Source organism: Chiloscyllium punctatum, chromosome 46 (genome assembly GCF_047496795.1).
Source record: "Chiloscyllium punctatum isolate Juve2018m chromosome 46, sChiPun1.3, whole genome shotgun sequence".
NCBI lineage: Eukaryota > Metazoa > Chordata > Chondrichthyes > Orectolobiformes > Hemiscylliidae > Chiloscyllium > Chiloscyllium punctatum.
This window is the reverse complement of record NC_092784.1, coordinates 58938121-59173120: the sequence shown is the minus strand read 5'-3', so window position 1 is coordinate 59173120 and position 235000 is coordinate 58938121. Positions and strand designations below refer to the sequence as shown.

Sequence of the window (235000 nt, the reverse complement as noted above, 5' to 3'; positions counted from 1 at the left end):
CAGCTCCAACAACACTCAGGAAACTCAGCACCATCCAGGACAAAGGCCGGCACCACATTCACAAGCATCCGCTCCCTCCACCACCGATGCTAAGTTGCAGCAGTGTGTACCATCGACTGCAGAAATTCACCAAAGATCCTCAGGCAGCACCTTCCAAACCCAAAACCACTTCCATCTAGAAGGATAAGGGCAGCAGAGCACCACCCCCCTGCAAATTCCCCTCTAAGTCAGTCATGAAAGAATTGAAAATACATCAGCTCTTCTGTCACTGATAGCATTCCATCTCTAAGATTACACTTTATTGTTATTGGTGTTGAAGCAAGTATTCCCATCACTTCTTCCTCCAGAAAACTTCTATTTCATCACTTAGCTCATCACCATCTCTTAGCTCTTATGTTGTTCACTCTGTCCTGCCTTACCTGGCCCATTTGTTACAAAGAACATAGAACTGTGCAGCACAAGAACAGGCCCGTCGGCTCACAGTGTTGTGCTGAACATGGCGTCAAATTAAACTCATCCTTTCAGCCAATCCCTCCATTCCTTGCATATTCATGTGTGTAATAAAAGTTCCATAAATGCCCCTATCATATCCGACTCCAACACCACCCTTGGCAGTATGTTCCACACCCCTACCACTCTCTGTGTAAATAAACTTGCCCCTCACGTTTCCTTTGAACTTTTGCCCTTTCACCTTAAGCACATGCCTCTGAGTATGAGACATTTCAACTCTGGGAAAAAGATTCTGACTGTCAACCCTGTCGGTGCATCTCATAATTTCATAGACATCTATCAAATCACCCAACAGACACTCTGCAGCTCCAGAGAAAACAACCCAAGTTTTTCCTCGCCTCTCCTTATAGCTCATACCCACTAATCCAGGCAGTATCCTGGTAAACCACTTCTGCACACTCTCCAAAGCCTCGAGGTCCTTCCTGTAATGAGGGACCCAGAACTGAACACAATACTCCACATGTGGCCTAACCAAACTCTTATAAAGCTGCAACGTCCTGCTCTAGCCTGATTCTTGTACTCAATTCCCTGACCAATAACTATGTCTTCTTCACCACCCCGTTAGTGTGGAGCATGCTAATACGTTTAGGAGATTTTGAGATCAAGAAAGAAGTCGAGATGAAGAGCATTAAAGTCGTTAAGTTCCCCAGGGCTTGATGGGATCTATCGCAGGTTATTGAGAGAGTTGCAATACAAGTCTTCAATGCTCTCCCACTCAGAGGTCAGTCACCTAGCCAGGCTCATTAGCCAATACAAGGTCCAGTATGGCCCTTACTGTTTCCACATACTGTTTCAAGAAACCCTCTTGGATGTACTTAGCAAATTCCATCCCATCTTAGCCTCTGGCTCTAAGGCAGTCCCAGCCAATACTGGGGAAGTTAAAGTCACCCACTATGACAACCCTGTTGTTACCGCATCTTTCGATAATCTCCACCCATATTTGTTCTTTCCCCCCGAGCCCCTCCCTCTGAACCCCACCCCCCCTGCCATTTTCCTGCCTCCTGTCCTTCTATAAAACATCTCTCATTTTCTCCAGATGGAATGGAAGGCGATTGGCCAGAAATGTCGGCTGGAATTTTGCCGAGGTATGGGGGCCTTTCCAGCCAATGGGAGCCCCCCCCCCACTGCCTCGAGACCCAGCGAACCAATCAGACACTACTGAGGCCACCTACCAACCTTACCCTTAAGATCCGAAGAGTACAAATCCTGTCCACTTAGTGCCGCCGACCAATCGGAATCGAGGAATCTGTGTGCACAGCAGCGCCCCCGGGGAAGACTGGCAGCCGTGGGTAGGACAGTCACTACCTATTCGGTGAGCTGATTGGTGGGTGGATTAGAGAGGTCCCGAGGAGATCCTACTCCCCCAGGGGCTGGTGGGTGTGTGGAATTCTCTGCCCAGTTTGGAGGTTGACGCAGAAACCCGAAACTCATTGAAAAAGAAGCTGGATTTGCCCCTGAACAATGAGACCTGCAGGGCTGTGGGGCAGGCACGAGGAGGTGGGATTAGAATGTGCAGTCAGTTTATTCGGGCGATGTGGATATGATGGACTGAATGTTTTTTTTTGTGAGGGGGAACGTTTGTCTGGAAGGTGTTGGGCTCAGTACAATACCGTCAGTTTAAATGCCCTTCACTTTCCAAACTCACTACCAGAAAGAGAGAGAGAGGGGAGAAGATTCTGCCTGTTCACTCTGCCTCTCTCCTCACAGAAACTGCCAGACCCACTGAGTTTTCTTAGTACTTTCTGTTCTAACTAATTACTTCTCTGAATTCTGCCAATACCAATTTAGCAAGCAATGACAAACCAACCCTGGTTTGAGTCAGCAGCTCCAGATGGGGAAGTTTGCTTCTGTGGGCTATTTATGGCTTTAGTGTTGTGTGATTCACAAGCTCTTATCTTCTTTGAGATGGAAGATGGAATCATTTAGCACAGGAACAATGATGTGTTAGCCCCAGTGCTCACAGTGCTGTGTGTTTGTATCAGAGACTTCACACACCGTCCCCACTCTGTCTCTGTGATCACACCTTCCCCACCAGTGGATTAGACCATGGGAGCAGAATCAGGCCATTCAGCCCATTGAGTCTATCCATTATTCAATCCTGGATTAGTGGTGCTGGAAGAGCACAGCAGTTCAGGCAGCATCCAAGTAGCTTCGAAATCGACGTTTTGGGCAAAAGTCATTCCTGATGAAAGGCTTTTGCCCGAAACGTCGATTTCGAAGCTCCTTGGATGCTGCCTGAACTGCTGTGCTCTTCCAGCACCACTCATCCAGAATCTGGTTTCCAGCATCTGCAGTCATTGTTTTTACCTCCATTATTCAATCCTGGCTGATATGTTTCTTAACCCTATGCTCCTGCCTTCTCTCTGTAACCTTTGACCTACTCACCAATCAAGAACCTGTCTATCTCTGTGTTAAGTACACTCAGTGACTTGACCTCCACAGCTCTCTGTGGCATTGGGCTCCCCAGAGTCCCCACCCTCTGGCTGAAGAAATTCCTCCTCATCTCTGTTCTAAAGGGTTGTACCTTCACCCTGAGGCTGTGCCCCCGGGTCCTAGTCTCCTACTCGTGGGAACATCTTCTCCACGCCCACTCTCATATTCAAATTGCAGTCTGACCATTTCATTGCCACTCCACTGTCAGAACTAGATTTAGATGAGATTCCCTACAGTGTGGAAACAGGTCCTTCGGCCCAACAAGTCCACACCAACCCTTCGAAGAGTAACCCACCCCGACCCTATATTTATCTATAAACTATAAACTATCTTTCCCTTGCACCAGCTGCCTTCCTGGGAGTGCAGTGAGGGTTCCCGGGGCTAATAGCAGGGTAGGACTGTTCACTTGGGCCTGGGCTCAATAGAGTTTAAAGGATGGGAGGAGGGTATGAAATGTTAACAGGGCTGGACAGACTATGGAGGATGTGCCTTTTGGTTGGAGAGTTTACAGCCAGGAATCATAGTCTCAGGATACAGTGGAGTTGGCCATTTGCAGCTGAGATGAGTAAAGAGTTCTTCCCTCAGAGGGTGGTGAACCTGTGGAACCTACTGCCCCAGATGGAGGCCGGGTCACTGAGCATACTCAATGCAGTGGTTGGACATCTAAAGACATCAATGGGGAGGAAATGGGTAATGAGCTGGAGGATTACCCATGATCCTATTGAAGGGCTGAAGGGCCAGCTCCTGGTTTCTGTGTTTCTTGTGTAATAAAGCAGGTTGGATTGGCAGAACTGAAGAGGCTAGGAACCACCTGTCAGCTTCTGGTGCTGAGCAGCGTTGCAGTTGGGAATAGGTTATTGCAGATTTGTAGTTTGATTGGAGTCAGATGAAGTGGCAATGTATCATCAAGTCCATTGAGGTCTACAGCACAGAGAGAGAGAGGCCCTTTGGCCCGTCGAGTTAAAAACAGCCATCTAACTCTTTACTCTCAATGTCATCGAGTCATGGAGGTCTGCATCATGGAAACAGGCCCTTCAGCCCAATGTCTCCATGCTGCCCAGTTTTCACATTGAATCTAATCCCACTTTCCTGCGATTGGTCCATATCCCTCCATACCCATCCCATCCATGTACCTGCCCAAATGTTACTAAATGACAAATTGTACCCACCTCCATCAATCCTTCTGGTAGCCTCCCAGACACTCGCTACTCTCTGTGTGAAACAATTGCCCCTCTGGACCTTTTTGTATCTATCCCCTCTCATCTTTAACCTATGCCCTCTAATTTTAGTACCGCCTTACCATGTGGAAACATTTTTAGTTATTCACCCTAGCCATGCCTCCCATGATTTTATAAACCTCTATAAGGTAACCCCTCAGTGTCCCATGCTCCAGGGAATAAAGTCCCAGTCTGTCCAGCCTCTCCTGAACCCTCCAGTCCAGGTAGTATCTTAATAAATCTTTTCTGCACCCTTTCTAGTTGAACAATATCCTTTCCATAGTAGGGTGACCAGAACTGCACGCAGTGCTCCAAATGTGGCCTTAGGTGCAACAAGATATTTCAACTCCTGGACTCAATGCTCTGACTGATGAAAGCAAACAGACTGAAAGCCTTCTTCACTGCCCTGTCCATTTGTGACTCCACTTTCAGGGGCTTGAACCTGTAACCTTAGATCTCTTTGTTCTATAACACTCCCCAGGGCTCTACTGTTGACTGTATAAGTCCTGCCCTGGTTTGACCCACCAAAATCCAACACCTCACATTTGTCTGACCTGCTCTCTCACTATCTCCTCCTCTCTCTCTCTCTCTCTCTCCCTGGCTTGCTCTCTCACTGCCCACTCCCCAATCTCTCTCTCTGACCTGGTTTCTCACTGTTTCCTCCCCTATCTCTCCCTCCCTGACCTGCTCTCTCACTATCCAACCCAATCTCTCTCTCTCTCTGTATCTGACCTGGTCCCTCACTAGCCACTCCCTAATCTTGTGTTCATCCAAACTTTTGCTCCTTATGTGTGCCGATTCCTGTTCACCAATATCCACTGCTGCTCGCTGTCTGACAGTGACTCTCAGTCCAGTGGTACCTGGTTCTATAATTCTCACATTTGTGCTCAAATTCATCTGAGGCCTCACTGGACCTTAAACTCACTTAAGGTCTCTGCCTTGAGGCTGCTATCCTACTTCCCTTCTCTAAGGGCGGCATGGTGGCTCAGTGGTTAGCACTACTGTCTCACAATGACAGGAATTCGGGTTCGATCCCAGCCTTGGGCGACTGACTGTGTGGAGTTTGCACATTCTCCCCGTGTCTGTGTGGGTTTCCTCCGGGTGCTCCGGTTTCCTCCCACAGTCCAAAGATGTGCAGGTCAGGTGAATTGGTCATACTAAATTGCCCATAGTGTTGGGTGCATTAGTCAGAGGGAAATGGTTCTGGGTGGGTTACTCTTCGGAGGGTCGGTGTGGAACTTGTTGAGCTGAAGGGCCTGTTTTCACACTGTAGGGAATTTAATCTAAAAGAAAATCTAAACTCCATTGGCCTAGTTGACCAAGATCTGGCTGTACTCCCAGAGAACCTTCTTCACTGTCCACTATACCACCAATCTTATGTATAGAAAATGTGTCTGGGCTGAGTTGGTTACATGAATTGGATGGGTTATGGGTGCTGATTGAGATGAGGCATGAGTAGTCCCCTTGGCCACACAGTCGCATAATGGTTATGTAACTAGACGAGCAGAGCTTGATTAATGAGCAGAGAGATGAGTTCAAACCCCACTGGGGCATTTAAACTCAGCTCATTAAATAAATTGAGAACAAAAAGCTCGTCATCAGTAATAATGACGGCCACACTGCTGAGTCCTTGTAATGGAACATCTATTTCAAACTACCCTTCGAGGACTGTGTAATCCTTCAGGTGGGAACCCTAGGAGCCCGGAAATGTTGGTCCAGATCCACACAGCAATCTAGTTCAGTCCTCAGCACAGTCTGATGTGGCCTAGCAGGGTGCAGTTCCCACAGGGAAGGCTCAGTGGTAATTAGGGATGGACTTGTCTACAGGTGACCATCTGCATGGGTTTCCTCCGGGTGCTCCGGTTTCCTCCCACAGTCACAACCATGTGCAGGTTAGGGGTGGATTGGCCATGGGAAATTACCCCATAGTGTGTGCAGGGGATGTGTGAGCTAGTGGGTTAGCTGTGGGAAATGCACGGTGACAGGGATAGAGTGGGTGTGGGGATGGTGGGTGGGATGGCTCTTCAGAGGGTCGGTGTGGACCCGATGGGCCGAATGGCCTGCTTCCACACTGTCGGGATTCTATGGTTCTAAGACATTGTGTGAAGTTTGAAAGTAGAGGTGTGCGATCCATATTCTCTGTCAGTCCATATTCTTTGCCCAAGCCTATTTTTATTTGTGACTCTGAAGGTCACCTCATTTATGGACATTTCCGAAATCACAATGATAAGACCCAACAATGTGAGGCATCACAGAGTCACAACGGACCAATGAGGGCCTTCAGTCATTGAGTCTAAGCTCCCAAAAATACATTTTTTGCCAACACTAGTCCCACTTCCCAGCCCTTTCCCCATAGTCTTGAATGTGATGACACTTCAAGTGCTTATCCAGGTACTGGTTAAAGGTGGTGAGGTTCACCACCTCATCTCCCCTCCCAGCCACAGCATTCCAGATCCCCACCATCCTCTAGGTAAGGAATATTTTCCTCAAATTCCCTTGAAATCTCCTGCATTTCACCTTAAAATGGTGCCCCCCCCACCCCATTACTGACCCCTTGACTAAGGGGTACAGCTGCTTCCTGTCCACCCTGTCCTTGCCCCTCATAATCGTATACACCTCGGTCTTCACTGCTCCAAGGAAAACATCAGGAGCTTATCCAGCCTCTCTCCGTAGCAGCCAAAGAATTGCATTTACATAGCACCTTTCATGACCCTCAGGATGTTGTAGGACACTCCATATTTGCAGAGAAAATCATGGCGCATTTAAAGCTGCTGATATATCGGTGAGGAAATTCCTGAGCAGCCTGTGGCCACGAGTGCCCTGTGAATGCTAACAAGTTGTTGTACTAATTTGGAGGTGCTGGTGTTGGACAGGGGTGGACAAAGTTAAAAATTACACCACACCAGGTTATAGTCCAACAGGGTTAATTGGAAGCGCTAGCTTTCGGAGCGACACTCCTTCATCAGGTGGTTGGACTATAACTTGGTGTTGTGTGAATGTTAACTTAGCGTTGTTGTACCGTCTGCATCGCTCTGCTATTCGTCTTGCAGCCTGCCCTCTATTCCCTGCAACACCCACCCACTCCCACAATCCCACAAACTTCACCAAGTTGCTGCTTTCACAGATTAATTACCCGTTCTCGGACTCTCAATCCTACAGGGAGTCAATTTTTGTTTGAGCGGGTCTTGAACATTCAGACTTGCATTGAGGGTGTTTGTGAAGAATCGATTTGCCCAGTTCTTTGAGCGACAAGAGGTAGTTGTGCCTGACTAACTATCACCCTGCCTCCTGACGGGGTAGCTCAGAGCAGAGGCTAGTCAGGCGCTGGACAGTTGAGAGCAGAGATTCAGAGTGTGCTATATTTGGCACAGAGAGACAGTGCGACTGGATCATCCAGACATTATTTCCCATCCATTGGCCTCTCTCGCTGTTTGTCCATTCATCCAGGACAAATGTTCTCAGTACAGATCACCCGTGGAGACAGTAAGGGCTTCTCCAGGACTGCATAATAGATTTCAGTCTCTCAGCCTTTTTCAATTCTCAGGCTAACTCAGCGTATCATTTTGAATGTAGCATTCCCTATAGCTGTTGAGAAATGGGTGGCATCTGTTTAACTTTCTGCCTTTGTCTTAGATTTAGATTTATTGTCATATATGCATCAAAATATATTGGTAAGTGTTTTTTTTTTGCAGAAGTAGTTACCCTTTAGCCCCTTTGTCCCTCCCTTCCGCAGGTCTCAATGTGACCCAGATACGATTCAGAAACAGTGACATCCCCTTCCCCCCCCACCCCCGCTCTCGATTTTCCAGCAAGAGAAAATATCCTCCACCCTCCATCCTCAGGATCTCAGATATTCCAATCAGGACAGCCCTTATTCTTCGAAGGTCCAATGGATACAAGCCCAGTCTGTCCAGCTTTTCCTCATCAGGCAACCTGCCCGTCCCATACTAACCATTACCCTGTCCTGTTGGCCCCCTGCCTTGGTCTCCTGAGAGGGATGACCTGGCCAGCAAGGGAGGGCAAAGATGGTTGATTGACTGATTCCTGGGATGCTGGGACAGATGCACAGGGAGAGCCTGGATTGGTTGGGTCTCTGTTCCCGACAGTTTAGAAGCCTGAGACGGCATCGCATGAAAAGATCCCATAAAATTACACAGGAAGGATTTAGCCGATGACTGGGGAGTCCAGAAACCAGGGGTCACAGGCTAAGGTTACAGGGTAAGCCATTTCAGACTGAGCTGAGGAGAAATGTCTTCACCCAGAGATTGGGCAGCTTGTGGAATTCTCTGCCACATGAAGCCAAAACATTGAAGATCTTCAAGAAAGACGTAAATATATAGAGTCTTAAAGCTGTACAGCACAGAAACAGACCTCTCGGCTTAACTCATGCATGCCAACGAGAATATCCTCAATTAATCCAGTCCAATTTGCCATCATTTGGTCTATATCCCTCTAAACCCTTCCTGTTTATACCCATCCAGATGCCTTTTAAATGCTGTAATTGTACCAGCCTCCATCACTTCCTCTGGCAGCTCATTCAATATCCGCACCACCCTCTGCGTGAGAACGTTCCCCCTTAGAGTAGATTCCCTACAGTGTGGAAACAAGTCCATACCGACCCTCCGAAGACTAACCCAGCCAGACCCATTTCCCTCTGACTAATGCACCTAACACTATGGGTAATTTAGAATGGCCAATTCACCCTGACTTGCACATCTTTGGACTGTGGGAGGAAACCCACGCAGACACGGGGAGAATGTGCAAACTCCACACAGACAGTCGCCCGAGGCTGGAATTGAACCTGGGTTTCTGGTGCTGTGAGGCAGCAGTGCTAACCACTGAGCCACCATGCTGCCCTAGATGTAGGTCCCTTTAAATCTTTCCCCTCTCACCTTAAACCTATGCACCTCTCGTTTTGGACTCTGCCTACTCTGGAGAAAAGACCTTGTCTATTCACCCTATCCATGCCCCCCATGATTTTATAAATCTCTATAAGAGCACCCCTCAGCCTCCAATGCTGCAGCCTAGTGTTAGGGTTAATAGGACCATAGGGAGGAAGCGGGAACAGGGGACTGAGTTGATCCTGTTGAATGGTGGAGCAGTCTCAAAGGAGCGAATGGGCTATTCCTGCTCCTAATTTTTTTCTGTTTCTATGAAAAGCCATTGATTTGAAATGTTCATCTTCACAGACCCTGCCAGATGTTTATAATTTGTGTTTATTCCTGTTCTATGAGGTTCAGTAGATGATAGTTATTGCATTAACCTTCACTGCTCTGTCATGATTTTAATTGTTCCTCATCCTTCTTGACATCATCAATATTGTACAGAAAGAGGCCACTCGGTCCATCATATCCAGGCCAGCCTTTTTGAATGAGGTAGGAGAAAGTGAGGACTACAGATGCTGGAGAGTCAGAGCCAAAACGTGTAATGCTGGAAAAGCACAGCCAGTCAGGTAGCATCTGAGGAGCAGGAGAATTGTGTTTCGAGCATAAACATTCCTGATAAAGGGCGAATGCTCGAAACTTCGACTCTCCTGCTCCTCGGATGCTACCAGTACAGCTGTGCTTTTCCAGCACCACATTTTCTGTATTTGAACAAGCTCCCTGATTAGTTCCACTCCCCGTGTAAATTTCTCCCCTTCAAATGTTTCTTCAATTCCCCTGCCCGATCACACACTCACGGCATAATGCGACTTTCCTGAACTCATCTCTGGCTGACTCTGTGTTGACCTTAACTCCGTGTTCTCTGCTGCCTGCCCCTTCCTTTATCCTGGTCACGAGGCAGTAGCAGGGGTCCAGGGATCAAGTGGTCTCCCTGTGAAACACTGACACGTGTTTTCCTCCTTCAGAAGCTGAGAGACCTGCTGTGCATTTCCACACATTTTCCTCATGATTTTATTTAAAAGTCTCTCTGAATATTCTGACAGCGTTGCTGATGGTGGAGACAGTGAATCATTCAAGTCGTTTCTGTGGCACTGTCTCATCTGGCTGCGTATGAACTGAAATCCCTCTGCAGCTTAACCTGCTTCCTGTTCCCCTCGAGACTGCTACTGTGTGTCACTGACATAAAGTCCTGGCTGATTGAATAACATTCACACCTCGTGACCATCCAGCACATACCGTCTGCTCGTTCCCGGGAGGTTCCCAGCTATTACAAACTCAAACTACAAACCAGGCTCTCACCTGCTAATAACATTTCTAAAGATGCTCCAGGATTGGGGGAGATTGGCTTAGATTCCCTACAGAATGGAAACAGGCCCTTCGGCCCAACCAGTCCACATCAACCCTCTGAAGACTAACCCACCCAGACCCATTTCCCTCTGACTAATGCAGCTAACACGATGGGCGATTTAGCATGGTCAATTCACCCTGACCTGCACATCTTTGGACTGTGGGAGGAAACCGGAGCACCCGGAGGAAACCCACGCAGACACGGGGAGAATGTGCAAACTCCACACAATCAGTCGCCTGAGGCTGGAATCGAACCAGAGTCCCTGGTGCTATGAGGCAGCAGTGCTAACCACCATGCCACCCACAGGGATGGGGTGGGGAGGATTGGTATATGTGCACAGAGTGGCAGGACAGGGTGGAGAAGTGCAGTTAATGAACCATGGAGCGTTCTCAGCTCCATTATTAATCAGGGCAGAGGGAAGAAGAACAGTGAGGGGATGTTGAAACGAGCACAGAGACACTCAGCATGTTCGGCAACATCTGTGGAGAGAGAAACAGAGTTGGCATTTGTAAAAAAGAGTCAGAGCGGACTCAAAATGTTTAACTCTGTTTTTCTCTCTCTCCCAACCGATGCCACCAGACCTGCTGAGTTTCTCCAGCATTTCCTGTGCTGGTTTCAGATTTCCAGCTTCTGCATTATTTTACTTTTATTATGAGGTGATGTTAAACTGACGCAAGACAATGGGCACTGTGCAGTGGCTCAGTGGTTGGCACTGCTGCCTCACAGTTCCAAAGACCCGGGTTCGATTCCAGCCTCGGGTGACTGACTGTGTGGAGTTTGCATTCTCCCCGTGTCTGCGTGGGTTTCCTCCCACAGTCTAAAGATATAGATTGGCTGTGCTAAATCGCCCCATCGTGTCACAGGCATGTGTAGGTTTGGTGGGTTAGCCATGGGTATTACAGGGAGGGATAGAGGGGTGGGTCTGGGAGTGATCTCTTTGGAGGGTCTGTGTGGACTGCTTTCACACTCTAGGGACTCTATGCTCATGCAATTCAGCAGGAGTACTGTGAACACCACATTATGGGAAAGCTTAGATTAGATTCCCTACAGTGTGGAAACAGGTCCATTGGCCCAACCAGTCCACACCAACCCTCCGAAGAGCTAATCCACCCAGACCCACTGCCCTCTGACTCATGCACTTAACACTATGGGTAATTTAGAATGGCCAATTCACCTGACCTGCACATCTTTGGACTGTGGGAGGAAACCCACGCAGACAGCGGGAAAATGTACAAACTCCACACAGACAGTCACCTGAGGCTGGAATCGAACCTAGGGCCCTGGTGCTGGGAGGCGGCAGCGCTAACCACTGAGCCACTGTGCCGCCCGTAAAGATGCAAACACATCTTTCGTACAGCAGAGAGAGTGCAGACATGATTTACAAGAATGATTCCAGGGAGGACAGACTTCAGTTCTGAGGATAAATTGAAACACTTGGGACTAGACAGAGGTTTCCAAAGCCATGAGCAGCCTAGGTAGAGTAGATGAGGGGAAGCTGTTCCTCTGTGTAACAGGAACAAGAACGAGAGGGACATGCATTTAACGTGATGTGCAAATAAAGCACGAGTGATGTGAGGGAAAACCAGCAAGTGGTGAGGGTGTGGAACTCACTGACTGGAAATGTGGGGTAGACAGGTTCAGTTCAGACATTAGGTAGCTATTTGGATAGAAATGGTGTGCAGGGGGTTGGGGAAAAGGCCGAGACTGACACAGGGTAACGGTGATCATTCAAAAAGCCAGTGCTGGCACAGAGGGCCAAATGGCCTCCCCTGGACCATAACAATTTAGTGATCCTGCATTTATGTAGCACCTTTCACAGAATAAAACATCCGAAGATTGGAGCAATGACCGGAAGACATTGAAAGTCAACTACGCATGGATGGTATTTGGACAGAGTGAAATAACCAAAGGTTCAGTCAAAGAGAAAGGTTCTTTAAGAGGACGTGACTGGCTGTGAGATCTTTGGGGACAGCTTAAAAGGCACAATAGAAATGCAATTGTTTTATTGATTTTGCACATCTGTTGAGGTGAGATGCTGAAAATTGGCCTCAGTTTCCTCTGAACAAAGAAGGGGAAAGTTCACTCGCTACTCCTCACCTCCTAGTGACCACGAGGGAAACAAATCTCATTGGTCGGGAGCACAGGATCAGGCAAGTTGGTTACGGCTCCCCATGTCGAATAGCCATAAACAGTCAGTGTCAAAGTAGTGTAAGGGCAGGGTGTGAGAGGCCTTGGAATTCTCTCCCAGCTCCTTCAGGAATACGATGTTCAATTGTTCAGCTTTTCCTGTGTCTGATGGTGAGAGTCTGTGAACGACTTCCTGCTCACTGAACCTGATCACCGTAATCTGGGTGTGGAATCAGAGTTAAAGCTAGAAACTGAGCTGGAATTGTGATTGTTGAGATACAGTAAAATGCTGTTCAATAAGCACATTGAAGAGTCAGGAGCTCGTGTCACCTCTGCAGGGCAAATCAAATATGAGCAGGAGGAGAGAGCAAACTGAGGCATAACTGCACAGCAGTGACAGAGGCTGAGGAACGGGAGATAGGATGCTTACAGTGCAGCTAGAGTCTATTCAGTCCATCAAGTCTGCACTAACCCTCCAAAGAGCATTCCACCCTAACACCATTGTCCACATTTACCACCTAAACTGCACCTTACAGGGCAATTTAGCACAGCCAATCCACCCTAACCTGCACATCTTTGGAGAGGAAACTGGAACACCCGGAGGAAACCCATTCAGACACAGGGAAAGTGCGCAAACTCCACACAGACAGTCGCCCAAGGCTGGAATCGAATCCAGGTTCCTGGCCTGTGAGGCAGCAGTGCTAACCACTGAGCCACCTAGTATTCTAATGTAAGCAGGAAATGGGCTTAAAGTGGTGAAGGAGAGAATTCCAAATTTCAGGCATTAATGAAAGGCACAGCTTCCAATGCTGGAGCAGGGACAATAGGGAAACTCATTCGAAGATCTTCCTTCACATTGATACACACCAGATTCTTTTGTCCTTTATCCTTCCACCTCTGGCAGCAGAACTACATGAACAGAATGCACCGAGGAGAAATCTCAGTTGCCATGACAATGGGGCCCAGCAGGAATGTGAGAGAATCAATGGCATGAACCCTCCCCGATAGTAACACCATCAGACTAAGTGAGTGATGTGTAATGGCTTCGGGAGCTGAGCGAGTCTACCGACCGGCTTCTGCACTCAGGCCAGGCCCAGGTATAACCTCTATGGAGGCCTTAAACCTAATTCTGTGAGTTAGCCACCACCTGCCCAACCCCACGGGCAATAGCAGCAAGGTGAATTCTCACAGGGTCACCCAGAGACAGCCTGCTGGGAAAGGATGTTATCGGCACAGTGGCTCAGTGGTTGGCACTGCTGCCTCACAGCACCAGGGTCCCAGGTTCAATTCCAGCCTCGGGTGACTGTCTGTGTGGAGTTTGTACATTCTCCCCGTGTCTGCGTGGGTTTCCTCCGGGCGCTCCGGTTTCCTCCCACAGTCCAAAGATGTGCAGGGCAGGTGAATTGGCCGTGGTAAATTGCCCGTAGTGATAGGTGCATAAGTCAGAAGGGAATGAGTCTGGGTGGGCGACTCTTCAGAGGGTTGGTGTGGACATGTTGGGCTAAAGGACATGTTTCCACACTGTAGGGAATCTAAACTGAATGAAGGCAGAATATTCTCTCCCTGTCTCCACTGTTATCTATCCTGTGCCTTACATTTCTCCCACCCAGAGAGGGAGAAAATACAAGACCATTTACACAAACGTGCTCTCTCTCTATTTCTCTGAGCACGTAGCTCAGGTCCTCCAGCAGAGAAGGTTAAGGAGTGACTTTATAAAATCGTAAAACAATGGGAGTGAAGAAGGAGGAATTGGATCAGGAGAGGCAGGAAGCAGATGAGATCAACTCCAGATAACTGATGATTAAAAGAATCAAACAGTTTTACAATGTTGGGTGGCAGTGCCCTTACCTCTGAGCTAAGAGGGCCAGGTTCAAGTCCTAACCTGATCTGGGAAGGGGGGGGGGTCATGACATCTGGGAGTGGGTTGATGAGTGAGGATATTGAGAAACATAAGTTGCTGTGGTCTGGCCTACACTCTGAGGCAGGAGTAGGTTCACTATAAACGTTTAGAATGAAACTGGAGAGTGGTTGGGGTGGGGGCACAAGTTGCTGGGCAATAGGGCAAGAGCAGAGAGAGTGGGACTAATCCGAAAGGTTAGAGGATCATCAATGGGCTGAATGGCCTCTGTTATGGGATTCCAAAATTCAGTGGGAGGACTTTGCCTGAAGACAATAAATCAGTCAATTATTTAGGAGTTACATCAGATGCTTTGTTTGTAGTGTTTACATTTTAACTAGCCTAGACATAACGGAAGCAAATTCTGCCTGGGATTTGAGAATATATTTTGTAAAGATTTAACGGTTCAAATTCCGAAGACCAGGTTAAGATGTGAAGTCGCTCAGCAGCAGGAGGAGGAGGAACACATCGGATGGAAGGATGGCTCACAGAATGCACTGGAGATGTTACTGGCTAGCATCGTTTCTTGGTCACTCTCCCTCACCCTGTTCCATCAATCGACACACACACACACACACACACACACACACACACACACACACACACACACACACACACCCATCACCCCCAGCCCAGGCTACCCCTTCCCCTCAAGGGGACAGGGGAGTGTCAGCAGGGACTCAGTTTGAGGGGGGACAACACAGAGAATCCCTGCCTCCTCGCACCACCCCCTGCCACCACCAACAGCCAAACCTCTCCAGCTCCACCCTGCCTGGGAGCCCCTGGGGTGGAGGGAATAGGGGAGGAATCAGAGACAGGTAGGGGGTTACAGAGATAGGGAGGGGGTGTAGGGACTGAGGAGGTGACAGAATTAGGGAGGGGGTGTAGAAGGTGGAGGGGTTTACTGAGATAGGGGAAGGGGTATAGGGGCTGGAGAGGGTTACAGAGATAGGGAGGAGGTGTAGGGGCTGGAGGGGGTTACAGAGGTAGGGAGGGGTTGTAGGGGGTTGCAGAGAAAGGGAGGGGTGTAGGGACTGAGGAGGTGACAGAAATAGGGAGGGGGTGTAGAAGGTGGAGGGGTTTACTGAGATAGGGGAAGGGGTATAGGGGCTGGAGAGGGTTACAGAGATAGGGAGGAGGTGTAGGGGCTGGAGAGAGTTACAGAGGTAGGGAGGGGGTGTAGGGGGTTGCAGAGAAAGGGAGGGGTGTAGGGACTGAGGAGGTGACAGAAATAGGGAGGGGGTGTAGAAGGTTACTGAGATAGGGAGGGGGTTACACATATAGGGAGGGGGTATAGGGGCGAGAGGGGGTTACAGAGATAGGGAGGAGGTGTAGGGGCTGGAGGGGGTTACAGAGGTAGGGAGGGGGTGTAGGGGGTTACAGAGATAGGGAGGGGGTGTAGGGACTGAGGAGATGACAAAAATAGGAAGGGGGTATAGAAGGTGGAGGGGGTTACTGAGATAGGGGAGGGGGTATAGGGGCTGGAGGGGGTTACAGAGATAGGGAGGAGGTGTAGGGACTGGAGAGGGTTACAGAGGTAGGGAGTGGGTGTAGGGGGTTACAGAGATAGGGAGGAGGTGTAGGGACTGAGGAAGTGACAGAAATAGGGAGGGGGTATAGAAGGTGGAGTGGGTTACTGAGATAGGGGAGGGGGTATAGGGGCTGGAGGGGGTTACAGAGATAGGGAGGAGGTGTAGGGGCTGGAGGGGGTTACAGAGGTAGGGAGGGGGTGTAGGGGGTTGCAGAGAAAGGGAGGGGTGTAGGGACTGAGGAGGTGATAGAGATAGGGAGGAGGTGTGAGGCTGGACAAGGTTACATAGATAGGGAGGGGGCGTTGGGCTGGACGGCATTACAGAGATAGTGGGGGGGGGGAGTGTAGGGGCTGGGGAGGTTAGATAGGGAGGGGGTGTTGGTCTTTAGATTAGATTACTTAATGTGGAAACAGGCCCTTCGGCCCAACAGGTCTACACCGACCATCCGTTGAGAAACCCACCCAGACCCATTCCCCAACACCTAACACTACTGGAGATTTAGTATGACCAATTCACCTGACCTGCACATTTTTGGACTGTGGGAGGAAACCAGAGCACCCGGAGGAAACCCACGCAGACACGGGGAGAATGTGCAAACTCCACACAGTCAGTCGCCCAAGGCTGGAATTGAACCCAGGTCTCTGGTGCTGTAAGGCAGTAGTGCTAACCACTGTGCTACCCATCAATATTGTCTAAACACTGTGTTTGCCATCAACATGAGCCAGAAGAATGTTGGATTAGATTAGATGATTTACAGTGTGGAAAAAAGACCTGTGACCCAGAAGGTCCACACCGAGGGGTATCGGGGCTGGGGAGGTTACACAGGGGTGAAGGGGCTGGGGGGGTGTTACAGACTTACAGAGGGGTGTAGGGGCTGGGGGGGTGTTACAGACTTACAGAGGGGTGAAGGGGCTGGGGAGGTTACACAGGGGTAAAGGGGCTGGGGGGGTGTTACAGACTTACAGAGGGGTGTAGGGGCTGGGGAAGTTACACAGGGGTGAAGGGGCTGGGGGGGGGGGTTACAGACTTACAGAGGGGTGTAGGGGCTGGAGGAGATTACAAAGTTACAGAGGGTGTAAGGGGTGGAGGAGGTTACAGAGATATAGAGGGGTGTTGGGCTGCGGGAGATTATGAAATTACAGAGGGATGTAGGGGCTGGGGGAAATTACAGAGTTACAGAGGGGTGTAGGGGCTGGTGGTGGTTATAGAGTTACAGAGTGGTGCAGGGGCTGGAGAAGATTGCAGAGTTACAGAGGGGTGTAGGGGCTGGGATAGGTTACAGAGTTACAGAGGGGTGTAGGGGCTGAGGGAGATTACAGAGTTATAGAGGGGTGTAGGGGTTGGAGAAGATTACAGAGTTACAGAGGGGTGTAGGCGCTGGGGGAGATTACAGAGTTACAGAGGGGTGTAGGGGCTGGGAGAGATTACAGAGTTACAGAGGGGTATAGGGGCTGGGAGTGGTTACAGAGTTACAGAGGGGTGTAGGGGCTGGGGGAGATTACAGAGTTACAGAGGGTTGTAGGGTCTGGAGGAGGTTAAAGAGTCCCAGAGGGGTGTAGGGTCTGGAGGAGGTTATAGAGTTACAGACAGGTGTAGGGGCTGGAGGAGGTTACAGAGTTATAGAGGGGTGTAGGGGCTGGAGGAGGTTACAGAGTTATAGAGGGGTGTAGGGGCTGGGTGAGATTACAGAGTTACAGAGGGGTGTAGGGGCTGGGGGAGATTACAGAGTTACAGAGGGGTGTAGGCGCTGGGGGAGATTACAGAGTTACAGAGGGGTGTTGGGGTTGGGGGATGATACAAAATCACAGAGGGGTGTAGGGGCTGGAGGAGGTTACACAGTTACAGTGTTGTAAAGGGGCTGGAGGAGTTTACAGAGTTATAGAGGGGTGTAGGGGCTGGGGGAAATTACAGAGTTACAGAGGGGTGTTGGGGTTGGGGGATGATACAAAATCACAGAGGGGTGTATGGGCTGCCGTAGATTACGGAGTTATCGGGGGTGTAGGAGCTGGGGGAGAGTACAGAGTTACAGAGGGGTGTAGGGGCTGGAGAAGATTGCAGAGTTACAGACAGGTGTAGGGGCTGGGGGAGGTTATAGAATTACAGAGGGGTGTAGGGGCTGGCGGAGGTTACAGAGTTACAGAGGGGTGTTGGGGCTGGGGGAGGTTACAGAGTTACAGAGGGGTGTAGGGGCTGGAGAAGATTGCAGAGTTACAGAGGGGTATAGGGGCTGGGGGAGAGACAGAGTTACAGAGGGGTGTAGGGGCTGGGAGAGATTACAGAGTTACAGAGGGGTATAGGGGCTGGGGGAGGTTACAGTGTTATAGAGGGGTGTAGGGGCTGGGGGAGGTGACAGAGTTACAGAGGAGTGTAGGGGCTGGGATTGGTTACACAGTTACAGTGGGGTGTAGGGGCTGGTGGAGATTACAGAGTTGCAGAGGGGTGTAGGGGATGCTGGAGATTACAGAGTTACAGAGGGGTGTAGGGGCTGGGAGAGATTACAGAGTTACAGAGGGGTGTAGGGGCTGGGAGAGATTACAGAGTTACAGAGGGGTGTAGGGGATGCTGGAGATTACAGAGTTACAGAGGGGTGTAGGGGCTGGGGGAGGTTAGAGAGTTACAGAGGGGTGTAGGGGCTGGAGGAGGTTACAGAGTTACAGAGGGTGTAGGGGCTGGCAGAGGTTAGAGAGTTACAGAGGGTGTAGGGGCTGGGGGAGGTTACAGAGTTACAAAGGGGTGTAGGGGCTGGGGGAGATAACAGATTTACCGAAGGGTGTAGGGGCTGGGAGAGATTACAGAGTTACAGAGGGGTGTAGGGGATGCTGGAGATTACAGAGTTACAGAGGGGTGTAGGGGCTGGGGGAGGTTAGAGAGTTACAGAGGGGTGTAGGGGCTGGAGGAGGTTACAGAGTTACAGAGGGTGTAGGGGCTGGCAGAGGTTAGAGAGTTACAGAGGGTGTAGGGGCTGGGGGAGGTTACAGAGTTACAAAGGGGTGTAGGGGCTGGGGGAGATAACAGATTTACCGAAGGGTGTAGGGGCTGGGGGAGATAACAGAGTTAAAGAGGGGTGTAGGGGCTGGGAGTGGTTATAGAGTTACAGAGTGGTGTAGGGGCTGGAGAAATTACAGAGTTACATGGGGTATAGGGACTGGGGGAGATTACAGAGTTACAAAAGGGTGCCGGGGCTGCGGGAGGTTACAGAGTTACAGAGGGGTGTAGGGGCTGGAGAAGATTGCAGAGTTACAGAAGAGTGTAGGGGCTGGAAGAGATTACAGAGTTACAGAAGAGTGTAGGGGCTGGAAGAGATTACAGAGTTACAGAGAGGTGTAGGGGCTGGGGGAGTTTACAGAGTTACAGAGGGGTGTAGGGACTGGGAGAGATTACAGGGTTACAGAGGGGTGTAGGGACTGGGAGAGATTACAGAGGTACAGAGGGGTATAGGGACTGGGAGAGATTACAGATTTACAGAGGGGTGTGGGGGCTGGGGGAGATTACAGAGTTACAGAAGGGTGTTCAGGCTGGGGGAGATTACAGAGTTACAGAGGGGTGTAGGCGCTGGGGGAGATTACAGAGTTACAGGGGGGTGTAGGGGCTGAGGAAGATTACAAGGTTACAGAGGGGTGTAGGGGCTGGGAGAGGTGACAGAGTCACAGAGGGGTGTAGGGGCTGAGGGAGGTTACAGAGTTACAGAGGGGTGTTCGGGCTGGGGGAGGTGACAGAATTAGGGAGGGGGTGTTGGACTGGTGGGAGTTACAGAGATAGTGGGGTGTTGTAGGGGCCTGGGGGAGTTACAGAGTTACAGAGGGGTGTAGGGGCCTGGGGGAGTTACAGAGTTACAGAGGGGTGTAGGGGCTGGAGGAGGTTACAGAGTTATAGAGGGGTGTAGGGGCTGGAGGAGGTTACAGAGTTACAGAGGGGTGTAGGGGCTGGGGGAGGTTACAGAGTTACAGAGGGGTGTAGGGGCTGGAGGAGGTTACAGAGTTACAGAGGGGTGTCGGGGCTGGGGGAGGTTACAGAGTTGTGGATCAATGCAGGGACTGGTGCTATGTGAAACCTACAATCCAGCCTGACCAGTAGTCAGTGTGGGCCCCTGAGTACAGGCTGGAGTTGAGTGCTGCCAGCAGATGTCTGAGATGCGCTCCAGTTTCCAGAGGAACACACTGTCAATGAATAAATCATTCCTTGCTTCAGAGCACTTGAATAAAGTGACTTGTCAGTTCGAGCATTGCAATGTGCAGGAGTTAAATCATTCACTGTACTGGCAATGTGCAGTTTCTCTTCAGATTGCAGACAACGCCATACTGGTTTATAAAAAAACAACTTCACATTCTTAAAAACCTGCTCAAGAAACCCTATCCATTAGAGGCGAGGGTATGGATGTTTGTCAGTCCCCTGAACGTTGTGGGCAGTGGTCAGTCAGCTGGACAACGTGATAGGTTCAGAGAATGAGATTCTAGACCATGCAGAAGAGTAACCCAAAGTCCAAGTCCTGCTGAGCAGCAATTGGCTCCTGTCTGACTACCTTATCAGTTCCTCATTTCACCACATCATGGAGAGACTGTGGGCATCGAGAAATGCCGATGTGAAAGTTCGAGTGGGACCCTGGCAGATCCTGCCAGCCACTTGCTCCTGTAGTGAACAGTTTTTACCTGTATCTCAGGGTACACTCCACAGGCTGTGAGTTCCTCCATCCTCCATCTCCAAAAGACATGCACCCAGTCTCACTTCCATCCCCGTGGTACACTCCCCACTCAGTTATCAAACCGCTCTGCTCTTCTACCCTGTCCTGTGGAGCTGACTAGCACCTTCCACAGCAGGGCACCATCTCCTACAGAGGAACAGGGGACCCTCACTCACTGAGCTCTCACTCACTCAGACATCCACAGCGCTCCCGTCCTGCCTTTCAGCTCCTTGTCACCTCATTCGGAGGGAGGCGGGATGGTTAGAATGGAAATGGTGACATTTTGAAGAAAACCCTGACATTTATATAGAAACAAACCCCTTTCCTGCTGTCAGCTTTACATTGCCATGCTCTTTAGAAGTGAGATTCTTACAATAACATAGGAACCACAGGAATTCCTGTAACGTGTACAGGAATCTCCGACCCACCACAATGTTAGGGTTGTATGTTTCTACAAGAGAAGATATAATTAATTCCTGGATTTGTCCATGAGATGTGGGGATTGCTGCATTTCATTCCCCAGAGGACAGTTGAGAATCAATTACATTGCTTTTGGGTCTGGAATTATATGTAGGCCAGACCAGGCAAAGATTTCCTTCCCGAAAGGACACGAGTGAGCCAGATGGGTTTATGACAATTCACAATAACTTCATGGTCACTGTTAGCTTTTAATTCTAAATATTTGCTGAATTCAAATTTCACCCTCATCCTCCAGTGGGATTTGACCCCACATTGTCAGATCATGAATACTGGGTTGTGGATTAGTTATTACCACTGCACTACACAGTCCCCAATAAATTCAGGACTGGGGAACTGGGGTTAATGCAGACTGTGAGATGTGTTGAAAGGATATTAATGGAAGGAGAAACAAAGTGGGTTTGCAGGGGGGACATATCGGTGGTGAATGGTTACAAAACAGTTTGGTTTGAACAGAATGTGGCCTGGGTGAGGTTAATGGAGGCTGCAGTGTAACTGGGGACTTTCAGGTGAGATAATGAACAAAACTCTGATGCTCAGTGCCTGACGCTTGGGTGAATACCTTTAAGCATCATGGGATTGAGGGCTGGAGTCAATCTTGAGCTGTTTCCACACAGCAGCAGGGAGCCTTGGACCTTCACCTCCGTGACTGGGCCTGGCCCTGAGAAAGCTGTAGTTCAGCCAGCTGGTTCCAGACCTCTCGCTGACTGTGTTCTGGGGGGATGGCATAGTGCATTCCCTTCACAGGCACAGACTGTTAATGCTGACCTAGGCTGCTAGTGCACTGGCTCGCTGGCTGGGGAAATGATGGTATCTCTCACCACCTGAATCCTCCTGGGCATGACAGTCCTCAACTCCCTCCTTCAACTCCTTCTTCCCTCACACTCCTCCTTCCAATCTGGTATAAAAACATAGAAACATAGAAGGTAGGTGCAGGAGTAGGCCATTCGGCCCTTTGAGCCTGCTCTACCATTCAGTATGATCATGGTTGATCACGGAATCTCAGTATCCCACTCCTGGTCTCTCCCCCATACCTCATGATCCCTTTAGCTGCAAAGCCCCCGTCCGACTCCCTCTTGAATATATCGAATAATCTGGCCCCAACAATTTCCTGTGGGAGAGAATTCCACAGGTTCACAACTTTCTCCCTGATATCTTACCCTTTATTTTTAGACTGTGACTCCTAGTTCTGGACTTCTCCCAACATCAAGAACATTCTTCTCACACCCAGCCTGTCTAGTCCCATCAAGATTTTAATGGGATCCCCCTTCACTCTTCTACATTCCAGTGAGTACAAGCTCAGTCGTCCAGGCTTTCCTCATCTGTCACTCCTGCCATCCCGGGAATCGGTCTGTGAACCTTCAGTGGACTTCCTCAATAGCGAGAATGTTGTTCCCCAGACTAGGAAACCAAACCTGCACACTGTATGAGTACATTACAAGGTACTGAAGTAGGGGTTGGAGATTTGTCATGATCTGGTTGACTGGGGAGCAGGTTCAATGGGCTGAATGGCCTTGTTTCCATTTCCCACCCCCCCCCCCCCTTTCTCCTTGTCCCTCTGTTCCTTTAAAACACTCCCTAAGTCACACCTCTTGGATTAAGCTTTTGATCATTTAACATGGTATCTTCTCAGGGGCCAGTTATTCCTCACTGATGTGTCTTATCATGGACTGTATGAATCTAACTTGGCATGGGGTGGGGGTTTGCTCTTGTGGTAGTGGCCCCACCCCTAGACCAGGAGACCCAGCTTCAAGTCCCACCTGATCCAGAGGTGTGACAACGGTCTTTTTGCAGCAGAAAAGGGCGGGTGCTGGGCGGAAGTGAAGGCAGAGCGCAAAGCCGGTCGGGAAGGTAAGTGATTGTTATTTGAGTGGGTGTGTTCTAGACACCAAGTCCTACAAAGTAGGGCCTCCCTCCCTCCCTCCTCCTCTAACTTAAAAGTCCACAGACTTGCCCCAAAAAGAGGGTCCAAGGAAGTTCCTGTGGAATGAAGAGTGAGGCTTTAGCTCAAGAGTCTTTGACAAGGAGGTTGAGTGAAGTGATTACGCCACAGTTGAAGAGGGTGAAGATGACTGCCAAGCTGGTTCAGTGTGCTACGTGCTTGATGTGGGAGGTCAACGATTCTGGTGTGTCTGGCTTGTATAAGTGTGGAAAATGTGTGCATGTTCAGCTACTGACCGAGCATATTGCAGCACTGATGAAAGAACTCAAGGACCTTAGGCTCATCCGAGAGAACGAGATTTTTCTGGACAAGACCTTCAGTGAGGTTATTACACCAATCGTACCAGAAGAGAGCAGACAATGAGGAAGGCAGAGAGGAGACTGGTGCAAGAGACCCCAGGGGAAGTACCTGTCAGGAACAAGTTGAATCTTTTGGAAACAGTAGAGACAGATGACACTGTCAGTCCGCGAGGCAGCCAGGTCTGTCAATCAAAAGTTGGCGTGGAGACAGAGCGGAAGAGTCGGACATCACACAGAGCTGTGGTAATAGGGGACTCCATAGTTAGAGGAACTGACCGGGGTTTTTGTGGCAGCAGATGGGACTTAAGGATGGTGTGTTGCCTTCCTGGTGCCAGGGTTAAAGACATCACAGACAGAGTGCAGGAAATCCTCAAGGTCGAAGGTGAAGAGCCAGAGGTGGTGGTACATGTCGGCACAAATGATGTCGGGAAGAAGAGGAGGAACATACTACAGCGGGACTTCGGATAACTAGGAAGAAGGCTGAAAAGCAGGATGTCCAAGGTGGTTATCTCCATTTTGCTTCTAGTTCCTCAGGCTGGAGAGGCCAAAAACAGGGAGATAATGGACTTGAATGTGTGTCTGGGAAACTGGTGCAGGAAGCAAGGATTTAAATTCTTGGATCACTGGGGTATGTTTTGTGGTAAGCATAAATTCTACAAGAGAGACGGTTTGCACCTTAATAGGTTGGGGACTGGCATTCTGGTAGGCAGGTTTGCTACTGCAACACAGCTACGTTTAAACTAAGTAGCGGGGGGGAGGGGACAAACTGGATGTTTAAGAAGGAAATTGGAGGGAAAGTTAGAACAAGGGAAGTCAAGACAGACAACTGTATCAATGGGGCAGAAAACTCAGAAAGGGATCATGCTGTAAGGTTGAGTGAAATAGGAGTTGATGGGAAGGGTGAGGGCAGTAACAAATTAAAAATACTATATATGAATGCACGAAGTATCAGAAATAAGATGGATGAGCTTGAGGCTCTTTTGGAAATTGGCAGATACGATATTGTGGGGATAACTGAGATGTGGCTTCAAGTGGACAGGGCCTGGGAAATGAATATTCAAGGCTACACGTGCTACCGTAAGGACAGACTGACGGGCAGAGGGGGTGGGGTGGCCATGTTGGTAAGGGATGATATTCAAACCCTTGCGCGAGGCGACCTAGAATCAGGGGATGTAGAGTCAGTGTGGATAGAACTGAGAAATACTAAGGGTAAAAAGACCCTCTTGGGAGTTATCTACAGGCCCCCAAACAGTAGTCTGGATGTCGGATGTAAGTTGAATCAGGAGCTGAAATTGGCCTGTCGCAAAGATGTTACTACAGTTGTTATGGGGGATTTCAACATGCAGGTAGACTGGGAGAATCAGGATGGTATTGGACCTCAAGAAAGAGACTTTGTGGAGTGCCTCCGAGATGGATTCTTAGAACAGCTGGTGCTGGAGCTGACCAGGGAGAAGGCAATTCTGGATCTGGTATTGTGCAACGAACCAGAATTGGTCAGGGACCTCAAAGTGAAGGAGCCATTGGGAAGTAGTGACCATAATACAATAAGCTTCAATCTGCAATTTGAGAGGGAGAGGGTACAATTGGAAGTGACAATATTTCTGTTGAATAAAGGGAACTATGGAGCTATGAGGGAGGAGCTGGCCAAAGTTCAATGGTGCAATACCTTAGCAGGGATGACAGTGGAGGAACAATGGCGGATATTTCTGTGTATAATGCAGAAGTTGCAGGATCAGTTCATTCCAAAAAGGAAGAAAGATCCTAGGAGGAGGCATGGATGGCTGTGGCTGACGAGGGAAGTTAAGAAACATATAAAGTTAAAAGCGAAAAAGTATAACATAGCAAAGATAAGTGGAAATATGGAGGACTGGGAAGCTTTTAAAGAACAGAGGATTACTAAGAAGGAAATACGCAGAGAAAAAATGAGGTACGAAGGTAAACTGGCCAATAATATAAAGGAGGATAGTAAAAGCGTTTTGAGGTATGTGAAAGGCAAAAAAATGGTTAAGACTAAAATTGGGCCCTTGAAGACAGAAACAGGGGAATATATTACGGGGAACAAAGAAATGGCAGAAGAATTGAATTGGTACTTCAGATCTGTGTTCACTGGGGAAGACACAAGCAATCTCCCAGAGGTAACAGTGGCTGAAGGACCTGAACTTAAGGGAATTTATATTTGCCAGGAATTGGTGTTGGAGAGACTGTTAGGTCTGAAGGTTGATAAGTCCCCGGGGCCTGATGGTCTACATCCCAGGGTACTGAAGGAGGTGGCTCGAGAAATCGTGGATGCGTTGGTGATTATTTTCCAGAGTTCGATAGATTTGGGATCAGTTCCTGTGGATTGGAGGGTGGCTAATTTTGTACCACTTTTTAAGAGAGGTGGGAGATAGAAAGCAGGAAATTATAGACCAGTTAGTCTGACCTCAGTGGTGGGAAAGATGCTGGAGTCTATTATAAAGGATGAAATTACAACACATCTGGATAGTAGTAACAGGATAGGTCAGAGTCAGCATGGATTTATGAAGGGGAAATCATGCTTGACTAATCTTCTGGAATTTTTTGAGGATGTAACTCTGAAGATGGATGAGGGAGATCCAGTAGATGTAGTGTACCTGGACTTTCAGATAGCTTTTGATAAAGTCCCACATAGGAGGTTAGTGAGCAAAATTAGGGTGCATGGTACTGGGGGCAAAGTACTAACTTGGATTGAAAGTTGGTTGGCTGATAGGAAACAAAGAGTAGTGATAAACGGCTCCATTTCAGAATGGCAGGCAGTGATCAGTGGGGTACCACAGGGATCAGTACTGGGACCGCAGCTTTTTACAATAAATGTTAATGATATAGAAGATGGTATTGGTAATAACATTAGCAAATTTGCTGATGATACTAAGCTGGGTGGCAGGGTGAAATGTGAAGAGGATGTTAGGAGATTACAGGGTGACCTGGACAGGTTAGGTGAGTGGTCAGATGCATGGCAGATGCAGTTTAATGTGGATAAATGTATGGTTATCCACTTTGGTGGCAAGAACAGGAAGGCAGATTACTGCCTAAATGTAATCAATTTAGGTAAAGGGGCAGTACAGAGAGATCTGGGTGTTCTTGTACACCAGTCAATGAAGGCAAGCATGCAGGTCCAGCAGGTAGTGAAGAAGGCTAATAGCATGCTGGCCTTCATAACAAGAGGGATTGAGTATAGAAGCAAAGAGGTTCTTCTGCAGCTGTACAGGGCCCTGGAGTACTGTGTGCAATTCTGGTCTCCAAATTTGAGGAAAGACATTCTGGCTATTGAGGGACTGCAGCGTAGGTTCACGAGGTCAATTCCTGGAATGGCGGGACTACCTTATACCGAAAGACTGGAGCAACTGGGCTTGTATACCCTTGAGTTTAGAAGACTGAGAGGGGATCTGATTGAGACATATAAGATTATTAAAGGATTGGACATTCTGGAGGCAGGAAACATGTTTCCGCTGATGGGTGAGTGCCGAACGAGAGGACACAGCTTAAAAATACGGGGTAGACCATTTAGGACAGAGATGAGGAGAAACTTCTTCACCCAGAGAGTGGTGGCTGTGTGGAATGCTCTGCCCCAGAAGGCAGTGGAGGCCCAGTCGCTGGATTCATTTAAGAAAGAGTTGGATAGACCTCTCAAGGATAGTGGAAAAAAGGGTTATGGAGATAAGGCAGGAACAGGATACTGATTAAGGATGATCAGCCATGATCATATTGAATGGTGGTGCAGGCTCGAAGGGCAGAATGGCCTACTCCTGCACCTATTGTCTATTGTCAATAACATCTCTGAATGGGTTAGTAAGGAAAATATCTGGAAATCTAAGTTGCTGGTTCTGTCAAAGCAGGAGAAGTAATTACCAACAACTGGCATCGTGACCCTGCAGTTATCTGATCAGTGATACTCAAACAATAATCATTTTCAAAACAAACACAAAGGCAGCATCTTATTACCAGGGAATATTCTCACACCCACCTCCTAATCTGCTCTCAGCAATACAAGGGGAGGTCGATCCAAAAAGGTTGATGTGTTAACTGTTTCTGTTCCTGAGAGATGAAGCATTCTGTGCCGCAGAGGGAGTGTCTCACTGACTGAATGGGCCTCCTCACAAAAGGGGAAGAACAGGAGAAGGCCACTCAGCCTGTTTGGTCCAATACCCAGTTTGAATGATGGTTAATCTGGATTTTGGCTCCATTGTCCTGCCTTGATTTTATGTCCCATAAGCCCTCTCCCGACAACAGTAACATATCAATATTCCAATTCGGGTGTTTGTACCTGAGATGGTGCCAGTAAATGGTGACATTGTACACACTCACTGTATTCCTGTACTTGAGTACATGTGGCAATAAATCTTAAATCTGGCCCAGTTCTAATTCTATTGAAATAGTTTGACATTTTCAATGGTCTCAAAAGCCTCAATAACTTTCTGGGGACAGAATTCCAGATTTCTCTTTGTATGGAGCAGTGCTTCCTGAACAGACCTGGCTCAGAGTTTAAGGTCTGCCCCCTTGTCCTGGACTCTGACTCCACCAGAAGAGAACATACCTTTGCCCTATAGACACTATCAAATCTTGAAACCACATTCCACTTCCCCTCTCCTTTCTCAATAGTAACACCTGGAACCAGTTTATTCACCGTGCACACCAAGATATGAAGACTGAAATATTTCCGGTGGTACAGTGGTTAGCACTGCTGCCTCACAGCGCCGGAGACCCGGGTTCAATTCCCGCCTCAGGCGACTGACTGTGTGGAGTTTGCACGTTCTCCCCGTGTCTGCGTGGGTTTCCTCCAGGTGCTCTGGTTTCCTCCCACAGTCCAAAGATGTGCAGGTCAGGTGAATTGGCCATGCTAAATTGCCCGTAGTGTTAGGTAAGGGGTAGATGTAGATGTAGATGTAGTGGTATGGGTGGGTTATGCTTTGGCGGGGCGGTGTGGACTTGTTGGGCCGAAGGGCCTGTTTCCACACTGTAAGTAATCTAATCTAAAAAAAGAAAGGAAAATGAAAGCCCCAAAATATTGGCACGGTCACTGATGAGACGTCAGGACTTGGTTGATCCACGGAAGGGTTCAGTGTTTGTCACACAGGCAGGTAAATACAGCGCATGTCCCACCAAAGTGAAGTTGGCAGCTGTGCCTCATGTTTAATGACTCTCATTGGCTAAAATCAGTTTTAGGCCTTGATGAATGGGGGAGTCCAGAGCTAGAGGGCATAGGCTTAGGGTGAGAGGGGAAAGATCTAAAAGAGACCTAAGGGGCAACTTTATCACGCAGAGGGTGGTGCGTGTATGGAATGAGCTGCCAGATGGTGTGGTGGAGGCTGGTACAATTATAACATTTAAAAGGCATCTGGATGGGTATATGAATAGGAAGGGTTTGGAGGGATATGGGCCGGTTGCTGGCAGGTGGGACTAGATTGGGATTGGGATATCTGGTCGGCATGGACGGGTTGGACTGAAGGGTCTATGTCTGTGCTGTCCATCTCCTATGACTCTATGACTCTGGATACTATCAAAGAGTGAGCCTTAATGCCTGGCCTCTGTTTGAATACTGAAATCGGGGGGTTGAACTGATCTTTGAGAGATTAGTTCCAACTCACAACCAAAGCATCACTGCACCCAACAAAGAGGTGGATTTACAGATTGTGAGTGAACGTGCTTGGGGCCACCTACCGTACATTCACAGCTTGGCCCTTGAACAGCAGAAGCTGAGCTCGCAGATTGAATGGCAGGCCTTTTTCAAAGGAAAAGGAAGATGTGCATTTTAAAAAGTGTTGGGAAAGCATTTGATGAAGTGCACTTAGTCGCCATTTTCTATGTATTCTAATCAGCCCATTCAGAGATGTTCACCTTGAACCCATGACAGCTGTCTCAGAGGCAGGGACACTACCACTGTACCACAAGAGCCCCTCGATATGATTACAATGTAGGACAAGCCAGTTTGCATAAGTGGCCATCTGGTACTGATATGTTTAAGGGATACCTGTTGAGGGACAAATATCGAGCAGGGCATTGGCAGAACCCCGCTCCCTGTCCTTTTTCAAGACACAGAAGATACACAAGCTTAAAGACACAACCAGCAGATTCAAGAACAGTTTCTTCCTTGCTGTTATTAGACTCCTGAAAGGACCTCTCAAATTTTAAATTTAATGTAGATCTCGCTCTCTGTGCACCTTCTCTGCCCCTGTAACATTGTATCCCTCATTCTTTCCTATTACCCTAATTCACTTTGTATGGTATGATCTGCCTGTACTGCCAACAAAACAAAACGTTTCACTGTACTCAGGTACATATGACAACAATAAATCAAATCAAATCAGAGACAGTGCCACAGAATATTTTATGCTTTCCCTTCCTGACCACGTGGGAGTCTCAGTTCCACAACAATGCTAACAGAATGACAGCACCCGAGATGGGCAGGTGCCAGTCTGAAGAGCAGGCTCAGAGGCTCCAGAGCAAGAGGTGAAGCCAAATCCTTCAGACTGAGAGGTGAGAGCACTTCCAACAGAGATAGGGAGTGGGTTAAAGCCAGGGCTGCTGGGTCACAGAGGAACAATTCAGGCAGCGAACTGGAGCTGGTGATTTTGGAACAGCTGCTGGGAACGGCTGAGAATGAATGTGTGGGAACAGCAGATGGGGCAGAGTGTGTGTGCATGTGTAGAGGGGGAGGGGAGGATCTCTGCCTGTTTGGATCCAATCCTGTCGGTCAATTCTAATTGAGTATTGTCCACATCAAAAAGATTACCTCATTGGCTCAGATTTGAGGTACAATCTAATTGGCTGTGATATTAGCATGTTATTATGGGGCTTCTGATTTGATGAGTGCAGTCTCTACTCTAATCCTGCCTACTGGGAGCTTGTGTCTGTGTTCCCTCCCTCCTCCTCTCTGGCTTGTAGCAGGCTGCTCAGTCTTTGTGAGATTGGAGGAGTCGAGGCAGGTGAGTTTGCTTGTGTTTACTCTGCTGTAATGTAATGCTCTGCTATGTTGCTTTTATCTTGCTGGATTCTGGTAATGGTGGGGGACGAGGGAAAGAGAGTGAGTAATTCAATGAGGGGGAGGTGATGCTCTGCAAAGTGCATGGGCACTGAATTGTAAAATGGGATTTGATTTCTAGCTTTTAAAGCTGTGTGGCTAAATAGTGTACTGTTTATTGTTTTTTACAAATGGATTGAAATATTTCTCTTTATTTAAAAGCCTCACTTTTTTAACTGTAGTGGTATTCCCTGGGGTGGCTTTTCCTCTGGCCCTGGGGTGGGGTGGGGTGGGGGGGTTGATGTTGAAAGGTTTGTGTACTATGTAAATCTTTTATTGTAACTCCTGGCTGTGAAAGAGAAATATTGCCAAGATTGTAACCTATCTCTTGATCATCCAGAGATTTTTGCCCCTTACCCTACTCTGGGTTTGTTGTGAATGTGTAACTGGAATTTTAATGCACAGCTCTTTTAATATTTGAAGCACTTTTGTTGCGGAAGCTTAAACCTGATTTATTGTCAAGGCCTTGTGTAGTAGTAGGAATGCCAGCTGAGCTGTTATACCTCTTTCTATAATTACACTGGATAACTATAAAGGTGAAGTTTTAGCTGTATACTGATTTTATGGAACTTTGCTAGTGTCCCTAACAATTTTCTGCTAACCTCTTGGTTTGTTATGTATGCCCTCTTTAGTTCTGGGTTTTATAAACAGCCCCTTTATCTTTTAAGCTGTTGGAGGTTGGTTTTGTTCTTCATTCAGTGAAGAATTTGAATGGTTTCTGGATCTTTTTGAAAGAGTTAAATCTGGAGGTTGATTCCCAACTGGCATGATCTGTTCTGAATCTATATATTTAATTGCCTCTTAAGTTGTGGATGCTATTATTTGTTCCCCTTCCTGGTTTATAAGGTTGAAATTCCAGTACAGAAGTGTTTTGAGTTCAGTGTTTAACCATTCAGTATGTTTCTAACTTTGAAATGGCTAGTGCAATCAGGCAAAATCTTTGATTCCCATCAGTTGTGGGTGGAGGATGTTTAGTAAGGCAGCTTGTTTTGCTATGGTCCTAAATGTTAAACTGTCTGATCTTGCTGCCTCTCCTTGTCAAGCAGTCTTCCTGCTCTCCTTCTTTTTTTAAGGAAGCTACCCCCATAGGTTTCATCTTGCTAACTTCATTGTTGCCATTTTCTGTAGCTGATCAGTAAATGTTTCTTGCTGCTGATCTAACTGGAGAACTCTCTCTCTCTCTCTCTCTCTCTCTCTCTCTCTCTCGGAGAGACTTGTCTCAGTTTGGAGTTGACATAATCAATTAGTGTATAGATTGAGCATCCTGACCCACCCTGTGGACTACAATGAATTCTGTATCATGTCAGGAGCCTGTGCTGTAGTCTCCCTCTGATCTACTTTTTGGAGTTAAGTGGTCCAAGTTCATGTTTAATACTTTGGAAGTAAAGGGTTAGAGTGCAGCCTTTGTGTTAATCGGAGAGGAATTCACGTTTTATAAATCTGATCCAGGTGAGACTCCCTTGATTAGCTGAAATTAATCACCAACTTAATTGGTCTAATTAAAGTCTGTGACTTCAGTCTGTAGATTAGTTTTCTTTTAGCTTCTGCAGCCAGTGCTTAATCTGTTTTTTTTCCCCTCAAACTGAGTTTTATGGAATGTGGGTGACTGGTATGAGTTTCCTTTTTTAATGTCTTTTTTTTGTGTGCAGATGAGTGGCTTTTAGTTAATGAAGTGCTTTTGAGTGCTAGTCTCTCTCTTGCTACACATCAGATAGCATCTGAGAGAAACTTTTCATATACACAGATCCCACCCAGGGTAGAGGAGTCCAGAACTAGAGGGTATAGGTTTAGGGCGAGAAGGGAAAGATGAGACCCATGGGGCAACTCTTTCACACACAGGGTGGTACGCGTATGGAATGAGCTGTCAGAGGAAGTGGTGGAGGCTGATGCAATATTTAAAAGGCATTTGGATGGGTCTGTGAATAGGAAGGGTTTGAAGGGATATAGGCCAGGTGCTGGCTGGTGGGACTAGATTGGGTTGGGATATTGGGTGGGCATGGATGCATTGGACCGAAGGGTCTGTTTCTGTACTATACAGCTGACTCTATGATGGCGATCTGATACTTGCCTTTAGTGAGCTTGGTTGAGGGATAAACATTGGTACAAGCCTGAGATCTCCCTTGAACAATGCCAGGGGAGCTTTGTAATGTTGGAAGGGTGTGGAACTGAAGGGAGGTAATTACTTATAAAACAGGATTGTTCCTGGGTTTTGTTTGAGACTCTGTACAAATGCAAGGGCTAATGAGGCAATCTCTCAAATAAATAATCTGACATTAAAAATGTGCATTTAATTAAAAAAAGTAAAGAAACCCAATCATTACTCCTCACTGGGAGTACTTTATATTGTACCTCACTCCCATTCCTGAGGTAGTTTTTACATTAGGCATCTTCATCCTTTCATCTGTAGCTAACCAAATGGAGACTGCCTCCATTGGATAGTTGGCCATTTAGAATGGCTTTATTTTGCCAGAAATGAATTTTCAGCATAAAATATCCTATTGCAAAAATTCTCAATGTTTGTCTGTCTTGTATCAAATGCTGCTTGTTTAATGTTGCCTCTGCCCAGTCAAGGGAGAAGTGTGGTTTATTTTTGCTGCACCACCCTTCCCTCCCCCTTCCCCCAACTATTGTAGATTTATCATCATCCAATGATGATGCCTGGCAAAATATCTCCTGGATTGAGTCCTTTGGCCTGATTCCTCCCTATTATTGCCAGCCCTTCCCTTCAGTTCCACACCCTTCCAACATTACAAAGCTCCCCTGGCATTGTTTAAGGGAAATCTCAGGCTTGTACCAATGTTTATCCCTCAACCAAGCTCACTAAAGGCAAAGTATCAGATCACCATTATAGAGTCAGCTGTATAGTACAGAAACAGACCCTTTTTGGTCCAAAGCATCCATGCCCACCCGATATCCCAACCCAATCTAGTCTCTCCAGCCAGCACTCAGCCCATATCCCTCCAAACCCTTCCTATTCACATACCCATCCAAATGCCTCTTAAATGTTGCATCAGCCTCCACCACTTCCTCTGATCTTGACACTCCTATTCTCTCTCGAGCTTCCCCATTTTAATGTCGCTACCTATAGCTGTACCTTCAGGTGCTTGGCTTCCAAACTTTGTTCCTTTTTTGTATTGTACTAAAGTTGCTACCTTAACTTGATTGACTAAGCTCTTGTTGCCAATCTTAATGAACTGATACCAAATCAGCAATGTTACCATATCTAAAATGCTTTCAGACCCTCTTTTTTTTTCCATTGAACGAGCTGAATAACTGGGTGTCCCTAGTGTACCCCTTCCCTTGTATGTGGAGTTGTGCATTAGAGTGGCAGCCAACTCTGACCCTTCATTTTGGATTTGAGCTGCATTTGGTGTTCTTTTTACAAGCTCCTTGAGGCAAAGCCAAGATCTTTGTCAGGTTTAGACAGAACAGTAATATTTTTCTATATGTATACCACATACATACTAATAGACCAGGTTGACTTTTGTCATTGGGTAATGATTCACTTACAGTCTTGGGTTCATGTCCACCTAGCCCATAGGACTCTCTATCAAAATTGTAGAGTAATGGTGTTCCTCTAAAGTATGACATTCTAGCTCCATACAAACTGTCCTATTTAAGATTAGTGGCATGTCATCGCAAGATTGTTGCATGGTCCTGAAAGCCTTGCATAACAGAATCCTACCAAGTAACAGATGGTGCGTTCTGTTCTCTCATCCTTTTTTTTAAGACTGTTATTTGGAACAGATTTACTTTTTTTTTCAGTGAAAATTGAACTGCAGGGATTGGTTTGTAGGACTAGGAGGGGTCTTCCATCAATTTGTTGCTTTGGATGAGAAGTGCAGCTAAGAGTCAACCTTGCAAATTACTGCTTCAGATTCTGCATCTTATCGAGTTGTGGCACACTGCACGTCAAACCTACACTCAGGATTAATGGCTGGCTATAGACCGGGTGGGGGTGGGGGGGGGGGAAGAGAAAGAGACACTCAGCAGTGAATTCTTTCACTCTCTAGTGTGATATCAGGCAGACAGGAGATTCTGACCAAGAACAGATTGCATCTTCAATGTCTTTCAGTCTGTTTCCAATTAAAATGAATTCATTTTGTGAAAGGATGGTTTTTTAAACTGAAGGAGTTCAGTTTAATCTCCATCTGGAACTGCTGTTCAATGAAATCTAGTTAGACTTGTGTTGGATCAGTCTTGTCCTGTTGACTCTCTGATCTGGACCAGGAGATGTCAACAAGATTGACAGGTTACTTTCCCTAGTGAAATCAGTTGGAACAGTTGCTATGGTGTGTAATGATTCCATCAAACTTTGGTGTACATTACATCTAGCAGTTTGGGCTGAGGGAGGAGAATTTTAAGGAAAGCATTATGAACGTGTTAGATTATAAGGAGGTGGACTTAACTTTCAGTCAAGGCTTTGGCCCATAATGTTTTCTCCATTGGAGAAATGACCATTATTTGCATAAAGTTCATATTTGTCTACGGGGTAGACCATTTAGGACAGAGATGAGGAGAAACTACTTCACCCAGAGAGTGGTGGCTGTGTGGAATGCTCTGCCCCAGAAGGCAGTGGAGGCCCAGTCTCTGGTTTCATTTGAGAGAATTGGATAGAGCTCTCAAGGACAGTGGAGTCAAGGGTTATGGAGATAAGGCTGGAACAGGATACAGATTGGGAATGATCAGCCATGATCATATTGAATGGTGGTGCAGGCTCGAAGGGCTGAATGGCCTACTCCTGCATCTATTGTCTACATCATCATTCTCATTCTGTCAAAATGAACAGCTTCATCTGAGCAATTTAAGTGAGCTTGTATGAAGTCAGCAATTTAATGTTAGCCTCTTGTTTTTATATGTTGTGTACAATATAATAGACCCCAGGCTGAAGCTCTGTCCTATGTGCTATGTTGTGAAATTGCTTTCTGTCCTGGAGTTGAACTTTGCATTTTAATCTGGTTAGTGAATGATGGTGTTTTTTTTTGTAACCTGTCCACAAGCCAAGTTTGATTGCAGGCCCACCACCATTAGTAGGATAACCACCTGTCATCTTTGGCTGCTGACAGTATCTGAAGCAGTGATCTGACCCCAGGTAACCAAGGGGAACAAAATCCCTTGTAGGTTTACCAACTTCTGGCTTGTAAATGAGTCTCCCTCCCTGGGAGGAGCCTATGAGGAAAGTAAGGGCATAAAATTGTTTTTTAAAGAATTTTTTTGATGAGGAGAAATTCTCAATTCGCAAGTGCTCAGTTGGGTAATTGTTCACTTGCCAATTGGCTAAAGTTGGTCACATTGAACTTTCAATGGGGAGGTCATGTGATCCATCCAGAATTGTCCAATCAATTGGCAGTTACCTCTTGAGTGGCAACATTGTTAAACAAGCACTGCATGTTCACATTTGACTGTACTCAAATTATACAATGTTGAGCTATCTCTTGATATTCTGTGCTTTGGTCTGATACTGAGCCAGTTTTGGCTGGGAAAGGGAAACCTGAAGCTGTCTGTTTAGCCTGAGATTTGAACTGCCTGCATGTAGACTCTCCGGTTAAGATACAAGGAGCTGATATGGGGATGGGCAGTGACTTGACCAGAGTTGGTAAGTAACTAGTGTACTGACCTGTTTTTAACTTCCTGTTAATTAGAACATATTGGATGGCTTAGCTCCAACCCAATTTTCTATTGCAACGTAGCTTGTTCTATTAGTGACTAGTCCTCAAATAGTCTCTTAATTATCCAATGGCCCAAATTTGTCCATGTAAAATTTTTGTGCAAGGTAATATTTGGGGCATTGGATAATTAAGATACTAATTTGAGGACTCTAATCTTGTTCAAAATCACTTGCAGTTAAGACAAACACTTTAAGTCTAATCTTCTAAAGATCATAGCAGTGAAATTCTAACACTTTTTTTTTATCAAACATGATGTTTGATCACAATCAGTATGAAGGAAATTCCTTAACATATCTCCCTCTTCTCCCAGCTCCAGGATTGGCAACTCTGCCTTTCACTAATGCCTGAAATTTGGCATTCTCCATCAGCCTTTTGTCTGTTTACCATAGACTTCATGGTGGCTCAGTGGTTAGCACTGCTGCCTGTCAGCACTAGGGACCTGGGTTCAATTCCAGCCTTGGGAATTTTTTTGTGGAGCTTGCTAATCTGTCCCATGTCTCTGGGCTTCCTCCAGGTGCTCTTCTTTCCTCCCACAGGCCGAAGATGCACAAGCAAGGTGGGTTAGCCATGGGAAATGCAGGGTTATGGGGATAGGGTCTCTGATGTTCTTGAGGGTCAACAGACTTCATGGGCCAAATGTGCTCTCTGCACTGTGTAGGGAATCTGATTGTAATGCACATCACCAACCTGCCACCATAACCCATATAATGGGCGTAGCAATTTAAAAGCCCATGGAGGTCCTTTGGCAAATGATTTTAGATTGCATTTGAAATCTGGACTGGAAGCTAGACTAAGAATTGGGAACAGGAGTAGGCTGTCAAGCCTGCTCTGTCCCAGGTCTCCACTCCTTCTTTGTGCGTCATCTCTTAGCCCTCAATGTGGATTTGCAATCTAGTTTCCTTCTATCAGCAACCTAGCATTGAGGTAGGGAAATTCCAGAGACCACTATCCATGGGGCATGGGGAGGATTCCTGTTGCACCTGTTTTTTATTTTAAAACAATCCCCTTAGTATTGTCCGCATCCCATAATATTTTCTGGCTGAATACAACATTCTAATATTCTTGAAAGGTCTCTGTAATTACTAACTGTAGAATCCTTCCCTTGCTATGGCCATTGTATGGGTTTTTAAATGTGTGACAAATCCATGTCACAATGTTGGAGCTGAATTTTAATTTGTCATGTACACTTATGTACAAGACTAAATGTGTCAAAAATATAACTGTCCTCAATTTAATATAGGCTGAGTTGTCCTTTAAATCTGTCCTGATTTAATTTTATGATTATTTAAAATGGCTTGGAACAAGTTAATCTGCACTAGTATTACAGAATTTTGAAACACTTAGGCTTATTAATTTCAGTACACTGAATCATAGCTTTGTCCAAACCCATCATCTCTATTTGCCTGCTACTTTTATTCCTGTTAATTGCCTCACTTTTTTTTTGAGGTGCTAACTTGTTCTACCTTGGGTCCCCCAATTTCTATGGGAAGACTTTTTTTTTCTCCCTTTACTTCCCGCCCCCCCCCCCCCTCTCATTTGAGCTCTAGCTAATCACTACTCTTTCTTTCTCAAACATTGCTAATCTTCTAATTTTTGAAGGAATGCTCATACACTGAATCCCAAGTTTCCTAGGAGCACTACAAAACCACAAGCTACAGAGGATGTTCGGTTTGATGACCCCTATGTGAGATACATGAGTTGGTTTTGAGGAGCCTCTTTGTGGGAGGCTGGGGATCTCAGAACTGTGAATGGCCACCAACAGGTAATGTTTCTTACAGAAAGCTGGTTTAGAATTGGCATGGACACAGGTTTTGGTGGGGATGGCTAGAAATGGAAAGCTAAGGCCATAAAGGTGGGGAATAAGGTGAACTTTGAAATGTATCTACTTGGCAAGGAGTCAGCTGGAGAAGTTTTGGTTTTTTTTTTGAAGGGGAACAAGACTAGGTGCTGATTAATACAGAAATTTCTCTCCTTCAAGAAAAGGGTAGAATGATTAGAAGTAGAGCATTCAAGTAATGAATAACTTGAGGATTGAGGGGCCATTTTCCAGTGTCTGAGGCAAATTATCCCTCCGCCCACATCCAAGAATTCCATGGGATTTGCTGGTAACTCCATTTCTGACAAAACAACTTTTTGTTGGCTGTCTCAACACTTCATGTTAGACTATCAAACCTGCTGGCTAAGTGCAGGTCATAACTCTGCAGTTGCCCCATGGTGTTGGGTCCTTCTCTCAAGGTTTCACACAAGGTGCAATTCATGCACATTGACTTCTGCAAACACTTTATTTAAAGCCTGTAACGGTAGGTGGACCCCTTTGACCCTCTTTGCAAGTGTGTGAAGTCAAAGGCTCTGAATAAAAAAATCTATCTCCTTCACACTGGTCAGTTGGCCTCTGCACTGTCCTTTAGAAACCCAGAATGGGTGCTAGACTAGGCCATTCAGCCCTTTGAGTCTGCCCCACCATTCAATGTTAATGGCTGATCATGCCACATCTGTAAATCCCTCCATGTTGTTTTTTTCTCCACACCCATTGATCTCTCTTTGCTGCAAGGGCTCTCTTGAATATAATCTGACAAACTTCTCCAGTGTCTTTCTGTGGGAGAGAATTTCACCACTTCAGAACTGAGTGAAGCAACCTTTCCTGTCCTGAATAGTTTATCCCTCTTATTTTTAGATTTTAATCCTAAATTCTGGACTTTGACAACATTTAAGAACATTCTTCCTGCATCCAGCCAGACCAGTCCCATCAGGATTTTTGTATGGATCTGATCTCTTCTCTCCCACCCTACCACCAACAATTCTTCGAAATACCAGTGAGTATAAGCCCAGTTAACCCAATCTTAGATCAGTCTGCTGAACCTTTTTACTGGACTCCCTCAATAGCAAGAAGGTCTCTCCTCTGACTCAACTACAAATACCCAAGGCCCTGTATAACTGCAATAAAACCTCCCTACTCTAATACTCCAAGCTCTGGCTGTGAAGGCCAGGATGCCATTAGCTTTCCTCACTGCCTACTGCACCTTTTTGAATCTTTCTTGCACCCTCAATGCCTTCACATTGTCCCAGTGAATTGCCCAGGATTGGCCTGTGCTCCACTTGAGATGAACCAGTATTTTCACAATTCTTAATTTGTGCTGTCTAATTTTATTCAAACCCAGGATTCTGTGTGTACATATCCTGCCCCTTGCAGTGATGCTGAACCTACACAAGACTGTAGTTTACACTACATGACACTTTCTCCCCATCTGAGGTCAGCCTGTAGCGGGCAGCACAGTGGTTAGCACTGCTGCCTCAGTGCCAGAGACCTGGGTTCAATTCCCACCTGGGCTTTTGCCCAAAATGTCAATTTTGAAGCCCCTTGGATGCTGCCTGAACTGCTGTGCTCCTCCAGCACCACTAATCCAGAATCTGGTTTCCAGCATCTGCAGTCATTGTTTTTACCTCAATTCCCACCTCAGGCAATTGTCTGTGGAATTTGCACATTCTCCCAGTGTCTGTGGGTTTCCTCCAGGTGCTCAGGTTTCCTCCCACAGTGCAAAGATGTGCAGGTCAGGTGAATTGGCCATGCTAAATTGCCCATAGTGTTTAGGTGTGGGGGAATGGTTCTGGGTGGGTTGCTCTTTGGTGGGTTAGTGTGGACTTGTGCCAAAGGGCCTGTTTCCACACTAAGTAATCTAGGTGGTTTATCTCTGTACTTTTTTCTTTTAAAAGTTGTGGCCCTTGTGACTTTGCTATCCTCTGGTAATGCCCTACAACACCAGTGTGTAAAATTCACAGCTGGTGCATCTGTCATTTGGACTCACAGGATTGCCAGGGCCTAGGCTCTGGTAGGATGGACTGAGACCCCTGTCTTCCAGTAGCTGCACTGACTTGGCTTTGACCAACAAGAAGCCAATCCAGAAAATCCTGTTCTGGCTTGACTTTGAATGTTGCCCCTAGACAGTCACTAAAGTCTAGCCACTTGCTGATTGGTGTTTCTTTTTAAACCTCTAACTGCTTTGCCCTCTACCCCCAAATTGCCAGAAGAATAATTTCTGGACTCTTCAGTTAACACTTCCACCCTGTCTTTCCCACCCCCACCCCCCTCTCTCTGACCTATCACCTCTATTCCCACCCCATTCATCCATTGTACTCTTGGATACTTTCTCCCCAGCCCCACCCCCATTATCTCTCTCCACCCTAGAGGCTTCCTGTCTCCCTTCCTGATGAAGGGCTTTTGCCCGAAACATTTTTTTTTCCCTGCTCCTCGGATGCTGTCTGACCTGCTTTTCCAGCACCACACTGATCTAAACTCTGGTTTCCAGCATCAGCAGTCCTCACTTTGAAGCATAGTTGATGCTTCCTGTCTCTCGGCTCAACGTGGAGTCCATGTCCAATCCTCACAGCCATAATTCCCAGAGTGGAGATTTGCTCGTGTTCCCAGTGGAACTGGCACTACTGACTTTCCATCTTGCCTCTGAATTTGTTTTAATGTCTTTAATTTTCTCCCAGTTGTAGAGAAAATGTCTATCAATCATCAATATTGACTTTCTGTCTGGGTGTGCTTCCTGACCAGTGTCTCTGGCAGCAGTAGTCTGAGGTGGTTAGTGCTATGTCAGACAGCAGCAAAAATCTGAGTTTATAGCACTCAGCTGGCTGCAACTAACATTTTAGGATAAAATGTGCCCAGGGACTGAGGGTGGAAATTGTGGCTAACCCCTTTACAATCTTGCCCTCTTGATTTTGGGAGGAGCATGCTCCCTTCAGTGAAAGGAGTGGTTTGTGAAGAGGGTAATTTAACATGGTTACCACATCCCTGGAAACCAGTCCAAATGTAAATGGAGTTTTGCTGTTTGTGTGAATGCAGTTGGTAGCAATTTTGCATGGGAGAGACTTTGAATGCATTCAAATCCACTTTGAGCCCACAAGTGCTTTCCAATCTACTTGCTCGTGGCAAGTAATCGGGCCTTTCCATATTCTGATACTATAGACAACTGATCAATGCCTTCCTCAGTTAAGTGATTCTTGACTTGGAATGAGTTGAAGCTGCACTGTTTTATCTTGTTCTAAAGCTGTTGGACTGTTTTCACAAATATGGGTCAATTTATGGACAAATGGAGGACCATGCCAAACTGCTTCACTAGGACTAAAGATTTAAGACCAACTATTTCCTCAGCAAAACAAGGCCTCCCTTAAATTACTACAGCACTGGACCTTGGAGTCCAAGTCCCATTTGGTGTGACAATTAATTCCCCCCCCCCATTTAGATTGAATAGAGGGACTGAATGGCCTCCCCCTCTCCCTGGTCTCAACCTCCAACCTGAAAGCCAGTTTATTCTCAGTTGCTAACGTTGTAGCTTTTTTAACTCTTGTCAGAGACTTGTAACATGTGAACGATTTGTTCTGTGCTTACTGAAAGTCAAGTACTTGGAAGCTTGAAACAGTAAGTTCCAATGGGTCAAGGATCCTCTGAACAAGGACCACTTCAACTGCCTCCCTAGTCTTTCTCTCCACCCATAACCCCATGTTTTTGGGGCAGGGGTGTTGGCTGGTGTTTTGGCTAATAATTTTTCAGTTTTTAAAAAAAAATCTGCTACAAAGATCTCTTGTGAACTTCTTCATCCTTTTTTTTGTTTTTAGACCGAAGTTGACAAATTCTGCACTTAGTATCTAATCTCTTACTCCCTTCCCCTCTTTCTTTCTCACCCCCCCCCCCCCCCCTCCCCAAACCACCTACAATTACTCCCTGAAAGACCATTGCTTGCCTAACAATTCTGGGTAGACTAGGTAGTGACTTGCCTTATTGGGTAGTGTATTCCATAGGAATGGAGAGGTCACGTTGTGGCTGGTTAGGCCACTGAGGCTGCATACAATTCTGGTCTCCTTGCTTCCATTGAAGATGGTACCTGTACCCTTTCAAGGACAGGGTTTGAAAGGTTTGAGCTAAAGGAGAGAAATGGCCTTCAATGCTCCAGGGAAGACCTAAGGAGTGACATTGTGGATATTTAGAAATGTCATGAGGGGTCTTGGTGAATAGTCAAGATTTTCTCCCTGAGGTGGGAGAGTCCAGAACTAGAGCATTCTTTTAGAGGGCAAAGATTGAAAAGGGACCTGAGGGGCAATGTATTCAGGCAGAGGATGGTGCAGTATGGAATGAGCTGTCAGAGGAAGTGGAGGCTGGTACAATTACTTGGATGGGAGTAGGAAGGGATGTGGGACTAGATGAATTTTTAACATATCTGGTTAGCATGTCCAATGGGCTTGTTTCTGCTGCATGTGTCTGATTCTGGCATGGCATAGGTGTTTGGATGTTGGGTAAATGTAACTGTAGCCAGCCCACTTCATCATTGCTATCCCTGTCAGTGAATACTGAATGTTGCACAGCAGAGCTACTTGGAGGTCTTTAAAACTGGGGACCAATCCTGCTCATCGAACCAGGCTTCAGCATCACGCTCCACATCACCTCCACCTACGTTACATATTGGATGCAAAGTGTCTTTGTCTCCATTCACTTGTTGAGCTCTGTACCAAGGCTGACAGCAGGAATTGATTTTTAGTCAGGAAGTAATTCGGTGACTGCAATGCAGCTCAACATCTTTTAACTGAGTGAGAATTTTTATTTTAAAAAAACCATTCTTTCCCTCTTGAAACTAGACACCAGTGCTGTGATATTTCCATCAGTGCTTTCATCTATTTTGTGATCTATTTTCTGATCTTGTGTAACAAGCTATCGCTGCAATTGTGGAAATATCTGGCTCAAGTAGTATGTTCATTGCCAGATGCTGTTGATACAATTTTTAATCTGGTAACACTGCAGTGGTTACAATATTTTGGTGCATAAAATCTCTCCAAATGTGTCAACACTTCAGTGAGGATTTCCCTGTCATAATAGCTGTCTGGATAGCTTTGAGCTGTGTAAAACTGGGGTGCAATGCTGGTGATTACAGGTATTTTTTTCAGCTGAATAATTGCATGTAAACATGAGATGTTTAGTACCAGTGTATTCCTACTTCATTGCTACAGAGGATTCAGATTATTTCAGAATCTGTGTTTTCATTCCAGTAATGTCACTAACATTAACATTTTTAATTTGCATGTGACAGGTGGCAGTTTAACCTTTATCTTGGTGAGGACCAGATGGACAGTGTGGTAGCAGCAGACTGAATTGAAATAGCATTGTCTCATGGTACTTGAGTACTGTGAAAAGTGGACAATTACATTGTCAAGTCATGTTAGGTACAAAGATAATTGGGTACAGACTCTTTAGTCTCTCAAGAGTTTGATCTTCTGTTGCACAAATTAGAAAAAGTTCAGAATATCAGTCTCCGGAGACCTCCACTGCCACAGATAAGGCATTAGTTGGGCAAAGGTTAGTTTTTTTTTGTGCAATTTAATTTGAAACCACTTCTACACCCACCTTTTTAATAAAGTTTTTAATTCTTGATCTAGGAGTCCAGTATTTGGTGGGTCTACTGAAGTCAGAGCTGTGCAGCACAGAAACAGATCCTTTGGTCCAACCCGTCCATGCTGACCAGATATCCCAACACAATCTAGTCCCACCGACCAGCACCTGGCCCATATCCCTCCAAACCCTTCCTATTCATATACCCATCCAAATGCCTCTTAAATGTTGCAATTGTACCAGCCTCCGCATCCTATGGCAGCTCATTCCATACATGTACCACCATCTACATGAAAATGATGCCCCTTAGGTTTAGGGTGAGCGGAAAGATATAAAATAGACCTAACTCTAGTTCTGGAGTTCAGGGAAAAGACTGTCTATTTATTCTATCCATGCCCCTCAGATTTTATAAACCTCTATAAGGTCACCCCTCAGCCTTTGATGCTCCAGGGAAAACAGCCTCAGCCTGTTCAGCCTCTCCCTGTAGCTCAGATCCTCCAACCCTGGCAACATCCTTGTCAGCCTTTTCTGAACCCTTTCAAGTTTCACAACATCTTTCCGATAGGAAGGAGACCAGAATTGCACGCAATATTCCAACAGTGGCCTAACCAATGTTCTGTACAGCCACAACATGACCTCCCAACTCCTGTACTCAATACTCTGACCAATAAAGCATACCAAACACTGCCTTCACTATCCTATCTACTTGCACACCAAGGTCTTTGTTCAGCAACACTCCCTAGGACCTTACCATTAAGTGTATAAGTCCTGCTAAGATTTGACTTCCCAAAATGCAACACCTCACCTTTATCTGAATTAAACTCCATCTGCCACTCATTGGCCCATCTGATCAAGATTCTGTTGTACTGAGGTAATCTCTTTCACTGTACATGACACCAAAATTGGAGGTGTAACCTGCAAACTTTCTAACTGTACCTCTTATGCTCCTATTCAAATAATTTCTATAAATGAAAAGACTTAGTCCCAGCACTGAGCCTTGTGGCATTCCACTGGTCACAGGCCTCCAGTCTGAAAAGCTACCCTCCACCATCACCCTCTGTCTTCTACCTTTTGAGCCAGTTCTGTATCCAAATGGCTAGTTCTCCCTGTATTCCATGAGACCTAACCTTGCTAACCAGTCTCCCATGGGGAACCTTGTCGAATGCCTTATTGAAATGCATAGATCACATCTACCACTCTGCCCACATCAGCCCTCTTCATCATCACACACTCTCTCTTCCTGGTCAGTCTTTGGGTTGTCTCCACCCCTCCCTCATATCTCAAACTTGATTGTTTGAAAGCTGTGACAATGGCTGGTAGCCTCTGTTTTTGGAGGGGGACTGTGAGCAGGGCTTGTGGTGTCTGAAGCAGTTGTAGCCTGAAGTGGTGATCTGACAATGACCATGTACCCCCTGTGAGGCAGTCGACTGTTACCATTCTGCTCATGACCGGAGTATAAAGATCTGACTCTCTCTGGACTCTAATCATTTAAGTCAAATCAGTGACCAGTTGTCCTTTTTTTTTTATTATTATTGTAACCAAAGCTCTAATAGCCCAAATACTATACCTGACTTGGCTGTAAACATCTGATGTAAAAGCTGATACTAATAAGGCATGTTATTTTGGTCATGGGATGTTATCTGATATTCAGACCTCTACAGATTGTCTTTTATATATACATATGTAACAAGAACTGATCTTTATCGCCATTAACCATAAACCCAACTTTGAGTTGCAGCTCCCTAGCTTTGTGATTTTTTTTTTGTTTTAATACCTGTATTGAAAAGGTGAAGCAGCTGTAGCCTTAATGGATCGTCTAGTTGCTCTCTAGAGACAGCTGCTGGTACTTTAACCAGAGGGGGTTCTGATCAGGGGAGAGCTTAGAGGGTCCTTCTCCACCCCACTGCTGTGAGAATTAAACCACTCCTTGCATAGCAGGCCAGCTCACTGTACAGTGCTGACTAACTCCTCCTGTCCAAAAAAACTGCAATTCCTTAATCTTGTGTTAGTGGCTCTCACTATAGTTCACTCTAGACTTTGTGTACAGGAGCATTGTGCACAGTGTGCCTTGCACTTCGGAATTTGTTTTTGCTTTGGTTTACACTGCCAACAATTCCAATACCTTCAATGCTCATTTCAGCTCATCAGCTGGGTACAAATACCTTGCTGGTGTCACCTCTTTCTTTACCACTTCAAGTTCTTCTTTCTAAATTCTGCCTTCCACCAGGAAGGTGACAGTGTTCTCACCAGACTATGCCATAACCCAAGAGACCCAGGTAAATGTTCTGTGGACCTATGGTTCAATCCTTCACCTATCTTGGGTGCACTAGCCAGAGAGAAGGGGCACTGACTGGTTTTGAATATTCTCATACAGTTATTGCACAGAAACAATTTTTTGTCCAGTCAATCCCTGCTGACCAGATTTCCTGAATTAATAATGTTCCCATATGGCCATATCCCTCTAAACCTTTCCTAATCATATACCCATCCAGATGTCTTAAAGGTTGTAATTATACCAACCTCTGGCAGCATGTTTCATACACACCACCCCATAGATCCTTAATCTTTCTGCTCACCTTTAACCTTTACCCTTTGGGTACATCTGTGTGGCCTTTTTTCTTTGAAGAAACAGGCCACTCAGCTCAGTCTGCACTGACCCTCCAATATGAAGGGTCACTTTAGAATCCAAATACCAATCAGTTGGTGGTGATTGATCTGATCTAATGGGGGTCAAATCAAACATACACGTCAGAATCCACACTCTAGGAACCTTTTGCCAATCTATAAAGGAGGAAACTGCAGGGTGATTTTTGAATGGTTTTTGTTCATCTTGGAGTTCTTAATTGTACTGTTCTTCCCTTCTGACAGTGTGCCTTTCTCCTCCTGGAGTCTAGTTGTCAGCTGCCCTGTTCTCCACCTACTGTAGCAAGACACCATGGACTCTGAGGGCTGTGACATGCCAAGCACTTCCAACCAAGCCGTGAAAGAGGAAGGTCATGTAGCAGTGGCCCAAGGCTCGTTGAACAAGCCAAAGAGCAGACTGACGAAACCTGGTGTGAAGCTGCCCAATGAAATTCAGGCCAAGGTTGGCAACAAGGGAAACAGGCAACCAATTTCCAATAGGCCAGCTTCCACACGGCACAGATTGCCCAGTGGCAGTAAAAAGAGCATTGAGCAAGGGCCAAGAGTCACGGCAACGCACACCACACTGGGATCTGGCACATCATCCCATGCTAAAATCATGGAGAAGAAAATGGCAGCCAGGGACAAGGTCACAAAGGAACTGAGTGGGGCGTATACTGGAAGTGGAAATGGTGGTCTGATTTTGAGGAAGGCTGGAGGACCAAGCAATGCTGTTGCTAAGGTGAAGAATCCAACTCCACAGCCCAACCTCACAGGTGGGTCAACTATCACTTTTTTCCTCCTCTGTTCAGAATAAATTCCGTCAGTCACCAGTTCAGTCATTTGTTGTACACCCCTCTCCACTCCATAGCTTTATTTTAAAATAAAGGTGCTGTCTTTTTATCTGAATGTTGGTTGAAAGATGGATTCTCAGTTGTTTTTTTTTCATCTTATCAGATCTTGGGATTTTCTTTAGAATAGGAGAAAGTGAGGACTGCAGATGCTGGGGATCAGAGCTTAGAAATATGTTGCTGGAAAAGTGCAGCAGGTCAGGCAGCATCGAAGGAGAATCGACATTTCGGGCATAAAGTTCTCCTTCTCCTTTGCTGCCTGACCTGCTGTGCTTTTCCAGCAACTTTTTTTTTTATTTTCTTAGAATAGTACAGCACAAGAATGGACTTTTTTTTTTTGTCCAGTGATGTTGTACCAAACATGGTGGCGAATGAAATTAATCCCCTCTGCCTGCTCTTCATCCATATCCTTCCATTTCTTGCATATGTAAAAAAAATTCCTTGAAGCCCCTATCATATCTACCACTACCCCCCTGTGGTACTGTTCCAAATCCTGCTGCTCTAGAGAAACTTTTTTTCTCTCCTCCTCTTTGTAGCTCATGCCTTCCAATCCAGGCAGCATTGTGGTCCACCTCTTCGGCACCCTATTCAGAGTCCCCTCCATGTGGTGACAAGTATTGAACACCATACTAAGTGTGGCCTAACCAAGTCTTAAAGTTTGCAATGGTACAGCCTGACTCCTGTCCTCTATCCCTGACAATGAAGTGCTAAGGTAGTATTCTTGTCTTGCCTACTTCACTGGCTGATTTCAGTGAGCTATGGTTTTAAACCTCAAGACCTTTCTGTACATCACTGCTGTTCAGTCCTGCCATTTAACTAAATATTTAACCACTTAGCCAGATGAAATGCATCTTTAATTTCTGCACCCAAATCTGTAACTGATATGTAGCCTTTGGCAAGCTTCTACACCATCCAGAACTCCATCGATCTTTGTATCTTCAGCAAACTTGCAATCCCAACCAGCTACAATTTCATCCAAGTCATTTTTATATAAATATCTCCATACTGATCCCTGCAGAGCTCCACTTGTTACTGACCTTCAGCCTGCAAACCGCCACCTTTCCACCACTACCCACCCTGGCTTCAGCAGGCAAGCAAACTTTGAATCACCTGGCCAAGTCACCATGGATCCCATGCATCTTAATCTTCTGGATGAGCTCACTTTATCCATACTTTACTAAAATCCATGTAAATGTCATCCACTGATCACCTTCACCTTGCAATTTAACCAAGTTAGTAAGACGTGACCTTCCCTGCATAAAGCCATGCTGACTGTCCCAAATTAGGCTGTATCTTTGTGCATAATGCTGGAACCCTCCGTCTCCAGTAGCTTGCCATACTAGGGCAGCACAATGGCTGATGGCATGGCTGCCTCATAGTGCCAGGGACCTGGCTGTGCTTCTACATGTGGGGCAACTGTCTGTGTGCAATTTGCACATCCTTTCCTGCTCTTCCCACTGTGGGAGGAAACATATGCAGATTAGGTGAATTGGCCATGCTGAATTGCCCAGTGTGCATTAGTCAGGGGTAAATAGGGTAGGAGAATGGGTCTTGGGGAAGACACTTGAGGATCAAGTGGACCGGTTTGCACACTGGGGATTCCATGAAATTGATGCAATATTTCTTTTCAGTAGTGTTTTGTCACCGACTGTGCTAATGTTTCTGTTGCACAGTTGCTCTGTCCCTTAGCACAAAAGGTCATTTGACTCATTAGTCCATGCTGGTCAAAGACCTGCCTAAATAACACTTTACCAGCTCTTGGTCCACAGTTCTGATGTTATGGTAATTTGTGATCATCAAAATTCTGCTGAATGCTAAGTTCTGACTTTTCCAGTAGGAAGTCCTAGTCTCTCTCATTGGAAGATGTTGCTTTAATTCACCTGAAGCTTTCCACCTGCGTTTTTAAAAATCTAATGCTGCTTGGTTATTCACATCCCTGCCAGTGAACAGGGCTTTTTCGATGCCTAATTCATGCACATCTCCATCAGTCCCCTCCTAATCTTTATTCCTTCAAGAATAATTACAGCCTATCCAATCATTCCTTGCAGCTCAGACCCTCCAGTCCAGGCAGTATCCTGGTAAATCTGCCTCACACCCTCTAGTGCAGTCACCCCCTTCTATAATGGGGTGACCAGAACTGCATGCAAACCACCCCTAGCTATGACTTGACTTGTATTCTACATAGTTCCAGAATAACTCGTCTGTTTGCTTTTTTAAAATTATAAGATGCTCATTCTGCAAATATGTCAAAACCACCTTTTCCATTTCCTACAGCATGGAGGCAGGCCAATTTGGTTCAAATTAGATTAGAATGGTGCTGGAAAAGCACAGCTGGTCAGGCAACATCTGAGGAGCAAGAAAAAAAGACACTTATGGCAAAAGCCGTTCAGGACTGAAGGTAGGAGGTCTCCAGGGTGTCTCCACCTGATGGAATTTTGTCCAAAGTTGTTTACTTTTTCTGCTCCTCAGATGCTGCCTGACATGCTGTGTTTTTCCAGCACCATTCTAATCTACCGTCTTCCAGCACTTGCAGTCCTCAGTTTTGCCCACTAGTTCAAACTAGCCCATGCCGATCAGTCTTGTCCTAATTTTTTTTTTTTTGCAGGCTCTCTGGGCGTGCACAGCAGTGTACCCCTCTGACCTGGAATTAAAATCCTAGTCTAATCCTTACCAAGTGACGACTTGTGAAAGCCCATCTTGTTCACTGACCCTCTTTATGGGAAGGAAATCTCTTGTCCTTACCCAATTCAGTGCTGTGCATCTCTAGTCACAGAATGTGGGCTAACTGCTGGGTGAGCAATAAAATGCTGGCTTTGGCAATAGTGCCCACATCCTACACAGTGCTTCAAATTGAACTTTGAGTCCAATGGTGAACTATATAACTTAATCTCTTTTTTGCCTGACTTGTCGACCCGGGCAATTTTTTTTGTTTTTGTCTTTCTCCCTGAAGTGTGTTAAACCGATTCCACCTGGTGGCCAGCTACTCGAAGGGAAGCTGTTTATTTGCTTTCTCTAACTCTGCTACTTCTCCCACTTTTTTTTTTAAATGAGGCTTTCTGTACAACTTGTGCACTGGCTGTCTTCTGGCATCCTGCAGTGACTTCCAGTGTTTTTTTTTTTGCTACTATCTTTTGGTTAAATCGAACCCACTCCCTGCTTCTCTACAGGGAAACGTTAGGCCCTGGCTGGGTAGAATGAAAAGCAGTACCCTGATTGCTGGGTCTGATCCTTGTAGCCTGGCCTGGCCCTCAGGACATGGCTTTGCAGAATCACTTTGTTTCCCAGGCAGTGGCCTTCTCTGTCCAACTTGGAAGGTTTGTTTGTTGTTTTTTTTTTTTTGCAAGTCATGTTCCAATGACACAAAGACCCCAGAGTCCAAGTAGGGAGGTGGACCCCCAGACCCAGATGTATCTAATAAAGACAACATAGTTTGTTTCCCTTATTAGCAATGATCAAAACTATTGGACCATGAATTAATTTCATAAATGGATGCCACTGTTCCTCACTCTCTTCTGCTAACTTCCTTTCCAGTCGATTCTCCCTCACCCCTCCAGTCCAATTTCCTTATTTAAACTGAGCATGGTGGTTTGAAACCAAGGTTTTAATCTACCACACTGCTCCAGGAATGGGGCAGGCTTGAGACAAGGTTACACACACGAGGATCAGGGTCAAGAAACTTACCAGCCATGATTTGAGGTGAGTCTGGTCTGCTGTTCAATGGACTGAATGGCCTAGCTGCTTCTAACTCTCTCTTTATGATAGTAACTGTTGGAGTTCAGTGAGGCAACTTGATTTAAAATAGCAGCATTCCTGAGTGGTTTTCACAAGGTAGATGTGGAGAGAATGTTTCTTTTTTTTTTCCCCACCACCCACCCAAGACCAGTTATTAAAAATCCACAGCTCCCCCAGGGAGCCTCACCTCTCCCACCCTGCACCACCCCCCCCCCCCCCCCCCCCCCCCCCCCAATGTTTGGAATGCCTCCTTCAGGTAGTGGAAGTGCTCGAATATTTTGTCAAGGTGACCCATTTATCTCGTGGACATGAGATGTACAGAATGGGGCAGGGGTGAGGGAGATACTATTTGTATTTGAATCCTCCTTGTTTCTCTCACCCACAGTACCAGGACAGGAGTACAATCTTCAAAGTTCTTGACGAGAGTTAAGTAGAGACCTGATCTTCTAATTCTGAAGACTTTTTTTTTTTGAATTTAACTTAGTTTGGGCTGTGGATTATCAGATTTAACATATCAAAGTGATGGAATAAAACCTGAGCATCTAATAATTTCTGCCTTGATGAGTCTCTCCAACTTACTGACCACATTGCAAACCGCTTTTTAAATCCATTATGGTATAGGTTGAAATATCTGTTATGTTTACTTTTAGGTGGCACATCAATGTGATCCATTTTAAGGGAGATCCCACAGAAAGGTGTGGGAGATATGTTCAACTTGTGGTTGAATTCCAAGCTCTTGTGGAAAGAATTGAGTAATTCCTTGGAGCCAGTTACAGAAAGGATTTGAGATTCCTGGTGGACTTCCCTGGGCTTGGCCCTGCAGTTGGCTCATCTCTTAAACTCATCTTAAATGTTATCTTTTAAACTCTTCAACTACTGATCCCTGAGTTGTCAAAAGGCAATATGATAACAACACTGCTTCTGATTTGCAGCATCCAAAAACATTGCTGGAAAAGCTCCGGTCTGGCAGCATCTGAGGAGGGAAATCACTTGAGGTTTTTGGATTGTGATTGTTTGCTAAAACTGAACTTTTTTTTTTCCCCCCCCCACCCTGTGCTGGTCAACCGTTGCTGACTGAACCCTACAGTTTCAGTCACCAGTGGGTATCCTAATGGCCTGTCTGAAAGGTGGTGTTCATATTTTATACGCACTCAGTCTTTGGGATCACTGGGTTTTCAACTCTTCATCCTTTTGCATGTTATTATCAACAGGACCCCACTGCGTTTCAGTACCTGTTTGGGAATATCCTTTTCCTTTACAAATGTAATGTAGAGGGGATAAAACATGGCATCAAATGGCTTGCAGTAACCCTGCAGAAACCAAGTTTGGCTTGGATTTGTCTTTAACACTCATACCTCAGAATTTGAGGTCTACAAAATGACTAGTTGCTTCAGTTGGCTTTGGTTAAATGGCTGGTACATCCTAAGGTCCAGGACCATATACTGAGGCGCTAAAGCTTGAGGCAGCTGCTGTCAGGGTGCAGTGGGAAAGAGCACCATCTGGGGTATAACAAGGGTCTGAGTTGTCAGAGTTGGTGCCTCCAAATGTGGGCATAAACAATTACTTGCATAACTAGGAAATGCTGCTTCATTTCCTGTAGAGAAGCTGAGATGTCCAAATTCCAATCTTTCATCTGCAAAGACTACAGAACGGATTTAGAATCCTTGTTATGCACTTGGATCTGAATCAAGTTAGCAAGTGGCAGCCTCACTTGCTGGTGAAGACTTGAGGTGGGAGTAGGGATAGATTTGGACACCATATGCCTTTCAGCTGTGCAGCAGGCACTGTTATTGGATACTAGTACACCACAGATCAGCAAGAGGTGTCAGTGCTTGCTGTGATTCTGACACCTTACACAAGGATCAACATGTTGACTGGCTTGGCAGCATTGTGCAAAGGTTTCTTCCTAGTCTAACTAGGAGTGCTTCAGTTTATCTTTCCCTTGCAAACTGCACCACCCCCACCTCCCCTGTGCTTGCAAGCTGAATGTGCCCTTGCTTAAAGTATACTCTAATCCCCACCCAAGCACTTTAGATTAACATGTCATTTCACTTGCTTACGTCATTGTCACATTTTTGTCACAACCTCCTGTTCCCATAAGCCCCCTGACAATTATCCACAGATGTGGGTGTCACTGGGTCAGCTTTGAGTTCGACCCCATTTGGAAGGTTAGGGTTCCCTGCCTTGAGTCTGCAGGATGTAATTGGAGCTACAATGCTGGTGAAGGAATTCCTGGATTCTGACCCTGGAATAGTGAGATTTCGGAGCTGGATGCTGAGGGGCTTGAAGGGGAGCTTGGACAAGGGAGGTTCCTGTCAACCTACTGACCTTGTACAAGTGGCTGTGGATTTAAAAGGTGCTGTCTTGGTGAACTTATGCAATTATGTTAAGAATGCACGTTGTCAGAAACAACTGGCCAAATGCTTGCTTCTGGGAGTTGAGGATTCCTAATCTGATGGCTTTCCCTCCAGTGTGCTGTTCATTCTAGGAACATGACTTCATCCAGGTTATTGCTGGATCACTGAGGACCACCACTGGTTGCAAGAATCTCTCCTTCTGGCATCGCAGAAAAGTTACAATAGGTTCTGCAGGTGATGAAAGCATAGGCAATTCAATTGCCTCATGACTCCTACTTCAAAAGGAGTTGAATTTCATTGCTCCACTTTGGACGTTGAGACTTCCAGCTCTGGAGTAGAGGAATAATTGTACAGCAGTGCTGTCATTATTAAGCAGTGCTTGGTTTGGTGGGGATTCCTGGTGACCACAGCCTAGATATATCTCTTTCTGTTTAGAAATATGACCTATCCAACTGGAGCCAGTGGGATTTGAACTGTCTGCTTGGCTCAAGAGTACACTTCCTCCCACCCTGCCCCCTGTAAAAACACCATCCCATATTCCCAATTCTTTCACCTCTACCACATCTCCTCCCAGGAGGACCAATTCCACTAAACAACCCAAATGGCCTCCTTCAAAGACTGCAATTTCCCCTCCATAGTAGACACTCTCCACTGCATCTCCTCCACTTCCCGCACCTCTGCCCTTGAACCCCACCCCTCCAATCGCCACCAGGACACAGCCCACTGGTCCTCACCTTCCACCCCACCAACCTCCAGATACGTCATCATCATCCTCTGTCATTTCCGCCACCTCCAGACAGACCCCCACCACCTGGGATATATTTCCCTCCCCACCCCTATATCAGTGTTTCGGAGCAACCACTCCCTCTGCGACTCCCTCTTCAGGTTCGCACCGCCCACCAACCCAACCTCCATTCCTGGCACTTTCTCCTGCAACCGCAAGAAGTGCAGAACTTGCGCCCACACCTCCCCCCTCACCTCCCTCAAAGGCCCCAATAGATCCTTTTCATATCTGTTGCAAATTCACCTGCACCTCAACACAAATTTACTGTATCCATTGCACCTGATGTGGTCCCCTTTTCATTGGGGAGACAGGCCACCTACTTGCGGAACGTTTCAGAGAACACCTCTGGGACACCCGCACCAACCAACCCAACCGCCCCATGGCTCAACACTTCAACTCTCCCTCCCACTCCACCAAGGACATGCAGGTCCTTGGACTCCTCCATCACCAGACCTTAGCCACATGACGCCTGGAGGAAGAGTGACTCATCTTCCGCCTAGGAACCCTCCAACCACACGGGATGAATGCAGATTTCTCCAGCTTCCTCATTTCCCCACCCCCCCCACCTTATCTCAGTCCCAACCCTCCGACTCAGCACCACCCTCTTGACCTGCAATCTTCTTCCTGACTTCTCTACCCCCACCCCCTCATCCTCACCACCTTCCACTTTTTATCTCAGCCCACCTGGCACGCAGCCTCATTCCTGAAGAAGGGCTTATGCCTGAAATGTTGATTCTCCTGCTGCTCTGATGCTGCCTGGCCTGCTGTGTTCCCAGCACCAAATCTTTTCAACTCTGGTACTCCAGCATCCGCGGTCCTCACTTTCTCCTGGCTCAAGAGTACCACAAGTGCACAGCTGGATATTCCAGTGACTGAGTTTCTCACTTTAAGCTGGGGTAACTTTTTAAGGTTACATGGTGTGGAATTAAAGGGGTAAAGGTTGATGGCTTCTTAACCTGGGCTCAGCCTCTGATCACTGTACTGAAGTGATTGCTGTAGCCACGTTTAATGCATACAAGTCCCAGGCATTAAATTCAGACACATCTGAACAGTTTTTTAAAACAGGTATCACTCCTTGATTTTTTTTCTCTCTAGTGTGAAGGTCAAATGGAGGGCAAGGTTAGTTCAGGGTTGGATGGCCAATCTGGATCAGATGGGTACTGGAGCCAAGATATTCCATCCTGGACAGGGTTTGGAGGTGGGGGGGGGGGGGGGGGGGTGTGTGGAGAGGGGTAGATGGTGAGGTGGGGGGGGGGTGGTAGATGGTGAGGTGGGGGGGGGGTAGATGGTGAGGTGGGGGGGGGGGGTAGATGGTGAGGTGGGGGGGGGGGTGTGTGGAGAGGGGTAGATGGTGAGCTGAAGTGGGTACTCTTGAGTATTTGTTTAGGGAATAACCTCATTTTGAGACTGCTCTGGTGTTGAGGTTCCAGAACTTCGGTACCCTGGTGATTGCTAGGGTATTAAAGATCATAACACAATAGATTTCCCCCTCCCAATGGGGTGTGCTGTATTGTGAAGGGAACTGGAGACTGGTGTCCTTGACCACCTCCATCCCCAATGCCCATTCCAAAAGCTGGAACTACTTGATCTTGTTGAACACCCTTGTCCTGTGTAGCTCCATCAACCGTTGTGACTGAACTCCTCAGGACTCTATTGTCCATTCCAAACTGTTCTTGAAGTGTCTTGTTCTAGGTGGGTTAACCACATTGCTGTGGGTCTAGAACTAAGGTAGGCCAGACCAGGTGAAAAATGGCAGATTTCCTTTCCAAAAACCCCATATGAACCAATGGAGTTTCCATGACTGCTGAATACTGTGGTGACCATGGCAAACTAAATGTGGAATTCAGTATAAAACCATCAGTTACCATGGTGGGACTTGGATCCAGGCTAATGCTCCAGGGACATGGGTTTATCAATAACTAGTGACATTGTCAATACCCCTCACCATCTTTTGTTTAGACCTCATCTACTTAACCTAAACAAACAAATCCCTAATTCTGTTGTCTTGTTACTAGAGTTACTACCTGCAAGTTTACTAAATGTCATGTTAAAATTCCTGCCCACTAAGTTCTTGACCAGTAATGGTCTCTAACACCAACACCACTGGCCTCACCCATTGAGGGTGTGCAGCATTTTGAACCGCATCAGTTCTAACCAATGGAGACATTGTTCTGAGTGAATCGGTTGATGTGCCACTATTAATTCTCCCTGCAGTTTCCAAGAAGCCAGTTCCTGCCAAGGTACCTACTGCAGGACCAGAGAGACCACCTCCAAGCAAACCAGCCAGGTAACTATGTGGCCATGCCTGGGACACCATCCTATCATTGTCACTTCAATTTACTTCACTTTGGTGCTCTGATTTCCAATCACTTGGATAATGACAGCTAGAATAAATTCGGGGGTTTTTGTATCAAAGCTAACATCAGCCTTAAAGGGGATAGTGATGTCCAACTGTCATATTCTTATTCTGCTGCCACCCTGCTAGTTTTCTGTGGATTGTTCAACCACTGATAGGGCTTTACCAGTTGGGAACTGGGGCCTGTTCATCCCTAATATGCCAATTCAGCAGAAGTGGAATTGACTCCATGTAGAATCTTGTGGGTTTTACTTCCAATGGCATCTTTGTCTAAATGTCAACTGTTTGTTACTAATATCCTGGTTTAGGTGATGAGGGACATTTGAGCTGTTGGAAGGAACCAACAACAGCTGTTTGTATCTCAACATCTACAACTCCCAGGTCCCATGCTAGGGTTAGGCTCCCCCATTGACGACCAAAGTGCATGCTTCCATCAAGTCCTGCTTCAACTGATTTTTCCTGAAAGATGGAACGTGAGACCTATAAATCCTTGAGTCACAGTTAGGGTGAAAGGTTTAAACCTTCCACTGCTCATAGTTCAAGTTGCAATTTCCTCTGACCAACTAGCATCATGTCACAAGACCTTTCATTTGAGGTGGCCTGTATTAGCCACTTAACAGACCTCCAGAATTGGACTGGAGTGCTCTCCCTGGGAAGTGGGGTTGAGGTCAGACCATGCAATGGTTTGTCTCAAAAGGCTGAGCAAGCAAATGGCAACCTCCTCCTTAACATCTTGATGGCCCAATGGTCATAGTTTACTCTTTTTGAACTCTTGTTTTAGTCAGTGTTGGGCATTGTAGATAAATCCACCACTTTTCTGATCTTATTTGTTATGGATTTTAATCAGTCAGTAGTTCAGTATTCTGGTGTTCCATAACCAGGTCAATGCTTTGTGTGCTCATTTCTCTCTCAATGGGAGATGGGCCATGGCTGTCTGGGTGTTGATGGTTCAGTGGTCTTAATGCCAGTTGTTTTTACCCTTCACTTTCTAGGCTCTGGCTCACTTCATCTTTTCAGTAGAAATGACCATCAGGTTGAAATACTCCATGAAGTGGTGGATGTGGGTAAAGTTAAACAAGTTAATAAACACCTTGGATATATGAATAGGGATATGGGCCAGGAGCAGGCAAGACTATTTGGGATTATGGTCAGCATGGACTGGTTGGACCAAAGGGTCTGTTTGTGCTGTATGACTTGTTTGTGTCAGCTCTCCACCTTCGAGCACTGACTCTCCAATTTTTGAGGAAGAGGAATTTCTTGCTTTTGGCCTTGGAATTCTCATGTGATCCTGGAAGATCAAAGTGCCCCTGTATTTGGGGTAGGAGAGAAGTTAAACAGCAAAGCAAACTCGGATCATAATCTGAGATTAGGATGACCAAAAAAGTTCAGGAGTTGGACAGCTTGCCCAGTCCCTGATCTGGGTTTTCTTTTTTTACTGATGCTGTTTTTGTGTAGATCACTGGCTCCAACCATCTCTCCCCATTCAAACTTCCTTTCACCAATTCCCTCTTTCATACTGTCAGATAATGCCTCTTAATATCTGAGGAATTTAGTTTTACATCAGTAACATATCTAAATCCAGGAGGAACTGACCACTCTTTAAAATTTGGACAAAATGCTGACTGTTTCTCCAGTATTGAGGTCATGTTTCAATGCAATAACTTTCTTTGAATGTTAACTTTTTTTTTCTCTAGACATATTGTCCAGATCTGCGGAGCATGCCCCTGCTTTGTCAAAGTGCTTTCTAACATTTTCTGAATTTTTTTTAGATTTAGATTACTTAGTGTGGAAACAGGCCCTTCAGCCCAACAAGTCCACACCGCCCTGCTGAAACGCAACCCACCCATACCCCTACATTTACCCCTTACCTAACACTACAGGTAATTTAGCATAGCCAATTCACCTAACCTGCACATCTTTGGACTGTGGGAGGAAACTGGAGCACCCGGAGGAAACCCACGCAGACACGGGGAGAATGTGCAAACTCCACACAGTCGTCTGAGGTGGGAATTGAACCCGGGTCTCTGGTGCTGTGAGGCAGCAGTGCTAACCACTGTGCCACCATGCCGTGACCCTGGTTTACAATCTGCCTCTAGTGGGAATGGTCCTTACTAGATTTCCCTGTAAATATTACAATCATCCATTGGATCACTCCTAACATCTTAAATTCTAGGAAATAAAGGCCTCACTTGTCCAATATCTCTTCACCATGAATATATTAAGTCCAGGTATCACTCTTGTAAACCTTTTGAATACCATCCAAGACCAACCCATCCACCTACGTTGTGACAGAACTCTGCTCAGTACTCCAAGGTATACCCTGTTTAGGGTTTTTGACTGACCTGCAGCATAACATCTGCATTCCTATCCTCTAGGCCTTCAGATAGGCCAGCATTCCATTAACCCTACTTGGGTCCTACCAGGGCTCCCGGTTCCCTTGATGAAGGGCTCTAGCCTGAAAGTGTTTTTCTACTTCTCGGATGCTGTCTGATCTGTGCTTTTCCAGCAACACACTCAACTGGTCTCCAGATCTGCAAATCTCTGTCTCCTCCCAGGGCCACTCCATTACAGACTTGTACAAAAGAGCTGAACTTGAGGTGGGTGACCGTACTTGATCAAGACCACCTTTGAACAGGTGGCATCAAGGAGCCCTAGTGAAACTGAAATTGGTTTTGGAGGCAAACTCTCTTGTGGTTGGAGTCACAATAAGATGGTGGTTGGAGGTCAGTCATCGCTGTTCCAGGACACCTTTGCAGGTCTTCCTCAGGATTGTGTCCTTGGCCCATCTACTTTCAACTACTTCATCAATGGCCTTCTCTATCACTCCATCAGGTCAGAGGTAGGGGGTGTGTTTGCTGACTTCAATGTCCAGCTCCATTTGCAACACTCTTCTTTTTTTAACTGAAGTAGTCCATTTTCAAATTCAAAAGGATCTAGATCATCAGATTGGACTGGCAAGTAACACCTTTTTATACCATGAATGCTAGACAATCTAACCACTGTCCCTTGACATTCAATGGTATTCCCATCATTAACCACACCCTCACCCCCCCCCCCCCACTATCAACATCCTTGGGAGTTGCTATTGACCAGAGATTCAATTGAACCTGTTATGAAGAGGCTACAAAAGTAGGTCAGTGTTTAGAAATCCTGCAATGAACAACTCCCCAGACATGTCAGTGTGATGGAACACTCTGCACTTGCCTGGATGGAGGTCACTTACTTGATTAGCATCCACTCCTCCTCCAGTGAACCTCTAACAGAAGTGTGTACTATATACAAGATGCACTGCAGAAATTCAAAGATCCTCAGCACCTTCCAAAACCATGACCACTTCCATCTAGACAAACAAGGGCAGTAGCTTTGGAATGCTGCCAACTGCAGGTTCCCCTCTAAGCCACTCACCATCCTGACTTGGAAACGTATCACCATTCCTTTAGTGTTGCTGGGTCAATCCTAGAACATCCAAGGGCATTGTGGGTCTACTGTCAGCACAAAGTGCTTCAAGAAGGCAGCTCACCACATCTCAAGGGGCAATTGGGGATGGACAATAGATGCTGGGCTAGTCAGCAACACTGAGATTCCACAATTAAATGAACAAAGCCATCTCTTACAGATCTAAGGACCTGAACCTTAATTTTATTGGAATCTCTGTATTTAACTGTCTTTTTAAAAACAAACTCATGGCCTATCCTCTGTCTAAAATTGATAATCTAACACTTGTCTAAGGTCCATCTGCTACAGCTTTGCCCATTCACCTGATCATTAACATTCTGTTTTAGCTGTGCTCAACACCATTTTATAATGCCAGGAGACCATAAGGTCTGGAGATCAGTAGAATGTGTGGTGCTGGAAAAGCGCAGCAGGTCAGACCACGTCCAAGGAGCAGGAGAATCTGTTTCAGGCCAGAGTCCTTATTCCTCAAATGCTGCCTGACCTGCTGTGCTTTTCCAGCAACAATTTTTTTTACCACTTTTAATGCTGCCCAGTTTCACCATTGGGGTTACTTGGATGTCTGACTATTTGCACTTCACTTCCAGCATCTGCAATATTTTGTTTTTATTACTAAAACTCTCAGCTGTGTGAAATGCCAGCCATGTATGTTGCACACTGCTACTGTGTATTTAGGATCCAATGTGGGTCTGGAGTCTGTATTTCTGGTTTGTCACTGTCACTGGGTAACAGCTACAGCAGTTCCTGAGCACCATCTGCTGGCATGCTGAGAAATGGCAGCACAGAACTACCCAGCAGCCTGAAGGTGTGTACAAGAGTCAGATGACTTTGATTGTGCTTTGCTTCCACCCTTCCCCCAACACTCTAACTCTGTTAGATCATAGGAGCAGGCTATTTGACCAAGTCTGCACCATTCAATAGGTCATGGCTAATCTGATGCTCTTCAATCTGCTTTCCTGGCCTTTCCTTGTAACTCTATTTTTTTTTCCCCCAACTGACCAAGGATTCATTCCTGCCTTAAATTTGCCTAACATCCCACAGATAAAGGTAAATGCCACTTGCTCAGGAACAATGGTGGGATCGGTATCACTGGCCATTAACTTGAGTAGCTGTCACTATCTCTTGCATTCATAACCACAGTACCTAAACCTACAATAGGTACTGTCTGTTTCACTACAATAAAACATTTTGCAGCCTACCTTCCTTTCCACCAAGTCTGGTTGAAGGCTGTACATGGGATTTATAACTGTCCTTTGGCAATTTCCACTTTTGTTTTCTTTGAAAAGACCAGATGCTGCTACTCCAAGCCACTTGACCCAGAGTGCAGGAGCACAGAGGAGACCACCAGGATCTGCCAGTGCAGGAGTACTGAGGAGGAGGCCACTGTTTCAGGTTCCTCATGACGGACCCCATCCTGTGCCACCACGTGTCCTGCCAACAAAAACTCAACCAGGAAAATCCATCACTGCTTCAAACAAAGGTGGGGAAGGGCAAGAACTCGCAGCTTACAAATTAAGACTTTAGCTTCAGTAATGCAGCCAAACTTTCTTGGTGTTTGTGGGCTCAGTTAATCTTTGAACTACAAAACTGCAGTGGCAAACTGCATGGGAATGGTTTGTGCAACTTTGGCACCTTAAAGTTTATTTGATCAGACTCTACCTCAGTCCATTTGATTTTTTTTTCCCCTTGGAAGGTGAACAGTTTCTCCATGTCTCAAACCATCCTTTTTCTCTGACACTGGCAAATGCTGCATGGTTTTTTTTCTTGAAGCCACCATTGAAGGTTTCACTGTACCTTGCAATGCCCAGGTACACATAGACCACTCATTTGCATATATCAAAATGTTGGGATTATCAGAGACTAGAAGTTTTTCCTGAAGATCTTCAATTTCTCCAATTTTCCCCTTGTTGGTTGCAGTGATTGGTGCAGTTGTGTACAGACTTGGATGGGATGCAGCTGAGATTGTTCTGAGTGATACTGTGCTGGGATTAAATGAGTTCAGTTGTGTAGAACAGGCTGCCAGTTTCTGGAATATGAGACTGAGTGGTCTTGGGCTTTTGTATGGCACTAAGTACAGCAAAGATTTTTGTTAGACTTCACCCCATTAGGTGCCAGTTATCAGATCAAATTAGTTGATCCAGAGGCCCCCAGTTTCAGTGGAAAATAAATAGTAATGCAGGAGATATACATTGCTGTACTCCATTTACAGTAAACTTGCAAGGAGCCTTCTCACTCATGCCCCCTACTGATTCCTCAGATAATCTGAAACAGTGAAGTATTTGAGGTGTAGCATGTTTCTGTTTATCAAGTGCTAGTTAAATGCAGTGCCAGTTAAGGTCAATGTGTTGAGCCATTTGGAGAAGGACTAACTCTAATCCTTAGGGTATTGGGACCAATTTTGGGATACAAGCTCAACTGGACTAGGACCCTTAATCCTGAATGTAGGCTTTGTGTCCCACTGTTTTCTGGGAAATTTGAACAGGACCAGAACCCCTCCATACATTACAATGATCATCTAGACCTAATGTTTGTTTGCTTTGAAAGCAAGTGCCTGGCATTTTGTTACAGTTGCAATTTGGTCAAGCTATCAGATTTGAAGCAAAACACTTTGATTCAGTATGTGGTGAGGAAAGAGGAGGTTGTTGGGCCTTTTGTATTCTTGCTAACCACTGGAGAGATCCTAGAGTACTTTTCAAGTAGTTACTCTTGTTCTGCTCTTCAAGGGAAGTAGGGAAAATCTAGCAAACTGTAGACAGTCTTATCAGTAGCTGGGAAGCTATTGGAAAGAATCCCTGGGGATAGGATTTGTACACTAGGAAAAGCCTGGTCTAATTAGAAACAGCCAGCTTGGTGTTGTGCCAGAAGGTCATATCTTACTAACTTGAATGGATTTTTTTAATTGAAGGTGGAGCAGTGGATACTGTCAACATGATTTTAGTAAGGCTTTCAACAAGTCCCTCATGGTAGGTTCATCCAAAAGAGTTAAGATGCATGGGATCCAGTATTTGGCTAGGTGGAATTGGCTTGCTTGATGGTAGTGATGGGTGTTTTCTTTAAGGATGGAGGTCTGTGACCGTTTTATTTTTTTATCAAATTTGGATAAAGTAGCTGGGCGGGATACCATCTTTTGCAGAAGATAGAAAAGATCAGTGGAGTTGTGGGTAGTGTGGAAGCTTGACAAAGGATACAGCAGGATACATAGCAGTTGTGGATATGGGTGGAGAAATGGGAGATTAAATGGTCAGGTATTCATTTTTTTTTAAATGGCAGGACTGAACAGCATTGAGATACAGAAGGGTCTTTGGGTTTAACCATAGCTCCCTGAAATTGGCCAGAGAATTAATAGGGTGGTCAAGTGGTATATGGCATTCTTACCTTTTTTTGTCAGGGAATTGACTGGATTATTCCAAAGGACCTAGCATGGTCTTGGTGAACAAATAACCACATGTTATTGATGACACTTGCTGAATGAGAGAATCTCCATGTTAGAACAGGGCTGTTCAGTCTGCTTGCTTGTACAAGCATTTCATAGAAAGGGTTGTGGAAATCCAGGATACTTTAACTGCTGACTGTATTGCTCTGGAATCCAGGACAAGCTGGCAAATGGCATGATGGTAGGAAACAGAGGGTAATAGTGGAAGGATGCTTGTTGGACTGGAGGCCTGAGTAATGGAGAGCCTTTGGGTTAGTGTTGGGCCCATTATTGTTTGGTATCTTTAATCAATGATTTGGAGTATACAAGGCATGATCAGTACGTTTGACACTGAGGAAAGTGATCAGGTGGGGAAGTGAGCTGAGAAATGGCAAATGCAGTTTAATATCAATAAGTTTTTGAGGTCTTGTATTTTGGAAAGTCAAACCAATTATGGTGAAAGAGCCTTAAGGAGTTCAGGTTCACTGTTCTCAAAGTGGAATCCTAGGTAGACAGGAAGAAGGCTTATGGCACACTGGCCATTAGTAAGGGCATTAAGTATAGAAGTTGTGTTGCAGTTATACAGGATATTGGTGAGGCCATGCTTGGAGTATTGTTCAGTTTTTAGTCACCTTGTTGTAGGAAGGATGTTAAACTGAAAACAGTGCAGGAACTTGACCAGTAATTGCCTGGACTCGATGCCCTGGGTTATAGGGAGAGGCTGGACAAGCGTGGACACTTTTCTTTTGGTGTGTAGGAGACTGAGGGGGGACTTTATAGAGATGCATAAGATCAATGAGGTAGGGATAGGGTGGGTGCACTCGGTCTTTTTCCCAGGGTTGTGGAATCAAGGACCAGAGGGCCTCAGTTTAAGGCTAGTGGGATAGGAATAAAAGGGAACCTGAGGGGTAACTTTGAGCATGCTAAGCATATAGAATGAGCTGCCAATAGAAATGATTGGAGGTGGGTACACTAACAAAAAGGCATTGGGACAAATACTGTACATAGAAAAGGATGTGGGTCAAGTCCAGGGAAATGGGTTAGCATGGACTGATTTATGATTTGGCATGGGCCAATGGGCCTGTCTCTGCTGTAAGACTATGACTACTGGATAATTATGGAAGGAGCTGTAACCTTTCCCCTTCACTCACTGTTATTTTCTTTTCCAGATGTGAAGTCTGGCACTTCACTGGCAGTAACTCCTTCTAGTTCTGAACTCAAAAAGGTCACCCACTCAGTGAGGTCAACAAAACCGACACCAGCAAAACCTTCAGAGGTGGAGGGGAAGAATTTACATGCAAGACTCCAAGGTCCAATAGCTAAAGTGTCGACCAAATCCACAGCAAGACCACTGCCAGGTAACTCCACATCTGGGCCAAGTGTTCCCAAACTGTCAACTAAAGCTTTGAAGAGAAATGTTGAGAAGCAATCTGTGCCAAACAAGACTCTGCCAGTCTCTGCCAGGCAACCACTTTCTGAAAACCATGTTAAGGGAAGGAGGGCTGCAGGGCAAGGAGGAACTACTTCAAAGTCAGCTGAAGTAGAGCGTGTGGTAACAAATGAAACTAATGTAGTGTTCCCCAGTGAAGATGTGGTGGTGAATCCTCCGAGGGACCAAGAGAATGAGGAATTCGCATCTCCCCCTGGAGTACAGTCCACCCCTTTCCTCTGCAACACTGAAATGAAAACCTTGATTCCAACCAAAGAGGGGAAGCTGGAGGATGCAAAGGTAGAGGCCAAATCTTTGGGAGAGAACACTGCTGCTAAAAGTGACCAGGAAGAGTCAACGCAACACACCCTTGACTTGGATCAAGAAAACGAGAGCAGTCTGAGTCTTGACCAAACGATGGAACCGGTTTCAAACTTCCATCCAAAAAATGAAGTGCAAAACCTTGGTGCTGTGGACTTCAGCAGAACAGAAGCTGAACAGTTTAATGATGGTGAAACCAATCATTTTGATGGCAAAACTGATTTGAACACCTTGAAGGCACAAAATCTACTTCCTGAATCTAGTTTGGCCTCTTCAGGGAAGGGGATGCCACTCAGTTCTGTTGAGGATGGTTCACCAATGGAAGATGGATCTGCAATCAATGACCATGTTGTCTCTGTGCCAATGCTGCAGGATCTGAGAGCACTCACAGGGCTGCCTGTGGAATGCTGTCTCCATGACCATTCCCCTGAGATGGACAGTAATCCATTTGATGTAGAGAAAGTGAAGCCTGCCCTGTATGAATATTCTGAAGAGGCTGACACTGAAGAATCTGAGTTTTGCCCTGACTCACTTCAAAGTGAAGATGACCAAAACCTTGTCTCTGAATCTCCAAACCTCCTGGAGACAAGACCAACATCCTGCAAGATGGATGGCTCTGTCCTGCTATTAGAGCAGAAACCAGGAATCTCATCTGAAGACTCTCATGATGACCAGGGTGTTTCCAAGTCGAGTACACTGAGTGGCCCTGACCTGGCAGGAAAAAGTAGTAGTACTACCAGCACTCCTGAAGAGCTGAAGGACTATGAGAGCAGCTCAGGAGTAGAATCCAAGTCTGAGAAACTAGAATCTGGAGGGGACCTTTGTATTCCTCTGACTGCACTGAGCCTAGTTGATCTGGATCAGGATTTAGGGATTCACTTGGAAAGGGTTGATGAAGAGCCAGATACACTTGCGGCAGATGATCTACATGGTGATCGCTCAACAGAGCCCATGGTGTCTTCAGAGGATGAAGACCACTTAGAGGCTGACCATGAAAGAGTGGTAGAGTCTGGCCAATGTGGATTGGAAGGAATTGACAACCCAGTATTTGAGGACAAACCCAAAACGGACTCTAATTCAGAACTGCTGTGCCATGCTGCTGCATCGGCCCATATCAAACACTTGACTCTTCACGCTGTGGACGAGTGGGAAGAACTTGCAACAGCTGAGGCTCCTTGTCCCCTTCCTTCACAAAACTGCATGCAGTTGGCTGCTGGATCTTCAGAGGACTTTCAGTGTGGCCAAAAAGGAGACCTTTCTGTTGTAATGCCACATCAAGCTTGTGGCTCTGAAGTAAGTCTTTCTCTTCAGAACAGTCTTCCTCAGGATGTGGGAGATGCTGTTCCCAAAGTGACTTTCTTGCCCCTCAAAGAGGGTGACCTGGCAGAAATGGATTTGGAGTCTGATCAACCCAAGTCCTGTGGTGTTGAGGAACCTGTTGCAAGATATCCAATAGACCACCTTGATGGGGGTGTGACTAATGTACAGAAGCTGACCAATTCTACTACTGATGCAAATGGCAATCACATGCTGCATCAGCAACAGTACTGTTCTCCTCCTCGTGAAAAGAATGATAGCCTATTGACAGGTAATGTATAGAACTTGGTTAAACACACTTTGTATTCCAAGGTAAGGTGACCAAGTCTTGAGGGTAACGCCTCTATGAAATAGATGTTAATATCAAATATAGGAAACTTTTATGACTTGGACTGACTGCACTGAGCTTGGTTTTTTGCATGCCTGTAAATGTTTTGTCTAACCCTACTCAATCCTGTTTTGTGCCACAAAATCCTTTTATCCCAGTAATCAAGTTTGAAATCTGTTAAACTTTTTTTCTTGGTGTAGCACTATGGAATTTGGCCATTTTCAGAGGAATTGTCTTCAGATTACTGTTAGCTCCTTTTTCTGGGTGCTGAGAAGGTGCAATGTAGTCTGACACCTCACCCCCACATACCTGTAATGAGCTGACACAATTGGCAGAGAAACAATGTGTTCATAGATGCATCACTTCTAATAAAATTTTAGTTGAACTGCAATCTGGCTCATTATTTTTGAGAATCTAATTTAGGGGAAAAAGCAGCCTTTTTTTGTCTGCACATCCAATGTTAAATCATTCCCATCTTAATTCTGAAAATGCAGCCACTTGTGATAAAGCTTCCTTTTCAATCAGTCTACAATGCTGCATTCCTGATTTGGAACTTGAACTCTTGTCACTACTTGCTTGCTCTCCAGGGGAATTATGATTGCACCGTTGACCAGTTGAGGGCTTTATTGGGTGTTTTAGCTTCTCCAGTTAAGAAGGCAATAGTGCACCTGCCAAAGCATTTCTGCTGTTTGTAAGTTACTGTGGTACAGTAGTCTCGACTCAATGTTGAATGTCTTCATCTGGGATAGATTTGTCTAACATGTCTGTCACAGTAATGTCATATCACTGTATTGACTTGAATTCCTTTCAAATAAATTGTTTCTGAAGCAGTGACGTTTTTAACCATTTTATAAGTGCTAGATTGGAAACTTCAAGTGAGCAAAAAATGCTATTATTCAACCAAATATTATAGGAAGTGAAATATTGTAGGCATGCTCATCTCTGGCCATCCAAACCAAGCAATTTTGTTCAATTTGCAATTGTTTTTGTCTTTTTGGCTTTTTTTTACTGGCACCACAATCAAATATTGGTGTGTATCTACCTCAAATGAAATGGAAATTTAAGGACCATTTGAGGGAAACTAGTTTATACCTCTCTGATCTGTGAATGTGGTTGTCTCCATCACTAATTTGTTGCAGATTAACTGCAACAATGGGAAATTGTAAGTGACTGGCTGAAGCATTACCTGTAATTTTTTGAATTAAAATTTCATGTTTGGTTATTCATGTTGGATTTTTGTTCCTGTGTCAATAGTCGAGGGAGCAAAGGTAGCTAAATTTGCAAGTGAGACTTAACATAGGCAAGTTTCTTAAGGATGTAGGGAAGTTGCCAAAGACTTAGCAAATGGAGTGGAGTGGTTCTATCTGGCAGGCAAAATCTGCAAAAGGAGACTCTTTAGAATGCCAATATGTAGAGATGGCTAGGTGTTATGCAAAAGTCAAAGTTGGAAGCCACTCAGTAAGTCTGAGGAATGGAGCTGGCTCAGTGGCTGGCACTGTTGCAAACTCCAGTCACTGGTGCTGAGGCAAGTTCTCCCTGTCTGTGTGGGTTTCACCTAGATGTTAAAGTTGGGTGAATTGTCATGCTAAACTACCCAGTGATGTGCAAGATAAGTGCATTAGTCAGGTAAAATGTAGGGGAATGGGTTTGAGGGTCAGTGTGGACTTAATGGGTCAATGGCTTGTTCCCACACTTTGGGGATTCAATGAATGCATGCTTCTAATGACAAGAGGAATTAAACACCCAAGATGTTATGCTTTAGTAATGCTAGTGAGACCACACTTCAAACATTCAGTTTTTGTTTGGAAGGACATACCCCCATTGGTGTTGGATCAGAAGTGGGTTATTAAACTCATGCCTGGAATGAGTCCATTCTTTGCTAAATGGGTTGGACAGCTTTGACTGGTTTTCACTGGAGTTGAGTGGGGCATATGACCTGATTGCAGGATCTCACTTCGTGGCCCTGACGACAAGGGGGAATGTGGAAACATTTCCCCTTGTGGGTCAATCCACAATTGTCCAGATTTTCTTTTTATGTTGGGAAAGTGATCCCAAATTTTAAGACTAATTAGAAATTGTGACCTCTACTTTTAAGGTGAAAGTAGATAGTTAGGAAAAGAAATCAAAGGTATTGTTAGAGTAGCTGGTCCTTGGCATGTTCAACACAATCAAATGATTACTTATTCCTAGACTATCCATTCCTGAACTACAAGATCACTTGTGTTGTACAGGAGATGTTAATCATCTAGCTTGTTTAAAGTGTGCTCCCTTTTCATGTCTTCCTCTGTACAAACCGTTCCATCCTCTAGTTGTAGAATTGCATGCACAAAGTGGATTTTTTTTTTTTTTGCTGCTTGAACTATTTTCTCAATCTTCAAGTGCTATCAACTGTTGCAGGCCCCTTGAGTGTTCAAACACCACCACCACCACCTCCTCTACAGCCACATGCTGGTGTACCATGGACATCCCCACTGCTACCTCCTATTCTTTCCACCATCTATGAAGTGGAAACAGCAGAAGAGACCAGGTTGGAAGACGACCTTGAGAGAGAGGAAGTTCTGAAACCAGCAGACTGGCCGTGTCCTGAAGTCATTGAGGAGCCCAGTGAGAGGGTCTTGACACTACAGATTGAGCCGGTGAAAGTTGTGCAGCAGCTGATCAACCAGACACTGCTGCTCTCTGGAGATTGTATGAAATTACAAAGCAAGGTGACAGTGGACCAGGCAGAGCTGAGCAAATGGACAGATCTTATATCACCACTAGATGACTCCACAGCCAGCATCACATCAGTCACTAGCTTTTCTCCTGAAGATATCTCCTCTTCCCAAGGTGAATGGACTGTAGTGGAGCTGGAGACTCATCATTAATGGGTTTTTTCTTGTACGTTTGAAACCTCAAAGGGTAACGGTAGTAAGTCAGTTGAAGCTAACACCACTTTTAATATCCAAGCTACAGGCCACATGCTCTGGGCTTTGTGTGGACCTGAATGATGCTCCAAGGCCTCCCCAATGTTTTCAAACTTAGTTTCAGGTCCAAGACACCCAATGCTTTTATGGGAACCAGCCTTGAAGTACTACTGTCTTTTGTTTGTTCTTAATTGTTTAATGCATTCAATAGGTTTAGAGCTGTTTACAGTATAAAGGCTTTCTGCTGGATAGTCAACCTGCCAAGAACTCTTGTTCCCTGAGTTTGAATGTCTTTTGTATCTGCTCCGAAGCTGCCTGGATTTCAATGCCAATCTCCAATGATATCTGTTCCAACTTGAATGGGTTAGTTGTGAAACTGAGTTGGGTGCAACTCATTTTAATATTTTGGCTTTTTTTGAAGGCTCATAGTTCAGGTTGTAAATTTGCTCACTGAGCTGGTAGGTTTGTTCTTAGACATGTTACTGAGCATGGTGACATCAGTGAGCCTCTGGTGAAGCACTGGTGTGATGTCCTGCTTTCTAGTTGTTACAATGGATTTTTTTCCCCCTCAGATGGTAGGTGGGATCCAAATTAACATTTCCTGATGGTGTTCTGATTTTGAACATCAGGCCTTCAGGCATTTCATGTCTGTCTGTTTGTTTAGCTTATCCTAGGATGGATGTGTTGTCTTAGTCCAAGTGGTGCCCTTCCTTCATCTGTAGTAAGGAAACTAGTGATTAGTGAGTCCCGTCTTTTGGTGGCTAGTTAATGTTCATGTAGCCTGGTGGCTGGTTTCTGTTTTGTCCAATGCAGTTATAGTCCTTGCATGGTGTTTTGTAAAAGTCACTTTTTTGTATAGGGTTTTTTCAGGTTCATTAGTAGCTGTTTATGTTGTAGGCTACCATGATGCCAAGAGGTCTAAGTAATCTGGGAGTCATTTCAGATGTCTTTGGGGAGTGACTAGGGTTTCTGGGCACTTGTCTGCTTGTTTGGGTTCGTTGAGAAATTAGCAGACTGTTTGTTCAGTATCCATTCTTTAATATGCTGAAAAGATCTCCTTCTGTTTATAGTTCCTGGTTGCAACAGGGTGGCTCACCAAAATGGTCTGATGCAGCTCTGTTTTGTAGGTGGTGGGTTGATTGCTCCTGTAGTTGAGTATCTAGTCTATTTTTCCTGTAGATGCTGGTTTGTTCATTTTTAACTGTTAGTCTAATGTGACATCTGGTTGGGGGGTGGAGGAAGAGAGAAGGTCTGTCCTTTTCCTCCTTTGAATTTTTGTCTGTTAGGACATTGATGTAGGTTTCCTCACTGTTCCCTTTTTTTTTTGAGTGGTGACAAGGGGATCTTCCATGTAGTGGATCCCAAGTTTGGGTTGAATTGTTGGGAGGCAGTCTGATCAAGTCTCTGTATTACTTCTAATAAAACCTAATATTGGTGGCCCCATGGGTGTTCCATTGCTTTTGTAGGTCTTTTAGAATGTGTAGTGGGTATTTAACTAGAAAACGAAGATTGAGGAACTAGACCAAAAAAGTATGGTGCTGGGAAAGCACAGCTGGTCAGACAGCATCTGACCAGGAGGATTGACATTTTGAGCATAAGCTGTTCATTCTATAAACCTAGAATGGTGATAACTGTCTGAAAACAAGACTTTCATATCAGTGAGCAAACTTAAAACCTGACTTAGCCATTGTTTGTAGAAAAATATATTTTCTGATGGGTGATTTTAAACAAGGTGTACAGTCTTGATGGGGATCTAATTGTGTACATAGCTAGACAGTTGAAGATGTAGATTTTATTTTTTAAATTGTCTTGGGCTTTTGGCTATGCAGAATTTTTTGCCCAAGTTGCCTCCATGTCATTGCATCTTTTTCCAAGAGGAAATTTATTACTAACCAACCTCTTTTTGAAAGGGGAGGAACAAACTCTGAATCATATCAACTTGCTCTGTGGAGCAAACCTGAAGTGTGGATAATCTTTTATCCTGTCTCAAACTGGAACATGTAGAAGCCATGATGCAGACCTGAGGTGGTCTCCAAATGAAGAATGTTTGTTTGTTCGTCTCTATGTTGCCATTGGTGCAATTACTTTGCACACTTTCTTTTTAAGGAATCCAGCAGGTGAACTGTTACTTTGAAGTGTCCTTAGATGTGCAGTATGCAAATATGCAGGGAACACTTTTTTTCCTTCTTAAAGCAACCAATTTATACAGCCTTGTATTTGCATGTAGGAGATGATATGTATACATTTTTGCTGCCTTTGCTTTAGTCTACAGTTCTTTAGCTTTATGATCAACATGCCAGTAAACTGCTGTCACCACCTGATCGGTTTGGGTAATTTCCACAATAAATTTGAAAGCTACATTGAACAGGAAGTTCAGACAGGATTCCGGCTTTGGCAATTTGCCTTGAGTTGGAAGTTAGTGAAGTTAAAATCCAAGTGTTGAATGAATGAAGCAGTTCATTTTGTCATCTTAGCCAATATTTTCAAACTCTCTCCACACTACCTCCCCAGGTTTTTACAAACTTCCAAGGAAACTCGAGCTGGCTAATTGGCAAGGCCAAAAGTTTGTGCAGAGCCAAATAGGTTTTCCTTACTAAATCTGTTTTGCATCTGGCTTACTGGTAAATCTTCCTTTAGTGCTGATAACAAACATGCTTACTGAATCAGGTTTAACTTGCTGGTTTTGAGATTTTTCTGCTTTTGAGATCATGGACATGGATATTACCCAGTCAAATACTGGATGAAAGCAATGTTGTAGGGTACTCGTGTACACTGGCTGTGATTTTTTTACCAATCAGGCAATGGATCAAGAACAGTTTCTGTGACACTTGAATTGCACTATTCTTGGTCTCATCAATACTTCAGGTGTAGTTTTGGATTTTCAGGCCATATTTCAAATGGTCAAATTGTGCCAGAATTGTAGATAAGCTATACAGCTTTTTGGACATTGCTATATAGTGTATCAAGGTTAACTCTTCAAACTTCATTCTAGAGATTTTCAGATTTCTTTTTTGGTTTTGAAGTTGAAGCTCTGACAGCTGATCCTTTTTGTCACCATTGGTGAAATTTTCTCCAACATAATTGAGACTTGACCTACTTTTTGATGCTAACCTTAATGGAACTCTGCAGATCATCATACAGCTACAACAGCAGCACCTGCATGTACTTTTGAGGCATTTTTTGAAGAGCTTGTATTGGTTCATAAAGTTAACAAATTCATGTTTGCATGAGTAATTTTCCTAAAGTGTTTCTGCTCAAGTTCAACACTTAGCCTGGTTACAGTTCTATTGTAAAAGTGAATGCAGGATTTATCCAAGTCTCCAGTCTACACAAACACTGACTGAAGGGTAAAATACATGAAGATAGTGAATCAGCTTTAGCAGCTGCTAACTGGTCTTCCCTTGTGTGATTTTTGTGAAGGTGTATACATAATAAAACAAAGCAAGTACAAATACCATGTTGAGTCAATTATTCCTGTCCCAGAGAATGAGTCTGATTTTGTAGTTTGACCTTGTTTTAAGTGTTCCAAGGTTTTATTAAAACCTAGTTGAAGCTTCCATGTTCTAAATGCTCACCTGTCTTACAAATGTCTTGTAAATCAGGCTGCCTGTACTAGATGTTTATACTTCCTATCCAAGTCATCTTTTCCTTAATCAGTCATGGAAAATTTTTATGGTGTATTAAACTCCATTGTGACATGTAAAGACTTGTCCCTGTAGTAATCCGTCTCTAGATGCTAGGACTCTTGTGAAGGGAACAATTTTTAAAAGCTAATACAAATCCCTCCCTCACATTAACTACTCTGACCAGTTTTTAAATGTAGTGGTGTAAACACTTTTTTTTAATTTCAAGTGTGCCCTTGTGATAAAGTAAATTCTATAGTTTTTCTTTTGGGATGCTAGTGCTAATTAGCATGTGCTAAGACTAGAAGGTGTTTCACTGTGCTTTTTCCTAGTGGAGGAGTCAATAGCTATTCTAAATTCAACTTCTTTGCCTGGGTGAATGGGTTAACTGGTGAAGGACTCTGAATTGAGTCCAGCTGAAACTACCTGGCAGCTAGAGGTAGGGAGGTCTGGGTGATTGATACCATCTAAGTATGAGAACTGTTTTGGTTTGGTGAGGCAAGTTCCTGCTGGGTCAGCTGACCTCCGACTCAAAAGGATGTCCACAAGGAGATCAGTAGCAGCAATCTGTGATGGCTCCTCAAACCCAATGGTGACCAGGAGCTCGTAGTCACCTCGAGGCTGCTTGTATAGAAACCTAAAATCCATAAAGAAGTGACTTTTACATAATCATATTTAAAAATGTAACCCAACATTGCAGGGGCAGAGGCTTGATTTTATGTATTGATTCTGTTACATTTTTTTAAAGCTAAACATACCACTTTTTTTAAAAAATGGATTTAAGTATTTTTTTTTTCTCCTATATACCAGGACTTGCCATGCCCAGCAGCCATGAGTTGGACACTGCTTCTCCCTCTCACCACAAATCAGGACAAAGGCTAACATTTCAGGATCTGCCCTACCACCACTTCCCCGTTCAACTCTAGCTCTTGTCCTTGGCTACTTCCTGAAGTCAGGGTGGAGCAATTTGGGGGATTTTTTTTTAACTGAGTCACCCAGTGGCACTTTGAACAAGCTTTGGTAGTATCTAACTCTACTCAATACTTCCTTTTTGAAGTGGCCAAGTGGTATTTGTTTTTCTTTTAAATTGCAACCTCCCACATTTTCTGTTCTAATGTGTTCTAAAACCTCCGGGACAGAATGTGTGCTAATTTCCACACACTATCCTTACTTTCCTTTTTCTGCTTCTGGAACGGTACATATCAAGACAGTGTCTCTAGAAGTGCTCACTGATACACTAGATTGCTGCAATGAGGAGGATGGGTTTTTGTAGAGGGACTGGAGACACTCCAATATCACTTTATATTCCCTTGTCCAATAACAATCCATTATTTTACAGCCTGTGCTCTCATTTCCATTGACTTTATATCACCAAAAGCAAAGTGCCTTTTCAAACTTTTTGGAGCTAATATAACTCATTTCAGAAAGTACTACTCTAGTCACAACTTAAGACTTATCAAGCAGAGCTACACATATTCTCAAGTTAGCTCACTGAGCTTGAATGTTTGTTTTCAGCCACTTCACCACCTAAAGGATAATATCAGCTTATGGCAGCTGGCTGAAGTGTGCACACTCTCCCTCTGTCTGTGTGGGTTTCTTTCCACCTTCCAGAGATGTGCAGGTCAGGTGTATTGGCCATGCTAAATTGTCCAGTGGGCATTATAGCACCAGAGACCCAGGTTCAATTCCCACCTCAGGCAACTGTGGCATTTGCATGTTCTCCCAGTGTCTGTGTGGGTTTCCTCCTACAGTCTAAATTGCCTGTAGTGTTAGGTGAAGGGGTAAATGCAGGAGAATGGGTCTGGTGCTCCTCTGGGTTGCTGTGGACTTAGTGTGGAAACGGGCCCTTTGGCCCAACAAGTAATCTATACTTTTCTAGAAATCAAAGTCTCCAGTGAAGTGCTGGTGTTATAATTTACTATCGCAATACATGAGCATCAACTGGCCACTAAAAGCCATGTCCCCACACTCACTTGTTTCCATACACACAGATGGACAACACATACTGCTTAGGACAGCAGAAACAAAGACATGTGCAAGAATTTAGAGGTATGGTATTCTAACCAGAACTCCTTTGGTTTAGACCCTATCTACCCTCCCCTTGATTTTTAAAAAAAATCAATGACATCACCCACCTTGAGGGCAGCATACAGCACCAGTGCTTCACCAGAGGCTCACTGATTGTTACCTAGTATGGTGATGAAATGTCTGAAAACAAACCTTCCAGCTCAATGAGCTAACTTAAACTTGGTACTAATCTATATTAGATTTTCTTTTGGCAAGACTGAAATTGAATTGAACCTGTTACAAGGCAATTATAAGTGTCACTACATCGAGACAAATACTGCACAATCTTAGTGATAATTACAGTCTGACATACTGTTAGAGCGTGCATGCTCAATAGTTGAGAAAAATCTTTTCCTGCCCTAAACTATGCAATAACAACTTGCACCTTTTAAGGTACTGCCAAGTTCTACCCAGCAGTAACTGCTTCATTCAGAATAAATGCTAGAACAGGGAAGGCCACCGCTGGTCAGTGCCTGCAGAGGGAGTAGACTAATTCCAACTCCTGATTTTGGCTCAGTATAAGTTGAGGGTAGATGTATTTAGCAGCTGATCATGGAGATAGGATGCACAGAGAAAGGGTCCTTGGTAAGATACTACAACAGCAGGTGTTTGGGTCAAACATAAACACTAGTGTAGGCCTAATGACCTGTTTCTATACACTATGACTTATATCATTCTACGTGATAGAAAACTCTAACATCAATTACCAGCAAAGGAGATCTGGTTCCCTTGGGGAGGGTTCTACCTGGATCCAGCGACCAATAGACCACAGGCGTCTGCTTTTGGAAGTTGTATTTTTGGAACTGGGCTGGTTGTTATCCATCGCCTGATTAGCCTCCTTAAAGCACAGGAAGTAACTGCACAACAATACAATGGGACAGCAGAAGCACTGTGAATGACTGAGGCCCCACGTAGAAGATGACAGTACAACATTGATGTAACTGAAAGGTGTTCCGAACAGGTGAACCATATACACTTCTACATCTTCAATTAAACGAGTCTGCCTGTATTATGTTACAAAATGCAGGCTGAGGTGGTTTGGCTACCATGGAATACAGCTACAACCCTGAAGGAGATTATTTGGCTCCCTATGATAGGGGCAGCTCCCTGGAAAGTAAGACCACCTGCTGAAGGAGTAGCGCTTCCAAATAAAACAGGTTAGACTATAACCTGATGGTGTTTAACCCTGAAAAACAGCTCTATTCTTACTTTGGAGCTGTGCACCTCTGTTCGTCTGTCTTCAGATGCTCATCCAATTCCATGGTGAAAGCCCCATTTGCATCTGTCTCTCCCACCCTCTTGGACAGTGCATTCCACCTCTTAACCATTTGCTGAGGTTTGTCTTTCAAATATCTTCCTACCACCTTTTTGGGGCGCTAGTGTCAATTGCTCTAAATCCGTCCAGTGGGACTGGTACCACCCTGTCAACTCATGTAGACCCCCTCAGAAGTTTGAGTACCCTTGAGGAAGTTACCGTTCAACATTTCTCCAAGGAGAACAATTCCAGCTTCTCCCAGCTATCCACACACTGTCACCCCTGGAATTACACACAACCTCTACTCTCCACAGCCTCTCCCAATCGAATATCTGCACTTACTATTCTGTTAATGAATCTGTCCCATCCCCGTAGGATGCTCCTTCAGTGATGTCCACGTTCCAGCGGATTTTCTTGAACAGCAGGCTTGGCTCCTTTGCTGCTGTGTAAGGTACAGGCATACAGTATCGAAATGTAGAAACTCTAAACCAGTGCCCGAGACGGAACTCTCCTCTGTAGAAGTAGCAAATACTGGAATGCCAGGATTTAAACAAATGAAAGGAAAGGGGAGGGAAATTTGGGGATTGGAGTGGTTGAAGAAAAATGATTAGAATCCTTAGATTTTATTTTTGTTTGTCCCATCATCCTCCTCTCTAGGACAAATCAAGTACGCAATTGGCTTGTGTCTACCCCATCCCTATCAATCCTGGGTCTGATACATCAGGGAAAAGTATCCAAACCTCATAGGGGAGGTTTTGATTTACAAGAATGGGACCAGGAATGAGGGACTTCACTTAGCGTGGCAGAATGGAGAAGCTGGGGCATTCTGCTCTGTGCCGAGACGGGCAAGGAGAAATAGGATTTCAGCATCTTAAAGTCCTAAAGGGTTTTGATAAAGTGAATAAGGAGAAACCATTCCCAACAGCAGGCGCTATGGAGGACTTATACTTATGGTGATTAGTGAAACTACCAGAGGGGAGGCGAGGATATGTTTCCACAGGGAACAATCTGTTGTGATCTGGAAGTGGAGGAGGTAGAAGTGGATTAAATTGTAAAGTTTGGTAGAGAATGGGATAAATACTCCCACAGTCATACAGGCAACTGTAGTGATGGATTTGCATCATTCTGGAGTTGAAATGACTTGAGGATGATTAGTGGTCTCCATTAAGTATTTCTTTCTGATCCAGTTTAGCAGAGGAACTGCCAAAATCCGACACCGATTCCCTCCTACAACCACAGCCAAGACTGACCAGTTCAGGCGCTGAACTGCCCCGATGGGGGTGGGGGGGTGTGGGGATCACACTGTCAGACGGATCAGTGCAGGGTTAGATCAGGGTCGAAGCTGGTCCTGTCAAGTTGCTCAGCTGTTTGAAATGTTCGATTTCACAGAGCGGGACACCTTCTCGGATTGTGGTTTCATTTTCCACTGGCAGCTCGTGAGTGGTTTGGGTCAGGGTCCCCGTTACCTGCAGGGGTCTGTCTCCTCCAGAGAGATGAAGCCAAAGGATGCATACATAAGGACCAGCTGCTCTAGGCTGGAGGCCAGCTGCTGGGAGAACTGCAAAAGCTGAGGAAAAACACATTAATGATCAGGCAGACACAAATCAAGAATGTACAGGTGAAGGATTCACATTTTTGGATCATTGGAAGCTGTTTTGGGGTAGAAGTGACCTGTACAAGAAGGACAAATTGCACCTAAATTGGAAGGGGACTAATATACTGGCAGAGAGATTGTGATGGAAAAAGATAGACCAGATCTAACAGTTGAAGTTCTAAATTGGAGGAAGGCCAATTTTGACGGTATTAGGCAAGAACTTTCCTCTAAAATTTCTGTTTACAAATCTCTAATCTCTGCCAACAACACAATCCTCCAAGTTCTCTCTGCACTCCTCCAATTCTGGCTTCTTTGACCATCTCCAATCTTCATCAGTCCACCACTAGCAGCTATGCCTTTGGCTCTCAAATTTGCTCCTTGACTCCTCTCCCTCCCCTTTTTGTATCATTCTCAAAGGCTACACCTTTAACCAGACTTCAGTCACTGTCCTGATAGCTCCTTAAGTCGCTCATCAAACCTTGTTTGATGATATTCCTGTGAAGTACCTCAAGACACATCACTATCTCCTGGAGGTCTTGAATAAATACACTTAATTGTTCTCCTCACCCAGCTGTAGTACATACTATGTACTATCTGATCTCTGCCAGAAGCCGTTCTCTGGTAATGAAAATCCCTTCAATGTTCAGGTCCAATGTAGCACCTTATTGCCCCCTTGGGTAGCAGAGTGCAAACTGAACTCTGGAAATTCCAAGAGAAAGGGATCTTTCATGAACCCAGGATTTCCTCATGGGCTGTCTAGTTGGTGAAATACAACCAGTGCTGTAGGAAATGCAGTAGCCAATTTGCATTCAGTGAGCTCTCACAAGTAGTGTGGCACGGTGGCTCAGTGGTTAGCACTGCAGCCTCATAGCACTGGGGACCCAGGTTCAATTCCACCTTCGGGTGACTGTATGTGTGGAGTTTGCACAGTCCTCCCACAGCCCAAAGATGTGCAGGTTAGGTGACTTGCCCGTAGTGTTAGGTGCAGTAGTCAGAGGGAAATGGTCTGGGTGAGTTGTTCTTCAGACGGTCGGTGTGAACTTGTTGGGCCAAAGGGCCTGTTTCCACACTGTAGTGAATCTATTCAAAGTAACAATATGATAACAACTGGACCATTCAATATGGTGAAGTGGAGTGAGGGCTAAGTCTTGGCCAGAACCTGGAGAGAAGTCTCCTGATGATCTTGGACACATTAGACCCTGACCAGTTGGCAATGATTCTCCTGAAGCGCAGCAGCTCTGACAGGACAGCACTCCCTCACTGGGAGTATCAGCCTGTTCAAACCTCCCTGAAAACACACTGTGGGCAGGACTTGCTCTGAAATCTATTTTTTTTTTGTCAAATGATTTTCAATCTTATTCCTAAGGCATTACCCGTTTCTGGATATACTCTGGGAGAGGTTTCCTGTCGGAGTGAATACTGCGTGCCGTCGATTCCAGGTAAGCAAAGTATGGCTGGCACGTCTTCACAAAGATTGGTACAGCCCTTGCAAACTCCTCATTGTGAATTCGGTCTCTGCTGCAGGAGGGAAACAGACTGAAGAACATCAGGGAACAAACAGGCTAACCCGTTACAACAAAGCCAAGAACTTTCCGAAGGAGAGCTATCGCATACCGTGCTTCATCCATTAGCGTATAAAGCTTATCCACTGCCTTTCACTCACTCACTGTAAACTCAGACACCAACAGTCTATCTCCTTGACCCGTAAGTTTTAAAAGGAGAGAGCAGAAAACAGAGGAATGAGAGAAAATGAAGAGTCAAGTGAGGTAGAGAAAGAAGTGAAAAGAAAGAATAATGAGAGAGACAGACAGAAATATAAGAAAACATTTTAAACACCACAAACACCAATTTACTACCCCTAGCATATGTACAAACGAGGCTCCACATTGGATAGAAGGGTTTGTTTCTGTGCTGCATAACTCTGATGCTATTTCAGGGCAGGAGAGGTAGATGAGTATTGTAGCAATATATATTTCTGTGGAAAGCTACTTAGGCTGTTAAGTGGCTGCCCTAACTTTCAGATTTTTTTCTTTTTTTTAACAAAAAATCAGGAATTAACAAGAAAATGCAGCAACCTTGTGAAATGCACTGGGTGACTAAGGGTGAGCTGTCATCCTCACCAAGCTAAAGGCAGAATGACACAAATTGTTGGGTAACTTGTGCTGATTCCCAATTCACTGGGTAGTGCTGTCTCTCAGCAAATGGCATCGCATGGTTTATTCATGGATAGCTGTCAGTGCCTGACTGTAATACTGGCAGCAAACTTTAGACCAACTATTAGATGGTTCTGATCATAAACTACATCTTGGCTGAATGCCACTTGCACAGGATTTAGAGAGCTCAAGTTACAATCTATGAATCACAGATGTAATTGCAGAAAGATAGCACTGGTTGGCTGAAGACAAAATGATGAGGAATGGAATGAAGCTACACCTCTAAGAGAGAGTTAAGAGCAGACGTGAGCTGGGCCAATACCTGTACACCAGGTGGGTCTGGAATTCCTCTGCCTTCTTCAGCAGGTACTGAAGCTGCTGTTCTATTGGCTGGAGTTTCTCTTCCATAAGAGTGATGTCGTACTGAGGTGCTTCACCCTCCAGCCCATGGGGTTGTTCCTCCTTCCCATGCTGTGGCGTGAAGGTGGTGGTGTTTGTGACTTGTACAGAGGTCTGTGAAGCCTGCATGGTTGAACAGCTGGAATAGGCCGGGGCAGGCATGAAGACCTGGCTCTCCTTCCTCTGCTTCTCTTGCATGTGCTGCCCCATTAGCTGCTGCAATTCTGTTTCTGTCCAGTGGGACCCTTTTGGTTCTGTGTTGACAACATCCATTGAGCGGGAACATTTCAACTTCTCTCTCCTCTTGTGCACCGCTATGTCATGTCCATTAGTGACATTCTCCTCCATTCTGTATGCAAGAAACAATAATTATTCTTTGGCTGACCTGGGCTCTTCTGTAACAATCCTATCCAAGTTAGCCTTGTAGTCTCAGTCCCTGCTTCAGTGCATATCCCAGCAGCTGGACAAAGGGTGCAGGATAATCAGCAGATCCAAACACTCCATACAATCATCACAGGAAATCCTAGACAACATCAAGAACATAAATATAGACAAGGATGAAGAAATGGTTTCATTCAATGTAACAGCATTGTTCACTTCAATTGACAAAACTCCAGCCAGAGACACAATAGCCAACCTGCTGGACAAACAGAACAGATGACACAATGGGGAACCCATTAACAAGGATTGCATACTCAAACTACTAGACCTGTGCTTGACATCACACTTCACATTCAACAACCAGATATATGAACAGATCAATGGGACACATATGGGCTCCCCCATCTCTGGGCTCAAAACAGAAGCAGTGGTGCAAAGACTGGAACAAATGCCAGCCCTCCACAAACACAATCAGGTTCAAATCTAATGTAATGTACAAGATTTCATGCAAAGACAATTTCCTGATTCAGTATGTGTATGTACCCACTAGAGCAGGTGCAAAACTTGACCTACTCTTGGGAAATAAGGCAGGGCAGGTGACTGAGGTGTCAGTGGGGGTGCACTTTGGGGCCAGTGACTATAATTCTATTAGATTTAAAATAATGCTGGAAAAGGATAGACCAGATCTAAAAGTTGAAGTTCTAAATTGGAGAAAGGCCAATTTTGATGGTATTAGGCAAGAACGTTCAAAAGCTGATTGGGGGCAGATGTTCGCAGGTAAAGGGACGGCTGGAAAATGGGAAGCCTTCAGAAATGAGATAACAAGAATCCAGAGAAAGTATATTCCTATCAGGGTGAAAGGAAAGGCTGGTAGGTTTAGGGAATGCTGGATGACTAAAGAAATTGAGGGTTTGGTTAAGAAAAAGAAGGAAGCATATGTCAGGTAGAGACAGGATAGATCGAGTGAATCCTTAGAAGAGGATAAAGGAAATAGGAGTATACTTAAGAGGGAAATCAGGAGGGCAAAAAGGGGACACGAGATAGCTTTGGCAAATAGAGCTAAGGAGAATCCAAAGGGATTTTACAAATACATCAAGGACAAAAGGGTAACTAGGGAGAGAACAGGGCCCCTCAAAGATCAGCAAGGTGGCCTTTGTGTGGAACCGCAGAAAATGGGGGAGATGCTAAACGAGTATTTTGCATCAGTATTTACTGTTGAAAAGGATATGGAAGATATAGACTGTAGGGAAATAGATGGTGACATCTTGAAAAATGTCCAGATTACAGAGGAGGACGTGCTGGATGTCTTGAAATGGTTAAAGGTGGATAAATCCCCAGGACCTGATCAGGTGTACCCTCGAATTCTGTGGAAAGCTAGAGAAGTGATTGCTGGGCCTCTTGCTGAGAAATTTGTATCATCGATAGTCACAGGTGAGGGGCTGGAAGACTGGAGGTTGGCAAACTTGGTGCCACTGTTTAAGAAGGTGGTAAGGACGAGCCAGGGAACTATAGGCCAGTGAGCCTGATGTCAGTGGTGGGCAAGTTGTTGGAGGGAATCCTGAGGGACAGGATGTACATGTATTTGGAAAGGCAAGGACTGATTAGGGATAGGCAACATGGCTTTGTGCGTGGGAAATCATGTCTTAAAACTTGATTGAATTTTTTGAGGAACTAACAAAGAGGATTGATGAGGGCAGAGCGGTAGATGTGATCTATATGGACTTCAGTAAGGCGTTCGACAAGGTTCCCCATGGGAGACTGATGAGTAAGGTTAGATCTCACGGAATACAGGGACAATTAGCTATTTCGATACAGAACTGGCTCAAAGGTAGAAGACAGAGGGTGGTGGTGGAGGGTTGTTTTTCAGACTGGAGGCCTGTGACCAGTGGAGTGTCACAAGGATCGGTGCTGGGACCTCAACTTTTTGTAATTTACATAAATGATTTGGATGCAAGCGTAAGAAGTACAGTTAATAAGTTTGCAGATGACACCAAAATTGGAGGGGTAGTGGACAGCGAAGACGTTTACCTCAGACTACAACGGGATCTTGATCAGATGGGCCAGTGGACTGAGAAGTGGCAGATGGAGTTTAATTCAGATAAATGCATGGTGCTGCATTTTGGGAAAGCAAATCTTAGCAGGACTTATACACTTAATGGTAAGGTCCTAGGGAGTGTTGCCGAACAAAGAGACCTTGGAGTGCAGGTTCATAGCTCCTTGTAAGTGGAGTCGCAGGTAGATAGGATAGTGAAGAAGGCATTTGGTATGCTTTCCTTTATTGGTCAGAGTATTGAGTACAGGAGTTGGGAGGTCATGTTGCGGCTGTACAGGACATTGGTTAGGCCACTGTTGGAATATTGCGTGCAATTCTGGTCTCCTTCCTATCGGAAAGATGTTGTGAAACTTGAAAGGGTTCAGAAAAGATTTACAAGGATGTTGCCAGGGTTGGAGGATTTGAGCTATAGGGAGAGGCTGAACAGGCTGGGGCTGTTTTCCCTGGAGTGTCGGAAGTTGAGGTATGACCTTAGAGGTTTACAAAATTATGAGGGGCATGGATAGGATAAATAGACAAATCTTTCCCTGGGGTGGGGGAGTCCAGAACTAGAGGGCATAGGTTTAGGGTGAGAGGGGAAAGATTATGAGACCTACGGGGCAGCTTTTTCACACAGAGGGTGGCACGTGTATGGAATGAGCTGCCAGAGGAAGTGGTGGAGGCTGGTACAATTGCAACATTTAAGAGGCATTTGGATGGGTATATGAATAGGAAGGGTTTGGAGGGATATGGGCTGGGTGCTGGCAGGTGGGACTAGATTGGGTTGGGATATCTGGTTGGCATGGGCGGGTTGGACCGAAGGGTCTGTTTCCATGCTGTACATCTTTATGACTCCATGAGATACTATATAGGACAAACAGGCAGACAACTAGTATTCAACATCTACAAACACCAACCAGCCACTGAACGCTGTGAGCAGCTGTCCCTCGTAGCCACACACACAGATGACAAGGACCACAAACTGGATAGGGACAACACAATGATCAAAGACAGAGGGCAGCTGGAGAATTTCTAGAAGCATGGCCATCATCCACGGACTCTATCAACAAGCACATAGACCTAGACCCAATATACCGGCCACTACAACGAACAACCAGAAACTGCAGGAATGGAACCAAATAAATTCCAGAAGACACAGTACAGTAGTGCCACACAGGAGCCTCCAAAACATTGAGGATGTCACCTAGACAGGGGATGAAATGTCTGTAGATTAACTTCCCATCTCGGCGAACATACCCACAATTATGGCAATCATCACCCGAGCAACAAACCTTCATGCAATCGTTGGAAAATAAACAAAGTACTGGGGAAACTCAGCTCTGGTCACATCTGCAGAGAGAGAAACAGAGTTATCATGTCATGTACAATAACACGATTCTTTGGATCTGAAGATGGCTGGAAATGGTGGTGTTCATGTTGTTGACAAAGGTGCAGGAGGAACAAGTGGAACAGATGCTTAGTGCATCCTGAGCAAAATACAAAGGAAGAGAGTGTGAATAGAGGAGAGACGTGGCTGCAAAACAGATGTTAATAATGAGTGACTAGTCAGAAATACATCAGCTTTACTGAGAGCAAATCAATGCAAACAAGACATGGGGTAGAAAAAGTTAGGGACAGAAAGGATATGTAACCAAAACTAAGGACACCATTCATGATTTGACATTGTTGAACTTAAGTCCTGAAGACTGTAAAGTACTGAGGTGGAAAATGAATTGGTTTTCTTCCAGCCTCCATTAATTGAAGTACTGCAGCAGGCCCAGGACAGAAATGCTTCAATGACAGCAAGATGGTTTATTGAGATGGCGAGGAACCAGAAGGTCAGGGTAATTCCTACAGTCAGCGTAGAGGTGCTCTGCAAAGTGGTCACCCAGTGTTTAATTGGTCTTGGCTCTGTAAAGAAAATCACATTGTGAGCAGTTAATGTAGTCAACTAGATTGAAGGAAGTATAAATAAAACTCTGCTTCACCTGGAAGATGTATGTGGAATGTTGGGCAGTAAGGAGGGAAGGAATTACAGTAGCGCCTCGACATATGAACGACCCCATTCACGAACAAATCAGTTTACGAACAGGATAGTATGTAAAATTTTGCTTCAACGTACGTACAAAATTCAAGGTACGAAAGCAAAAAGCCCGTGTGCGACTATGTAGTTTCATTGTTCTGCTTTGCTACACGCGCTTTGAATGCAAAAGCTCTCGGGCCCCGCGTGATCTCATTCAGTTCGTCTTTAGCGCACGCACACTGTGAACATCATTTGTTGCTACATCCAAGCATTCTTCCGCTATCCAAACAATGGGAAAAATTGATCCAGTTCACAAACTTTTCGGTTCGCGAACCGGGTCCCGGAACGGATTAATTTCGTAAGTCGGGGCTCTACTGTATATGTTATCCTCTTCTGTGATTATGTGGGAAGGTGCTATGGGGAATTGAGAAAGCATTAGGATGATGGAATGGTTGTGGAGGGAATGGTCCCTGTGGAATGATAACAAGGGAGGGAAGGTGTGTTTGGTGGTGAAATCCCATTGGAGGTGGCAAATATGGTGGAGATGATTCTTTGGACTCGGAGACTGGTGGGGGTGAATGGTGAGCAAAGGAAAAACACAATCATTAGTGTCCTGGAAGGAAGGGAAAAGAGATGAGGGGCAAAAAGTTTGATAGATGGTAAATATGGCTGAAGGCCTGGTCAACCAGTGAGGGGAGAATTGCTACTTGAGGGAAAATAAAGCCATACCCAACGCATCCCTGTGAAAGGTGGCAGCTTTAGGACAGGTGTGACTGAGATGAAGAGCCTGAGAGATTGGAGTGGGAATTCTTGAAGAATGTGTTGAGGGCGGTGGGCCCGCAGTGGAGTTTGGTGTACAGCCAACCCCGGAAATGGAAACAAAGATATCAAAGGAAGGGAAAGGAATAGTCAGAACTGAAGGTGAGAGAAGGATGGAAATTAGTTGCAAAACTGACGAACATTTCCAATTCCAAATGAGGGAAGGAAACCACATCTGCGAATTCTCCACCTGACTGGGTTTCCCTATTCACCTGCCAGTCAATCCACCTGACGTGAAAGGATGAATTTGGAACATGACACCTGTACAATATATTAGCCACAGAATTGAGGCAAAGTAACAATACCTGGTTTCTTAATTCAAAAGAAGGGGAAGGGGTCATTTAATCTACTTTTTAAAAAAAAGTAGCTCCAAATAGTGGACAAATAGTTACTTCGTCGGATATGTGGAACAGTCCATCTTCCGCAGCTACACTGGCACCACCCCCCACCTTTTCCTTCACTACATCGATGATTGTATTGGCGCTACCTCATGCTCTCACGAGGAGGTTGAACAGTTCATCCACTTTACTAACACCTTCCACCCCAACCTCAAATTTACCTGGACTGTCTCAGACTCCTCCCTCCCCTTCCCAGACCTCTCCATTTCTATCTCGGGCGACCGACTCAATACTGACATTTACTACAAACCGACCGACTCCCACAGCTACCTAGATTACACCTCCTCCCACCCTGCCCCCTGTAAAAACGCCATCCCATATTCCCAATTCCTCCGCCTCCACCGCATCTGCTCCCAGGAGGACCAATTCCACTACCAAACAACCCAGATGACCTCCTTCTTCAAAGACTGCAATTTCCCCTCCAACGTGGTCGACGATGCTCTCCACCGAATCTCCTCCACTTCCCGCACCTCTGCCCTTGAACCCCGCCCCTCCAATTGCCACCAGGACAGAACCCCACTGGTCCTCACCTTCCACCCCACCAATCTCCAGATACATCGTATCACCCTCCGTCATTTCCGCCACCTCCAGACAGACCCCACCACCAGGGATATATTTCCCTCCCCACCCCTATCAGTGTTCCGGAGAGACCACTCCCTCCGTGACTCCCTTGTCAGGTCCACACCCCCCATCAACCCAACCTCCACTCCCAGCATCTTCCCCTGCAACCGCAAGAAGTGCAAAACTTGCACCCACACCTCCCCCCTCACCTCCCTCCAAGGCCCCAATGGATCCTTCCATATCCATCACAAATTCACCTGCACCTCCACACACATCACTTACTGTATCCGTTGCACCCGATGTGGTCTCCTCTACATTGGGGAGACAGGCTGCCTACTTGTGGAACATTTCAGGGAACACCTCTGGGACACCCGAACTAACCAATCCAACCATCCCGTGGCTGAACACTTTAACTCCCCCTCCCACTCCGCCAAGGACATGCAGATCCTTGGCCTCCTCCATCGCCAGATCCTGACCACACGACGCCTGGAGGAAGAGCATCTCATCTTCCGCCTAGGAACCCTCCAATCACACAGGATGAATGTAGATTTCTCCAGCTTCCTCATTTCCCCTCCCCCCACCTTATCTCAGTCCCAACTCCAGATTCAGCATCGCCCTCTTGACCTGCAATCTTCTTCCCAATCTCTCCGCCCCCACCCCCTCTCCGGCCTATCACCCTCACCCTCACCTCCATCGTATTCCCAGCGCCCCTCCCCCAAACCCCCCCCCCCCCCCAACCACCTTTTATCTCAGCCTACCTGGCACACCAACCTCATTCCTGAAGAAGGGCTTATGCCCGAAACGTCAATTCTCCTGCTCCTCGGATGCTGCCTGGCCTGCTGTGTTTTTCCAGCATCACATTTTTCAACAAATATTTACAAGAAACTAGAAGTTGAAGTAACTTTAGAAAATAGCCTACATGAATTGTCTTTTAAAAGTTGTACAAAGTAAAAGCTGAAACAGACTCTGAAAGACAGAACATTTTTCAACCTTTAGAATCCGTGTAAACTTTCCTATCAGTCTCTGTATATTTTCAACAAATCCTTTGCAAATTTATTTTTCCCCAAACTTAAAATGAGTATCTCCTGTTTATTAATGCAATTTATCTTATAGGGGATAAATAAGCCACCCTCTTAAAACACAAATGATCATTAAATAAGGATAAGGGTTTAGAAAGCCTTATTGTCAAACATAAATATTTGACGAGAACCAGTAAACTTTCCTTTGCAAAGTCTAGAAACTGAGAACAAAAATAAAATATTTCAGAGGTGGCAGACTGGGAAATCTTAAAATGTGTAACAAAAAATGTTTGGATGACATTTAAAAGAAATAGGAAGTTATAATATTGTGAATTTCGTCAAAACTACCCCTTTTCGTGTTTCTTTTAAAGGAAACATTATTAAGTTGAATTTCTGCAGAAGCAACATTTTTCCTAGTATAGTAATGATACTGAAAGTCTTGTAAAGTTTGTTTGCTTACGATTACTAGAAGCCACGTCTTGCCTGGACTCCTATCTCCGCCTTGTGTCTCCTGTTCAAATATCAACACAGGCGCGCGCTCCCGATTAGCTTCGCGGACACGCGCACCAGGCAGCTTTCAAATCAGAAAAGGCGCGCGTTACCAGGGTGACAGTGCACGCGCCCCGAGCCGAACTGCCTCTCTTTCCCTCCCTCCAAAAAAGGGTTGAGGTCATGAGTGGAAGTTTAGGTTAAAACTGAGATTGGGAGTTTAGATTAAAGTGGGAATGTGGTTGGGAGTTTAAATTAGTTTGGGTCTGAGATTGGGGTGAGGGTTGGGAAATTACATCAATTTGGTAAGGAGACTGGCAATTTAGTTTAGTTCGGAAATGATGTTGGGGCCAATTTTGTGATCTTCGATTGAATTAGGAATGATATTGGATTGGATTGAGAATTGTATTTGGGTTAGGATTGAGAATTTAGATCAAATTGATTTGTGATTTGGTCAGCAATTGGGACTGGGATTTGGAATGGGACGATTTTGGTGTTAAATGAGAGTTATATTCAGATGGTATTTGGTAAGGTTGTGATGGCATTGGACAAATTTCATTTTTAAACTACTTCAAATCCAGAATGTCATGTTTGAAGTGGGGTATTGATGGTGTCACCCCAAAACACCCCAAAGTGCTTTGCAACTGTATTATTGAACACAACACTGAGCTAAGTACCAAAACCTGCTATTTGGGACAACTTTGTGTTCAAAACAGAATTTCCAGAAACACGAAAGTGGAAGCAAACACTGTTACATAATAATGTGGGCAAATACATTAGATCACTGCAGGGAGAGAATGAAAGTTGCTGATGGTTATTAGTGCAATTGGATAATATCAACCCTCCCAGAACCAGCTATTATGGAGCTCTCTATTAGTAAAAAATCAAGTGATTTACTGCTTCACCTACTTATGCCCAAAATTTCAACCTGCCTCATTTGCAAAGTCGATGTGGGATTTGCATTTGTGTGGACATGCATTCTCATATCCAAGGTCCTTGGATAAACCCTCACAAAGTCAAGTAGCAGCAATGTGATTTCCTGCACCCACAGTTTCTACCCTGCACACTGAGCATGAGCAGACGGAGCTGACCTCCCAACAGCCTGGACATTTGAAATATAATGAGGAAAAATGCTGGAAAGAGTCTTGAAGAGAGAAAAGCAGAATTAAGATTTCAGATTGATGCTTCCTCTTCAACCTTGAGGTTTGTTGGACTGGGTCGTGAATATGCTCTGAAAGAACAGTTTTTAAATTTTTAAGGATTGATGTAAAGGTAACTTTAGGTGAAGTATGCTGGGAGGAGGCTCCTGTGGTTGGCGTAGACAAGTTCGACTGGTTTCTGTGTAAATTTGTTGGAAGCCAGTGACTGATCCTGTGATTCTTCTTTGTTGCTTTGCTATTACTATAGCAATCTGAGACTGTTTGCTACAGTTCAAAACAAAACTGTGCCTCAAATATTAAACATAGTTTGTTCATGTGGCTGTATGTATGTCATTTCGTTCATATTGTCTAATCTTCCTTATACATAGGGGTGGCATGGTGGCTCAGTGGTTAGCACTGCTGCCTCACAGTGCCACGGACCCTGGTTCGATTCCATCCCTTGGGGTGACTGCCTGTGTGGAGTTTGCACATTCTCCCTGTATTGCTCCATGTTTCCTCCCACAGTCCAAAGATGTACAGGTTAGGGTGGATTGACCATGGTAAATTCCCAGGGATGTGCAGGCTAGGTGGGTTAGCCATGGCAAATGCAGGGATAGGGCGGGGATGGGTGGGACTGCTGTTCAGAGGGTTGGTGTGAACTTGATGGGCTGAATGGCCTGTCTCCACGCTGTAAAGATTCAATGATTATACGATCCACACTCTTGTGAAGTATTTCTTAACATGTTGGTGGAATGCATCCTGGTTTGTTCTAATCACATTCTCACCAAAGAAATGAACTTTTAAAAAAATGTTAGTGGATATATTCTTCAAACTTCAAACTGAGAGTTCTATATTTTAAATTAGCATAAGCAGAAACATAGAATGGTTACAGAATGGAAGGAGGACACTCAGCTCATCATACCTCTGCTAGCCCTCTGCTAGATCAGTTTAGGTAGTCCCACTTGGCTGTCATTTCCCTGTATCCCTGCAAATAATTTCCTATTTGGGTGATTATCAAACTTCCTCTTTAGTCACAACTGAATTGGCCTCTACGATGCCTCCAGGTAGAGTGCCCCAGATCCTGACCATTCTCTGCATAAAAAAGGATTCTTCCTCATATCACTGTTAGTTTATTTGACATGCATCTTTAATGCAGAGGGAAAGAAGACTTACTGTTTGAGAGCATCATTCCTGCAAAAGGGTCAACAGTCACATAAAAGCCAATTTGTGCTGCAAGATCCCACACACTTCACCGAAATAAATTACCAGTCAGTCTGTCTTGGTTGTGCTGAATACTTGTCAGGATATTGTAAGCAATCCCCATGTGAAATATTCATGTGTTAAGATTACCATACATGCTATGATAAGAGGGAGGGGGGGGGGGGGGAGGAAACGTACCCAATGCTACCCTCACCCTAATGGCCACCTTGGTGTGTGGCTGCATCAAGTTGTGTGCAGACCCTCAGTGCACAATACCAAGTCTCACTACGTACTGAGGTTCTACCTATCCCCGGTGTTGCGAGGCATGGACCTGGCCCTGCTGCCGCAGAATGCTCCAAGTAGTTGGACCGTTCTGTGTCACCCATCCTTCGTGGAGAAATTTGACCACAAGTCTGTCATAGCATCCTTGAGAGCCTGTGGGAAAAGGAGATGGCGGATCCTGTCGTGTGGTTCACTGAGCAGACGGCCAAAGTTATTTAGCAGAAAGCCTCATCACCAGAACTTTGTAATAAGCACTAAGGCATCGCTTGGCTAGTGGTAAGAAAGGCACTACCTGTGAAATCTTTCAAAGACTCCCAGACTGGGTGCACCACCTCGAAGTTGGGTGGTGGGGGGCATTGAGAGTGTGACTTTGCAAAAGAAATCTGGAGAAAGATGCAATGGGTTTTGTCAAGGTTTGGCCCAAGCAGCTCTGTGACATAGGACTCTGTGTTTTACGGTCTGTTCCCCAAGACACACATTGAGACAAACATCGACTGGGCATGGAGGACCATCAACTCGGTGAATGACACTCTTTAATTTGCCTAAAACCTGTTGGTCCTCCAGACCAAGTGTTGCAGACTGGCACATTCCAAGGTCCAGGACTACGTGCTGACCATGCACTAATGCCTGAGGCATCCGCCAAGGTGCAGCAGGGAAAGACCACTGTCTGATGGAGTCCATTCAGTTATCTGACCCTCCTGGTGCCTCAAATGCATGTAAATACCGTCTGGTTCAAGTAAGAGATGCCTTTGATTTGTTTGGACAGAGTTAAACTTCAATGTTTGTTTCCTTGATACGCTACTGTACAGAACTGAACTGCATTTGTGCATTTGAAATATATAAAATATATTTTGAAATAAAAAAGAGTGAATAATTTGATTACTAGAGGTATTCTTTCCAAAATTATTTTCTAAATTAGCAAGATACAATTCTAGACTTCTGCCAGAACAACAGGTTCCCTGCTCAATTTCTTTGTTGCTGAATATCCCCCTGAGATGTCCATACCACAACGTCTGATTTCAAAATCAATTTGGTAATTTTTATTTCTTCCTGGGATTGAAATTTGGTCTCTCTTAAAATGCCAAGTGGTTAAAAAGTACTGTGATGAGCGCAAATCCATTATGTGCAAATTGTTCATTTTTAAAGGCACATTTTCTGCCATTCCGATCTGGCAATCAGCTTTAAGCTGTGTGTTGGTGAGTACATATAATGGATGTATCTGATGGTGGATGGTGTGGTCTGTGTAACCTACACATGTTTGTGAATTTGCAACATCAGGTCTACTTCATCATTCGATCATGGCTAATATGTTTCCCAGCTCCAGTCACCTGCCTTCTCTGTGTAACCTTTGATCCCCTCTCTAATTAAGAACTCTGTCTTAAATACACACAATGACTTGGCCTCTGTGGTAATGAGTTCCACACATTCACCACCCTCTAGCCGAAGAAATTCTTCCTGAACTCAGTTCGAAAGAGTTGTCCCTTCACTCTGTGGCTGTGCCCTCAGGTCTTAGTCTCTCCCACTAACGGAACCATTTTCTCTACATCCAATCTTCTCAGTATTCTGTAAGTTTCAATCGGGTCACTTGAGAACGTGGTGCAGAGCCATATTTGTGAATTACTGAAATCCAAAGTGAGTGGGGGGGGTGTGGGAGACGGCAAGTGTGGGGACACCCACAGATTTTGACCTAATGACATTGAAGGAATGACAATACATATTCAAGTTATTGACTTCAATCTTGAGATTTATAAACATTTAAGGTGCTTGCAGACTAACCTCAGTACACAGAACTGTCTAGATGTTCTTATCAGTAAGGATGACCCTAAAGTCTCAACCCAAATAAAAAATAAACAAATTAGTGGTTCCATATTATGAGAGGACAGCAGAACACAAACTTCCTGTGAGCAGTTTGGTCAGATACCCTTATAGTCATAGTTATAAAGAAAACTGGGTTTGATGGCAACTACTGAATAAGAATACAAAGTGATAATAAAGGTGGTGGTAATTACAATGAGTGAAGCAGATTTGAAAGGGACACAATTAAAAGAGTTCTCCTTTTAGATGTTGATCCATTTGAGGAAAATCGAAGGGGGAGGGATCATTCAGTCCAATAAGCTTGTGCCACCATTCAATACAATCATGGTTCATTGTTCTGCATTTCCAGAGAGTTCATCTCTCTCCATAATTCATCTTGTTGACAGAGGAGCTGGGTATTTTCTTGTCCAGTCGAACACAGCTTTAAGTTATTGGCAATGAAATTTTAGGCTGAACAGGCCTTGCAGACTGTTGTGTCTGTTGCCACTTCCACAGACTGTTTAATTAAGCTCACTTTGTCCCCTTTTGCTCATATCGCTGCAGTGTGCTCTTTTCTCCAAGAGTTTATCTAATTCTCGTGTTTTGACCGGGTTTTCAGACAGCAAATTCCAGATCACAATAACTCATCATATGAAAATAATCAATTCACCTGTCCCTTGGATCTTTTGCCAGCGACCCGAATTCTGTGTCTTCTGGTTACTGACTCTCCAGTCAGTAGAATTAAGAGAAAATCAGCTGGAGCTGCTGAAATGCTCAATCATTTTCGGCATCTTTATCAATTGCCCCCTATTCATGTGAACAGATTTTTTTAGACTTAGACTATATTGTCAAATGTATTCAAGTACAGGAGTTTTACAGATTAGAATAGATTCCCTACAGTACGGAAACAGGCCCTTTGGCCCAACAATTCCAGACCGACCCTCCAAGCAGTAACCCACCCATTCCCCTAACCTATATTTAGCCATCACTAATGCACCTAACATTATGGGTAATTTAGCATGGCCAACTGACCTGACTTGCACATCTTTGGACTGTGGGAGGAAACCCACGCAGACACGGGGAGAATGTGCAAACTCCACACAGACAGTTGCCCGAGGCAGGAATCGCACCTAGGTCCATGGCACTGGGAGGCAGCAGTGCTAACCACAGTGCCACCATATAGTGAAAAGTTTTCAATGTCACCACACAAGGTACCATCTTAGATCAAAGTACCCAGGTACAAAAACTTAAGAACAAAGTAGAAAAAAAAGAACAATGTTAAAAATCACAGAATACCGTAAAAAAAGTTATAAGTTAGACATTATAGTCCTTCTTCGTATTAGGTGGAAAATAAGGAAATAAAGCTAAAAGTTAAACCATTGCAATCTTTCTGAAGTGCATAGCCATGGTGGGACAGCACTTCTTCCAAGGGCTCTATCTCCTCCTCTTTGTCATGCTTTCCCCACGCTGGCTTGATCTCCCCTACTCTCGACTACTTCTGGCTCTGGCCATGACCAGGATCAGGTCTCACACCTGAGAGGTTCTCTGGGATGGCCCATCTCTCCTTTGCAGCTATATTTCTGGGTCCAGGTGTCCCTGTTGCATAGTGTGTCCAGTGGTATACACCCTCCCCTCTCACCAATGCCTCGTGTGATTGGTGGTCACCACAGGAACTGAAGTACATGAGGGCACTTGTGAGAATGCTACTCCCAGAAGCACTGTAACAGGGAGAGGCCACTTAACCCCTGAACCTGACCTGTATTTAGTGATATCATGGCTGATCTTTGACCAAACTCAACACTTTTTTATTTCAAAACTATACTTTATTAATAGAAAATAAGTATGTAGTCACTAAAGCAGTACAGAAGCATATGAAGAAAACAAACAAACATTGAGGTAGACTCTATCCAACACATGAACCAAAGGCATCTCTTACTTGTACAAGTATACTTGTATACTACCCATGCCTGTCTTTGACCCATGACACCAAACACATTTAGATTAGATTAGATTACTTACAGTGTGGAAACAGGCCCTTCGACCCAACAAGTCCACACCGCCCCGCCGAAGCGTAACCCACCCATACCCTTACATCTACATTTACCCCTTACCTAACACAATGGGCAATTTAGCATGGCCAATTCACCTGGCCTGCACATCTTTGGACTGTGGGAGGAAACCGGAGCACCCGGAGGGTGCCCCCGCAGACACGGGGAGAACGTGCAAACTCCACACAGTCAGTCGCCTGAGGCGGGAATTGAACCCGGGTCTCAGGCGCTGTGAGGCAGCAGTGCTAACCACTGTGCCACCGTGCCGCCCAATTTCACAATTGAAATTTAGTTAACCAATTTCTCTTGTCATTGTCAGCAACCACTGGCTAACGAGAATGATTATTTACTTTGGAAATTCCCTGGAACTGGTAAAAGATCTGAAATTATCAGTTGATTGATTATCAATTACCATTCATTGAAGAAAGTTCCAAACACCTCCTGCATTGTTAATTTCATTCTTAATATTTGGGCTATGCCCCCTCTCTGTAGTCTATGCAAATAGAGTCGAAAGGGAAACTATCTGTTCCTCTTCATTAAAGCTTCCAAATAAATCATTCCTTAACCTTTTAAATTCTAGGGAATACAGCCCTGTTCAAGATCTTACACACTTCAGTGAAATACCCCTTGACTCTTCTAAACTTCAGGGGAAACAAGCCCAGCTATGACAACCTATCCTCATGAGACCACTTGCTGACTTTAGTTTTTTTTTGTTATTTCAAAAGTATACTTTATTCACAAAACATATCTTTGTAAATATACACAGTCATAAAGGCTGTCATACTGTTCTGTACAGTTAGCATACTGGGGCAGCAAACAAATAGGACCAAATGGGCATGTTTCCACACAGACGGTGATGTGCTTATGGAATGTGCTGCCAGAGGAACTGGTGAATGACTTGGTTAGGGACAAAAAAACCTGCAGTTGCTGGAATCCAAGGTCGACAAGCAGTAGGCTGGAAGAGCACAGCAAGCCAGGCAGCATTAGGAAGTGCAGAATCGAATCGAGTTGAATTCAATTTATTGTCACGTGTACTGAGGCAGAGTGAAAAGCTTTATCTTATGAACAATACAGGCAGATCCCACAGTTCAGTAGCATAGATAAGTAAAAAATGATAGGTAAATAGCGGCAAAAACAAAAACACAGGGAAAGGGGAAATGTTAAGAGTTTGTGAGTTCATTCAGTATTCTATCAACAGTAGGATAGAAACATGTGTTCAGGCTTCTGTACCATCTCCCCGATGATAGAGGTTGTAGAAAAAACATTGCCAGGGTGGGATGGATCTTTGAGAATGCTGGCAGCCTTTCCTTGACAGCGGGACTGGTAGGTGGATTCTATCGATGGGAGGTTGGCCTTTGTGATTGTCCGGGTCGAGTTCACCACTTTCTGTAATCATCTCCGATCTTGAATGGTACGGTCGCCATACCAGGTAGTGATACATCCAGATGGAATCTATCCATCCAGGATACGTCCACTTTGGGGTGGCATGGTGGATCAGCGGTTAGCACTGCTGCCTCATAGCACCAGGGTCCCACGTTCGATTCCAGCCTCGGATGACTGTCTGTGTGGAGTTTACACATTCTCCCCTGTCTGCATGGGTTTCCTCCCACAGTCCAAAGATGTGCAGGGCAGATGAATTGGCCATGCTAAATTGCCCATAGTGTTAGGTACATTAGCCAGAGGGAAATGGGACTGGGTGGGTTACTCTTCAGAGGGTTGGTGTGGATTTGTTGGGCCAAAGAGCCAGTTTCCATACTGTAGGGAATCTAATCCAGAAGTCAACGTTTCACGTGTAATCCTTCTTCAGGAGGAAGTGGCGGAGGCTGGTACAATTACAACATTTCAAAGGTATCTGGATAGGTATAAGAACAGGAAGGGTTTAGAGGGACATGGGTAAATGCTGGCAAATGGGACTACATTAATGTAGGATATCTGGTCGGCATGGACGAGTTGGATCGAAAGGTCTGTTTTGATGCTGTACAGCTCTATGACTCTATTTGAGTTTGTCTCTAACCCAACAAGCTCCACCTATCCACCTAGTAAACACTCCTACCCTTCCTTAAATAAAGTGCAGATCAGCAATGGAGACATGGGCTTACCACAACGCTCTCTCACCAGTGCTGCCAAAAATTGCTCTCTCTCTCTCAACGCAGGGCTCTGAGCATGAGAATGAAGCCACCTACCCCATTGTTGCTGCCCTCCCTCTTGCCCGGGGGAGAAGTTGGGGTCTGGGGGGAGGGTGTTAGAAGCAGAGAAGCAATTCCTTCCTTTAGGGACACAGGGAGATGAATGAATGAAAGCCGAAAGAACGGTGGACGCTTTAATTCAGAACAAAATCGCTGCAGAGACTCAGTGGGCCCGGCAGCATTGGTGAAGAGGAGATGAGGAGAAACTTCTTCACCCAGAGAGTGGTGAGTGAGTGGAATGCTCTGCCCCAGAGGGCAGTGGAGGCCCAGTCTCTGGATTCGTTTAAGAAAGAGTTGGATAGAGCTCTCAAGGATTGTGGAATCAAGAGTTATGGAGATAAGGCAGGAACAGGATACTGATTAAGGATGATCAGCTATGATCACAATGAATGGTGGTACAGGCTCGAAGGGCAGAATGGCCTACTCCTACACCTATTGTCTATAATGGAGTTAACATCTCGGGTGGGGAAACCCTTGCTCGGAATGGATGGATGAATGAATGAATGTGATGTGACGCTGTGTCTGTGAGGGGGCGGGGAGGATGGGAGGGTAGCCCCGCCCACGGGGGGGGGAGGGTGGGGCTTGCGGGAGGGGAGGGGAAGTGACGAGGCATGGAATGTTCCTGAAAGTTCGAGCAATTTTGTTGAAAGTGTTGCGGAGAGACGGCGAGAGCGGCGGGCCCTGGGTGAGTGTGTCTCTGGTCGCTGGGTATCCGATTGTATCCAGGCCGAGGGGATTCCCCCCAAGTGGATACATTGGGCGGGCGGGTGAGCGAATGTATCCTTTTCTGTCCCTGAGCCAGGCGCCCGGATACATTGTTTCCCCCCTCGCTGGGAGGTGCCGGGCTTGAGGGGGCTTTGTGTCAGTTGTCTGGTGGAATACCCTACGTTGTGACAGCCCCGTGGGATGGAGAAGATACTCTCCTCCTATCCTGGTCACTTTCCAAAAGAAGAACAGGCCCTCGAGTCTAAGGTACCTTCTATATAATCATGCAAAGGGTGAAAAAAAACTAATTCTCTATGTGTGTCTCTCTCTCTCTGTGTGTGTCTCTCTCTCTCTATGTGTCTGTGTGTCTCTCTATCTGTCTACATATGTGTGTCTCTCTCTGTCTGTGTGTCTCTGTCTGTCTGTCTCCACCCCCCACCCCCCCCCCGTAATAAATTGGGGTTAAGTTGTTTTTTTAATATATGGATGTAGCCCAGTCTGGCAGTAAACCTGGATTAAGGGGTCTTTACAAACCCCAACCCCTCCACCAACAACAAAATTCCTTCTCCTGCTAAGGTGCAGAGCAACTTGACAATGACTTGATCAGCTGTCAGATCTGGATCCCAAGCTAATGTAGGGATCAGAGCCGGAAAGAGAAATTGTTGGAGGCACCCCAGTGGGTCTGGCAGCATCTGAAGAGAGACAAAGACTTGGTGTTTTGAGTCCTGCTGAAGTGAACTGAAATGGGTAATGACACCAGCTTGCTAGTGAACCCAGGTCAGCACTTGGTTGGATCTCCATGCATTGAGTTTCTCAGCTTCTGATTTTGTTTTTTTTTGAGGTAGGGTTGATGTTGAAAGGTCAAACTGTTGTGGTTTTGCTTCTTTTCCCTCCTGTCTCTATTTGACCCAGTGTTCTCTGCAACCCCATTGATAAAGGACTCAGATGTACAGCATGGAAACAGCCCCTTCGGTCCAACTCCATCCATGCTGACCAGATATTCTAAATTCATTTAGTCCCATTTGCCAGCACTTGGCCCATATCCCTCTAAACCCTTTCAATTCATGTACCCATCCAGATGCCTTTTAAATTTGTAATTGTACCAGCCTCTGTCACTTCCTCTGGCAGCTCATTCTATAAACGCTCCACTCTCTGTGTGAAAAAGTTGCCTCTTAGGTCCTTTCTAAGTTTTTTTTTCCCTCATCATTAAACCGATGCCCTCTAATTCTGGACTCTTTCCCCCTGCCAGGGAAAAGACCTTGTCTCTTTATCCTATCCATGCCCCTCATGATTTTATAAACCTCTATAAGGTCACCCCTCAGTTTCCGACGCTCCAGGGAAAACAGCCCCAGCCTATTTAGCCTCTCCCTCTCGCTCAAACCCGTCAACCTTGGCAACATCCTTGTTCATCTTTTCTGAACCCTTTGGATTGCAAAGGGCCTCCTGAGCTCAGTCCAGAGGACCTCAGTGCCTGTTTCTGTGCTGTATGACTTTGACTCTGTCTCTCCCATTGCAGTTGTGTATCTGGTATTAGCAATAACTCTAGGTTTTCTGTAATGTCATCAGATCTGAATGAAGTAGAAACTGTGTTGACTTGTGAAAGGAGAGATAGAAGGGTGAACTAGACAGAGTCTGGGTGTTGTGGAGGTATGTGAATGGCCATGGGGAGGTTGAGAAGGTTCATCGATCCTTGTGTAATGAAGGGCAAAGTTTATAAAACGTTGAAGGGCATGAATGGAGAGGGTGAATAGTCAAGGTCTTTTCTCCAGGGAAGGGAAGTCCAAAACTAGAGGGGCATAGGCTTAAGGTGAGAGGGGAAAAATTGAAAAGGGACCTGAAGGGCAACTTTTTCACACAGAGGGTGGTACATGTATGGAATGAGCTGCCAGAGGAAGTGATGGAGGCTGGTACAATGACAACACATAAAAGGCATCTGGATGGGTATATGGATAGGAGGGATATGGGCCAAATGCTGGCAAATGAGACTAGATTAATTTAGAATACCTGGTCAGCATAGATGAGTTGGATTGAACGGCCTGTTTCTGTGCTGTTCAGTTCTATGGCAATGTTAGTGGCAACACTGGCAGGTTTGGATCAAAAACCTGAACTGCTAATGGGTGGTGGGCAAGGAAAAAGTTGTTTATCTCGCACCATGCATGACCAGCATAACTATGGTGTTTTTACAGTATCAAAGTTGGTCGAAGGAAAGTTATTGGCTACGGCACTAGAGAGAACCACCCTTGATTTATTTTCAAAATATTGGTTTTGTTTTTTAGCTCCGTGGGTTTGTTTGAAAGACAGTTGCAAAGTGACGTGATATGAACTTGAAGCAGAAATATAGAAGGAATTTTTATACAGCGATGTTCGAGGTATCTGGTCCAGATAGTAAAGAGCTATGGGATCCATGACCAAGTGGAACATTAGATCCAGAATTAGCTAGGAGGTGGAAGGTAGACAGAGGTTTCTGTAACTGGTTGTCTGTTTCATGGTGTGCATTAATGATTTGGACTTAAATATAGGGAGAATGATCAAAATTCAGGCTGTAAATGGCGAGGACGATGGCCATAAATGGCAGGAAGACATCTGTGAACTGCTCAGGTGGGCAAAGTATTGGCAAATGGGATGCAGCACAGAAAATACATTTGGGGATGGCTAGCAAGGCAAGGGATTATGATTAGATTAGATTCCCTACAGTGTGGAAACAGGCCCTTCGGCCCAACAAGTCCACACCGACCCGAAGAGTAACTCACCCAGTCCCATTTCCCTCTGACTAATGCACCTAACGCTACGGGCAATTTAGCATGGCTAACTCACCTAACCTGCACATCTTTGGACTGTGGGAGGAAACTAGAGCACCCGGAGGAAACCCACGCAGACAGCGGGAGAATGTGCAAACTCCACACAGACAGTCGCCCGAGGCTGGAATCGAACCTGGGACTCTGGTGCTGAGAGGCAGCAGTGCTAACCACTGAGCCACTGTGCTGTCCAGTTGTCCAATCTTGTAAATTGTAGCATGTGGGAAGTATTAAAGATCAGAGGGACCCTGGCATGCATGTCCACAGATCCATGAAGGTGATGGGGTAGATAGGTAAGTTGGTTCAGAAGTTATATAGGATACTTGCCCTTATTAACTAAGGCATAGAATGCATGAGCAAGGAGATTATGTATAAAACACTGGGTAGGCTACAATTGGAGCAATGTGTGCTGTTCTGATCAGGTTTAATTGGAAGCACTAGCTTTTGGAGCGCTCAGGGGCAAGTAGAAATGTACTGTATTAGGTTATGAGGCGTGCCATTAGGGTGCATAGGAAGATATTTTTCCCGTTAGTAGAGGGTATCAATTACCAGAGGGACTTGAATTTAAGGTCAAAGGCTAAGAGGGAAATATTTTTCGCTGAGGGCGGTGAGAGTTTGGAACTCATTCCTGGAAAAGGTTGGTTGGGTCAGAAACTCACCATGACATTGAAGCAGTATTTAGATATACAATTGCATTGCCATAGCCTCCAGAGCAATGGGCCAAGAACCAGAAACTGGGATTAATGCAATCAGGTCATTGAGTTGTGTGGAAACAATGGGCCATCCAGACTCTTACTGTGGTGGAAACATCTAGGAGTCTGAGTAACCTTCTTGAATGTTTTGCTTAATTGGAGAGGTTGAACTATTTGTAATGGTAGAAAGGGAAGTATTGTATATACGACAATGAGTTGGGATAGTAGCTGAAAGTCGATGAGCTGACTAGTCCGTTCTCTCATCTTCGCTTTCCTTTCCAATCTTGTATAATTGGAAGGGTGAGGCTGTCGCTCTGCAGTTAGACTGTATTTGGATATTTTTATCTATTGGCAGTGAACCCCATTTCCTTATTGAACGTATCTATTTTTGCTTCCTCCTGATGCTTAACTTGCAACTTGTATTTAGATAACACCTTTTTTTGCATAGTTTTAAAAACAAAACCCAAGGTCCTCCACATGAGCAGGATCAGATGAGGTTTGACACACAGTTGCACAGGAGATATATTAGGACAAGTGACCAAATGTTTGTTGACAGAGATAGGTGTTAATAAGCATCTTGAAGAGACAGAGGGTTAGGGAGAAAATTCCACCAGTGTTTAGGGATTGGGCATCTGAAAGTACTGTTCCTGATGGAGGTCCAAAGGAAATTAGCATTATCAGATTACCAAAATTTGAGATTATCAGGCTTAAGTAAATGTGAGAATATGGAGAGAAAGTGGTAACAGGTACTGAATTGGATTCTCAACCATGATATTGAATGGTGGAGTGGGTTCCAAGGGTTGAGTAGCCTACTCCTATTTTCAGTGTCTAAGATCACACTGGCGAGGCCAGGTTTTTCCTTGTTCATTCACAAGATGAGTGTTACTAACAAAGACAGCACTTACTGGTATTTCTTATTATCCTTGAGCAGTGGGTGGCGAGCTGCCTTTTCGAATGGTTGTGAACCATTTATCTGTGAAGGAACGGTGATGTGTCCAGGTCTGGATGGTGTATGGCTTGCAAGGGAAATGGAAGGTGATGGGCTTCCTGTGTTTGCTGCCCTTCATCTTCGAGGTGACATAACATATTGGTTTGAGGGGGAACTGTTGAAGGAACCTTGGTGAGTTGCTGCAATGTATCTTGTAAATTGTACATATTGCAGGATGTGTGTGTGTTGGTAATGAAAATAGTGGATGGTATGATCAAATGGGTTGCTTTGTCCTGGATGATGTAGAGCTTCAAGTGTTTCACCCAGTGGCTGCTGGTTTGACATGTTGTAAATATTAAAATGACAATTCTTTTTTGGAGGTAAAGGGAGAAAGCTGATGCTTGTAAAATTACAGTGAATTAATTCCCTTTGCTGTCATGTTTGAACTATTTCTTTCATGGGTGGGTGTCTCCTGCAATGTGAAATAAGCAATGACCTTGTATAATAGAGCCCGTGGAAACAGAACTGTCTTTTTTTTATATATAGCAAGACCTAGTGGATGGTTAAATGATATAAATCCTTTCTACTAGTGATAATGGCATATAATGCCATCTTGATTATTTAAGATGTTGACTCTGGCTTCAGAGAGACATTGAATTGGTGGTTTGAGTGGTGCCTGTATTCAGAATGCCACTGTATTCAGTGTTATATTTTGTGCTGGCAGATCTATCTTGGGGACAAGGTACAGAAGCCTGAACACGTGTGCACACATGAGCGCATGCACATGCATGTTTCAAAACAGTTTCTACCCTACTGTTAGAATACTGAATGGACTCTCAAACTCTTAGCATTCACCTGCAGTTGTGTTTTGGTTTTTGCTGCTGTTTACCTATTATTTATTTATCTATGCTACATAACTGTGATCTGCCTGTATTGCTCACTTTTCACTCTGCCTTGGTACACTGGACAACAAATTCAATTCAATTCAATAATATATTTGGGGATGGTTACCAAACTTTCATGTGGGTGTTTCCTGCAAATGTAGGCACACCCCACCCAATGCCTCTGGAAGGCGGTCAGAGTACACAAAGGAGAAAAACTGCTATCGTTGCTCAAACTTGATTAAGAGCAGAAGCACATTTTTTTTAAAAACGTCATTAAATATTGACGTTACCAAGAAGATGTCTACAAAACTATTGATTTCAGATTTTCTGATTTTGGTCTTAACTTGTGTAGATAATAAATTGATTTTTCACCCCTCTGCTTTTTAGAAAAGTGAAATTAATGAGGAGAATCCAAATGTTAATTCCTGAACTCCCCAGGCAGAAGCGAATTCCATGGGAGCCCTGCGCCATAAGTGAGATTCAGATGTGAGATTCTAAATGCCAGTTAGTTAAATATCCTTTGGACTACAAACCCAAGGACTGTTGTAAAAATCTGATATCACGCAAGGTCATTTTAGTTTTCCCCACACTAGCTAACCTTTGACCCCTAAAAAAACCAGTTGCAAAGTATCAAGTCCAAAAATTGCCACATGGACTCAGGCTATCCAACCCAAAGAGGCTTTCTTGGGCCTGGAAACACTCGCCTTTTTAAACATTTCAGTTTATCTCCTGTCACTTATCCAAACCAATCTTCAACATGGGAATTTCTGAAGTGTTAGCACACACCCTAGGCTAATAAATCCCATGCACACTGATTCTGTCTGTACAAACCCCACACCCCCACCATTCAGTTTTGAATTGAGGATGGCACAGTGGTTGTACTGCGGTCTCAAAGCGCCAAGCACCTGGATACCATTCCACCTTCAGGCAGCTGTCTGTGTGGAGATTACACATTCGCCCTGTTTCTGATGGGTGCTCCAGTTTCCTTCCACAGTCCAAAGATGTGCAGGTTAAGGTGGCTGGGCCATGCTAAATTGCCCTTAGTGTCCAGGGATGTGCAGGTTAGGTGGATTAGCCACAAGAAATGTAAGGGTTACGGGGTCGGGTAGGGGGTAGGTCTGGGCAGGATGTACGTAGGGTCAGTGTGGCCTAAATGGACTGAATGGTGTGTTTCCACACAATGGGGGATTCTGTTCTCCTATTTAATACCCAGGAAATCAATTCAAATATGATTTGGGAATAAAAACTCTTAATGTCCTGCCACACTACCTGTTCCTATTAATTGACTTACTATTCATTTCTTAACCCACTGCTAACAGCTCGCCTTATTGAGAATTCCTTTGTCCATATTTAGATATTCTTTCACAGGATGTGGGTATTATTGCCCGTCCATCCCTAAGAAATTAGTGCAGGACGTGATCACAAATTGCAGTCTGAATTATATTTTCCCCAGTTCAATAGAAATGTTAAGCACCGCCCCCGTGCCCCAAAAAGGCCTTTTTTGAAAAATCTAAATGAATATATTTAATGATGTGAGTTTAAAAGAATCTATACATTTATTGGAAAGTTTCCATATCTCCCAATGTGACCTGAATTTCAGATTGTTAATTTGACTGTTGATTTTTGAGGATTGTGCAATACAGAGTTTTGTAATTTGTAATAAGGTGTTGCCTGAACATGAAATAAGACTGAACTTCAGATCCAATGGTTTCTGCCCAGTGGTTTTTATTTTCCTATCATTTTGCAGACCATGTAAGTCAGGGTGTAGGGCTGCAGTGCATCATCAGTGAGGGACAGACATCACCAAGCACATGTTCTATTCGTGCCCCTTTGTGACTGTGTGCAATGATTTCAAAAGGCAAGTCACACTCTTATTGAATTCCTCTTCAAAAGAGTTGATTGGGCTTATTGAAGAGGAAAGTGCAGGAAGACATGGTCTTTTCTCATTCTAACTTGATATTTCAAATTTAATTTTGAAAGGACTGCACACTAGCTCAGTGGTTAGTATTTGCTGACTCACAGCACCAGGGACCCAGGTTCGATTCCAGCCTCAGGCGACTGTGTGGTATTTGCACATTCTTCACATGTCTGTGTGTTTTCTCTGGGTGCTCTGGTTTCCTCCCACAGTCCAAAGACATGCAGGTTAGGTGGATTGAACAAGCTAAATTGCCCATAGCATCTAGGGTTGTGCAAACTGGGTGGATTGGCCATGGGAAATGCAGGGTTACAGGGATGGGAGGGCAGTGTGGACTCAATGGGCTGAATGGCTTGCTTCCACAGTAGGGATTCTAAGAAGTAAATGGCAATAACAGGTAAATTGTTGGGATTAGCAAGAAACTTTGGTGGGGGAGGCTGGTGATGGCAGAGGTAGAGGTCTTTCTGTGTGATGGTAATTCCTCTAGCTTGGACCAGAGGCCTTGGTTCAAATTGTCCTTGTGCATAACACATCTGAACAGGTTGATTGAAAGTATCTAACAGGGAAACTGGTGGGAATTTGTGACTCAACACATCTGCAGTTGGAAAGAAGCTAAGAGATGGATAAGGAATCTCCCAAAAATATTTATTCTCTTTGTTGGAACTCCCCTCAAAGGTTGGTGGAAGCCAGGGCCATGTATGTTTTTGAGACTGGGTAAATAGGTACTGGATTGACCAGAGAGTTTGAGTCTTGAGGATAAACACGAATGTGGAGTTGAGAGGCTGCAGTCACATCAGCCATGATCTTATTGAATGGCAGAGGGAGCTCAAGGAATGGTTGGACAATCGCCATCTGCCCCTTATCTGTATGTTGGTATGTTACTTAGCCTAGTCCAGGAGTCAAACTGGTGACCGCATCTGCTTGCCTCAGTGTTGCTAAACTGTGGGAAGATCAGTTCCTGTGATGAGTTTCATTCACACCCATTCCACCCAGCTCAATCTTCCCCCACATTAGTAGATTTTTCTCTGGGTGCTCTGGTTTCCTCTCACGGTCCAAAGACATGCAGGTTAGATGGATTGAACATCCTAAATTGCCCATAGCATCTAGGGTTGTGCAAGCTGGGTGGATTGGCCATGGGAAATGCAGGGTTACAGGGATGGGGTGGGATGCTCTTTGGAGGGCAGTGTGGACTAGGTGTGTAACTAGCCTGGCTGCTGTTGCATGTGTCTGTTTTCCACCTCATCCATTCCCTGCATTAGCAAGTTTCACTTTTTTACCCAAAGTTTCTACTGAATTCTCTCTTGGATTCATTCGTGACTGACTCCTTATTTCTAATTCCTAACTTTGGGTCTCCCCAAGCAAGTGAAAATATCTCCCTCACTCTTTCAGAATTATGTGAAAGTGAGGACTGCAGATGCTGGAGATCAGTCAATATTAGTGTGGTGCTGGAAAAGCACAGCAGGTCAGGCAGCATCCGAGGAGCAGGGAAATCTGTGTTTCGGGCAAAATATTTTATTTAGTTATTTATTTATTTATATGGAACACTATCTTACCTGGCCACAAGTCTTGCTTCCTTGGGTCATTCTAGAAATTTCCTCTTGTGCAGGTAAATCACTTTCACATTGCAGTCTGAAAATTGATAGTACAGCTGTTTCTGCCTGATGAGAACAACAGCATTCTCAGTTCTGTTTAATAACCAGCTCCGTAATGGACTTGTTCAGACCTGTTATGTACCTCTGCAGCAGGTGGGAATTGAACCTGGGTCTTCTGGCCTACAGACAGGGACACTACCACTGCAATTAAAAATCCTTGTGCTCAGAAATATAAACCTGTTCAAATATAGTGAGACCAACATCTAGGATCGCACTTGGTTCTTAATTAAATGCAAATGAGCTGCTAATTGATCCTTGTGGGTCTTTTTTTATTGCAGTCTCAAGCTGGTTGCTGCCTAGTTTCTAGTGAACAGTTGCAAGTAATCTATAATCACTTTAGAGTTAGGTCATGTGCACAACTACAGGAGTGCATTGAAAAGTGTACTATGTTGCCATTCTTGATGCTATCTTAAGTTCATAGGTATAAAGGTACCAAGGTACAAAGTAGAAAAATAAAGAATCTAAGTTGTAAGTTCAATACTCCAGTCCTCAAGTGCTTAGCCATGCTGGGTATGCACTCCCCACAACGGTTTGATCTCCCCTGCGCTGGACACCTTGACGTTTCTGATCTCCCCACAGAAGGTAAGTAGGTTAAAGGAGAAAACAAAACTCTGAAAGAAGAAATGAAAGTAAAGAAGACGGAGCAGCTGAATTCCAGGAGCCCGCACACTGCCGTCACCTTGGAAATTAAGTGTGGGGCTTTTGTGGCATTGTCCCTACCTCTGGGCCAGGAAGTCTATGTTCACCTTCCATCTGCTCTAGAGGAGTGTCATAACCTGTCTGAACAGGTTGAATAAAAAAAAATTACTTGTGCTGGTCAATAACTTGTTTCAGTAAATATCTTTACCTGTTGAGTGTAAAAGGTGTCTGTTCTGAAACACATTCAGTGCCATAGTTTGGGGGGTAGGAGTTGATGCTGCATTAGCAGAGGGGTTTCTTCTGGTGTAACCAGGGCTTTATCTACCAGCCCAGGTGAAATTACCAAAGAAGTCCCTCGACCATCCAAAGATAATTTGGATTAAGTTGGTCATTGAATCCCGTTCTGTTGGCGGATTTGAGTTAGCTTACAAAATGCTGGCTTCAATTCAAGGTTAATTTAATGGATGTGGTCCTTTCCTTGGAACAGCCCGAGGGCGTACAAGGATTTATGTCCGTGCCAGTATTTAATTCCATAGTTGTCAACTTCTTCATAGAATCTCCCTGATACAGAAATCTTCACAATATCACATGGCAAATACTTGGCACTGACTAAGGATCTTTCCAAAAAATAATAAGCCTCCAAGATGTTACGACTTGTGCAACCAATAGTGGAAAGGGTACAAGAGGTTTATAAGTCAACAAACATCCTGTATCCATTTAAGGACGATTATAAATCTGAACTGAAAGTACTCGTCACTCTGAGACCATAGAGACGTACAGCATGGAAACAGACCCTTCGGCCCAACTCATCCATGCCGACCAGACTTCCAAAACTGAACTAGTCCCATTTGGCCCATATCCCCCTCAATCCTTCCTATTCCGTACCAATCCAGATGCCTTTTAAATGTTGTGTCTGTACCTGCATCTACCACTTCCTCTGGCAGCTTGTCCATATATGCACCACCCTCTGATACGTTGCCCCTCTGATCCCTTTTAAATTTTTACCCTCGACCTTAAACCCTCTATGTTTGGACTCCCCAAACCTGGGGAAAAGACCTTGGCTATTCACCTTCTTTTTACCCCTCATGATTTTATAAACCTCAGCCTCCTACACTCCAGGGGGGACAAAAATAATCCCAGTCTATCCTTGTAACTCGAGCCTTCCAGTCTTGGTAACATCCTTGTACTTTTTTTTGCTTTCTTTGCAGGATAACAGAACAATCTTTCACATTAGGTAAGCTGTGTCCCCTTGTTCTCTCCCACAAGGAGAAACATCCTTTCAACACCCATTTGGAGTGCCCTCAGGATTTTGTAGGTTTGAGACACCTTTTCTTGTTCTGACCCTTTGATGCCTTGGTTCATCATGTAAGAGAATCTTTTGTTTCTGTTGTGCTGTTCACGGCCACAAGGTGTTCCCTGCTACCTTGTTGTAATGCAGGAAACACAGCAGCCAGTTTATGCACATCAAGCTCCCACAAACAGCAATGTGATAATGACCAGAAAATCCCTTATGCTGGTTGAGGAATAATTCTTGGGATCTTTCACATATGGCCTCGCAGGTAAAAGGGGCCTTCTGTACTGCATGGAATGCCAAATAAATTGAGCTGAGCTCTCCGGAGCAGGGCCTGAATGCAAGGCCTGAGCCACAGTGAGATCTGCTGAAACCACTTGCTCTCTCAGCTTCAGGTCAAGTGCAGTGGGTGACTGTTGGGACTGTTTGACTGCACTGGTGGAGCAGGGAAACGGAGAGGGAATAGTGTTCCTGTGGCACTGAGATGGCGTTGGAATGCTGACCTAATATATTACCTTTCCACTTCTGTAGGTAGAAGATGGGGAAGGATTATTATAAAATCCTGGGCATTAATAAAGGAACAGCAGAGGAAGATATCAAGAAGGCATACAGGAAGCTAGCCCTTAAGTACCATCCTGACAAGAACAAATCTCCAGATGCAGAGGATAAGTTCAAGGAAATTGCTGAGGCTTATGATGTCCTGAGTGATCCCAAGAAACGAGAAATCTACGATCAATATGGCGAGGAAGGTAAGGGATGTTTAATCTGACCTGGTATACACCTGTTCAGGTGGTGTAGTCTGACTCATGTACTTTTTGGATTTTAGTTGTATCACAACAGATAAGTTTGAAAAGAAGTAATTGTGTTTCACATCAGCTGATGTCCAGGAATCTGATTAAAGTGGCAAAGATAACTCTTGGGAGCAGGAGAAGGCCATTGTGCCCCTTCTATATGTTCTGCCATTCAACCTTCTTATCTGCCTCCGTTCCATTTTCCTGCACAATCTCCATATCCCTTGATGTCTGGAAATCTATCCATGTTGAACATTTTCCAATTGTTGTCCTTCACTTGAAAATAAAGATTTGAATCTACAACCTTGTTGGTAGCGTTGTTCTCTCCAGCAGAGTGGACATCTTTTGGAATGGGACTTGTTGGGCCGAAGGGCCTGTTTCCTAATCTAATCTAACTTGTATCGTAGATGTAACATGTCATCCAGATACTACAACAAGAGAAGGTAGATGATTGCTTTGGGATATTGTGAGTGAGCCATTGAGGAATGCTGCCTGGACTGGAGGGTTGTCTTATGAAGAAAGGTTGAGGAGACTAGGGCTTTTCTCATTGGAACAAAGAAGGATGAGGCTTGACTTGACAGAAGTTTACAAGATGATGAGAAGCATAGCCAGAGACTTTTTCCCAGGCGGAAATGGCTATCACAAGGGGGCATAATTTTAAGGTGATTGGAGGAAGGTTTAGGGGAGATGTCAGAGGTCAGTTCTTACAGAGAGTGTGGTGGGTGCATGGAATTGCATTGCCAACAGTGGTAGTGGAGTCAGATACATTAGACATTTAAGCGATTCTTTGCTAGGCACATGGATGATAGTAAAATGAATGAATGTATGTATGTTAGTTTGATCTTAGAGTAGGATAAAAGGTTGGCACAACATCAAGGACTGAAGGGCCTGTCCTGTTCTATAAAACTATTGGCATAAGTTGCATTGCACAGGTAACAGGGCAGGGCTGGAGTGTAGGCATTTTCACCTTGAACTTTTTGCTGTGGTTATCAAAATACAGAATGGGTGTATGTTTTTAATAAGGTTCAGAATTGCACTCAGCATCTCTCCAACTCAAAATAGAGGTGAAAGCCTTTGTATGGTGCCTTTAATTGCTACTTTAGGTTTTGGATGGTGCATGTGTGTAGAGCTACCTGAATGTAAGTGATTCACTGCAGAACATAATTAATATGCAAGCCAGGTGGCAAAAACATCAAAATCCTCTGGGTCAGTGGGCAGATGCAGCTTTCAACTCTCAGCAGTATTCCATAGCAAAGCATTCACTCTGATAAAAGCAGGCTACTAAGCAGATTTAACAGCATAAATATTCTAATGGAAGAACTGAGCTACACTTCTTCAGGATGAGAAGACTTGAGTGAAAATCTCTCACTATCATGCCGAAAGTCCTGAGCGTCATTGCCCTGTGCTTGCCGACCTACGTTGGTTCCTATTCCAATAACATATCGATGTTTAAATCATAATCCCGCAATGATCTTATCCTTCCCTGTATTTCTGTTTTCCTCCAGCTCTACAATCTTTCCGTACTTGTGCGTTGAGCTCCAATTCAAGAGTATTTCACTGGATGCAGAGCCATTCAAATCGCTCCAAGTGGAAAAGGCTCTCTGTAAATGCAATTTTGTTTTTTTACCCTTTTTCTCAGCAACAGAATAGCTGTAACTAATAGCAGAGCCCATAAACGTTGCATTGCCTGTGATCAGCTAACTCAGCACTGACCCAAAATTGAACCATCGTCGTTCCTGCTGTCTGACCTTCTAGCACTTGCCTTGCGTTGCGATACCCATCCGACTGAGGAGAGTTAACCACATGCTTTGTCGACATCAGCCTTTCACTGTGAGCTTCCTTTTCATTGTTGGATGCTGTTGACTGAATAAGACCACTGCTGGTCAGCACTTGGAAACAAAAACAAATTGAATTCCTTGTTTCAGGGACAGATGGAGCGTACATCAGCTGAATATGTGAATACCTCCCTGCCACAGTACTAATTGTAATCATTACTTGTCTTCCTGCAAAGAAAGCTATGTTTCATCTGAGCAGCCTATTTTTCCAGCGACAGGTCAGATTACGTGAATCTATGGAGTAATTGGGGGAAACTGTTCACTGCATCCTCCCTGACACTGATACAGGAGTTCTGTTAATAGATGCTACTAAGGAACATTGGGGAGGGGGGGGGGGGGGGTAAGAAGTGACCAGTCAGCCCCTGAAGCCTGCTTTGGCATTGAGTTAGATCATGGTTGATCTGCATCTTGACATTATTTTTAACTGTCTTGGTTTCATGTTCCTAACAAAGATGTGTACTCTGATATGAAATCTTTTTGATTAAGTTGCACTGCATTAACTTGCCCTGGCTCCTTAGCATCTTTCAATCCAAGACTACTACTATCTAGGAAGTCCCAACATCATCCCTGGTTCTAATTTGAGTTATCCTGGACATTGGCGCACCTGTGCTGGCAATACCACTTGGTGCAAGAGCTCCCCAACGTTGGTGAGAGTGACCATGGAGAATAAGTATCTGATTGGTGTTGCCTGTGGTGCTGAATTTGGATGGATCTCCTCAGCAAAACAGGAGGCAAAGATCACAAATATACTGAAATCCTTTATTACATATTAAACTGACTGACAAGTATCTGAGCTATACTGTATCTTTACCACTTGAAATTTATCTTGATCATAGGCTGTATTCAACACTGATAGTTACCTTATTTAACTGTTGTCATAGGTGAGCCTGGTGTGAATGTGATGTAGATAACACCATCCAGACAGGAGGACCTCTAAGCCACTCTTCAGATCCTTCAGCACATCCTCTTCCCCCTAAAGTTTCACTCATAGGTTGCTAAATTTGAAAGTGTGGGTTTGAGATCTGAGAAGGAGCTTTTCGTAATGCTTTCCAGATGATTGTGTATAAGTGGTGAGTTCAGGTGCTCAGTAACTGGAGGCAAGTGGATTAAGTAGAAGTGTTAAACTTTAACTTGATCGGGGGTTTCCAGAGGATGAGCCATGAAGATGAGCACATGTGACACCTGTCTTTTATAGTCTAGTATCTATGCCAGTGCACAAATTGTTTGTTTTGTCGAATTTTATTAAATGCAGAGAGAAATCATGAAAGCTATTCTCTGTTCCCTAGCTATGGACTCTATCACCCTGTTTCTCTCCAACCATTGCCTTGCAGTTGAATCAGGATGTTTGATATCCAGTTTGACTGCATGGTGAGCTTCCAACCGTGTATTCTGTCTTATCAGCAATATTGCCAATCTCTGCCCTGTCTCATCATATCTGCTGCTAAAACTCTCATCCACGTTTTAGTTGCTCAAACTTAATCTCCTTCTGATCAGTGTCAGTAGTCACTTCCCATAAAATGCTTGTGGACAGTCCCCTTTATTTAGTGGCTATTAATGAGTAAGGTTGTTTCTCTGGGCAATGATTACTGGACACCAACAGTCAGTTTATAAAAATTTTTAACTGGTTTGCAGTTTCTCCTTGTCCCTGCCACCTCTGGGTTCAGTCAGTTCATCATCTTGATAGTGATATTCTCAATCTATCTGATTTTTGGGCATTTTCAAAAACTTGTATCTGTTTCTCCTCCCTGTCTCCCTCCCCCGTCTGCTTTAGGGCTTAAGGGTGGTGGAGCTGCAGGTCCCAATGGCACCAACTTCCAGTACACATTCCACGGGGACCCCCATGCTGTGTTTGCTGAATTCTTTGGCGGAAGGAACCCATTCGACATTTTCTTTGGACAGAGAAATGGCGAAGAAGACATGGAGATTGATGATGATCCGCTGAGCTCTTTCAGTGGCTTCGGCATGGGTGGCATGGGGAACATGGGCGGCATGTCTGGCTTTCACCGAACGCGGGGCACTGCTAAGAAGCAGGACCCTCCTGTCATGCATGATCTGAAGGTTTCCTTGGAGGAGATCCTCACCGGCTGCACCAAGAAGATGAAGATCCGGCGGAAGCGGCTGAACCCTGACCGGCACACGTCCCGGCAGGAGGACACCATCCTCACCATTGAAATCAAGAAAGGCTGGAAGGAAGGGACAAAGATCACCTTCCCCAAGGAGGGCGATGAAACTCCCAACAATATCCCTGCCGATATCATCTTTGTGCTCAAGGACAAGCCACATCCAGTCTTCAAACGGAACGGGTCTGACATCATCTACCAAGCGAGAATCAGCCTCCGGGAGGTAGGTGCTGTTTTTGTATCGATATTTTGGAGTTGCAGAAGGGGGGTCTGAGCACTCACCTGTGAGAGATTTCTATTCTCTGGAGAGACCATAAAAGTTTGATTGGTTTTCCTTGGAGCAGAGTGGTGATTTAATCATGTGGTTCAGAATTATGAAGAGGTTTTTGACTGGGTAAGTAAAGAGTCAGTGTTGCCAATGGCAACTAGAGGGCATGTTTAAGACAATTGGCAAAGTTCACAAATAGAAGAAAAGCAAGAATTTTTCTTGTACAGTGAGTTATGATGTGGAATGTGCAGTCTGACAGGAGGGTGGATGTGAATATTTCAAGGAAACTTAGGGCTGTAGAGAATGAGCAGCTGTTCTGGAACAAATTTCTGTAATGCACTGAATTAGCTCCCTTTGTGCTTTTGGGATTACATTTTAAAACACATGTTTTTCTTTTAAAATTGTTATCTTTCTGTGGCCTTGCTCCACCTAAACAAAACAGTTAGCTGCTTCAGCCCTACATCACTTTCCAATGTCTCCACACTCTTCTAACTCTGACCTTTATAGACTATCATTGGTTTTCAATCTTTGACATTCTGTATCTTCAGAAGCTTAAATGCTCTCACTCCTAGAGTTCCCTGTCTAGATTTGCTGTCTTTCTACCCTCTCTCCTCCTCTGAGTTTTTGGTCACCTCTTCTAACATCATTGGGTACCAGGTTCTTATCTGTCTGCTTCTGGCAGGTCTTGGTATGTTGCTTAGCGATATATGAATGCAAGTTGTTGCGAGGTTATTCCTGTCAAACCTCCGCGTGGGCAGGTGCGTAGCTAGTTTTGGATGTAGGTTTGCTCGCTGAGCTGCAAGGTTCATTTCCAGACGTTTAGTTACCCTACTAGGTAACATCTTCAGTGGGACTCTGGTGAAACAATGCTGAAAATTCCTGCTTTCTATTTGTTTTCTTTGGGTTGGTGATGTCATTTCCTGTGGTGGTGATATTTCTTGTGGTGACATCACCAACCCAAAGAAAACATATAAATAGAATGTAAGAATTTTCAGCATTGCTTCACCTGAGGCCCACTGAAGATGTTACCTAGGTTAGGGTAATGAAACATCTGGAAATGAGCTTTCCAGCTCAGCGAGCAAACCTACATACAAAACCTCAACCTGAGCTACAAATCTTCTCTCAACCTGTGGGTAGCTAGTGTCATGTTACTAAGGACCCCTGTTTCTTCTGCTGTTTCAGGCGCTTTGCGGTTGTACATTATCTATCCCGACACTGGATAAGAAAACCCACATGATGGCTTTCAAGGATGTTATTCAGCCAGGCTCACAGAGAAGGATAGCATCCGAAGGACTGCCACTGCCAAAACAACCAGACCGCCGCGGCGATTTGGTGATCGAGTTCCATGTGCGATTTCCCGAAAATCTGTCAAACACCACAAAGGAAAAGCTCAAGGAGCTACTGCCACTGTAACTGTGACAGAAACCTTGGAGCCCAGTGATTATGGGAATGGGGCAGACAAAGAAAGAAATAGTATTTTAGTGGACTGCGGCTGCTAGCTTGTGGTCTTAAAGTAACAACCCTAACTTGAAAGATTTACTGTTGAGCGAGTTGCTTGATGGCCTTTTTTTTTAAAAAAAAAATCTATATTCAAGTCTTTACATAATTGAAAACTGGTCTACAAATTGTACCTGCAGAAGACTGCATCACCAACTGTTCAATCCCATATGTTCTGTTCAGTGTAAATAATGCATCCATTTGTAATCAAATAATATGCAGCATTAATAGTATTTGCCATTCTATTCAAATATTGACTGTCTGTAACTCTTTGTTAAAACAATAAATCATTTTTCTTTTTATCAAACAAATGTATTGATTTTTTTAGTCCCATTCCAACATTTTTAACCAAAAATAGGTTTCCCTTTCAGGTAAGCAAAATGTTGGACATGGTTTTATTTTTAATTGCCCTTGATCTTTTTGCAGGCATCTTTTTTGAAGATATTTCCTAATCAACCTATTCAGAGATGTTGTTATCACCTGTGGAGCAAGGTGGGACTTGAATCCAGGTCTCCTGGCTGAGAGGTAGGCTCATTTACCACTATACCACAAGAGCCCAACAACTTTCCTGAACCACTGCGCTCATTGTGGTGAACATGCTTCCATAAGGCTTATTAAGAAGACAGTTTCAGTATTTTGATCCAATTACTAAAAGAACAACTTCCACCAAGCCAGGAAAGAATGTGACTTCCAGGGGACAGTTTGAAGGTGATGCATCTGCTGCCCTTGCCCTCTGAGGTGTTGGAGGACAAAGGTTTGGAAAGTGCTGTCCAAGGAGTGTTGACAAATTGCTACAATGCATGTTGCAAATAGTACATGTTGGCACAAAGGAAAGAGTGGGATTGTTTAAGATTCTTCAGAGCTGTACCCATTCTAAACAAATGGAAAATATTCCATCACATTTCTCATTCCTGCTTTGCCAGTGGTGGACAGGTTTAAGAAGGGCAAGAAGTTGTGCACTCACTGCAGATTAACCAACTAGCTTCTCACCTGTTACAAGAAAATGGTGATGTTGTGTCTTTTTTTTAAGAATGCAATGAATCTATGGTGTTTTACCTTTCTTCCTCAAATGAAGGCAAGAACTTGCTTTCTGTATTGCAGGAAGAGGTAGCTGTTCCACAATGATGGAGGGTGGAGTGAGAAACTAGTTTGAGAATGATTGATTGATTTAGGTCAACTGCTTCAGTATCACCATGTGATCTTGCATATCCATCTGAGAATCTCACTACAGTTTTGGCTCTTTGTAGGAGTGACCAAGAAAGTTTAATGGATGGTGTCTTTGTCGCCTTTTCTAGGTATCAATAATAAATGCAATGTCAGTGGAAGTAACTTCATTTCAAAAGCTCTTTTACCAACCTCCACTGTTTGGGCTTGAAGTTGATTAAGTACAAGTTCACCTGTCCACTATTGACAGAGCACAAAGCCTGTCCATAATCTAAAAGGCACAAGTCAAGAGTTTGGTGTAATACTCCCCACTTGGCTGGATGGGTGCAGCTCCAATAACACTCTAGAAGCTCGACACCATCCAGGACTAAGCATCCAGCTTGTTTGGCACCACATTCACAAACATCCCCATTGCTTCCGCCACCGACTGTCAGTAGCAGTAGTGTATACTATTCACAAGATCCTTAAGACAGCGCCTTAATTTCCAAATCCACAACCACTTTCTTCTAGAATGAAGAAAACACATGAACAACACCACCTGCAAGTTCCCCTCCAAGCCACTCATTGTCCTGACTTGGAAATATATCGCTGTTCCTTCACTGTCGCTGGGTCAGAATCCTGGGATGGTAGGTCAACCTACAGCAGGTAGACTGCAGTAGTTTAAGAAGGCAGCTCACCGTCACCACCTCAGGCAACTAGGGACAGGCAATAAATGCTGGCTAGCCAGTGATGCCAATGTTCCACAAGTGAATAAACAAAAAAAAATCTGACACAATTCATGCATATAGCACAGTAGTTAGCACTGTTGCCTCTGCCAGGGACCGGGTTTGATTCCTGCCTCTAGTGTCTGTCTGAATGGTGTTTGCACCCTTTTATCCCCAGGGTTTCTGACTCGCGCACCGGTTTCCTCCCATAATACAAAGTCGTCTCTCTGACTCTCTATGTGCAGGTTGGGTGGATTGGCTATGGAAAATTGGCCTGTAGAATCCAGAGATGTACAGGCTAGATGGATTAGCCATTGGAAACTAACGTTATGGAATAGAGTGGGGGGCTGGATCTGGGTGGGATACTCTTTTTTTTTCAGTGGTGATGTGTGCATTCGATGGGCCAAGTGGCCTCTTCCTGCACTGTGGCGATTCTGTGATTATACCAGTATCATTACAAGGAACAAGGGATTATGGCATGTTCATGTGAATATAGTTAACAGTTTACTTGTTCCAATGTGGAAGAGAAACTGCACATTTATTCTAAATCACTTATCCTAATCTAACCCTCTGATCTACTTCATTGCAATTTATAAATTTAAGGTTAACCTGTGTTTTTAATCACAAAGTTTGAGCCTCTTTTTATTTTGTCCTGTCTGCTGACAGTGCACTGTTGACCAACACTGGAACAATCAATGATTAGCACAATACTTGGGACTGGTCTTTAAATTTGGATAACATTGCAGTGATACTCCCAGTGATCACAAACCAGCTTGATATGAGCTATCCTGTTCAAAGTGGCAAGAGTTGAATCTGTCATGATTTTAAGTTTTTTTTTGTCTGTAGATATTTGGGAACAGGAGCAAGTTAGAGAAAGATGGTCTCTACAAAGTGACACCATGACATAATGGTGACTTACGTAATTGGGAGAATTTGGATGGGGTTAACTTAATTTCGTAAGTACTCTCTCAAAAGTTTTAACAAAAAAAATTAATTTTATTTACAGACTAGTGTAAGATATGCAGGAAACGTTGATAATGTCTTGTATTATTGGTCTTTCTGAGATTACTTGCACAGTATGGTGAGCAGGGTTATAGTCATACTCCAAATACTTTGAAAGTGCCGGTGTTGTGACAAAGTGGGAAATGTCCCTGCCTCAGAGTCAGCAGTACCAGGTTTGAGTCTTGCCCCAGGTCTTGAGGAGGGGCAGTTAAAAGGGCTGAGTATCAACCTGCAAATCTGATTGTGGGTGGTGGTAGCAGTTCTTGGTGATGGAAAGAGATTTGGAGCCTTGACCATCACTATGCATGGCTCCAGAATACAACATGCAGGTAAACATCGGCGTTGGTTCAGTTGCTGGAAAGCCATTGTGGATCAGATCATTGTACAGCCGGAAGGTTCAATCCCCATTCTGCCTGGGCTGGGCTTGACGAGCGTTTATTGCCTGTCCTTTGTTCCTGTTGGAGGTGGTGGTGAACTGTTGCAGTCTATATGCTGTTGGTTGACCTACAATGCTGTTAGACAGTTGCAGGATTTTGGGACTGAAAATACAGTGACATTGTCCCAAGTCAGCACAATAAGTGGCTTGGAAGGGAACTTGCAGGGAGTGGTGTTCCCACGTATCTGCTGCCCCTGTCCCTTCAAATGGAAATGGATGTGAGTTTGGAAGGTGCTGTCAAGCTGGCTTGGAGAATTTCTGGAATGCAACTTGCAGCTGGTACACACTGCTGCTGCTGTTGAGTGTTGGTGGTGGAAACAGTGAATGAATGTGGATGTGGTGCCAGTCAAGTTGTCCACTTTTACACAGAGGTCACGGCATTTATACGTCAACCTTGCTTTCAGCCAGCAAACTTGAGAAGAAGCTGAGCATAACCATTCTGTCAAAAGAAATATTTTCAAAACACTACTAAACTATTGGAAAGTGTTACTATTCTAGGGATGTTGAGGAGAATGAGTGACTTTACAATTGCTCAAATCATTTTTTAAAAAAAAAGCTGTCCCTCCTTCAGGACTGAAGCTGAGACATACAGAAAATGGGAAGAGGCTAAGGAAAGTATACCAACAAAAGGAGGGTGGATACTATAGTTTGACAGAGGTTTGTAATCTACAACACAGAGGTAATTCAGCCCAAAGGCTTTGCTCTATTTAGTTCCACGCAAAGCTGCTTTTTCACTCAATTCTCCAATTTTCCTTTTGAAAATTTCTTTTGAATCTGCTTTCACCACCCCTTCAGAGATTGTAAAGGTATTTTCCAGGACTGCACTGGACTTGACGATGTCAGAGGTTTTGTTGTGTTGGCAGTGCTACTTGTTTTAAATTGGCAGAACCAGCAGCCTGGCATTTTTTACAACCAACGCCCAGTGAAGCCTGCCTGTTCATGCAATATGATGATAGAGCTAATGTTGTGCCTTTTGTGTTGCATTGAATGCAGAGCATAGGAACAGACCATTCAATCTAACTGGTTCCATACTATTGTTACACATGAACGTCTTCCCACTCTGTCTCAAGCCAACAGCATATCCTCCAAATCCTTGGATGTATAAAGAGAATCCATGGTAAAGACAAAGTGGCTGGAGCCCGCAAACAGGAAATTCTGAAACTGCCGTAAAGAGTCAGAGGAATTGCGGACAGAAGGCATTGGGTATACTTTCCTTCATCGGTCAGAGTATTGAGTACAGGAGTTGGGAGGTTATGTTGTGGCTGTACAGGACATCGGTTAGGCCACTGTTGGAATATTGCGTGCAATTCTGGTCTCCTTCCTATAGGAAGGAGGCTGTGAAACTTGAAAGGGTTCAGAAAAGATTTACAAGGATGTTGACAGGGTTGGAGGATTTGAGCTGTAGGGAGTGGTTGAATTGGCTGGGCTGTTTTCTCTGGAGCGTGGGAGGCTGAGGGGTGACCAAATAGAGGTTTATAAAATCATGAGCATGGATAGGGTAAATAGACAAAGTCTTTTCCCTGGGGTGGGCAAGTATAGAACTAGAGGGCATAGGTTTAGGGTGAGAGGGGAAAAGATATTAAAGAGACCTAAGGGACAACCTTTTCACGCAGAGGAATGAGCTGCCAGAGGATGTAGTTGGAGGCTGGTACATTTGCAATATTTAAAAGGCATCTGGATGGGTATATGAATAGGAAGGGTTTGGAGGGATATGGGCCGGGTGCTGGCAGGTGGGACTAGATTGGGTTGGGATGTCTGGACGGGTTGGACCGAAGGGTCTGTTTCCGTGTTGTACATCTCTCTGACTCTAAGTGGGCAGGGACTGGATAAGGGGAGAAAGACCATGTCAAGGTAGGAAGAGTTCTGTATGACAGAAGCAAGCAGAAACAATGGATCAGCCCAGACTGTCCTGTTTGTGGAACATCCATCATTCAGGTTCTGATGGAGCTGTACGTCATGTCAGTTACGCCACAGCTGGAATACTATGTGCCGTTCTGGTTGCCACACTATAAGGAATACGTGATGGCAATGGAGAGGGTGTAGGAGATGATTGGATGTTACTGGGTTGGAATGATTCAGCTATGAAGAGAGACTAGATAGGTTATGGTTATTTTCCTGAGAGCAGAGAGGGTGACTTGATTTGAGATGTACAAAGTTTGAGCAGCGATCAATAACCAGGGGGCACAGTTTTTAAGGTCAGGAACAGGGTGTTTTAAGAGGGGATTAGAGGAAAATATCTTTTCACCCAGAGGGTGGTGGGTATCTGGAATTCACTGCCTGTAAGGGTGGTGGAGACAAAAAGACCTGCAGCTGCTGGAATCTAAGGTGGACGAGCAGAAGGCTGGGAGAACGCAGCAAGCCAGGCAGAATCAGGAGGTGAAGTTTGGTAAGTGTGGTAGAGGCAGGATACCTCAAGACATTAAGTAGTATTTAGATGAGCACTTGAAATGCCACAGCGTGTGCTGGGAATTGGGATTAGAATAGACAGTTGCTGGATGAGCAGCACACATGATGGGTCAAAGGGCCTCTTGCCATGCTGTAATGACACTATAACCCACAAAAATGTGGTTGACTCAGCTTGCTCAACCATTTCAGGCAACAGTTATGTTGTTCAAAAGCAATTCAAACAGTCAGTGAGTCTTGGCCTTGCCAGTGACCCTACATACCATAAGAAGAAAAAAAAAAATGTCATCCATGTTCTTACTGAGTGAAGAGGTTTCTCTTGAATTTCTGAATGAATTCATTAGTGGCAATCTTATGTCCTTTTTATCCTTTGCATTGAGACGACACTGAGCTCAGTAGTGCTATTCAGAGTAGCCCCTCTGCTTCACAATTATGTAGAAGCAGCACTCTCTGGAGAGTTTTAATTTTAAAAGCATTTTGAGAAAGAAAGGAATTGGCGTGGCAATAATCTCTTGTTGACTCACAGGAACTGTGTGTTAGCATAAGGGAGTGGTGAGATGATGGCAGAGAATATGAAGATGCACTATTGTGGTTATAAAGTGACTCTGGCTTTGCAGTAAATTGAAAACCCTTTTACAAAAAGTAATGACTGATCTCCCAGTAGAAGTCATTAATGTTGACGGTCTGTTACTGTTCACTCAGTGTCTGAGTTGCTCTGGTAGTATGCATTTTACATGCTGTCTGGAGCTACAGATGAAGGTCCAACTTTCTCTTCATCTCGCAATTAACCAGGAACCTGTCTGGCTCTTATTTCCTTCATTATTCACATTATGAATGCACCTTTCCCGGTCATCCAAGTCCCAGACTGGCAATCAAACCTGGAGCTTCTCATTCAGGGACAGAGACACTACCCATTGCACCACCAGACCTTAATTTTATGTTGATGGACCACTGTGCAGAAAGCCAGCTTTATGAGAATAGTCGTTGCTCTAGTACTTTCACTAGAATTCATGTGTCTTGGAGTCGATGGAATGTAATTTTCTGCAAAGTGACAAATGACTTACCCAGATATTAGGCATATAGACTAAAAACAAAAAATGCTGGAAATCACAGCAGGTCAGGCAGCATCTGTGGAGAGAGGGCAAGCTCATGTTTCAAGTCTAGATGTTGGGCATCCAGCTTTTGTTGTGAAACTTGGAGGAGTTCCAAAAAAATTTACAAGGATGTTTTGAGGGTTAGGGAGTCCAAAACTAGAGGGATTAGGTTTAAGGTGAGATGGGAAAGATTTAAAAGGGACCAGAGAGGCAACTTTTTCATGAAGAGGGTGGTGCGTGTATGGAATGAGCTGCCAGAGGAAGTGGTGGAGGCTGGTACAATTACAACATTTAAAAGGTGTCGGGATGGGTATATGAATAGGAAAGGTTTAGTGGGATATGAGCCAGGTGCTGGCAAATGGGGCTACATTAATTTGGGATATCTGGTTTGCTTCCATGCTGGAGAGCTGTATGACGTACATTGCTACTCCGAAGTGTGGTGGACGCTGGGACGGTAAGTTAGATGGATTTAGTAGGTTAAAGGGTTATGGGGAGAAGTGAGGAGCACAATCAGGCACGATCAAATGGCAGAATAGACTCGATGGGCCGAATGGCGTAATTCTGCTTCTACATATGACCCAAGGGATTGGATCCATTGCTTTGGTAATGACCGTTCTTCTTACATTGGAAGAGGAACATATAACTTGCATTTGTATACAGCCTTTCTTAACCCATGATCCTTTACAGACACAGAGAAGGGCCCTTCCCTTCTGCCCATTGTATATGTGCCAGCCATCTATTCTAATCTCATTTTCCATCACTTCAAGTGTTCACCAAAATACTAGATAGATGTCTTGGGAGTATCTTCCCCCACCCCAGCCCTTCTCTCTCTCTCTCTCTCTCTATGACCCTTTTCCCTGGGGCTGACCCAACCTGCCTAGAATATTAGCATTTAAATTATGTATGCACCTTATTTGCAAATCCAAACCTGATTGGTCGGGCTGGCTAATTAATTATTAATATTCGTTTAATGTATATAATCTGCATATCGCGATCTGGTTAGTCGAAGGTGACAGCTACCGGCTTCCTAGTGGTAGACAGCCTGATTAAATATTAATAGGCGGGCAGCACCGTTTGCTGATTGGCTGGCACCGCTGTCACTCACTCAGCCCTCGGAGTTAGGGTTCCGTCCCCTGGGCGGCCGTTGCCCTGACAGGAGCCCGCGAGCTCCGCGGGAGCCGGGCCAGTGCTGATCCGAGCCGAGCCGAGGCGAGGCCATGCCGCTGGGTCGCTGGAAGAAGGCTGCTCCCTTGGTGGGAAACGACGAGGCGGATGCCGAGAGCCAGCAGCTGGAGCCGGAGGCGGCGGGCGGGGAGCCGGGCTCGGGTTCGGTGCCCGCGTCCTCCTGTTGCTCCTCGGGCCCCCCGCTGCGGCCGCGCCTGGTCTTCCACACGCAGCTCGCGCACGGCAGCGCCACCGGCCGCGTGGAGGGGTTCACCAACGTCCGTGAGCTCTACAGCAAACTGGGGGAGGCGTTCAACATGGAGCCCGCGCAGGTCAGTGAGGGGTCAACATGGGGCCCGCGCAGGTCAGTGAGGGGTCAACATGGAGCCCGCGCAGGTCAGTGAGGGGTCAACATGGGGCCCGCGCAGGTCAGTGAGGGGTCAACATGGAGCCCGCGCAGGTCAGTGAGGGGTCAACATGGAGCCCGCGCAGGTCAGTGAGGGGTCAACATGGAGCCCGCGCAGGTCAGTGAGGGGTCAACATGGGGCCCGCGCAGGTCAGTGAGGGGTCAACATGGGGCCCACGCAGGTCAGTGAGGGGGGGAGGGGTCAACATGGAGCCCGCGCAGGTCAGTGAGGGGTCAACATGGGGCCCGCGCAGGTCAGTGAGGGGTCAACATGGGGCCCGCGCAGGTCAGTGAGGGGTCAACATGGAGCCCGCGCAGGTCAGTGAGGGGTCAACATGGGGCCCGCGCAGGTCAGTGAGGGGTCAACATGGGGCCGGCGCAGGTCAGTGAGGGGTCAACATGGAGCCCGCGCAGGTCAGTGAGGGGTCAACATGGGGCCCGCGCAGGTCAGTGAGGGGTCAACATGGGGCCCACGCAGGTCAGTGAGGGGGGGAGGGGTCAACATGGAGCCCGCGCAGGTCAGTGAGGGGTCAACATGGGGCCCGCGCAGGTCAGTGAGGGGGGGAGGGGTCAACATGGAGCCCGCGCAGGTCAGTGAGGGGTCAACATGGGGCCCGCGCAGGTCAGTGAGGGGTCAACATGGAGCCCGCGCAGGTCAGTGAGGGGTCAACATGGGGCCCGCGCAGGTCAGTGAGGGGTCAACATGGAGCCCGCGCAGGTCAGTGAGGGGTCAACATGGGGCCCGCGCAGGTCAGTGAGGGGTCAACATGGGGCCCGCGCAGGTCAGTGAGGGGTCAACATGGGGCCCGCGCAGGTCAGTGAGGGGTCAACATGGGGCCCACGCAGGTCAGTGAGGGGGGGAGGGGTCAACATGGAGCCCGCGCAGGTCAGTGAGGGGTCAACATGGGGCCCGCGCAGGTCAGTGAGGGGGGGAGGGGTCAACATGGAGCCCGCGCAGGTCAGTGAGGGGTCAACATGGGGCCCGCGCAGGTCAGTGAGGGGTCAACATGGGGCCCGCGCAGGTCAGTGAGGGGTCAACATGGAGCCCGCGCAGGTCAGTGAGGGGTCAACATGGGGCCCGCGCAGGTCAGTGAGGGGTCAACATGGGGCCCGCGCAGGTCAGTGAGGGGTCAACATGGAGCCCGCGCAGGTCAGTGAGGGGTCAACATGGGGCCCGTGCAGGTCAGTGAGGGGGGGAGGGGTCAACATGGAGCCCGCGCAGGTCAGTGAGGGGTCAACATGGGGCCCGCGCAGGTCAGTGAGGGGTCAACATGGGGCCCGCGCAGGTCAGTGAGGGGTCAACATGGGGCCTGCGCAGGTCAGTGAGGGGTCAACATGGGGCCCGCGCAGGTCAGTGAGGGGTCAACATGGGGGCCGCGCAGGTCAGTGAGGGGTCAACATGGGGCCCGCGCAGGTCAGTGAGGAGGGGTCAACATGGAGCCCGCGCAGGTCAGTGAGGGGTCAACATGGAGCCCGCGCAGGTCAGTGAGGGGTCAACATGGGGCCCGTCCAGGTCAGTGAGGGGTCAACATGGGGCCCGCGCAGGTCAGGGAGGGGTCAACATGGGGCCCGCGCAGGTCAGTGAGGAGGGGTCAAAATGGGGCCAGTGCAGGTCAGTGAGGGGTCAACATGGAGTCCGTGCAGGTCAGTGAGGGGTCAACATGGGGCCCGCCCAGATCAGTGAGGGGTCAACATGGGTCCCGCCGAGGTCAGTGAGGAGGGGTCAACATGGAGCCCGCGCAGGTCAGTGAGGAGGGGTCAACATGGAGCCCGCGCAGGTCAGTGAGGAGGGGTCAACTTGGAGCCCGCGCAGGTCAGTGAGGAGGGGGTCAACATGGAGCCCGCGCAGGTCAGTGAGGGGTCAACATGGGACCCGTGCAGGTCAGTGAGGGGTCAACATGGGGTCCGCGTAGGTCAGTGAGGAGGGGTCAACATGGGGCCCGTGCAGGTCAGTGAGGGGTCAACATGGGGCCCGCGCAGGTGAGTGAGGGGGGAGGGGTCAACATGGGGCCCGCGCAAGTCAGTGAGGGGTCAACATGGGCCCGTGCAGGTCAGTGAGGAGGGGTCAACATGGGGCCTGCGTAGGTCAGTGAGGAGGGGTCAACATGGGGCTCCCGCAGGTCAGTGAGGAGGGGTCAACATGGGGCCCCCGCAGGTCATTGAGGAGGGGGCAACATGGGGCCCGCGCAGGTCAGTGAGGAGGGGGCAACATGGGGCCCCCGCAGGTCAGTGAGGAGGGGGCAACATGGGGCCCGTGCAGGTCAGTGAGGAGGGGGCAACATGGGGCCCGCGCAGGTCAGTGAGGAGGGGTCAACTTGGAGCCCGCGCAGGTCAGTGAGGAGGGGGCAACATGGGGCCCCCGCAGGTCAGTGCGGAGGGGGCAACATGGGGCCCGCGCAGGTCAGTGAGGAAAGGTCAACATGGATCCTGCGCAGGTCAGTGGGAAGGGGTCAACATGGAGTCTGTGCAGGTCGGGGGAGGGGTCAACATGTGGCCCGTGCAGGTCAGGGGTAGGGGTCAATATGGGTCCCACACAGGTCATGGCAGGGTGAAGGGTGTGAACATGGATCCCGCACAGTCAGGGGGAGGGGGTGGAGTGAGGAGAGTGGGAGAAGAGGATGAAGGAAGGTTAGAGGGAGGATGAGGGCAAGGCATTCACTATTGAATCGGCCAAGGTCAGGGAGGGAGTGTGTGGGAAAGGAGTGAGGTGGAAGGGGAGGGGAAGGCGGAATGGGTAGGGAGGATAAGGAATAGGACTTCAACATCGAGCTGGCCCAAGACAGGGGAAGAGGGGAGGGATGAGCAGAGAAGTTTTGGGGGGGGGGGGCAAGGAGGAAGGGAAGGTTTGGAGAAAAGGCAGTGGAGGGAAGGGATTGGGTAGGAAGGACAAGTGGGGAGTAAACATGGGAATGGACGAAGAGGGGGTACGTGGAGAGTGTGGGTGTGAGCAGAGGGAGAGGAGGTGGAGGAATGAGAGTGAGAATGTGAGACTGAGGAAATCTGGGGTTGTGTTGTTGAATGTGTGGAAGGAAAAGAAGGCAGTGGAAGATTTGATCCTTGTTGATGGCCTTGTAGGTCAACCAGCTGTTTGAGGAATGGACACAGTCCGAGAGGGACGTGTTCTGCACCCTGGTGGCATCCTGGAGAGGCAGGGAAGAGCAGCAGAAACATACGGGCCTGGGGAGGAACTAGAGTGCACAGGGTGACCTTGGGATCTAGGAAAGGCAACCTTTGGGGATGAACAGGGATGGTACCTGGAGGGATGGTATGGTGAGAAGAGTCTTGTGTTATAAAGACCGGCATTGACTTGTTGCAGTGAATGGTCTGTTTCTGTGCTATATTTGACATCAGCATTAATGTCTGGCACTGTACTGTTGTCTTGTTCCTGTGTTTCCTGCAGTTGTTGCATCTTAATTCCTTTCTTTTAAAAAAAACCATTAAAAATCCTGGATTGAACAAAGTCCATGCATTGCTGCATCAATGTAATGTTATTGGTAATCTGTGGCGTATGGTTGGAAAACTATAGGAAGACTGAGGATTTTGAGGACTTGCCATGCTAAAGTTCAACTCTGGGAAGAGGAGTTATTCTGTGATAGTGCCAGTGAACCATATTTCAGTACAGGGAAGACACAAAGGAAACTTTTTTGAGACAACATATTGCAAGCTTGGCATGAGGGGGAAGTAACATGAGAAATAGGCCACATGTCCCTGCAATTATTCAACAAACTTGTAATTGATCCACAATCAGTGGGTTATAGTTTAACAATATGGGTTAAGCCATTTATAAGTAGAAATTTCTTCTTGGAAAGTGGTGAGCCTGTGGAGTTATCTGCCAGAGAACAGTTGAGGCCACAACATTTCCAGGGCAACCTCGATTATCTGAATGATGCAGGAGGCCAGTATTTTGTTTGGATAATCGAGTGATTGGATAACACAGTTTAGCAAAGCATCAGGACCTTGAGATCTTGTTTGGATCTTCGATGTTTGGATAATCAAGGGTTTTTTTTTTAGATTAGATTACATTACAGGCCCTTCGGCCCAACAAGTCCACACCGCCCCGCCGAAGCGCTACCCACCCATCCCCCTACATTTACCCCTTACCTAACACTATGGGCAATTTAGCATGGCCAATTCACCTGACCTGCACATCTTTGGACTGTGGGAGGAAACCGGAGCACCCGGAGGAAACCCACACAGACACGGGGAGAATGTGCAAACTCCACACAGTCAGTCGCCTGAGGCGGGAAGTGAACCCGGGTGTCCGACACTGTGAGGCAGCAGTGCTAACCACTGTGCCACCGTGCCGCCCAGGTTGTCTTGTACTATTTTCGTGGGGGAGTTAGATACACTCTGGACTAAAGGGATCAAAGTGTATGGGGAGAAAGCGGGACCAGGGTTTGAGTGGGCTGATACAAAAACAGAAATTGTTGGAGAAACTCAGCAGGTCTGGCAGCATCTGTGGGGTAGAAAACAGAATTTAGCAGAACTGAAGAGGAGTCACTGGACTTGCAGTGTTAACTCTGCTTTCTCTCCACATGCTGTCAGACCTGCTGAGTTCTCCAGCATCCACAGTTCTTTGTTTTATTTATGTGAGGGGGCTGGGTTTGATGATCATATTGAATAATGGAGCAGGCTCCAAGGACCGAATGACTCAATCTGCTCCTGTTTATTGTTTCCCATTTCATCTCCTATTCTAATCCTCGACTTTCTCTCGAGCTAACGAGCAAACAAAACAAAGTCTTAAATGTGCTTAATGGCTGAACTTCCACAGCCTCTTGAGTAGCAAGTTTCAAAGCTTGATTCTCCAAGTGAGGAAATTCCTCCTCATCGTGTTCCTAAATGATCAACCCTTTATACTAGGATGGTGGTGTATAGTCTGTGACTCTTGAGCTTGGAAAATTGGCTCAAAGTTTGGGAGAAGATTTGTAGCTCGGGTGCTCGTTGTTGTGGTTGTGTTCGCCAAGCTGGGAATTTGTGTTGCAGACGTTTCGTCCCCTGTCTAGGTGACATCCTCAGTGATTGGGAGCCTCCTGTGAAGCGCTTCTGTGATCTTTCCTCCAGCATTTGTAATGGTTTGTATCTGCCGCTTCCGGTTGTCAGTTCCAGCTGTCCACTGCAGTGACCGGTATATTGGGTCCAGGTTGATGTGCTTATTGATTGAATCTGTGGATGAGTGCCATGCCTCTAGGAATTCCCTGGCTGTTCTCTGTTTGGCTTGTCCTATGATAGTGGTGTTGTCCCAGTCGAACTCATGTTGCTTGTCATCTGCGTGTGTGGCTACTAAGGATAGCTGGTCGTGTTGTTTCGTGGCTAGTTGGTGTTCATGGATACGGATCGTTAGCTGTCTTCCTGTTTGTCCTATGTAGTATTTTGTGTAGTCCTTGCATGGGATTTTGTACACTACATTGATTTTGCTCATGCTGGGTATTGGATCCTTCGTTCTGGTGAGTTGTTGTCTGAGAGTGGCTGGTGGTTTGTGTGCTGTTATGAGTCTTAGTGGTCGCAGTTGTCTGGCTGTCAGTCGGAAATGCTCTTGATGTATGTAACGTGGCTAGTCCTTTGGGTTGTGGCATGTCCTTGTTCCGTTTTCTTTCCCTTAGGCATCTGTTGATGAAATTGCGCGGGTATCCGTTTTTGGCGAATACATTGTATAGGTGTTCTTCTTCCTCTTTTTGCAGTTCTGGTGTGCTGCAGTGTGTTGTGGCCCTTTTGAACAGTGTCTTGATGCAACTTCTTTTGAGTGTGTTGGGGTGGTTGCTTTCATCATTGGCTCATCCAGCATCATCCTGTGGGATGAGGGATTTATCCCGAGTTCTGTTTTCACCTTTGGTTCAAATAAAATGCTTGCTGTTTGGCCATTGCCATTGAATGCTGCTTCAAACCAGTTGCTGAGCTAACAATTTCAAATGGAATGTTATTCCTGAAATATTAACACGACTGTCCTGTGGGTGTAGAACCAAACTCATTCTCCATAACAAATATAATCTTCTTCCAAAAGTGAGAGGAGCGATGAAACAATTCTTCTGTCATTCCAGGTTCTATGACAGAGTCCCAAAATTGTTTCTTGTCCCTTCTTTATCTGTTCATGGGTTAAGAGCATCACTGACTAGATCAGCATGAAATGCATGTTCTTAATTGGTCAAAAGGCAAGAGTTTGCCCCATCATTGTGGACCCGAGTCATTTATCAATTGACAGTGGCTAGGCCAGTTTTAATTCCAGAATTTTATCAAAATCGAGTTTCCCCATTTGCCATGGTGGGTTTCAAACACATGTTTCTAGAATGATAGGCCTGTGTTCTGGATTGCTAGCCCATTGGCATTAGCAGTGCAACTCTAATGCGTTGCAGTGCTAATGCCACAGGTGTGCATGAGTTGTGTTGATGATTTTTGCAGTGAGTGGAAAAGCAAAATTTTAGGTTCAAGTATCCCCAGAGAACAGGACAATCAACAACAGCATTTCCCAAAGAACATTTTTACCAGCCTCTAGTCTGGTGACAGCCAGTATTATGTACCAGGCTTCCAGTAGGTAACAGTGCTTCTTTGAGTTGATTAAGGTTTTGCTTGTTTAGACAAGTGGCTGTAATAACACGTTGCAAATAGATTCCTTATGAGGGTTGGTCTCAGTGGATCGGCTAATTGTTATACCATGCAACCTCCAACATACCTTTATAACATCTTCATGAAATATGATTGGATATTTTACAGGGACAGTTATCCTTACGTGGCTAAGTTCTATTTGATATGTTGGAACAGCTTGGTCAAAGAGGGAGATTTTTCTAGAGCTTATTCAAAGGAGCTGAAGTTTAGGGAAGAGAATTCCGGGTTCAGGGCCTTAGAAATGGTATGAGGGCTATCAGTGATGGAGCAATCGAAAGTTAGGGATGCATCAGGATTAGGGGAGTTGCTTGTTACTCCGTGTATCATCCAGTTTTGATATTTTGCCATTTACTGTATGTCTACCCTGACTTAATAATCAGTTTTTGTACAAAGACTTCAATTATACATCCTGCTGGTATTGTCTGTTGATTGTTCATACAAGTTTATCTCTGGTTGCTGTTTGAGACATCGCAGTGTGTTTATTCACTCTTGCACTTCACAAGGCTGCTTCATATTCTGGTGTACAGCTGCTGTACTGTGGAACTGAGTATCTTTTTCAGGGCTGCAGTAGTGAAGAATGAGTTCCTAAGGGAAAGGTAGTTAAAAATACAAACCGCCTTGGAGTTGCAGTTCGGATTAGGGACCAACAACACAGTGATTGCTTGGTCCTTTTCCCTTTCGGAGGAGTGACTTTTAGCAGCAGTGATACAACGTCTGCTAAACTGGCATCGGAGCCCCTGGATGAAGGAAGAGAAAATGGGGTCAGGTTCCCATTCAGCGTTCCCTTGCTGAAAATGAACAATGTCAATAAATGATAAGGATGTGTGAGCTTAGTTTGTGATGCTTCAGAATCAAGAGTGAATCTGATTTTGAGGTGTTTAATGAAGTAGGATGTTTGAATAGAGCTGGTTGAGGGAAACATGCAAACCTATGAACACATGAAGTTGGAGCAAGAGTAGACCATTTAGTCCCTTGGGTCTGGTCAACCATTCAATAAGATGATGAATGATCTGCTTGTGTTTCAAATTCCACGTTTCCATCCCTGATAACCCTTAATTCTCCCCTGCTTACCAAGAACTTATCCAGGGTGGTTTTAAAAATATTCAGTGGAGAATTAGTCTTTCAGCCCCTGCATCTGTTCTGCCATTTAGCTGGATCATGACCTTTCTCTTGCCTCCATCTACTCATCTTGGTTCCACATCCCTGAAGATCAATGACCAGCAATCCACTTTTTCTGGGGAGTGGGAAGAGTTCCAGATTTCCATTACCGTTTGCGTGAAGAATGGCATTCTGACATCACTCCTAAAAAACCTACTGCTAATTTTGATGTGTATAGCAACGGTTTTAGACTTTTGGTCTTCTCCAAACACATCAATTCTACCTTATTGCTTCAAACCATAAAGTTGACAGTTTGTGTCTCCCATGCTCAGATGGCTGTTCTAATGTTGATCTTGGATTTTGTGGCAATAGGATTCCCTTGATCCTGAGTCTTGAATTTAAACAAGTCATCTTGGCTGGTCTAGAGAGTGCTACTATCTTTTTGATGATGTATTAAACCAGAACCCATTTTTAGCTCTTGATTGATTTTATTGTTGTCACATGTACCGAGATATTGTTTTGTGTACTTATACAGACAGTACTATACAAAAGTGCATTCAGAATGTGGAATGCAGTGTTACAGCAACAAAGAAGATGCAGAGAGAGAAGGAGATCAGAATTGCGTTTGAGAGGTCCATTCAAAAGTCTGATAACAAGAGAGAAGAAGCTGTCCTTGAATCTATTTGTGCGTGTAGTCAGACGTTTATATCATCTGCTCAAAATAAAAAGATGGAAGAGAGCAGAGCTAGAGTTGGAGGGGTCTGTGATGATGTTGGTTGCTTTCCCAAAGCAGCCGGAAGTATAGATGGAGTCAATGGATGGGAGGCTGGTTTGCGTCAAAGACTGAGCTATATTCACCACTCTGGGTAGTTTCTTGTAGTCTTTGGAAGAAGCAGTTGCCATCCCACACTGTGCTGCATCCAGATAGAATGGTGCATCTATAAAAATTGGTTAAGAGTCTTTGTGGACATGCTGAATCTCTTTAGTTTCCTGAGGAAGTCAAACCATTGTTGTGCTTTCTTGACTGTCACATCAACACAGGTAGGCCAGGACAGATTGTTGGTGATTGTCACTTCCAGGAACTTGATGCTTTCGACCATCTCCACCTCAGCACCATTGACACAGACAGGGACATGCCCTCCAATCCGCTTCCTGAAGTCAATGAGCCGCTCCTTCATCTTGCTGACGTGGATGGAGAGATTGTTGTATTTATACCATGCTGCACTCAATCTCTTTCCTCCACTCTATCTCATCATTGTTTGTGATCTGACCAACAACGGTGGTGTCATCAGCAAACTTGTAAATGGAGTTGGGATGGAATTTCGCCACATGCTTGAGAGTGTATAAAGAGTACAGTAGGGGGCAATCTATGCAGCTTTTTGGGACACCGGTGTTGAGGATTATGATGGAGAAGGTGTTGTCGCCTATTTTTACTAATGGCTGTCTGTAGATCAAGGAGTTGAGGATCCAGTTATAGAGGTTGGAGCCAAGATCTAGGTCTCAGTTTGTTTGGAATTAGATGTTGAAGGTGGAACTGTAGTCAATAAATTGGAGCCTGATTGTAGGTATCCTTGTTATCAAGGTGTTCTAGGGATGAGTGTAGGGCCAGAGAGCTGTCATCTACCTGTTGTACCAGTAAGCGAATTGCAAAGAATCAATAATTATTCCTAAAGATTCATAATTGTTGAGGTCAGAGCCACTAGGTGGTCCACCCAGGATCTGAGTGCACAGGTGGAGCCTCCATCCAGGCCAGTCACTTGCTGTGGGTTCACTCTCAAAAAGGCCGATCGAACGTCTGTGGCAGTGACTGTGGGTACAGATTACATCCGAGGCTGTGTGAATAGGTCTCTGTCCCAGCCAATCCATCTGTCAGCTAACATGCAAAACACGTTTGTGATTCTTACACGATTTTCCCAGATTTGGAAGCCACAGGTCTTCCTTGACACCTGGCCTTTTATTTCTCTTTTTGTTATTTACTATCAGCTCTGCATTGTCTTTGAAGTATAGGTGCACCTTTATACACATAACTGGATGTTGTACTTGGAGAAAGCAAGGACTGCAAATGCTGGAGGTCAGAGTTGAGTGTGGCACTGGAAAAGCACAGCAGTTCAGGCAGCATCCAAGGAACGTTATGCAACGTTTCGTGGCATAAGCCCTTCAGGAATGGATGAAGCCGATATGTCGATATTCCTGCTCCTCTGATGCTGTCTGACCTATTTGATTAGATTAGATTAGATTAGATTCCCTACAGTGTGGCATCAGGCCCTTCAGCCCAACAAGTCCACACTGACCCTCCAAAGAGTAGCCACCCAGTCCCATTTCCCTCTGACTAATGCACCTAATGCTATGGGCAATTTAGCATGGCCAATTCACCTGACCTGCACATCTTTGGACTGTGGGAGGAAACTGGAGCACCTGGAGGGAACCCACACAGACACAGGGAGAATGTGCAAACTCCACACAGATAGTCACCCAAGGCTGGAATTGAACCTGGAACCTTGGTGCTGTGAGGCAGCAGCGCTAACCACTGAGCCACTGCCCATACTCTCGAACCTGGATGTTGTACTTGCCCAGGATACAGTGTACAAAACTTCCAATAAGACTTCACTGGCCGTGAAAGAATTTGGGCCATCCCAATGACTTTAAAATTGCTGCGTAATTACATGTTCCTTCTTTGTGGTTAACCACAAACTGATATTGCAGGCTGGTGTGTGACCTATATCCTTGCTTTCTGTATGAGAGCTAATTCTGAATTGCTGTTTGTTCAATATTGAGGGGAAGGTGTGAATCTGAGTGACAAGTAAACCATCAGTTTATTAAAGTCTGTTGTCAGTTCATATACTCTTATTAAAATTTAATAAAGGATTTGATAAGGTAGGTACAAGGATGTGTCTTATTTGTCAGCGGGAAGACAGAGTCCCGAATAAATCTAGTGAGGCATTTGAGAGCATGTTCTCTGTTATAAGTGATTATTAGAATTTGTAATTAGCTACTGCAGGGAGTGGTGGTTGAAAATCAAACATATTAGAGGTAGCTAGATAAATGCATGATGGAGAAAGGAATCCCAGGATGAAATGATGGCATGGGAGGAGGTTCATATGGAAAATAACCAACAGCATGGACAAGCTGGTTAAACATCTGTTTCTGGGCTGTCGATTCTGTATAGTTCTATGCAGTACAATATAACTCCATCTCTACCAGCTGAATGTAACCCTGTGTTATAAGGAGTACTTCTCTAGTCTCTAACACCTAATGTCAATTTCTTTCTTTTTTGAATAAAGGCACCCCACAACACTGTGGAGAAGTGTCTGTCACGTGCCTGCACGTGCACATGATATTTGCATAAGCATTTGGTTGTCACAGACCAGCCTAACTGCATGTTTTCCTGTGTTACCCAATAGATTATGTTCTGCACTCTGAACACCCATAAAGTGGACATGGACAAACTGCTAGGTGGGCAAATTGGCCTCGAAGATTTCATCTTTGCTCATGTCAAAGGGCAGAAGAAAGAAGTTGAAATCTACAAATCAGAAGATGCTCTGGGTCTTACCATCACTGACAATGGAGCAGGCTATGCATTTATCAAGGTATCTCTTGAAAACATTATTGTGTGAAATAGTGGGGAATTGGATTCCTAAGCAACTAAATGAGCTATACATATAAAGCTTATGAACAATGAATTTTGGATATTCTGGCTTCGAGAATACATTATGCAGTATTAACTGAGATGGATAATTACCTTATGCCTGACTATGGGTCTCTTGTTGTACGAGGAAATTAGGGACATGCAATCTTATGAGCATTTCTTTCTGAGCTGTTGAAATATAATTGAGTTTATTGTCTCACCCAAAAGGGAGTTCCCTTTGATAGGATGGCACTCCCTCTATACAGTGTCTGGGAGCATAAACCTTGATTCTGAACTAAATAGTGTAGGGGCAGTTGAAAACGTTGTGCCCTGTTGAACCTGCTCCACCGTTCAGTATGATCATGCTTGATCAGACTTCAATTCCACTTTTATGCCCACCAATAATCCCTAAGACCTCTCTCTTCCAGTTTTTGATATGTCAAACCATGGAGCATTCTCAACCCTTTGGAATAGAGAATTCCAAAGATTCCCAAACCACTGACTGAAGAAATTTCTCATCTCTGTCCTAAAACTCTGCCTTCTTAATCTAAATTCCCCAGTGGGAAACACCTCTGTATGTACTCTGTCAAGCCCCCTTCATTATCATGAGCTTTCCACTGAGATAATTTCTCCTTTCTCTAAACTCCAGAGAATATAAACCCAATTTATTCCATACCTCATTCACACCAACCCTCTTTGAGGTGGGATTTGATTCCACGGCATTCTGACTTGAATGAGCATGCTATCCACTGAGTCACACCTGACTCCAGAAGTGAATTCCCCAGCAGAAACATTGATTTGGGGATCCACCCAGAGCTGAAGGGAGCAGTTATGCAGGTTTCACAAGCTTAACTGGTACTGATTTTTAAGGGATGGATAAGGTTAGGAAATGTGAAAGTTGCCTTTGACCTTTTCAAAGCATAGCACACCCCAGAGAGTTGCAAATATTCTCCCTGTCTTAAGGGGCTATTAACTTGATTGAGCATGATGCATCTCCCCAAGAAAAGCTTGTTTTTTTTCTTACAAGTCACAATTTTTAAGATTGACAAAGAAAGAAAGTAGATGGGAATTTTAAATGTATTGAATTGTTGTGATCTGGAAAGTGCTGTCTGAAAGGATGTTGGAAGCAAATTCATAGTAACTTTTAAAAGGTAATTGAATTTATACCTGAACAGAAAACTATTAGGTCTACGGGGGAAATGGAGGAATAGGGGGACTAATTGGATATTTCATTCAAAGAACAAGCACAGGCTCAATGGGTCAGATGACTTCCTTCTGTTTGTTATTCTGATATTTATCAAGAAAATCATAATAAACTATATTAAGCTGGGCAAATGGTTATTAAGAGTTTATTACAAACACTGAAAAGGAAAGAAATGTAACTATTCCTTTTATCCCAACAATATTCTTGCAAACATCTATCTTTGAGCCAAACATTCATCTTTCTAATTTGATGTGCTCTATGCCAATTTGCATGTGGCTCAGTATATAATGAAGAGATTATTTTTTGAGATTCTGCCTGTTAAGTTGGTGCCTAGCTTGTCGTATTAATTGTATAGAATCACCTCCTTTGTCCTGCTTATGTCATTGTTATCTACGTGGACAACTGAATCTTCAACCTCAAGTGCCTCTTCAGCCCTGAGCAGACTTCCCAAACCCTGACTCTGAGCCATCTGGATCTGCAGTCTTTACTGTAGAGAACAGCATCCGTCCCCCATACTATCTGTCCAATACTACCAGTGCATTCCTCCTCAATCTTCCCATTTTTCACATGCACAGATATACACATGCCTTACCTGACTGGCTTCCTGAACCATGGTGCCAATCATCCTGCTGTCCTCCCCTTCATCCAGAAGGAACTTTGAACCTGTGAGGCAATTGCAAAAGCTGAGGCCTTAGTCTCTGGGTCCCCTTATCTGTCTTAATTGCAATCACAATTTCCTGTCCCTGAAAACTAACCACATCAAATGATCCACCTGCAAGTGGTGTGACTGCCTCCTAGTACAAAGAATCCAGGTAATTTTCCTTTCCCAGTACATTGCAGTACAGCCTCCAATCGAGTTGTGGCTGCTTGAACTTCAAACACTTGCCGTAGGCATATTTCCCCTGGACCAAACTGACATTCAGGCGTTTCCACCTTCTGTAACTGTGAAACATCACTTATCCTGCTATCCTTAATGTTTTTTCTCAGAACTACTTAGTTATTTTGATGAATTTTATATTTAGTTATGTTTTATATATTGCAGGGAGATGCTATTATCACTGGACTAGTATCACAGACTAATCTTCTGGTCTAAATAAAAACTGAAAGAACTTTGGATGCTGAAATCAGAAACAAAAACAGAAATTGCTGGAAAAGTTCAGCAGGTCTTGGCAGCATCTGTGAAGAGAAATCAGAGTGACACTTCTTCAGAACTGATGTAGTTGGGAAGAGGTTGGTTTATATGCATTTTCCAGCAATTTCTATTCTTGTTTCTAATATTCAGGTCCACTTACTGCAGGAAAGGTGTTGTTAAACTTGAGAGGGTGCAGAAAAGATTTACAAGGATGTGGCCGGGGAAGAAAGATTTGAGCTACAGGGAGAGGCTGAATAGGCTGGGGCTTTTTCCCTGCGGCATCATCAGCTGAGAGGTGATCTTAGAGATTTATAAAGTCATGAGGGCCATTGATAGGGTGAACAGCCAAGGTCTCTTTCCAGGATGGGAGACTCCAAAACTAGAGGGCATAGGTTTAAGTTGAGAGGGAAAACACATAAAAGGGACCTAAGGGGCAACATTTTCACGCAGAGGGTGGTGCATTGTATGGAATGAGCTGCCAGAGGAAGTGGTGAAATTGGTACAAGTACAGCATTTAAAAGGCATCTGGATGGATATATGAATAGGAAGAGTTTAGAGGGATATGGGCCAAATGCTGGCAAATGGGACTAGATTAATTTAGGATATAGATGAGTTGGACCAAAGAGTCTGTTTTTGTGTTGTACATTTCTATGACTGTATAACATGGTTCAAAATACTACCATGACGGATGGTGAAATTGGATTTCACTAAAAATCTGGAATTAAAAAGGTTGGCCTAATTGTGACCATGTAACCACTGTTGATTGTTGTCGGAATCCATCTGGCTCACTAATGTCCTTTTTAAGGAAATGAATTTATCATCCTTATCTGGTCTGGTCTGTATGTGACTTAGCAGCAGTATTGGTGATTAAAATAAATGCTGGTCTAGGCAGTGACACAATTTGTGATGCTAATTTGCACCTTAGTAATAGAATAAGCGTTAATCACTGATCACATAGTCACCAAATAACTAGCTAGTTTTCCTGTAGTAGAATAAGAATTAATTTCTGACTGTGAAAAAGTTTGGGAAAAAGCAAAAAGCCACAGAACATATCATTCCCTCCTCCCCTTAACTCAAATCACTTAACATTGGCATACTATTTTAAATTGGCTAGTTTTACATACTTCTACAACAACATGCCTATCTGACACACTTAATAAGAATTGAGTTTGAGCTTTTTCTTTAATAAGCTGCTCTTTTGTACTCCTGTCTTCTGCAGTGACAGAGGCCTATCCCAGCCAGTGCTGTACTCCCATCTTGTGCAGTGGCAGAGGCCCTGTCCCCCAGTGCAGCACAGTGGCAGAGGCCCTGTCCCTGCCAGTGCTTACCCCAGTGTTGTGCATTGGTAGAGGCCTCTCCCCAACTTACCAACTACCTCTGTATGTGGCCATAGTCAGTGCCATTGGTACCCCAGACAGGCTATTCAAAAATCCTTTTGCTTTATGTTCTCTTTCCCCCCACCATTTCCCTAGTAATGAGTCTGACAACAATACAAAATGGAGATATGAAACAGCCCCACCTTTAAAAACTGTGATTTAATTGCCAGAGAATCAAAGAAGGAAGCCTCATTGACCGAATAGAGGCAATCAAGGTTGGGGATCTAATTGAGTCGATCAATGGCCAGAGTGTCATCGGTTTTCGCCACTTCGAGGTTGCCAAGCTGCTGAAAGGTTTGGTGAAGGGACAGCTGTTTACACTGCGTCTTGTGGAGCCTCTTAAGGCTTTTGGTGAGTCAGTGGCTCTCTTGTGTATGTAGAATGTTACTGGATTCCTGCAGAGTTTCTTACTCTCTTCTCTCCCTATTAACTCTTCCTGTTAAACCCTGACCTTTCTGAGCTAACAAATCCCAAGGTTTGTTTTCTCCTGAGCCCATAGACTTGATGTCAGCCCCATGAAAACAGGTGGCTTCTGCCCTTTTCTGTACAAGTCCCCATCTTCTTACACTCTTTGTCTTTATAAACATATTTTCTTAAACCCTTAATAATGTCCCCATCTTCATCTTTTCAAAGTAATTAACTCCACAGCTTTGAATGGTATAATCCTGACACTTATCCCAGCTGGCTAGATTTTACTTTAGCAGCCAGCATTTGGACCAAATAGTCTTTGAAGGTGTTTGTTCTTCATGAACCATACCATTATCGTGTGTTCCTTTCATCCTGTGTTCTAGCTGACTCCTCTTAAATGCTTATGTACTATTCACCACCTCGATTTGTGATTTCCACACTTTCGCCATTCTCCGGGCAAAGAATCTGGCTTCAGCATGGAAAAGTAGCTTTTTGTGCAGTTTATGATACAACGCTCCAACTCATTATAAAAAAAGCTTGCTGTCTGTCCTTTCACACTCCTTGAAATCTCATGGTACTTGTAACTGATGATAAATGTGTCTCGTTTTCCTAAACTGGGATGAATTTTGCGTGGAGCCTCTCGTTCCGGGCATGTTGCAAAAGTGATTAGAGCTTTCCTCCAGTGCATTCATTACATAGAGAAGGACAAGTCTTGCATTTCTATACTACGATTCAGACCCTTAGGATAAACCAAAACACTTGACAGCTAATGAAGTGTTTTTGGATTGTAGTTACTAGCGAGTTTTGAGAAGATGTAGTTGCTGTTATAGTATAGGAAATGCAGCAGCTAATATGGGGCACAACAAGATGCTATGACATCAATCATATAATGACTAGATAATTTCTTTCAAAGAAACTAGCAGAGGGATAAATAATTGCCTATGACTTCAGGGAACAATCCTCTGCTGTTCTGTTAAATAATGGCATGAGAACTTTTGCATCCATCTCAGTGGGCAAGGTGGATCTTGTGTCAGAGATTCATCTTTCAAATGAGGCGTTAAGCCCTATTGTAGTATTGCATGTGGATGATGGCGATGCAGTCTATAAGCTGGTGTTACTGCTTTTAGAACCACAAATTTTGGTAGTTATCTCAGGAATTTTAATGTGATAGGGAAACTCTGCAAATTCCCAGGTACTTGAACTTAGAAAATGCAATGTCATTAATACACTTTTATTTCTGAAGACTACTCTGTGCAGTATTACTGAAGGAAGTTCTGAGGAAGGGTTACTGGACCCAAAACATTAACTTTGATTTTTGTTCACAGATGGTGCCAGACCTGCTGAGCTTTTCCAATAACTTCTGTTTTTGTTTCAGTATTACTGAACACTGACCAGCAGGTGGGAGTGTAGCACAAGTCTAGGGCAGAAAAAAAAATTAGAATAAAAGTGGCTGTAAGTCAAAGAAGCTTTAAACAATTAGTCTTTTAAAATTTCTCCTGTTCTAGCAATATCAGTCTGCAATTTTATTTGCATCTTTAATGTGCTGAACACCCCATTTGCTTTATGGAAGCAATTTATCATGGCAAAATTCATTACTGAACCATTGAGACACAAAGACGTGATCAAACATGTAGATCTTGAGTAATATCCTTGAGAAAAGATTTATTGGGGAAATTCTGAAGCTTGAGATGTGCCCCCATACTTTTCAATCTGCCACATTGACCAAGCCTTCAGCTGTTTGGGTCCTAATTTCATGAATTTCCTGTCTTAAGTCTCTCCACCTCCCTTTCCTCCTTTCTAAGACATTCTATAAGATCCACGTCTCACCTGTGTTATGATCCCAGCTCTGGTTATTACTGGACAAGTCAGATTCTAGATTGAACTTTGGTTTGATAGATCATATATGTTTTATTAAACATAGTCTTTAACTGAAACACAAACCAGAGATGTTGTTTTACTACTAATAATTTACTAATATTTTACTTTTATTCTGAGAGAGAAAGGAAGATAAAATAGACTAAAACAAACTGTCTACATGTACAATACAGAAGTTGAAACATGGTAAACTACACAGCTCTTCTTTTATAGTACTGGTATGAAAAATGTTGAAATTATAGAGTCTGAGTCATACAGCACAGAAACCGATCCTTCAGTCCAACTTGTCCATGCCATGTTTTGATGTATCAGGTCCTTCAGTTCCCAGCCCCTCAGAATTTTGTAGTCTCTTCTTTGAGCCTTCATATAACTGAGCTTAGACTTTCTCAGTGTCACTTAACCACTTGCTGGTTTGGAACCTTTAAACTAAGCCCCACACACTGAAGTTCTAAACTATTTCGCCTTTTCAGGAACCACAGCTTTGCAATCCACCTTCAGCCGAGACGTCCGCAAAGCTGTTTAACTGAAACTGAAATCTTTTTTCGGGCAGTGGGTGTTTCCCCTAAACAAAAGGAAAAGATAAATCTTGGATTTTCCAAACTGAAAGCCTGATGCCCAACTGCTTAGCAGTGAAAACTCTCCCGTTGTAAGTGCATTTCTACTACCTTCCAAGAAGCACCTTTCATAGATTGAGCTTTTTTTAAAGAAACCGCCATGGCTGCAAAAATACTTAAGTCAGTCATTAAAACCCTTTAGACACACTGATCAAAACCTACATGCTATTGGCTCAAATCTAAAGTTTAAAATGATATTATAATGTAGCCAAGTTATGCCTTGCATCTCACCTCTCCTAATATGTCTCCTTATGTGGCTCTGCTAGATCCTGCTTGATAACTGTACCGTGAAATGCCTTTTTACGTTTTACTGTAGTAAGGGATGCCACATGAATGAGAGTTTTATGTATGTAAGTCAAATTTGAAATCCTTCCCCATTAACAAACCAACTGTTGTATCTCATTGTTATTCACCACTACACTGCTCCAACTCCTCAAATTTACCTTTCTCATTCGCATATCACTGCAATCCCCAGTTTTCAAATAGCCAACATGTTGTAAACAGAGGCCTAGGACACACAGGCCTGCTGATTGACAAATATCCATGGTACCAGCTTTTGCTCTGTCTAGCTGTGGTCTGTGGTGTGCATAATCTGCAAAAACACTGCGGCAACTCACAAAACCCCCTTTGGCGATGCCTTCTAATCCCAAATTCCTTTCTTCTAGAAACGGCAGTGTCTATAGATATGTAGGGACACCATCGCCTGCACGTTCATCTTCAAGTCACACACCGTTCTGACTTGCAACAGTATTGGTGTTTCTTGACTGTCACTGAAGCAAAGCCCTGAAACTCCCTTCCGAACCTCACAGGGTGTCCTTGCACTAGCTGGGTTGCAGCACTTCAGGAGGGCTTCTTGTCACAACATTTTTTTCAAGTTCTGCTAGTGATGGGCAATAAATGACAGTTCTGTGGGGAATGTATTAAATAGCAATTTGCTCCAATTTTCCTTTCTCTGATGATTCTTGAGAACTGAGCTCTGAACTTTGAAAGTGTTTCGATCAGAACATCTCTTGGCTCTAAAATTTGAGTCTCTCCTGTGGAATCCTTAGATGACAAATGAGATTCAGTTTGATGCCCAATGCTCACCTTTTATGTTTCTCCTGCAGACATGATAGGGCAGCGTTCCAGAGGAGGCAAATCTGCATCAGGTGGGCAGGTGGGCACTGGAAAAGGAACACTACGACTGCGGGCGAAAGGGACTGCCACTGTAGAGGAAGAGGTAAGCTGATGGCTTGTATTCTCTATCTAGAAAAGCCCTGTAGGAAAATGTTACTCGTTAAAGGCAAGTTTTTATGCTGGGTTTTATTCATCATAAAACATGCATACTATTTCTCACTTTTCCACCACGTGTCACTCAGGTTGAATTGACCAATTGTTGCTTAATTGTGGATTTTGCTAGTGGCCTTTGCCCATCCTTGTCAAAATCTGAGGCTGTGCTTTCTATAGATGTTATCTTTCTATGGAATCCTTTGTGTGGCAACAGGTCATTCGGCCCATTGAGTCCATACCAACCCTCTTAAGAGCATCCCACCCAGAAGCGACCCCCCCTCCTCCCCCACCATTCCCTGTAACCCCGTATTCACCATGGCAAAGCCACCTAATCTATACATCCCTGCTCACTCTGGGCAATCCAGCATGCTGTATGATTCCATTCCACATTGGATTTTTATAGTCTTGGTCCTAGTTCATGTAAATAGATTTAAGCCTGGTTCCCAAGGCAAAGCATCAGTGAGTTGATAAAACTGGCATGTTACAGCGACAATTGACCTTTATGACATTGAACATGGAAGCAAATGGATTTTCAACAACTCCCATGCAGTCAGCTTTGAGTTAAAGCTGTTGATTGCGTTGATCCTCCTGTACAACCTGAGACACATTGGGCTGGCAGCAGAGTAACTGAGCACTTGATGTTTCATGGGTTGAGGAAGTTGACAATAAGAACACTAAAGGCTGCAGAATATGAATGCACACGAGTTCTCCTTGTGGCAGTCAAAGCCTCAAGTAAATATTTACATGTGGAAAATAATATTGTACGGAAGCCCAGGTTATGATTGCTCTACTGGGGATGAGAATATCTGAGCCAATTATTTGTTTGTGTGGAGAGTTTAGTTTAAAAGCAGCCATGATGCCAATTTGTTCCATGAGATTGTCCAGCTAAAGCTTGGCTGTATATGTTCATAATTGCACAAAAGAAACAGTCAGAAAACCAAGATCAAAGTGCTTCTAAGGAGTGACAGGAAGCCAAATTTTGGATTTGGCTGACCTGGCCTGGATGATGCCCTTCCTTGTTGAATCAATTCTTGTGCTAGACTCAACAGTATCAAGAATTTTAAAGTTAATGGGTGTTACCAAGTTTCTGAGTTCCAGTGAGCTAACCTCTTGTATAAGAGAAGAACTTAGAACAGAAAGGGCATAATCTCTATTTGATAAATTTCTGTTGGGCAAAGAATTAAAGTCATGGAGACATGAGGTGAATCGATAGAGTTTGGACAGAAATGGACAGTTACAGAGTCATACAGGATGGAAACATACCCTTTAGTCTGATTCATCCATGCCAGCCAGGGATTCTAAACTGAACTAGTTCCATTTGCCTGCATTTGGCTCACACCCCTCTAAACATTTCCTAATCATGTATCTGTCCAAATATCGTAAAGTCTTGGCTTGTTAACTACTGTAAAAGGGCGCAGCAAGGTAATTAACTAGTGCAATGCAGTTTAACCTGTGCTGAGTAAATAGGTCCCTTTATCTAAACATGGCTGACCACCCTGAAGGAAAGTACACCTATTCATTCTGATTGGCAGGTTACGTGATGTTATACTTGCTACAGTATTAGGAATTGGCTTAATGAATGTGCTTAACTATGTGACAATACTACAGCTTTAAGAGGTGTATTTTATCCTTTTTTTCATGAAGAAAGGTTGGGATAGAGGTCCGGAGGAGTTTGCTCAAAGCCAATAAGTAACAGCTTATGACACCTTGCTTTTTTTTTAAGAAGTTGGAATAATAGAAGCAGCCTGAATGGGTGAGGTTAAGCTTCCACAGAACCAGGATTTTTACTTTTAGCTTTCAGCAGTTGCTGGGGTCTTGTAGCTGGATGTGGAAGCACTTATTATCCTCTCTGTTACAGCGAAAAGCTGGGACTCTCTTACTGCCTCTAGAATTGCACATGAGACAATCTGTTTTACTGAATCTGCCCTTGCCAGGGGTGTTCATGAAATATTGCTATATTCTAACAGTTAATTAAGTAGTTTGACCAATTGAACTGCATCTGGAATGCAACATCTTACTCTTACCTTTTAAAATAAGAGAAAGTTAAGCTCTGGGCTATCTTCTTAATACATTTTGAGGTGGTTTGGTCTCATCCATAACAACTCTACATTAAATAGAATTGCATACACTATACAGCACTTTGGCATGACGGAGTTATGCTGGTATTTATGCTTCATAGCAATCTCCTCCCACTGCAGTTTATCTCATCCTACTTTACTGTGACACTCTGTTCTCCCTTGTGTTGCTTAACTTGATGCTTTTCACTAAATTAAAAAGTAATGCGTTTTCATTTAACCTGTTTAGCTTATCAATGTAGTGCGTGTTCTTTTGACTTGTGTTGAGCTTGTTCTGCTGAAAGGATATTCCCCCGTTAGCCTCTGGAGGGTCATTTGTTAAACCACTCTGATATTATCCAGTTATTGAGCTTTCATCTGTCTGTTTACCTGTTCTAATAAAAGAAATGCAAATGACAGAAATATGCAACTAATAATGGCTTCAGTGTGACCTTCCTTCAAAAAGAACATGAAGATCTTCCAAGTGTCTGATTGTGATTTTTTTTTAAAGTAGTTTATTTATCTTGCAAGTAGTTGATGTAAGTGGCCTGATTCTATATTTCCTATTTTTTAATTTTGGATCAGGATGAATACTTTTGTAGGAGGCATAATGAGCAAGGGGAACAGAGAGAGAGAGGGAGAAATAACCTTGCATTTGGATGTATCCTTTCACAGCCTATTCTCAAAGTGCTTTACAGCTAGTTATTAAAGTGTGATCACTGTTGTACTGTTGGAAACGTAACAGCCAGTTTCTGTATGGTGAGCTCCTACCCGTAAGAATGTGTTACGACAGGAGAATTAGTATTGCTGGTTGCTGAGTGACTATTGGCCAGGACATCCGGAGAACTACCTCGCTTTTGACTATGACAACGTTTACTTACACAGGGCAGAAGGAACCACAGCTTAATGTCTCATCCTGTTCTACAGTGCAATACAGAATAAAGTCAGGTGGCCTGAATAGCCTTCCTCACCCAGCCTTGTCTCATATTATCTGTTGGGTGGGTGGTTTTATGATTGTGCTTCAGATGTGTAGTATAGTTTTTGCTTCCTTTTGACATTTATTTCGTTCCATCTGCTGAATAATGGTTGGAGGAAAAAAAACTGATGACGTTTAAATTTGTTCCACAAATTTGTTGTCTTTCTTGAGCCAGTTTTCAATATTGACTTTTTATTCTTGTTTAATGACTTAATCCAAAAAACATGCTTTGTTTTGATCCTAGCCATCAGCATTTGAAGAGAAGGCCATTGAGAAGGTGGATGACCTGCTGGAAAGTTACATGGGTATCAGAGACACTGAGCTAGGTGAGTAAGACACTTGGTGTTTAGTTAATACCCTAGTACATCTAAATATTAAACCATGATTTTGACATGACTTGATGCTGCTGATCTATTGCAGTTTGACACTGTGACTTCTGCATTGTGTGCTGGAAATCAATTACTTTCAGGTTTCAAAACTGCAAAACTGCGCTATTGTAATGTAGACAGCATTGACAGATGGACCACAGTAGGACTGTGCTTGCAAGGGTCTTATGGTGCAGTGGTAGTGTCCCTTCTTCTGTCCCCTCTGCTCAGAAGTGTATCATAGCATGTCAGGACAGGTCTGTGCTTTGTTAAAATAACTAGGTCTGTGCTTGCAAACCAAAGGATAATTAAACAATTGGGAGAACAGTACAGCCAGAAGGATAATCCCTGCTCAAACAGTTGTCATTGTTTTAAATTCCCTCTGTAGTCTTGCCCTCTTGATGCTTCTGTAACCTCCTAGAGTCCTACTGAAAAATCTCGAAACCTCTGCATTCCTCAAATTTCTGTCCTTTTGCAATTTTTGATTTTCATCACTCTGCTATTGGCAGCTTTAACTCTCAGGGCCCCAAGTTCTGAAATTTCCTCATTAAACCACTCTGCTACTCCTTCCTTTCATATTTGATCTGACTTATTGTTGTTACATGCACCGAGACACAGTGAAAAGTGTTTTGCGTGTTCTACAGGTAGACCGTGGTGGAACAGAGTGCAGAATACAGTGATACAGTCACAGGGAAGATGTCGAGAGAGAGAGAGATCAAAATTAGCATGTGAGAGATTCATTCAAAAGTCCGATGACAGTGAGGAAGAAGCTGCTCTTGATTCTGTCTGTATGTGTACTCAAAGTTTAATATCTTTAAAGGAGTGCGTGTGGAGGTGGTATCTTTGATTATGTTGGTTTCTTTCCCGAAACAGTGGGAAATGGAATAAAGTCAATGGAGGGAAGGCTGGTTTGCATGCTGGACTGAGCTAGGCTGTGTTTACAACTCTCTGTAGTCTCTTGCAATCTTGGAAAGAGCAGCTGCCATACCAGGCTGTACTATATCCAGAAAGGATACTTCCTGTGATGCATTTTCAAAAAGATTGGTAAGCGTCTTTGTGGACATGCTGAATTTCCTTAGCCTTCTGAGGAAGTTGAGACGTTGTTGTACTTTCTTTACTGTTGCGTTGACATGGGTAGAGTAGGACAGATTGTTGGTCATCATTCCCAGCAACTTGACGCTCTCAACTATCTCCATCTCAGCACCATGGATGCGGACAGGTGCGTACCCTCCAGTCCGCTTCCTAAAGTCAATGACCAGCTCCTTTGTTTTGCGACATTGATGGAAAGATTGTTGTCTTTACACCATGCTGCTAAGTAATCTATCTTTTTCCTGTATTCTGTTGCATCATTGTTTGAGATCCGACCCACAATAGTAGTGTCGTCAACAAACCTGCAGCCGGAGTTGGAGCGGAATTTGGCCATATAGTTGAGTGTATGTAAGAAATATAGTAGGAGATTGAGTGTGCAGCATTGCAGGGTACTAGTGTTGAACATTGAGAATTATGATGGAGGAGGTGTTGCCACTTATTCTAACTGATTGCAGTCTGTGGGTTAAGAATTTGAGGATCTGCTTCCAGAAAGGGGAGCCATGACCTAGGTCTTGGCGTTTGGTGATGAGTTTGTTTGAAATTATGGTCTTGAGGGTGAGCTGTAGTCAATAAGTAGGAGCTGACCTAGCTTCCTTGTTATCCAGATGTTCCGGGGATGTGTGTAGGACCAAGGAGATGTCACCTGTCATGGAATGTTGCGCCAGTAGGCCAGTTGCAAAGGATCTTCGCCATCTGGGAGGCTGGAGTGATGTGAGCCATGACTGACCTCTCAAAGCACTTCATAATTATAGAGGTCAGAGCGGCTGGGCAGTACTCTTTGACATGATTTTTCTTTGGCACAGGAATGATGGTGGTCTTCTTGAAGCAGGTGAGGATGTAGGAAGGAGAAGTTAAAGATGTTAGCGAATACTCCCACCGACTAGTATGCACCGGGTCTGAGTGCATGGCCGGGACTCCATTTGGGCCAGCTGCTTTCCATAGGTTCACTCTCACATCAGCTGTGAGTGTGTACAGGTGCATCCGAGGCTGTTCAGACAGGTGACAGCATTTCACTGACCTTGTGTTCAAAGCAAGTGTAGAATATATTGAGCTCATCAGGGAGGGATGTATTGCCCATGATTCTGTTTGACTTTGCTTTTGTTACAACGTGGTGGCTGAACCCCTCTGTTAATTAAACCAAATACCCAGAGAAGCTTGCCTCGCCTTGTAATCTCTTTAAAAAAGAAACTCCTAAATTCCACTATTTAAAGAAAAATAACAATTTATTTTCCTAACTCTAATAGTGAACATTAAACAAAAACTATTCCCAAATACAAGCCCTCTTATCTTAACTACTTACTATCTGACCCCAATTCTATTTTTAAAAAAATGGAGTTCCAATAACACACTTATTAAACATTATGTTAACTTAATCTCAAGACCGTACAGTCTCTGTCATTGCTGTCTTCAGTCTTCCAGCTGCTGATCTCCTTGGGTCACCATCTTTAATTTTTTAGTGCGAGTATGTTTTACGTGAAAAGGTACCTTTTTGATAGAGAGTGATTTCAAATATCTTTGAGAGCAAGATGTTAGATGGGCAAATTAGCTGTCCGGTCTGCAAATTTCATGGGTTTTAGTACCCTGGGCATAACTTAAACTAATTAGTTAAATTCAAATTGTCAAAACAGCAATCAAAACTCAGGTATCCAATTAACAGCTTGCTACATGTATCTATTTTGGAGCAACTCCTCTCCCAGCCTTTCCATTTGGACAGCTGAGCCTGCACTTTAAGTTTACTTCAAAATTCAGAAAACACTTTCACTTTTAAAGTGAACATACATGCTTTTGTCTTCATAACACTTGGTAACCTGTCATATAGTCTAAGCCTAAGTCTCTGTGGTTGGTCTAGAGTCTCAGTTTACTTTGTCTTTTGGTGTCTCTGATGGCCTTATGAAGGTCGTACCTGATTTTCCTGCAGAGATCAGAGTTACTCGACTTGTAAGCCTCAGACCTGAACGTTAGTAGGGAGTAGATCTCCAGGTTCTTTCATGGTTGGTTTGGGGAGTATTCTGATTAACTTCTTCACCAGTGGAGGCATACTCATTTAGGTTGACTGCTAAGTTCTTGAATATCGAACAGTCCCCTCTTGATCAGTCTTATGTAAGCCTTTCCATTGTTTCAGACCAACACTGTACTAAGTTCTGCACTGGGTCCTCACTTTTCAATTGCTGCTTGTAAGCCAAGAGAAAGAGCACTTTGTTGTGATTTTCCAAAATGCGGACGGGGGGCTGGAGCAATAGGCACCTTTTGGTTGTATAGCAGTGGTTGTGGAAATAAAATACTGAAATATGCCCATTAAAGCCTGCCTCTTTGATTAAGCTTTTGGTTGTATACCCTAATATATAATTAAATACCAAATGTGATTAAGTTAAGCACGATTATAAATGGTGAGCTAGAATTTCCCCAACATCACCATCCCTTTCCCATTTTAAGCATAAGTTTGTGCATTTTCATCCTTTAAAAGTTGAACTTTCCTTTCTACTCACTTTCTTTCATCATGGTACTTGTTCTGTAATAAATTCCTCTGTTGACCATGCCACACTCAGCCTCCTGTCTCTGTCCTCTGCTCATACAGTTCCAATTCTTTTCATTAGGTCACCTTCTCCCACTCTCTGTTCCTCCAGACCCTGGATCTAAGAGCTTTCCATTGTAATATTCTGCAGTTTAATTCTAGACTCCCAACATAGACACATGCTACCCCCAGGAAGTGCCAGGGGATGTCTCACTATGTTTTAAGTGTATAGTGTAGTTGAGAATAGCTGGTCTAAATTTGGGAACTGCTTGAGGAATGTTTTGCTGTGAACTTTAGCTGGGATTGAAGTTTCCTCCTTTGCCCCAGCAATCATGATAATTCATTCACTGTGATCAGATAGATGTGTTGGATAAGCTGAAATCTGTGGTATTTTCAGCTTAATTATTTTGATCCTGCTCAACTTCTTGTCACAGGTAGTCAGTAACTTGGTAAGCTCCGTCATGTTTGAACCCTTTGGTTTCAAAACACCTGGAGGAGGTACGGATAAAATATTTAGTATTTTATTAATAAGTTCCCTTGTTCTGTGGATGTACAGAGAAAGGAATTTGAGCACAGATGCGGCCTGTATGTCTCTTGATAGTTGCCACGAGAGATAATATCTAGTTTCTCAATTATTGCAATAAAGTTCTAATCCCTACAGCTTTGTTGTCAACTTCAAAAGTAGTTTGTATCGCCGTTAATCTGCGTTAAAATATTTCAGATTTCTAAAAGTATTGTAGGAAATTTAGGAATTGAAAACTCATTTGTTTTGAACTGAAAAAATAAACAATTAACTTTCCTAAAATAGTAAGGTTTTTGGTCATTAGCTGTGCTTTCCTTCCCTAAGGCATGAGGGAGAAGCTAACTATTTCCATTGCGGTCTTAACATATTTGTGCTAGGGTGGAGCCAACTATGTTTTTTTTCAAACCGATTAGTTTTTGGCATGTTGAGGTATTAGCATATCTTATCAGCATCCCAAAGCACCCAAGAATGAGAATTGCTTTTAAGTGTCGGGGCTGCTGGACAGCAGCCATCCTGGTCACTGTAGACATCAAACTAGTTTTCCTGGTTGTTGTGATGGCAGTATTGACCAACATGTTGGGGTGGAGTAGGGTGGGGAGGGAAGACTCCTGGTTCATCATCTATGATCATGCTCAATTTAACCACAATAACATAGAAATGTAGTGTCTCATTCCAGGTCGACCAGTTCAATCCACAGATAATGCACTGCAGTCCTGAAGCAGGGTTTTGAGCGTTTTGGTCTTTTAATTTGGCCAGGCTTGTTACTGTCTAGGCTAATCTGAAAACAGGATTGGGAAATCAGTCAAGACCCTTGTTCCTTATCGTTAGTGTTTGATGATATTCATAAAAACAAAGATTTTCCATTTCTAGGTCCAGTAAACTCGGTGGATGGATCTAAATCGTGAGAAAACTTTTAAATTTAGTTTTATTTCTTTCCAGACCGCTTGGAAACTGGCTGTTTCCCCAGTAATTTCCAAGCCAAGTTTGTGGTTTGCCACCAGCATTGATTCGTTTGTTATGTCACAGATGACCAGCAATGTAATACGAAAACCAGTGGAACAGATTGATCAGTAGTCCCTTCCATTTTCGGACTTCAGAAAGAAAATTCAGCATTTAAGTATCTGGACGTAGGTGGCAAAACGTCTAAGCTCAGCGAGCAAACCTATATCCAGAACCTCAACCTGAGCTACAAATCTTCTCAAAACCCGCTAGCGTTTAAGTATAATTATACGGGATCATTTGTATAATTTGTACCTTTTCTCTTTTCCTCTTCCAATCTTTTCACTTGCTAGTTCTCAACAGTATAGTTTTAGTTATGGTTTTTGAGAGTATCAGAATCCTCTCAGGACCTCATCAATATAGACATTTCTTGCGCCGGGCCGTTGTGTGAATGTTGGTAAGACATTTTAACCGAGGTACTGGGAAAATAGTAGTCCTGGCGCCTCATTCTGTCTTCTCATGTCCTACCTTTGAGACGATTGTTACAAACAATATAACTTTAGATTTTATGTGTTAAGAAGAGGGGGATGTGATTTTTGAGTTTTTAAATGTATTTAAATCCAAGAATCCTGGAGGCTATTCACATTTAAATGAACCCTTAATATGATTTTTACATCCCTTGAAGTAAAGAGATGGATGGCTAGTGGCTTATGACTCTGTAAAGGTGGAGTAACTGCTGTTGCCCTGTAATAGGAGTCCTGGAATACAAAGAAAAATCTAGAAGTTGGTCAGTCAGTGGGTGTGTGCATACACAGAGATGGTTAGAAACTGAGCTTGGAGAGCTTTTATGTTTGTTCTGAAGTTAAAGTCAATAGTGAGTTTCGTTTGCAGTTTAACTTCTAGAAAGATCGACTGAAGAACAAGCTGTGAATGGATGTGCAGATACTTGTTGGAATGAAACTGGTTGTAACTGTGCCAGCCTAAGCAAGAAGTCTTTGTGTGAAGTTGTGGGGTTTTTAGCATGTTTGCAAGGATATTATTGGGATAAAAGAATTGGTGTGAATTTGAAACCTTTAATGTTTTTAATGAACTCTTTACAATCTTTTGTCAGTGTAATATAGTCTATTATGATTTAATTGATAAATATCAGGATAACGAACAGAAGGAAGCCATCTGCCCCATTGGTCCTGTGCTGGTTCATTGAATGAAATCTCCAATTAGTCCCTCTACTCCTATTTTTCCCCAGTGGAACAGTTTTCTGTTCAGGTATATATTCAATTACCTTTTGAAAGTTACTGTTGAATTTGCTTCCAACATCCTTTCAGACAGCACACACTCCAGATCACAACAATTCAATACATTTAAAATTCCCATCTACTTTCTTTCTTTGTTAATCTTGAAAATTGCAACTTGTAAGAAAGAAACTTTTCTTGGGTAGATGCATCATGTTCAATCATATTAATAGCCCCTCAAAACAAGGAAAGTATTTGCAGGTCTCTGGGGTGTGTTATGTTTTGAAAAACTCTAAAAGGCAGCTTTTACATTTCCTAATCTTATCCATCCCCTAAACAGTACTAGTAAGGCCTGTGAAACCTGGGTAAGTGCTCTCTTTGGGGTCTGGGTGGATCCCCAAATCAATGTTTGGGAATGATGTGACTCGGGGGTAGCATGCTCATTCAAATCAGAATGCTGTGGAAGTAAGTCCCACCTCAAAGAGGGCCAGCATTGAATGGGATATTGAATAAATTGGGTTTGTATTCTCTGGAGTTTAGAGGACTGTGAAGTGCTGTGAAAAGTTTACAATAATGAAGTGGGCTTGATGGGGTATGCACTGAAATGCTTCCCCTGTTGGGGAATCTTAAGTCAAGGGTGCAGAGTATCATGGTAAGGGGCTGATCTCTCAGGATAAAGATGAGAAATTTCTTCACTAAGTGAGTTGTGAATCTTTGGAATTCTCTTGCCCCAAGGGTTGAGGATGTATTGTATACAATATTGAAGGCTGACATAAAGATGTCTCAGAATATTTGTGGCATTAAAGTGAAATTGAAGCCTGATCAACCATGATCATACTGAACAGTGGTGCAGGTTCAACAGGACATTCACCTGCTCCCCTAGTTTAGAGACTTCACAACAGGATTGAACTGATACTCCCAGACACATTGTACAGAGGTAGTGCCACACTATCAAAGATAGCTCCATTTTGGGTGAGACAGTAAACTCAGTAGTACTTCAACAGTAGAAAGCATTCTGTATTCTAGGGAATGTATTGCTAATTTCCTTGCACATAGTTGGACATATGAAGAAACTTTCACGAGTTACCTTGATAAATCTGTAGTCTGCTATTCTGTCAGTAATGTTAAACCCTAAAACACCTGACTTGTAAAGTTTCCAATTCTGTCTGCTGCCTTTGACATGAGCAAAGATGATATCTTTGAGGCCAGCCTGCCCACTTAGCAGTTTGTCCATGTCCTATTTGTTGGTGTTCAGAGTGCAGGACATAATCTATGGAGTAACACAGCAAAACATGCACAGTTAGGCTGGTCACTGCCGACCAAATGTTTGTGTTAAATAATGATGTACATGTCTGTGCCCCTGTGTGGTGAAGGGGTCAGCTTAATCAAAAAAGAATATTTGATATCGGCTACTGCAGGCCAGGGTTAGACTCACTGCTAGCATGAGATTACATTCAGCTGGGTGAGGTTTTGGGTTACAATGTACTGTATAGAATTATACAGCAGTCACAGTCCAGAAACAGATATTCAATCCAGCTTAAGCTCCACATAAACTTCCACCAACTGGCTTATCCTTGGATTCCTTTTTCCCCCTGTGTATATCCAACTTCCTCATAACTACATCTTTATAATTCCCCTCAACCATTCTCTGTAGTAGTGGATTATAAGTTTTAGTCAATCTTCTAATAAAGATGGAACAAATTACTGCAGATGCTGGAATCTGTATTGAAAACAAGAAAAGCTGGCGATTACAGTGCGTCAGATAGCATCCATGAAGAGAGAGCAAGCTAATGTTTCATGTCTAGATGACTCTCCATCAGAGCTGAAGTAACGTGTGGAAGGGACAGCATTTATGCTATAGTTTGTGGGGAGTGACTAGGGTGCTGGTGATGAAAAGATGTTGATAGTTCAGATTAAGTGATCGGAATGTAAGAATATAATAAAGAACATTCTCCTGAATCCCTACTGGATTTGTTAGGACTATTGTTATGGGCTTCCTTGTGACAAATGGAAACATCTCTGCACCTACTTAATCAAATCCTTTATTAAATTTTGAAGAGTATACGAACCAGACTTTTGATAAACCACTAATTTCACCCAATATTCCAGAATCTCCCCACCTTTTGAAAACAATTCAGAAGTAGGTTTAGTACAGAATGAAAAGATAAAGTTAGCCCGTCACGGTTGACCGCAAAGAAGGAACATGTAATTACAAAGCATCTTTAATATCATTGAGATGGCTCAAAGGTTTTCACAGTCAGTATTATTGGAAATCTTTTCACTGTACAACATTCAGTTTAAAGTACACTGAATTCAGACTTCAGTGAGTGTGTTTTTAACAAAATAGATGAAGTTGGGTTTTACCAAGCTAGGTTTCATGCTGGGATCTGACTTGTGCAGTGTCACTTTCAGCTGAGATTATAACCCAAGTCATGGAATTGTGATTCTGAACAAACATCCTGGCCGTGTGAGGTAAAGGATTTGGGCAGAGATAGGAAATGAGCATGATTTTTCATTAGAATACATATTGGCATGTCTGGTGGGTATGCTATCAATGTTCATGGGTCAGTGGATGTTTGTCTTCCGTGGTGAAGAGAAAAGAAGTGATGCAGTGCACGGCATCAAATAAAATAATCACTGAAGATAAATGATTTGGTATTAACTAAAGTTATACTTTTCTCGTGGGGAAGTATCAGTTGTGAAATCATTCCCTCGAACCTTAAGCTAGGTAGTTATTAACTTAGAGGATTGGGAATAAAGTTGGCTTGATAGTTTCACAAGCTTGATGGTTCCAGGTGTCCAGAAAAATTCTGGAAGTTTTAGGTGATGTTAACAAAAATATCCCTCTGGTTTCCCCAACCTCAATTTTTCTATTCAATTAGTTTGCAAAGACATCTCCCAAACGTTCTGTGATTTTGACTCCATATTTTGAAGCCAAAGGCTTTTTTTGGGAAGTAGGAACATTGAGCCGTGCTTAAAATGTCTGTTGAGGCACAAACTTGTGATCTTCAGAAGTGATCTTCAACGGAGATTATATGTTACAAAACCTCCTGGAAGGGCGCTTGGGATATAGTTTCAAGGAAAGTTCACAAAACAAGATAGAATCTTATCACTACTGGCATGTGTATATCTTGCTTCCTTCTCAATCATTTGACAGTAATGTATAATCAGTAAGATCAACCCACATTTCAAACTAAAATGTTTTGTTTTGTTTCTTTGGCTTGAATGAACTCTGAAGCCTAGCATGTTTGTGCAGTCAGTTCATGACTGATTTGTAAAAGTCTTTACATTCCCTAGCCCCACACAAGACAGCACCTTGATTTAAAATTCTCACTCATGTTTTCCATTTGGCCTGACCTTCCCATTTCTGTAACCTCCCCTTCCAGTCTGATGCCCTGTTTTGTATACTCATTTTAATTTCTGTTGATACCTGTGAATTAAGTTGCCCTAAATGCTGAAATTACCTCCCTTATCCTCTCTACCTGTCTCATTCCTTTTTAAAGATGTTCACTGGAGGCCTGTGCAACCCCCGATTTAATTACTGCTTCATCAGTGACTGTATCTTCAGCTGTTTGAACCCCAAGCTCTGGAATGACCTCACTCTAGCTTCCTTTTGTTTTGTAAGGTTGTCCTCAGAACCTACATCTTTGACCATGATTTTAGCCATCTCTCCTACTATCTCTTAATGTAACTTGGTATCATACTTTATTTTTAAATGTGAAGTACTTTACAATGATTTATGTTATTGAACTCTCTCTCTCTCTTTCACATAGCTGCTACCATGGTTGACCTTGGCAAGAATAAGAAGAATCCAGATGAGTTTGCACAGGCACTTGACGAGGAACTTGGTGACTTTGCATTTCCTGATGAGTTTGTCTTCGATGTCTGGGGTGCTATTGGAGATGCAAAGGCTGGGCGATAATCACCGGACACAAATGCTGAGACTGTATGAAATCAGTGGAAAGGGCATTTTAAAAAAAAACATATATTTATATGCTAATAATTTTAGGACACTGGGTCCGGGGTTACTTTTCATAGGAATATTTCCAGATGATTTTGTACAATAAGGCTGACCAATAATTTCTTGTTTCTAGACTATCTGGTTTTTGTAAGCATTTAATTTGAGTACCCTTATAGGTGCCATATTGTGGTGTGCTGGTGGTGTATGCATATGTGGATGCCACAACTTTTGAAAGGGCTCTGCTGTGACAACACTATGCAGAAGTTATTTTTCATATATTTTTGCAGCCATGTTTATGGAAATTTTAAGATTGGGTTGGGAGAACAAAACTTCATATGAAGATGTAAATTCAGACTACGTTGTAGGCTGCAATTAAAAAAGAGCATAATTAAGTGCATGCTACAATATGGCAAAACACTCGGGGTCCTCTACACCACTCAAAGACTTTTAAAGTTGTGGTCTTAAACTAATGAATTTTAGTAGTTTTTCAGCTTGTTTGTAATGATCTTCCAGTTTCAGATATCTGTTTAAGCAGAAGATCAGGAAGATGTGTTGGTAGGAAAGAAAGCATTCTTTAAATAATAAGAGACTTGCATTTTATACTCATGCATGCTTGACCATCTCAGTGATTCCCTAGTAGAATATAAATGCAAGGTTTATCAAATTATTTCTTCTATTGTTTACAAGACAATTATGTCTGCAGTGCATGGACTAATGTTGTTTAAATATCCCAATGCTGGTTTAAACAACTAACTTGCAGCCATGTGACTGATATTAAGCTAAGTAATGATTGTTTTGCACACATCCAGTTCTTGAGGAGCATCTTTAATGACTATCTTAAAGCTGCCATGACTCAGACTTTGGTGAAATATAATGGTGGATATGTGAAATGTTCAAATTGAAAAGTGCGCACCACTAATTGTTGTCTTTTTAATAACTGTGATCCTCCAACCTTTGTACCTTGGCAAAATGTTCTAAAGCGCAAGACTTGGATTTCTGTAGCACCTTAATAACCTCACGATGTCCCAAAGCACTTTACAGCCAATTAATTATTTCCTTTAAAGTAGTCACTGTTGTGATGTGAAGAAACATGGCAGCCAATTTGTGCACAGCAAACTCTCAGGAACTGCAATGTGGTAATGATCAGATCACCTATCTTAATGATATTCGTTATTAAAAAAAAACCCATTAGGACACTGGAGAAAAACTGCCCCATTCTTTTCAGACTGTGATGTGGGCTGTTTGGTGTACACTGAAGAAGGTGGTTGAGGCCTTAATTTATGTGTGTTCTGGACTCTGTCTGTGCTGCACTCCCTAAGTGCATAAAGTGTTGGCTAGTTTTTTTCCACTTGAGTGGAGGTAGTTGTGAGGTGTATGAACCAATGTTGGAGCACTGTTGATTTTGCTATGACATGAATTAAGGCATATTACATTTAAAGAAATGTTTCCCCTATTTCTTAGGTACCAAATAGACAATAGATGCAGGAGTAGGCCATTCTGCCCTTCGAGCCTGCACCGCCATTCAATATGATCATGGCTGATCATTCCTAATCAGTATCCTGTTCCAGCCTTATCTCCATACCCCTTGACTCCACTATCTTTAAGAGCTCTATCCAATTCTTTCTTAAAAGAATCCAGAGACTGGGCCTCCACTGCCCTCTGGGGCAGAGCATTCCACACAGCCACCACTCTCTGGGTGAAGTAGTTTCTCCTCATCTCTGTCCTAAATGGTCTACCCCGTATTTTTAAGTTGTGTCCTCTGGTTCGGCACTCCCCCATCAACGGAAATATGTTCCCTCCTGCCAGAGTGTCCAGTCCTTTCATAATCCTATACGTTTCAATCAGATCCCCTCTCAGTCTTCTAAACTCAAGGGTATACAAGCCCAGTCGCTTCAGTCTTTCCGTGTAAGGCAATCCTGCCATTCCAGGAATTGACCTCGTGAACCTACGCTGCACTCCCTCAATAGCCAGAATGTCTTTCCTCAAATTTGGAGACCAGAACTGTACACAGTACTCCAGGTGTGGTCTCACCAGGGCCCTGTACAGCTGCAGAAGCACCTCTTTGCTTCTATACTCAATCCCTCTTGTTATGAAGGCCAAATGCACACCGAAGGGTCTTATTTATATCCATCAGCTGTACAGGTTAAAAAAAGAGAAATTGCTGGAAAATCTCAGCAGGTCTGGCAGCATCTGTAGAGAGAAATCAGAGTTCGCGCTTCAGGTCCAGTGACACTTCTTCAGAACATTCTGAAGATGGATCATTGGACCCAAAATGTTAACTCTGATTTCTCTACACAGATGCTGCCAGACCTGCTGAGATTTTCCAGCAATTTCTGTTTGTGTTTTAAATTTCCAGCATCTGCCGCTCAATGGTTTTATTTCACTGTCCATTTTATAGTCTTGCTTTTTCAGTGTCCCAGGAAAAAGATAGGTATTATGTTGAGTGGGTTGGAGTAAAACAGCTAATGCTGCAAAACAAGCCTCTTCAGGTTAATTACCATTGTAAAGGACAATTGGACCAGCATCCCCTTAATGATTTTATTAGAATTCCATTAATTTTTAATGTAAAATTATAATTTACAGTAGATTCTGTCCACTCCATGCACTTTTTATTGTTTGAAAGGAATGTGGTTTAATCCATTAAAAATTAACTGTTAATTAGTTCACATCTTCCTTCCATGCCCCCTCGGTTCATCTATTTGCATTTCTTATCAAAACTAAATTAGCTTATCACAAGTAATGCTTTAGAGTATTGACATTTCTCCTCCCGAATGTTTTGAACATTGTTAAACTTGAACGATTGTTTTCGTGATTAAGACAGGAAATATGACTCTGTATCACTGTCAGATTGCCTGGATCGAAGCTTTGCCTAAAGCAAACCAAATCCTACAATGTCGTACAGGACTGTAAGAGACATCTTGAAAGAGGTGTCCATTTAATCCCACTGCCCCAAAGCTTTTAAAATCTTTCCTCCCAAGATTTATTTAGCTCTCTTGAACTGAAGGGTTTCCTCCAGGTGTTCCTATTTCCTCCTGTGGTCCAAAGATGTGCAGGTTAGGTGGATTGGCCATGGGAAATGCAGGGTTAGAGGGATGGGGTAGATCTGTAATGCTGTTTGGAGGATTGGTGTGGACTCGATGGGCTGAATGGCCTGCTTTCACATTAGGGATTCTATGATTTCCTTGATTCTGCTTCCATCTCATTTACATGCAGCACATTCCAAATTATAACAACTCATTTTTTTAGGCATAAAATCTCCCGTTTTCCCACTAGCTCTTTTGTAATTGACCCTGTCTGTGCCATTTTGTTACCACCACAGTTTACATCTCTATAATCCTTGCACATTACAGACTGTTTGTTTTTTGCTTTTCACTGGATAAGCGAATGTTTGGTGTCTTTGGTGCTTAGTGTTTCTCTTAAAACAACTAATTGTCTATCCAGAAGCCACAAACCACTTTGTCTTCAAGCTAAACTTTGCCTAGCACTTTGTGATCTGAACAATTCACTGTGACAAAGTTAACATGCAGCTATGGAGAATCCTGCAGCACACAAACTGGCCATTTGGCCCATTAGGTAAATGACCGTGTCTATCCTGTTTGGACCAGCTCCCACTTTTGCAGAACTTTTTCTGTATTCTTGAATTTAACATGAACCTAAGTTTAACAGAAAATATTACTAACTTATTATAGTGGGTGAATTAATCTCTTGCTCAGTTAGTGTTCTATTTTGTTATATTTTTGGCTTTGCGTTATAAACTGACAATTCTTCATAATTATTTTATGAGTAAACTGATACAAAGCAAGTGTTATATTGGTGTAAACAGTCATTTGGTTAAATAGCATCTTTGTAGTAAAGAGCAAATTTGCAATGTTTTGACTTGATATACTTTTAAAAGTCTTGAAGGAATGACCAAGCATTCCGCCCTTGTGAGCTGTGTTGCTTAATGTGTAATCGTGAGAAATGCATATAAAAAAGGTTGAGTTGGCATTCCTGTTAATTTGTCCATGTCTGTATTGCTAATGACAACTTTATTTGCTTATCAATGAAAAACCTTTCTTGAAGCTTCATAGAATTATACAAAACAGGTACATTTGTACCTTTCTGTGCTTCTTTGGAACAAACGTTTTGCTGTTTATCATGCTCATTTCCCATCATCAAGCATTATCTAATTATTCCTTTCTTAATGGAGTAGAATTGTGGGGGGTAGAACAGTGCTGCTGAGATGCACATGCAATGTAAATAATGCAAATACTGTTAGTTTTGACAATGGAAACTCTTATTCTACATCAGTTTGTTTGTACTGCAAGGCACACGAGTGGTACACATACACAATGATCCCTGCCCAGTGGATCAGCATTTAGCTGCCGCTGTCTACCCTCACCATACCCGTTCAGTTATCACTAGATTTCAAGTAGCCATGAGCAATGACATTGTAGGTGGATTAGTAGCACTTATATCCATCTAAACTGTATGATATATGGGAACAACCCCACCTGCAAGTTCCCATTCTGACTTGGAGCTGTATCACTGTTCTTTCAGCATTGCTGGGTCAGTCACCAAATTCCCTCCCTCTTACATGCCTACACTGCATCAATTATGACAATTCAAGAAGAAGACCGATCACTACTTTTTCAAGTCTGGTTAGGGTGGCAATAAATGTTGGCCTGACCAGCAATGCTGACATCCCGAGAATGTTTTTTTTCTTAATAGAACTGCCCATACTGCTTTAGCACTTATACTTTGAAAGTACAAGGCTGAGTAGATATCATTATCTTTTGTAAAGGCACACATATTGGCTAGGTGTGACTCCTCTGCACTGTTGAGCTGTCAGAGTTCATCAACCTAAGGGTGTGGTACAAGCTGGCAGTTTCTTTGTTCATCATTCAACTGAATTGTTTGAAATATTTTTGGTGAGTAGTCATTTGACAGTATCCTATTCAGTTAACTGCTTCAAAACGGGAATGTGCATTTTTATCATGTTTGATGTTCTTTAGGCCAGTACGCCTTGCTGCTTGGAGACTGGAAAGGGCACAATTCTTAGAATTAAGGTTTTTGTGCTGCCTTCCAGGCAATTGATTTCTCTTCTGTAGTTGGGCGAATAGAATTGTTATTCTTGAATGGGGAAATTAAAACAAGCTTGCATCTCTAGAGCCCTTTCACATCCTGAACTGGTCCTAGTACAGAATCAATTCTGTACTATAGACTCTGTGTAATAGTGGCAAATGAGTGCCAACCAATTTGCACATGAAGATCCCATGAAAAGTTAATGAGCTAACGAGCGAGAAGTTCATTTGATTTAATGATGCTGAAGGTTCAATGTTGGCCAGGACACTAGGAGAACTCATTGCTCTACAATGTAGTGTTGTGGAATTAAATATGTCTCAGCCAATGGACAGGAATACGTCACAGCTGAAACACAACACCTCTAGCAAAACAACACTCCCTCGGTCCAGCATGTTGTTGGAGCTTTGGAATGTGTTTGATGTATGACTCTTCTCAACTGAGACGACCACTGGGCCAAACTGCCACTCACTCAATAGTAGGAACAGAAGTAGGTCATTCAGTACTTTGATTTTGTTTTACCACTCAATTATCATTACTGATCTGACCACAGTTGTGAGGAATTAGCTCAATATTACAGTGCCACTCAAAGCCCACAGTTCCTGCCTAATAGGACAACTTCTTTTCTCTAAACTGCAAATTTGTGCAATTTTTACCTTTACAGTTATAAATTGCTGCCAGAAACACTAAAGTTCTACCTCAGCCCTTTATATCTCTTCACCTTCTGTTGCTAGGAGAACGTAAGGACTGCAGATGCTGAAAATGAGAGTTGAGAGTGTGGTGCTGGAAAAGCACAGTAGGCAGTATCCAAGGAGCAGGAGAATCACTGTTTTGTGTGTAAACCCTTCATCTTCTGAGGCAGAGCTGCCTTGAGATGTGACAAACTTCTGCTGTTTTCTTGTTTGAAAAACCCTTGATGTAAAACTCCTCGCTTTTGTAAGCCACTGCATCGCTAAGTTACCTTTCGTCTTAGCTAGGTGTACAGTTAAGGACATTGGTCTTTTAAAATGTTTGCACTCATGGTAATTAGCATTGTAATAGGGGTAAGATGTTGGAAGACTGAGGTGGGTCGAGCTGGGATGCAGTTTTGGACCAGCAGGGAAGGGAGGTTTTCGGAACTGTGCTGTATTTGCATTGTTTGAATTTGATACTCTATTAAATGAACAATTTCCTGCTAACAGTTGTTTGTTTTTCTTTGTTCTTTTGCATCATCTGTAGAAGCTATTGTTACCTCGTGTTCAAGTGGTGCATTTTTATATTGTGAAATGGATGTTGTTTTTGATCCTTCCCTCTCTTCACCCTCCCCCAACGATATTATTTTCAGTGCTATGGGTTTTTATGAAGTAATATTCCTTGACACAGGAAGTTTGTGTTTGGTATTAGTAAGTTTGCAAATGACACCAAATTGGAGATGTAGTGGACAGCGAAGACGGTTATCTCAGATTACAACGAGATCTGGACCAGACGGGCCAGTGGGCTGAGAAGTGGCAGATGGAGTTTAATTCAGATAAATGTGAGGTGCTGCATTTTGGGAAAGCAAATCTTAGCAGGACTTATACACTTAATGGTAAGGTCTTAGAGAGTGTTGCTGAACAAAGAGACCTTGGAGTGCAGGTTCATAGCTTCTTGAAAGTGGAGTAGCAAATAGATAGGATAGTGAAGAAGGTGTTTGGTATGCTTTCCTTTATTGGTCAGAGTATTGAGCACAGGAGTTTGGAGGTCATGTTGCGGCTGTCCAGGACATTGGTTAAGCCACTTTTGGAATATTGTGTGCAATTCTGGTCTCCCTCCTATTGGAAGAATGTTGTGAAACTTGGAAAGGGTTGAGAGAAGATTTGCAAGGATGTTTGAGCTACAGGGAGAGGCTGAATAGGCTGGGGCTGTTTTTCCTGGAACGTCGGAGGCTGAGGGGTGACCTTATAGAGGTTTATAAAATCATGAGGGGCATGAATAGGATAAATAGACAAGGTCTTTTCCCTGGAGTGGGCGAGTCCAGAACTAGCAAGCATATGTTAAGGTTGAGAGGTCAAAGGTTTAAAAGGCACCTAAGGGACAACTTTTTCACGCAGAGCATGGTGCATGTCTGGAATGAGCTGCCAGAGGAAGTGGTGGAGACTTGTACAATTACAACATTTTAAAAGGCATCTGGATGGGTATGTGCATTGAAAGGGTGTAGAGGGATAAGGGTCAAGTACTGACAAATGAGACTAGATTAATTTAGGATATCAGGTCGGCATGTACGAGTTAGCTTGATGGGTCTGTTACCGTGCTGTACATCTCTATCAATTTATGCTGCATTGTGAAATTGTTTGAGTACCAAACTGGTTTATTCCAAAAGCTGAGTTATCTGGATGTTTATGTTGAGACAATTACCTGGTGACTGCAGGTAAATGCAAAGTGATTCTTGCAACTTCTGTTTAACTTGGGGTTGTTTAAATGGTGGTTGAGCAACCTTCATCCCCCCCCTTGTTAGTCACCTATTCCTGTTCCCATCCGATTGTATTTAAGTCTTTCACCGGATCTTGGGTCTTTCCTTCTCCCACTTTGTGGTTGTGCCATTTTATTACGAGTTTATTTATTGCCATATATCTGGAGAAATACAATGAAAAGTTTTTTTGTCATCACAATCTGGTGCCACTTTAAGTTACAAAATGAATAAAATCAAATTTACATAAATAAAGTTCATCCTCTGTACAAGGCATCTTCAGATATAGCTCCTGGGCTTCAGCAGGGTCTCTGCAAGGAGTCCCCGTTCTGGATATAATAATGACAAATCCACCCAAGAGTCCACGTTTCAGGAATATTGCAGCTGGAGTACCTGCTCCAGGCACCACCACCACAGTTGGCAACTCATCATGTACTATCCTACACAATGACCCTACCAATACATATTATCTTTGGCTATTGCCTTTGATGCTCCCATGTTCTTCATTGACTTGTTGATGTGTTGATTCCTGATTTTTGGCTTGTTATCCACGCACCAATTTCAGCATCTACTTTAGTCTTGTCCGGTATCCGGTTGTTCCTCTCTTGTCACTGTTCCCCATGTTTTTGCTCCAAGACTAGCAGCTGTTTGATATTTCTTTCAATTTCAGTGATACCTTTTGTCACACTTCATTGGACATCCAATTGTTCCACCCAGGTGAAAGTAAAGTTCACTGTAAATATTATTTCCCTGTTCTTTTTCTTAGAAATGGATTAAAAGTTCATGCTGTTTCAAGAGACCGTGTGTGTTAGTCATCGCTAGGCCAAATCTGTTTTGCATCCTCATAAATTAACTCCGCTTTAAATTACATAAATGGTTTAAATGTACATAAGTGGTGCAACTCTGTTTTCATAGCAACTCATCAACTTTGTGCTTGTTTCAGTGCAAGTAATGGGCAACTAACCTTGATTCATTTAGCAATAAAATTTGACTACTATTTGGTAGCATGAGCAGAGCAAAGTGCAGCAGCATTACAAAGTGGGCAGTAATTCCAAATGTGGACGACTAAAGTAAGAAATAGGATGAATGGGTATTAGCCCTACATGTGCCTACTATTAGTTATAAGGTCATGGCTCCAAGTTAACCTTTTTGTAGGAGCCAGTGTTCATGCGAAGCAGACAAATCTTTGTTTCAAAGGCATTTGTTTTTATTGTTCCCTGTTGAAAGATAATAAAGTTTTATGGACCCAGAAATAGCCTGCAGATGCACTTGAAATAGGGCCATTCAACTCTTGCTTGATTAAATCAGTTTAACTATAAATTCCAAACAAATTAATGGATTAAAAGGATTTAAATTGTGTTATCTCTTCTTAAATCACATACTTGTATCTAAGTACAGTTCCACTGCTATTGCCAGATCTTTGGGTATTCACCCAAATGGTCTTTCCTGTGTGAACTTTGGCAATAATATAAATTCAGCAGATCTAGTAGCATCTAAGGAGGGAGGAAAACAGCTGTTTCAAATCCTAATATGGCTCCTCTTAAGACTGCTGTGATGTTTGGGCATCAGAGTAGCGCCAATTGATCAGTGTTTGTGCAAGTTAGATTTTCCAAAGAGCTAGGATCACCAGCTTCTCCTGAGAACATACAACAATACAGCGCAGAACAGGCCCTTCGGCCCTCAATGTTGCACCGACCTGTGAACTAATTTAAGCTCATCCCCTGACACTATCCCATCATCATCCATGTGCTTATCCAAGGATTGTTTAAATCTCCCTAATGTGGCTGAGTTAACTATATTGGCAGGTAGGGCATTCCACGCCCTTACCACTGTCTGAGCAAAGAACCTGCCTCTGACATCTGTCTTAAATCTGTCACCCCTCAACCTGCAGTCATGCCCCCTCGTACAAGTTGATGTCATCACTCTCAGATGATGGTGTCTGCTGATGACTAAGACAGAGTCTTCGAACTCCCTGAATAACATATGTTGAGGTTCTTTGGGTCTGGGTTTGGTTTTGGTTTCTCCTTATCTCAGTACTGCAGCCTTTTGATATCTCTGCACTCTGCCAGCTCAGGGGGTCTTGTGCATCCCCAGTCATTTTCTAGCCATTGAAAGCTGTACTTTCAGTTACCCAGGCTCTTAGTTCTTGAATTCTATTTGTAAATCTCTCTCCAACTTCAAGTTGATCTTTAAATCCTACCTCACTGATAAAGAGTTGGTCTCCCGAGGCCCAGTGTGGAGTTTGTTTGTGATGATCGTTCTCCAGATGCATGATGGGATGTTTAATGCTCTATGCAAATGCTATTATTGTTTGAAGCTCAGTAATTGCTGTTGTGTTTTATTTGGAAGCTTGTTGCATGAGGAACCCGTTTTGACTGACCCCATATTTGAATATGGCTGGCTTCTGTTTCTTTTTGTTTGTATCTATCTTTTGTTGTAGATTTGAGTAGAAAATGAAGCTTTATTTACTTTAAGTGAAATGAAAGCAAAACTGATAACTTGTTGAATGTAGAAAACCAATTGTGTCGACCAGAAAATAGTGACAGCTCTGACATCTACCCGTGCTATTTTGCTTCCAGAAGCAGAAATTCCCGAATCAGGTTCCACGTCTTGTTCTGCCGCCATCTTTAGATGGGTTTATTCTTGGAAGTTTCACCACATGACTACTCCTGCACCTGAATTCCCTCGATTTGGTCCATCCTTCAGGTTCTCTGCCTTCCCCCAGCCATTTGGATGAATCAGAATAAAATCTCACCTGCTCCACTACACCACCACTTTACACTTACTGAAAAAACAAGGAAATTTCACTTCCCTATCAAATTTGACTTAATTGTATTTTGCTCTATTCTGGTCCTGTAAGCCATGAAGCCTTTTCCTTTAATGTTCACATAACTGAGATCTTTTTACATTGTCTTGACTTTGAACAATCTAGATTTCTGATCAAACACTCCTAATCTTGAAATTTGCACAAACTGTACTTCTTATCTGAGGTAACTTTTATTTCCTTTAACTGCTCAGAAGTCTTTTTTTCTGTCCAGCAGAGCCCTCTCCTTGTATTGAACTTCAGTCAGATCACCAGACTGTCCAGAATGTTTTCCCATCAGGTGTACCCTAGAACTCTATGGGAAGCTAGGCAAGTGATCGCTGGTCCCATTGTGATCATCAATAACCACAGGTGCTGGAAGACTGGAGGTTGGCTAACGTGATGCCACTATTTAAGAAAGGTAATAAGGAAAAGCCAGGGAACTACAGACCGGTGAGTCTGACATCAGTGGTGGGCAGGTTGTTGGAGGGAATCATGATGGGCAGGATTTACATGTATTTGGAAAGGCAAGGACTGATTAGGGATAGTCAACATGGCTTTGTGTGTGGGAAATCATGCCTCACAAACTTGATTGAGTTTTTTGAAGAAGTAACAAAGAGGATTGATGAGGGCAGAGTGGTGGACATGATCAATATGGACTTCATGAAGGCATTCGACAAGGTTCCCCATGGGAGATTGATTAGCAAGGTTAGATCACATGGGTTATACTGAACTAGCCATTTGAATACAGAACTGGCTCAAAGGTAGAAGACAGAGGGTGGCGGTGGAAGATTACTTTTCAGACTGGAGGCATGTGACCAGTGGAGTGCCACAAGGATCAGTGCTGGGTCCTCTACTTTTCATCATTTTATATAAATTATTTGGATGTGAACGTAGGAGGTATAGTTAGTAAGTTTGCAGATGACACCAAAATAGGAGGTGTAGTGCACAGTGAAAAAGATTACCTCAGCGTACAATGGGACCTTGATCAGTTGGGCTGAGGGTAGCCGATGGAGATAATTTAGATAAATGTGAGCTGCTGTATTTTGGCAAAGCAAATCAGGGAAGGACTTATACATGTAATGGTAAGATCCTGGTGAGTGTTGCTGAACAAAGAGATCTTGGAGTGCAAGTTCATATTTCCTAGAAAGTAGAGTCGTAGATAGACAGGATAGTTAAAAAAGGCATTTGGGATGCTTATCTTTATTGGGCAGTGCATTAAGTATAGGAGTTGGGAGGTCATGTTGCGTCTGTGCAGGACATTGGTTAGGTCACTTTTGGAATGCTGTGCACAATTCTGGTCTCCCTGCTATAGCAAAGATTATAAACTTGAGAGGGTTTAGAAAAGATTTACAAGGATGTTGCCAGGGTTGGAGGGTTTGAGTTATGGGGAGAGGCTGAATAGAGTGAAGCTATTTTCCCTGGAGTGTCAGGCTGAGGGGTGATCTTAGAGGTTCTCGAGTCATGAGGGGCATGGATTGAGTGAACAACCAAGGTCTTTTCCCTGGGGTAGGGGAGTCCAAAATTAAAGGGTGTAGGTTTAAGGTGAGAGGGGAAAGTTTTAGAAGGGACTTAAAGGGCAACGTTTTCATACAGGGTGGTGTGTGTATGGAATGAGCTGCCAAAGGAAGTGGTAGAGGCTAGTACATTTACAACATCTAACTGAATAGGAAGGTTCTGGGCAAAGGGGACTAGATTAGGTTAGGGTATCTGGTTGGCATGGGTGAGGTGGACTAAAGGGTCTGTTTCCATGCTGTACATCTCTATGACTTTATCTCTAGGTTTTTCAAAACTAAAATCAATCCTCAACTATTCTAAGCATGAACAATCTTTCAATTTCTTTTCCTGTCCTGTTTTGACCCCAAACAATGCAACTCTCTTTAAGAATCCAAGGAGCATATTGTGGTTTAAAATCACGGTTCCAAAAGACTGACCTAGTTTAAAATTAAACCCCTTCATAAAATTATAGGGGAACACCACAATGTCACTAATTTAATATCCAAATTCTTAAGTTAGACTTAAATTTAACTCAGATTGTCCAAAAAGTAAAACGTCTCCTTTTTCTGCAGCCAATATCTTTATATGATGTCAAGTCCAAATAAATGCATTTAAGAGGGCACGAGATAAAAGCAGGAGGAAGAGAGCAATAGAAGGTTATAGTGTAGGGGTAACTGTAGGTATGGGAGGAGGTTTGTGTGGGCTGAAAACACCAGCACAGACCAGTTGGATTAATTATCTAGTTTGTGTTGTCATTTCAATGTAGTTAATGTAATATTGCAGAGCAGTGTTAAGTCCTGGCCACTATTCTGGGACTAGCCCATAACAATGTGGAAATCCTGATTAGAAGTTTGGGCTGAGCTATGAATGAACATGCACACTGCTGGGAATTTGTTTAAATGTACAGTGCAGTCTACTCCATCTGTAACTTAGATTGACTCTGGCCTCCCAGTTGAGATGCAACTGATATTCATAGTCAGGGTAATAACATTCCCACCATAAACAATGCCTGACCTCTAGCTACTCAAAGCTTTAACTCATTCCGATTATATCCTTTAATCGCATCCCTCCCCCCCCCACCAGTTTCTTAACTTGCAGTAGCCTTGCCTAATATAATAAGTTGATAATCACGAGAGTGAAAGGAATGGAAGGATATTACCATAATGTGGGATGAAAGGGGTGGGGCTGGAGAAGGCCTTTCTGCAGCATCCTCCTCCTTTTTGGCCAATATTCTGGAATATCGAATGCTCTTGAATATTGAGTTTTCAGGCTCAGCCACTCTCTAATCACATCTCCATAATTATCATATTTATTTGTTTCTATTTATGCCATCAGCTCCTCCTGTTACTTACATTCAGATAAAGAGTATTAAGCTTCAGGTTTTTACCATTATTACTCTAGTTTAATTTCTTCCACGTATGTTTTCTACCCCTTCCTGCCACACTGATTATCATAACGTCTTTGCTATCCTGCACCTCTTTTTTTTCTTTTTGATTTTATTTAAAGCTTCCTCTCCGTAATTAGTGTAAAGCCTGACCTAGGAAGGGTTTGGAGGGATATGGGCCAGGTGCTGGCAGGTGGGACTAGATTGGACTAGTCAGCATGGATGGGTTGGACCGAAGGGTCTGATTCCATGCTGTACATCTCTATGACTCTAGATAAATGATTTGCCTGGATACTGGTCCCAGCAAGGTTCAAAGGAATGCCAAATTCACCAGAACAACTCTTTCTGCAGTAATGGTTCCAGTGCCTCATTTAATTGAACTGAAAGCAAAAACAAATGCTGGAGATCGCAGAAGGTCAGGCAGCATCTGTAGCGAGAGAGCAATCTAACGTTTTGAGTCTAGATGACTTCTTCAAAGCAGATGCAAAGTGTGGAGGGGGCAGCATTTGTGCGGTTTTGTTGGGGGGGGGGTGTTGTAGTTCAGGGGAGAAAAGATGCTGATAGTTCAGACTAAGTGATCGGAATGTGAGAATGGGCAGAACAATGGTGTGTCGAACTGCCAGACAGGAAAGCACAGGCTGAATAGGCTGGGGCTATCTTCCCTGGAGCATTGGAGGCTGAGGGGTGACTTTAAAAGGTTTATATAATCATTAGGAACATAGAGTGAATAGTCAAGGTTTTTTCCCGTGGGTAGGGGAGTCCAAAACTAGAGGGCATAGGTTTAAGGTGAGAGGGGAAAGATCTAAAAGGGACCGAAAGAGCAACTTTTTCACATATGGAGTGGTGGGGGTGTATGTAATGAGCTGCCAGAGGAAGTGGTGGAGGCTGGTACAATTACAACATTAAAAGGCATTTAGATGGGTAGATGAATAGGAAGGGTTTGGAAGGCAATGGGGCAAATGCTGGCCAATGGGATCAAGTCAGATTGGGGTGGATGGTTGATGTGGATGGTGGACCAGAGGGTCTGTTTCTGTGCTGTATAATTCTATGACTCGCTCTCATTGAGAAGCTGCTGTGCTTACTGGGAGTTGATTTAGCTCAGCTGGCCGGATGGTTGGCTTGCAAAGTGGTATGATGCCCACAGTGTGGGTTCAATTCCCACACCAGCTGAGGTTACTATAAAGGACTCTCTCAGTCTCTCCCTCCTCCATTTGTCTGTCTGTCTCTGTTATGAACGAGCATCCCTATGGTCTGGAAGGACTAGTGGATTTTTACTGTATTCCATTTCCTTTTCCAAGTAGAGAGTCTGCTTCTACAGGGCATTCTAGCTCTCGATGCTTTCCAAATAGATTTCCTCATTTCCTCTTTTGTTCAGTTGCCCCTTGCCCTCAATCCTCACTAGTCGGAGGGTTTTAATTTGACTGCTTGTTGCTGATTTTGTGTGGACATTTTGTAAACTGTGAACATGTAGTATTCAGACTGCGCTGTCTAGTGTGTGATGTTTCGAATTGACCTTTCTGAAAACAAAACTGCCGGGAATGCTAAATTACATTACTCTGATTCTACAATAAATCTGTTCACATTTACTACCTATTTTGCCCTTTTAATTCCTGTCATGTTCAGATGATCTCCAGCTGCGCAAGTAGAAAAACAGTTTAATTTTATTGCTGTTCTGACTCCAGGCCTGGAGCACCAAGATTGGGCCCCAGGAACATCAGAGTTGCCTGTTAGTAACTACGTCCTGTGTGGAGCCTGATGCTGCTGGGCCTCTGACTGGTGCAAAATCTCATTTTCTGGGAATAGCTGTCGGCATTAACTCTGAAATCAAATGACTCACATTTTTAGTAATTACTCGCACCAGGCTCTCAAAATCTCAGAATTATTACAGTGCAGAAGGAGGCCATTCGGCCTAACATGCCTACACCCGTTCCATTAACCTAGTGCCAGTCTCCTGCCTTCACCCTACTCTATGCTCTCGCATACTGTCCTTTCCAAATCATCTACACTGCCTCAATTGAACCTGGCTCAACCACATGTCCAGGGCAGTGTGTTCCAGAGCCTAACTGCTTGTTCTTTCCCCTCCAGTCACCCACGCTTCTTTTGCACCTCCCACTAAATCTGCACCCTCTTGTTCCTTTTCTCTTTAACGGGTGGGAACAGCTTCTCCCTATCTACCCCAGCCAGCCTGCTCGTGATTTTGAAAACCTCTATCAAATCTCTCGGCCGACTTCTCTCTATCCTCACAGCTGAAGGTCCCTGGCATTTTTGTTTTTGCTTCCTAATACTGAGACAGTGTGTCACTGCCCGCATGTGTTTATTATTTGCTGTCTCTGTGAGCTCACATTCCTCCCAAATAAAGATCTATTTGGACAACTTTGTTTCAATTAAATGGGAGAACTAGAGTCTTGACTATTTATTACCTCATTTGCATGGCAACGTTTCTATGCAGTTAACTTAACTTCTGAAACCAGGGAGAGCCAGAAATATAAACAGGACCTTATGTTTTCATTTTCTCCCACTTTGGCTTCCTGATTCAGTGAAATAAACCTCAGAAGAGGTAGTTGTCAAAGGAAATGTGCTTTTGCTTTGCAAATGTTTACAATCTGCAGGTTTCCATTGACAGAGAAAGCTGGGTGGCAGGAATCTGGGAGTCTCTGCCCAGAAGGGTGGGGAACAGTTAGACTTAGTGAGATTAGCTGCTACAGCACATGGAGCAGCAGCAGTGTAAGATTTGTAAGTTGTAAGACCATAGCCAGTCATTTTAACACAGCGTCCTGCTCGTGTGCCCACCTATCTGGCCTCCCCTGAATCACAGCACAGCATCTCATCTCATTTTACAGCCTTCTGAGTTCAACACCTTCAGATTTTGAACACACTTCCATTCCTTCCCTTTCTTTTAGCTTGTTATATTCTCTGTCACCATGTCTTCTCTCCCCTCCTCCCACCCCAATGAGACTGCCTGTTATCTTCAGTCTGGTAGTTAGACCAACCATTGTTCTACCATTCTCACATTCCGATCACTCAACCTGAACTTTCAACACTTCCTCGCCCAGCACTCCATCCCCACCCCCATGAATGCTGCCCCCTCCACACTTTACGTCGCTCTGATGAAGAGCCATTGAGACTTGAAACGTTAGCTTGCTCTGTCTCTATGGATGCTGCCTGATGTGCTGTGATCTTCAGCATTTTTATGTTTTCAATTACAATTCTAGACTGGTCTCAAAACTCAATCTAAAATTGTACTAGTTCTGATTAGTTACAATATCTATTCCTGGTGCAAATGTTTTCACAAGTTTTACAGAAGTTAACATTTATCATATTAAATAGTATTTCTTTGGGAATTACGAAAAGCAGTGGGTTTTCAGTCTATCCACTTTGGGATGTCAATTGGGGGACACTGATTGACCAAGAAGCAGGTCTCCTGCTCTGTTCTGTTGACTTGAGGCTGTCTTCTTATCTTCACTCTTTCTCCCTGTGCCCAGGCATTATTAAACCTGGCCAGCCATTAGCCCCTGTGCAAGATCAGAGACACCCTAAACTTTCATTGGTTTATGACTCTATTTTTGCTGATAGACAGTTAATGGTCAATCATGGATTGGTTAAGAAATATCTGTTTATTTTGATTCCTTTTAAAATAATCGTCACCGTAGTGACTTCACTTCCTACTGTCTGACCCAGCAGTGAATCTGCACAGATGCCAAATGGGTGTATGAATAGGAAGGGTTTAGAAGGATCTGAACCAAATGCTGGCAAATGGGGCTCGATTAATTTAGGCTACTTGGTCGGCAAGGACGAGTTGGACCAAATGGTCTGTTTCCATGCTGTACAGCTCTGTGACTCTATGACAAAGAATTGGCTGAAGGAAGAGTTGCATCGAATGTGAAGTTACCTTACGCTCCAATGATCTAACGAGCAACACTTAGTTAGTGGACACATCCATTTGGGGATGAGTTTCTGGGATTTGATGGTGCCACTAAATTAAAGGTGATGATTTAATAATGCTGGCAGCTGAATATAGGTGAGTCCAATTCAAACTTGTAACTACTAACCCCACCTCAAAGGAGGCATTTCAGAGATTGAGGGAGAGAATTTTTTTAATAAACAGTTATGGATCACAAGTTAATGGGAAGAATCAAGTGGGTTCTAAGGGAGACACTAATTTCAACCCAGTGATGTGCTGTGCTGAACTTAGACTGCTCAGCTCCAATCTGTGCTGTTACCTGCCTGATATTATTGGTGTATTCCTGAAACATGCTGTAAATCAGAGCCAAAGAACTGAAACTGTTGACCTCTTCACCTGGAATAAGGAGAATAGTTTGGGACTTGTTGAGACATGAGCACAAAACAGTTGGTGCAGCTACGTTCAAGACTCCTTGTCACCTCTGTGAAAATGTTGCAAAAATAACTGTCAGCTTGCCTTCACTGGCAGCTGATTAATCCTGGAGCGGTGAGTGAGATGCACACCTTACCATACTTGGAATTAATCTTGGATTTATTTAGTTGCAGCTTTCAAAGTGGAGAGCAAGTTTCCTTTTGGTTCCCATGCTTACCTTAAAAAGGCATGTCCCTTTCTAGTGCCTACTATCCCTCCTGATTTACCTTCCTATTAAACCCTCGAGGGAGCAGCGGTTAGCTCAGTTGGCTAGTTACGACATCAGCATCGTGCGTTCAATTCCCACACTGGCTGAGGTTACCATGAAGGACTCTCCTCAACCTTTTCCCTTGCCTGTGGCATGGTGACTCTCAGGTTAAACTACTCCCAGTGTCTCTCTCTCTCATTCCCTCTTGATCTCTCTTGCTCTCACTCTCTCGCTGTAATGACCGAGCAGCCCTATGGTCTGGTAAGGCTATGGCGACTTTACCTTTCGAATGAATTCGCACAGGCATCGATCTGGAGTGTTCAGCATGAAGGCAAGGCTGGCACTGCAGCATGTTTTATAACCAGTGCTTTAAACGCAAAGTGTGGTCACTGTTGTAATGGCGAAAATGCATCAACCATCTTGGGGTCAGCAAGATCCCATGGGCTGCGATGTAATAGCGAGTTTTGAGAAGATTTGTAACTCAGGTTGAGGTTATGGATGTAGGTTTGCTCACTGAGCTGGGAGATTCATTTCCAGATGTATCGTCATACTACTAGGTAACATCTTCAGTGTAGATGATTCCTGCTTTCTATTTATATGTTTGGGTTTCTTTGTGTTGGTGATGTCATTTCCTGTTCTTTTTCTCAGGGGGTGGTAGATGGGGTCTAACTCGATGTGTTAGACATCAGAAACCCACCAACACACTAAAACAGCAGCTAATGAACTTGAAAGACCCTATACAGACAACAAGCAAAACGCATGTCATTTACAAAATACCGTGCAAGAACTATAACAAACACTACATTGGACAAACAGGCAGAAAACTAGCCACCAGGATACATGAACACCAACTAGTCACAAAACACTATGACCCTCTCTCACTAATATTCTTACATACACATAAGGAAGGACACCACTTTGAGTAGGACAACACATCCATCCTAGGACAAGCAAAACAGCCATGCACGAGAATTCCTAGAAACATGGCATTCTAACCAGAACTCTATTAACAAACACATCGAGTTAGACCCCATCTACCACCTCCTGACAAAAAGAACAGGAAATGACATCACCAACCCAAAGAAACCCAAACATACAAATAGAATGGAGGAATCATGTACAGTGCTTCGCCTGAGGCTCACTGAAGATGTTACCTAGTATGGTGATGAAACGTCTGGAAATAAACCTTCCAGCTCAGCGAGCAAACCTACATCCAGAGCGATGTAACAACGAAGGGGATAACCTGTGTCAGGGATATTGGTTGCAGGATAAATATTGACCAGCACACAGGGAAGAGGCCACCCATGTGCACTTGCTCAACATGGTACCATGGGATCTTTTACCTGAGAGTTAATAGGGTTTAACATTTCAGGACAGTGCCTGTTTGTCAGTGCAGCACTCTCTCCATGGCACGCTGCGAAACACTGGCCTGGAATTTCTTTTCATTCGTGGGATGAGGGTGTCACTGGCTAAGTAATATTTATGCGCCCACCCCTAATTACCCAGAGGGTAGTTAAGAATCAGCCACATGGCTGTGGGTTTGGAGTCACATGTAGTCCAAACTAGATTACAATAGCAGTTTCCTTCCCTAAGTGATATTCAAGAATCAGATGAGTTTGCTCAACAATCAGTCATCATCAGATGCTTAATTCCAGATTTTTTTTATTTCAAATTCCACCATCTACTGTGGTGGGATTCGAACTGAGATCTCCAGAACCTTACCTGAGCCTTTAGGTTAACAGTTGAGCAACAATACCACTAGGCCATCATCCTCAAGGATTTTATACTCATGTCTGAATCTGATCTGAACCCATAGCATTCTTACCTGAAAGTTGGCAGGTGTACCCATTGAGCCAAACCTGACCCCATTAGACACCATTTCTTGAGAAGGAACTGGGATTCCAACCCTGCTAGTGGGGGAGGCAACAGAAATATTTTTAAAAAATAATGTTTTGCCATTTTTCTTGTTTGCAATCAAAGGGTGTAGCATGGCTGGCTGGGCCAGCGTTTACTGCCCATTCCTGTTAGCTGGGTCATTTGGTCTGTTCAAGACTGAGTCAGATTTGGAATCAGTGGAGAAATGGCAGACAAGTGGATGTAACAATGATCAGATGAGCTACAATCTCATTGAATGGTAGAGTAGAATCGATGGGCTGAATGGTCTACTTCTTCTGTTCCACATGTTGAGGAGGTGGTGAACTGCTATCTTGAATCACTGCAGTTTTTGGGCTATGGGTTGATCCACAATGCCCTTAGGGAGGGATTGCCAGGAGTTTGACCCAGTGATAGTGAAGTTAGAATGGAGAGTGGCTCGGGGGGATGTTGCCCCTTGGATCTGTTACCTTTAGACTTCAATGATTTAGCTTGCGTGCAGTCAAACCAAAACAAAGTCTAATTTGAAACTGCAGCTCGATTCACTGTGTTCATTGTTAGTGGCACAAAGCAAACAATTCTGTCAAATTATCTCACTGTTTACTTTGCCACCTGTGAAGTGGCGTATTCACCCTCTTTGTCTTTCATTGTTCCTGGGTCAGGAAACAGATTCTTTAATCTTTTCATCGGCTTCTTTCAACAAATGCTCATTTATGTAGCACCTTTGTCACATCACCTAGCAATCCAAAATTATTTCACTGCGAATGCTTCATTGTTTCAAGGGGGAATGCACGTTGTTTAATCTTAACCTCAAACTTAGTGACTGCGGTTGGTGGGTCTGGATAGTTGCGTGTCTACCAAGAGTACGGTCAGCTCAGGAAACCTGGCACGGGGTGACGGTGGGAGTAGGGGTGGTGGTCTGAGATGACCCTTGTTCAGTGAGCGAACACAGGCAGCATGACCTGGGATTCTGCAGGCACTGGGTTGAGGGCAGGTCAAGAGAAGAACTCCGTTCTCCCTGAGAAGTTATTGTGGAATTTTCTTTTTAGGCACAAAACCCCGTAAGGTGTCCATCTGACATTCCACCTGACAAACAGTATCTCTGACAAGGTGGCTCACCTTCGGTCCTGAGTTCAAGTCTTTCCCGAGACAACTCAGGCCAGTTTAAAGCAAGAACGTGAGAGGGCTGTGTTTTAAAAAGAATTCTGTGAATACTGCTAGCTGGGCCACTAATTGTTCTCCAGCCAGTAATTGCCTTTGAGAAAGGGATGGTGGGTCCCCTTTGAGAATCTTTGGAAAAGCATAAGAATTGTAACCTTCATATGGACTCATCCCGCTGCCTCCCATTTGAAGTGAAATGCTTGCAGACTTCAATTGGTGTTAGCTGCACTACTTTGGTTCAAGAGGGCAGCTCGTCACCACCTTGTCCAGGACTGAAAATCACACAACACCAGGTTATAGTCCAACAGGTTTATTTGGAAACACTAGCTTTCGAAGCGCTTGTTGCTTCTTCATCGCAACCACCAGATGAAGAGGCAGCGCTCCGAAGGCTAGTGCTTCCAAATAAACCTGTTGGACTATAACCTGGTGTTGCGTGATTTTTCACTTTGGCCACCCCAGTCCAACACCAGCATCTCCAAATCATTTTCTCCAGGGGCAACTAGGGACAGACAATAAATGCTGGCCCAGCCAGTGACACCCACATCCTACAAGTGAATTTTAAAAAGTGTTATGGATCATAACAAAGGCTGAGAATCATGAATGATTATGGGCATTTTTTTAAAAAAAACTTAATTCCAAAATGTGTTTTCAAAAGAGGACTGTGGTTGTAAACTGGCAGGCAGACTCCTGTGTGTAACCCATGGAAGATTGCCCCTCACTGAGACCGAGGTGGGTAAGCTCCGGCTCACTCGGGGAAAGGGCAGGAACATGAATGTGAGGAGTGTCAGATCAGCCATGATCCCATTGAATGGTGGATAGAAGACAATAATGTTAGGAATAATTATAGTGAGGAGAAACCTGTTTACGCAGGACGATTGAGAATGGGAAACCACTATAGGGATTGTTGAGGTGAATGACAGCAATGTGGGTGGCACGGTGGCTCAGTGGTTAGCACTGCTGCCTCACAGCGCCAGAGACCTGGGTTCAATTCCTGCCTCAGGCGACTGACTGTGTGGAGTTTGCACATTCTCCCCGTGTCTGCGTGGGTTTCCTCCGGGTGTTCCGGTTTTCTCCCACACTCCAGATATGTGCAGGTCAGGTGAATTGGCCATGCTAAATTGCCCGTAGTGTTAGGTAAGGGGTAAATGTAGGGGTATGGGTGGGTTGCGCTTCGGCGGGGCGGTGTGGACTTGTTGGGCCGAAGGGCCTGTTTCCACACTGTAAGTAATCTAATCTAATCTAATCAATGCATTTGCAAGGATGGCTTAATAAACAGATGAGGGAGAAAACTGGGGATATAAATTTTGATGAGGCTACATGTTCATTGTGTGTGAAGCGTAAATACTAGCACAGACCAGTTGGACTGAATGGCCTGTTTCTATGTTTTCTGTTCCATGTAGCTCTTTGGTTGGTGCAATGAAAGCTTGTTTTAGGTTCCACTTTGCTAATCCCCAGTTGGATACGGCAAGTTTATGAAAGGGCTATTTAGGGCAAAGTATGCAAAACAGCTTTTGTGGAAGCTAAATAGTCTTCTCGTGAATCCTGCAGTGACATTCTAGGGTCAGGAATGGAATCATTTTGAATTAGAGCTGCGGGAGCTGCTAAAAGTGAATTATTTATTATCTCTTCTTCATGCATTGCTGAATACAATTGAGTGCCTTACTTAGCCATTTCAAAGGGCAAGCAAAACAGCCAAAGAAAACGGTCAGTATTTTGTTCATAACTGTTGGACTGAATTTTAAGTCTTTTGTCCTGCAGCTCCGCTTATTTGATGAAAACTCTGGATCTGGAGTCACATGTAGACCACACCAGGTAAGGACAGCATAGAGTCATAGAAATGTACAGCATGGAGAAAGACCCTTCAGTCCAACCTGTCCATGTCGACCAGATATTCCAACCCAATCTAGTCCCACCTGCCAGCACCCAGCCCATATCCCTCCAAACCCTTCCTATTCATATACCCATCCAAGTGCCTCTTAATTGTTGCAATTGTACCAGCCTCCATCACTTCCTCTGGCAGCTCATTCCATACACGTACCACCCTCTGTGTGAAAAAGTTGCCCCTTAGGTCTCTTTTATATCTTTCCCCTCTCATCCTAAACCAATGCCCTCTAGTTCTGGACTCCCTGACCCCAGGGAAAAGACTTTGCCTATTTACCCTCTGTGAAACTGTTGGGGTTTCATAATAATCCAATAGCTTTTAATTGCTTTTCATCCTAGATTTAATAAATGAAGTCAGAAGATGCACAACACCAGGTTATAGTCCAGTAGGTTTATTTGAAATTTGGAATGCTGCCCCCGCCCAGCCCAACACTGACATTCCACATCATAATAAATGAACTATTTATAGTTGAAATCTCCAGCTATTTCTGGATTAGTAGTTATGGTTTCTGGAATACTAGTCTCATCATCTCTATAACTGGCCTAACTACTGGATCATCTCTATTTGAAAATGTATAGTGCTGGAAAAGCACAGCAGGGTCAGGCCGCACCTGAGGAGCAGGAGAATTGACGTTTCGAGCATACTCTTCATCAGGAAGGGCTTCCCGATGAGGGGCTTATGCCTGAAACGTTGATTCTCCTGCTCCTCAGATGCGGCCTGACCCTGTTGTGCTTTTCCAGCAACACACTCTCGACTCTGATCACCAGAATCTGCACTCCTCATTTTCTTCAATTTGAAAATGCCCAATTTGAATCATGTTGAGAATGAATCCAAACCAATCTGGATCAACACCTATCTGAACGTGCGTCTGAATCGAACTGAAACTGAAGCTCAATTTGAATGTAAAATCCAAATCAGTTTGTAGGAGCAAATTTCTGCAGATGCTGGAATCCATACTGAATACAACAAATGCTGGAGATCACAGTGGGTAAGGCAGCATTCATGGGGAGAGAGAGCAAGCTAACATTTCGAGTCGCGATGACTCTTCAGCAGACTGTTCTTCAAATCAATTTGTGTCGGATTTTGAAAATTTATCTGACACACCCTCAGGATGAATCAGTTTGTAAGCGAATCTAAATCAATCAAAAAGTGAATCTAAATGGGAATATATATTGGAATCAATCTCTGCAAGAAGCAATCATTCAGGGTGTGATTGTGAGAGACTGAGCCAACCCTTGGTAAACATTTGGATAAGTCAATGAACAGGAAAAGTTTAGAGGGATATGGGCCAAACCCAGGCAGGTGAGGCTAGCGTAGTTTGGGAACTACACTAGCTTGGTGTGGACTAGCTGGCCAGAAGGGTCTGTTTCCATGCTGTACGACCCTATGCCCAGTTGTGTGGGACAGGGAACGACCATAGCACCATCTCCCAGCCGTCATTGTTGCTAAGTAACCGCGGCAAGTGCTTCGATCGCTGAGTCTGCAGCATAAATTGGGATGATTTGGAGATGCCAGTGTTGGACTGGGGAGGACAAAGTTAAAAATCACACAACACCAGGTTATAGTCCAACAGGTTTATTTGGAAGCACTAGCTTTCGGAGCGACGCTCCTTCATCAACCACCTGATGAAGGAGCATCGCTCCGAAAGCTAGTGCTTCCAATTAAACCTGTTGGACTATAACCTGGTGTTGTGTGATTTTTAAATTGGGATGGTTTGTATTTCCTGTCTTTACCTGCACATACACATGCCCTGCCTGGACATTCAGATCCTTGAGATTAAGACCAATAAATCAAGTCATGTCATCCAGCAGCCACTGTACAACTAATGAGAAAACAACATACCAGAAGAACTGAAAGAAACAAAGAGACATGTTCATTAGAAAGTTAGGACATTCTGACCGATGAGTGTCTGAGAACAATACGTTCTGTTTATCTGTGTGTTTCAGCAATTCACTGGTGACTTTAAAGAGATTTTACATGAGAGAGAGAGGAGATAATCTGGCTGATACAATACTGGAACTAGATTTATAAACTGATGGACTGAAAGTATGCCAAAATGGGTTCAATATCCGCAGTCCAGTAAGAATGCGTAACATGTTATAAATATCCAGCTTCCCTGTGATTATTCAGGAATGTGCGGGAATTTAGGAATTGATCGTCTCCAGGACACTTAAGTTCAAGAGAAATTCTCAAGGATGCTTAAAAAAAACATTTCTTGTTAACCATCTTTTTTATTCTAATGCTAGAAATGGAGAAAAGTTAGAGACAAAAAAAAACCCCACAGATGCTGGAATCCGAAGTAGACCAGCAGGAGGCTGGGGGAAGACAGCAGGCCGGGCAGCATCAGGAGGGGGAGAAGTCAACATTTCAGTTGTAACCGAGTATAAGTCCTGAAGAAGGGTTACACCTGAAACGTTGACTTCTTCACCTCCTGATGCTGCCCAGTTTGCTGTGTTCTTCCAGCCTCCTGCTTGTCTACTGAGGTGGAGAAAAAGATGCTGTCACGTCTGATGAATAGTCACTGGATTCGCAAAGGTAACTCTGCTCTCTTTCCCCACAAATGCTGCTGGACCTGCTGAGTTTCTCCAGCACTTTATGTTTCTGTTCGAGGAAACAGGGTGGTTTGACTGACGGTCAAGGATTATCCCATTGGGTACTGAATAGTCTACTTGCTTTCCCATTGGCTGGGGTAGGCAGAGTTCTTTGTGAATGGATAATCAGAGTGTGGAGGCGGAGCTCTTGGAGTCAGGAAGTCATATGATGAAACCTCCAGCTCAATACACTAATAAGCCATTTAAGATAGCTTGTAACTTGGCTCACATACTCCTGCTATATGAGATGCACTCTCATTCACAGGGACCCATCCTCTGGAAACATAAGGAAAAAGTTCAAGCCTGACAGCATGTTTAGAATTATCCAGGAGCTTGGGGAGCTGACAATTCCCTGTTGCTATCTCCATAGCAATACCAATGTGTGCAGATGTTCTGATGACAAAGAAAGGCTGGGTTGGCTGGGACTTTTTTTTACTGGAGCAATTACCTTACAGAAGTTTATAAAATCATGAGGGATATAGATAGGGTTAGTGGGAGTTGTCTTTTCCCTAGGACGAGGTATTTCGAGGCTAGGGGGTACATTTTTAAGGTGAGAGGAGAAACATATAAAAAAGTCATGAGAGGCAAGTTCTTTACACCGGGGGTGGTTTACTTCCTGAGGAAGTGGTGGATGTCAGTATAATTACAATGTTGAAAAGATGTTTGGAGCAGTACATGAATAGGAAAGGTTTGGAGGGATATGGACCAGAAGCAGGCAGGTGGGCCGAGTTTAGTTTGGGATTATGGTTGGCATGGACTGGTTGGACTGAAGGGTCTGTTTCTGTGCTGGATGATTGTGTGACTGTATAACAGGACCCTGTGCACTAATATATATATAGCTCCCAGTACAAGCAAGTGCAGCACAGTAGGAGCCTGACTGACAATCTGAAAACTGTCATCAGTGTAATTCTTTGCACACTCAGTATTACTAGCAATTGTCCAATTCTGAAGTTATGTCTAATATTAGGCACAGTGGTGTGAGGTTTGCAAGTGTGGGCTGGTTGGTCATTATGTTGCCAAAGGGATCTGCTGTTCAATATAAAATCATAGAGATGTACAACATGGAAACAGACCCATCGGTCCAACCCGTCCATGCCGACCAGATATCCCAACCCAATCTAGTCCCACCTGCCAGCACCCGGCCCATATCCCTCCAAACCCTTCCTATTCATATACTCATCCATATGCCTTTTAAATATTGCAATTGTACCAGCCTCCACCACTTTCTCTGGCAGCTCATTCCATACACGTACCACCCTCTGAGTGAAAAAGTTGCCCTGTAAGTCTATTTTATATCTTTCCCCTCTCACCCTAAACCTATGCCCTCTAGTTCTGGACTCCCCCAACCCAGGGAAAAGACTTTGTCTATTTATCCTATCCATGCCCCTCGTAATTTTGTAAACCTCTATAAGGTCACCCCTCAGCCTTCGCTGCTCCAGGAAAAACAGCCCCAGCCTGTTCAGCCTCTCCCTGTAGCTCAGATCCTCCAACCCTGGCAATATCCTTGTCAGCCTTTTCTGAACCCTTTCAAGTTTCACAACATCTTTCCGATAGGAAGGAGACCAGAATTGCACGCAATATTCCAACAGTGTCCTAACCAATGACCTGTACAGCCACAACATGACCTCCCAACTCCTGTACTCAATACTTTGACCAATAAAGGAAAGTATACTAAACACCTTCTTCACTATCCTATCTACCTGCGACTCCACTTTCAAGGAGCTATGAACCTGCACTCCAAGGTCTCTTTATTCAGCAACACTCCCAAGGACCTTACCATTAAGTGTATAAGTCCTGCTAAGATTTGCTTTTCCAAAATGCAGCACCTCACATTTATCTAAATTAAACTCCATCTGCCACTCCTCAACCCATAGGCCCATCTGATCAAGATCCTGTTGTAATCTGAGGTAACCCTCTTCGCTGTCCACTACACCTCCAATTTTGGTGTCATCTGCAAACTTACTAACTATACCTCTTATGCTCGCATCCAAATCATTTATGTAAATGACAAAAAGTAGAGGACCCAGCACTGATCCTTGTGGCACTCCACTGGTCACAGGCCTCCAGTCTGAAAAGCAACCCTCCACCACCACCCTCTGTCTTCTACCTTTGAGCCAGTTCTGTATCCAAATGGCGAATTCTCCCTGTATTCCTTGAGATCTAACCTTGCTAATCAGTCTCCCAAAGGGGGAAATCTGTCAGACTTTGCACCATGTGGTCTACATTTTTGGCATCACACCATCACTGAAACTCATATACCACATCATATCATTAGTGTCATTGACCAAATGTGATTGTAGTTTGATATCAGCACAGTCAATGGTGAATCTCTGGTGCAGTGCTGTCCAGGGCACTGCATTGTCTTTCAGTTGAGTTTAAATTGAAGGCCCTGTCTACCATCTCAGATCTTTGTGAGCATTCCTAGTGCACAATTCTGAAGAAGAAAAATGAGAGTTGTGCCTGCTGCTCTGGCCAATCTATATTGTGAAATCAAGATCAATTAACCAGACCATCTGATTTTCACATTGTTACTGTTTGTGGGATCTTCCTGTGCACAATTTGGTTGCTGTGTTTTTGACATCAAGACAGCAACCCAACTCAAAAATAATTCAAACTTTTAGAAATTTAAAAAAAAATTAAAGTAAACTAAAGTAAAATTCAACAATAATGTAACTATTTGGAATGTTCTGAGGTAATAAAAGGCACTGTAGAAATGCAAGTCCTTATTTTATTGTAATAACTAAGGTCTTGTTGGACTGATAATGTCAATGGCTGCCCCCCTGAGCTTTTCATCTTTTGAACATGTGGAAATTGTCTTTTATTCCAGGGCAAGTTATGATTTTCTCTTTGTGTTTTAGATATATCTCAATGACCCTTATTAAACATAGGCAGTGTTCCTTTCTCTACAGATGCTGCCTTGACACAGGGTTCCATTGGTTAATAAACCAAGCCCCTGTGGACTTGTAAGATCTGAAATAAGGAATGAGAGTTCTGGGAATATCCAGCCGATCAGAGAGCAATTGTGGAATGCGGAACAGAGTGAATGCTTCAGATCAAAGACCTTCTATCAGACCCTGGAGAAATATTGCCCAGGTCACCATGTACCCTGGAATTAACGTGATAAAACAACCAGCAAATTCAGAGAATTAACAATTACATCATGAACCTCAATGGTCAGTATGTGTACCTCTGCTGTTTGCTTTACAAAGCAGCTTCTTGACCTCAGCTTCTCTGCTATTTTTAAGAACTCGCTGCATTTACATCATTCATTTCTCATCAACCAAGGGTTGGAAAGTTAAAACTAACTTCCCTGGAGGTTTACTGGTTCGGACTTGATGCTCTCGCTGTTGCAGCCCAGGTTGGATTCCCAACATGTGAGTGAAGGTTACCCGCTCTCCTGGGAACTGTCCAAAGCGGACCAAATCTTCTGAAGTACAGCAGGGCAGAAAGACCAAGTTCAAGTCCTGCCTGCTCTAAAGAACCATACATTCCAACTCTATCTGCTGTGTGTGAACCAGTCCCCATACATACTAATACATTAGCCCCAATGCCCCCCATCCACTCCGATCTTGTGCAAAAACCTTTTACATGGCACCTTATCAGATGGCTTCCCTTTATCCAAATATACTACCTGCTTCCCTTTATCCAAATACACTACCTATTTCCCTTTATCCAAATACACTACCGGCTTCCCTTTATCAACTCTGTCTGTTACATCCTCAACAGCACTTAGCAAATTTGTCAAACGTGATTTCCCTTACAAAAAAAAAGTGTATGATTGCATTAAGCTTTTCTCGTGTCTAGCTGTTTCTTTCTTAATATGACAATATGTGTCTTTTGGAGAGACTAGTTCTGCCCTGTTTCTCTTGAAGAGATGTGTTGTAAGCCTGGCGCTGAGCTGTCTGCTCCGTGGAAAAACAGAGCAAATAGCTTTGGGCTTTTTTAAACAGAAGAAGCAGGAGTGGGTGGAGTCAGAGTCACACAGACCCAGGGTTTTAGCTTTGCTTTCAGTTGTTGAAATTGGGTTTTGTTTTGAAGAGTTGAAGCTGCTGGATACAGCTCTCTCTCTGATGCTGCTACAAACATCCTGAGCTCTCCCTCTCTCTCTCTCTCTCTTTGTCTCACTCTCTGATGCTGCTACAAACATCCTGAGCTCTCCCTCTCTCTCTCTCTCTCTTTGTCTCTCTCGCTGATGCTGCTAGATTCATTCTGTCGGTGCTCCTTCTCCTGGACTGGGGGAGATGGAATGTGAGGGGAATCTGTTTTGCTGAATTTGCCTTTGCCAAGCGTATGCTGCTACATTGGAACATTTGAGTAGCACTTAAATAATATTTGATTTTGATAGAGACAAAGTGGGGCCAATTGTGTTTTTTGTTTGTATTTTAACTGCGTTGTAAGAATAAAGTGTATTTACTTCAAGGAGAATAGTGTGACCAATCAAATCATATCAGGAATGTAGCACCGTTATACTTGCTTTTAAACAAGGTAGAAGTTAGGGTCTAGGCTATCTCCTGTATGGTTTGGTCTGGCCTATAACAAGAGACTGTCTAACAATTTCCCAGTAATGGATGTAGAGCTAACTGGTCTGTAGTTTCCTGCTTTCTTTCTGCCTTCTTGAACAGGGGTGTCATGTCAGCAGTTTTCCAATCCACTGGAACTCTCCTTGAATCCAGTGAGATCTGGGATATTTCAGCTATTACCTCCTCTATCTCTGCAGCCACTCCCCTTAAATCCCTTTGCTGCAGACCGTGTGCTGGGGTCTTGTCTGCCTTCAGTTTGTCAAATGCACACAGGACCAGCCCAAAATGGCAGGTGTTCCGAATTGTTCAACTCTGAGCAGGAGGGTAGTAAAGTGACCAATGGAAAGGTGTGACATTGCTCCTCATTGAGCCTCACTAGGTCAGTGCAGCAGGACAAGGAGAATAATGTCAGAGTGGGTACAAGGGGGATAATTCCTTGGGCTGTTGCAGTGAGGTCTATGGGTTGTGATTCCCCCCCCCCCCCCCCCCCCCCCACACACACACACACACACACACACACACACACACACACACTCACAAACACACACTCTGTTTGGCCCCTCCATGCATTCTGTTCTCTCTATGGCACTGGGTGTGCACTCTTAAGAGGCTGCTGCCATTGCATTTTCAACATATCCTTAGCTGAGAGCAGTGATTCCCAAACATTTTTCCGCTGTGACCCTATTTTGAGACTTAAGAATGTCCTGATCCCTCCGGAAGAGCTGGGAGTATAGGAGCATTACAGTTCAGCTGCTATCACTCAGTATCACAGCAGCCAGAGTGTACAGGCCCCACAATGTCAGCGCACAGCCCACTCTGGGTCCTGACCCTACTTTGGGAAGCCCTGACTTAGAGTAAATCTCTTGTGATACTGTAAACTCTTTCTTACACTGCGATAAACACAGTATGGAGTCTGTCTGTCTGGCACCAGACTTGTCTTCAGCTCTCCACTTCACGTCACGCTCACATGCAGTTTCCTGTCAGCTGGACTCATAGAATCCCTACAGTGTGGGGACAGGCCATTTGGTCCATCAAGTCCACACCGACCCTCCAAAGTGGATCCCACCCAGACCCACCGTTCTGTGTCTAAAAAGAAGTTGCACCTTGTGTCCCTTTTTAAATCTTCCTCCTCTCAACTTAAAAAATGCCCTCTAGTTTTGAACTCCCTAACGTAGAGAAAAGACCTTTGCTATTCACCTTATCTATGACCCTTATGATTTTATAAACCTCTATAAGGTCACCCCTCAGTCTCCTACGCGCCAGTGAAAACTGTCCCAGCCTTTCCTTGTAACTCAAACCCTCCATTCCCAGCAATATCCTGGTAAATTGTTTCTGCACCCTTTTCTGCCATAGGAAGGATATTTAATAATATCTTTTCTGTAATATCCTTCCTGTAGCAGGATGACCAGAACTGATACACAGTACTCTGAGATTGGCCTCACCAGTGTCCTGTACAATCACAAGATGACAACCAAGCTCCTACACTCAATGCTCTGAGTAGTGAAGGAAAGCATGCTAAATGCTAAATGTGACACAACTTTCAAAGCACTATGTACTTGAACCCATAGGTCTCTCTGTTCAACAACACTCCGCATGGCACTATCATTAACTGTATAAGTCCTGTCCTTACTTGTATTCCAAAATCCAACATCTTGCATTTATCCAAATTAAACTCCATCGACCACTCTTCAGCTCATTGGGCCAAATTGATCAAGATCTATTTGTATCCTTAGATAACCTTCTTCACTGCCCAATAAAGCACCAGTTTTGGTATAATCCACAAACATACTAACCATGCTTCCTAAATTCTCATCCAAGTTATTTATACAAATGACAAACAACACTGGAATACCCCTGGTCACAGGCCTCCAGTCCAAAACTCAACCCTCCAATACCACTCTTAGTCTCCTACCATGAAGCCAACTTTACATTCAGTTGGCAAGCTCACTCTTAAATCCCATGTGATCTAACTTTACTAACCAATCTACCACATGAAACCTTGTCAAAGGCTTTGCTAAAGTCCATGTAGACAATGTCTACCTGTCTCCCTCATCAGTCTTGATCACGTCCTCAAATTGCTCAGAAAAGTGCCACTAACCCCCTTATCTTGTGCTTAGAAGTATATCCCAGAGCAACACAAGCTAAAAAATGTGTTAATGGGAAACACACTGTCATTCTGAGTCTGTGCTTTCCCTGAGCCAGGAGATCATGACTGCCTATTCTTCCTGTTTTGTTGACAGAGTCCCATTGGCCAAAGCTAATGCCCTTGGCTTGATGAATGAACTTTAACATTAGGGACAGCCCAGTCAAAGTCAGAATCAGAAGCATCTCTTCACGGGAATCTTAGCTAAAGTCTGGAGCATGGTCGGGGTCACCAAGGAAGGTCATGAGCTGAAATGAAGGAGTCGCGAGCTCCAAGGTTTGGGAAGCACTGGTTAAGGGCTCTCAATCCCAAATCTTTGGATGCTGGGCATCAGGCCAAACTCGATGAACAATGATTGGTCGCTTTTTGGGCAGTGAGGAAGGGCTGAGGAGAGAGGCCAAGGTCTAAATGAAGGAGAGGACCAGATGGAGAGGCCAAATGGACAACTTTTATTCTGAAGTCTGGGAGAAGACTGAGGGAAGGGAAGATTTACTTTCTGTAATGGGAGTGGGGCAGTAAGGATGGGTGGGGGGGTGGGGTGAAGGAGGGAGAGGAAGAAGGCATTAGTGTCAGTGGGGAGAAGGCTGCAAGGCAATGGTGAAGGGAGGGATAGAAAGGAAGGGTGTGAGGTGTGGCAGTGGAATGGAGGAGGAGGGAAGGATAAGGAAGATGATAGGAAGGAAGAGGAGGTTGGAGGAGGAGAGCAAGCAAAGGAGAAGTAAGAGGGGGAGTGAAGGAGGGAGAGGGGGTGGGGAGGGTAAATGGGGGGGGAGAAGAGAGAGGGAGAGACTGCATCTCACATGAAAGGTTGGAACTGCAGTGCACCTGAACAGGTAATGTGCAGTGTTGTTGACTGGGGAAGAAGGTTGGATCTCATGTTGGAGGTCTTACACAACCAGGCAGTCAGGACAGAGCTTGCAATGTCAGGTCCTTGTTGGCCAGTGTCTACAAGCTGCAAATCCACCTGGAAAATCACCACTGGCCTCTTTCCTGGTGAAACTGAACCTTCCCCAGAAACATCTGTCAAAGGCATACACGGCCAGCAACTCATCGCCAAGACTCATCTCTCCTGACAGCTCTGCTCCTCTATTAACTTTTTCAGCTTGTCTCCAGCCCCAGATGTCCTACTGCATATGGCCATCAGTCATATGGAATGAGTGATCCAGAGGCACACCTGCCCAGTCTCACCCTCTGAAAGCCTTCTCATTGGTCTGTGTGTCTATGGTCACTAACACACTCTCTCTCTCTCTCACACACACACACTCTCACATACATCTAGGCACATATACTCTCACACACATGCATGCATACACACACCCCTACACACACACACCCACACACTCTCTCTCACATATGCATACACACACCCCTACACACACACACCCACACACTCTCTCTCACATATGCATACACACACACTCCTACACACATTCACTCTCTCTCATTCTCTCTCTCTCTCACTCACTCTCACTGTCTCTCTCACTCTCTCACTCCTTGGATGCAAACAATATTTCTGTTACACACAGATTGGTGTCCTGACATTTATGAAATCCCAGCCAGGAATTAATTCTGGGAAAAGGAATTCAAACCAATTTAGGGTTTGTATGGGTTTCAGTTCAATCTCAGCTGAGTTGGTTCATGGTCCTTGTCATATTTTCCAGCAACCTTTCGTTGTTTACTGTGTTATCAGACTGTGCTAATGAGGGTTTGTGCCTTTAATGTGTGTGTGTACTTGGAGGCTTTTTGAGAAATATACAGACCATTGGTAACCTAAAAGACCAAAGTCCACAGAACACGGTGGTAACAACACCTTTCATTTGAATAACGTCTTTAACTTGGCAAGACATCCCCAAGGCATGATAGGAGCCTATCAGACAGAATACGGCACTGAGCCACATAAGCTCTTATGACGCATAAAATCCAAAAGAACTGTGGATGCTGTAAATCAGAAGTTGGGATGGCATGGTGCCTCAATGGTTAGCACTGCTGCCTCACAGCGCCAGGGACCGAGGTTGAATTCCAACCTCAGACGACTGTCTGCATGGAGTTTGCATATTCTCCCTGTGTCTGTGTGGGTTTCCTCTGGGTGCTCTGGTTTCCGCCCACAAACCAAAGATGTGCAGGTCAGGTGAATTGGCCGTGCTGAATTGCCCATTGTGTTCAGGCATGTCTAGGTTAGGTGCATTAGTCAGGGGTAAATGCAGGGTAGGGGAATGGGTCTGGGTGGGTTACTCTTTGGAGGGGTGGTGTGGACTTGTTGGGCCGAATGGCTTGGTTCCATACCGTAGGGATTCTATGAGAAGTGAAAACAGCCGTTGCTGGAAAAGCTCAGCAGGTCTGGCAGCACCTGTGGAAAGAAATCAGAGTTAATGTTTTGAGTTGAGTGACTCTTCCTCAGAACAGCTGTTCCTGACATCCTGGGCTGAAGAACAAACTCCTTAAGAAGAAAAAGTAGAGAGTGAACGAGGGGGTGTAAGGACAGAATTCCCAAGGTATGCATCAAGGAAGTTGAAGGTAAGGTCATCAATGGGGGGCAGATGCAAACAACAATTTGGCCTTAACGAAAGGACTTTTTAAGGAAGGTCATAGGTCATCTGAAAGCCAAATGTGTTTTGATAATGAACCAAGGCTTACTGCTCTGTTAAGACAGATTCAATGTTTAAGAATGATACTTCAGCTGGTTGCACTGTACCCACCTAGATTTTGAATTTACTGACACTGAGCATGGGAAATGGGAACTAATCAGTGATTAGCCCCACTCTGGTAATCCGTGTTGCTATTCCCAGTGTGATACTGAGGGAGTGCCACGGTGGTTAGCACTGCTGCCTCACAGCACCAGGGTCCCAGGTTCGATTCCAGCCTCGAGTGACTGTCTGTGTGGAGTTTGCACATTCTCCCCGTGTCTGTGTGGGTTTCCTCCGGGTGCTCTGGTTTCCTCCCACAGTCCAAAAATGTGCAGGTTAGGTGAATTGGCCATGCTAAATTGTCCATTGTGTTAGGTGCAGGGGTAAATGTAGGGCAATGGGTCTGGGTGGGTGGCGGATTGGTGTGGACTTGTTGGGCCGAAGGGCCTGTTTCCACACTATAAGTAATCTAATCTAAGAGACAGACAGATTGAGCAAGGAGTGTGGCACTGTGGTGCTACTTTTTGCTTGACTCTTGGCTGAGCATCTTATCCATTCAGTAAATGAGGGAGGGCTGCTTTGGTTAACACACTCAACCCAAAGCCCAAACTGTATTGTAACAGATCCCTGGTCACTGCTCTGAGAAGATAGCGCAGTTCTCCCTGGTGTACTAGCCAGTACCTAATTGTCAAAAAATACCGGATGATCTGGTCGATATTGTGTCGGTGTTTGTGAGATCTTGCTGACATTTATTTCCCACTTTACAGCAATGACTAAACCTTGAAAAAGTACTTCATTGGCTGTAATGTGCTGTGAGGTGGGGGGTGGGGAGGTTGCAGTCTCGACATTGTGCAAGTTGCTATATAAATGCAGGTTTTCTTTGCTTTCTTGTGCAAATCAAAGTGCTCCAATATAAATAAGTCTGTACAGGAAATGGCTAACTTGTACATCACAGCAAAGGATAGGAAGTCGCAGTAAAGTGTTAAGAGGAATTCCTGTCAGGGCCATCGGGCTGAACATCTGGTTAGATACCTGAAGAAACAGAGCTGGTTTGTGTGGAACCTCGCACCAGCAGAAACAGAAACTGTTTTCATCTTGACAACAAAAAAAAACTCCAACCTTTTGGATCCACAGCCAGTTGAACCAATTGCGCAAGATTTTCATGGAAATAAAACCGCCAAGAAATGTTTATCAGATTTTGAAGTTGTAATACTTACATAACAGGAGGGATTTCTACAAAGTAACTCAGAACCCCCTATAGTGCAGAAAGAGGCCATTGAATCTGCACCAAACCTCCAAAGAGCATTTCATCCTGACCCAGCCCCATACTTCCCATGGCCTATCCACCCAGCCTGCACACTATGGGACAACTTAGCAAGACTAACCTAACCCAGCCTGGACATTATAGCATGGTCAAACTACCTAACATCTTCGGACTGTGTGAGGAAAGCGGAGCACCTGGGGAGAACCCACACAGACATGGGGAGAATGTGCAAACTCCTCGGCTGGAATTGAACCCGGATCCGTGGTTCTGTGAGGCTGTAGTGCTCACCACTCATGTTTTCCCTTTATTCCTGAGACGAGATTTACATCCCAGATTTACTAATGAGATTTAAGCTCACCCAGGTGGAAATGGAACCCTACCTCTCAGCACCAGGGATGTCCAATTATTTACCACTGAACCACTGTTTCATCATCATAAAGCAATGTGACATGGGATCCAGACTTGCTGTAAGGGAAGCCAGCAACACAGAGACATGTCCAAACTCTCCAACTATATTGCTATCAACTCCTCAAACTCTTAATAAACAAACCACAAATGCAAACATGATGGCATTGGTGAAGAATTTTTCATTTTAAAGCAGGCCACACTTTGGCAGATTAAGAAGATAATTTGACGTGGTTGAAATGGCGAGATGATTGGACACAGTTTTTCTGGTGAGGGAGAACACAGTTCGAAACGATAGATCCTTCCAATTGGAGCATGTAGGAGGTGCGTTGTCTCAGAGAGTGGAGCAGAAATCCAGAATTTAAAGTAGAAAAGCTCAAGCAGTCTGGTAGCAACTGTGGAGAGAGAAACAGAGTTAGAATTTCAGGCTTTCGACAGAACAGATTTTGCTGATAAATTTAGTTACCATTGTTTTATTCAGTGCTTGGGGTTACAGGAATTTGGCAAGGAGCTGGAGCTAAGGTACAGGCCAATCATGATCTAATTAAAATGGGATTAAATGGTTCCAACAGCTGTATGGACTTTAGTTGCAATGATGATTGGCCAGTGACCTGTGAGGGGGTATATATGTGAATTTAGTTATAACTCCAATAGAACATGCTCCGCCAGAGAAACCACAAGGTAAATATTTTCTACTTTAATTCTGGGAAATGAAGAGTAAATGTTTGAAGTGGTATAAACAGATTTGGGAAGCGGTTTTGGGATTTTTCATCCACTGAGGGTCCATTACATTGACATCCAGCAGATTGCAATATTTGACCTTGCAAACAACGAGCAGCTGTGGCCCTGTCAGTGTCTCCAGCTGAGATGGAGCGCTCTCAGCCTCTGTAACCATCACGAAGGCAGTCTCCTACTGGCTGAAGTAATCAGAAAGAAAAAGGTGCACGCTGAAGACCATGCTGGTGCCAAGAGCAGCAAACCCTGCGAGGATAGCCCAGGCAAACTGGAGGGCTTACAGGGAGGAGGGCGGAAACAGGGGAGGAAGAGAGTGAGAATGAGTGTGTGAAGGAGTGATAGTGTGGGGGGAGAGTGAGAGAGGCTGGGAGAGAGATGGTGTGAGGGAGGTGGGAGAATGAGGGGAAGAGGTGGGAGAGTGAGGGAGATGTGGGAGATTGTGAGGGGGAGAATAAAGAGAGACAGGAGTGTGTGAGAGAGAAAGGGAGAGAGAGTGAGGGGAGAGGGAGACAGAGAGAGATACGGAGGCGGCCGGCTGGGGTGGAGAGTGAGAGAAGGGGGAGAGTAAGAGACAAGGGAAGAGTGAGAGAAGAGAGAGAATGAGAAATGGGAGTAGAGAGAGGGGGGAGAGTAAGATGGGAAGAGAAAGATGTGGGGGAGTGAGAGAAGGGGAGAGTGACATCGAACGGATAGAGGAAGGGGAGGAGAGTGTGGTGACGAGTGAGAGAAGGGGGGGTGTGAGAGACGGGGAGAGTGTGAGAGGGGAGAGTGTGAGAGAGGAGGGTGAGCTGAAAGGAGGGGAGAGTGAGAAAGACAATGAAGTGAGTGAGTGAGACGAGGGGGGAGAGAGGGTTGTGTGAGGTGAGGGAAGTTGGAGGAGTGTGAGTGTGAGAGTACAGACAGGGACTGATTGCACTTTGAATTGTTGGTTATTTTAGATGGTTGAGGTGAATGGAAGTAAAATTCAATCGATTCTGAATCTCTGCACAAAACTCGGTTGTGCATTGTTGGAGGATGAGTGCAGGCACTGACCAGCAGAGGGAGATGGGAAGGTGGCAGCCAGAATGGGTTGGAGGGCCAGTTAGTCTCATATCTGTCTCAGGGAGGATCTCAGAATCTAGTATTTAAGAGAGAATAATAGGGCATTTAAAAAGTCTCAGTGCAGTCAGGTAGGGTGCACATGCTGTTCTGGAAGGGAGATTGTCTTTGATGGATTTATTGGACTTCTGAGGAAGTAATAGACCATGTGGATAAAGGGGGACTCTATGGTTGGATTTCCAGAAGGTATTTGACAAGGAGCTACATCAAAACTCGGTGTGGGGTGGGGTGGGGGGCAGCATGGAAAGAGGATTGGTTGGCTAACAGAAAACAGAGATCAATGGCTTGTTTCTGAATTGGCAAGAGTTAGCGGGAGGTGGGGGTGGTGGGGAATATGTGTCACAGGGGTCAGTACTGGGCCTCAGCTGTGTACTGTCTCAATCCATCACTGTGATGAAGGCACCAAATGCATGGTTGTGAAATTTACAAAAAATTGAGATTACATTGTGGTCAGGGATGAAAACTGTTCTCACCGGTGACAAGCTAAATCTACAAAGGGGTAAAGAAAAGTTAAATAAGTGGACAAAAACTTGACAGGTACAGTAAAACGTGGGAAAATGCAAACTTGCTGACTTTAGTGGGAAGATTTGAAAAGTAGGGGTACGTTATTTAAATGGAGGAAGATTGCAGAACTCTGCTATATGGAGGGAGAGGGGTGTCTGGTACATTAATCAGGTTACCTTAGTGCATAGGGTAAAAACAATGACTGCAGATGCTGGAAACCAGATTCTGGATTAGTGGTGCTGGAAGAGCACAGCAGTTCATTGCAGCATCCAAGGAGCTTCGAAATCGACGTTTCGGGCAAAAGCCCTTCATCAGGAATAAAGGCAGTGAGCCTGAAGCGTGGAGAGATAAGCTAGAGGAGGGTGGGGGTGGGGAGAGAGTAGCATAGAGTACAATAGGTGAGTGGGGGAGGGGATGAAGGTGGTAGGTCAGGGAGGAGTGTGGAGTGGATAGGTGGAAAAGGAGATAGGCAGGTAGGACAAGTCAAGGAGACAGTAACTGAGCTGCAAGTTTGAAACTAGGGTGAGGTGGGGGAAGGGGAAATGAGGAAGCTGTTGAAGTCCACATTGATGCCCTGGGGTTGAAGTGTTCTGAGGCGGAAGATGAGGCGTTCTTCCTCCAGGCGTCTGGTGATGAGGGAGCGGCGGTGAAGGAGGCCCAGGACCTCCATGTCCTCGGCAGAGTGGGAGGGGGAGTTGAAATGTTGGGCCACGGGGTGGTGTGGTTGATTGGTGCGGGTGTCCCGGAGATGTTCCCTAAAGCGCTCTGCTAGGAGGCGCCCAGTCTCCCCAATGTAGAGGAGACCGCATCGAGAGCAACGGATACAATAAATGATATTAGTGGATGTGCAGATAAAACTTTGATGGATGTGGAAGGCTCCTTTAGGGCCTTGGATAGAGGTGAGGGAGGAGGTGTGGGCACAGGTTTTACAGTTCCTGCGGTGGCAGGGGAAAGTGCCAGGATTGGAGGGTGGGTCGTAGGGGGGTGTGGACTGACCAGATAGTCGCGGAGGGAACCACCACAGGGACTGTGTACAGTTTTTGGTCTCCTTATTTAAGGATGTACTTGTAATTAAAGCAATTCAGAGAAGATTCACTCGTCTAATCTGTGGAATTAAGGTGTTACTCTGAGGATAGGTTGGACATCCTGGGACTGTATCCATTGGAGTTTTGAAGATTGAGATATATAAAGTTCTGAGGGAACCTGACTGGGTGGATACTCAAATGACGGATGTGGGTACAATTACAACATTTAAAAGACATTTGGATAAGTTCATGATTAGGAAAGGTTTGGAGGGATATGGGCCAGGAGAGGGCAGGTAGGACTAGTTTAGTTAGGGAACATGGTCAGCATGGACTGAAGGGTCTGTTTCCGTGCGGTATAACTCCACACTCTATGATTCTATGTATCCGGAGTCTAGAGTATCTAGAAGAATATTCTATGTATCTAGAGAGTATCTATAAGAGACATTGTTTAAAATAGGACTTCCTCAGAAGTCTAATAAATCCATCAAACACAATTTCCCTTTCATAACAGCCTGATTACACTGAGATTTTTTTAAATGTCCTGTTACTCCCTCTGTAATACTAGATTCTGAGATCCTCCCTGAGGCATGAGACTAACTGGTCCTACAACCCATTCTCTGACTCCCACCCTCCCATCTCCTTCTGCTGGTAAGAAGGTGATAGAATCATTTCCTTGCACAGGAAACAATGGACAGTGGTGGAGACGGGGACGTTGAACATTTTAAAAACTGAGTTAGACAAATCATTGTTAAAAATCACACAATACCAGGTTATAGTCCAACAGGTTTAATTGGAAGCACACTAGCTTTCGGAGTGATGATCCTTCATCAGGTGGTAGTGGAGAGCTCAAGGTAAAAACAATAACTGCAGATGCTGAAAACCAAATACTGGATTAGTGGTGCTGGAAGAGCACAGCAGTTCAGGCAGCATCCAACGAGCAGCGAAATCGACGTTTCGGGCAAAAACCCTTCATCAGGACAATCCTAACACACAGAATTTATAGCAAAAATTTACAGTGTGATGTAACTGAAATTATACATTGAAAAATTGATTGTCTGTTAAGCCTTTCATCTGTTAGAATACCGCGATAGTTTCACTTCTTTCATGTGTAAATCACAAAACCTTTTTTTAAAAAAGTTGCATTCTCGGTTAGCTGTTAACAATGGTGATAGCTAGACAATATGTTGAAGGTGTTAGCCCCCTGTGTTCTCTGTCTATGACCTGATGTTTAGATTGATTCTAATCTAAAAAGTGAGATAATGGAGTTCTACATGAATGCATGCAATTTTTGAGCAAAGTACAATGTAACCCTGCAAGTACAAATTCACCCCACAAAATATATGTGTGTGCATGTGGGTCTGTGTCTGTCTGTGTGTGTGTGTGTCTGTCTGGGTTGGGTGTTGTGAGTGTGAGAAAGTTTGTGTGTGTGTGTGTAGTGAGTGCAGAGTGTCTTAAGTCTGTGAGGGGGTGCATGTGTGAGTGTGGAAGTGTGTCTGTAAGGGTGTGTGTGGGTGTCTGTGTGCACGTCTGTGTATATGAGTGTCTGTGTGTATAGGAGTGCCTGTGTGTGTGTGAGAGTGTGTGTGTGCAGGAGTATCTGTGTGTTTGTATAGTGCAATGGTGGTCACAACACCCAACCCAGACAGATACACGCACACAGACAGTTACATCACACTGTTAAATTTTGCTATAAATTCTATGCGTTAGGATTGAGCCCTTCACTACCACCTGATGAAGGAGCGACACTCTGAAAGCTAGTGCTTCCAATTAAACCTGTTGGACTATAACCTGGTGTTGTGTGATTTTTAACTTTGTACATCCCAGTCCAACACCGGCATCTCCAAATCAAGACAAATCATTGATTGACAAGAGTATCAGAGGGTGGTGGGAGAGAGGAAACTGGGGGGTGAAGTCTTGGGTAGATCCGCCATGATCTTGTTGATTGGTACAACATTCAAGGGGCTGAATGACCTGCTCTGATTTGTAAGTCCATATCAGTATATGTGGGTGGATGAAGAAACAAAACTGAGATCTGTAAATGCAGGCAGTATCATGTTCTTCAGATGCTGCAAGTTTTGTGCTTGTCTGGATTCCCCTGAGATGATGCACTCTCCCCAGATTGTGTATTCACTGGATTTTCTCATGCTTTGGCTCTTCACCACCCCTCTTCCAGCCAGTGATTGAATTCCTGGCCTATTGGTCTTTCAGTTAAGGACCAAATCTTTATCAGACATTCCCCAGACCAACCGTCATTCTAGAAAATGGAATGCTTCAGTGGTTGTCACACGATACAGCCAAGGTTCCTTCGTTGATGAAATTTTGAACCTGCTGGTCGAGGGCAGTATGTTGGAATCAGCATATCAACCAACCACCATCTGCACACATTCGACCCAGGACCCTCGTCCATACTTTGGGAAATGAATGATATTGATGACAGGTTGGCTTCCATCTTGCTTTTGAAAAGTCTGGATGGAAGGATTAGAGCACAGTGGATGAAGGAGATTGACTTTCTAACAATTCTGTAGGTTATCAGTGTGAGTTTTACAAAATTCATTTGTTTGCAGGATATATCTTTTGGTTTATAAGATGACCATTGTTTGAGACTGTGCCTTTAATTTGGGTTAAGCTAAATTACAAACTAAAAACCGAAAGAACTGCGGATAATGTAAGTAAGAAACAAAAACAGAAATTGCTGGAAAAGCTCAGCAGGTCTGGCAGCATCTATGGAGAGAAATCAGAGTTAACGTTTCGGGTCCAGTGACCTTTCCTCAGAACTGTTCTCTCTGTTTTGGTAAACCTAATTAATGTCCACCTGACTGGAAATGTGTGGTTTAATAAAATTCAATGAAAGACTAAGATTGATTTATTGAAATGTAGGTGTCTAATATTTGTCGAGGACAACAGCAGCTGTTTTTGTGTCTGTAATGAGGAGATTCTAAGTCTCCTGAGACCCAGACAAGGCTGGAGGGTTCCGGCACAATCTGGAATTTATCATTGTTTCCAGGTTGAAAGGTAATGGTGGACAGGGAATGCTCACTGATGTTTCTGCTTGGATACAAAGCTCATTGTGTTCCTTGTCCCCCTGGAGAAGGGGACGGAGGATGTCATTTTCAGTCAGGTCACAGGGTTCTCAATAAGCTCAGAAATAACTCCGAGAATGAGAGAGAGCGAGAGAGATGGGAGTATTACGGTTTTTTTTTGGTCTTGTGGGATCCATTGCCACCTGGAAGGGGAAACAACAAAAAGAATGGTTGTTGTGGTTCTGTTCGCCGAGCTGGGCATTTGTGTTGCAGGCGTTTCGTCCCCTGTCTAGGTGACATCCTCAGTGCTTGGGAGCCTCCTGTGAAGCGCTTCTGTGATGTTTCCTCCGGCATTTATATAGGTTTGTCTCCAAGGCAATGTCTCCAATAGTGTCTGCGAAGGCTGTACCTTAAGTAGAAAAAATATTGACCATATTGACTTGGGCAATTTTCCAGATCGTTGGGTAGATGCCAGTGTTGCAACTGTACTGGAAGGGCTTGGCTAGGGGTGTGAGAAGCTCTGGAGCACGTTTCCATTCTAGCAATAGTACTGAAGACTCATGCTCCAGAACTTGCCACTCCCCGAGCCAAGCTGTTCCAGTACAATTACAACACTTTCATCTACCTGACAGTGTGGAAAGTTACCCAGGCATGTCCTATACACAAAAAGCAGAACAAATCCAACCCAGTCAAATACTGCCCAATCAGTCTACTCTCCATCATCAGTAAAGTGATGGAAGGGGTCATCAACAGGGCTATCAAGCAGCACCTGCTCAGCAAGAACCTGCTCAGCGACGCCCAGTTTGGGTTCTGCCAGGGTCACTCAGCTCCTGACCTCATTCCAGCTTTGGTTCAAACATGGACAACAGGGAGCTGAATTCCAGAAGGGAATTGACATCAAGACTTCATTCGACCAAGTGTGGCATCAAGGAGCCCTTGCAAAACCGGAATCAATGGGGACAAACTCTCTGTCAGTAATCACAGCTCCAGGACATCACTGCAAGTGTTCCTCAGGGTAGTGTTATCGGCCCAACACCTTCAACTGCTTCATCAATGACCTTCCCTCCATTGTATGGTCAGAGGAAGGGATGTTCACCAATGGTTGCACTATGTTCAGCACCATTCATGACTTCTGTAATAGTGAAGCAGTTCAAATGCAGCAAGACCTGGACAATAACATTCATATCACACAAATGCCAGGCTATGACCATCACCAATAAGAAACAGCCTAACCCCAGCCCCACCATCACTGAATCCTTCACTATCAACATCCTGGGGGTTACCATTGACCAGAAATTCAACTGGACTCACCTCATAAACACAGAGGATACATGAGCAGGTCAGAGGCTAGGAATATTGCGGCAAGTAACTCCCTCCTGACATTCCAAAGCCTGTCCACCATCTATAAGTCAGGAATGTGATGGAATACTCCCCATTGGCCTGGATGGGGGCGGCCCCAGCAATTTTCAAGATACTTAGCACCATCTAGGGCAAAGCAGCCCTCTTGATTGGCACCATATCCTCAAACATCCACTCCCTCCAGCACCAACACTCAGTAGCAGCAGTGTGTACTATCTACAAGATGTACTGCAGAAATTCACCAAAGATCCTCAGACAGCACCTTCCAAACCCACAACCACTTCCATCTAGAAGGACAGGGGTAGCAGACACATGGGAACACCACACCCCTCCAAGCTGCTCACATCTTGACTTGTAATTTATATTGCCGTTCCTTCACTGGCGCTGGGTCAGAATCCTGGATCACCCGCTATAATGCCATTACAGCGGCACGGTGGCACAGTGGTTAGCACTGCTGCCTCACAGCACCAGAGACCCGGGTTCAATTCCCGCCTCAGGCGACTGACTGTGTGGAGTTTGCACGTTCTCCCCGTGTCTGCGTGGGTTTCCTCCGGGTGCTCCGGTTTCCTCCCACAGTCCAAAGATGTGCAGGTCAGGTGAATTGGCCATGCTAAATTGCCTGTAGTGTTAAGTAAGGGGTAAATGTAGGGGTATGGGTGGGTTGCGCTTCGGCGGGTCGGTGTGGACTTGTTGGGCCGAAGGGCCTGTTTCCACACTGTAAGTAATCTAATCTAATCTAATCATTATGAGCCAACCCACAGCAGATGGACTGCAGCGGTTCAAGTAGGCAGCTCACCTCCCCCACCCCCCCCACTTTCTCAAGGGGCAACTAGGGATGGGCAATAAGTGCTGGGCCCAGCCCGTGACACCCAGGTCCCATGAGTTAATGAATGAACATAAATATAGTTCACAAGACAGAACATGGGTGGGAGCTCACACTTACTTTGAAAACTAAATTTAGGAGGAAGTAAGACTGGACAGTTTATCCATCTGCACTTCAACAGAGGATTCCCAGGAAAAGTGGATGTAATACGAGGAAAAGTAAAGAACAGTATCAAAACCCTTGAGAATGGAGAGATATGCCATTACTGGTTTTGCATTCAGCTGCCTGGATTCCTCAGTTCTGCAAATCTTTCCATCACACACCCTTCCTTTAATTAACCCTCTCAAAAAACCTAAGGAAACTTTGGACTGGCTCTAGGAAAAATTGTATGTCTGCTGAAGAGATTGAGTAACAATGTTGTTGTCTTCTGTCTTCACAAGAAGTAGAAAGGTGAAAATTATGTTCGGGAGTCCAACCATTGGAACTCATTCTCTGAGCTATGTTCAATTAGTTTTTAAAAAAAACACTCTTGCCAAGCAACGAATATGTGTCTTCCAATTACGTTGCCTATGAAAAGGAAATAGCATTAAGTTAACAGTTTTTCTTCTGCTTGGGCTTTTGTTGCACTAAACAGTTTAAAACATGAAATCTTGTCATGTGTCCAACTCTCACAACTGTAAGAGCAAGCAGTAAAACACAAATTGGACCAACTCATCATGTTACTTCAAAATGGACCTCCAGTGCTTTCAGCTCCAAGTGCGACATTTTCATTTTAACTGGATTTTCTTCCTGGATTATAACTGGGAGTTTGAATTTCTCTTTAATAGTTATTACTCTTCTTTGGAAATAATAGACGTAGAATGGCAATTTATTGTCATTCTGCATACTGCAGTGAAAAGTAAGATTGATCACAGAAATATTGTAGAAAGGACAACCAGGGAACTACAGACCAGTTATCCTAACATCTGTTGTGAGGATATTATTGGAGATATAATCAGGAGCACGTTGAAAATTTTCAGTTAACCGGGGAGAGCCACATGACAGGTATAGAATGCTTACAGTGCGGAAGCTGGTCATTCAGTCCATCAAGTCCACACCGACCCCCTGAAGAGCATCCCACCCAGACCCACCACACCCCCCCCACATCCTGTCTCTGTAACCCTGCATTTCCTTTGACCAATCCACCTAACCTGCACATCCCTGGACACTCTGGGCATTTATCATGGCTAATCCACCTAGCCTGCGCCTCATTGGATAATGGGAGGAAACCACAACACCCAGAGGAAACCCAAGCAGACACGGGGAGAATGTGCAAACTCCACACAGACAGTCGCGTGGGGGTGAAATCGAACATGGGGCCCCCCAGTGCTGTGAGGCAGCAGTATTAACTACTGAACCACCGTGCCACCTTTAGATCATGCCTGACAAATCTCATTGCAGTTTTGAAGAGGTGACTGAGGGGAATGTCTTAAGTGTGTGGTTTATATGTACAGAGGGTAATTGATAAAATCCAATGAGAGACTGCTAACTCAGATCGGAACCTACAGAATTGAGTGCAAGTTACTGACATGGCTGGGAAATTAGTTGGGGTGGTAGGTGACAATGTAAGGATAATGGGTAGGTACTCAGTTTGGCAGGACGTGACCAGAGGTGTCCCCCAGGAATCTATGTCAGGGTCTCAATTATTCATGTGATTTATTAGTTTCAGAGAAAGCCATATAATCAAATTTACTGGTGGCTCTATGTTAGGTGGTATTGTAGACAATGTAGATGATAGACTAAATGAATGGGCAAAACTGTGGCAGATGGAGTTCAATGTGAGCAAGTGTGAGGTTAATGAATTTGTACCAAGAAGGGGTAGATCAGGGAACTTTCTAGATGGTATGAAGTTAAATACAGTGGATGTCCAAGAAGACTTGGGGTTCAGGTACGAGGATCTCTACAATGACACAAACCAGTGCGGAAAATAATCAGGAAAGCTAATGGAATGCTGGACTTTATGTCTAGAGGAGTGAGGAACAAGGATGGAGAGATTATCCAGCAGTTATACAAGAGCCTGGTTAGACCCCAGTTGGAGTACTGAGAGCAGATCTGGGCACTGCACCTTGGAAAGGATATGTTGGCCTTGGAGAGAGGACAAGGTAGGATTAAGTTATGAGGAGACACCAGGTGATGTCAAGGTTTGGGCCTGATAGTGGGCTTGGATTTTAGGCAGATCAGGCAGGATAGTTACCTGATATACTGCAGAGTTTCTCTATGAACCACACCCTAGTCAAGCAGTTGGAAATGCTTATCCAAGCTACATTGATTCAGTTAAAATAAACTCATGCCAAAAAAACAATAATTGTTCCTTTCATTTCAACTCCCTTGCCACAATGAACTCTTGTAGACAGCAAAATACTTAGTGGGAAAGCTCAGAAACACAGAACCTGTACTTTTCCCCTCGGATCCACTGATTGCGTACATGAACTTGTAAATCTCTTGGAACAAACATGGAAAACATTGTGGATACTGGGAATTCTGAAATGAGAAACAGAAAATTCTGGGAAATACTCAGCAGGCTAGGTGGAGAGAGTAAAATGGAGGTCATTGAAGAGATTTATTACAGAGTCCTTGAGCTGACCCATTACTGCTGTTTTCTCTCTCTCGCTCTCGCTCTCGCTCTCGCTCTCGCTCTCTCTCTCTCTCTCTCTCTCTCTCCCCACAATGGTTGCCTTCACCTGCCCAGAGCTCTCTGTTTCAGTGATAGTTTTCTCTGGACCACACAGAATATAAACCTGGGTCACGGGTTTGATCTTTGTTTTGGGACTAACCCAGACTTTAACTCCTGATAATGTCTAGAGAAATGATTTACGTAGACTAACACCTGTCTGTGCCTGTGATAGAGAGACTGGGCAACCAAGTGCCGAATGAGGGCCATGGTCATTGCATTAACCCAAAATCACTTGGACAGTCATTCCTCATTCTGGCTGGCTTTCAGCTCTGATGTGGGCCCTTATTACTCTCACCAGGGAACTGTGCAATACTTTGGAAGTGGTTTGAGCTGGTGCTGATTTACATGGCGCTCTCATGGGTCTCCTAGTCCATTCACTCCAGCACTGTTTGTCCTGGCTCTGAGCTGTGCAATTCTCTCCCCGAACTTCTCCACTGCTTCAGGACAGCCCCTGAACTGGGCGGAACAATCATGTGGAGGCTAGAGGGACATCCTGAAGTGTTTCAACATGTGGCCCAGTGGGGTTAGCACTGCTACCGCACAGTGCCAGGGACCTGGGTTCGATCCCAGCCTCAGGTGACTGTCTGTGTGGCGTTTGCACATTCTCCCCGTATCTGCATGGGCTTCCTCCCCCAGTCCAAGAGATGTACAGGTTAGGGTGGATTGGGCATGCTAAATTACCCCATAGTGTCCCAGGGATGTGCAGGTTAGGGTGGATTGGCCATGCTAAATTACCCCATAGTGTCCCAGAGATGTGCAGGTTAGGGTGGATTGGCCATGCTAAATTACCCCATAGTGTCCCAGGGATGTGCAGGTTAGGGTGGATTGGCCATGCTAAATTACCCCGTATTGTCCCAGGGATGTGCAGGTTAGGGTGGATTGGCCATGCTAAATTACCCCGTATTGTCCCAGGGATGTGCAGGTTAGGGTGGATTGGGCATGCTAAATTACCCCATAGTGTCCCAGGGGTGTGCAGGTTGGGGTGGATTGGCCATACTAAATTACCCCATAGTGTCCCAGGGATGTGCAGGTTAGGGTGGATTGGGCATGCTAAATTACCCCATAGTGTCCCAGGGATGTGCAGGTTAGGGTGGATTGGCCATGCTAAATTACCCCATAGTGTCCCAGGGATGTGCAGGTTAGGGTGGATTGGCCATGCTAAATTACCCCGTAGTGTCCCAGGGATGTGCAGGTTAGGGTGGATTGGGCATGCTAAATTACCCCATATGTCCCAGGGATGTGCAGGTTAGGGTGGATTGGCCATGCTAAATTACCCCATAGTGTCCCAGGGATGTGCAGGTTAGGGTGGATTGGGCATGCTAAATTACCCCGTAGTGTCCCAGGGATGTGCAGGTTAGGGTGGATTGGCCATGCTAAATTACCCCATAGTGTCCCAGGGATGTGCAGGTTAGGGTGGATTGGCCATACTAAATTACCCCGTAGTGTCCCAGGGATGTGCAGGTTAGGGTGGATTGGCCATGCTAAATTACCCCATAGTGTCCCAGGGATGTGCAGGTTGGGGTGGATTGGCCATCTGCCCCCATTCATCTTCAAGATACCCTCCTTGCTTTTGTAATGTGTACCCCTACAGGTTGGCCGTCCTTTATCTGCCTGTATTATTGATGATGTATGAACCTATACATTCTGGTCACCCTGCTCTTGCATTAGAGTTCTAGCCTTTGCTTTATATCATCACTCCACCTTCTCCCTTTATAAATAAGTCCCTTCACCTTGCCTCTGAACTTTATCTGACTCTGACAGCTGTTCCATCCACTTAGTTATGTCTCTTTGGGGATCCACCCTACCTTCCAGGAACTGTGCTATCAGCTGCCCCAGGAACCCCTTGCCCAAACCCCTCTCCGTTAGGCTGCCTCCCCGAAATCTACCCCTTGGACCAATGTTTCTACATGACAGCTGGAGTTATTTTGTTAGTTATCGCTGGTGTTGTTTGACATGACCATTTTCCTCCATGCAGCCGATGGTCTTGCTTTTGTTGAGATGGCTTTCCTGACTTTCCCTCCCAATTTCCTGAAGGGGGGGGGGGGATCTCTGAGCTGCTTCTGTGCATATGTCAGACTGGGTTCTGAATCCAGCATTTTGCCATTGATGGCAATTCATTTCAATAGGTTGCTGCCACCCAGTGGCCAGTCTAGACACTGTAGGACTGTTTGACTGTGTGAGGCATCACAGTGGTGCAGAATAGAACAGTGAGACGGGTAGAGATGGCTTTGCAACCTTTTCAGTGACACAGACACTTAATACTTAAGGGTCAATATCCTTGTTTGACGAGTCATCTGTTAATGGGGTGTAATGTGATTCTTTGTTCTGATGTCTGCAAACCATTTGAGCTAATGACACCATCCACTGACCAATCTTATTCAATTAGGGAAGGAAAACTCCACCATTTTTATTGCCATTTCCTCAATGTGATTGTAGGTAATGAAATTTACCTTAGCTGGACATTTTCTACACTGCTTGGTCTGTGTCAGGCACAGAGTGGAGAACATGAACTGTATCACCTCTCCATGTGCCATATTGTGCTGTTTTGTTTTTATTCTCTGATTATTGCCATAGAGTGCTGTCTGACTGGAGAGGGACGACAGGGGGGGGGGGGGTTTAACCTGAGGGTCACCATGCCTCAGGCGAGGGGAGAGGTTGGGAAGGAGAGTCCCTCATAGTGACCTCGGCGGGTGATGGGAATCGAACCAACGCTGTTGGCAACACAAACCAGCAGTCCAGCCAATCGAGCTAAACCGACCCCAACCTGTGACGCTTATCAATGACTCCGGGTAAGACGTCGATGACCAGCTGCCCGCAAAACATCAGCTGTGGCTCTCACTCCCCGAAATGGGAGATTGTGGGTTCAAGTCCCACTCCAGACACCTCACTCCCAGAAGCAAAGCTGACCCTGCAGCACCGCATTGTCTGGAATACTGCCTCTCCCATAGATGTTAAACCTAGAAACTAGGAGCAAAAGTAGGGCCATTTGGCCCTTCTAGCTCACTGTTTAGATCAGAGTGGTGCTGGAAAAGCACAGCAGGTCAGGCAGCATCCAAGGAGCAGGAAAATCGACATTTTGGGCAAAAGCCCTTCATCAGGAATCTCGTCGATTTTCCTGCTCCTCAGATGCTGCCTGGTGCCTTGTCCAGCACCACTCTGATCTAAACTCTGGTTTCCAGCATCTGCAGTCCTCACTTTTGCCTTCTAGCTCACTGCCATTTTCCCCATCTCAATGCATTTCTCTCTCTCAACACATTTTCTTCTATCCCAATGCTTTCCCCTCTCTCTCTCAACGCTGTTTCTCTCCCTCTCAATGCCATTTCCCCACTTCCTCCTCATAACCCTTTTAAAGTGTGGAAATGTATCTATCTCTTTCTTGAAAATATTCAGTGATGTAACCTCCATAAACCTCCTCTCTTTCACCCTTTGAGTGAAACAAGTTTCCTCATCTCTGTCCTTCATTCTGACAGAATCTGGACTGCGAGGTTGAGATGAGTTGCTTCTCATTGATCTTTTGTTTTTTTCGCAACAATGACACTGTCGTCCTCATGGTGATGGTCAATTTTCGATTCAGTCCCTGATGAGGTGGACTGATGTCTTTCCTTGTGTTGAAATTCTTTCTGTAGAGTGACTAGGTTTTGTTTTTGTCTTTTTTCACTGTCAGAGAGAAGTTACACCTTTGCAGGCTACTGGATAGTTGTGAAACTGCATCTTAAGAAACACATTCCAAAGGCTGTTGCTGGGCAGTATTCCCTAAACTCCGAGTATCCTTGTCTCACTCAGTCTCATAAAGTATCCACATAATCCCCGCGTTCCGGAAAGTGGTCATTACTTTGAAACGTTGACTCTGCTTTCTCTCTCCACAGACCTGCTGAGTTTCCCCAGCTATTTCAGTTTCTGTTGTTGAAACAATCCCACTTGATCTTCAAGTTGCAAAATCTTGCCTCTGGTACATTTAGCAACATCCGACGTCATTTTCGTCACCAAATCCCTACAGTGTGTAAAGGACCATTCAGCCCATCGAGTCCACGCCAACCCAGTCCCACGCCATCCCTGTAACCTTGCATTCCCCATAGCTAACTCATTTGGCCTGCACATCCCTAAACGCTATGGGCAATTTCCCATGGCCAATTTATCCTGACCTGCACATCTTTGGACTGGAGGAAACCAGAGCACCTGGAGAAAACCCTCCGAGACAAGGGAAGAAGGTGCAAACTCCACATAGACAGTCACCTGAGGGTCGGATTGAAGCTGGCATCCTTTACAATTATTAGACTCGTGGGGTGGCACGGTGGCTCAGTGGTTGGCAGTCCAGGGCCCCAGGTTCGATTCCAGCCTCGGGCGACTGTCTGTGTGGAGTTTGCACATTCTCCCAGTGTCTATGTGGGTTTCTTCTCACAGTCCAAAGCTGTGCAGGTCAGAGTGAATTGACCATGCTAAATTGCCCGGAGTGTTAGGTGAAGGGGTAAATGTAGGGGATTGGGTCTGGGTGGGTTACTTTTCTGAGGGTCAGTGTGGACTTGCTGGGCCTGTTTCCACACTGTAGGGGATCTAATCTAATTCCACCATAATGGGGTTTGAACCCATGCCCCAGAATGTTAGGATAGGACTCCAGCTTGCTAGTTCCGTCACCACCTGCACCTTTTGTAGCCTTAAAGGAGAAATATGTGGTCCTTTGCAAGTAGCAACTTTAGAAACCTCTCTGAAGCTGGTTCTCCCATGCTCCAGTCCTGACGAGTGCATGAATGAAAAGCCCGTCACCCACATCTCCTTCTTCACCACTGTCTGAACACCTGCCTACCCTCTCAGCATCTTCTGGCACAGTTTCACAAAGAGTCAGGGAGTTCTCCCCAGTGTCCTGCACATACGTATCTCTCTACCAACATCAGGTGATGTGGTCACCATCCTATTTCTGTTTGTGGGAGCTCGCTGTGTGTAAATTGGCAGCCATCTTTCCATATTTTTTTCATGGGATGGGGGCATTATTGGCTGGTCCTGGCATTTGTTAGCCATTTCTGATCACCCTTGAACTAAATGGCTTGTTTGGCCATTTCAGAGGGCAGTTAAGGGTCAACCACATTGCTGTGGGTCTGGAGTCACAGGTCAGCCAGACCAGGTAAGGGGGGCAGATTTCCTTTCCTAAAGGGCCTGAGTGAATGGTACTGGTTGTTATGATAATTGCCACGGTCACTATGACTGAGATTAGCTTCCAACTTTAGGTGTATAAAAATGAATATTAAATTCCACCAGCTGGCATTATCATTGTCCCTCATGACATTATCTCTACATCACTGTCCCCACCCCCCAACATGACAACAGTGACTGCCCTTCCAAAGATCCAACTTCGACTTAAATTGGCTTGAGAGTTCTTTGGGATTATGAAAGAAGCGAATGTGGATTTCTATTGCGCCTTCAGGACCATCAAGCACCCTGTCTGCACTGTACTAGGAGAGCATTGTGACTGGACTGTAAGTTCAAGGCCTTGTTGAGGTACTTGAAAGAGAAGGGAGTTCTCCTGGAGAGTGTTGGCCAATGTTTGTTCCTAATGCAGCAAAACCAGATGCTAACTGACTGAGATACATTTTCCAGGGAGTCAGTCACCTCAGTTCCAGGACATCTCTGTAGGAGTCCCTCAGGGCAGTGTCTGAGGCCCAACCACCTCCAGCTGCTTCATCAATGACCATCCCTCCATCATAAAGTCAGAAATTGCACCATCCTCAGATACTGCAGCTACCATGTCCAAAGGTCACAAGACCTGACCAAGAAACTCCAATTGGGTGTTCCTGGAAGCTTCATCACATGACCTTTATCTCCATGACATTTCCCATGCTCATACCATTGGTCCACCAGTCAGGCACATGATCTTTCCACAGCCAATCGGAAAAGGGACAGACAGTGTTGCCCAACTTGTTAACTATGATCATTAAGTAAACAACATTTCATTCCTCCCCCAGAATCTATTCTTGCATCCCATAATTGATCAAAAGCAGTCAGTTATTTGTTTAAAATCCCACTTGTGGCTGGACGCTGCCGCAGGACATAGCGAGCAGGGCAGCGGTAGACGTCCGGTACGTGGCCACCGCCATCCGACGCCTTAAAACGACGGTGCTCAGACCCGACGTAGTGCACCGGTTGGAGGACGCTCAGGTGTGCGGTGGGATCCCGTCCGCGCTCACCCCGGCCCGGACGGAATTTCACATTGGCCCCAAGGTCCCGTACTTCCCGCGGGAGCCTGTGCCCCACAACCTGAGCCGCCTCCGGAATTTTAATTTTGTTACTTTCAGGGACATAAAAAGGAGGGCCCTGTATCGACTGCTGCTGCACACCGTCCACCTCTTCTCCCTCATCCACCGTCCGGACACGCCTTGGCGTGCCCATTTGCCACCGGGCGGTGGAGATCCCCAGTGGAGGGCTCTCTACGCGGGAGTCCTCCCCCTTTCTCTCGGGGATCTGGGGTGGAGGGTGCTGCACGCAGCAGTCCCCTGCAACCGCAGATTGCGGTGGTTCACGGACTCCCAGCCCAACTGCTTGTTCTGTGGCGCTGTGGAGTCCGTGGACCATGTATATATTGGGTGTGGGCGTTTGCACTCCCTTTTTGATTTTCTGAAAAACCTCCTCCTCTGTTTCTGGCTGCACTTCAGTCCCACGCTCCTGATCTTCGGGCACCCGGTACGGAGGAGGGAGGGCAGGTCCGAAGACCTCCTCGTGGGTCTGCTCCTGGGCCTGGCCAAACTGGCCATCAACAGGTCCAGGCAGCAGGCCGTGGAGGGGGTCGTTAGGGCCGACTGCCTGCCCCTTTTCCGGGGTTACGTTAGAGCCCGGGTGTCCTTGGAGAAGGAGCACGCGGTGTCCCCCAACATCCTGGAGTCGTTCAGGGAGAGGTGGGCGCCGCAGGGAGTGGAGTGTATTATTTCCCCGTCCAACTCTATTTTGATTTAATCCCTACCCTCCCCTTCACTGTTTTGATCACACAGCATTGCCCTGTGGTTTGAAGGGCAGTGCTTGCCACGGGCCACTCGGGTATTTTTCCTATCTTCCTGGTGGTGGAAATTGAATAAAGATTTGCGCACTTTGTGTCTTTCACTGTGTCTCACACCTGTACACACACACACACCATGGGGGGAAAAAAAATAAACAGTAGTAAAAAAAAATAAAATAAAATCCCTCTTGCCTTGCCTCCTGGGTTTTGCTGCCCCATTGTTCAGAGAAAGATCTTCAGTTCTGGGAAGAGAGTGACAAACATCAGTCCTTTGCTCTTTTTCCTAGACTACTCCGATGTTTTCCCCCCACTTTTCCCATCCACATCATGTAATAGAAGCAGATGAAAAGAAATTGGAAAAACGCCAGGCTGTGGGAAAATGTTCAAGTCAACAAGATCCCGACAAGTGCAAGGCTTTTATGTGAGTGAATCTTTTTCTGATCTTCAATTTCAGTGAAGCTTCAGTGTGAGCAGGAACAAGAAGATTAAAATCTATACGTCTTCTCCTTAATATTGCTCCTCAGTTGGAAACATTCTGTCGGCAATTTGCCAACAGCTGAATATGGCTGGAGACTGTGTGTTTGTCAACAGAAGAAAGAGAGCTGGAACAGCATAGGAGGTGGCCATTCAGCCTATCTTGTCTGTACTGGCCCTTTGAAGAGACTGTACAATTAGTTCCACACCTCCCTCTGTTCCTTCCCCAAAACTATGAAAATCTCTCATTGAATCATACAACTCAGAACAGACCTTTTGGTCGAACAAGTCCATGCCAAACCTAATCCCAAACTAAACTAGTCCCACCTGCCTGCTCCTGGCCCATATCCTTCCAAACCTTTCCTATTCCTGTCCTTATCTAAATGTCTTTTAAATGTTGTAACTGCACCCACATCCACCACTTCCTCAGGAAGTTCATTCCACACGCTAACCACTGTCTGTTTAAAAAAAAATTCCCTCATGTCTTTTTAAAATATTCCACCTCTCACTTACTCCTGAAATCCCCCAATCAAGGGTAAAGATATCTACCATTCACCTTAACCATACCCCTCATGATCTTAGAAACCTCTATAAGGTCACCCCACAAGTTTCTACACTCCAGCGAATAAAGTCCCAGCATATAGAGCCATCGAGATGTACAGCATGGAAACAGACCCTTCGGTCCAACCCGTCCATGCCGACCAGATATCCCAACCCAATCTAGTCCCACCTGCCAGCACCCGGCCCATATCCCTCCAAACCCTTCCTATTCATATACCCATCCAAATGCCTCTTAAATGTTGCAATTGTACCAGCCTCAACCACTTCCTCTGGCAGCTCATTCCAAACACGTACCACACTCTGCATGAAAAAGTTGTCCTGTAGGTCTCTTTTATATCTTTCCCCTCTCACCCCAAACCTACGCCCCCTAGTTCTGGACTCCCTGACCCAGGGAAAAGACTTTGCCTATTCACCCTATCCACCTCTCTTTCCAAATTAAACCCTCCATTCCCAGCAATATCCTGGTAAATCTCTGCGGAATCCTCTCCAGTTTAATAATATCCTTCCTCCAATAAGGCAACCAGAACTGCACACAACAGGCCTCACCAATGTCCTGTACAATCTCAACATAACATCACAACTCCTGCACTCAAAGGGCTGAGCAATGAAGGCAAGTGTGCTAAATGCCTTCTTAACCACCCTGTCTACATGTGATGCAAACTTCAAAGAATTAGGTACCTGAATCCATAGGTCTCTGTTCTTCAACAGTACTCAAGGCCCTACTTTTAGTTGTCTAAGTCCTGCTGTTTGTTTGTTTTGCCAAAATGCAAAATCTTACATTTATCCAAATTAAATCCATTTGCCGCTCCTCAGCCCATTAACCCAATTGATCAAGATCTCTTTGTAATCTTAGGTAACCTACTTCATTGTGCACTGTACCATCAATCTCGGTGTTATCCACAACATACTAACCACGCCTCCTATGTTCTTATCCAAATCATTTATATAAATGACAAACAGTAGAGGACCCAGCACCGATCTCTGAGGAACACCGCTGGTCACAGGCCTCCAGTCTGAAAAACAACCCTCCACCACCAGCCTCTGTCTCCCGTCATTACGCCAATTTGTACCCAATCGACAAACTCCCCCTGAATCCCATGTCATCTAACTTTACTAATTAGTCTACCATGCGGAACCTCGTCGAAGGCTTTACTAAAGTCCCAGTAAGCAATGTGTACAGCTCTGCCTACATCAATCTTAGCTACTTCCTCAAAACACTTATTGAAGTTTGTGTGATTCAATTTCCCTTTCACAAGACCATACTGACTATCCCTAATCATTCCTTATCTCTCCATATGCATTTAAATCCTATCTTTCGGAATCATTTCCAACAACTTACCCACCACTGAAGTCAGATGTACAGGCCTATAGTTCCCAGGCTTCCCCTTACATCCCTTTTTAAACAAACGCACATTAGCCACTCTCTAGTCAGCTAACCTGCATTTATAGTTGATACAAATAATTTCCTCCCTAACATTCCCCAATGTCTTTACGGTAGAACCTACACTCACTCTGCTTACAGCCAGTATGCTCCAAAAATCACGTGATCCCAGCTCTTTGTGTTATCTTGTGTCCTCTGGTTACTGCCCCAGCCCCACAAGTTTCCTGTTGTTCTCTCGATGAAAATGCTTCATCAGTTCAGGCTGACACCCAGCGAAGTGCTGAAGGACAACTGCATTGTAGAAGGTGCTGACCTTCGAGTGAGATGTTAGACCAAGAACTCATGGCTCTGCTTTGAAAAAAGCACAGACGTTATTGCCAGTTCCCCTTCCGATTCCCAGCCCTCTTTCACATGCAGACAGATTATCTGACCATTCCCACGTTCCTGCTTATAGGAGCTTGCTATTGCAAATTGGTTCCATATGTTACGTTGTTATTCCATTGGTTGGAAAGTGCCTTGGGATATCCACTGGGTGTGGAAACATTATAATGTCCTCCTTTTCCAACAGATAAATGGCAAATAACAATTGTTGAAGCTCAAAACCACATAAGATATAGTGTTGATCCAGAACTCTCGCAGTGCAACGATGATGAGTATGGCTCAAACCCGTAGCATTCCGAGTCAGATAGAAGGCAGTACTGAGTCACTGAGCCTCAGATCACATTCACACTTCACCACTTCAAATGATATTAGCCCTGAAGTTACAATATTTGGAGAATCTGTACTGGAGACCATTTGGCCCATATGTCTAACACTGTGTTCTGTTCAATCCTGAGTTAAAAATTACACAACACCAAGTTTTACGCCAACAGGTTTACAGAACAACCTTGATTATCCAAATGAAACGGGCGGGGTGTATTTTGTTCAGATAACTGACTGTTCGGATAACTGATTGTTCGGATAACAGATAATATTTTTACAGGACCTTGAGATCTTGTTCGGATAATCTGAAATTTGAATAATTGGCATTCGGATAACCACCTGATAAAGGAGCAGCACTCCAAAAGCTAGTTGCTTCCAAAGAAACCTGTTGGACTGTAACCTGGTATTGTGTGATTTTTAACTTTGTCCACCTCAGTCCAACACCGGTTCAATACTAAGAACAAGCCAGGCAGGTCCTTTACTGAAATAATGCTGAACAGATTTTGTGTTAAGCAGTTTGCATGGTGGTATCCCTCAGTGTGCTCTCAGAATTGTTCTGTTATAGTAAACACAGAGAAACCATTCAGATTTATTGTATGTTAAACAGTCTGGATAAGAAATTGGCACCAAAGAAACCAGACCCGTGAAGGAGAATGAGTGGGCTGAGGGAATGATTTCATTCACGACCACTGTCGATATCCAGAGGTTTCATTAATCCCGACCTTCCCGATAACATTGGGTCATGTCAGATGGATCCCCAGGCAGATTGCCAGAGTCATTTGGCAGAATACCCTCGTCACTGGGATCTTTAAACTTGCACCAAGATGTAGTTAGTTGGATCATTCCCATTGCCCAGAGTCTCGCCCCTCCCACTCTGCATGCTGCCTCCAAGGCTGTGCTGAGCAGGAGACTTGAGTGAGGAAAGATGTAGCGGTTTGTGTCGAGGTTCGTACCAAATGGCTCCATGATGCAGGACTCCATGCTCCATGACACACATGGAGACAACCATCGGCTGCACCTGCAAGACCATCAACTCGGTGAAAGATGCTCTGGTCTGACTGAAACATGTTGGTCTTCCTGAGGAGGGAGCTGACCCTGACTGGGTGTTGCAGATGGGCACATCCCAAGGTCCCAGACTACGTGCTGAGGGACGCACTAAAGCTTGAGGCAGCTGCTGCCAAGGCACAGTGGGGATAGACCACCATCCTGATGAAGGGCTTCTGCCTGAAACATCGATGTTCCTCCTCCTCGGATGCTGCCTGAGCTGCTGTGCTTTTCCAGCACCACTCTAATCTTGACTCACTTTCACCATCTGAGGTCTTCTTGCTGAAGGTAAATGGGAATCCGTTCAGTTATTGGAACCTCCCAGTACCTTAAATGCACGTAAATACAATCTTCTACATGTAAGAGATGCTTTTGGTTTGTTTAATGGATGAGTCAAACTGTAGCGGTTGCTTGTTTTTTTTCATAAGCTATTTTACTGCATTTATGACAAGACATTTGTTATGAATAAAGTGTATTCTCTGTGCTCTACTGTCTGTTCCTTGGGATACACACTGAGACAAGCATCAACTGCACCTGGAGGACCATCAACTCAGTGAAAGGTACTCTTGGATCTGCCTGAAACTTGAGATGTCCTCTCCTGAGTGTTGCAGCTTACATTTTCGAAGATCTAACACCAGGGGCCGAGGGAACTGACTAAAGCCTCAGGAAGTGGGGAAGGCTGCTGCATAAGGTCTTTTAGACCGAGTGGACCAAGGGGCCAGAACATGTAGAAGCCCACGGTTCAGGTGGGACGGTCTCCACCTGAACTGATCAGGTACCAATGTTCTAGCGAAGAGGATAAATAGGGTGGTCAGTAGGACTTTAAACTTCTGAGTTGGGGGGAAGGGAAAGTGAAAGCGACAGGGAGTATGGAGTTAAATGGAAAGATAAGCAGGAGGATAGCATGTGTGCAGGTGGATTTAAGCTTGAGGCAGACTAGGAATGTAGCAAAAAGGAAGGATAACCTAGGATATCTTATGACTTCCACTATCTTAATGATAAAAAGTTAGCATTAAGGCACTTTACCTGAATGCTCGTAGCATTCGTAACAAAGCAGATGAACTAATGGCACAGATCATCGTGAATGATTATGATGTGGTTGGCATCACAGAGACATGGTTGCAGGGGGTTCAGGACTGGCAGTTAAACATCCAAGGATTAACAACTTATCGAAAAGACAGGGAGGTGGGCAGAGGGGGTGGGGTGGCCTTGTTAGTTAAGAACAAAATTAAATCTATGGCACTGAATGACATAGCGTCGGATGATGTGGAGTCTGTGTGGGTGGAATTGAGGAACCACAAAGGTAAAAAAACCATAATTGGAGTTGTGTACAGACCTCCTAACAGTGGTCAGGACTAGGGACGCAACATGTACCAGGAAATAGAGAAGGCATGTCAGAAAGGCAAGGTCACAGTGATCATGGGAGACTTCAATATGCAGGTGGACTGGGTAAATAATGTTGCCAGTGGATCCAAAGAAAGGGAATTCTGGGAATGCTTACAGGGTGGCTTTTTGGAACAGGTTGTCATGGAGCCCACAGGAGAGCAGGCTATTCTGGACCTAGTGCTTTGCAATGAACCAGACTTTATAAAAAATCTTAAAGTAAGGGAACACTCAGGAAGCAGCGATCATAATATGATAGAGTTCAGTCTGGAGTTTGAAAGAGAGAAGGCAAAATCGGATGTAATGGTGTTACAGTTAAACAAAGGTAATTATGAGGGCATGAGAGAGGAACTGACAAAAATAGACTGGAAACAGAGCCTAGCGGGGAAGACAGTAGAGCAAAAATGGCAGGAGTTTGTGGGTATAATTGAGGACACTGTACAGAGGTTCATCCCCAAGAAAAGAAAGATTATCCGGGGAGGGATTAGACAGCCATGGCTGACAAAGGAAGTCAGGAAATGTATCAAAGAAAAAGAGAGATCCTATAAAGTAGCCAAGAGCACTGGGAAATCAGAAGATTGGGAAGGCTACAAAAACAAACAGAGGATAACAAAGAGAGTAATAACAAAGGAGAGGATCAAATATGAAGGTAGGCTAGCCAGTAATATTAGAAATGATAGTAAAAGTTTCTTTCAGTACATAAGAAACAAACGACAGGCAAAAGTAGACATTGGGCCTCTTCAAACTGATGCTGGAAGGTTAGTGATGGGAGATAAGGAAATAGCAGGAGAACTTAACAAGTACTTTGCGTCAGTGTTCACAGTGGAAGACATGAGTAATATTCCAACAATTAAAGGGAGTCAGGGGGCTGAGTTGAGTATGGTTGCCATTACAAAAGAGATAGTGCTAAAAAAGCTAAAAGGTCTTAAAATTGACAAATCTCCTGGCCCCAATGGGCTACATCCTAGAGTTCTGAGGGAGGTGGCTGAGGAAATAGTGGAGGAGTTGGTTGAGATCTTTCAAAAGTCACTGGAGTCAGGGAAAGTCCTGGATGATTGGAAGATTGCTGTTGTAACCCCATTGTTCAAGAAAGGATCAAGACAAAAGATGGAAAATTATAGGCTAATTAGCCTAACCTCGGTTGTTGGTAAAATTCTAGAATCCATCATTAAGGATGAGGTTTCTAAATTCTTGGAAGACCAGGGTCGGATTAGAACAAGTCAACATGGATTTAGTAAGGGGAGGTCATGCCTGACAAACCTGTTAGAATTCTTTGAAGAGGTGACAAGTAGGTTAGACCAGGGAAACCCAGTGGATGTTATCTATCTGGACTTCCAAAAGGCCTTTGATAAGGTGCCACACGGGAGGCTGCTGAGTAAGGTTGAGGGCCCATAGTGTTCATGGTGAGCTACTGGCATGGATTGAGGATTGGCTGTCTGACAGAAGGCAGAGAGTTGGGATAAAAGGTTCTTTTTCGGAATGACAGCCGGTGACAAGCGGTGTCCCACAGGGTTCAGTGTTGGGGCCGCAGCTGTTCACGTTATATATTAATGATCTGGATGAAGGGACTGGGGGCATTCTAGCGAAGTTTGCCGATGATACGAAGTTAGGTGGACAGGCAGGTAGTACTGAGGAAATGGGGAAGCTGCAGAAGGATCTAGACAGGTTGGGAGAGTGGTCCAGGAAACGGCTGATGGAATTCAATGTGAGCAAATGCGAGGTCTTGCAATTTGGAAAAAAGAATACAAGCATGGACTACTTTCTAAACAGTGAGAAAATTCAGAAAGCCAAAGTACAAAGGGATCTGGGAGTGCTAGTCGAGGATTCTCTAAAGGTCAACATGCAGGTTGAGTCCATGATTAAGAAAGTGAATGCAATGTTGTCATTTATCTCAAGAGGGTTGGAATATAAAAGCAGCGATGTGCTACTGAGACTTTATAAAGCTCTGGTTAGGCCCCATTTGGAGTACTGTTTCCAGTTTTGGTCCCCACACCTCAGGAAGGACATACTGGCACTGGAACGTGTCCAGCGGAGATTCACACGGATGATCCCTGGAATGGCAGGTCTAACATATGAGGAACGGCTGAGGATCCTGGGATTGTATTCATTGGAGTTTAGAAGATTAAGGGGAGATCTAATAGAAACTTACAAGATAATACATGGCTCGGAGAGGGTGGACGCTAGGAAATTGTTTCCGTTAGGTGAGGAGACTAGGACCCGTGGACACAGCCTTAGAATTAGAGGGGGTCAATTCAGAACAGAAATGCGGAGACATTTCTTCAGCCAGAGAGTGGTGGGCCTGTGGAATTCATTGCCGCAGAGTGCAGTGGAGGCCGGGACGCTAAATGTCTTCAAGGCAGAGATTGATAAATTCTTGATGTCACAAGGAATTAAGGGCTACGGGGAGAATGCGGGTAAGTGGAGTTGAAATGCCCATCAGCCATGATTGAATGGCGGAGTGGACTCGATGGGCCGAATGGCCTTACTTCCACTCCTATGTCTTATGGTCTTATGTCTTATGGTCTTAAGCCCTCCAGTTGTGTTCCTGACAAAGGGCTTACATTGTGAACGTCAAAATCATATCGAGATATTTCAGGTTGGAATGTGGGCCAGGGAGAAACGTTTATCCCAATTGCACTTTCCAATTGGAAATCTTTCGCCCTTGGAATATCCGTCTTCCAGGGAATGTATTTATAAACATTCAGGCTATTGTTCATGCACCCATTCATGCTATTGTTATGGACCAGACCAAACCCCCTCAAAATATATTCAGAAAATAGTCTAGAGCCTAACTTTTCCTGATTTTAAAGTTAAAAATCACACAACACCAAGTTATTGTCCAACTGGTTTATTTGGAGGCACCAGCTTTCGAAGCACTGTCCTTCCTCAGGTGGTTATTTCAAAGGTAAGTGCAAGGTGTTGCATTCCAGATGCAATTTGACTGTTCAACTACTCAACGTTAAGCAAAACACAATTAATTTAAATACAGTAATTAAAATATAACCAAAGAAAGAAGAAGTTGGAATAATTAGCTCTACTGGAAAACTTAACCAAACAATAGATTATCTAACTACTAAGCAATAGCTGTTCCAATGCAGTGACATCACATAACATCCTTGGTGAAAGGTAAGTTCAGTAAAACAGATTGTCTCATAGGCAACTCCAGTAGTCCAGGAGGAAAAACATCAAGATATCTCTGAGACAATGTGGCAGGGAGAGATGTACTACAGTAACAGACCCAGCAAACACTACTACTGAAAAAACGAAGAAATTAAAAAGCTGGTTCTGTGGGAGTTCGACTGCACCCATTCAGGCTGTTTCTATTGTTCCAGCTCCAATATAACCCCATGGCCTCCCAAACTGTTTCCTCGAGTGATTCTGTGCAGACTGCTCTCACCTCTGCCTTAAAGCATCTCTTTAAAAAACGGATAAAATAGCCACTTAAACTCGATACTCGACGGAGATAAGTTGGATTTTACTACAAATTCTGCAATGCCTGTTGAAATGTTTCACCACGGGCCTTTAGAAACCTTAAGGTATATTAAACTGAAGCAAGCAGAGGTTGGATAGGCTACAGGAAACAGTAACTAGCACGATCCCATCGAGGGTAGGGTTATTGGGGCGGTGGGGAACTCTCTGTGGGTTCTGCCTGTTAAAAATGAGGAAGTAACTTCAATTTATATAGCGCCTTTCACACCCTTACAAGGTTCCAAAAAAAAGGGATGGTGGGAATGGAAAGAAAGCGGATTTATGGACTGTTTTTGAAGCTTTTAGTAGGGTGGAAAGTGTACACAATTGTGTTGGAGAGAATCATCACAACCAGGTACTGCTGCCTTTGATCAGAAGAACCAGGAATATATTAAGCGATCCATACCCCACAAGCCTGCTCCACCATTCAGTACAATTTAGTGGAATCTTTGGGAAGGCAAAGAAGATGCAGGAAACTAATGAAAAAGAAAGATCAGTGCTTCAGAAAGTAGAGGCCTGAAAAAGGGACATTTTGGAATTGGGATAAAGACAATTTTCCAGCTGCTGACTTTCACAAGAAAGTGTCTAATCAGCCTCCAGCAATGAAAAAGCACAAAAGACTCTTCCCTCGGTTTCCCATTCCCGACTGCCCCAGAAACCTGGACAATAAATAAACATCAGTGCAAGGGAATCGAGGCCTTTCAGAAAGTAGATAGGAGGGGGAGGGATATAAACACAATGTTCAAAACTCCACACACAACGGAGAGGTGTGGGCAGTCATGGGGGCAATAAAAACTCGAAAACAGTGAAGAGCATCCCACCTAGATCTACCCCATCCCTGAAACCCTGCAATTCCCATGGCTGACCCACGGAGACAGCACATCCCTGGGGAACTTGCCATGACCAATCCACCCTGACCTGTACATCGGCTAGACTGATGGAGCACACAGACACAGGAGGAATACGGGAACTCCGCACAGACCCAGGGGGAATACGGGAACTCCGCACAGACCCAGGAGGAATACCGGAACTCCGCACAGACACAGGAGGAATACGGGAACTCTGCACAGACCCAGGGGGAATACGGGAACTCCTCACACACACAGGGGGGAATACGGGAACTCCGCACAGACCCAGGAGGAATACGGGAACTCCGCACACACACGGGAGGAATACGGGAACTCCGCACAGACCCAGCGGGAATACGGGAACTCCGCACAGAACCAGGGTGAATACCGGAACTCCGCACAGACACAGGAGGAATACGGGAACTCCGCACACACACAGGGGGAATACGGGAACTCCGCACACACACAGGAGGAATACCGGAACTCCGCACACACACAGGAGGAATACGGGAACTCCGCACAGACCCAGGGGGAATACCGGAACTCCGCACAGATCCAGGAGGAATACGGGAACTCCGCACGGACCCAGGAGGAATACGGGAACTCCGCACACACACAGGGGGAATACGGGAACTCCGCACAGACCCAGGAGGAATATGGGAACTCCGCACAGAACCAGGGGGAATACGGGAACTCCGCACAGACACAGGGGGAATACCGGAACTCCGCACAGACCCAGGAGGAATACCGGAACTCCGCACACACACAGGAGGAATATGGGAACTCCGCACAGACCCAGGGGGAATACCGGAACTCCGCACAGATCCAGGAGGAATACGGGAACTCCGCACACACACAGGGGGAATACGGGAACTCCGCACAGACACAGGAGGAATATGGGAACTCCGCACAGAACCAGGGGGAATATGGGAACTCCGCACACACATAGGAGGAATACGGGAACTCCGCACAGACCCAGCGGGAATACGGGAACTCCGCACAGAACCAGGGTGAATACCGGAACTCCGCACAGACACAGGGGGAATACCGGAACTCCGCACAGACCCAGGAGGAATACGGGAACTCCGCACAGACACAGGGGGAATACCGGAACTCCGCACAGACCCAGGAGGAATACGGGAACTCCGCACAGACCCAGGGTGAATACCGGAACTCCGCACAGACACAGGGGGAATACGGGAACTCCGCACACACACAGGAGGAATACGGGAACTCCGCACACACACAGGGGGAATACGGGAACTCCGCACAGACACAGGAGGAATACGGGAACTCCACACAGACACAGGGGGAATACGGGAACTCCACACAGACACAGGAGGAATACGGGAACTCCGCACAGACACAGGGGGAATACGGGAACTCCACACAGACACAGGGGGAATACGGGAACTCTGCACAGACCCAGCGGGAATACGGGAACTCCGCACAGACCCAGGGGGAATACGGGAACTCCGCACAGACACAGGAGGAATACGGGAACTCCGCACACACACAGGGGAATACGGGAACTCCGCACAGACCCAGGGGGAATACGGGAACTCCGCACAGACACAGAAGGAATACGGGAACTATACACACACACAGGGGAATACGGGAACTCCGCACAGACACAGGGGGAATACGGGAACTCCGCGCACACACAGGGGGAATACGGGAACTCCGCACAGACACAGGAGGAATACGGGAACTCCGCACACACACAGGGGAATACGGGAACTCCGCACAGACACAGGAGGAATACGGGAACTCCGCACAGACACACAGGGGAATACGGGAACTCCGCACACACACAGGGGAATACGGGAACTCCGCACAGACCCAGGGGGAATACGGGAACTCCGCACACACACAGGGGGAATACGGGAACTCCGCACACACACAGGGGAATACGGGAACTCCGCACACACACAGGGGGAATACGGGAACTCCGCACAGACACAGGAGGAATACGGGAACTCCGCACACACACAGGGGAATACGGGAACTCCGCACAGACACAGGGGGACTATGAAAACTCCAAACAGACACAGGGGAATATGCAAACCCCACACAGACACGGGGGAATATGCAAACCCCACACAGACACGGGGGAATATGCAAACCCCACACAGACACAGGCGACTATGCAAATTCCACAAACACACACAGGGGGAATATGCAATCTCCACACAGACACAGAGGGAATATGCAAATCCCACGCAGACAGGGGGAGGTATGCAAACTCCACACAGACCCAGGGGGAATATACAAACCCCACACAGACACGGGGGAATATGCAAACCCCACAGACCCAGGGGGAATATACAAACCCCACACAGACACGGGGGAAAATGCAAACTCTACACAGACACGGGGGAATATACAAACCCCACACAGACACGGGGGAAAATGCAAACTCTACACAGACACGGGGGAATATACAAACGCCCCACCGACACTGTTGCCCAAGGCTGGAATCAAACCTGAGTCCTTGGTGCTATGAGGCAGTGATGCTGACTACTGAGCCACCGTGCTGCTCTCAGGCCTTAGTGTTTTGACCTTTGATCTGAATTGAAACACCACAGAGATCTCTTCAGGAAATGTAACGTGGAGGGAAGCAGAAGAGGGGCCGGCCCAGGGAGGGAGTCGTTGGATGAAGGGCTCCCCTTGGGCTACAGTGGGTCTGAAGGTGACATTAGACAGAGAGGTTCTAGCAGAGGATCTAGGGGCAACAACAGAGGGTGAGGACTACACTCTGAATAAGTGACTGTCTCAGCTGGACTCAGGACAACATTGGCTGCAGCCATAGTCCCTTGAACAAAAGATATTATCTCTAACAGTGGTCCTACTGTACCATCCCAACAAGTTTATTTAGTGAATGTCAACATTTACCGTTAAAATAATCACTTCAAATTGTAAAGCGCAGCACTGTAATTAGTCTGTCACTTCCACAATAAAAACACAGAAACTATTTCTTCGGCAATGCAGGCTAATCATTTGTGTGTCATCTCCTCCATCATTGAAATAATTTGCTAATTCCTAACATTAAATAATTCTGAAGTGGAAATTCTTTAACATGCATGAATTGAATTACCTCAGAGTCCACATTGCTATTTGGGGTTTGGATTTATAATTTATCATTTTAAGGCAACAATCACCACATATTTTCCAAAATAGTTGCTGAAAATGCTATTTTGCAGATAAATCTTTGATTTCATCTAATGATTAGCTTAGTAGGAAAACAATATTGCTATAATGCTCCAGCATCAGCTGGTGTTCGTTCACCTGTCTCCGGAACATTCCGAGAGTCCCTCAGCATCAGCTGGTGTTCGCTAAGCTGTCACCAGAACATTCCGGGCGTACCAGCATTCACCTGTGTCTGGAACATTCTGGGAATTTCCTGGTCACCCGCCTGATGGAATGCATGTTGGAATTCTGTGGAATTCTTTACTGGAGTCAGCTGTCGAGGCTGGATCATTGAGGATATTCAAGGCTGAGGCAGATTTTCAATCAGTAAGGGAATCAGGGGTTTGTGGGGAAAAGGCAGGAAGGTGGTGTTGAGGATCATTAAATCAGCCATGAATGGTGGAACAGATTGGATGGGCAGAATGGCCTACTTCTGTTTCTATGCCTTATGATTTTGTGAAACCTGTACTATTACTATCCAGAGCTCAGGAACATGCGTGGGGAAGTGTGTGTGTTGCTACAGCAACCCTAAATCCCTGGGGCTATTGGTTCAGTTGACTGGGAGGTTGGTGTGGGTGAGACTGGTGCCAAAAGCATGTGGTTCTAATCACCGTTCAGGCTGAGCTGGACTGGGGGAGCCCTACATCTGTTGGCTTTGGATGGAACTTGCCTTCAGACAAGCAATCTCCCATTGTCAAAGATCGAAGGGAGTCAGAGAGTGGGGGAGGGGAAACGCTGTCTGACTGACTGTCACAAATCATCCAATCACACAACCAGGAAGGTAGGACTTCCCAAAATATCTCCAGTCTTCCCCATGTTTGGGTATTTTCTCTTGGCTTTTTCTGTCCCTGTCTCTTCCTTTTTTGTCAGTTCGCAGCACTGGATCCTCTGGAGCAGGAAGTCATGAGAAGCCACTTCCTGGAATTAATCTAGAACAGCCAAACCTTAACCATTCAGAGATGGGGCAGTAGACCATTGGCCACAAGTGTTGTTCATTCTTTTCTTCAGAGTCAATACTGAGATGGTCTCACCTAGTACTCAAATCCCAACCTCAGTCAACTTCCATGGGAATCAAGCAACCCTATTCTGTTCCTGACATCCCAGTTTTCTAAAGTGTGTGTGTCTGTTTGTATGTGAGTGTGTCTGTTTGTATGTGTCTGTGTGTGTGTGTCTGTGTATGTGAGTGTGTGTGTGTTTGTTTGTGTGTGTGTGTGTCTGTGTATGTGAGTGTGTGTGTCTGTGTATGTGAGTGTGTGTGTGTTTGTTTGTGTGTGTGTGTGTCTGTGTATGTGAGTGTGTGTGTCTGTGTATGTGAGTGTGTGTGTCTGTTTGTGTGTGTGTGTCTATGTGTATCTGTTTGTGAGTGTCTGTGTGTGTGTGTCTGTCTGTGTATGTGAGTGTGTCTGTGTGTCTGTTTGTGTGTGTGTGTGTGTCTATGTCTGTCTGTTTGTGAGTGTGTCTGTGTGTGTCTGTATGTCTGTCTGTGTATGTGAGTGTGTCTGTGTGTGTGTCGTCTGTGTATGTGAGTGTGTGTGTCTGTTTGTGTGTGTGTGTGTGTCTGTGTATGTGAGTGTGTGTGTCTGTGTATGTGAGTGTGTGTGTCTGTTTGTGTGTGTGTGTCTATGTGTATCTGTGAGTGTCTGTGTGTGTGTGTCTGTCTGTGTATGTGAGTGTGTCTGTGTGTCTGTTTGTGTGTGTGTGTGTGTCTATGTGTGTCTGTTTGTGAGTGTGTCTGTGTGTGTCTGTATGTCTGTCTGTGTATGTGAGTGTGTCTGTGTGTGTGTCGTCTGTGTATGTGAGTGTGTGTCTGTCTGTCTGTCTATGTGAGTGTGCCTGTGTGCGTCTGTTTGTGTGTGTGTGCCTGTGTGTGTCTGTCTGTGTGTGTCTGTGTGTCTGTTTGTGTGTGCCTGTCTGTGTGTGTCTGTGTGTGTGTCTGTATGTGTCTGTTTGTGTGTGTGTCTGTGTGTGTGTCTGTCTGTGTATGTGAGTGTGTGTGTGTGTCTGCTTGTGTGTGTGTGTCTGTCTGTGTGTGTCTGTGTGTGTGTCTGTCTGTGTATGTGAGTGTGTCTGTGTGTGTCTGCTTGTGTGTGTGTGTGTGTCTGCTTGTGTGTGTGTGTCTGTCTGTGTGTGTGTCTCTGTATGTGTATGTGAGTGTGTCTGTGTGTGTTTCGTCTGTGTGTCTGTCTGTGTATGTGAGTGTGTGTGTCTGTGTGTATCTGTCTGTCTGTGTGTGGATGTGTCTGTCTGTGTGTGTCTGTGTATATGAGTGTGTGTCTGTCTGTCTGTGTATGTGTGTGTGTGTGTGTCTGTCTGTCTGTGTATGTATGTGTGTCTGTCTGTGTATGTGTGTGTCTGTCTGTCTGTCTGTGTATGTGTGTGTGTGTGTGTCTGTCTGTCTGTGTATGTGTGTATGTATGTGTGTCTGTCTGTGTATGTGTGTGTGTGTCTGTCTGTGTATGTCTGTGTCTTTCTGTGTATGTGTGTGTGTGTCTGTCTGTGTATGTGTGTGTGTGTGTGTGTCTGTCTGTCTGTGTATGTGTGTGTGTGTGTGTGTGTCTGTCTGTGTATGTGTGTGTGTGTGTGTCTGTCTGTGTATGTGTGTGTGTGTGTGTGTGTCTGTCTGTCTGTGTATGTGTGTGTGTGTGTGTGTGTGTGTCTGTCTGTCTGTGTGTGTCTGTCTGTGTATGTGTGTGTGTCTGTGTCTGTCTGTCTGTGTATGTGAAGAAAGTCAAGTCTTGACTCTGACACTGATGCTTTGATCCTTAAATGAGGAGGGAGACATCCTGTGTTTCTCACAGTGCAAATGAGCTGAGCAGCAAGACATTACAAAGAAACTTTATATAAACAGTTTCATTTCATCTGGAAATATGTCAAAAATAGACAAAAGCATTGAGATAACCGCCCTAAGTTTCCGATTTCACGATATAAATCTTTTACCATTGATGGAAGCGTGCCTTGGAATTTTAGTCCATGATAAAACACATCTTCTGAGTCCAATTCTTTGATAGGTTCCTGCAAGTCTTTGAAATTTCCAAGAACTCCTGCAGTTGGAGATAACCCCACAGCCTCCATCGATGTCAAGCTCAGTCCGTACAAACGGTTTCGGGGAAACTTTTGGTTAAATTTTCATGGCCGGGTTGGACCTTCTCAATCCAGTATCCCATCATCCAGCAATCTCTGGATATCCGACCCACTCAAACCCCACAGCGCTTCCAGTTTTCCAGAATTATACTGACAGGGGAAATGACCAACCTTTTGATCTTTTTTGGTCTCTGTTATTTTGCACAGCACTTTATAAGTATTTTTAGCAATTCATAGAGTCGTAGAGCTAGACAGCACAGAAACAGCCCCATCAGTCCAACTCATCCGTACCGACCAGATATCCTAAATTAATCTAGTCCCATTTGCCAGCATTGACCCTTATCCCTCTAAAACCTTACTATTCATGTCCCCATCCAGGTGCCTTTTAAACGTTGTAATTGTACCAGCCTCCACCACGTCCTCTGGCAGCTCGTTCCCTCTGGGTGAAAAAGTTGCCCTTTATGTCCCTTTTAAATCTTTCCCCTCTCCCTTTAAACCTATGCCCTCTAGTTTTGGTCTCCACTACCCTTGGGGAAAAGACCTTCACTATTCACCCTATCCATGCCCCTCATGATTTGATAAACCTCTATAAGGTATGCCCATGGACGCTTGTACTTCCCAGCACTGGCAATCATCTGTGATAGTTCACTGCTCCTTTTCTCAGTCTCTCACATGGACTCCTGCTCCCTCTCTCTTTTCTTCTGTATTAAAGTACATTGTGTTGATTTGTTTTCAAGGTTCCAACACAGAGCGAGTGCTAATGAGACAGTAATTACAGCTCCATTCCCTTGTTGACCCTGGCAAAGGATCTTGCAATGTCCTAATGGTTTCTGGGCGCAGGTTGTGAGGTACATCTTGTACCAGTTCAACTCCTGACAATGAGGTTCCAGTGAAGAGAGAGTTTCTGGTTCTCACTGGGAGCCATTCTGACATGTGGTCACTGACATGTGGTCAAAGTTCTTAATCTTGCGCTCATCAGGACAAAACAGAGGGACCTAGGGGTGCATAATTCCCTTTGAAGTTTACATCACATACAGACAGGCTGGTTAAATAGGCATTTAGTACGCTTGCCTTCATTGCTCAGTCCTTTGAGTATAGGAGTTGGGACGTTATGCTGAGGTTCTACAGGACATTGGTGAGGCCTCTCCTGGAGTACTGTCTCCAGTCCTGGTCTCCCTGTTATAGGAAGGTTATTATTAAGCTGGAGATGGTTCAGAAGAGATTGACCAGGATGTTGCTGGTTAGGGAAGGTTTGAGTTATAAGGAGAGGTTAGATAGGCTGAGACATTTTTCGCTGGAGCATAGGGGATTGAAGTTTATAAAATAATGAGGGGGTTTAGATAGAGTTAATGGTAGCTCTCTATTCCCTAGGGTGGGAGATTTCAAGACTAGAGAGCTTATTTGTAAAGTGAGAGAAGAGAGATTTTAAAAAAAGACATGAGGGAAAATGTTCTACACAGAGGAGGGCTCACATGTAGAATGACCTTCCTGAGAAAGTGGTGGATGCGGGTGCAGTTGCAACATTTAAAAGCCATTTGGATAAGGACATGAATAGGAAAGGTTTGGAGGGATATGGGCCAGGAGCAGGCAGGAGGGACTAGTTTAGTTTGGGATTATGTTTGGCATGGACTGATTGAACCGAAGGGTCTGTTTCCGTGCTGTATGACCCAGTGACTCTAATTGACAGGAATGCCAATTCAAGTGGCAGGATGGGGGTACAGCATTTCTACTGCATGAGAGAAGCATGCTGATTGGTTGGCAAGTGGACTCTTATTGGTGGGGTGTTGCCATGGAGAATGCATCTGCTAATGCTGATTGACAGTTAACTTCCAGGCTTTGTTTAAATTTTAAACCAGCCTGACTTGGGCATTGCCTTGAAAAGTGAAAAAAGGCTGCTGAGCCTGAAACATTAACTCTGTTTTCTCTCTCTCTCTCTCTCTCCACAGATGCTGCCAGACCTGCCGAGTTTCTCCGGCAATTTCTGTTTTTGAACGTGAACCAGCAAATGGCTGTCACCTATTCTGTTGGGTTAAAACAGGTCTAGTGCACGTCCATGTTGTTTATATCCACAGAGACCAGGGCCCTGGACATTAACATTTACATGTTCACTACCTGCAGTTCCACATGTGAACCTGACGAGAAACCATAACTCGGCTGTCGGACTTCATCATCCCCCACTCTGGATTATCCAGCAAATGTTGTCAATTGCAGAATCAAATCCAACACTGGATACTGGGTTGGGAATTTAGGAAGCTCAGGCTGGTTGGGGTGTGGTCGGATGCTTGCTGATTGTGGATAGTTGAAGGCTTTTCTTCAGCAGTACTTGGATTCTGAACTATCACGCAACAGTCACTCACTCCCGGGACGTAGGAGTGATCGACCATCTCGGGGTGTCCTGAAGCTTTACTCGGACCTTCCCCAGGGGCAATCTCATTCTTCTCTCAAATTCACCCTCAGGATATGGGTGCCACTAGCCTGATGCTTTTGAAATTTTTGGTTATTCTTCCTTGGGACGCGCACCTTGCTGGCTGGGTCAGCTTCCGTTTTCCGTCCCTAGTTGCCCCTCGCGGAGGTCGTGGTGAGCTGCCATCTTGAACCGCTGCAGTCCTTGCTCCCATATTCCTATGGATCAATCATTCCTGCGTTCCGGAGGAGAATCACCGCTGGTCGCTGAGATTTCCAACATTATTGGGAACGACCTGACCCAGCTGTGAGAGCCACTCTTTCTTTCAGAGTTGGGTTCCAGTTTCCCAGTCCCCTCTTTCGAGACAAAGTGTATCTGGTAAATACTGGAGTGGATTACCCACATCTCTCTACACATTGATATGGTGAGATATTCTTTAACTTGTCATTGCTAATTGCTTCCATGAACAGTTGATGCATTCTCACCAGTGAGTGGTAAACCTCAAAATGTTCTCCCCAGACAAAACCTATATTTACAAAAGGCCAAGTCTGTAATGTAGTTGCCACAGGTTTTCACTGCTCCAACAGGCATGTAATGAATACTTTATAAACCCAGCCTTGCTGTGTTCACTGAAACTATGACGATGACCCGAGAATTGGGAGGCATGGTGGCACAGTGGTTAGCACTGCTGCCTCACAGCGCCAGAGACCCGGGTTCAATTCCCACCTCGGGCAACTGTCTGTGTGGAGTTTGCACGTTCTCCCCGTGTCTGCGTGGGTTTCCTCCGGGTGCTCCGGTTTCCTCCCACAGTCCAAAGATGTGCAGGTCAGGTGAATTGGCCATGCTAAATTGCCCATAGTGTTAGGTAAGGGGTAGATATAGGGGTATGGGTGGGTTGCGCTTCGGCGGGGCGGTGTGGACTTGTTGGGCCGAAGGGCCTGTTTCCACACTGTAAGTAATCTAATCTAATCTAATCTAATTGTAGTGATTGTCACAAGGTCATTCAGGCGGATCTGATAGAATATGAGTTCCCTGATTAGGGATCCAATCATGGACCCTTGGCTGACAGGTATAAATAAGACTGTCATAATATAAATAAAAGTCGAACATTTGCAGATGCTGTAAATCAGGGAAAAAACCCCCCCAGAAATTGTTGTATAATCTCAGCAGGTCTGGCAGCACATTAGAATCCCTACAGTATGGAAATAGGCCCTTCAAGTCCACACTGACCGTCTGAAGAGTATCCCACCCTAATCCATTCCCCATTACACCACATTTAGATTTGATTCCCTACAGTGTGGAAACAGGCCCTTCGGCCCAACCAGTCCGCACCGACTCTCTGAAGAGTAACCCACCCAGACCCATTTCCCTCTGACTAATGCACCTAACACTACGGGCAATTTAGCATGGCCAATTCACCTGACATGCACATCTTTGGACTGTGGGACAAAACCGGAGCACCCAGAGGAAACCCACGCAGACACAAGGAGAATGTGCAAACTCCACACGGTCAGTCGCCCGAGACTGGAATCGAACCAGAGTCCCTGACGCTGTGAGGCAGCTGCGCCCTCAATACCTGTGGAGAAAAATCAGAATGAACTTTTCAGGTTGAGTGACCCTCAGGACGGAGTTAACTCTGATTTCTCTCCTCAGACACGGCCAGGGCTTTTCCCAGCTGAGCTTTTCCAGCAATTTCTGTTTCTGTGTCAGGGCCTCTGTTCACTGTGAGCGCTGGATCTGAGGAAGCCAGTGTGAGGGACCCTCCACATGTGAATAAGGGGTGATTTGGTGTCGAGGTAACAGTCTCTCTGGACTTATTGCTGAGATGCGTTAAGGTACTTTAAAAAATAATAAACAGAATGAAACTCTGCAGCCTCTGTGTAGAGGTCACTAAGATGTTCTTGTTGCCACACTATTTATAAAAACTAGTGCAGTTCAGTTTCTGGCTAACAGTCACCCCCAGGATGTTGATAGTGGGCGAGTGTAGCAATGGTGATGACAGGGGATGAGGCTTGGACTCTCTCTCTTGGTGCAGTCACTTACTGCCTGGCACTTTTGTGGTGGGAGTGTCACTTATCACTTATCAGCCTGAACCTTATCAGTCCATGATCTGCCACCTTTTGGCATTGGGTAGTTGTGGAGGGTGAGAGGAAGATGGAATGCAGCATAACTCGTTGTGCAGAGTAGATGGACCAAATGGCCTCTAACTGTGCACTATACTGCGGGTAATATAACCATTTAATTCAGAGATTCCTATGGCACAGAATGACGACATGCAGCCTGTCTGAAATAGCACAACACTTGGTTCCTCTTCCCTGTATTTCCACTTGGCTCTGAAGATGTTTCCTTTTCAGATGTTTCTCCAGTTCCCTCTGCAAGTTCCCTTTTGAATCGGCTGTCCTTGCTCTTTCAGCCTGTGCACCTCCACGTGACCACAACTCACTGTGTGAAGGTCAAATTCTCCTCAACACCCTCGGTCAGTTACTGCCTCCTCTCCTTATCAAACCTGAGCTTCCAGGCTGTTGCTCCTGATTTACTCCATCAAAGGGTTTTGACTATTTCCGTTCAGGTTCACATGAACCTGTTCAAGTCAAGGAAGTGACTCTCCCGGCTCTTCGACAACCGAAACCTTCATCTTTCACTGCGCCATGGTTCAGGGTAACGTCAGTATAGGGCTTGCTCTCTCAACGAGAGAGGCAATTGGTGGTGGTTTAAGCAGAGAGTCACCAAACTATCAGAGCGAAGGAGAATCACTCATGGAAACCTCAGTTGGTGTGGGAATTGGACCCACACTGTTGCACCACACCCCGCTGTCCAGCTATCTGAGAGCAAGGCTTCCAGTAAACCTCCTCTGCACCCTCACTAAAAATCTGCTGTCCTTCTCACCAGAGTTGGATGACCCACCCTCCCTGGTGTCACCAATCCTGCTGTTGTTGGGTGGAGTGAGTGTAACCCTCACAGGAGCTGGGCATCACTGCACTGCACATTACTGTAACTTCATCACCTTGTACGCACTGAAGGCAGAGAGTTCTTACCTGATTTAGGGTTCGAACATGAGTCTCTGAGCTGAAGGACCACCACTTCCCAGACCGCAGCCCGAGTGGAATCTTCAAACCTGCTGCAAGCATTTTCAGCCAAGTGCCCAACAATTTGCAAGATGCTAATCTCACCGCAGGCCTGCCACCTTCTTTGAGATTTCTTTTTGAATTGGGCCCGAACTTGAGTGAGACTCTACAACTAATTGTACCGTCCTTTTATCACCCCGCAACAAGCTAGTTTCAAGTTTAAGATTCTGGTCGTTTAGTCCCAACAGAATTCTTATAATCATCTCAAGGTCAGAAGTCACACGACACTGGATTATAGTCCAACAGGTTTATTTGAAATCGCGAGCTTTCGGAGCAGTGCTATTGGACTATAACCCAGTGTTGTTTGATGACTGACTTAGTCCACACCAGCACCTCCACATCATATAATCATCTCAAACTTGAGATAATTGTCTCAATCTTCTAAATTCAATAAAATAAAAGTCTCCTCTATGAAACTTGCCGTTGTGACTTAACCCCTTTGGTCCTGGTATTATTTGGGATAACTATATGTATTCCAATTCGAAAGGAGGAGCTACTCCCATTGACAGATAGCAGGTTAAATTAGTGACGTGGTAAAGTGTGTGTTCAGCACTGACATAGAACATAGAGCCTTACAGTGCAGTACAGGCCCTTCGGCCCTCGATGTTGTGCTGCCCTGTCATACCAATCTGAAGCCCATCCCACCTACACTATTCCATGTACGTCCATATGCTTGTCCAGTGACAACTTAAATGTACTTAAAGTTGGCAAATCTACTACCGTTGCAGGCAAAGCATTCTATACCCTTCCTACTCTCTGAGTAAAGAAACTACCTCTGACATCTGTCCTATATCTATCACCCCTCAATTTAAAGCTATGCCCCCTCGTGCTCACCGTCACCATACTTGGAAAAAGGCTCTCCCTGTCCACCCTATCTAACCCTCTGATTATCTTATATGTCTCTATTAAGTCACCTCTCAACCTTCTTCTCTCCAACAAAAACAGGCTCAAGGCCCTCAGCCTTTCCTTGTAAGACCTTCCCTCCACACCAGGCAACATCCTAGTAAATCTCCTCTCCCTTTCCAAAGCTTCCACATCCTTCTTATAATGCGGTGACCAGAACTGTACACAGTACTCTAAGTGCGGCCGTACCAGAGCTTTGTACAGCTGCAGCTTGACCTCATGATTCCAGAACTCGATCCCTCTATTAATAAAAGCTAACACACTATATGTCTTCTTAACAACCCTATCAATCTGGGTGGAAACTTTCAGGGATCTGTGTACATGGACACCGAGATCTCTCTGCTCATCTACACTACCAAGAATCTTACCATTAGCCCAGTACTTTGCATTCCGATTACTCCGACCAAAGTGTATCACCTCACACTTGTCCACATTAAACTCCATTTGTCACCTTTCAGCCCAGCTCTGCAGCTTATCTATGTCTCTCTGTAACCTACAACATCCTTCGTCACTATCCACAACTCCACCGACCTTCGTGTCATCTGCACATTTACTAACCCACCCTTCTACGCCCTCATCCAGGTAGTTTATAAAAATGACGAACAGCAGTGGACCCAACACCGACCCTTGCGGTACACCACTGGTAACTGGACACCAAGATGAACATTTCCCATCAACCACCACCCTCTGTCTTCTTTCAGCAAGCCAATTACTGATCCAAACTGCGATATCTCCCACAATCCCATTCCTCCCCATTTTGTACAATAGCCTACTGTGGGGAACCTTATCGAATGCCTTGCTGAAATCCATATACACCACATCAACCGGTTTACCCTCATCTACCTGTTTGGTCACCTTCTCAAAGAACTCAGTAAGGTTTGTGTGGCACGACCTACCCTTCACAAAACCGTGCTGACTATCCCTGATCAGATTATTATTTTCTAGATGATTATAAATCCTATCTCTTATAACCTTTTCCAACACTTTACCAACAACTGAAGTAAGGCTCACTGGTCTATAATTACCAGGGTTGTCTCTACTCCCCTTCTTGAACAGGGGAACCACATTTGCTATCCTCCAGTCTTCTGGCACTATTCCTGTAGACAATGACGATTTAAAGATCAATGCCAAAGGCTCGGCAATCTCCTCCCTGGCTTCCCAGAGGATCCGAGGATAAATCCCATCCGGCCCAGGGGATTTATCTATTTTCACACTCACTGCAGGATTTCTAATACCTCTTCCTTGTGAACCTCAATCCCACCCAGTCTAGTAGCCTGTATCTCAGTATTCTCCTCGATAACATTGTCGTTTTCTAGAGTGAATCCTGTCGAAAAATATTCATTAAGTGTTTCCCCTATCTCCTCTGACTCCACACACAACTTCCCACTACTATCCTTGATTGGTCCTAATCTTACTCTCTTCATTCTTTTATTCCTTAAATACCTATAGAAAGCCTTAGGGCTTACCCTGATCCTATCCACCAACAACTTCCCATGTCTCCTCCTGGCTCTTCTGAGCTCTCTCTTTAGGTCTTTCCTGGCTACCTTGTAACCCTCAAGTGCCCTAACTGAGCCTTCACATCTCATCCTAACATAAGCCTTCTTCTTTCTCTTGACCAGAGATTTCACTTCCTTAGTAAACCACGACTCCCACGGTCTACAGCTTCCTCCCTGCCTGACAGGTACATACTTATCTAGGACACACAGGAGCTTTCCCTTGAATAAGCTCCACATTTTTAATGTGCTCATCCCCTGCAGTTTCCTTCCCCATTCTACGCTTCCTAAATCTTTCCTAATTGCATCGTAATTTCCCTTCCCCCAGCTGGAACTCTTGCTCGGTGGAGTACACCCATTCCTTTTCCATCACTAACGTAAACCTGACAGAATTGTGATCGCTGTCTCCAAAGTGCTCACCTACTTCCAAGTCTAACACCTGGCTGGGCGCATTACCCAGTACCAAATCTAAAGTGGCTTCAC

General features: G+C 44.7%; 4 protein-coding genes across 12 annotated transcripts; 3 read left to right on the top strand and 1 right to left on the bottom strand.

Moving 5' to 3' along the window:
- Positions 1 to 29746: 29746 nt before the first annotated feature.
- LOC140468159 (uncharacterized) lies at positions 29747 to 69266 on the top strand. Of its 5 annotated transcripts, XM_072564373.1 has the most exons (7): positions 30056 to 30284; positions 38723 to 38861; positions 46298 to 46827; positions 55990 to 56062; positions 60871 to 61064; positions 64166 to 66334; positions 68789 to 69266. In XM_072564373.1, exons 3-7 carry the CDS (start codon positions 46365 to 46367, stop codon positions 69256 to 69258), a joined length of 3369 nt encoding a protein of 1122 aa, XP_072420474.1. In that variant the 5' UTR covers positions 30056 to 30284; positions 38723 to 38861; positions 46298 to 46364; the 3' UTR covers positions 69259 to 69266. The 5 variants fall into 5 exon arrangements, with proteins under 5 accessions (XP_072420475.1, XP_072420474.1, XP_072420476.1 ...); XM_072564374.1 differs by lacking the exons at positions 30056 to 30284; positions 38723 to 38861 and adding an exon at positions 29747 to 29835; XM_072564375.1 differs by lacking the exon at positions 38723 to 38861 and having other exon boundaries at positions 30056 to 30280.
- Positions 69267 to 72735: 3469 nt separating this feature from the next.
- c46h19orf67 (chromosome 46 C19orf67 homolog) lies at positions 72736 to 88126 on the bottom strand. 2 transcript variants are annotated; one of them, XM_072564378.1, is made up of 7 exons: positions 88082 to 88126; positions 80312 to 80737; positions 79210 to 79354; positions 77709 to 77809; positions 76585 to 76773; positions 75695 to 75844; positions 72736 to 73557 (listed from the first exon to the last, which is right to left on the bottom strand). In XM_072564378.1, exons 2-7 carry the CDS (start codon positions 80734 to 80736, stop codon positions 73305 to 73307), a joined length of 1263 nt encoding a protein of 420 aa, XP_072420479.1. In that variant the 5' UTR covers position 80737; positions 88082 to 88126; the 3' UTR covers positions 72736 to 73304. The 2 variants fall into 2 exon arrangements, with proteins under 2 accessions (XP_072420479.1, XP_072420478.1); XM_072564377.1 differs by having other exon boundaries at positions 80312 to 80911; positions 88082 to 88095.
- Positions 88127 to 97332: 9206 nt separating this feature from the next.
- On the top strand, positions 97333 to 115071 carry LOC140468157 (dnaJ homolog subfamily B member 1-like). Of its 2 annotated transcripts, none has more exons than XM_072564370.1 (4): positions 97333 to 97444; positions 108792 to 109009; positions 112658 to 113229; positions 114457 to 115071. In XM_072564370.1, the coding sequence occupies exons 2-4, from the start codon at positions 108799 to 108801 to the stop codon at positions 114685 to 114687; spliced, it is 1014 nt and encodes a 337-aa protein (XP_072420471.1). In that variant the 5' UTR covers positions 97333 to 97444; positions 108792 to 108798; the 3' UTR covers positions 114688 to 115071. The 2 variants fall into 2 exon arrangements, with proteins under 2 accessions (XP_072420471.1, XP_072420472.1); XM_072564371.1 differs by lacking the exon at positions 97333 to 97444 and adding an exon at positions 97525 to 97731.
- Positions 115072 to 122688: 7617 nt separating this feature from the next.
- LOC140468161 (PDZ domain-containing protein GIPC1-like) lies at positions 122689 to 162232 on the top strand. 3 transcript variants are annotated; one of them, XM_072564379.1, is made up of 6 exons: positions 122689 to 123070; positions 134241 to 134426; positions 138347 to 138527; positions 142180 to 142292; positions 145617 to 145698; positions 155806 to 162232. In XM_072564379.1, the coding sequence occupies exons 1-6, from the start codon at positions 122792 to 122794 to the stop codon at positions 155952 to 155954; spliced, it is 990 nt and encodes a 329-aa protein (XP_072420480.1). In that variant the 5' UTR covers positions 122689 to 122791; the 3' UTR covers positions 155955 to 162232. The 3 variants fall into 3 exon arrangements, with proteins under 3 accessions (XP_072420480.1, XP_072420481.1, XP_072420482.1); XM_072564380.1 differs by lacking the exon at positions 122689 to 123070 and adding an exon at positions 124972 to 124993; XM_072564381.1 differs by lacking the exon at positions 122689 to 123070 and adding an exon at positions 125467 to 125474.
- Positions 162233 to 235000: the final 72768 nt, after the last annotated feature.

Coding starts and splice junctions, on each gene's coding strand:
- c46h19orf67 (XM_072564378.1), bottom strand. CDS start 80,736: ATGGAGGAGAATGTCACTAATGGACATGACATAGCGGTGCACAAGAGG. Junction 77,810..79,209: donor CAGAGTATATCCAGAAACGG/GTAATGCCTTAG, acceptor GTTTTTCCTCAG/CTTTTGCAGTTCTCCCAGCA. Junction 76,774..77,708: donor GAGGAGACAGACCCCTGCAG/GTAACGGGGACC, acceptor CTGGCATTCCAG/TATTTGCTACTTCTACAGAG.
- LOC140468159 (XM_072564374.1), top strand. CDS start 46,365: ATGGACTCTGAGGGCTGTGACATGCCAAGCACTTCCAACCAAGCCGTG. Junction 46,828..55,989: donor TCCACAGCCCAACCTCACAG/GTGGGTCAACTA, acceptor TTCTCCCTGCAG/TTTCCAAGAAGCCAGTTCCT. Junction 56,063..60,870: donor CCTCCAAGCAAACCAGCCAG/GTAACTATGTGG, acceptor TTCTTTGAAAAG/ACCAGATGCTGCTACTCCAA.
- LOC140468157 (XM_072564370.1), top strand. CDS start 108,799: ATGGGGAAGGATTATTATAAAATCCTGGGCATTAATAAAGGAACAGCA. Junction 109,010..112,657: donor CGATCAATATGGCGAGGAAG/GTAAGGGATGTT, acceptor CGTCTGCTTTAG/GGCTTAAGGGTGGTGGAGCT. Junction 113,230..114,456: donor CGAGAATCAGCCTCCGGGAG/GTAGGTGCTGTT, acceptor CTGCTGTTTCAG/GCGCTTTGCGGTTGTACATT.
- LOC140468161 (XM_072564379.1), top strand. CDS start 122,792: ATGCCGCTGGGTCGCTGGAAGAAGGCTGCTCCCTTGGTGGGAAACGAC. Junction 134,427..138,346: donor CAGGCTATGCATTTATCAAG/GTATCTCTTGAA, acceptor TTTAATTGCCAG/AGAATCAAAGAAGGAAGCCT. Junction 138,528..142,179: donor GGAGCCTCTTAAGGCTTTTG/GTGAGTCAGTGG, acceptor TTTCTCCTGCAG/ACATGATAGGGCAGCGTTCC.